The 233,630-nt window shown below is 37.0% G+C and overlaps 3 protein-coding genes across 13 annotated transcripts; all 3 read right to left on the bottom strand.

Annotated features, from left to right (window-relative positions):
* Positions 1-13,829: 13,829 nt before the first annotated feature.
* LOC149789216 (uncharacterized) lies at positions 13,830-112,146 on the bottom strand. Of its 3 annotated transcripts, none has more exons than XM_089975391.1 (13): positions 111,740-112,146; positions 76,785-76,906; positions 76,035-76,163; positions 65,824-65,872; positions 65,480-65,593; positions 64,164-64,294; positions 63,378-63,576; positions 62,503-62,714; positions 61,187-61,249; positions 21,889-21,970; positions 21,072-21,197; positions 16,463-16,552; positions 13,830-15,427 (listed from the first exon to the last, which is right to left on the bottom strand). In XM_089975391.1, the coding sequence occupies exons 3-13, from the start codon at positions 76,140-76,142 to the stop codon at positions 14,529-14,531; spliced, it is 2,073 nt and encodes a 690-aa protein (XP_089831517.1). In that variant the 5' UTR covers positions 76,143-76,163; positions 76,785-76,906; positions 111,740-112,146; the 3' UTR covers positions 13,830-14,528. The 3 variants fall into 3 exon arrangements, with proteins under 3 accessions (XP_089831517.1, XP_089831518.1, XP_089831519.1); XM_089975392.1 differs by lacking the exon at positions 111,740-112,146 and adding an exon at positions 77,157-77,243; XM_089975393.1 differs by lacking the exon at positions 76,035-76,163.
* Positions 112,147-118,572: 6,426 nt separating this feature from the next.
* On the bottom strand, positions 118,573-155,665 carry LOC149789215 (uncharacterized). 6 transcript variants are annotated; one of them, XM_089975386.1, is made up of 14 exons: positions 155,253-155,374; positions 142,413-142,463; positions 141,669-141,716; positions 141,009-141,137; positions 137,150-137,198; positions 136,399-136,527; positions 135,148-135,281; positions 134,296-134,494; positions 132,889-133,109; positions 129,908-129,970; positions 128,787-128,868; positions 127,101-127,223; positions 123,959-124,045; positions 118,573-120,098 (listed from the first exon to the last, which is right to left on the bottom strand). In XM_089975386.1, exons 4-14 carry the CDS (start codon positions 141,114-141,116, stop codon positions 119,380-119,382), a joined length of 1,914 nt encoding a protein of 637 aa, XP_089831512.1. In that variant the 5' UTR covers positions 141,117-141,137; positions 141,669-141,716; positions 142,413-142,463; positions 155,253-155,374; the 3' UTR covers positions 118,573-119,379. The 6 variants fall into 6 exon arrangements, with proteins under 6 accessions (XP_089831512.1, XP_089831514.1, XP_089831510.1 ...); XM_089975388.1 differs by lacking the exons at positions 142,413-142,463; positions 155,253-155,374 and adding an exon at positions 155,420-155,665; XM_089975384.1 differs by lacking the exon at positions 142,413-142,463 and having other exon boundaries at positions 155,253-155,384.
* A 9,571-nt stretch (positions 155,666-165,236) lies between these two features.
* Positions 165,237-209,577, bottom strand: LOC149789214 (uncharacterized). Of its 4 annotated transcripts, none has more exons than XM_089975380.1 (12): positions 209,274-209,577; positions 194,305-194,433; positions 188,275-188,323; positions 187,523-187,651; positions 185,059-185,192; positions 184,251-184,449; positions 183,724-183,908; positions 181,630-181,695; positions 179,225-179,306; positions 171,020-171,151; positions 170,138-170,233; positions 165,237-168,363 (listed from the first exon to the last, which is right to left on the bottom strand). In XM_089975380.1, exons 2-12 carry the CDS (start codon positions 194,410-194,412, stop codon positions 167,660-167,662), a joined length of 1,884 nt encoding a protein of 627 aa, XP_089831506.1. In that variant the 5' UTR covers positions 194,413-194,433; positions 209,274-209,577; the 3' UTR covers positions 165,237-167,659. The 4 variants fall into 4 exon arrangements, with proteins under 4 accessions (XP_089831506.1, XP_089831508.1, XP_089831507.1 ...); XM_089975382.1 differs by lacking the exon at positions 209,274-209,577 and adding an exon at positions 195,369-195,464; XM_089975381.1 differs by lacking the exon at positions 209,274-209,577 and adding an exon at positions 194,717-194,903.
* Positions 209,578-233,630: the final 24,053 nt, after the last annotated feature.

Raw genomic sequence — 233,630 nt, 5'->3', positions numbered from 1 at the left:
TCTGTCATGGAAATTTCGATAATTTCATTTCTTAAAAATATAAAACCAGACGTTTTGCCACGAGAGACAATTTCAATATAATTTGAAATCATTACATATGGCGATTCTATATTACCAAAGTCATATAAAATGAGTTCACAACAAGAAATAGTTGTGCTTGAACAGCTAAAGAAAGGCACAAAACGGGAAAAGTATATGAAACTTAGAGGAAAATTGCTGTGTGCAACAAACTTCTTTAATTTAAAGTAAACGTGAAGAATAATAGAACTTTACCAAAGTTTTGCATTTGACCTCTTTTGTACTGCATAATTTCTCGATTGCTTTGTTTTTCGCAATCGCTTGTTTTTCCGCAATCGACAATGTTCCCGATATACTGAATTTCGCCACATTTGTCATTCGCTACTCGGCCATTTTCGTTAAGTCGACAAATAACCGCCGAAGTCGTTGCAGTAATACACATACTTGATAGGTTTTGTAATTCTCCTCCGACCGAATACACCACTTGTTTTGTAACAGAAAAAGCCGATGTTGTTCCCAGCATGATTTTTGTCTCTTTCCACCATCACATTGTTCCTTCTGAAAAAGTAGTTCTGAATATGCTTCTCAACGGGTGGAGAATTACAACATATATTTCTTTTTTGAACTAGTATAAAAGGCTGAGGATGTTCCAACAGCACATGGTGTTGTTTTTTTAAAAAGTTATTCCCCTCTAATTGTGTGTACCTAAATATTGATTTGGTTCCACATTACGGTTCTTTTTTTACTTTGCAAAGGGGCTTGAGTTTTACAGAAAAATGATTTCAGACGCAGCACATGCAATAGGTATACCAATATTCTCTAAATTGTGCACACAGTTTTACCTTATATCTGTCTCTCTTTCAGATGTAATTCCACATAACAGTATGCATTAGTACCAAAGTATCATAAAGTCCCTCTCCCCCACCTCTATGTGGTGAAAAATGAGGTCCATGCAATTTTTTCAACATAACGACCAATGTTATGCTGAAAGAGAGGAGCGTGAAACTTATCACGGTTATTCTTGGGATGTTATTGATAACTGCTATAGTTTGAAAGGGGCTGGAACAGAACCGGTTGATGGAGATCAATGTGAAATATTTTTTCTAACACCAGTATATAGAAGCATACTTATCTACTTCGTCATACATTTATTGCTTAATTTTATTACAAACGAAATAAAAGAAAGAGTTTTGCTATATTTTTAGTTCTAAGACTTTAATCTCAACATTATTAAGGACATTTCACACACGGCACAGTCACATGATATATTGTATAGTGTTTGCAAATCGGAACGTCCTCGGCCTTCTTCATAGCATAGTAAAAGTTCGGATGTCCTTAGTGGATATTCTTGACTGCACTTCTGTTCGTCGTTTTTATTATCCATAATAACTGCATTAAAACATCACAACGGAATAGTTTGAGTCAATTTGATTCAATCATTATTTTAACTCTTTTTTTTTCCTTAATTATTTGCCAGAATAGCGTTAACAAAAGTACAGTTTTTACATTCATGATTTAAACGTCGGTGAGACCTATTGTCAGGACCGATCTTTTCATGATGTTCTTTTCCTCTAGTGCTTTTCCGTCAAGTACATATTCCACTGAGCTGTATCTCTGTGATACAAATACATTATGGTTAAAACTTTCTAACCACATTTAACATTTCCTTAGAGTTTGATGTAAGCTTTGGTGTAATAAACAAAATACCTGAGAATACCTTTTTGCATCCTGAGGAGGAGTGGCCTATTGAAATAACAAGGAGAAATGTAAATATTAATAAGCACAAGGCGGCAAATTCCAACTTTTCGGTAGGCGTTCGGCCCTTACTACACACACAAGCATAAATGTCAGAATATCCTAAATGGGTTTACAGGCAATTATGACTATTTCAAATACATCAATAAATAAATTGCAGCATTTATTTTTAAATTTTTTTATCATGGTAAAGAAATTTGGTATTAGTTAGCACAACGGCCTAATTTTATTTGCTATAAAGCTTTCTTGTACGTCTGGTAGTTCATTCAATATTAAATATGACTATTTAGTCATGAAACAGCCCTTTATTTAGTCATTAAACAGCCCTTTATTTAGTCATGAAACAGCCCTTTATTTAGTCATGAAACAGCCCTTTATTTAGTCATGAAACAGCCCTTTATTTAGTCATGAAACAGCCCTTTATTTAGTCATTAAACACGATATTTTTAGTTAATTAAACATTTACAAATATTTAGTTAAATTCTAATCTGTCTTCATCTGGTAATACAAAAAAGTTTTCCTTAGAATTATTTACAGCTTTAAATTACTTTCCAAAATATATATTTTCATATTTTAGAGGTTTAGGAATGGCAACACTGGTCAACAGTGAAATCATTACTGACTTGAAAAGGCCCTAATCTGTAGTATTTTGGTGTGCCGAACACGAATATAACCGTGAAAAATTTGTATTGGCTCTCGTTTTGAAGATATTCATATACCTCATTTTCTATGTTTCACTGTGTAAATTTCTCCAGTAGGACTGCAGCAACATCCGGAATAATGATGTAACATTGCATAATACCATCATGCTCACATCATCCACAGTTGATTGCATCATTTTCTGATGCAACGCAATACTAATGCCATGCGGCTGCTGAAGTAAGTTGACGTCAGCAGTGTACTATACATGTGTAGGCCTATTATACTAATGCCAGGCGGCTGCTGAAGCTGACGTAAGCAGTGTACTATATAAAGCCCAATCAGATAGGTTCAGCATTTAAAATATTTTAGACGTTGTGCGAGACAGTTCAAGCTACTGTTACATAAAACTTATTATTTTATCCATTTACGTACAATAAAGAACAGTAATGCCTCGAAAGTGTGTTAATACCGCGGACAATTTTTGCTATATTTGTGGGGAAGTGACATTTGCCAACCAGAAGAAAAGTATCAATTCTCAAGTGAAGAAGGCATATCATCTTTACTTCGGATGCAAGGTTGGTGACCAAGACAAGCCTTGGGCTCCGCATATATGCTGTGCTACATGTACAACACAGCTTTCACAGTGGTTGAATTGCAAAAGGTCATCAATGCCGTTTGCAGTCCCAATGGTGTGGAGAGAGCCAAGCAACCACCTAAATGACTGTTACTTCTGCTTGGTTCCTCCTCTTTCCGGCGGAATAACGAAGCGAAAGAAGTCAAGAATAGTCTACCCAAACATTCCGTCTGCATTGAGACCAGTTCCACATGGTGAGGGACTTCCTATTCCAGAACCTCCAGCGGAATATTCTCTTGATTCATCTGACGAAGACAAAGGTGAGTCGACCTGTTCTTCTCCTGGTCCATCAGCATGCAGTGATCCAGATTTTCACTGTGGTGCATCATCAACCCCACACAGAATAACACAGGAAGAACTAAATGACCTGATTCGTGATTTGGACTTATCAAAGAACAAGGCAGAATTGCTAGGATCAAGACTCCAACAATGGAATCTTCTAGAAGAAGATGTCACAATTACTGCATATCGAAAGCGCCACCAGCAATTGGAGCCTTTCTTCAGAAAGGAAAGTAATCTGATATTCTGTTCCGATATTGAGGGCCTCATGAATGCTTTAAAAATCACTCATGACCCACAAGAATGGAGACTATTTGTGGACTCTTCGAAACTGAGTCTCAAGGCTGTGCTTTTGCACAATGGAAACATTCTTCCATCTATTCCAGTAGCGTATGTTGTCCACATGAAAGAGACATACGATAACTTAAGGCAGCTACTGAATTCCATTGAGTATAACAAGTACAGCTGGCACCTCTGTGGTGATTTGAAGGTAGTTGCCCTTTTAATGGGACTGCAGCAAGGATATACAAAATACATGTGTTTCTTATGCGAGTGGGATAGCCGAGCAAGGGAAATGCACTACATGAGGAAGGAATGGACTCACAGGCAGAATGTAGCCATTGGAGAGAAGAATATCCAACACCCAGCTCTGGTTGAGGCTCAGAAAATCTTGCTACCACCCATTCACATCAAACTAGGTTTGATGAAGAACTTCGTGAAAGCCATTGACCGGACTTTGCCAGCATTCCGATACCTGCATGAAAAATTCCCTCGACTCAGCGAAGCAAAGATTAAAGAGGGAGTTTTTGTGGGTCCTCAGATTCGAGAGCTTTTCAAAGATGACCGGTTCAACAACTTGCTGGAAGGTGACGCGAAACAAGCATGGAATGCTTTTCGCCTAGTTTCTACAAACTTCCTCGGAAATGTTAGGGCAGAAAACTATAAGGAACTAGTAGAAGACATGTTGATGAAGTATAAGAAACTTGGCTGCAATATGTCTCTAAAGATTCACTTCCTTCATTCCCATTTGGATTTCTTTCCTAGCAACTGTGGTATTGTTAGTGATGAACACGGCGAACGTTTTCATCAAGATATCGCAACAATGGAACAAAGATACCAGGGAAAATGGTCCACTACAATGCTGGCTGACTACTGCTGGACACTCCTCAGAGATGCTCCCGAACAGCTGTACAAGAGACAGGCGAAGAAATCTAAGATGTAGTCAATGACTTGATTTTTTATAGGTAGGCTATTACAGTTGACCTTTTACTATTGGAATGCATTTCGTTATGTAAACATTAATTTCTTGCAGATTACAAAAAAACTAGAGCCAATTTTGCAATTTGACTGTCATATTCGTGTTCAGCACATAAAAATTGATAAGAATTGACTAATTTTATTTCAGTAACATGACTTTTGTAAAAATTTGTTGTCCAGTGCAATATGTTTTTAACTTTTTTCCGATACAATGTTGCTTCATTTTACGACTCGATAATAATCATTCGATTACTCATAACAATAGACCCATTTTTCTTGACATATATCCGTAAACCAACGATTCTAAATTTTTCATAATATTTTTTCAGCATTCTATCATGAATCGTTGTATAAATATTTCATTAAAGGAAACTTAGCAAGCCTCGTTTCCTTTAAATGAACAATGTTTACATCTCGTGGTATGTCATTGATACAGCGTACATACCATAAATATGATTTCCAATTTCATTTTAAATCTTCATTTCTAATACAACAGCAAGAGGCAAATGACTTGAAACAATGATATCACATGAAAAGCATGTACTGTAGCATAGCGATATGCTACAAAAATACGAACTTATTTCATTATATAAGAAAATAAATTCTAACAGTATGAAATATATTTTCTATATCTAAACATAAAGAACATTTCCTTACAATTAGGAGATTCTTTATTTCCACAGATATCAAACTGGAAACTACGTTTATTTTATTATTTAAAATCGTATTCATCCATATATGAAGCGATATTTAAACTACAGATCAGATGATTGATTGTAAGGTACTTCATTTATAAAACATCATAGTCTTTTGATAGCAACTATGTAAATATAAAATATTGAATAACATTGCTACCGCTGCCAGTAACCAGCTAAATTGTATTGCTACCGCTACAATACAGTACCAAACTTGCTTGATACATCTGGATATAAAATTAATGTAGTAGTTGAAAAGATTAACAATTTTGTTTACATGTATCTTCTACAGATGTGATTGTTTTCTGTTAGAAGAGTAAGACCACACACTCACACACACACACACACACACACACACACACATTTAAAAAAAAAACAACTTTAAAAGATGTTAAGGCTACTCATAGCTCAGGCTGTTGTATCATCCACCCCCACCCCCGCATAAACATTTTCATTTGTGATTTTATTATTATTTTATCCTGTTTATAATATTAGTTAATATTTTCATGATACAAAACATATCAGCACAATACAACAATGCAATAAAGCAAACTAAATAAATAAAAACTATATACAGCCCTGTGTTTAACTTTCCATAGGAAATATTAGAGAAAAATAAATGTTTAATGTAAATCGGCATTCATTAAAAAACATTATTGTTAGATGAATTAGCCTAAACCAAAGATTATCAACAGGTAGGCAATTATAATGAACAATAATACGTGAATAGAGACAAGCTTTTCACACAATCTGAGTTTGGATTGGACATACAATCATAATTACAAAAATTAAAACTGTAAATTTTGGATAGGCCGGACACATTTCCTTTTGTATACCACACACTTTTGTAAATTATGCCTCAAGAACAGTCGAGTTGTATTTCCTAGTGACTGTTTCAAGAATTAACCCCAATAAACATTCCATTACTGGATTTTTATTCAATATATAGACTGAACAAAAATGCTCACTTTTTGGAGAATTTTATTTTGCGGGCACGAAAAGAAGCTTTTTGCACTTGCTATGAACTAAACCCGTTTATTCATGTGATATTCTAGATTTTGCAACTGTTAAATTGAATTGTAATTTTGGAAAATGGTTTCAGTGTGTAAAATTAGTTCATATGGATATTTGAATATTTGTGTACACTTGTGGGAGTGTAATGTAAAGAGATGCGTCTGATTGCTGTGCTATTGTTCAGTATAATGAGATTAAGAATATATATTCGGATGTGACGCAATTTTATTGATGACTGTATGATAAGTTGTTGATACCGTTCTTTTATTACGACGTGTTTACCATACAAGAGCATATGGGTATTTCGATGTGCATGAATGCATGACCGAAAAATGTAATAGTCTTTATCTGATGATTGATTGTTGGTTTAGTGTGAGACGGGATGGCTAAGGAAATATGCTAACGTCCTTGTGTTTTCACAGGAAGCTTTTAGGGGACAGATTTCCGGTGTGGTTTAGTTCCGAGTCTCTAGGAGAGAGACGAAATAAAGACTAGTGGAGAATTAAATTGTGAATCGAAGGATAGTGGAGTGCAGAGTCAAGGAGAAGGAGGAAAAGCAGTCGAAGAGGAGAAATTGGAGAAGGAGCAGTCAAGGAGAAACATTTAGGAGGGAAGTCGGAAGGAGAGAAGGAATTGGCGGGATAGGAGAGATACAGATGAGTAGAAAACAAGGACAGGTGAAAAAGCGATCTCACACTATAAATCACAGGATGCAATAGGCTATCACTTGGTCGAGAGGAAGAAGAGTGATTGGGAAGTTATTATCATTTGAATATTGAATTGTATTAAATTGTTATTCTTTTGAATTTGAACTTTGTGTTCTCAATAATTTAACTGTCGCCATTGCTGGCTGGGGCGCTGGGAACTTTACCTCTATCACTAATTTCACTTCCTAAAAAATCGAGCCTGGGTGGGACTTCCATAGTAATTTAAATAATAGATTGGAAGCACCACACCCCAACCCTACCAAACGCCACACCTTTGAAGAATATTAAATCAAAATCTGTTCCAAAAGTTCAGGCAATGTTTTTTAACACTTGTTTGCCACCCCAAATCTGTCCAGCAGTTTTATGTTTGATTATTTCCAACAACATATGCATGAATTAGACATCCAACACTTTAATGTTTCTGCCTATCATCCTGAAGGTCATGAGGCTAGCATAAGACTATTCGAAAACAGTCTCACCTACCCAGGATATATGTATACAGTTATATTGAAACAAACTTTAAAAGGACAGAGATTAGTAAAATCCTGCATTGTATAATTATCGAGTAAGATCAGGAGAGTGTTTTCCTCGTGCTGGTAATTATCACCAAATGGAAGACCCCATGACTACCATAAAACAGGAAAAGACTGTTCCAAAACACCCTCAACCACCCAGGATACATAAACGAAATTTTAAAAAATCAAACCAAATAAAAAAGACAGTAATCAGTAAAATTCTACCCTGTATAATAATTGAGTAAGATCAGTAGAGTTTTTTCTTCTCGTTGAAGGAAAGACTCCGAGACTGTCCCACAACACGCTCATCGATCCAGGATACATGTATACAATTACAATAACTTAATGAAATATGCAGTTCTAGTGCATTCTCTCTCTCTCTCTCTCTCTCACACACACACACACACACACACACACACACACACACACACTTTGATCATAGATAATTCACTAGACTACTTTTATATTGCAAATAGCAGCACACTAAATAAGTCGGAATCATGAGTCACTACATTCATATTTCAAAAATTCTTTTAAAGATTTTTTCAAAATCTTTAATGTGTCAGAGAGCAGCTGAATTATTAGAACCTAAGGGTGCTATATTTATAATTTTAAAATTCATGAACTAATTTATTATTTTTAATTGCTTTGATAATGGTAAAAATTGCAATAAATAAAAGTAAAATCTCCTGTAACTCTGTCTTTTGTCTCTGATTGCAAACCAGTTTTAAAGCTGTTTTTCTAATTTGTTTTATTAATAAATTCAAAAGTTGAGGTTATGTATATTAACAATGCAAATTAAGTATTGAAAACAATTGCACACTAAATCTAATACTTCTAATCCAATGATTTTTCACAATTTGATTATTTCTGCTTTTGCGACAAAATAGGTTCCAAAATGAAGATTTAAATAAGAATAAGAAAACCATTAGGAATGCTTATATTTTTTGTTGTTGTCATTTTACCTATAAACTTTTTTATGTGCTATGCACACTGCTTTTAAATATATTATTTTCGCCGGAGCTTCTGTACAATAGTATCACATGAAAAGATAGATGTATGTGAGGTGCGTCAAAATGGATGACGTACAATACGATCCTTACAACCAGGGGTCCTGTGATCAAAGCTCGTTAAGAAGAGTACGAGGGAATATATCATTGTCGTTTCTGATCCTTACTTTGCTAAAGTAATTAATATTTCCCAAGTAATGAAATATATCACAAAGAAGTAGATTTCTTAAACGGTTATAGTAAATACTTAAGTGCGTCAAAACGTGGGTTGAAGAAGATGTATCACCCTGATGTTGTGTATCCGCTTTTATTTTCGTAAGGTGCCTTAAATCACTTAGATCTTCGAGAAAGCTCATGGTTTCATAGAACGATACAAACTTTCGTTGCTAACGTACACCTTTAAAAAAAGAGACTGAACGATATGCAATATTTATTGACACAAAATGAATGCCGTAATGTTCCGTGGGGAACATTAATTATTTCTGGTAAAGGAAAAACTCTAATTTAGAGATCCTACTGTTGTCATAATGCCATGCTAATCTCTAGCATGCATTATGACAACAGGTGGCGACAGGAGTTGGACAACAAAGATGATACTGATAAAACTTAGCATTTACATTGTTGCAAGGCCAAATCTGTATGAAAACAGCAGTTGGAATGGTATAATTGTAATATGGCGAGTTTACAAACAGAATGTACAATACTTGTAATAACTGACAAAGCGTTTGCCATACGACAAAATACAGAATCAATTCACTAGATGGCAAACTGCAAGCTTCAATGACACAGAAGGAAAGTAGATCGAAGCTCTTGCATCAGTGAAGAATAGAAAATTCATGACTAGAATTATGAATGTATCACTTGCAAGCAGCCATTTACAATAATGCATAAGGAAAGTAGCACTTGCAAACTGCAACGTACAATTTGAATCAATGAAGAATACAATACACATGGATATAATTATGAAAGTAGTACTTGCAAACAGCCATTAACAATAATGCATCAAGGAAGATTAGAAAATACGCGCATAGAATTATGGCGATAATCCCACCCCATATAAAGGATTCTTATCATTACCTACACGCCCGTTCATTGTAAGTAACCCTATTTGCATGCAAAAAACGAAGTAACCGAATTCCTCTGGAGTCACGTTGTATAATATCTTGTGATATGCGTGATTTAATATTACTATCATCAACACTATATTAGTCGTGTAACACATTTGTCGATTACTGTCATCAACAATCAAATTTGGGCTTGTTGACGTTCGTGTATTAAAATCACCACACATGATAAATTTACAATCTTTATTCAGATCACTTTCAATTTTCACCAGAGATTGTAACAGCATGTAAAAATATTTGTATCAACCTATTTTGGTGTTACGTTTATCCATATTTTTGTAACTCCTGGTTCATGACTTTATCTATATTATGAGTAGTTTTTTATTCATGACCATAACGTGTAATCATCAGCTTTAATCAATATATTAGAAATCTATTTTGTAGTTGTTGTTGTTGTAGGGTTTATCGCCATTTTTCAGCACACGATAGGCTATACATGGCGGCCAGTATTAATGGTGGAGGAAGAACCCGGGAAAACCCCGGAAAGAACCACCGACCCTCGAGAAGCTACTGGCAAGCTTTCTCACATACCCACATTGGCCGAATCCGTATTTTTTGTACTCTGGTATAAAATTATATTTTAAGACATTTCGATTGTAGGATCTATAAATAGATGTTGTCAAGTTTCTAATCATAAACGAAAATGTCGACAACTTTAGGGTAATTTCTCATTGGCTGTAGGGGTGGGGTAGGTAAGTAGCTTTTAAGAAAGAGTAATTTAATTTCCCATTGGATGGGCTAGGTCAAATGAATATGTATTTTGAAATATTAGAGTGCATGGTAAGATATGTCGCCTGAGGTATGTTGGGACGTATAATCGTAATAGACCCTTGACGATGTGTATAAGAAGGGAACTGAGTAATCAGATTCATTCCAATGTAAGATTCGTATTCGATATGCTGAAATTATTCAGGAGAAGTGTTTGATGTTGTGTTTAGATAATTTGAGAGGAGACATTTGCTAGGACTCTTCATTGGAACTGCAAGGTGCACATTGGACTAGAATATTCTTTTTGGACTATTGTGAATTATTCGAAGGAATTATGTACAATGTCATTGTGATACGTGTATTCGAGAAGCTGAAATTCATTCAAAAAATTAAATTCATTTAAACATGATTAGAACTTTTTAGGATTATTTTGGATTTAGGTCATAATACTGTAAGTTCCTCTTATATTTTCATTTCATACCTTTGATAATTAAATTATTTGTTAAGTTTTACAAAATTGGTTGGTTTCGTTTCATTCTATTACTTAGTTTATGACCATAGATTCGTAACAAACCATAGATTGCCCAATAAATCCACTTGGTACAAAATAGCAAAGGAAAGCACATCAATTAAAATTGTTCCTATATGTTGACCCATAAAATTTAACCTATGATATATAGAGGATATTTTCTTTTCCTATGGTAATACAGGATACATTTATGTACAGTTATAGTACCAAAATATGCTATTTTAATGAGTGGTGACTCCATGAATCAAAATATATAGGTTTTGGTACCACAAGATGAAATATATCCGGTATTAACGTAGCCAAAGAAAGGTTTCTTTTTATCATATGCCAAACTTGCTCCAAGATTCAGGTTTAGAAAATTAAACTTGCTCTTCCGCATTAAACGCTAAATCCCACCGCTTTTCGTAAATTGAAAGTCACTTTCTATTTATTTGTTCTAGCTCACAAAAAATTCTTCATTTTTGTTGCTAGAAGTACAACTCTTGTAGGCACGCACAATCAAGTATCGTATGTCATAAAGGGAAATGTTATATTTGCAAGTGTGAAAATAAAAGGATATATTTTTCACATGTCAAAATATTAGAAAGAAAAATTTATGAATTAATTTCCGTAATTAGTCTCTATATTTCGAAAAGTACTACCATATCTGAAAACAAAAGTATTGTCCCTTACAAATTTATCTCTGATGTAAACAATTATTCTCCTGGAGATTCTTTTACCATTTTTGCCTTTCATTTTTTGTGCGAAATAAATAATGTAAAACTTTATATAGAAAAATCAGATAATTCATTTGTCCACGTTTATGTAAGACAGATAGCATCATTTTTAAAGATATTTCATTTAGGTATTTACTTTCTAGTTTATTCTCTTGTTCTGTAGATAACCCCTAAATATTTTAATAGAAAAATACGTCAAGTCTTCTCAAATAAAAATAAATTAGAACTGCAGCTTGTAAATTCACCTCTGAAAGATAACACAGGAATATTTGGAACATGTTACGAGACAAAGGCTGTCTCAAAACCATGGACACCATAATTTGATTCTTTTCGAACTCTTTAAGATGAAACACCTGACAACGAAATACAGTAAGACGAAATGATTGCAGCTATTCGTTGCATACATTCTGTAAAATAAACACATATTCATGGTATTTTGTAAATTAATCTACTGTTAGCTTACGTCTTTATTGATTCGTCTGTTTAAAGCATAATTTCAAGCCCACTCCTTCCATAAAGTTTTCTATGCTGCAATAATGACTCCTTTATATACAAAAGTTACAAAAACATTTCAGATAATTACAGAGGGATTAGTCTGCTAATAGTACTAAGTCAGGTCTTCAAATCAATTTTGAAGAACTAAATAAGTCCTTCAAGCAATCTTGAATAAGAGGACTCATAGTAACCCGAGCGGAAAAAATTATTTGGTGGTGAACTGGCGGACTTCAGAAAATAACACAATACTGTAGATAACAGCCTTGTTTCATACACATCTATATGGAAATATCTTTGCCAATGAAGTGTCACATTCTATTGTGCATTCGGAGATTCGGAGACTTTGAGAAGACATCTGATAGAAAAAATTAAAAAACTTTGTGACATAAAACTCAAAAATTGAAAGAATGTAACACAATCTTAAATATATATGATTTCGTTATGGCTGAAGAAGAACTGTCAAATTCCCCCGATTGTCCCTCTGATGTACATCAATGTCGTATCATGTTATCTTTACTTTTTTCCTTATTTTCGTTTGAAATGGAAATAGTATTAACCGAAGTACTAACAGGCTAGCCTGCGATCCCCGCATACTTCGGGCAATTCCACAATATTCGACAATATAAACTACCGTTTATATACATTATACACCCTATCATTACAAAGTGAACTGTATTTAAGTTACTGCTCACAAAATCAAAAAGGTAAATATAAATATGCTCACGGAAAAATATTGTTCTAATTATTTTTAGTCAAGGCGAATACATTTTTCTGGATTTGATCTACCAAAACGTCAAAAGTCAGTAATTCTTTTTTATTTAAAAATACTGATGTTGTTTTGCTCTAGATTTATCGTTGTATCAGCTGTCAATAAATTAACTCACAGTTAATACAACGATAAACGCAGATAAACAAACAACATTAAACTCTTATAATTGCAATCCTAAACTAAGTTAATATTCTCTTTTGTTGTTGATATTTTAATCTACTTGCTCTTTCTTACCTTGATAATGTTCAAATTTGCAGTTGTAAAACAGAAAGATAGACGTACGTGTTTGCATATGTAACACATATTTAATTTAAATAAGCCACGAAGCTCATCTTGGCTCTCATCGGTTACTTCGCCATTCTACACATGATGTTCAAGCTTCGGACCTTTTCAGATCAATCCAAATCTTTGGAAAAGTCAACATCCGAGCTTAAAATTTGTCTCTAAATGTATCCATGTATGTGACTGTCATCATTGCAATGTTGGGAAAATGGAATGTAGACCCATTTTAAGTATGTTCTGATGAAAATGAGCAGTTGACATTGGATTTAAGTATCTGTTTACAGCAAACCAGCAATGATCTGCAATGCGTTTAGATTCTCCACCTAATATACACAGTACAAATGTATCTGACTTTATCAAGCTGATTCATCAATAATTACAGACAAAATCAATGGGTTAAACTCCCACACCAATTAAACGCCAACCACGATAATAATGACATATACAGTATGTAAAGAGTGAACCCATTTGATGGAAATCAAAAACGTATTTAATTAGACTGGTGTTAAACTTAATGAGTAAAATTACAAGCTCGTACTAAATTTGATTTTGTTTAATCTGTATTCCTCAAACTGTAAGCCGACGATATTTTGCTGAAATTCGCTCTTGAAATAACATATCATGACTTTGCAAACTTCTAAAAACTTTTACTGAAAAAGACAAAGCAGAAAGATGTCAGATTTGCATTCTATTTCTTAACTTTATTTAAACTTGATATGAAAACAATATACTTGACACACATTCCTCATCTTCGCTGTACTATCTTGGACAATAAAACAACACTGAATGAAAACAATATACTTGACACACATTGAACGCGTTTACCAATCTTTCTTTTGTACATACATACATACATACATACATACATACATACATACATACATACATACATATTATATCAATCAAACACATAAAATGAACAAAAACTGATATACATTATAGGGACTGGACCACTAATTAATTTCCCATACCACCTGGTGTTATTATATTAAAACATAATTTTGCACTGTTATGTTGTCAGCTGTAATACATAGATTGCTGATTAGGAAATTAACAATGCAAACTTTAAATGCATTAACTAACCACACTTGATCATCTTACTATATTTAGTACTCTAGTTCGTACTCCCGCACCGGTATACTGCATCTTTGACTTTAAAATAATTAAACGTCTGATATCTCTATCATATATAGAAAATGAAGTGTTAGTCAGACCTTCAAAACACATAATAGATATTAAATTTAGACATATCACACTTAAACTATTGTAAATCGTTCGTTCTGTTATATTACAAAATTTACTAAATTACTGATGACGCCTCAGTAAGGCAAATTTCAAAGCATCTGCAGCTCAGTTTCACCTCCCGAATGTGACACCTTTTATCTGCTTTGTGAACAGTTAGATATGCCTGCTGAGTTGGCAGGTCTCACAAATGGCAATTTTTCTCTTCTGTATATGTATTCAGATTCGCTGAATAAAGGTCGTTGTTGAACATTTGTCGCTAAAGAATATTGTTTTCTTTCCCGATCTTCAGCTACACAGTTGTCTATAGCAGTTCTTTCTCCTACAGTGGACGAAGTTTTGTTCCCAAAAAGTTTTGAAAGCTTTTCTTTTAATTTTGAGGCATATATGTTAGTCGGAAATGTTGTTCCTTTCAATCTTTTTAATAAACTAGGCAGGACAGTTTCGTCAAAAATGAAACTCTTGGTATCCTCAGAGCACTTAGCGAAACAGTATAAATAGGTATTTTGTCTGTTCTTACTACGGCAGTCCGTGATCATGAAGGATGAATATGTGTCAATATATTGTTTACACATTTGACTGTCCGAATGCTCCAGAGAAAGAATATGAATTCTAAATGGCGTCGTTCCTGGAAGAAAATACCTGTCTCTTAAGATTCTTAAAACTGCAGACGAAAAATAATCTGACTCTCTGTCACTATGTAATTCCGTACAGACGCCGTCGTACTTATTGAATGATCTCATGTAAGAATACTGAAATGAAGCCAACTCCCTGGAAAAGATAATCAAGAATTCTGTGATGTCATCTTTCGAGGCTTTCTCCGCCAATTCGATCCAATTTCTGAACAATTGAGCTCTGTCCAAACAATGTACATTCATGCCAACGGATCGTAATAACTCTTTGATCAAATCCACACAGTCTTTACGAACTGGAGCTGTTGTGAAATCCATATGATTTAGAAGCATGATATGTTTACTCGAGCTGGGTACAGTTTGTTCCTCTTCTTCGCTGTCCTCTGTTGGACGTAAATAGTTTCCTGAGAAAAAGAAGTTAAGTTAATGGGCATATAAAAATGATACTAGCAGCTGCCTCGCTAGGTACTCAGCGTTAAGAGGTTTGTGTTAGGACTGGTCTGCCTAGTGTCAGGATGATGTGATTGTGTGGGATATCATGATACATGTCTTTCGGCATGATGCCCCAGTGCTAGAGATCACTATAAACTGCCACATTGTGGGCATCGTAGCGATATGACTGAAAAATTGTTAAAGCAACATTCCAAATTCAAATCACACACAACCTTCTTAATAATGTGTCAAATCTGCTTTGGTGCAAGCTAAGTCTGGCTTTCTAGGTTAAAATAATTTACTAAATGGTGAACATGATATATTACAGCATGTTGGGTCATCCGAAACCTTCCTTTCTTTAAATCCCTGGTATTGTTAGGATCAGTATGTGAATGAGGCCGTAATTGAAGTGACCTTACGAACGAGGGGTCTGGTACTGAAGAGTTAATGTAATCTTCCTAACTCTGATGCACAAGTTTACTATATAAAAAAAGTATTTGGTATTATTGCGCAAAACAAGACATATGAATATTGAAATCATAATATATGTTGGAATAGTCGTCACTACTAATCTTATACCCATCACTAGCCCATGAATGTAAATTACTGCACTCAAAATGACCCAAAATACATGAAAGTAAATATAGAAAGTATGAAACACTGTTATAACAACTCTGGAAAATATTAGACGCTCTGACTCCTCTAGACCACATATTAGCCGAACAAATCGCAGTGACGTGTCTGTTGCGTTGTCAGTTGTTATCGGCCAATAGTGAAAATTTAAAGTCTTTGTTTTTTTTAAATGAACAAAAATTACATTTGGGCTAAATAGCTCTTAAACTGAATATATTTATTTCCTGCTTTGTATAATTATTTATTTTAATGTACCCTGCTAATTAATATCTTACCATCTCTCGTTATCTCTAGCATTTGTGCTTTTTAAAATAATGATTTACTTTGCTGTTGGGTAATTTACCAATGATAAAATAAAAATCAAAAGATTTTACCTTCAGGATATATAGTTTCTGTTTCTTCAGAAGCAGGTTTGGAAGAATGACGGTTCTTAGCAGGGGTGAGTGCAGGTTTGTTCATTCGTTCTGTAATTATACAAGCGATAGAGCAACATCTAATGAAATAACAACCCAAAGATATTCACAGAAAATCAAAACGTTGATATACACACTAACACATCTGGATCTACTTTTGCCTTGAGCATTTATCCCTATTCATGTAGGAATAAACATAATTTACAACCCAATCAAAAGTCCACTACGGGAGTTCTCCTAATTAGGAAAGAAAGTGATCAGAGAATAATTAATTAATAAAAGTAAATAAAAATGTATTACTTCATTTTGTTGAATGTATCCTGCATTCAAGTGAATACATTTTAGTTCATTCCGTACTGCATTTCCAATGATATCCGTGTTTGTAACTCACTGAATATTCAGGTCAGCGTCCTTGAATGCAGCTGAAAGTACCGAATTTCAATCGCACACAAACTATTTAACACCGTCAGAGATCTCGCTAGGATTGAAAAACTAGGAGTGCAGTACACCTAGTTTGGGAAAAACAGGAGCCCCACCAGCAAATCAAATCAAATCTTTCCAACAGGATATCTGTGTTCTTTTCTTTTTATACGAAATGAAATGTTTAATGTCCAGTTTCTCTGCTATGTTAGTAACAGATGAAGTTGGTCACCTCTTGATCGAGTGAATGATCTTGACATTCCTAGTACATAGCACATGGTACCAAAAAGTATTAGACTTTACTTCAAATTAGGCCACGTGATGCAAGGTACAAGATGTAAAATTTCTTAATGAGGAATGTAGACGGTTTCTTGATGAAAAGTATGAAGTCAATTGTACAATTAGGTTAATTTGTATTAATTTTACTAAACATATGCATGTATATCACGTGACATATCAAAACGGGGAATTACTTTTTTGCGGGCTAATGGTTTGAAAATACACTGCTGTTTAGTCGGTAAAAAAGCAGTACAGTATTTATTGCTGGTCGCTTAAAAGAGTGGGTCAAGGCTTGTTGTATCAAAGCTGATATCAAATATACTGTATGCCAAATTTGGCAGGATGACATATTAATTTTCAGAAACATTGAGATTGTGGTCAATGGCGTCAAAACGTTGTGGTCTATGATACCGGATTTATCAACGTGTGACCATATGGGTGAAATATTCATGAAGGATGCATTTGCACACACACACACACACACACACACACACACACACATCTACAAACAACAAACATATAAATAAACAGACACACGAATTACGTTTAAATTGTTCATGCAAGAAACAAATTTAGTAATTGTTGCTACATTTCGAGACGCTGACGTGAAAGTTCTATGAGAAACAAACGCGTAAATCATTCGCGACTCTGTGCGGAATGAACTATATTATAGTATTATTATCTTAGCTGACATAATCCAGATAATTTAATTAATTAAATAAGGTGTTTAAATGTAGAATATATGTTTTAGGTAATACCACAGGCACTGCTGCTGTGCATATCAGAATATGTATGATCAGTACGGAAATAAATTGCATCTTCGATTTTATCAGTAGGGAAATGTTCACATAAACTCTCTTACACCAAAATTATAGTACGGGTAAATCTACCAGTTTCAATTATTAGTGCATGTGAGTTTGTACGAAATTTGGCTCCAATCATTATCATATGCTACGTGCGACCATCTACTACGCTCCTTCATCCCCCTATGCTGCTTGTACTTAAATCTCGTTTCTAATAAATATGCAAACACTTCTGATTCATATAAGAACAAGAATGCAAATGTTGCTTTTGACCAATAAAGTTTCCCAAACGGACAATACAATGGAAGATAATATTTCCTGATCAGAAAACAAACGAATTACAGAATAGCAATCCAAGAAGAAAAAAATATGCATTACCTCTTCCGCCGAATACAACCTACATATTGGTGCATTACGTTAACATTATATTATTCTCTTCTGCTTATATAATTTAAACAAATGTTTAAGTGAAGTAATTAAGTGATGTAATTACATTTAGAACAAATGCTATAAATAAAACAAAAGGGAATATTCCCATGTATAATTAACATGCCCAACTATAAGGGAAATTTTTTAAATCAAATAATTATATCTCGTGTAGCTAATAACTACGTGTATTTTTTTCACTGTTTGGAAAACATTTATAACCTTGTTGCAAAGTTAACTAAACATTTTTTCTAAGATAGCATTTTAAATAGCTTAAATTTCGATGCCACCCCACCCCACATTTTCATATTATTTTTCTGCACGTGTTCCAAGACATAGAGCATTTGCTTACAATGCAACTATGTCAACTAGCTTGCTAAATGAGACAGAAAGAGAATGGGGATGAATGTGACCTATTTAATTTCATACCGCATTCATACTTTGAGCAGCTTATGAATGGTGTATGAAATGGTTTGAATGGTTTGGACAGAACATTCTCCTGGTTAAAAGACATCAGTTGTGAAAATAAGTTAATACCAATATTTGAGTCAGATTGTCTAAGCGATTGCTTTAGTAAGTACGTTTAGTCACTTTTCTCTTTGCATCATTTATCCGTAAAGAACATTTTGTAAACATTTGATGGAGATGACCTGGCATTCGCTCTGCATGTATGATTGTATGTCCGTTCATTCAAGGTTTAATTCCAATTTACAGTTTAGATTTACAAGTCATATTCAAATTTAGTATGCATGGTTGGTTACATAGGGAGTAATGGTTGAATTTGGTTTGTTACTTATTTGGGAAAATAATGGCCGAATTCCAGGCAATGCCAGAATTTAGTTTCGGTAGTTTAATTTTTCAGGTACGGTTGTGAGATGAACGCATGTCACACGCTACATGACAGTCGATGTAATGAGCTTAACTGATATTGCTGTTTTGGCGTACCGAGTCCAACTTTAATATCAAATCGTGAGATATACTCTAAAGCAATAACTGTTTCTGCAAATACACGTGTGATTAAACAGTAAATACTAAACATATTTTTGTTCACCCGATTGTTTCTACCGTTACTTTTGTTTTTATTACGTTCTTGTCTTATTCCTCAGAGTTTTAATTATTGTAGATAATCAGTCCTTAGTGACAAATTATAACCAGTAAATAATTGTCACTGTGAACTCCTAATTATGGTAGGCAATTTGCATCCTCTGATACAACATTCATACATTTTGTGGTGTTTGTGTCATTAAGGGTTGCCACGAAACATTTCAGACAGGTATCCAGAAATTACTATTGATTTGATACTGATGAAATTAAAATTTGATTTCCATTAATCATTCCCATTGTAAAGTTAATGGTTGAAACACCATCTCAGCCTTAAGTAAAAAGGGGTCTATTCACCGGGACGTACACAAACTTTGAACTATCCAGAGAAAAGCCTTACTATTATACACAGGAACACTCCCTCAGCATCATTAGACGAACTACAAACACTAACATGAGAACTACCCTTAAAATTACGTAGGCAAGAACTGCTCCTCCGATACTCCATTCCATTAGATACCCACACAGACAACCATCCCAACAAAATAGCTATAAACAAGTGTAAAGTTGTCTTCAAAACCCAAAATCATACCCACCACACCAAGTGGCAAAGTAATCTTTGAACTAAGAGAAAAGATACCTCTACTAAAAATCAGGTAACAAACAATACAGACCAGAACAAATCACCATGGTTACAAAAACCACCAAGGATTAACACTGAAGCTACCAGATTAGGCAATAAAGAAGGACAAGAAAACTTACTAAAACCTATACTGGTGAACGAAATCAACCAAGAATAACATTGAAAATTTCCCTTCATACGTGATTTCTACTAACAACCTCTATAAACAGCATAGACCCCCCCCCTTTTTTTTTTTAAAGAACATTTTGAAAAAGAAAAATAATCGCAAGAAACACCAGGCAAATGCAATAAGAAACCAGCGATGTAAAGCAACCACGACCGTTCCCGAGCTCTTCTTTCCACTAATGACAGCCAACCATTCAACTGTAAGGGACCTTTATGGACCCACAGATTGAGGCCAAACTATCAGGGTTCCTTGAACCCATAAAAGCCTGGGTGAGGTGGCACCATTCCCTTCCCCAGGAACAACTAGCAGGCTACGGTGCAGTCAGACAAATATTGGCACATACACAATTGTGCGCACGCCAGTATAATTAAACTCAACAACAACAACAAAAACAACAGCACTCTAAAGCAAGAAAATTTGAAGGAGAAAAAATCGAACGTTATGCTCCTTTAAGATGTTGTTGGGTTTTTGTTGTTGTTTTTTTGTTGTTGTTTTTGTTAAAGGCTCAGTTACTGAATATTAATATTGAAGAAACAGTAGTAAAAAAGCTATATTTTACAAATATTTTTTCTAAATTAAAGAATTTTTTTTCATTAAAGATCATAAATATTTTTTGTTTTCATAATACGTGATGTGTAACAATAACGAAACCTTAAATATTGAGGATACACTTGTTCTCTTCTTCAAAATCCATTCTTTTGAAAGATAATATGGCTCATATTCGGAACTATATCATTTACCATTATGGAAATGTATAATTATTAGTGATAAAAAAATGAAAGGAACATTTACCTGCACGCCTATAAAGAAAGACAATGACAGTAACAAGCACTGCAGCAATAACTCCGGCCGACACGGGCAGAATAAAGTTGATTTGATGAGTGTCGATCGATGCAGGAGTAGTTGGTTTCACTCTACCTGCAATTATTATTTGTATACCTTGCAATTCTAATTAGAAACCTAATGCGTTTGAAAATACTGATGAATCTTAAATTCAGTTTGTCAAGCGAGTGAGTTCTCTAACACATCGAGTCGATACCTACAACTGTGCTCCATCCTTACTGGAAAGATGAATATGTGTCAGAGTCGGTTAGGTTGCCGGTGCGTGAGAGCTAGGCGACAGGTGCCGTTACTCATGGTAATAGTTAGATTCCTCTTTTTGAATGCATTATAACTCTCTGTCCTGTTGGACTATATTGAAATCTCTCCCCATCCCCCTCTTTCTAAATAATAGACACATGAATGCACGTAAAGAAAATGAAAATATGAAATAAGTTTTGCATTAAATTGTGAAGAAATAATCATTATTGTTCAATATATATATATATTTATCTAACTGTATTTAATTAATGAAATTAATTATTGCAGTTCGCAAATAAAGATAACAAATATATTTGTACTCTGAATACTAGGTGTAAGAACAAATCAAACTAAGAAACATCAACATATAAAAATATAAAAACAAAGAAATATTTTGGGACAGTTTTTGATTATATGTCTATGCACTAATCAAATAATCGTCTATAAAATTTCAAGTAATTATTGTACCTGTATTAAATGCTTTACTTTCACATTTTCTAACTCTTAGTGTCGATAATAGTATGCTTACAGACAAAAGATGGACCAAGTATGTATTGCGGCCGGCATTCACTATTGATGAGATAGTCTGAATCATAGCACTGATCTAGTAGCTGCAATAAAAATAATAATAACAATAATAATAATAATAATAATAACAGCAAAGTAGTTAAGTGGGATAATAGAGCGACAATGAAAATTAGCATTACAGGACCCCTTGGGAACATATAGCGACAATGGAAATTTAACATGGAGAAAAATCGTGGGAACATATAGCGACAAGGGAAATTTAACATGGAGAAAAATCGTGGGAACATATAGCGACAAGGGAAATTAACATGGAGAAAAATCGTGGGACTGTTGAGCGACAAGGGGATTTGAACATGGAGAAAAATCGTGGGAACATATAGCGACAAAGGAAATTAACATGGGATTTTTTTTTTAAAAAAAATAAAAAATAAAAAAAGGGGTAGGCAATTCAAAGACTATCTCTTTTCGAGAAATATGGCTGGCCCTGAAAAGGGCCTTTGGTTTATGTTAATATGCCCTTAACATAAAGGGCATTTGCGACATCTTCTTGTCCTCAAACTTCGTCTTACAGCAGGGCCATACATCAGAGTCCTCTTGAGGCAACCTTGTCTCTCTATATAGACTCTTCTTATCCACAGGCTGCTGCTGGTCCTGTGGACAACGGTCCACTTGGATCGGACATACATGAGTATGTCCGTCCTGAACATCATTGTTGACACAAGGGTTGAAGATTCAACGTCGGTCCACATGTTGAGGCTCCTACAATAGGTGAATCAATGCACTGAACTGCGCTTATTTATAGGGACAGGTAGGATTGAAACGGATTGAGTTCATTCACCAATCCGAACACGCGTTACAGAATTCAGTCAGCCCGCATCCAATCCGAAGAGAGCAGTCTGTGACGTCACGTAGTCAATATAGATCTGTTAGCGCTTGTGTGCAGTCAATCTATGCGACAGTGATTCAACATGACGGAAACTCAGAAAACGATCCAATGGGGTGCACCAGCAGCGGAGACCGCCCAAGGGAACCCGGACTTACTTTCAGAAGAGGTGAATTGGGATTTTGTCGATTTTCTCTCCTCGCAAGAATTTGTTCCGGAACCTTCGTTACCTTCTTCATTACCGCAAGTGGAGAATTTTAGACAGAGACAGAAAGAAGAATTGGAGAAATTTATGCAACGACAAAAGGAAGCGGAACAGGCTTTTCTCTTACAGCAACAGCAACAAGAAGAAGAGGTAAGAAAAAAACAACAGCAAGAAGAAGTAGCAGCAAAGAAACAAGAGGGTGAAAATCAAACGGTCACGGTACTGTTGGATATTTTAGCGGAGTTAAGAAGTCTGAAACAAATGTATCAGACTTCTTTATCACGACCGAAGAGAATACGACCTTCCCGAGCTAAACACGTCAACCCTGTGACTAAGCCTACCGTACCACCCTTAGTGATTTCAACCCAATCATTATCATCATCATCAACATTACGCAGTCCAGAAGTAGGCCTTGGCCGTGGCAAAGGCATAAGACAGTTAAAGTTGATTGCTTAAACTCACCCCTACATCGTAAAAAAGGCCCTTTTCAGGGCCACCCACATATCTCGAAAAGAAATACAATTTCAATTTGCCAATAACTCAAAAAAAAAATAACCCACCCATTTTACCCTGTGTATGAGTGCGTGAGTGTAGCTTCTTATTTTAAAATCATAACTCAAAGACTCTTACCTTATATCATTCATTTATTCTTTTCTCCATTTTTTACAATCCAATTCACAATTCACAACACAACACTTTAATAAAAAGTTCATTGACTTCTTCTTTCTCCTTGTTTAGTCTCTCTGTTTTTTGAATTTCTTCACCGTCACACTCTTTTCCTCTTCTTCCTCCTCACTTTCTTCCCTTCTTCTTTTCTTCTCCTGTTTCTTTTTCTTCACCTGTCTGCTTTCTTCCTCTGAAGAATCCCTCTCTTCTTCTGAAGAATCCTTCTTTTCTTCTGACTCCTCTTGTTTCTTTTTTGGGCAATCTGGAGACCAATGTCCTTTTTCTTTACAATAATAACAGGTATCTTGACTTTTGTCTTTTTTAGCTCCTGTTTTTTGACGGTCTGGACACTCTGAAGACCAATGCCCTTTCTTCTGACAGATATAGCAAGTATCTTGACTTTTATCTCGAAAGGAAGGAGAGTAGTCCGTAGGCTGGTCTGAAGAGAATTTTCTAATGACCCCTCGCAAAGCTCTGACGAAACGTTCCATCTGGTTAGTCTCTTCCATCGTTGTGCTCGGCTTGAGAGTGAAATGAATAGTGAAAGGACAAGACACACACACTTTTATATACGCTGGTCTGCTATGACTATAAAGTAGTTTATGGTGTTTGAACTTGAGTCATTTGACTTTTTGCTTTCAAGATGAAACGATCCCATTCATTCGAGAAGAAAGAAGAAAGTAAGAGGCAGAAACGTGATCTATCGCCTCGAACCAGGGCTGAAATCTTGGCACAAATTCATGCCAGTGATTTTGAAGAGGACATGAGTGAACCAGAATTTGAAACCTCTAAACCAAGTTCACCACCCTTAGTCAACCCTGAAAAATACTATTCCATTCGAGAGACGGAAAAGCGCTCCTCTAGAAAATTTAGAACCACGGCTTACAAATACACGGTGAAGTTTAAAGATTTCAAGTCCGAAGTACCGTTAGAGAAAGCAGAAGGGTTCATCACCGGAGTGTGGGATTCTCTGCTCACTGCACTCAAGCGACAATGTCAACCCAAAGAAGACGATCGCTTGAGACTTTCCATACAACACGACGGTTTGAAATCCCCTGTTTGGATCGAGTTTAGCACCCCTGCAGAATTGACCGCTTCCAAAGTCATGGACAAGATTCAACACGTGCAACAATCTAATGACCAGTTTGACATCACCGATGGAAAAGCCACATTGGACATGACCCACGTCTCTCCTCCTCAAGGAACCGGACGCAAAAAGATGTTATTGGTGAATGACCTTCGCAGCATTAAGCGTAGCCTTGTCCAAATTCACAATCCTCATGACCAGATGTGTTTAGCCCGTGCCATCGTGGTGGGACGAACCTATGCCAACAAGAACGACACGGTAGAATGGAAAAGAACCTGGAAAACTATTCAACGATCCGATCGAGCCAAACAACGAAGTGAAGCAGAACTCCTGTTACGACAAGCTGGCATGTCCAAAGACACACCCTGTGGCATACCTGAGATGCAAAAATTGCAAGATGCCCTAGCTCCACGATACACCTTGAAAGTGTACCCTCAAGAAGTGCGCGGGTCTTTGTTGTTTCGAGGGCAAGATTTTAAGGACGGAAAATACATTCACGTTTATCATCACGATGACCATTTCGATACCATTACCAGTATCACTGGATTCCTAGGATACGGTTATTATTGTGAGAAATGTGATTATGGTTATAACAATCGAGAGCAACACAAGCATTGTGGATCGAAATGCCCAGGATGTTTGGCCTCTCCACCCTGTCTGAGCGAAGAACCAGTGCCTTGTTCAACTTGTCTGCGCACGTTTGTCAGCCCTACCTGTTACCAACAACATTTGAAAACACGAGGTTCACAGAAGAAATGTGCTTGTCAACTCCTGAGATTGTGCTCTACGTGTGGACAAGGCATACTTACCAACAATGCCAAGGCACACGTATGTCGAGGAAAGAAAAAATGTCACATTTGTCACCACATCGTGGACTTGGAACACCAATGTTACGTGCAAAAATACCAACCCCCACCAGAGAAAGAGGACGGTCACAAGAAGAAAGGCAATTTCATCTTTTTCGATTTCGAATGCATGCAAGAGACTGGCATTCACATCCCTAATTTCTGCGTGGCTCATCGAGCGTGCGAGAAGTGCATTCAAGAACCTATCTTCAGTCATTGCCCTCACTGCAGCAAGATTCCTGGAGGACGTGAAAAAATCTTTCGAGGACCGAACACGTTAGCCGATTTTGCCCAATGGGTCTTAGACCCCGTCGACAAGACGTGGAGCCAAGAGGACATCGAACGTTACCGAGATTGTCATCGTCATGCCACAGTGATGGCTCACAATTTTTCCGGATACGATGGACAGTTTCTTCTCAGATACTATACGGAACAAGGCACCGAGCGTCCTAAAGTGACTTTGAACGGAGCCAAAATCATTTTCATGCAAGTGGGACAAGTACAGTTTAAAGATTCGATGAGCTATTTGGCCATGCCTTTGAGCCGAATGCCTAAAACGTTTGGAATGACAGAAATGGCTAAAGGGTACTTTCCACACTTTTTCAATACGGAAGCCAATCAACACGCCGTTCTACCCCATTTACCTGAGGCTCACTATTACGACCCCGACAACATGCGTACCGAACAACGAGAAGCTTTCTACGCTTGGTACCAGGCTCACGCCTCGGACCCTTTCGACTTTCAGGAAGAAATGCTAAAGTATTGTCGTTCCGACGTGGACATTTTACGGCGTTGCTGTGGAAAATTTCGAGAACTGTTCATGGAACACGGAGGGGTGGATCCTTTGAAAGAAGCTTGCACCATTGCCAAAGCGTGTTCCCTAGTGTATCGACAACGATTCATGCCTGAAAACACCGTGGCTGTCATCAGCCCTCAAACGACCCACTTTGTCAAACGTCAATACTCGGTCAAAGCCCTACGTTGGTTACATTACTTGTGCGACAAGGAAGACAAGTGGATTCAGCATGCCCGCAACGGAGGGGGCGAAAAGACCATCGGAACGTATTCGGTCGATGGCTGGGACTTAGAAAACCCCAAGATCGTGTACGAGTTTAACGGTTGCTTATTTCACGGATGTCCTGTTTGTTACCCTGACCGTGGCACTAAAAATCAGTTTTTGCAACGAACCATGGAAGACTTGTACCAGGACACTTGTCAGCGACGCCTAAAGTTAGAACAGCAAGGATACCAAGTGGTGGAAATGTGGGAACACGAGTACGATCACCGTATGAAAACCGATCCCGAGTTTAAACGCCTCGTGGAAAGTTACCAGTTCATGGACTCGCTGAACCCGAGGGATAGTTTGTACGGAGGAAGGACCAATGCCACCTGTTTGCTGTACCAAGCCGACGAAGAGAAAGGAGAAGAAATCAAATACTTGGACGTGTGTTCGCTGTATCCCTACGTGTGCAAATATTGTCGCTTTCCTGTAGGGCACCCACAATTGTTCACGGAACACATCGACCTGAAAAACATTCGACAATACGAAGGCTTGATCAAGTGCAAAGTTTTGCCTCCCACGAACCTATACCATCCCGTCTTACCTCACCATTGTCAAGGCAAACTGATGTTTCCCTTGTGCCGTACTTGTGCCGAAACGTGCAACCAAGACCAGCCTTGTCATCACAGCCAGGAAGAACGGGCCTTGACGGGAACCTGGGTCAGCGTAGAATTGTTCAAAGCTTTGGACATGGGATACCAACTGTTAGAAGTGTACGAAATTTGTCACTTTCCCAAGACACAACAATACCACAAGGGTGATCCCAGTCAGAAAGGCATTTTCGCCGACTACGTGGATGCCTTTTTGAAACTGAAGCAAGAAGCCAGCGGCTATCCTTCCTGGTGTCACACTCCCGAAGACCAAATACAATTCAAAGAGAAATACTACGAACAAGAAGGCATCACTTTAGACCACATCGAGAAAAACGAAGGCAGGCGATCGTTTGCCAAAGTGATGTTAAATTGCTTGTGGGGTAAAATGGCACAACGACCGTGTTTACCCAAGACGGAATATTTGACAGAACCTTCCCGCTACTTCCAGATGATTCACGACAAAACCAAATACATGAAACACGTGGACGTCGTTCGAGAGGATTTGATCTTGGTCAATTACGAAGAAGATCTGGACTTTGTACAAGACGACCCTTTTGGAAATGTCATCATTGCGGCTTACGTGACAGCTCATGCTCGCTTAAAATTGTACGAAGCTTTAGAACTGTTAGAAGAACGCGTCCTGTACTTTGACACGGACAGTTGCATTTACATCCATCACCCGATTCAACAGCACCCTGACATCGAAGGAGACCGTTTAGGAGCCTGGACAGACGAGCATCCCGACGACAAGATTCTAAATTTCGTTAGTGGTGGTCCCAAAAATTACGGCTACGAATACCGGGACAAACAAGGAGAAGTGCACACGACGTGCAAAGTGAAAGGACTGACTCTGAATCATCGTACCAGTCGAGTGGTCAACTTTGGGGTATTGAAAGAAGCCTTGCAATCGGGAGAGGATGGAAACTTTAAAGTGACCACCTATCAACCGAACAAGATTGTACGTTTACCCACTCACCACATCGTCAGTCGACCCTTGGAAAAAGTCTATCAAATTGTATACCAGAAGCGAGTTCGACTTCCCAATCATTTCACCTTACCGTATGGACACGTTGGTATAAAACATTGGTTGTAAGAGGATAGCCACCCACCAGAAAGATGACTTCGCCACAGCAAGAATCGAGTGAGAAACCCGATGAGAACTCCAAGTTCAAACCCTACCATTTTCCAGTCTTCTTACCTGACTATTGTGATTGTGCCCGTCGATTGGACACGTTTCAGAAATGGCCTACGGATAGGGAAGGATTACCTTCTTCGCATGTTTTAGCTAGAACAGGATTTGTCTACTTGGAACCTGAGTCAGGATTGGGATACGAGGTACAGTGTTTCGCTTGCGGACTGAAGTTACGAATGGATCTATGTATCTATAAAGATTCAGCTATTCTGGAACATACTCGATGGTCTCCGCACTGCCCCTACCTTTCTATGGCCTTTCCACCCATCACACTACGGTACAATGTTGACGGTACCTTAGAGACGGTACCTTCCGAAACAAGACATAAAAAGCGTAAAAAAGGAAAGATGTACAAGCTGGAGACTGCATTGAGACTAGTATAAAAAGGGGGCTATGGTCAAGATCGATAGTTCATTGTGACTACCAAGACCGAGCGAACAAGATGAATACTTTGAAAAAGACATCGTTCCAGTTTGGGGATTGTAAAAAAGTTGTATCTTCCTCTAGTGTGACTAATACTGGATGGATAAGACCCAGGCATTGCGACGGAAAATGTCCGGAAGGAAACTGCGATTGTCCATGTGGTTACCATTGTAATTGCGTAACGGAGTTTGCAGACGAGTGCGATTGTGAGCCTTGCGATGGGACCGATGCTGTACCTTGTGACCTGAGCGATGCCGTAAAGCATCATGGGAACTTTAGTACCCCTACCCCTGTCATGGAAAGTGATGCTGTGCGTGTCAAACCTGTGGGATGCGAAAGCGATGCTGCTCGTCCTCTTGGACATTTTACTGGGTTTCGTTTTAAAGGGGAATGTCGACCTTCACGTTTACCTCCCTACGGATGTCATCCAGCCCTGAGCAAACTCCTACCCATGTCACTCAACCCTCATCGAAACGAACCTGTGAAAAACGAATATTCGTTTCCTGTGCGTTCGTCGGAATACTGCGACTTTGAAAATCGTCTTCAATCGTTCAAAGGAAAATGGCCAAAGTATCTGGGAGGACCGACCCCCGAAGAATTAGCCAGAGCCGGATTTTTCTACTTGGGCGAAGGAGATAAAGTCAAGTGCTTCAGTTGCGGTGTGTCACTTCACCACTGGGAACCGCAAGATTCAGCCTACGTAGAACATGCTCGATGGTCACCGAATTGTCATTACTTACCTTTAGTGGGGCCGAGACATTGAAGTAACTTCTTACCATAATAATGATCTGTTCATGGATACTTTACAAGAGAACATTCGTGCTTTGCCTGTGGAGTTGAGAGAACGCATTTACCGAGAACTGGTCAAAATACAAGTGAAACGTAAAGAACAATTGCATCCGATACGTCACCGGTGTTTGAACCACTGGTACCTGAAGGCTATACAAGGACTGATTCAATTGAAAGTGTTCCATCGGACAGACATTGATCAACGACCTTCTGGTTATAAAAAGGATTGGTTTGGTATGGACGATTGTAGTTACTACATTGTAAACGTACTGCATCGAATTCCAGAGGAAGAGTTAACGAATTACAAACTTTTTGAACACAATGTCAACTTGGTGAAAGAGGAAACTTCTGAACGAATTGTAATGTGTAGATTAGTGACTCAACGATTTAAATTCGACACTGAAGTGAAACCATGTTTGTGCAAAGAGTACATTTCTTGTGTCAGACCAAAGAGGATTTAGTATGACCTATTCATGGATACTTTACAAGAGAACATTCGTGCTTTGCCTGTGGAGTTGAGAGAACGCATTTACCGAGAGCTGGTGAAAATACAAGTCAAACGTAAAGAACAATTGCATCCGTTACGTCACCAGATCTTTAACCACTGGTACCTGAATGGTATAAGAGAACTGATTCGTCAGAAACTGTTTCAGTGGTCAGACCTTGTTCAACACTTTGAGTTAGTGAATGATCGAAATGTTCATGATTTTGGTTACTTCGAGATTCACCTACAGCAATACATTGAGGAAGACAAGTTAAAGGATTATCAACATATTTTACGTGGAATCCACTTAGAGGAAGAGGAAACTTCTAAACGAACTCTGAAGTTTCGGTTACAGTATGCAAGATTTAGATTCCCTACTGGAGAACGAAGATCTCTGGCTAGAAAGTACGTGTATTGTTTCCGAAACAAAGAGACTATAAAAACAGGCTGCCATGCCACGACTTATGTCACATGTCATCCAACAGATTCCGTGGAAGGAACTCAATGACCATATTCAAACCGTGGATCATTACCATCGATTATTACAAGAACTGTATCCATTCAATTTGGGACGACAAGTGGTGTGTGTCTTAGTGACTTGTTTTTTGGGATTTCGTTTACCAGCCGATTCTTTGTGGACTCTTTACGATCAGTACTTACCACCTCCATGGCCTTAAATGGTCACGAAAAACTCCTTTTGCTCAAAGCCTTGCGTTTTCATCTGGATACTTCTCGACCTCTACGGGAAAAAAAGATTCGTCAACTTTTAGCTACCCAAGACGTGTATGACGATGTGTGTGTAGCTTGTGACTTACATCCCCATTGGACAGATGTCCGTGCCTGGAAAGAATGGGATTTTGAGGCTTGGACCCAAGAAGTGGCCCAGTATGCACGAGAGTTGTTCAAGGAAAAAAGTTACTTTTCAACCCGTGTTAGTGACGGTGCCAGAAGAACCCGTCACCCAGGACAGGACTGTCGTGGACAGACCTGAAAGACCCTTTCGGGAGGACACTTGTGTGACCTTACCCCCTGTTGAACTGGTTAGAACATTACCCAAAAGATGTGATTGTTGTACAGACACTTGTGTTTATTCCACGTTCATCGTTATCATGTGCCTTTTATCCTTGTACTTAAGCCTTTGGCTTTTATGTATTTTTGTCTTTCGTATTCATGTTTGATAAAAAAACATTCAATAAACGTGTTCTGAAAAAGTATATAAACTCTTGTCTTGTTTGTTTTCGTGTCACAAGTGACATTTCTCACACCATGGCTACCTCTGCTGTCTCTGCTCCCTCTTCCTCTACTGTCAAAGTCATCGACGAACACTTAGATCGTGCCAGTTGGGAGGCTTTGTATCTTCGCCATCCCTTTAACATGCTCATTGCTGGACCTAGTGGTTCAGGCAAAACCGAATTCGTCAAACGTTTGATCGAACATAAACATCATTTGATCGATCGGCCCCCTCAACGGATCGTGTGGTGTTACAAAGAGTGGCAATCGGCGTACAGCCTCTTGCGAGAAAGTCAAGGTGATTCCATCGTGTTTGTGGAAGGCATTCCTAAAGAAGACGACGGCATCGTCTCTGACTCCCGTCTAACCCATTTGGTCATTTTCGACGACATGTTAGGAGAAGACGAAGAAGAAATTAAATTGTGGTTCACGCGCAAAGGGCATCACCGTAATGCCAGTGTCATTTACATCACCCAAAATTTGTTTCAACAAAGTAAAGCCCATCGCACCATCAGTCTCAATGCGCATTACGTGGTCTTGTTTAAAAGCCCTCGAGATAAATCGCAAGTGCAAGTCTTAGCCAAACAGTTAGGAACGCCTTGGCTGACTCAGGCGTACGACGATGCCACTCAAACGCCACACGCCTATTTACTCGTCGATTTGAAACCTACGACCCCCGAGGATTTGCGATTTCGTACCCACTTGTTTCACCACTGGTGCCAAGACGGAGGGCCTGTCCTGTACACGTCTCCGTCCTCGACTTCATTTCACTCCCCATCAAAAAATCTATAAAAACCTCAGACCCTTTTTCGTCGGTCTCACACAGTGTGAACATGACGTCCCTTCAGTCGCATCTTCCCGTCAAATTGATTCGTGCCTTGTATGGCATCAGTCGAGAAAAAAATCCACAAACACGAGCCCGTGTCTTAGAAGCTAGTCTCAAAGAAGTCTTACGATGGTTCACGGTGACGGCACGTCAATTACTCCAAGGAATCATTCAGATTCCTCATCAAACCAAACGCTTTTTCGATCGAAACAAAGTCGCTTTGGTCCAACTGGCCGATCCCCGCATCGACACTCAAACCAAAAAACAAATCATTTTGAAACCTGGAGGGAGCGGTACTCTAGGAGGGGTCATCATTCGCTCACTCTTAAGATGGGATCCTAATGCCCCCAAAGTTATCCCCAAGACAAAAGTCCAACGAAGCCCCAAGAAGAAAAAGAAAAAGACCAGGTCCCCAAGAAGAATAACTTCTCCAGTGGCAGGACCCTCCTCTTACCAGACACCACCACCCCGGAAAAAGAAAAGAAGCCCCCAGAAAAAGAAACAGAGAAAAAGTCCCCAGAAAAAGAAAAGTCCACAGAAGAAAACTAGTCGCAAGAGAGGCACTTCGGCCAGGACGCAACCTTACACTCGCAAACCACGACCTGCCACGGCAGTGACTGCGTCTCCGGCATCCTCACGTTCATCCACTTCTCCGTTGATGACACCCAGAACTGAAGAGTACTTGGAGACGTTGATCACACCAAGAACATCTCCGTTGATGACCCCCAAAAGAACTTCCCCAGTGGCAGGACCCTCCCATTTAGCGGCAGTGGCTGCTGCTCACAAAGTACCTTCTCCCAAAATCAAAGTCCAAGAAAGATCGGGCATGTTACAAAGTTTACTGGATTTGTCCAAGCAAGAACTGGCTCGATTTAGTCCGTTGCGTACCCCTGCACGACGTGTCATGCCTGTCCTCAAACTGATAAAACGTAAAGACAATCAGTGGCGACGCGTTCCAGTATAAAAAGAGCCTGTGACCAAGTCGGGGTATCAGTGAACTTGTAAAAAAGATGTCACCTCCAAGAAGCCACAAAAGAAAGAGACAAAGGCAGACGCGTCATCCGACAAAGCGCTTAGCCAAGCATCGACATTACCCTAAGAAAAGACACAGTCGTTCCAAGAAAAAGAGGCGTCAACAAAGGGGAGGATTCCTTGGTGATTTTGCGAAAAACATTGTCACCTTTATGACAAAGCGATAGTCCCAAAAAAAAGATAAAAGGGTGTGCGTTAAGTCATCGACGTTAGTGTCTGTTCGGTGAATGTCCCGGAACCACAAGCAAAAAATGTCACCCTCCAGAAAACCCCAAGGAAAGAAAAGGAAAGGACTGCCACCACGTTTAGCTAAACATGGGGACCTGTTATCTGTCCTGTCCAAAGCTTCTTCACCCCTACGAAAAAAACTCATTCAAACGGCCTCCAAAGAGGTCATCGATACCGTGTGCGAATGTTGTTTGAACGTTTTGAAAGGCACGATCCCTTTGTCCAAACACCAGAAACAATGCTTAGGCAAACATCGTCACGTTCTTCGCCAAATGGTTCAAAAGAAAATTCCCATTCGTCAAAAAAAGAAAATGTTAGTGCAACGTGGAGGCATTTTGCCTCTCTTGTTAGGCCCCATACTGAAAGGAGTCTTGGGAACCATGTTGGGAGGACTGGTGGGAGCAAGATAAAAAGGCCTTCGGAAGTCCCAAGATCTCAGAATCGACCCCTGACAACCCCATGGAAGGACGAAAACTAGCTTTAGTGCCTTACAAACGATGGATGGAATACCATCGGTGGCAAGAACAACACACCCCGCATTTACCTCCCAATCCCCATTTGAGCGAAATGTCCCAGTTACAACACGAATTGCAGTCCTTGATGGATCGCCAAGATTTGTCCGAAACAGAAAAATCGCAAAAGTACGGTCAACTCTTGCAACGACTGCAACTCTTTCACCAGAAAGCTTTAGACGAAACAGCTCTACCCACTCTGAAAGATTTTAAGACCTTGATGAAAAGTCCAGCACCATCACCAGTACCAGTACCAGTTCCACCACTACCCGTGACCAAGACAGAAAAAGGAAAAGAAGAAGAAGAAGAAGGGTTTCAAACTCCACCAGAAAAAGTACGCAAGTTAACAACACCACCTACCTCCAGAATTGGATGGATTAAAAAGACGATGGCCACCCCTTCTTCCTCACAAGAGAAAAAGAAAGTGAAGACAGAAGTGAAACAAGAACCGATATCCCCCGCTCAGACATCCTCCTCCTCTTCAACACCTATTGCCGGTCGCACACGCAAAGCCTTGCAATCCAAGAAAATACCCCAAGAGAAAAAGAGTAGCCTCTTCCAAGAGTGGGTGCCTTATTAACACACCAATCAACACAAAAAAATGGAAAAAGTCTTAGCCAGCATTTACTACGATCCCTCGCATCCTGCAGGTTACGCAGGAGTTCAAAAATTGTATCGTGCTGCCAAAACGCGACTGAAAAGTCTCCGTTTACCTCAAGTGCAACGATGGTTACAAGAACAAGCTACCTACACTTTGCACAAACCCATTCGACGCAAGTTTGCCAGAAGTCGCACCCGAGTGGAAGGCATCGATCATCAATGGCAAGCCGATTTAGCCGATGTCTCTCATTTGGCCAGCTACAATCGTGGCTACAAATATCTGTTTTGTGTCATCGACGTCTTTTCCAAATTTGCCTGGGTCGTGCCCTTGACTTCCAAATCCAGCAGCGAGTTAGTGCGAGCCCTGCAACGAGTGTTGAAACAAAGTGGCCGTCACCCTCTTCGATGGCAAACGGACAAAGGCACCGAATTTCTGAACCAAGCTTTCCAAAAAGAATTAAAGAAACGTGACATTCATTTTTTTACCACCGAGAATCCCGAAACCAAAGCCAGCATCGTGGAGCGTTTTCAACGCACTTTGAAAGAACGCATGTGGAAATATTTTACGCATCACCACACTCTGAAGTACATCGACATCTTACCGCATCTGGTGCAAGCGTACAACCAATCTTACCATCGAAGCATCGGACGTGCCCCGCAAGACGTGACTCCCGACAACGAAGTGCTGGTGTTCGAGCGTCTGTTCGGTACGTCCCCGACGAGGGCTGTCCCCAAGAAAAGTGGAGAGTTGACCGTAGGAGATTGGGTGCGCATTGGCAAAACCAAACGCACTTTCGACAAAGGTTACTTACCTAACTGGACGACCGAATTGTTTCGCGTCACTGGACGAGTGCATGGCCGTCATCCTGCCGTCTATAAATTGGAAGACATGAACGGAGAAGTGCTCAAAGGAACGTTTTATTTGCCCGAGTTACAACGTGTCACCAAAAAAGAAGACGACGTGTACGACATCGAAAGCATTCTCGAACGCAGAACCCGTAAAGTGGGCAAACGACGTGTCAAAGAAGTCAAAGTACGTTGGAAAGGATATCCACCCAGTTTCGATTCTTGGATCGACGCTTCGCAAGTCATCGACTATAAAAAGAAGTGACCATCATGCCCTTTCACACAGCAGACGCAGCTACGTCGACCACTCCTCCTTCACCTAGTTCTTCTGTGCAAGATTTACAAAAACAACCCTTGTGGGTGTGGTGTGGAGAACGTGTGCCTAAAACGCAAATCGTCTTTTTCTGCCAAATCTTCGTGGTGTATTGTGTCATCGGGGCAGCCATCGCCAATTTGAGTTTGCAACAAGGAGACAAACAATTGTGGACCATTTTATTGAGCAGTTGCATCGGTTACCTGCTTCCCAATCCCTCCCTGAAATTCTCCTCGAACGGGAACATTGTGTCCAGTGCCAGTGCCAGTCACCAGTCCAACCACAATCAGAACCCCATTTTGGGCGGAGACACACCTCTGACATCCACTAATATTCCCTCGGACAGCCACAGAACTCTGGAATTATGAGTCACCAAAACCAATTTTACTTAACCTTACCCAGTGACAGTTCCATGGAGGTGTTTCCCAACAACACGTTGTGCTGTTACACGGCCAAATTACCTCAAGCCATCCCCTTAGATCACGAAGCCCATTGGGAAGTGGCTTTAGTAGAAATGATTCACCCTACACAAATCCAAAACATCACCGAAAAACAAAACTTTTTTGAGGTCGAAATCCTGAACCAACAATTACAAGAAGCCATGACTGACATCGGGTTTTCAGGGATCACAAGACCAGCCAGCAAACCAGCCTTCAGTATCTACACCGTGAAAATTCCAGCAGGGTTTTATTTTAGTGGTCAACATTTGGTGGACACTATTGCGGACAGGTTCGAGTTCGCCTTTGGCAAAGCCCTGAACAGAGCCAAAAAAAGTGTCACCCTGGAGTACCATAAAGTGGCTCGTCGCTTACTGATGAAATTTCCAGATACGGACACATTGTCCTTCAGGTTCAATGGTAGTTTGTTTGAAATTTTGGGTGGACATTCAACAATGGTCACAAACAATTGGAGCCCCAAGATCAACAGTAATATGGATTTTTACAAAGCTTTTGGAAAACCGGTAGAACTGAACCAAGGACTGAATTTAATGTTCGTGTACTCCGATGTGGTGGAGTACAACGTGGTGGGACACACCTCTGTGCCATTACTGCGTGTCATTCCTTTCAAAGTGGATTCTACCACGAACACTGACGAGGAAGGTGGAAACACTTACCACGTCCACCGCGAATTTGTACATCCTCATTATTTACCCGTCAGCAAGTCGTATTTGGACACGGTCAACATTACTATAAAAGGAGATTTGGGACAAAATATTCCATTCACCAAAGGAAAAGTCACGGTGAAACTCCATTTTCGAAAACGGTTCTCTCACGACTCGTAAGTAAGTCATGTATCCAGTGTACCGAGGGGTTGCACGACAGCGAGGACACGGTTTAGGAGATATGTTAAAATCGGCCTTTCGTTCGGTGGTCCCGGTGTTGAAACCGATGGTGACACGCGGATTGCACGCCTTGAAAGATGCGGCACTGACGCAAGGCAAAGAATTTCTCCAAAATGTCATCATCGACAAACAAAACCCTAAAGAAGCCTTCATGAGGGCAGGCAAAAATGTCTTGCTGCAAACGGGCAAAGACATTTTGGGCCGACGAGACACACCTATAAATGCCCTGCACGCTACCGAGTCAGGCATTCAGCAAGGACAAGGCAGAAAGAGACGACGAAGAAAACACCCTTTCACCAGACTTCAAGCGAGAAAGGCTAAGAAAAGAAGAACGGTTCGAGACTTAGACGTTTTCGATTATTGAGAAAGAGGACAAAAATGATGCACCGAGAGTCTTGCGCTTGTTCCAAGACGGAACTGGATCTGTTTGCCATGCCCCCCACCATGATGACGATGCAAGAATCCCAATGGGTGGAATTTCATCCCGTCTCCTCATTGACCGATTCCGCTCCCATCGAGTTTGAAATCAAAGGACAGCCCGAAGATTACATCGATCTGAATAGCAGTTACTTGTACTTGAAAGTCAAAGTTCTAGATAAGGGAGGAGATATTATAAGCGGTGAAGAGAAAGTAGCTCCCATCAACAATTTCATGCATTCCTTGTTCAGCTCAGTGGACTTGTACTTGAACAACAAACTGGTTAGCAGCAGCATGGATACTTACCCTTATCGTGCCTACCTGGAAAATCTCTTGACGTACGGAATAGATGCCAAGGATACTCATCTCAATGCCTGTGTGCTGTGGGAACCTGACGAAGCGGGCGAATTTAATGAAAAAGGTCTTGAAGCTGACCCCAAAACAAAAACAACCACCAATGAGGGATTTGTAGAACGAAGAAACAAAATCAAAGATGGAAAGAGTTTAGAACTGATGGATCGTTTGCATTTGGACATGTGGTTGCAAGAGAAATATTTGCTGAACGGGGTCAATGTTCGCTTGAGACTGAATCGCAGCAGTGCCGCTTTCCATTTGTTGGCTGATGGTGATGCTACTACTGGTGGCAATCCCAAAAGCAAAATCGAGGAGGCCAAACTCTACGTACGACGCGTGGAAGTGTTACCTAAAGTAGGTAACGACATCAGTCAAACGTTGAGCAGAACGACCGCCAAGTATCCCATCCGACGCGTGGAAGTGAAAACGTTCACCATTCCTAGGGGACAGCGATCCATGATCGAAGATCATCTGTTCCAAGGACAGTTACCCAAACGTTTGATCCTTGGTATGGTCGAGAATGAAGCCTTCAACGGACACTTCGAAAAAAATCCTTTCCAATTTCATCATTACAAAGTGTCCAAGATCGAAGTCAGTCGCGATGGCAAGACCTTGTGTACCCGACCTTTCGAACCTGACTTTGAGAAGAAGAATTACTTGAGATCGTACTTGTCCCTGTACGAAGCCACGGGACAGTTAGGAACCAACACCAGTCACGGCATTACGTACGACGATTATGACGGAGGCTACGCTTTGTGGGCTTTCGATTTCACTCCAGACCAAGGCAGCGACGAGGGACATTTCCACCCTATAAAATCAGGCCAGATTCGTGTGGAACTTCAGTTTGCAGAACCACTGGACAAGACCGTGAACGTCCTCCTGTATGCAGAATTCGATAATACCATAGAAATCAACAGTTTGAGAGAAGTCATTCTAGATTACTAGAAGTCATGGAAGACTGTTATCCCTCTTTACAAAGTGGAGAAACTTTGGAGATGAAATGTGAGGAGACCGTGGAAGGAGAAGAATCTCAAGATAAAGACGAAGAAGTTGTCATGATGAAGTCAAGATGGCCAGAACAAGAAGCCCATTTAGTCTCCTGTTTTGCCAAACACTTGGTCGACAAAATGACGGAATTGATCAAGAAAAATTGCTATGGATGTCAAAACGATCATCCCAGTCAAATTCAACACGATAAATGCCTGATGTTGAGTCAAGAAGAAAAATTGGACGAGTATCTGGACGAAGCTTGGAGCCTCATCTCGAACAAAGACGTGTTGCACCAGTGGTATAAAGACTTGCGTGAACATTCTTGTCCACCATTAACCACTCAAGAGATCCATCGTATCGAAGCTCTCCTGAATCAGAGTGAGGAAACAGAACGAATAACCGTTTATTCGTCAGACATTTTCAAGCAAAAAGTCAGGATCGAATTGACGACTTATTATTACCTGTGAAGAAAAAACACAAAAACAATGGATACCTGGGAACTTTATTACCTTTTCAACCACAGTTCGTATACGGCTTCTTGGAATCCTGTCGTCTGTGCTAAAGATGAACTCCCTCATCGCAAACCTAAAGACCATCAAGCTTACGTGATCAACACGGACGACAGTCATCTCCCAGGAACCCACTGGGTAGCCGTCTACTTTCCTCAAGAAGGATGTGTGGAATATTTCGATTCGTACGGATTGCCCCCTTTGGAAGACGATATCATCGACTTTATGAGAAGAAATGCTCAAACCACCCGATTCAATAACGTGAAATTACAAGGCACAGATTCCTTGGTGTGTGGACAGTACTGTGTGTATTTTCTGCATCATCGCAGCCTGGGCTATTCCTTAGAACATTTAGTGACTCATTTTGATCCTCGTTCTTCTGCTAGAAACGATGTGAAAGTAGATCGATGGTTTTGTGACCATTATGCTTATCTTTTGTCTCAAGCTAGGAAACGTAGTGTCCATCAATGGCCTAATGATTTCCAACAGTGGAAATCACAATTTCATTCACAACGTTGTCAGCCTTGTTTAAAGTAGATTGTCCATTGAGAAAAAATGTTAGTGATTTGAAAAAAAATGGTTTGATGTTATAGTGTTGGATTATTGTTAAAAAATGTTAGAGTTGTTGTTTAGTGTTAAGTGATTTTTGAATAAAAAAATGTTGTGTTTTGAAAAAATGCTTTTGTCTTTTGTTTAGCTATAAGAATGTTGAATTGATGCTCTTTCATTTCTTACTATCCCTCTCATGACACTCACTGAACGTTGCGGCTCGAAAACCGTGTGGGGGATGTTTTCCTTCACGTCCGCGCTTTCACTTTAAGAACCGGGGTTGTTTCCAGTCTAACCATCCATTGTCGACTCATCCTCCTACGAAGATGTGCTCCAAACTAGCTAAGCTCAACGAAGCCTACGTGAATTTGCATAGGGTCAGACACAGTCTGATACCGAAGCCAGAAGAAATAGAGAATGTGAGAATGTTAAAAATCACTGAAGACCTGATAGAAGAGCTCTTCAGAGAAGAAGTGAACAGGGAGAAAGAAGAATGGACAGAGAAGTACAGACTTCAAAAACAGCAGCAACAGCAACAACAACAGCAGCAGCAGCAACCTGAACCTGACAGAGGCTTTGTCGATTGCCGTATCGACACCAAAGAGTTCTTCTTCTCTTTCCGAAGAAGCAGACCTATCGCCAGAAAGTCTATAATCAGAGGACATCGCATTCTTAGAAACTAAAAAAAGAATGCCATAGCAAAACAAAAAACAGCCCTTTTCAGGGCTACCCAATACTCTAGAAAAGAAATAACTATTAATTTGCCAATGTGTGTAGGTGGAGTAGTGTGTATATAAACACTAACTCTTTTATAAAAAATGTGAGGGTATGTGTTTGTGTGTTTGTGTGTTTGTGTTTGTAAGAGCTCACGTAACTTGGTAAGGATAGTAGATTAAAATGATGTTAGTTTTTTGGCTGTTAGAGGTGTATATTTGGGGTTAGATTGGATTGCTTTGCGTATGTGGATAGTCTATTGAAGTGATTAATAAAAAATTTTAGAATAGTGAGTGAGTGTTTCTTTTAGGTCCGCGCGTTGTTGTTGATTTTGGTCACGATCTAGGTAAGATCAATTTTATGTTTTTTAGGGGATGTTTTCCATCACGTCCGCGCTTTCACTATAAATTGAAACTCGTTCGGCAGTCCAGCTACCCTTGTTGATTGATCAACACCAAAAAATGAACACGAGACTTGAGAAACTGTTGGAGCTTCATGTGCATCTGGAATATGCCAGGCGCATATTAAATGAACTGGCCGCGGAAGCCATTGTCGAGGAGGGAAGGATAAGAGAGGAGGAAAGAAGAAACAAAGAAGAGGAGGAGAGAAGATATAAAGAAGAAGAAGAAAGAAGATATAAAGAGGAAAGAAGAAACAAAGAAGAGGAGGAGGAAAAGGAGAGAAGAAATTTCAAAATCCCAGAGAGCGAAAATTGGGATTCTGAAGCGAAATATCCTGCCTCTGCTCTCTCCCCCCAAAAGGTAAAAAGTAACTGGGGGATAAGATGCGTATGTGGCGCCAGGCCTGGAAGGTGCCACCATTAACCACCTGTCCATGAAGTTCCAAACAAAACAGCCCTTTTCAGGGCTACCCAATACTCTAGAAAAGAAATAACGATCGATTTGCCAAAGTGTGTAGGTAGAGTAGTGTGAAAATAAACACTAACTCTTTTTTTAAAAAATGTGAGGGTATGTGTTTGTGTGATTGTGTGTTTGTGTTTGTAAGAGCTCAGGTATGTTTGTGTGAATAGTAGATTATGGGTTTCTTAGCGTATGTGAAGAGTATAGTTGGGGTTATATTATATGAAATGAAAAAAGTGGGGATGTTTTCCTTCACGTCCGCACGTTGTTTGGTCATGATCTAGGTAAGATCAATTTTATGTTTTTAGGGGGATGTTTTCCATCACGTCCGCGCTTTTTGTATAAGAACCCACAGTATTCGTGGTTCAAACCATTCTGCAAAGAATAAAAAAAGAAGATGGCTTCAAACCACCTTAACAAAATGGAAAAATTGCAAAACGTCATGGACAATTTAGGAATGTTTGAGCAAATGTTGGTTAACCTAAACGAGGATCACTACTCATATAGTCCCCATAGAGTGAAGATGGAGATAAACAATTTACGAAAAATGAAGGTAATCATCAGTGATCTGTTGAAAGAAATAAAGGAGGAAAAGGAGGATGAAGAGGAAAGAATAAGAATACGCAAATGGAACGAAAAAATTGAAAAAGAAGAAGAAAATGAAAAGAGGAAGAAAGAAGAGGAGGAAGAGAAGAAGAAAGAAGAGGAGGAGAATAAAAAAAAGAAAGAGAAGAAGAGTGTAGGAGATAAAATAAGAACTTGGTGGAGGAAAAGAAGAAATTAGAAGAAGAAGAAGAAGAAGAAGAAGAAAACCCAAAGGCCCTTTTCAGGGCCAGCCATATATCTCGAAAAGAGATAGTCTTTGAATTGCCTACCCCTTTTTTTATTTTTTATTTTTTTTAAAAAAAAAAATCCCATGTTAATTTCCTTTGTCGCTATATGTTCCCACGATTTTTCTCCATGTTCAAATCCCCTTGTCGCTCAACAGTCCCACGATTTTTCTCCATGTTAATTTCCCTTGTCGCTATATGTTCCCACGATTTTTCTCCATGTTAAATTTCCCTTGTCGCTATATGTTCCCACGATTTTTCTCCATGTTAACTTTCCATTGTCGCTATATGTTCCCAAGGGGTCCTGTAATGCTAATTTTCATTGTCGCTCTATTATCCCACTTAACTACTCAGCAACAATAACTTCTTGAGAGCAGTTGCAAATCTCCAGGTATTTATCATACATCTCCTTGTCTGAACCAGCATACGAGAGCAAGCTTCATACAAACGAAAGTATATAATGAAATATTTTATTCCAGGGAAGAAGAAGAAGAACAAGAACAAGAACAAGAAGGAGGAGGAGGAGGAGGATAAGGAGGAGGAGGAGAAAGAAAAAATAGTGGCAGTAACATTATAAGAGTTAGTATTGGACATAGCAGAAGCAATGATAACAGCGGCAGGTGTAGCAGCTGCATCAGCAGCAGTAGTAATGCAAATGCAACAGGGAAAGCGACATCACTTTTAAACACATAATAGCATTAGTGGTATGAGTAGAAGACGTAACACATAACAGCAATAGTGGTACGAGTAGAAGACGTAACACATAACAGCAATAGTGGTACGTGTAGAAAATGTAACACATAACAGCAATAGTGGTACGAGTAGAAAGCGTAACACATAACATCAATAGTGGTACGTGTAGAAAACGTAACACATAAGAGCAATAGTGGTACGAATAGAAAGACGTAACAGTAACGACAGTAGCAGCATTAGTAATAGAAAAGCAACAGTCTGAGCAACAGCAAGATGGTATTAAACACCTGGCATTAATTGTAGTAGTGGAAGAAGCAAAAGGACTACAAGAAGATTATGAAGAAAAAGAAGCAACAGAGGCAGTAACAATCAAGCATAGTATTGGACACATATCAGAAGTAATGATAACAGCAGAAGAAGTAGCGGTAGGGACAACAGTAGTATTAGTAATGGTAAAAGCAACATTAGAAAAGGTAGTATTGAACACATGACAGTACTACTAATAACAGTAGAAGTAGTAACAACAGGAACAGAAGTTGTTGTTGTTGTTGTTTTGTTGTGGGGCGTAACGCCATTTTTCAGCACACGATAGGCTATGGAGGCCAGTATTAATGGTGGAGGAAGAACCCAGAAAGAACTACCGACCCACTAGAAGCTACTGGCAAGCTTTCTCACATACCCACATTGTCCGAATCCTGGACTCGAACCCACGCAGACAGAGGTGAGATGGCAGTGATCCGTAACGGAGAGCGCCTTAGACCACTCGGCACTCGGGGCCCCTACGAACAGAAGTAATACCAGAAAAGGTAATACTTGACTAGTTAGAGCAGTTCTTATAACAGCAGCAGTGGTAGCAGTAATATTAATGGAAATGGTGTGGGACATGTTGCTCAAAGACAAGGAAACAAACTGCAGGTAGCCTGAAGTGTATGTATGTAGGTAGATAGGTACGTACGTACGACGCACGCACGCACGTACGTACGTACGTATGTATGTATGTATGTATGTATGTATGTATGTATGTATGTATGTATGTATGTATGTATGTATATTCTTATGTTACGTGTTTAGGCTCTAATAAACAGTAATAAAAGAAAGAACGAAAACAACAAAATTTGAAAAATTTAATAAATAAATTATTTCAATGGAAAAACACTGTAAAATTTAAAACATAAAAACGTTTGGTTTAAAGAATCAAATCCAAAAGAATTCCAAGAATAATCCACGAATTAAATATTAAAAGTCCCTATAATGAAATGTTCTAATGAATTCAAGTTCGAGACCCGGCGAAAAATCAAACGTAGAAGGCTATGACGTATAAAGTAGCCTTTATATATATATATATATATATATATATATATATATATATATATATATATATATATATATATATATATATATATATATATATATATATAGTTTTATATATATATATATCCCGGGACAAGCTCAAATTCGGATAGGGAAAGCTCAAATTTTCAAGTACTGACCACGGGCATGTCCAACTAGTTGAGTCGAGCTTGTTAGTGTTCCGTTAATAGCTGAAGCCATTTTAGTCAAATAAAGAATAAATATTACTATTCTAATTTACTAATTTCATTTTAGTCATAACATTTGTACGCATCCGGAATTATCCGACGTTCGGGTCCCTAACCTAGCCTCTAGCAGTTTGCTAGCTGTCCGAATATAACGATTGTTTAAATGCAAGTTGCCGTCTTTCGGTGAGTAACGCGTTACTTGTTAATAATGTGACTTGTGACATTTCACTGACGTGTGTTTGGAGATAAAAGTCCCAGCAGCAGGGAAGTTCTACAGACCAGACTGCCAGACCAAAATAAAGCCTCCTACGAGAACTTTCTCCGTAGAAGCCTCAGATTTCAAAAATAAGCCTTCCTACGAAAAATAATTTGCGTAAATTCACTCCCGATTGCAATTTTTTGTGTGCAAATTCAATGATTCTAGACAAGGAAAAAAGGGGGGGGGGGGAATTTATTCTGGTGTCTCTTTGCACAAAGGATTTGGCTGCTGATCCTAATTTTACCTCGCATTAAAACAATATAGTTGAAAATAATATGAGTCGGAAAGCTAGTAGAGTTGGAGAGCCTCATTCTGCCAAATTAGCGCGAGAAGAATTAGCGGCAGTAAGGAAACTTATCCCGGCAAAACAATTATTTAAGAAAAAAGTTCGTGATTACGAAGACTCGCAATATGGAATTACTGAGATATCGTCAAAGTTGTTGAGTCCAGTCACTGGAGCAATCGAGCAAGTCGCATACGGCGATAAAAAGGAAGATAAGGAACTTAGGAAGCGCGGTCTTATTCCTATGACGAGAGACATTGAGCAACACACTAGAGCGGTTCCGGGTCAGCTTGAGCAAATTCATCAAGAACAAACACAAACGCGTCAAGAAAAAGCACAAGCACGAGTGCGAGCACAAGCACAAAAGCTACAGGGACAAATACAGCAGGCACGAACAAAAGCACAAGTACGAGCACAAACACAAGCGCTGCGAGAACAATTGCAGCAAGAACAAGCACAATTACCTCAAGAACAACCAGAGCAAGAAGAAGAGGAAGAAGAAGAAGAGGAAAGCAGTAGAGAGCCTCGGGAAGAAATAAAAGATAAATTTACTGATGATGGTTGGACAACAATGGAAAAGCAATTTAAATTATTTGGTAATAATATTGATGAATTTGGCGCATTTGCTGAAGATTCTTTTAATGCTAGACATAAATTTTTAACGAAGGATGGATTAGATAAAATTAAAACGCGAGAATCTTGGATCAGAAATTTATACCGAGCTAGATTTAATTTATCCAGGATACCTAAGGGCGACGCGATTTTTAATGAATTTCGTAAATCGGCACGGAATAGAATCACGTATAATATGAGTCAACCTAAGAGGGTGGAAGAAAAACCTGAATCTTCGAAACCAAAGAAAATACCCCAAATAAAATCCTCTGATACATCTCAGATACTTCCTCCAACAGATAAGGGAACCAATATCTCAGGAACTTTTCCACGCACACATTTCGACGAAAGTTCCTCCGATTTTTTCAACAAAGGCGAGGATATTTTAATCGATATTGCCAGATTTGGCTTCGATGAAAGAGGTAAATATTTGAAGTCGGGACGCGTTAATAAATTTACTAAAGAAAGTTGGGTTCCCGCGGTATATTTTGCTTCAAAGAAAAAATCCATCAATCTTGATGACCCGGGTTACCAAGATTTTATCAAAAAAATAATACAAAAAAATGAAGAAGAAAAAGAAAAAGAAGAGGAAGAGGAGGACGTGTTATCGGAGTGGTTTAGTGAACCATCAACACCAGAACCAAAGACAGGAAGCGGATATACCATTTGCCCTGACAGCGTTGTCAACGACGTGTCTCGCCTCGAGGTATTAATCGGAGGAAAACGAGCCGGAAATAACTCTCGCGAAGTAATCAACGAAGCCTCAGATATTTGTCAGCGGTTATTCCGCGGTGGTGTCATTAATTCTCACATTTACAAAGAACTCGTTGATGAACTCATCGATTAAAACAACACAATTGAAATAACATGATTGTTCACAAACATCAACGCAGACCCAAACAGGTCCGCATAGTAAACTCTAGATTACCCGTGTACAAATATATACACGGCAATGGATTCGGCGATATCATTGGAAGTCTCGTTACGCGAGTAATACCTAAAATCGGACCCACGATCAAACAATTCGCGTCAAAAGCAATAGGAAAGATCGGCGAGACTGCCATTTCTGGTATCGGTAATTTGGCCAGTAAAGGCTTCAATACTGTCAAAAGTAAAATATTAAATTTAATGCGTAAAAAACAACCCGTCAAATTACCCAGCACCAGAGAAATGCCACCCGAGATCAGTAAAGTCATAAACGACGCGGCAAATAAAAAAATAAACGATCTAGCGCAGGAAGTTGCTAAGACAAATCTAGTAAAGGAAGTTGCTAAGACAAATCTAGCAAAGGAAGTTGCAAATACAAATCTCGCAAATGAAGTTGCAAATACAAGCTTCATTTCAGGTAGTGGTCTTCGTTTTAGATGATATTCTTAATAATAAATGTTCGCACAAGTGTCAAATGAAGTGTTCGACATGGACGAGCCTGTAGGCAGAGACACATCCGTGCGGGATTTCCAGTATTTCTCGTACGATGCAGTTGACCCAAATACACCTAATCGCTTGGAAATTCAAGTTCACGATACAACAAGATATTTTCTTCTATCTGAGGCATATATCGAAGTTGTTGGGAAAATTAAGAAAACCGATAATACCGACTATGGAGCAGATTTTAAAGTCGGATTTGTCAATAACGGCATTATGGCATTATTCAAGAGTGTCACTTACATGATCGATGGAAGAGAAATCGAATCAATCACGGACAACGTTGATATAGCAACAACGATAATAGGACTAGCGAGATACTCGGATGATTTTACCAGATCAGCCGGCCCTAGTATGATGTTCGCCAAAGATAATACTGATCGCGCTGATCATATCCAGTATACCACCGGTGTACCGCAATCTCCCGCTAGCGCTGCCGCCACAAACGTTGATGTAATGCTCGGCATCAATAATAATTATAACCTTGGATTTGCCACGCGGAGAGCTATGCTAAAGGGAGATGAACGAAGATTCTCATGTGCAATTCCGTTATCTCACATTTTTGGATTTTGCAGACATTTCAGAAAAGTTATTTACGGAGCAAAACACACGATAACTTTCATTCGAGACGCTGCTGGCAGTGACAAAGCCATCTGGAGAGACGCTGTTGTTGTTGATCAAGGTAAAGTACTGCTAACTAAATTTACCTTGTGGATGCCAGCGATAGTTCCATCGATGATCGAGGAAGAAAAATTATTATCATTCATGAATCAAGGCGGAAAATCCGTCATGTCCTGGTTGACAACGATGACAGACTCCTGTGATGTTAATATCAATGGAATATTTACCTGGCGAATTGCGTCACAACAGGGTGCTTCGGCACCTAGGCATATCTTCGTTGCTCTTCAAGCCGCAAACAGATACGATCAAACTCACAGTCACATGATATTCGACAAATTTGCAGCAACAAACGTTTCACTGAGAATAAACGGTCAGCAAGAACCATCGGAGGAAATAGCCATCGATTTTGAAAATTTTTCGACTGCTCGCGCGTATCATCGATTGCTAAGTTTCATGGGCCGCGATCAAAATATCGATACCGGATTGCAAATATCACAGTTGGATTTTAATAAACTTTATCCTATCTATTACTTCTCCTTGGAGCATCTCGACCTGGTTAAACAATCCGTTGTCGATATCCTTTTCAAAGCCAGAATTAACACAGCCGGAGCAGCAAGAGCCATCGCGGTAATCCTCAGCGATAGAACAATGATCTTGGAGGGAATCAGCGGTAAAATGAGAGTCATCGATGCTCCTGTCGAGAACATGTGATAAATTCCAAATTTAGATTAAGCGATTATTAATATGCCATACGAACACGTCAGCGTAACTCTGACCCCGGGTCAGATAAAAAAGCTCCAATCAGCAACAGCAAAGCGAAGCGGTTTGAAATTAACCTTGAAAAACAATCAGATTCACGGTGGGCCTAACAAACTATCACTAACTAGAGGTCAACGTGAACGATTTACCAGAGCCAAATCAGCGAATTCTGGCGTTCATCTGAATCTCTCAATAGGCGCAATCAAAGACATGGTCAAAATAGGCGGATTTCTTCCTTTTCTTCTTCCTTTACTGGCTCCATTAATAACAGGCGCAGTATCGGCCTTGGGTGGATTCGGGGCTAAAAAAATATTAGAAAAAGTTACAGGAGGACGATACGGTAAAAAAAAATATCATCACGGATCCGGCCTAAGACTAGGACAACCCCCCTTGTACGGATCCGGCCTAAGATTAACACGCCCCTATCAAATTTAGATCTAATCAACGAAGCAAAGAAAAAAAAAAAAAATTTTTCAGAGGCGTATTTATGCGAGATCAACTACCAGAAAAACCAAACCCTACCGAGACAGGAATAATAAATCTCGATGAAAATACCGGCCCTGGCACGCATTGGGTTGCCTACGCGATTAATCCTCGCGAAGTCGTTTATTTTGACTCGTACGGATTAGCACCACCGAAAGAATTTATCAACTACGTGTCTTCGCTGAGACTTCCGGTTTGGTATTCGACTCTTCCAACACAAACATTAGCAGATCCACCAATATGCGGCCCAGAGTCAATTAACGTCCTCGATGCGATTTCAAAATCATCTGGCCCTTATAACAAAATTTTATTTGAATATACCGTAGATAAATATCATGGTTGACATTTACGGTAGATCCCTCTTCAGGAAGGAAAAGGAAAAGGAAATAGAAGGCGTCGATGTATCAAAATTCGCAACCAAGAGCGATATTAACAATCTCCTATCGTTGTCAGAGATAGATCCTGGCGAAATTGCTATTTTTCAAAATACCGAAGGGCGATTACAAACCAGCAATGTCAAAATAGCTGATATAATCAAGCGAGACGAATATAACGAACGCATCGAGCAGTTTACTCGCCTGTCAGATTCGGTAACAAAATCCATCGCTGACGTCACTGATCTTATCGCGAAGTTGCCATCAAAGGCCAATATCGAAGATGTAGAAAAATCCGACAAAGAATTATCAGCGGCGTTGCTGCTAAAAGTCGATAAGGCAACCTACGATGATGCTCAAGAAAAATTTACAAAGCGACTAAATAAGCTAACTAGCGATCTTAAAAAACTCGATGATACCTTGAGTAAATTTATTAAAAAAGTTGACGAGAATATAAAAAAATCCACTGATATTTCATTCATCGCAGATCAGCTAGCAAAGAAAAAAGTTGATCAAGAATTACACGATGATCTCAGCGATAAGGTAGGAAAAATTAACGATGATAACACTAAAATTATTGCTGATATTGGCGAAATAAAAACCACAATAGATAAGAAAGGCGATAAAGTATTATACAGTGATCTCAGTGAGAAAACAAAGAAAATAAACGATGATATTGCCAAAATCAACAAAGATATTGAAGCGGCACGTGTATTGTCGCGTCAAGATGCATATGACGATCTTACCGAGAAAACAAAATTCATCAACGAGGATATCGCCCAAATCAACAAAGATATTGAAGCGACACGTGAACTAATATTTCAAAAAACCGATAAAACATTACATAACGATCTCAGCGAGAAAACAAAGAAAATAAACGAAGATATTACTAAAATCAGCGTAGATATTGATGTGATGCGTGAATTAGTAAGTCAAAAAGTTGATAAAACATCACACGACGAGAAAACAAAATCCATCAGCGATGATATTAACGCGGTACGCCAAATCGTAAACGAAAAAGTCGATAAAACATCACACGACGAGAAAACAAAAAAAATCAGCGAAGATGTTACTAAAATATCCGAGGAAACCTCCGCGGTACGCCAAATCGTAAACGAAAAAGTCGATAAAACATCACACGACGAGAAAACAAAATCCATCAGCGATGATATTAACGCGGTACGCCAAATCGTAAACGAAAAAGTCGATAAAACATCACACGACGAGAAAACAAAATCCATCAACGATGATATTAACGCAGTGCGCCAAATCGTAAACGAAAAAACCGATAAAACATCACATAACGACCTCAGCGAGAAAACAAGAAAAATCGACGAGGATATTACTAAAATTAACGATGAAATTAAAGTGGTACGCGCATTAGTGAATGAAAAGGTCGACGGATTCATTTACCTCGGTGAAATATCAAAATTGAGCGGGGATCTTATCATTGCGACTAAAAAAATTAACGATATTAACGCAGAAATATCGTCGGTGAATCTTCCAATATTAGCGCGTATTTCGATACCAAATATTGTAATAACAAAAAATCTTCCCTGTAATGTACCGTTTGTGCTGAGGACACAAAATATTACCTGGACACCCGAGAATGATTCCTTTAGCTTTACCGCGCCAATTCAGGGTGTATATCGAGTATATCTTATTAGGGGGTCAGCAAAATTTAACGTGACGGTCGATCATCATGAAATTTATGAACATTATCCTGGATTTTTCATTATTTCCAGGGATGAAAATAACACTGAAACTTTTAAACTAGAACCGGAAGGCAGAACCATCACGGAACCAGTTCATTATTTTGCAATTTTCGAATATTTATCGGTTTGGGCCGTAATTGGTAAACCCGAACCAGTCACAGTTGCCGTAATCGGTCAACCCAAGCCAGTCGCAGTTGCCGAGATAGAGAAACCTGAGATATTTGAAAACGGAAAACCGATTTTACCAAATATCCGCAATTGATTGGATAAACTAACTAATAAATGACCGCATCGGATTACCGTTATAATCAGGCGCGATCATGGCAGGATTCGCTAAAAAAATTACTAGATGAGTATCAAACAAAAATAAAAAAATACCAGCGTAGATTAGTTATCATTGACGTCGCTGTGTACGCGGTATCCGCTGTAGTCGCTGGTGCGGGAATAATTTTATCCGCGGTAACAACGATAGCGCCGATCGTAGCAACGATAATAATCTCGTCAACAACGACAATCGCTGGTGTTCTCAATATCGTAGCGAAAAAGATATCTTCGTGCACGAGTGAGAAATTATCATTGTACAAGAATAAATTATCCCAGGTCAACGACGCGTATTCGAAATTATCATCGTTACTTTCTGAGAGTCTCAACGACGGAGTTATATCCGATCTAGAATTTTCGGCAATGATCGGTATTTACTCGGAGATTGAACAAATGAATATTAATAATGTCAGAACTAGCTCAGATCGTGACAAACACGACACCGCCGACAACGACGTTAATATCGTTAAGTTCAACCAATCCAGAATTTAGTATTAATTTTCCAACGCCAATTAGCGTCAAGGAAATTGCGTTAACACAATTGCGTGTCTACAACAGTTGACCTAATATCAGATCAAAATCATTTGGTAAATTATTGTCAAACAATTCACTTGTTATCGCTAATAAAAAACGCGCCGATGGATCTCCCGATTGGTTCACTGTTAGTATACCAACAGGCAGTTACGAAATTGAGCAGCTGGATAAGGAATTTACCAGCAGGATATCAAATATAACCGGCGATGCTACTCCAGGAATAAAGATATCCTCACATGAACCAACACTATCGTCGATCATCGAGGTAGCATCGCCGTATATGGTAGATATTTATCATTCGTCGATTAGGACCGTATTGGGTTGGCCTGAAATTCCACCTGGGAAGATAATAACACCAGAACCAAAAAAAGAAGATTTTATCAGCGATGAAAAAAACTATCACGGAATCAACTTGGACTACATCGATAAATATGAAAAAATGAAAGAAAGCCTTGATTTTCTTTCAGGTTCTGTGTATATGCTGGATTTGTTCGAGGATGGTATCAAATTATTGTTTGGTGAAATTATTAACGAATACGAGAAACAAAAAAAATTATTAGATCATTTTTTCCAGGAGTGTATATTTAACGTGCAAACTTCATGTACCGAAATTACCATAACAGTAGAGCGAATAAATAAATTAGCCGCTGATATGGAACTCATTAACAACCTAGCGACGGAAAATATACAAAACAGCGCAATTTTTGGTATTGGTTATATTATTACGGCATTCATGCAAAGACATAACTTAACCGAGAGGACACTGCTAAGTTACAAATTTCCTGGTTATAACGTTAATGAAATGAGAAAATTTGTCACTGATACCACTGATAAGTTATTTCCTAAATTACACGATGCGTGGACTAAGAAAAAATTACAAGCAGAATCGGTTTTGCAGCATAACAACGACGGAGTGGGGCAAGGACGGCATATTTCACCTGGTATCGTTAATATAACAGAAGTTATCGCGATTTATCTTCACGCGGATGTTGTCGAGGGCAGCTATAATGTTGATTCGTCAGAGTCAAATCAGGCGCAGCAGGGATTTATCTTGTATTCGTTTTCACCTAGCGTCTCTCCCGGTTATTTGATAATAAAAGAGCCAGTAAATCCGTTTTATCTGCGATGCCACAATCGATTATTGTCAAGGATAAATTTCAAACTAACGGACCAGAATGGAAATTTACTTGATATACGCGGGGAAACACTTAGTATCAATCTGCTGGTAAGATCGTAAATCCGTCCGCCAGGGAAAAACAGGCCAAAAAAATAAATAAAATTCAGGGAAATTTTCAAAATTAATATATTTTTTTAATTTTTGTTTTTTTTTTGTTTGCGGAAATATTCAGGAAGATTCAGGAATTTCCTTGGCCTTGCTCTCTTCAACCAGTTTTTTCAACTGCCTGACGCGTGAACTTGTAATTTTTCTTGATTCATATGCATCCGATAAAATCAATCTAGCTTTTTCTACCAGCGTCGATAATTTAACAAAATCCTCGATGCGATCATCGCTGACTGTTGCAAGTGATTGGTACATCGCAATCTGGATTTTCTTTATTAATTTGTACTCTGACGGCAGCGTGTATTTGTATTCAGGTTTCCCTTGGATGATTGTTTCGAATTCGGATCGGATTTTATTTGTGTCCAACTCTGAGGGAAGATTTATTTTTTTCTTTCTCAGGTCATCAATAGCTTCGATAATATTGTTTATGGTTTGCTCATCCATGTTATATTAATTCTGTAAATATTCAATTATTCTTCGTCGCTTTCCGAATCAAATATTATTGGGATATAGGAAAATTTGATCCACTCGTCAAATTTGTAGGAAAATGTTGCTTTATATTTTTTTTCTGCCACTCGTCGCACCGATGCTTTATTAATACTAAAATATCTTGCAGCGGCGCTCATCGACGTGAATATCATCTCCTCACCCGTTTCCTGATTTATCGATTTGATGACCTTGGCGTATTTAGGGTGCCTACCAGCATTGCCGGATCTTGAATTTTCACTCTGCGTTACCGCTCGAATGTTAGATAATTTATTATTCAATTTATTTCCGTCGATGTGATCGATAACAAGTCCGATTTCTATTGGTCCGTGATAACACTCGTAAACGAACCTGTGACAGAAATAATTCATATGTCTTCTTTTTTTATTCTCGCTGACGGTAAATCTGAGATAACCCGAATTGCTAACCCTACCAACATTTTTCTTCGTTTTCATATTTCTGACGATACCATCGGACGACGCTTCGTATCCCTCGATGGTTGGATGAGATCTATACTCGTGTGTGATTTTCATTGCAGGAATCGTTGATTTCAGTTCCATATACAATATTCTGTTTGTCTAAATCGTAATTTGCCTTGAATCGATTAATATAATCTTCTTCACAAGTTATCACCGACGAGGATCTCTTTTTGTAATATCTGAGCAATTCCCGATAATTTTTCCCTCCACAGGATAAACACAATCGAGTCTTTCTTCGAGTGCCAACTTGGCAAACTAAACACTGTTGTGGTCCTTTACTGCCTCGTCGAATCGCGTATATGTGAGCACCACAATATTCGCCTCTGCAGGATTTGTCGCATGATTTTGTTGATCCGATTGGTATCCATTTGCATTGCATTATATAATTTAAACATTTGTCTAAAATATAATAATGGATACATTTAATCTTGATGAGGCAGAATATATCATTCCTGAGGTCGATCGCGCCAAAAAAGAATTTTTCGATGATGGGGCGATTCACACTTGGTCGACTTGGAAAACTAACGCTGTTGATGCTACGATGAATCTGGAACGGGCCAAGAAGATAATCGAGCACATAAAATTCGAACACAAAGAAGAACGATTTATCTTTGGAATAAAATTTATTGCGCAAATGCCTGACGACACTTGGATTATTCGCGATAAACGAGATCCCGTGCGTGGCGGTAAGAAAAACGTCATCCTTGATAAAAATTCGAAGCCAGGATTATTATTGGGAATCGATGGTCCTTATTATGCTAGGGCGTACCCATCTAGCGCTGTTGTTTATGGAATTTATCGACTAAATAATAATCCTGACATGAAAAATCTACCTGCGATGAAAGAATCTCCGATGATAAACTGCGTGGCTGAGCGTGTTATCGAGCACATGAAAAACGCTCGTCGTGGATCTGGTCTGACACAGTTGAGGTTGGATAAAATTAACGCGTGGGCGAAGACAGTTGTTGATGGCGCATCGATTGATGATGTTGCTGTGTTGAGTAAGAAACTTAAATTTCCTATTACCGTGAAAACGCTATCGGGAGAAATATTATATTCGTCGCCGTATAGATCACGAGGAGTACCAATCGAAATTGTTGATCATAATTCACATGCGTGGTCGCAATCGGTAATGATATTCCCGCGAGATCGGGTTGTTAAATTTTATCCTGTGGAAGGCGCAAAAGACAATTCCGATGCCATGTTCCGATATATCAAAATATTAGCCGCGTCTGATCCGATATCGGTTTGGTTATTCTCGAGCGAAGAAAAATACGATCAGTTTATATTGCCGCGCGGGGATATTTACCGTGATGAAAAATTGCATGAATCTATGAGAAATATCGCGGTGAAATATTCGTCAAATCCTGATCAGTTATTAACGAATTGTTTTACTGTTCCATCTGTTGCTGCTCACGCTGCCAGAGAAAGAAACTCGTGGAAACCTACGAGAAACGAATACCTCGCTGATATTCAACTTAGCTGTATCGAATACGGCCATGGTGGATTGTGGAATACCAAGTATTATTTCGAAGACATGATATCCGTTGACATGAGCGCGTGCTATCCTGGAAGTTTCCTCGGATACGGCGATTGTGCGGATTATTTTGCTAAATTTGGCCATCCCACCAACGAAATGACAAGGGTAGCAATTAACGGACCGTTGCCTGATTTTGTTATGACCGGATTCGCTTATGTAACTTCATTCGAGTTTGCTGAAAATTTACATAAAATTTGTTATATTTGGTTTGGTCGGCATTTATCTCAACGCAGATGGGTCCCTACGGTGCTATTGAGGTATATGCTGGATTCATCAATGTTAATATCGTTGACGGTGAGCGAGGCGATTATATCGTATAGAAAACAAACTGAAGTGTGGTTGCCGACGGATTGTGAAAACGCCAAAGATATTGGAAGAAAAATAATTGGCAAATTTACTCAAGGAGGATCCGTTGATCATAAACACCGACACGCTAGGTTATTTATCAACGACGCCGAAATGGACTTTATTATTGCCGATACGGTATCGCGAGGAATATTCTGCAACAGAGAAAATATTATCATTGACGGAGTAAAGTTAGGTACCATAATTAGCTATCTCGACGGAGAATCAGCGCAGTATACGCATTTGAGATCATCGATGCTCGCTTATGTGAGTATAAATTTACTGTCGATGATAAATAAATTTTCTGATATCGCGGTAAGGGTCGCAACGGACTCGTTTTATATCGATAAGAAATACCAGTACAGGCTGGATAATTTAATCTCCGATGGCTCTTGGGGCACTTGGAGGATAAAAAACGAAGATATCTTAGATTACTGTGAGGACGCCGATGTCGAAGATTGCGATAAATTTCATCGAGATAAATTTGAGGAAATATCGACGGCTGCATCTGCATTTGACCCGATTTCACGTAACAAATTCGTTTACCTAAATGGACCTGGTGGTAGCGGTAAAACAACGCGAGCGATAAATTTATTTGCGAAATCTGATATGATAGTGTTGACTCCAACTCACAGATTAGCGCGAGAAATAAGGCAACGCAACGTTGATTCTTGCACATATCACAGTTATTTCAAATACAGCGGTGGATTATGGGATTCGGCTCGTATGGGAAATAAATATATCAACAGAATTATAATATTTGATGAAATTTGCACAGTAAATTTAGTTGTATTAAAATCGTTCCTGACCTGGTTGGAGGAGAAAAATACCGCCGTGATAATGTGCGGAGATCATGGCCAGCCTGATCCGATTGATGGTGAATCTCCTCACGAATGGCTCAGGAATTTCGTTGACTATTATGAGGAAATCGACGCCGATTATAGATCCGATGATATTTTACTGACCGAATTTAAGAAAATAATTCGATTACAACCGAATAAGTTTCAATGCGATGTGATGAGAAGAATAATCGACGAGACTCCAATGGATATTTTTCTAAATTTGTGGCGTCCCGATCATCTGATCGTTGCTAGTAGGAAAATTGTTCGCGATGTTATCCAGGAAATGTTATTCAAGCTGCATTGCGAGAAATTTCCAACATTGCAGGTGCCGTTGTGTTACAGGCCCGCTGATACCAGGAAACAAAATATCAGTGTTACTTTACCCTGCGGAGAGGAAAAGATCTTGGTCTTGAACGATATTATTCTTGTTGATATTAATCTTGTTAATGACGCGATAAATGCAGAAAAATCACCGTGGAAACTAGGATATGCAACAACGATACATTCATCGCAGGGATTAACCGTGGATGGTAAAGTTTGGATCGTCGATGATAGAATTTCCTGGTCAAATTTGGTATATTTAGCCGTGTCGAGAGTAAGAAAATTATCTCAGTTAGGTAGAATTCGGTTTCTCATTAATGACGCTGGCGGTAGTTGAGTATCTTTCGGTATTATTTGTAATTCCTCCTTGGTAAATCCGCGTTGTGGCGCTAGCGAATCTAGGAAATAAATTGCTGGTCTTCCCGATGATCTTGTTACGGCTGATATTTTATGTGTTGTAACGCTCCAATTTGGATCGGTTGCTCTTTTTCTGCCTCCCTCGGCCTCGCCTTCTTTATATAAATACCTGACCGTGACGCTACCTAGCACAGGCGGAATTGTGGAATCTCGCTTTAGGGGTATATTCGATTTTGTAATTGCAATTGCAGGCTTCATTGCTATTGTTCGTGTTACTTCGTTATTTAGCGCGTTAATCACATGAGGCAATCTTGATACCCAATCATGAGATCGATTATCTTGAATAAATTCACGCGCGTATTGGTATCCGAATAATCGTTCTGCAAGAGTTTTATTGAATCTCTCAACGATAGCTTGATTGTGATGAACACCTACAATACCGCGACGGATTTTAACATTATTCTTTTTCATCAATGAAGTAACCGCGCCGAGAAATTCTCGACCTGGATCAGCCTGGAGAAGCTTCGGCCATGTTAATGGAGATCGTGAATAAATTTCGCTAAACGCCTTAGCAATCTCTGTTGCTGTTTTATTCGATAACGGTTCCGCTTCCTTGTATCTGCTTGCGATATCAACAACCGTCTACACGTATTTATATGTGACTCCGTCGACGGTATCATGAGGAAGAAACATAAGATCAGCCTGATGAACTTCATTAGGGATACTGACAGAGAAACTCGCATATGGTATTTTCTTAGGCGGAGGAAGATATATTTGCCAGACTGCCTGTTTCGATAACCACGATTCAGCAACGGATTGTTTTACTTTTGCTGCCTTGGCGAGTTTGGCTATTGCTGATTTTCCTCGCCAGAATCCTCGCGGAGAATAATATATTTGCTCCATTATTATTTACCAGCACCGAATACTAATTTACCTTTCATTGCGCCTTTTATCAACCAGGTTGCCAATTTTTCTTTGAAACTTTTGTCAGGAATCGCGTCTATTGCATGAATTAGCCTAATATCAGATGTCTTTGTTGTAAATCTCCGCTACGATACGCAAGATCGTGATAGTAACACGCGTTATCGATGGCGTTTACTGGATCTTCGCCGGGATTTGGTTGATTATTATCGATGAGTCTTATATCAAGCCTCGTGCCGGGTCCACAGTAATTGTATCCTGGCAGATGTTTCTCTCCCGGATATTTCGCCCAGGGCAACCCAGGTAGATTTTTCAAGGAGGCGGTAATGTCTCCTCCGGTTCTTCTACTTTTTTTTTTACAAATCTGAACTTGCGTGTCTTACAAACTTCGCATTCTCCTGCAATTGCGTTCCTGTTATTGCGTGTGACGATTTCGGTTGGATTTATCGTAGCTGTGCGCGTGCGACATTTAACACAATATAAATCCATATATTCTAGTAACATGAATGTAATTGATTTTTCGGCCACGAAGCGACGCGAGCAGGTGAAACACAACGCGGTATTACCGAATTCGATAAGGATGATAATTATTGGCCCGTCCGGTTCTGGAAAGACACAGTTGTTGCTAAATTTGATAATGCGATGGTTAAAATGGGATAAGTTGTATTTAGTTGCACCGTCCGTTGATGATCAGCGTTGTTATCAAGTGCTAAAGGAATTTAGCGACAATACCGACGAAGGCACAATCGAATTCATCACAGACATCAATGAAACTCCATCCGTGGAAAATTTAGATGGCGATGTTAATAATCTTGTTGTTTTCGATGATGTAATGCTGGATAAGCAAACTAATCCGGCTAGGATATTCTCGCGTGGCCGACACAAGAACACCGATGTGATTTACGTGACGCAGCGATATACACAAATTCCAAAGGTAATTAGGGACAATTGTAACATTTTGTCGGTTTTCAATGGCGTTGATACTCACACGCTGAGAAATATTCATCAGACTTGGTGCAACGGCGATATGGACATAAACAAATTCAAAATTTTCTTCAGCCGCGCCCAGGCAACACCGCACGGTTTTATCACGATTAATCTTCATGATCCGCGTAGTAGATATCGAATCGGTCTTGATCAAATTTATTCATGAGACTCGCAGCCAAATCTTTGCAAACTTCGTCGACGGAATAAATTTCCCCCCCCCCTAAAATCCTTGTCCAGAATCATCGGAATTTGCACACAAAATTTGCAATCGGGAGTGAATTTACGCAAATTATTTTTCGTAGGAAGGCTTATTTTTGAAATCTGAGGCTTCTACGGAGAAAGTTCTCGTAGGAGGCTTTATTTTGGTCTGGCAGTCTGGTCTGTAGAACTTCCCTGCTGCTAAGTCCCTCATCACAAACGATTAACCACCAGGATTTTATTCAAAGCATAATCGATGAATCGCAAATGTAACACCCACAAGCTGTGTTTGTGGTATGTTGTTTATGTGGCAATTAACAGGAGACCGATAAGTAAATATTGTTTAGCAAAGAATTAAATGAATAAAAATATTGTGTTCTGAATCTCAAACGTCGGCTTGTCAAATATTTGGATGCATGTTGGTGATTTTAAGGTTTCTAGATAATAATTGTGAAGTATATCGATAAATTCAGTCTTCACTATTCTTTATGTTGTGAGTAAGAATAAATTAATCATTACAAAGGCTCTAGCGTTCACTATTCTTGCTGTAGTCATGAAATGAGTCTGCTGTCTCATTTTGGCAAGAAAATGAAAATTGACGAAGTTTCCAGCTCTGATGAAGCCCTTTTACAGAACACTCTGATGAAGCCCATTAGCAGAACGCTGATGAAGCCCTTTTATAGAACACTCTGATGATGCTATTTTGCAGAACATTCTGATAAAGCCCTTTTACAGAACACTCTGATGAAGCCCTTTAGCAGAACACTGATGAAGCCCTTTTACAGAACACTCTGATGAATCCCTTTAGCAAAACACTGATGGAGCCCTTTTACAGAACACTCTGATGAAGCCTTTTTACAGAACACTCTGGTGAAGACTTTTTACAGATCACTAAGCAGAGTGATACTGCTAAGCATGTAGAAAAGTTTTAGTCGTTGTGGATTAATGAGTATCCATGGATTAATGAGTATCCATGGATTAATGAGTATCCATGGCTGGAGCACGACTAAGCAAATGCATTGATGTTCTGCAGCAATTACAGTAAATGTACAAAAACTGCTCAAAAGTAAAAACGGCATACCTAAACAATTTTCCATTATGGACTAACAATTAGGGGAAGCAGACATATGATTGGACATAACACATCCAAGAAGAACATGACAGAGTGAAATCATTGACAACTTTGCTTCTATTTTAGTGACGGACCTACTTTTTCTTCTTTTTTTCACTAATGGATGAACAATTAAATCTGCATGATCATTTGAACTTTAATTGGAAAGATAATGAATAATGTTATGTATGAAAACATTATGAAAATTACATTAATGCAGCTCTGTTAGAGGTTCTTTAAATTCTCTCACTCTCTGTCTCTCTCTCTCTCTCTCTCTCAAAACAAAATCTTGCTATTTCGCAACCATTTGACCATTTGTGGGGGTATCATTAATTTTCCCAAGGGCAGGTTCAATTATCCAGTGCGCTTGCCCGGAGCAAGCTGAAATTTTAAAGGTTATTTGTAATAGCTCTTATAAACATTCCAAGTATTACCTCAGGTGTATATGTGCCTTCGCCGTTTTCACAACTGATATTCGTCAAAAATACTTTAACCTCCTAGAATGGAAAAGAAAAAACCACTGACGTATACTATGCATGATACATTAAACAATAGAAGATTAAATATGAACACCAACAAAAACTTTAAATCAAACACCAAAATTTTCAATGCAGTGTTACATTAATTACAAGTTTTACAGTTTTGAAGAAATATTTTTAACGAAGTCATATTAGCGAATAGAATTAAAATGAATTATATTGTAGTTAAGTTTGTTCTTTTAAGAAAGTACAAGTTAAAACCGCGGAATTTTTTCATAGACAAAAATCAATATGCTAAAATACGTAGGCTTGATTAGCATATCCCAGCATTGAAAAGTAATTATTTGTATACGGTTTGTTTGTTCCTCTTACTTTCATGAGTGAGAGAGAGGGGGGTGGGTGAAAAGACAAGTGTTCCGCGGAATGTAATGCCTCGTAGAACACCTTAACATAATATGTACTCAACAGTGTTTGACTTGAAAAAAAAATTAATCACAACTTTAAGAAGGATTCTGATGATGGACGACGCCTATGTATCCTTCTCAGCATGAAAAGTGATATATATATATATATATATATATATATATATATATATATATATATATATATATATATATATATATATATATATATATATATATATTATATCAAAACAATACATATAATACTAGTTTTTCCATCATAGAAATTATGAAATCTAATTTAATGCCGTTAAAGCACATAGCATACTTATTTAAAAAAAGACCAGGAGAAACTGAATTATTAGCGGAGGTCATGTGGATTTTAATACAGTGCTGTCGTGAAGAGATACCTAAACTCGAGATGAATTAGGATCTTACCTAATAAAGAAGAAAGCAGGAACGTGAATGGTTAATTAGAAACGTGTAAAACCTAGTATTTGTGATACAAATTACTAAAAGTGGATATAATTAGATTATTTGACTTAAAACATGAGTTTGAAGTAAGTCACATGTAGGCTGGCAATACAAAACTTCGTAAATTCGAATTGCGAGCCCATCTGAAATAAACGGTGACTAGATATAATTCCAGGTGGCAGACTAGAGACAATATTCTTACTGAGTTATAGTAAAAATATAAATATTCTCATAACAGCTTTGTAAAATGGAACACGGAAATACTTCTGTCTTATAATATTTTCTTGCTGCGTGTTTGTTCTCTGCTTTTCAGCTTCATATAGTATATCTCACTCTGAAATAAAAGTGGATACCTTTCCCATTTTGTAAATAGTTCACAAAAAGAGGGTTCATTACCTCTGCAGAGATCAAGCGTGACGATACGGAAAATACTGGGGAAGTGAAGTGTTTTTCCTTGTACATCTTTACCATTATGAGTGCTGCGTAAGGGTTTGGGTTAGCCACAACGATCGAGAAACTGCCGTCTTTTGTGTCAGTGGTGGGCTTTAGACTGATGCTGGAATTGGCCCAGCACTGGCACCAGTTTCTGTTCGCCTCTTCCTTTTGGTCTAAAATATAGTTTATTTAAAAGTATGCAGTTAACACGACAAATTTTGGATGACATGGATACTTTGATATATAGAACATGGATAAATAGACAACAACTCATAAAACATGTAAATTAATAAAACTGCATGAAGTTTCAGTGTTTATTTTGAAGGGTAAAGATAATAAATTGAAGAAATATAGATGACAGCAGAGTCTGGATAAACTCGTGTTCAGCAATATATATTTCTCTATCAAAGAATACAGACCGCGATTACCCGTTTGCATGCACACAAATATACTAAGGTTTATGATAAAATGGTTTAAGCAGACAAAAACAGTATTATGGACCTAAAAGAAAAGTTTCACCATGGTCACTAGAACGTGCAAAACAAGGTATAGTGATTTATATTTAGTGCGCATGTGATGTCCTCATGTTGCGCAGTTTCATTGTGAGACGACACTAGCAAACGTCAGTGACAGTTTGTCAGACGGACAAAAGCTAACACCAATATATTATATATGTTGTTTTGCACAAAACAGTACACGCAAAATAGTAAATACAATAAAATTTCAAATATGACTATTCTGACAACCACAATAAAATATCTATGTCGCATTTAGCATTTCTATATCTACGAGCAGGCAGTCTAAATATGACTGAGCACAAATATCATAAGATATACTCGATGGTATAGGACCAATTTTCAGGGGCGTCTTCAGCACTCTGGTGAATCTTATTCGATCGCATTGTGATTTCGCTGATCTGCGACGACGGAAGGAGGCAGAAGAATTCGGCAGGAGTGACCACAATGTCATATTATTCAGATAAGCCTCCCTGTCTGGCACTGTGCGTATGCAGTCGAGATAAAATGTCACTGTCTCCTGGGGAAAAAAGAAGCATTTCTTTTTAGAAACGATTTTAATAGTCAAAAAGAAGGTCGGAAAGACACACAGTGTGACAGGTAACTAGAACAGTACAGTCATAATATGACGGTGGCGACTTATTCTATGGTTAGAATCTTTGTGGAGACTAGATCTTCTTCAGTGCGAAATATTAATAACCTGTGACTGTTAAAACATGATAGACTTTTCTTCAATCTAAATAGATATTTCTTCAATGTGTGTGTGTGTGTGTGTTTGTGTGTGTGTTTAAAGGAGGTTATACATAATTGCTGCATCTGAGAATTCGACATAACTCGAATGACTTTTTCGTTACCGACGCTGATCAGTCACTTGTCTCCTGCTTCAACTCTCAAGTCAACCGAAAATTCGAAGAAAGAATATATGGGTTTCCCAGTTATATGTGTTTATCTGTGTGTGTGTGTGTGTGTGTGTGAACATGCTGCTGAACTCCAGAGTAGAGCTGTGAATTACAACATGACTTAAGTACTGTACAACTAACTATAATGATGACATATAAAATGTCTCAAAATAGTTAAGCAAGGTACCTAATAAGAAAGGTTGTATACCGTTTGTTCAGGCTCTCCCTTGGAAAGATTATATTGAAAACAGTAGTAATCAACATATGCACCATCTCCTCTTGAATTTCGTATTCGGTATTCAACATCCAACATAAAAATACGTCTGTAACACTGGTTCTCTGTAAACGATAATTTCGAATACAATTTAGTAACAGTTGTTTTTATTTTTAAACTGGATCGTGTAGGTCAGTGCTGTCCAACCTTTTTGAATCCATCGGCCACTGAGAATTTTTTTTCTTGAAGCCAAGGGACGCAGCAGAAAACTGAAAAGCAACGACTATATAGCTACTGGAGCTCTAGAGGGCCATTTAAAATCAGCCCGCGGGCCGCGGGTTGGACACCACTGGTGTAGGTCTTCGTAGACAAAGTATCTGCAGTGTTATGCTTTGAATATGAGATACTAAAAGCCTTCTGACGCGTATACGTCCAATAGGATTTCAAGCCGACGTCCATACTTATATGTGTAAGAATTTTCTACACATAATTAAAATAGATAAAAATTTATATCGGAATACATATAATATCCCGTTGTTTCGAGATGGTTTGATGCTGCTGTATTTTCCTTCTATGTATGTATGCATGTATGGATCGATATATTCATGCACTCTCAAACAGCTGGAGAGAGGAACGGTTCAGCAAATAGGTCCATTGTACTTAAAAATCTAACATTATGAAGACCCGGTAACATTTTAAAATGCTGAGTTATAATTGCAAAGACAGATTCCGTTAGTTATGCATGACTGTATAATGACTGGATCCAAATGAAACTGATTAAAATCAATATATCTAATTTTTTTTAATCCACAATAACATGAATTAATTCAAGCTAAGTTTAGACCTTGGCCTTGTTTGGAGAAGGTTTCAGGTTTTAACCACTTTCTGACTAATTGCAGCTCAATGACATAATGTTCAATACAATCTGGTGCAATCATTATACATTGGAGGCTGCTTTCTAAATCTGGCTTGTTTGTAAGGGAATAGACAGCACATATTTATTAAAGCACTGAACCGCAACTAAATAGTTAGGTTCCAATTGAATTCTATGTAGATAAAATATGCATTAGTCTCGCCTTGATAAGTTAAAACTCTCCTCTCTCTCTCTCTCTCTCTCTCTCTCTCTCTCTCTCTTTTGGGAAGTCAGGAGGGAGTGGAATAAACCTAGGAGGTAATTGGATATCAAATGTTGCTTGCGTGAGAATTTCTTTGTCTGAAATGATTTTGTTTCTCTCCATTCTTTACTTTAAATTACCTTCACGTTTTTCAGTTGAAACGACATATCCATATGTTCCGATTGTTTTTCTTACCGTATTGTACATTCCAAGTGATGTTCACTCTATCTTCATTGCTAGTCAACTGCATATCAGTGTCAGCTATCGAGGGGTTTTCTGTGTCCAGTTCAGGTAGTAAATTCGTGCACGCTGAAATGACCACACAGGAATTCGCCTGAATGTTTTTACTTTATTCTTTCTAACTGACGAATTATATGCATGAAACGTTTCTATACGCAGTAAATGCATTAGACTCTCCTTAAAGACGACATTTTATAATCGACAGATAAAGGAATATACTTAAAGTATTTTCTAGGAGCAAGATATTTCTGTAGTATTGAAAGAAGAGCATGATTGTAAATGAAAATATGATTACATACCGCCATTGAAAGTCTTTTTAGTTATTTCAAAATGACTGCCATTGGAACCCTGCAAAGAAAAGTTTCGTTCTTTGCATTGATTACGTAATAGGATTCGATGTCAAAAACACACAAGCATAACGCAAAATTACAATCTTTACTCTAAAGTCTGTAATAGAAATCTCAAGGAAATATATATATTTCTAGCACAGACTGTGGAGTACAGATTTTATTTCTTGGTACTGGCATATATAGTATCGAAAAGTATTCAATAAGATTTTTGTATTCATACACGTGACAGATTTGCATGTGGATATATTTCAATGTTATATATATATATATATATGTGTGTGTGTGTGCGTGTGTGTGTGTGTGTGTGTGAACAGGGAGAGGGAGTGGACTGTAGTAATATTTCAGTGTGGTAATCCAGGACTACAAGGATGACATGTATCACTATCTTGGAATATTTTTGATTTGTATATTAGCAAGATCATACATAAACATACGTGGAATATTTTTCATTTGTATATTAGCAAGATCATACATAAACATACGTGGAATATTTTTCATTTGTATATTAGCAAGATCATACATAAACATACGTGGAATATTTTTCATTTGTATATTAGCAAGATCATACATAAACATACGTGGAATATTTTTCATTTGTATATTAGCAAGATCATACATAAACATACGTGGAATATTTTTCATTTGTATATTAGCAAGATCATACATAAACATACGTGGAATATTTTTCATTTGTATATTAGCAAGATCATACATAAACATACGTGGAATATTTTTCATTTGTATATTAGCAAGATCATACATAAACATACGTGGAATATTTTTCATTTGTATATTAGCAAGATCATACATAAACATACGTGGAATATTTTTCATTTGTATATTAGCAAGATCATACATAAACATACGTGGAATATTTTTCATTTGTATATTAGCAAGATCATACATAAACATACGTGGAATATTTTTGATTTGTATATTAGCAAGATCATACATAAACATACGTGGAATATTTTTGATTTGTATATTAGCAAGATCATACATAAACATACGTGGAATATTTTTGATTTGTATATTAGCAAGATCATACATAAACATACGTGGAATATTTTTGATTTGTATATTAGCAAGATCATACATAAACATACGTGGAATATTTTTGATTTGTATATTAGCAAGATCATACATAAACATACGTGGAATATTTTTGATTTGTATATTAGCAAGATCATACATAAACATACGTGGAATATTTTTCATTTGTATATTAGCAAGATCATACATAAACATACGTGGAATATTTTTCATTTGTATATTAGCAAGATCATACATAAACATACGTGGAATAGTTTTGATTTGTATATTAGCAAGATCATACATAAACATACGTGGAATATTTTTGATTTGTATATTAGCAAGATCATACATAAACATACGTGGAATATTTTTCATTTGTATATTAGCAAGATCATACATAAACATACGTGGAATATTTTTCATTTGTATATTAGCAAGATCATACATAAACATACGTGGAATATTTTTGATTTGTATATTAGCAAGATCATACATAAACATACGTGGAATATTTTTGATTTGTATATTAGCAAGATCATACATAAACATACGTGGAATATTTTTGATTTGTATATTAGCAAGATCATACATAAACATACGTGGAATATTTTTGATTTGTATATTAGCAAGATCATACATAAACATACGTGGAATAGTTTTGATTTGTATATTAGCAAGATCATACATAAACATACGTGGAATATTTTTGATTTGTATATTAGCAAGATCATACATAAACATACGTGGAATATTTTTCATTTGTATATTAGCAAGATCATACATAAACATACGTGGAATATTTTTGATTTGTATATTAGCAAGATCATACATAAACATACGTGGAATATTTTTGATTTGTATATTAGCAAGATCATACATAAACATACGTGGAATATTTTTGATTTGTATATTAGCAAGATCATACATAAACATACGTGGAATATTTTTGATTTGTATATTAGCAAGATCATACATAAACATACGTGGAATATTTTTGATTTGTATATTAGCAAGATCATACATAAACATACGTGGAATATTTTTCATTTGTATATTAGCAAGATCATACATAAACATACGTGGAATATTTTTCATTTGTATATTAGCAAGATCATACATAAACATACGTGGAATAGTTTTCATTTGTATATTAGCAAGATCATACATAAACATACGTGGAATATTTTTCATTTGTATATTAGCAAGATCATACATAAACATACGTGGAATATTTTTGATTTGTATATTAGCAAGATCATACATAAACATACGTGGAATATTTTTGATTTGTATATTAGCAAGATCATACATAAACATACGTGGAATATTTTTGATTTGTATATTAGCAAGATCATACATAAACATACGTGGAATATTTTTGATTTGTATATTAGCAAGATCATACATAAACATACGTGGAATATTTTTGATTTGTATATTAGCAAGATCATACATAAACATACGTGGAATATTTTTGATTTGTATATTAGCAAGATCATACATAAACATACGTGGAATATTTTTCATTTGTATATTAGCAAGATCATACATAAACATACGTGGAATATTTTTCATTTGTATATTAGCAAGATCATACATAAACATACGTGGAATATTTTTGATTTGTATATTAGCAAGATCATACATAAACATACGTGAGAAATAAAATACATTTGTAATAAGTGTTTGAATGTTTTCAATACACAAGCAGAAAAGATAAAATGGCAAACTATTACGTTAAAACATAGATAACAAAAAGATATAATCAACGGAGAAGACTTTGTTTAAAATTAAAAAGCTGTCAACATCAAATGAAAGTTTTGTATGTTACTGATCATCCTTTGGAAACTACCAATGTACTCAGTATAGCATCAGACTCAATCAAACATCCAGGTTATATTTGTATATATAATCAATCCAAAAGACATGCAAACGAGAAATTTGCAGAGGAACAGAGTGTATTAAAGTAGATTGCAAGGCGTTAAGTAAAACTGTAAAATTAATATATGAAGAATTAATGCCGAACAATGCGAAACTTGTGTTTTACCAGGACTGTCTTAAATCTATTAATAGTAGAGACTGAATATTCACTCTTTTTCCACGAGAATAGAAGAAGTTCTAACACAAAATTTATGGAGGGACAGCTAGGATTAACACGCTTTCTCCTTCATCAGTCACATAAAATTTTCCATATGGCATCTGTTACGAGTCTATGCTCTAAAAATAAGTAACAGAAAAGAGTGAAGACAACAAAGTTTATAAAATTTAACAAGTAATTTATGAATTGCCTTAGAATAAAAAGTGAAAAAAAATGAGAAGAAAAAAAAAACTTATGGTATTGCGAACTAAATCCAAAAATAATCAAAGATTCAAAAAACAAGTCATATCAATGAAAAGTTATAAGTGAATCACAGTTCAAATCCAGATGAAAATCAAAAATGGAAGGCGATGATGTCTGTAATAATCAGCGTTGTAATAATATGTCAACAGTCTCTTGTTGAATCACAGAAACAATTATTCCAGTTTTTGAATTCCGTATAAATTCCAGTATATGTCTTTATCCCAGAATTATCAGAGCACTTTTATATTTCCAGGGAAAATAATCATCTTTGAAATTAAATAATTTGAAGAAAATAAAGATTTAGCCCCAAACTGAACACAACATCAAATAACATGACGTCTTAAGTGTTAAGGAACGACTGACATAATTCTTATCATATATAAGACTAACTAAAACGCAAAACAGTTTCCCGGATGGGGGTCAAAAGTTCATCCTTCTGGAAAAAATAGAAGTTTGTTACATGATAAGTATACAACATCCATGTATGACTTTAACTCGACTTAATGAGTCTTACTCTGAAGACGGATAACAAATAAAATTTGAAAAGTTCTTTACCAAAACTATCACAAATTTTGGAACAAGTTCAGCAAAGAGTTCCAGTATTAGTTGTTAACAACAACAACAATAAACAAATTAAAAACATTAGTCAGGAAAAACAGAACTTAACTCTATTCTGGACAATATCAAATCCAGTAAACAATATTACATTACAATTCAGCCTCATAGCGAACAAATGTAACCAAGAGTCTCTTAGACAATCTCAACAGAGAATTTGCTACGGGCTGGTGCAGAGACCAGTCTGTGAGTATTACTGTGCCTCTACTTGACAGAAAGTCCTCCAGAATAATTGTCTTCTGCGGATTATGGCCAACACGAAGAGTAATTCTTTCCAAGAATCGACAGTCAAGGAGGTTCCAAGCATCCACGCAAAAATAAGATATATGTGCGCACGTCCTTAACGCCGGAGGTGTGCTAATACCGAAGTATTGTCGGAGGAAACCATTACACACTAACTCTTATTTCGTTGATTCATCTAGGTAGGGCTAAGAAAACCGCCATCATTTCGAAATTATTTATTTGAAGGGTGGCCTCCTCCTATGACCAACAGCTCTGAAACACTACCCATCGGAATCCAGGTGAGTGAACGAAACGAATCTGTGGTTTCAGTTTACGTATCGGAGTCGGCTTCATGGACGTGCAATGTGATTCTAGTCCGAAACCGGTCCTGATTGGCCCACCAACTCAAGTGGTCATGAAAATATGGTCCCAGAGAAATCCGAGATAATAGGGGATCCTTTGTGGTGTTCAGTCTGCCAAACGGAGAAACTGAAGAGAGTTTAAGTAAAGCCTTCCTAGTAAAAATAGGTTAACAGCGTAGAACACCATATCAAGTAGGAATAGGTAAAGGCGAGCCGACAACAAGGTCGTGGACTAAAGAGCCTGTCTATCCTGTCCAGTGGGACACGAGATCATCCCTGTCTATTTAAGCATTTAGTCTCCACATAGACGAAATACTGAGGTGTTAGTTCCGATTTATCTAGGCTTTCAATAAGTCTTAGCCTGATCACCATGGTTCAGCAGCGGAACAGATCTTACCAGAGCAAATCTTTGTGACTCTTGTGTAACAATTAAACCTTGAAATACTGAAGCATGGGAATCTCAAACAGCTCAGGTGGGCGACAAATACTCCATCACTCTGATAAAGACCCTATGAGACGTGGTTAACCAAACGGCACGGTATTTCTTTCCAGGAGTAAAAATTGTGATGCGTAAATATGCATTCTGAAGATTGATGGAAACTGCCAAGTCATCCAGTCTCATGGTGGTAGTGCCATCTTCAATAGTTCCTCCTTAAGAGACCTGTTTAGGGCAGAAATATTGATGATCTACTGAAATGTTCCGCCTTTTTTGATACCAGGTAAATCTGTGAGTATAAGCCGGAGACTGATCGTTCTCACTCTTTCTCTACTGCACAAGCCCGCAGAAGTGCGTGTACCAATTTCTTTGATTGAACCAATCTTTACTTTTGGAAAGAGATTGGGGTCCATGCAAAAGGAGGGTGCTAACTCAGACGAAGCCAGTAGCCCTCCCTTAGAATAGAAAGGACTCATGTATAATCGATGTTAACAGACCAAACTTCCACAAAGAGGGAAAACCAAGTATACACGTGGATCCTTGGACGAAAGATGTAGGCAGGAGAGGGATTAAATCCCTAGGTCACCCCAGCTTCAACCCTCTTCATTACGGAACGTGAAGGTGTCTGCCACTCATCTATCTAAAGACGGACAAGAAGGAGGTTTGAATGTGGGTCGCGTCCTGGACTGCTGAAGATGCATCCTCATAGGAATTCTCATCATTACGTATCTCCGTTGAGGGGGACCTAAATGTATTGTTATCCTGGCTGAGCAACTATTCACGGTATGTGTTTGGACTACTTCTAGTTGCAGACTTTAAAGTAATACGATGACGATTCTCGACGGCCCTCTATCATCTGGATAGAAAGGACTGGTCCAGATCATTTCTCTCTGACTCCGCACAAAGAGACCAAGCAGGTCAGCAACCTGTAACATCATAACTGCTATTACGCTAAATCATGGCTGCGACTGGAGATTCACTTCCCGGAAATGGATGCCATCATAGCCCGTAAGGAGTACAATGAAACAAAGTAAAGGGAATGCCGATCGGTTTTTCTTCCCTAGTCAGACGCATTTACGCCGACTCTTTGTTCCCAATAACAGCTTTCAAAGTTGGGCAATCTCGAGGAATCTTACTGGGAGTACCACAGGACTCTTTAATTGATCATCTGCCTTCCTTAGATCGAAGAACGAATAGACAAAATAAAATTTTTACCTTCCTGGGTTCAAGGAGTCTTCATGTAAGCCTCTAAGGATCGATCTTCCTTAAATCAAGGAAACGTATTCTTCTGAGTCCAGAGAGACAAAGCAAAGGCGCCCATACTCGCCTGGATCGAGTAGACTGGGAGGAAGAAAATATTCTAACTATCGGCAAAGTCCAAAACCTCGTCGGACCATAGGTAACAAAAACGGACATTCGCCCTTGTGTGCACAATCAATACACAAAGGCAGGTAGGCAGTGAATCCCATGGGGCCATTTTATGGCCACACTTTCCCACGCTCCGAGACATGTTTTATACATGCAATGAAGCTGTTCCGAAAACGGAAAATATACAATAAGTAAACTGATGTTGATAATGAATATATGTGAGACCTCCGAAAAACAATCTTGACCATAATCGAGTGTGTGAGACGTCCGAAGAGGGTATTATTAATTAATCACATAAGATCGTTAAATTTACCATCATATTATAGTATTCAGTATCTATATGGATAATAACAGAATGTCGCGCATATTCCGGATGAGCAACTAGGGCTATACGTACCCTAAAATTCTGGAAACATCCAAAATAAGCCATATTGATGATACAAGGAAATAATATTTTGGACGCCACGCCAATAGGAACAATATTTATATACCCTTTTCACCGAATAAGAGGAAGGCTGTGATATGATCTCAGCAGTGCTAAATGAAACAACGCATTAAACAACTCCGACCTAACACGATAGAGTATATATACACTGAAACTGCAATGGACTGCCTGTATTATCACTCGACTAATTTATTGAGAATGTGTTTTGGAACACAACAAGGCAATATGTTCCGCATATGGAATAGCACACGTTTGATATGAGCAATGTCAGGAGGAAGCGATACCCGGATGGACATGTCAAGTGGGAGTCAGGTTGGGTCTGTGTTCCATCTGTTTAGATATTCTAGAACTTTCCATCTTGTGGGAGGATGAAAGTTTCTAATTTGGAAAAGAAGAATTCCGACTCTGAACAAGTAAGCAAGGTAAAAGTGACAGATGTTGTATTACTGATATTAAAATAGTGTAATGATTAATTTAATTGACAAGAAACAAATGTTGGATACACAGAGGCAAAATTGAAAATGATACAGAACATTGCACTATATGCTAATCATTATCGGGAATTGCTAAATTGTACAAATACTAATGTGTCAGTGAATATTATCTTCATATTTATTATTTCATTCCATATTCACGATTTGCTTTTGTCTGATCCAGAGCAGCCAAAAAAAATTCATCGATCAAACACTGGGTACAAGATAGGAAATGAAAACATTTGAAAATTAATAACATACATTCGAGAAAATAGACAGATGACCACAAGAAAAAGTAAAATTTATTAATATTTGAAAGCAGTTACTCTTGTCCTAACTGTCGCAAAAATATTGGTCAAATGGATAAAATCTTCTAAAATTAAGTAACCAACACACAATGAATTTCATATTTCCTCCTTACCGCCATTTGTCTTCTTCGAAAATATGCCTAATTTTTTTATCGGCTAGCTCTCAATGCAAACAGATGCGATTGCAACTTGCATGATATTACAGCATGGTATATCTAATTCCATTTAAGTATTGTGATAATATTCCCCCCCCCCCTTTTTTTTTGTTTCGTTTTCATTTTCTTTTCTTTTTTTCTTTTTTTTTTTTTTTCTTTTTTTTTTTCTTAGTCTATTGATAAATTTAGTATAAAATCAAGGACTTGCAAATAAATCCGTTTCACCGACTCCCGGGACAACAAGCCTACACTCGGTTCGGGCAAGACCAAGTTTGCAAGGCACACGCCCGTGGGGAAGTCCCAAAAATTTAGAAAGGCATATAATAAACGAGAAATTTTATTTAACGTCGGCGATCTGGGTAAAATACAATAACTATGTGAGTTATGTTACATACAAGAGGTCGTATTCAGTTCATGCTGCTTTATGACCATCGAGTTTTATTCCCTACGATCTCGTAGCAATACATTATGAGAACCTTTATTTAGCATTTATATTTAGTGCATTCTTCTTGCGCATAATTGGCAACAGTTTCTTTCATTTATTATTTTAGTCAGTCACTATCAATGACAGTCTCGCAATTCTCGAAAAGAAGTGATAATATGAATATTTACTATTGAAGCATGTTTTTAGAAATGTAGGATAAATATTATATTTTAACTTATCAGTTATATTTTAAACGTAATTATACGTGTCAGCGATTCGCCGACTTTCCGGTCCTATGTTTGTGAGAATGCCTGCTCTAAACAATCGGCTTTTTCTAAGATTATTTTGATACAGGTAGACGATTTTATGGCGAGTATGCATTAACTGCTAAAATTACAACTCGTTATATTTCTTTGACAGGTGTGTATTTAAAGAAGAGATTCGTCTCTAACGATTAACTACCAAGAACATGTTTTGTTCAAATCATGAGTGCTGTTATTGATGTTAGGAAAATGTAGTACCCACAAGTGGTAATTACGATATGTTTACGTGATAATTATTTGAGACTCAATATATAATCATTAGCAAACAAATAAATAGGCAAAGCTAAGTGTTCTCATGTCCTCAAAATTCGGATTTTACAACAGTTTGATGAACGTCGCCGATTTGAATATGACTAGATTATAAATTTTAAGTAAATGGATAAAATAAGTGTTTATAAATCCTTTATTTCTGAGCAGAAATAAATAATTCAAATACTATGGCTTTCATTCTCTCTCGCGTAAAAATGTAATTATTTCAAATACATTTTTTATTTATCACTGTATCTGTCAGTATAGATATACATGTCTGTGTTTGCTCTTTTAACTGTATATGTCAAGATAGATGTACATGTGTCATGTCTGCGTTTGCTCTTCTAACTGTATATGTCAAGATAGATGTACATGTCTGCGTTTGCTCTTCTAACTGTATCTGTCAACATAGATGTAAATGTCTGCGTTTGCTCTTCTAACTGTATCTGTCAAGATGAATGTACATGTCTGCGTTTGCTCTTCTAACTGTATCTGTCAAGATAGATGTAAATGTCTGCGTTTGCTCTTCTAACTGTATTAGTCAAGATAGATGTAAATGTCTGCGTTTGCTCTTCTAACTGTATCTGTCAAGATGAATGTACATGTCTGCGTTTGCTCTTCTAACTGTATCTGTCAAGATAGATGTACATGTCTGCATTTGTCCTTCTAACTGTATCTGTCAATATAGATGTACATGTCTGCGTTTGATCTTCTAACTTTATCTGCATTCCAACTCTTATTAATCTACATTTCTATCTGCATGTATATTTTACAGGTATATTTTAGATAAGTTAAATGTTCCATGGTTGACTCTTGGTTTTCAACAGTACTTTGTACACATGATACACCATGCTGAAGAAATGGGCGTTAAGTGGCCTTTTGCTAAGACATACTAACAGTGCTGGTCTATGCAGGTATCAGATATCACAAACACTGGATTACGAGTCTGCGTCACAAACTGAGCTGCAGATGGCTTCATATCCAACCAATGATGTTCCAGCCAAGTTCTCTCTCTCTCTCTCTCTCTCTCTCTCACACACACACACACACACACACAAAAACGCGCGCGCGCATACACACACACACACATTTAATTGATTATATACTAGCGTTAGTTACATAAAACAGTCTATAGATCAAACAGATAAACTAATTTAAAAGAAGAGACCTATCCAATCTTGATAAGAATGTAAATTGGAACATTAAAAGCCTTAAGGTGTCACAAACAATTACCTTTGAATGGACATTTAAATTCATGCACTACCCATCGTCTCGCATGGAGGGTATTAGTCTGTCTTGTTTACAATAATATCAACTGTTTATGAACACCATTTTATCCTTGTTGACCTCTATAAATCAAGCAATATTCTACACTTCGAGCTTCATTCAATAAAATCGGCTCACCGTTGTAGACTGCGTCGATGGGCAGTCTTTCCACAGCTGCATTCCGTTCTCATAAGACATCGAAAGAGAACAAAACAAGGAGGCAAGCAGGAGGCATGCGAGTGTCATTTTGACCTGAGATAAGTCATCCTTAAAAGACGAGAAGTTAAGCAAAAATCAGCTTGTTATATCGATTATTCAAATGCGATACGTATTCTTTAGAAAGTATCTGAAAAAGATTTATCTTAGAATACAGTTTGACAATTTAACAAATAAGAATCACACATTCAATATTTTTATAACATACTTTGACTATGCTGGATATGCATATCCCCTATCATACCCTTCTACCTACACTACCTTCTAACCTACATGTCTATACTAAAAACATTCCTACAAACTGTACCCCTCTCTCTCTCTCTCTCTCTCTCTCTCTCTCTCTCTATATATATATATATATATATATATATATATATATATATATATATATATATATATATATGTCCGTCCGTCTCTCCATCTATCTATCTGTCTATCCGTCCGTCTGTCTATCTATCTATCTATCTATCTATCTATCTATCTATTCGTCCAACTTACTGTATGTCCATTACACTATTGAAACCTTTCGAAACACACGGGAAACAAACATTAAACCTCTTTAAACGAGAATATGAGAACGGCGTATTCCTAATAATATACATTTTCCGATGTGGTCCATCTATAGTGTGTAAAATATCACCAGTTACTAACACGAGAGCTAACAGAACATACCGGTATCTGCACACAAATATCTAAATCAAGGTAGACAGCCAAAACTTGATTTTGCTTCTGTACTTTGGACTTTCATTATCACCGTCAGTATAGCGGCATACTTAATCCTTCGTGGGGAATCACTGCAAAGAAAACAATATCAATACTGAGTGTATACAATTTCCATTATTGTTTCATTAAGGCTTAAATGGTACGTGTTATAGATATATTAAACGATTAGTGCTTTCGTAATTTCAACAAAACGTAATATTGGGATACTCCGAGATAGCAAAACACATGAACTGAATATATTTTAATGCACATCGGATGTAAACATCAAATCAGTATTAATTATCAATGAAATAAACTGCACAGTCATTTTAACATTCATACGACTTAAGTATTCACGAAGATGTGCCCAGAAGTGTCGGATGGATCGCACATGTTCTTCCTTATCCACAAAAAGAAAGGTCTCACACACACACACACACACACAACGTGGTACAAACGCATGTGGTGTCTACAGTAGTATTCAGTCAACATTTGTATAATACTTGAAATTCGCTAAGAGAAGCGTGTACTGCCTGTCATTATACCTACATTATTCCTTTCAATATAATAGTGTGTACGTGCGATACACAAGCGTCCACTAGAAACATGCTTAGATTTCTAAGGAAGAATTACAATTGTAATAATGAATTATAAGACCCCACTCTTGTCAGTTCAACTGAAATCAGGCTCTCCCGATATTAGTGCTCTACAATTTAAAAAAAAACAAACTGTTCTCTAATAATAATATTAGAAAACAAAATGTATTTTGATCGCGTTATTATCGTTGGGGTTTTCTTAAAGGAATCATCAATTTCTGCTATCAACTAGTTTTACATTTTATCCAACAGATAATAAAAATGTAAAGTACTGGAAAGTACTTTGTTTATCATGACTCATTACAAATATTAGATACAGCAAGTTCTAAATCCTCAAGTATGTGGGATCAATAAAAAGAACAAAGTTCGATGTACAAAGTATCGGAAAAGGAACGTGCAAAGTCACGATATGTCTCATTTACTCACACGATTATATCGATTCGGTTACGCTAGAGACTTATACCTGCAGCTTGATGAACAGCGGCAGCCGACTGGCATTAGCGGTGGTGCGGGTTGTGGTGGTAGATGTTGGACTGTCATGTTTTTCACTTTCACATATATTTGCATCAATAGAAACAGCCTTGGCTCTCTGTTTAACATGCAGGACTCGCGACTAAAATGCAGATTCGATACTGCACCGATTATGACATGTTTGCCTCCTATATACGTTTCTGGGAAAGACATTTTACTCCAATTATCTCGGCACCATATAACTTTTTATGTGCCATTTAATACTAATAAATCAAACCAATCATTTTATTCCCTTTAACATCTGAGCTCCACCGACCTTAATAAGTTTCGATTTGTGGCTGCAAAATAGCACCCAATCAGTTCGTTTGAAAAGCTAACGGAACTCGGCAAAGATATCACATATCAAGTACACTTAACACATATTTCTCAGGATAGATTTACGTATTACATTTGTGAAATATTACCTCTGAATGAAATATAGATAAAACAGAAAAGCTCATTAGTGTGTTGATATCAACAATGTTGATGGCGAAAGGAGATGTGAGTCCGGTACACGTGTAATGATAAATATTTACAAAATATCCACAAACAACTAAGGTTTGTAAGAATGCCTCCGGCAATTTTCAAAGATTGTATTTGACTGAAAAGGCAATAGCAACATCATTAGTATAACTTTGGATCTATTTTTTTTTTCTTTTTTAGCATTGCATACTACATAATGTTTCATCTTACTGTAACCTTCAGAATGCGTTGGGAAGTCTGTATGTTGTTAGGATTCATTAAGTTTCATTATTAAAAAACAATGCTTGGAGTATTTCATCATTCAAGAAGTAGACACAATTATTTATGATTAAAATTTAACATTTTACTTTTATGTTACATTGACCTTTAAAGCAGCAGCCTGACTGCAGTATAAAAATAAAAGCTAAGTGCATACACGCATACACTTAAAATGTGTATGGCATGACATTAAGGATCAATGAAACAATTTATAGGTAAAATATACCAATGAGATGAGATGACAGACGATCGGACATGCAGATACATAATCTATAATCGGTTGTACAGACATGTATACAAATAGAAAGCTCGGTTTGCTTTGACTTGCTCTGTGCATTCATATATATATGCGCGTATTCCAGCAAATTGATTTGGGGCCTGACGTTTATTATTCAGGTGCTCATAATACAAGACCTTAAAGGCTTAAATGAAACAATGGAACAAAAAGTTTCGTCTCGAATGTCTCGAGTTAGGGTGACTTAAAATCACCTTACAGGTAAATGAATCACATCAAAGCAATGTCGGGTTACCTTATCGGTTCAGAAAAATAAAGAATTTCTGTACATTCCTTAAATGTACCTTACTTAACGTCATAAACGCTCGTCATAATCACAACAGCGTAGTCCAGGGTATGATGCAGCAGGCAGATCCTGGACTATCTGCTTGTTTTTAATCGTGATAAAAATGATAATTATTTTTACCAAAACTAAAGGCAAATTATGCAATGGCAGACATGGCTGTAGACGGTTCATGGATAGATGAGTGCTACACACTAGATAACACGGTATACCCGATAGTATATACATTGAAGCTGACTGGGTACTTGAAAAGTGTAATTCGTGAAGTGATCAGGTGATAACACCACATGGCAGTCCCTTATTGTATTAAGTTTTAAAAGTATTAATAGTGAAGCTCGGGTTCTCTAATATACTTACTACAGTAACAAAACACGAGAGCCAGTCTGAGCAGCTTCAGAATGGTTCCAAATATGAGAATATACTTTTTCAAATATTGTATTAATATCATCCCAATGAAATAGCAGTAGATAACAATTGGGCGGGTGATCTCCATGAATTTCGATAAGACGTCTCGGGCCGCATTTCTACTATATTAATGAAATTACCTCATAACCTATTGAATAAAGACCTCTTTTGTGTTCGTTAAACATCAAAGTAAATACGCATAATAAAAATTACCTTTCTAAGTATTAGCAATAGCAGATGACGATCCGATCATGTAAGTTTTAATGGTGGTAGATTCTAAAATTGCCATGAGTCTTAATGGGCAGGATAGAAAAGTTAGACGAACCGGATCCGGTCAGTGTGCAATATTTTGCTCAGCCCTCTAGCATAGTATAAAACACACGTTTCCACAAATAAAAAAAGAATCATGGAAACAAGTTGTTGTGTGTGTCTACTTTGAACGGAATGGTTTACAAGAAGATTGAGTTTATATAATGAAATGTGCAATGCTGTTTATAATACAGTCCTTTATTTGAATTGGTTTGGGATTTTTTAATATACGTATGTCAACATCAAGAAAACGGTTAAGAAATGTTGCCATAATGACCACGTGTCCTTCAATTTGGAGGGGTCTATAAGAGGAGAGGTTTCTGTTCTACGTAGTTTTGACTTCATCTCGTACTGGGAAGGTGGAGGAGGCATATCAGTGATCAACTTTCCATGTCTGAAGGACACAAATATGGATGGGTAAAATCACGTATTGGGAAGGTGGAGGAGGCATATCAGTGATCAACGTTCCATGTCTGAAGGACACAAATCTGGATGGGTAAGATCACGTATTGGGAAGGTGGAGGAGGCATATCAGTGATCAACTTTCCATGTCTGAAGGACACAAATCTGGATGGGTAAGATCACGTATTAGAAAAGTGGAGGAGGCATATCAGTGATCAACTTTCCATGTCTAAAGGACACAAATCTGGATGGGTAAGATCACGTATTTGGAAGGTGAAGGAGGCATATCAGTGATCAACTTTCCATGTCTGAAGGACACAAATCTGGATGGGTAAGATCACGTCGGAATGAGATATTGATGAAAGGTAGGCTTTAAAATAGGAAATTTGTCGGGAATCTGTATCTGTACGTACAGCGGACCAATCTCCATTATCAGTTAATATCATAAACATCCTCAGTAGTAATATGCATACCTTGTTATTAAAGAAACTGACTTTAACATTTTCTTTAACATTTTTTTAAAAGACTGGTGATAAAAATCCTTGTATTCGGTGAGTCCTTGAGGTTTGCGTCTTACGCAATGCCTAGATAGAATCTAAAGGTTTCTTTACATTTTTAGGAAACCCTTTAAAGTGACCTCAAAATAGTTCGTTACAATTGAACATAAGATTTCAATTCTTTTGTTTCTTTTCTATCCATATTTGCACCCTTAACTCTGGTTTGCTCCCGATGTTCTGAAATTGTTATTTGCAAGACAACCGTAAGTCTATATATCTGAAGAAAATTATTAAGAATTTTAGTAAGAATAATGCCAAGTTTCCGTACCAGTTCCTGTTCATGTTGCTTACAAGTTATCAACAACGGATTCCTCTTCACATTCCACAATAATTGTAAAATTTAATGGTTATTTCCTTTACAAAAACTGAAAGATAAAACCTTTCTGGAAACCACTACAAATTTTCTATTTGTTCCCATACATATACCATACAATGGTCCTGTATAACGGTAGTAGTGAATAGGGACACTCTAGGGACTAGGGGACTTCCATGTTAAAAAGGGTATATCCACTCTGGGGACTATGTAAAATTTAACATAGTAGAAAAAAATATCCACTCTGGGGACTATGTAATTTAACATGGGAGAAAAAAAATATCCATTATAGGGACAAGGGGAACTGAACATGGGAATAGAGTTTGGGCCTGTCTAGGGACAAGGGGAATGGAACATGGGAATACTGTGTGGGCCTATCTAGGGACAAGGGGAAATGGAACAGGGTCGGGACCCTATTTTAATACGGTCCCGACCTGATGGGTCTATGGAAAGGGAACAGGCAAAAAATTGAAACAGGGAGGGGGGTCTCTATTTTTTTTTTAAATAAAAAAAACAAAAAAAATGGGCTAGGCAATTGAAATTCAAGATCTTTTCGAGACCTATGAGTGGCCCTGAAAAGGGCCTTTGGTTTCATCATCATCTTCTTCTTTTATTTCCTCCACTGCTTCCACCAAGTTCTCACTTTTGCCAGTATTCCTTTCTTCTTCTTCTTCTCCTTCTCTGGCATCCAGTCTGGATGACCTATTGCACGGAATTTCTCCTGTATTATGATCCAATTGTTGCTGAGTTTGTCAAAGGCCTCTTTTTTCTTTAAGTTTTCCTTATCATTTCGTTCTTTATTCCACTTGTCTTTGATCTTCTTTACTTCTTCTTCCATTACTTTTCTCATAAGTTCTTCCGATTTCTTAAGCTGGTCCAGGCCGTTTTTGACAAAGGACCACTCTGTCCATTCCATTACGTCTTCCAAAAAGCACCTTACTTCTATCACATTATCCATGGCTTCCTTTAAGTGACCAATCTTTACATACTCTGGATCCATAAAGCCTCTTAGTCTTTTTACTTCTTCTTCTATCATCTCTTTCACCAGATCCATAGCTAATTTCAGGTTGATCACTTGCCTTCTGACAAAATCCCGGGTAACTTCATGCTTCCATTCTCGTTCAATCCTTTCCACTACATAAGCTCCATCCACCATCCAATACCAAATGTCCTTCAACTGGTTAAACAATTCTGTTACAGCTACCATCTTCCTTGTCTTTATTCCGTAGAATGGTTCGAACGTCAAACCCTGTGGGTTCTTATAGTTAAAGCGCGGACGTGAAGGAAAACATCCCCCAAGACATAAAATTTATATTACCTAGATCATTACTTAAAACGCGCGGACGTGAAGGAAAACATCCCCTACTTTTCTCATTTCATATTATCTACTATCCACATACGTGAAGCAGCAATAAACAAACCCCAAATCTACTATCCACACACGCAAAGCATTAAAATGAAACCCTAATCTACTATCCACACAAACCAACTTAAGCTCTTGCATAACCCAATAATCTACTATCCACACAAACGTGCGTGAGCGCTTACAAACACACACACACACACACACACAATTTTAAAAAAAGAGTCAGTGTTTATATTCACACTACTCTACATACACACATTGGCAAATCGATTACTATTTCTTTTCTAGAGTATTGGGTAGCCCTGAAAAGGGCTGTTTGTTTTTGAACTCCAGTGACACCTGGTTAATGATGGCACCTTCCAGGCCTGGCACCACACACATCTTCTTCCCCAGTCTCCTTTTACATTTTTTCTTGGGAGTGCAGAGGCGGGATGATTGGCTTCAGCACCCCAATCCTCTGTCTCTGGAATTTTATACAACATCCTCTCTCCTATTTTCTTTTCCTCCTCTTCCCTCTGTCTTCTCTCTTCCTCTTCTTTCTTTATCCTTGCCTCTTCTACGATGGCCTCTGCAGCCAGCTCATTCACTATACACCTGGCATATTCCAGGTGTACATCAAGTTCAAGCAGTTTTGCTAGTCTGGTGTTCATTCTCTTGATCAATCGACAAGGGTAGCTAGACTGCCGAGCGATTTTCAATTTATACTAAAAGCGCGGACGTGAAGGAAAACATCCCATAAAACAAAATTTATATTACCGAGATCATGACCAAACAACGCGCGGACCTAAAAGAAACACTCACTCAATTTTTTTACTACCCATTACTATTTTAAAAATTTTCATTAAAAATAACATACTATCCACATACGCGGAGCAGCAATAAACAAACCCCAAATCTACTATTCCCACACGTCAAACATCAAAAAACATTATCTACTATCCACACAAGCGTACGTGAATGCTTACAAACACAAACACATACAATCACACCAGAAAAGAGTCAGTGTTTATATTCACACTACTCTACATACACACATTGGCAAATCGATTGTTATTTCTTTTCCAAAGATTTGGGTAGCCCTGAAAAGGGCTGTTTTTTTTTTTTTTTTTTGCTTGCGTGAAGTTGAAGCTAGGGCGATCTTTTAGTTTCTAAGAATGCGACGTCCTCTAACGATAGACTTTCTGACGATAGGTCTGCTTCTTCGGAAAGAGAAGAAGAACTCTTTGGTATCGATACGACAATCGAAAAAGCCTCTGTCAGGTTCAGGTTGCTGCTGCTGTTGTTGTTGCTGATGCTGCTCTCTCTGCTGTTTCTGAAGTCTGTAGTTTTCTGTCCATTCTTCTTTCTCCCTGTTCATTGCTTCTCTGAAGAGCTCTTCTATCAGGTCTTCAGTGACTTTTAACATTCTCACATTCTCTATCTCTTCTGGCTTCGGTATCAGACTGTGTCTGACCCTATGCAAATTCACGTAGGCATCGTTTAGCTTAGCTGGTTTGGAGCACATCTTCGTAGGAGGATGAGTCGACAATGGATGGTTAGACTGGAAACTGCCCCTGTTTTAAAGTCAAAGCGCGGACGTAAAGGAAAACATCCCTCCACGGTTTTCGAGCCGGAACGTTCAATGAGTGTCATGAGAGAGATAGAGAGAAGTCAAAGCGCATGAATCGACATTCTTATAGCCAAACAAACCACAAAGGCATTTTTTTCAAAACACAACATTTTTTATTTAAAATTACGTAACACTAACAAACAACTCTAACATTTTTAACAATAATCCAACAATATAACATCAAACATTTTTTTCAAATACCAAACATTTTTTTTCAACTCACACATTATTTTGGACAGGGCTGACAACGTTGTGAATGAAATTGTGATTTCCCCTGTTGGAAGTCATTAGGCCATTGATGGACACTACGTTTCCTAGCTTGAGACAAAAGATAAGCATAATGGTCACAAAACCATCAATCTACTTTCACATCGTTTCTAGAAGAAGAACGAGGATCAAAATGAGTTACTAAATGTTCTAAGGAATAGCCCAGGCTGCGATGATGCAGAAAATACACGCAATATTGTCCACACACCAAGGAATCTGTGCCTTGTAATTTCACATTATTGAATCGGGTGGTCTGAGCATTTCTTCTCATAAAGTCAATGATATCGTCTTCCAAAGGAGGCAATCCATACGAATCGAAATATTCTACACATCCTTCTCGAGGAAAGTAGACGGCTACCCAGTGGGTTCCTGGGAGATGACTGTCGTCCGTGTTGATCACATAAGATTGATGGTCTTGAGGTTTGCGATGAGGGAGTTCATCTTTAGCACAGACGACAGGATTCCAAGAAGCCGTGTACGAACTGTGGTTCAAAAGGTAATAAAGTTCCCAGGTATCCATGTTTTTGTGTTGTTTTTTTTTTTCTTCTTCACAGGTAATAATAAGTCATCAATTTCGATCCTGACATTTTGCTTGAAAATGTCTGACAAATAACCGTTTCTTCGCTTCATCTCCCCACTCTGATTCAGGAGAGCTTCGATACGATGGATCTCTTGAGTGGTTAATGGTGGACAAGAATGTTCACGCAAGTCTTTATACCACTGGTGCAACACGACTTCGTCCGAGATGAGACTCCAAGCTTCGTCCAGATACTCGTCCACTTTTTCTTCTTGACTCAGCATCAGGCATTTATCGTGTTGAATTTGACTGGGATGGTCGTTTTGACATCCATAGCAATCTTTCTTGATCAGTTCCGTAATTTTTTCGACCAAGTGTTTGGCAAAACAGGAGACTAAATGGGCTTCTTGTTCTGGCCATCTTGACTTCATCATGATAACTTCTTCGTCTTTGTCTTGGGATTCTTCTTCCACGGTCTCCTCACATTTCATGTCCAAAGTTTCTCCACTAGGTAAAGAGGGATAACAGTCTTCCATGGCTTCTAATAATCTAGAATGACTTCTCTTAAACTGTTGATTTCTATGGTATTGTCAAATTCTGCATACAGGAGGACTTCACTGTGTCAGGTAGAGGATTAGTAAACTGAAGTTCCACACGAATCTGGCCGGATTTTATAGGGTGGAAATGTCACTCGTCGCTGCCTTGGTCTGGAGTGAATATCAAACGCCCACAAACCGTAGCCTCCTATATAATCCTCGTACGATATGCCGTGACTGGTGTTGGTTCCTAACTGTCCTGTGTCTTCGTACAGGGACAAGTACGACCTCAAGTAATTCCTGTCACCAAACTTAGGCTCAAACGGTCGGATACACAGTGTCCTGCCATCGCGACTGACTTCGATCTTGGATACGTTGTAATGATGAAACAGGAAAGGATTTTCGTTGTGGACTCCGTTGAAGGCTGAATTCTTGACGATGCCAACGATCAAAAGCTTGGGTAACTGACCTTGGAACAGATAATCTTCGATCATGGATCGCTGTCCAGCAGGAATGGTGAACGTTTTTACTTCCACGCGTCGTATGGGATACTTGGCGGTCGTTCTGCTCAACGTTTGACTGATGTCGTTTCCCACTTTGGGTAACACTTCCACGCGTCGCACGTAGAGCCTGGCTTCTTGAATAATGGTTTTGTACTCGTTAGCATGGGCCATCAAATGGAAAGCGGTACTGCTACGATTCAGTCTCAGGCGAATATCCACGCCGTTCAGTAAATACTTTTCTTGTAACCACATGTCCAAATGCAAACGATCCATCAGTTCTAAACTACGTCCTTGCAGAATTTTATTTGTATGTGTGTTAAACCCCACATTGTGAGGATCGTCATCTGCTGTGAGGGCTGTATCGTTAAACGTGTTATCACCGCTGTGTCAGGTTTCCATACCAGGCAAGCATCCAGATGAGTATTCTTGGCTTCTTTTCCGTACGTCAAGAGATTTTCCAGGTAGGCACGATAAGGGTAAGTATCCATGCTGCTGCTGACCAGTTTGTTATTCAAGTACAAGCCCACTTCGCTGAACAAGGAATGCATGAAATTGTTGACGGGCGCTACCCTATCATTGGCTCCAGGATTGGTGTTGTCCGTTTTGATCACTTTGACTTTCAAATACAGGTAACTGCTATTCAGATCGATGTAATCTTCGGGCTGACCTTTGATGTCAAACTCGATGGGAGCAGAATCCGTCAAAGAGGAGACGGGATGAAATTCCACCCCCTGGGATTCTTGCATCGTCATCATGGTAGGGGGCATGGCAAACAGATCCAGTTCCGACTTGGAACAAGCGCAAGACTCTCTGTGCATCAGTTTTGCTCTGTGTCTCAATATTTTAATAACCGAAAACGTCTAAGTCTGGAACGGTTCTTCTTTTCTTTGTCTTTCTAGCTTTAGAAGTGTGAAGTCTGGTGAAAGGGTGTTTTCTTCCTCGTCTCTTTCTGCCTTGTCCTTGCTGAATGCCTGACTTGGTAGCGTGCAGGGCATTTATAGGTGTTTCTCGTCGACCCAAAAGGTCTTTACCCGTTTGCAGCAAGACATTTTTGCCTGCCCTCAAGAAAGCTTCTTTGGGGTTTTGTTTGTCGATGATGACATTTTGGAGAAATTCTTTGCCTTGTGTCAGTGCCGCATCTTTCAAGGCGTGCAATCCGCGTGTCACCATCGGTTTCAACACCGGAGCCACCGAACGAAAGGCCGATTTTAACATATCTCCTAAACCGTGTCCTCGCTGTCGAGTAACCCCTCGGTACACTGGATACATGACTTACGAGTCGTGAGAGAACCGTTTTCGAAAATGGAGTTTCACCGTGACTTTCCCTTTGGTGAATGGAATATTTTGTCCCAGATCTCCTTTTATAGCAATGTTGACCGTGTCCAAATAAGACTTGCTGACGGGCAAATAGTGAGGATGTACAAATTCGCGGTGAACGTGATAAGTGTTTCCACCTTCCTCGTTAGCGGTCGTGGCAGAATCCACTTTGAAAGGAATGACATGCAGTAACGGTACGGAGGTGTGTCCCACCACGTTGTACTCCACCACATCGGAGTACACAAACATCAAATTCAGTCCTTGGTTCAGTTCTACCGGGGAACGAAATAACTTGCTAAAAGACTCGTTGTCGTAAATGATTGGTAATTCGTTTTTCTTGATCATGGCCATTCTCATGTCCATGTCTCCGCCCAACATGTCAAACAATTCAGGACAAAATAAAATGGACACGATTTTACCCCCGTCAAATTTCATCAGGAAGCGACGAGCTGCTTTGTGGTACTCCATGGTGACACTTTTTTTGACACTTTCCAAAGCTTTCAGAAACACGACATTAAATCTGGAGGTAATGGTGCTGACCAAATGTTGACCACTAAAATAATAGCCTGGGGAATGAACAAGTGGTAGGACCACTTTTGAGTTTTGTCATCATAGGTTCTGTGATCATATTTGACATGGGTATTCAAGTACTTTTGCATTGGCTGCCTCGATGACACAATACACCACGAAGATTTGGCAGAAAAAGACAATTTGCCTTTTAGGCACACGTTCTCCACACCACACCCACAAGGGTTGTTTCTGTAAATCTTGCAGAGAAGAACTGGGTGAAGGAGTGGTCGACGTAGCAGCGTCTGTGTGAAAGGGCATGATGGTCACTTCTTTTTATAGTCGATGACTTGCGAAGCGTCGATCCAAGAAACAAAACTGGGCGGATATCCTTTCCAACGTACTTTGACTTCTTTGACACGTCGTTTGCCCACTTTACGGGTTCTGCGTTCGAGAATGCTTTCGATGTCGTACACGTTGTCTTCTTTTTTGGTGACACGTTGTAACTCGGGCAAATAAAACGTTCCTTTGAGCACTTCTCCGTTCATTTCTTCCAATTTATAGACGGCAGGGTGACGACCATGCACTCATCCAGTGACACGAAACAATTCGGTGGTCCAGTTAGGTAAGTAACCTTTGTCGAAAGTGCGTTTGGTTTTGCCAATGCGTACCCAATCTCCTACGTCCAACACTCCACTTTTCTTGGGGACAGCCCTCGTCGGGGACGCACCAAACAGGCGTTCAAACACCAGCACTTCGTTTTCGGGAGTCACTTCTTGCGGGGCACGTCCAATGCTTCGATGGTAAGATTAGTTGTACGCTTGCACCAGGTGCGGTAAGATGTCGATGTACTTCAGAGTGTGGTGATGCGTAAAATATTTCCACATGCGTTCTTTCAAAGTGCGTTGAAAACGTTCCACGACGCTGGCTTTGGTTTCAGGATTCTCGGTGGTAAAAAAATGAATGTCACGTTTCTTTAATTCTTTTTGGAAAGCTTGTTTCAGAAATTCGGTGCCTTTGTCCGTTTGCCATCGAAGATGGTGACGACCGCTTTGTTTCAACACCCGTTGCAGGGCTCGCACTAACTCGCTGCTCGATTTGGAAGTCAAGGGCACGACCCAGGCAAATTTGGAAAAGACGTCGATGACACAAAACAAATATTTGTACCCGCGATTGTAGCTGGCCAAATGAGAGACATCGGCTAAATCGGCTTGCCATTGATGATCGATGCCTTCCACACGGGTGCGACTTCTGGAAAACTTGCGTCGAATGGGTTTGTGTAAAGTGTAGGTAGCTTGTTCTTGTAACCATCGTTGCACTTGAGGTAAACGGAGACTTTTCAGTCGAGTTTTGGCAGCACGATAGAATTTTTGAACTCCTGCGTAACCTGGAGGATGGGAGGGATCGTAGTAAATGCTGGCTAAGACTTTTTCCATTTGCTGGTTTGTGTGTTAATAAGGCACCCACTCTTGGAAGATGTTACTCTTTTTCTCTTGGGGTACTTTCTTGGATTGTAATGCTTTGCGTGTGCGGCCGGCAATAGGTGTCGAGGAGGAGGAGGAGGATGTCTGAACAGGGGATATTTTTTCTTGTTTCACTTCTGTCTTCACCTTCTTTTTCTCTTCTGATGAAGAAGGGGTGGTCATCATCTTTTTAATCCATCCAATTCTGGAGGTAGGTGGTGTTGTTAACTTGCGTACTTTTTCTGGTGGAGTTTGAAACCCTTCCTCTTCTTCTCCTTTTTCTGTCTTGGTCACTGGTAGTGGTGGTAGTGGTACTGGTGATGGTGCTGGACTTTTCATCAAGGTCTTAAAATCTTTCAGAGTGGGTAGAGCTATTTCGTCTAAAGCTTTCTGGTGAAAGAGTTGCAGTCGTTGCAAGAGTTGACCGTACTTTTGCGATTTTTCTGTTTCGGACAAATCTTCGCGATCCATCAAGGACTGCAATTCGTGTTGTAACTGGGACATCTCGCTCAAATTGGGATTGGGAGGTAAATGCGGGGTGCGTTGTTCTTGCCAACGATGGTATTCCATCCATCGTTTGTAAGGCACTAAACCTAGTTTTCGTCCTTCCATGGGATGTCAGGAGTCGATTCTGAGATCTTGGGACTTCCGAAGGCCTTTTTATCTTGCTCCCACCAGTCCTCCCAACATGGTTCCCAAGACTCCTTTCAGCAATAGGCCTAGCAAGAGGGGTAAAATTCCTCCACGTTGGACCAACATCTTCTTCTTTTGACGAAGGGGAATTTTCTTTTGAACCATTTGGCGAAGAACGTGACGATGTTTGCCTAAGCATTGTTTCTGGTGTTTGGACAAAGGGATCGTGCCTTTCAAGACGTTCAAACAACATTCGCACACGGTATCGATGACCTCTTTGGAGGCTGATTGAATGAGTGTTTTTCGTAGGGGTGGAGAAGCTTTGGACAGGACAGATAAGATGTCCCCATGTTTGACTAAACGAGGAGGCAGTCCTTTCCTTTTCTTTCCTTGGGTTTTAGAAGAGGGATGTTTTCTGGAGGGTGACATCTTTGAGTCTTCGGCACCAAAAACACTGATACCCCTACTTAGTCAGACCTTTTTTTATACTGGAACGCGTCGTCACTGATTGTCTTTACGTCGTATCAACTTGAAGACAGGCATGACACGTCGTGCAGGGGTACGCAACGGACTAAATCGAGCCAGTTCTTGCTTGGACAAATCCATTAAACTTTGTAACATGCCCGATCTTTCTTGGACTTTGATTTTCGGAGAAGGTACTTTGTGAGCAGCGGCCACTGCCGCTAAATTGGAGGGTCCTGCCACTGGGGAAGTTCTTGGGGTCATCAACAGAGACTTTCTTGGTGTGATCAACGTCTCCAAGTACTTTTCAGTTCTTGGTAACATCAACGGAGAAGTGACTGAACCTGAGGCTACCGGAGACGCGGTCACCGTCGTGGCAGGTCGTGGTTTGCGAGTGTAAGGTTGAGTCCTGGTTGAAGTGCCTCTCTTGCGACTAGTTTTCTTCTGTGGGCTTTTCTTTTTCTGGGGACTTTTTCTCTGTTTCTTTTTCTGGGGGCTTTTCTTTTTGCGGGGTGGTGTCTGGTAAGAGGAGGGTCCCGCCACTGGAGAAGATCTTGGAGACACGTTTCTCCTTGGGGGACCTGGTCTTGCCACCGTGGCTCTTTTTCTTCTTCTTCGAGCTTCGTTTGACTTCTTTTTTCTTAGGAAGAACTTTGGGAGCATTAGGATCCCATCTTAAGAGAGAGCGAATGATGACCCCTCCTAGAGTATCGCTCCCTCCAGGTTTCAAAATGATTTGTTTCTTGGTTTGAGTGTCGATGCGGGGTCAAAGCGACTTTGTTTCGATCAAAAAAGCGTTTGGTTTGATGATGAATCTGAATGATCCCTTGGAGTAATTGACGTGCCGTCACCGTAAACCATCGTAAGACTTCTTTGAGACTAGCTTCTAGAACACGAGATCGTATTTGTGGATTTTTTTCTCGACTGATGCCATACAAGGCACGAATCAATTTGACGGGAAGATGCGACTGAAGGGACGTCATGCTGACGTTGTGTGAGACAGACGAAAAGGGTCTGAGGTTTTTATAGATTTTTTTGTGGAATGAAGTTAAGTCGAGGACGGAGACGTGTACAGGACAGGCCCTCCGTCTTGGCACCAGTGGTGACACAAGTGGGTACGAAATCGCAAATCATCGGGGTCGTAGGTTTCAAATCGACGAGCAAATAGGCGTGTGGTGTTTGGGTGGCATCGTCGTACGCCTGAGTCAGCCAAGGCGTTCCTAACTGTTTGGCTAAGACTTGCACTTGCGATTTATCTCGAGAGCTTTTAAACAAGACCACGTAATGCGCATTGAGACTGATGGTACGATGGGCTTTACTTTGTTGAAACAAATTTTGGGTGATGTAAACGACACTGGCATTACGGTGATGCCCTTTGCGCGTGATCCACAGTTTAATTTCTTCTTCGTCTTCTCCTAACATGTCGTCGAAAATGACCAAATGGGTTTGACGGGAGTCAGAGACGATGCCATCGTTTTCTTTAGGAATGCCTTCCACAAACACGATGGATTCGCCTTGACTTTCTCGCAAGAGACTGTACGCCGATTGCCACTCTTTGTAACACCACACGACACAGTGAGGCGGACGATCGATCAAATGATGTTTATGTTCGATCAATCATTTGACGAATTCGGTTTTGCCTGAACCGCTTGGTCCAGCAATGAGCATGTTAAAGGGATGGCGAAGATACAAAGCCTCCCAACTGGCACGATCTAAGTGTTCGTCGATGACTTTGACAGTAGAGGAAGAGGGAGCAGAAGTAGCCAAATTGTGAGGAATGTCACTTGTGACAAGAAACAAAGAAGACAAGAGTTTATATACTTTTTCAGGACAGGTTTATTGAATGTTTTAAACATGAATACGAAAGACAAAAATACATAAAAGCCAAAGGCTTAAGTACAACGATAAAAGGCACATCGAAATTATCAACGTGGAATAGAAACAAGTGTCTGTACAACATGTTTTGGTTAACGTTCTGACCAGTTCTATAGGGGGTAAGGTCACACAAGTGTCCTTCCGAAAGGGTCTTTCAGGCATATCCACGACAGTCCTGTCCTGGGTGACGTTTTTTTTTTTTTGGCACCGTCACTAACACAGGTTGAAAAGTGACTTTTTTCCTTGAACAACTCTGGTGCATACTGGGCCACTTCTTGGGTCCAAGCCTCAAAATCCCATTCTTTCCAGGCACGGACATCTGTCCAATGGGGGTGTAAGTCACAAGCTACACGCACATCGTCATACACGTCTTGGGTAGCTAAAAGTTGACAAATCTTTTTTTCCCGTAGAGGTCGAGAAGTATCCAGATGAAAACGCAAGGCTTTGAGCAAAAGGAGTCTTTCGTGACCATTTAAGGCCATTGGGATGGTAAGTACTGATCGTAAAGAGTCCACAAGGAATCGGCTGGTAAACGAAATCCTAGAAAACAAGTCACTAAGACACACACCACTTGTCGACCAAAATTGAATGTATACAGTTCTTGTAATAATCGATGGTAATGATCCACGGTTTGAATATGGTCATTGAGTTCCTTCCACGGAATCTGTTCAATTACATGTGATAAAAGTCGTGGCATGGCAGCCTGTTTTTATAATCTCTTTGTATCGGAAACAATACACGTACTTTCTAGACAGAGATCTTCGTTCTCCAGTGGGAAATTTAAATCTTGCATACTGTAACCTAAACGTCAGAGTTCGATTAGAAGGTTCATTTTCCGATTAGTATATTCCACGAACATATGTTGGTAATCCTTTAATGTGTCTTCCTCAATGCGTTGTCTAGGTGAATCTCGAAGTAACCAAAATTATGAACACGTGGATCATCGGGGGCCTGGAAGTATTGAACAAGGTCTGACCACTGAAACAATTTCTGATGAATCAGTTCTTTTATACCATTCAGGTACCAGTGGTTAAAGATCTGGTGACGTAACGGATGCAACTGTTCTTTACGTTTCACTTGTATTTTGACCAGCTCACGGTAATGCATTCTCTCAACTCCACAGGCAAAGCACGAATGTTCTCTTGTAAAGTATCCATGAATAGGTCATACTAAATTCTCTTTCTGACACAATAAATGTACTGTTTGCACAGACATAGCTTTAATTCATTGTCGAATCTAAATCGTTTAGTCACTAGTTTACACATTACAATTCGTTCAGAAGTTTCCTCTTTCACTACGTCGACATTGTGTAAAAGATGTTGGTAATTCGTTAACTCTTCCTCTGGAATTCGATCCAGTAAGTTTACAATGTAGTAGATATAATCATCAATACCAAACCAATTCTTTTTAAAACCAGGGGGTCGATGATCAATGTCTCTCCAATGGAACACTTTCAACTCAATCAGTCCTTGTATAGCATTCCGGTACCAGTGATTAAACATCTGGTGACGTAACGGATGCAATTGTTCTTTAAGTTTCACTTGTATTTTGACCAGCTCTCGGTAAATCCTTTCTCTCAACTCCACAGGCAAAGCACGAATGTTCTCTTGTAAAGTATCCATACACAGGTTATGGTAAGTTACTTCAATGTCTCGGTCCCACTAAGGGTAAGTAATGACAATTCGGTGACCATCGAGCATGTTCTACGTAGGCCGAATCTTGTTCCCAGTGGTGAAGTGACACACCGCAACTGAAGCACCTGACTTTATCTCCTTCGCCCAAGTAGAACAATCCGGCTCTGGCTAATTCATCGGGGGTCGGTCCTCCCAGATACTTAGGCCATTTTCCTTTGAACGATTGAAGACGATTTTCAAAGTCGCAGTATTCCGACAAACGCACAGGGAACGAATATTCGTCTTTCACAGGTTCGTTTCGATGAGGGTTGGGTGACATGGACAGGAGTTTGCTCAGGGCTGGATGACATCCGTAGGGGGGTAAACGTGAGGGTGAACATCCACCTTTAAAACGAAACCCAGTAAAGTGTCCAAGAGGACGAGCGGCATTGCTTTCGCATATCTTAGGTTTGGCACGCACAGCATCACTTTCCATGATAGGGGTAATGAAAACAAAGTTCCCATGATGCTTTACGGCATCGCTAAGGTCACAGCGTACAGCATCGTTCCCATCGCAAGGCTCACAATCGCATTCTACTTCAGAAGCCCCACACTTGAAGTGTGCCTGTCTGAACTTGTTTTGTGTTTCTCTGAAAATATTCATCTTGTTCGCTTAGTCTTGGTAGTCACAATGAACTATCGATCTTGCCTAGGGTTCCTTTTTATATACAGACCAATACCGACGTGTCCATACGGTAAGGTGAAATGATTGGGAAGTCTCACTCGCTTATGGTACACGATTTGATAGACTTTTTCCAAGGGTCGACTGACGATGTGTTGAGTGGGTAAACGTACAATCTTGTTGGGTTGATAGGTGGTCACTTTAAAGTGTTTATCTTTTCCAGACTGCAAGGCTTCTTTCAATACCCCAAACTTCACCATTCGACTGGTACGATAATTCAGTGTCAATCCTTTCACTTTACACTTCGTGTGCACTTCTCCTTGTTTGTCCCGGTATTCGTAGCCGTAATTTTTAGGACCGCCACTGGCGAAACTTAGAATCTTGTCGTCGGGATGCTCGTCTGTCCAGGCTCCTAAACGGTCTCCTTCGATGTCAGGGTGCTGTTGACTCGGGTGATCGATGTAAATGAAACTGTCCGTGTCAAAGTACAGGACACGTTCCCCTAACAGTTCTAAAGCTTCGTACAATTTTAAGCGAGCATGAGCTGTCACGTAAACCGCAATGATGACATTTCCAAAGGGGTCGTCTTGTACAAAGTCCAGATCTTCTTCGTAATTGACCAAGATCAAATCTTCGCGAACGACGTCCACGTGTTTCATGAATTTGGTTTTGTCCTGAATCATCTAGAAGTAGCGGGAAGGTTCTGTCAAATACTCCGTCTTGGGTAAACACGGGCGTTGTGCCATTTTACCCCACAAGCAATTTAACATCACTTTGGCAAACGATCACCTGCCTTCGTTTTTCTCGATGTGATCTAAAGTGATGCTTTCTTGTGCCCAGTATTTCTCTTTGAATGTCTTTTGGTCTTCGGGAGTGTGACACCAGGAAGGATAGCCACTGGCTTCTTGCTTTAGTTTCAAAAAGGCATCCACGTAGTCGGCGAAAATGCCTTTCTGACTGGGGTCACCCTTGTGGTATTGTTGTGTCTTGGGAAAGTGGCATATTTCGTACACTTCTAACAGTTGATATCCCATGTCCAGAGCTTTGAACAATACTACGCTGACCCAGGTTCCCGTCAAGGCACGTTCTTCCTGGGTGTGCTGACAAGGTTGATCCTGGTTGCACGTTTCTGCACAAGTACGGCACAAAGGAAACATCAGTTTGCCTTGGCAATGGTGAGGTAAGACGGGATGGTACAAGTCCGTGGGAGGCAAAACTTTGCACTTGATCAAGCCTTCGTATTGTCGAATGTTTTTCAGGTCGATGTGTTCCGTCAACAATTGTGGGTGCCCTGCAGGAAAGCGATAATATTTGCACACGTAGGGATACAGCGAACACACGTCCAAGTATTTGATTTCTTCTCCTTTCTCTTCGTCGGCTTGGTACAGCAAACAGGTGGCATTGGTCCTTCCTCCGTACAAACTATCCCTCGGGTTCAGCGGGTACATGAACTGGTAACTTTCCACGAGACGTTTAAACTCGGGATCGGTTTTCATACGGTGATCGTATTCGTGTTCCCACATTTCCACCACTTGGTATCCTTCCTGTTCTAACTTTAGGCGTTGCTGACAAGTGGTCTGGTACAAGGATACAAGTCTTCCATGGTTCGTTGTAAAAACTGATTTTTAGTGCCACGGTCAGGGTAACAGACGGGGCATCCGTGAAATAAGCAACCGTTAAACTCGTACACGATCTTGGGGTTTTCTAAGTCCCAGCCATCGACCGAATGCGTTCCGATGGTCTTTTCACCTCCTCCGTTGCGGGCATGCTGAATCCATTTGTCTTCCTTGTCGCACAAGTAATGTAACCAGCGTAGGGCTTTGACCGAGTATTGACGTTTGACATAGTTGGTCGTTTGAGGACTGATGACAGCCGCGGTGTTTTCAGGCATGAATCGTTGTCGATACACTAAGGAACACGCTTTGGCAATGGTGCAAGCTTCCTTCAAAGGATCGACCCCTCCGTGTTCCATGAACAGTTCTCGAAATTTTCCACAGCAACGTCGTAAAATGTCCACGTCGGAACGACAATACTTTAGCATTTCTTCCTGAAAGTCGAAGGGGTCCGAGGCGTGAGCCTGGTACCAAGCGTAGAAAGTTTCTCGTTGTTCGATACGCATGTTGTCGGGGTCGTAATAATGAGCCTCAGGTAAATGGGGTAGAACGGCATGTTGATTGGCTTCCGTATTGAAAAAGTGTGGAAAGTACCCTTTAGCCATTTCTGTCATTCCAAACGTTTTAGGTATTCGGCTCAAAGGCATGGCCAAATAGCTCATCGAATCTTTAAACTGCACTTGTCCCACTTGCATGAAAATGATTTTGGCTCCGTTCAAAGTCACTTTAGGACGCTCTGTTGCTATGTTCCGTATAGTATCTCAAAAGAAACTGTCCGTCGTATCCGGAGAAATTGTGAGCCATCACCGTGGCATGACGATGACAATCTCCGTAACATTCGATGTCCTCTTGGCTCCGCGTCTTGTCGATGGGGTTTAAAACCAATCTGGCGAAATCGGCTAGCGTGTTCGGTCCCCGAAAGATTTTTTCACGCCCTCCGGGAATCTTGCTGCAGTGAGGGCAATGACTGAAGATAGGTTCTTGAATGCACTTCTCGCACGCTCGATGAGCCACGCAGAAATTAGGAATGTGAATGCCAGTCTCTTGCATGCATTCGAAATCGAAAAAGATGAAATTGTCTTTCTTCTTGTGGCCGTCCTCATTCTCTGGTTGGGGTTGGTATTTTTGCACGTAACATTGGTGTTCCAAGTCCACGATGTGATGACAAATGTGACATTTTTTCTTTCCTCGACATACGTGTGCCTTGATAGTATTGGTACATATGCCTTGTCCACAGGTAGGGCACAATCTCAGGAGTTGACAAGCACATTTTTGCTGTGAACCTTGCGTCTTCAGATGTTGTTGGTAACAGGCAGGGCAGACAAACGTGCGCAGACAAGCAGGACAATGCATTGATTCTTGCCCTTCGCTCAGACAGGGTTGAGAGGCCAAACATCCTGAGTATTTCGATCCGCAATGTTTGTGTTGCTCTCGATTATTATAACCATGGTCACATTTCTCACAGCAATATTTGTATCCCAGGAATCCGGTGATACTGGTAATGGTATCGAAATGGTCATCGTGATGATAAAGGTGAATGTATTTTCCGTCCTTAAAGTCTTGGCCTCGAAACAACAGAGGTCCGCGCATTTCTTGAGGGTGCACTTTCAAGGTGTATCGTGGAGCTAGGGCATCTTGCAATTTTTGCATCTCAGGAATGCCACAGGGTGAGTCTTTGGAGAGGCCTGTTTGTTGTAACAGAAGTTCTGCTTGTTTCGTTGTTTGGCTTGGTTAGATTTTCGAATGTTCTCCCAGTCTCTTTTCCATTCTACCGTGTCGTTCTTGTTGGCATAAGTTCGTCACACCACGATAGCCCTGGCTAAACACATCTGGTCTTGAGGGTTGTTAATTCGGACGAGGCTTGTTTTGGTGTTACGAAGGCCTTCCACAAATAAGACATTTTTGCGGCCAATCCCTTGAGGAGGAGAGACGTGTGTCATGTCCAGTGTGGCTTTTCCATCGGTGATGTCAAACAGGTCATTGGATTGTTGTACGTGTTGAATCTTGTCCATGACTTTGGAAGCGGTCAATTCTGCAGGACTGCTAAACTCGATCCAAACAGGGGATTTCAAACCGTCGTGTTGTATGGAAAGTCTCAAGCGATCGTCTTCTTTGGGTTGACATTGTCGCTTGAGTGTGGTAAGTAAAGAATCCCACACCCCGGTGATGAACCCTTCTGCTTTCTCTAAGGGTACGTCGGACTTGAAATCTTTAAACTTCGCCGTGTATTTGTAAGCCGTGGTTCTAAATTTTCTAGAGGAACGCTTTTCTGTCTCTCGAATGGAATAGTATTTTTCAGGGTTAACTAAGGGTGGTGAACTTTGTTTAGAGTGTTCGGATTCTGGTTCACTCATGTCCTCTTCAAAATCACTGGCATGAATTTGTGCCAAGACTTCAGCTCTGGTACGAGGCGATAGATCACGTTTCTGCCTCTTACTTTCTTCTTCTTTCTTCTCAAATGAATTGGATCGTTTCATCTTGATAGCAAAAAGTCAAATGACTAAAATTTAAACACCATGGACTAATTTATAGTCATGGCAGACCAGCGTATATAAAGGGTATGTGTCTTGTCCTTTCACTATTCATTTCACTCTCAAAACGAGCACAACGATGGAAGAGACTACCCAGATCGAACGTTTCATCAGAGCGTTGCGATGGAACATTAGAAAATTTTCTTCAGACCAGCCGACGGACTACTCTCCTTCCTTTCGAGATAAAAGTGAAGATACTTGCTATATCTGTCAGAAGAAAGGGCATTGGTCTTTAGAGTGTCCAGACCGTAAGAAAAGAAAAAAAGGGTTAGAAAAGACAAAAGTCAAGATACCTGTTATTATTGTCAAGAAAAAGAACATTGGTCTCCAGATTGCCCTAAGAAACAAGAGGAGCAAGAAGAGAGGGATTCTGGAGAGGAAGAAGAAGAGGAAGAAAGTAGACAGGTGAAGAAAAAGAAACAGGAGTAGAAAAGAAGAAGGGAAGAAAGTGAGGATGAAGAGGAGGAAAAGACTGTGACGTTGAAGAAATTGAAAACACAGAGAGAGTAAACAAAGAAACAGAAGAAGTCTATGAACTTTTTAAAGTGCTATGTTGTGAATTGTGAATTGGATTGTAAATATTGATAAAAGAATAAATTAACTATATAAGGTAAGTGTCTTTGGGTTTTGATTTTAAAATAAGAACGTACACTCACACACTCATAAACACGTACTATAGGGGTAAAATGGGTTGTTTTTTGTTTTTTTTGTTTTTTTTTTTTATTTTGAATGGATGTTGGCAATTGAAAGTCTATCTCTTTTCGAGAGACGTGGGTGGCCCTGAAAAGGGCTTTTTTGGTGTAGGGGTGAGTTTAAGCAATCAACTTTAACTGTTTTAAGCCTTTGCCACGGCCAAGGCCTACTTCTGGACTGCGTACTGTTGATGATGATGATGATGATTTGGTTGAAATCACTAAGGGTGGCACGGTAGGCTTAGTCACAGGGTTGGCGTGTTTAGCTCGGGAAGGTCGTATTCTCTTCGGTCGTAATAAAGAAGTCTGATACATTTGTTTCAGACTTCTTAACTCCGCTAAAATGTCTAACAGTACCGTGACCGTTTGATTTTCACACCCTTGTTTCTTTGCTGCTGCTTCTTCTTGTTGTTTTTTTTTTCTTACCTCTTCTTCTGGCTGTTGTTGCTGTAGGAGAAAAGCTTGTTCCGCTTCCTTTTGCTGTTGTATAAATTTCTCCAATTCTTCTTTCTGTCTCTGTCTAAAATTCTCCACGTGCGGTAATGAAGGAGACGAAGGTTTCGGAACAAATTCTTGCGAGGTAAGAAAATCCACAAAATCCCAATTCACCTCTTCTGAAAGTAAGTCCGGGTTCCCTTGGGCGGTCTCCACTGCTGGTGTACCCCAATTGATCGTTTTCTGAGTTTCCGTCATGTTGAAAAACTGTCGCATGGATTGACTACACACAGGCGCTAGCGAATCTATATAGACCACGTGACGTCACAGACTGCTGTCTTCCAATTGGACGGCCCATGACTGAATTTTGTAACTCGTGTTTGGATTGGTCAATGAACTCACTCCGTTTCAATCCTTTCTCTCCCTATAAATAAGCGCAGTTCACTGCATTGATTCACCTGTTCTCGGCGCCTCAGCATGTGGACCGACGTTCAATCTTCTACGCTTGTGTCTTCGATGATGTTCAGGACGGACATACCGATGTATGTCCGATCCAAGTGGACAGTTGACCATAGGACCGACACCAGCCTATGGGTACGTAGGATTTACGTGGCGAGGCAAGGATGCCTCAAAAGAGTTTTAGTCTATGGACCTACCATTGGCCGAAGCCTAAGACGAAGAAGATGTCGCAGATGCCCTTTATGTTAAGGGCATATTAACATAAACCCAAAGGCCCTTTTCAGGGCCACTCATAGGTCTCGAAAAGATCTTGACTTTCAATTGCCTAGCCCATTTTTTTATTTTTTTTATTTAAAAAAAAAATAGAGACCCTCCTCCCTGTTTCAATTTTTTGCCTGTTCCCTTTCCATAGACCCATCAGGTCGGGACCGTATTAAAATAGGGTCCCGACCCTGTTCCATTTCCCCTTGTCCCTAGATAGGCCCACACAGTATTCCCATGTTCCATTCCCCTTGTCCCTAGACAGGCCCAAACTCTTTTCCCATGTTCAATTCCCCTTGTCCCTATAATGGATATTTTTTTTTCTCCCATGTTAAATTACATAGTCCCCAGAGTGGATATTTTTTTCTACTATGTTAAATTTTACATAGTCCCCAGAGTGGATATACCCTTTTTAACATGGAAGTCCCCTAGTCCCTAGAGTGTCCCTATTCACTACTAACGGTTGCATGAAGCGTTGAAAAATGAAATACGTATGAACTATATTCAGTGTTGATTAGTATTATAGAAATATTTAAAAGCGTCCAAACCTGAGTTAAAAATAAAATAAATTAGAAATGTTGACGGTTATAATAATTGAAAATTGATTTGTACTTAATAATATGAATAATGAATTTCAAATACAGTTGAATATTAATGTGCATTAATGGAAACGAGTATCATATTTCGATGTGGAGTTAAACATCGATCAAATTCTAAACCGTAACAACGAGAGAAAGACCTAGGAATTATTTAGCAAACTTAAGTTGAATAAGTGAGAATTCAGGCGAAAAGAGACATGATTATAACTTATTATGTTTATTACATGTGCTTTCCTCAGTAACGCGTGATACGTCTCTCCGAAGTTGTTATCGATGAAATGAAACTTAAGTTATAATAAATCTAAATGTCATATATTTTATGTTGACATATATTTCATAAACATTTTGCAATTTGATCAAGCAAATTATTATCAACGACGATAATAAAGACAAATACAATTTTGGCATTGGCCTTGTTCTTCATGTATTGCCGTAGCTGTTGTCGTCATAGTTATCATCAAAATCATTCCAGGTCAATTATGAAACTATAGATGAGAAGGAACCCTTATCTCACATGTACTTGATTAAAAAGTTATTACAGACATATGGTGTGTCTGGACAATACAATCAATATTCATCTTATTAAAAAAAGGAATAAATAATTGCGTGAGCATGTGTCCAGTGATACTTTTGTATCTTTATTATGACTATATATGATAACCAAAAGAAGAGAAAGAAAACATATTTTTTAATAAAAGAACTTTGCAAAACACAGCGAATGGAAAGAGAAAACTAATTATAGCAGAAGAAAATTAATTAAATATAATTATAATAAACTATATTGAGACGGTAAATAATTTGAAAAACCATGCTTCGTTAACTTTGATTAGATGTTTGGTTCTAATGGCACTTTTAACTCATATTTTGTTTTATAGATATATCATGCCTAGTAAATGAAAGCACATGCCATATGCCACACCGACATAATCTATTAACAACGACCTTGGATTGCGACTCCGGCGTTCTAGCAACTGAGCTACGACGGGACTTACTAATGGGACCATGATGGGCCTTACAAAGGGAACCATGCCGGGCCTTACCGATGGAACCATGATGGACATTTTCCGTCAAGTCGAGAAGGTAACCTCTGATGAAATTTGTCGCCATTGAGAATTACATTTGGAACTGATTTTGTTCGCAAGGCACAATATGAAGGCGGAAGGAGACAATGCCACAATCAGATCAATATGTGGTGCACTCCACTGTAGGCAAATCACCAAACCCATCAAATTTATGGACAATTATACATCCACATCCGAGATTATTTCTGCACTTGACGGATATGACGGAGTTATGTTCCGATTTCGGCTCCCACCTTATTTTGGACCACATTCTACGATACTTGAGAAATGAAGGGGGTCTCTGATGTGCCACTGCATAAGGGGTACTAGAGCAGGGTCCTTAGTATAGAAACATACAATATACCTGTTCGTACAATCTGATTAAAATCAGATCTCCTTCGTTATACCTGAAGATCTGACAGCGACCGCTTAGGGGTCATGTTCTGGTAACCTATGGTATTACCATAATCACTAATTTTAACAGCCAATCAGTAGAAGTCATATCTTCACGTTTGGAGACTTAGCAGTGTGGATGAAGAGCATAAATGTGTACCTAACGATTTTATTCAATTTTAGATTTTTGAAAACTGCATTTCAGTTGCCTAATTCAGATGACACCAGAGCATAACTCTTAAGCGGTCGTCATCAGATCTTCATGTAGGACGGTGGATATCTGATTTTAATCAGATTGTCTATTAGTGTTAATCGAATGTTGAATGTTTGAAGCGTCATGAATAATATCTGCAACGGACCAGGTGTATACTGTATTATTCAACGAGTCTTATCAACTGCATGTTTATTAAGCACGAAAGAAATATTCTGTTTACCACATTACTGCATAGAATTGCGTAACTCGGTAACACCATTATAAGTGCTTGTTTTCTCCTTGTGATCACAGCACGTAACAATTTTGTTATGATGTGAGGTCATACACTAATAAATGAGAAATTCCTGAAATAAAACTATTTATCGCACAACACAAGACTCAACGCCAATTGTATTAAACGTGTTTATTAACTCGTTATAATAAATGATGCTTACTGAACGACAAGACATACCAAACGAAACACGAATATCCCATTTTTATTTTGGAATGTAGTAGTGACGACACTCAGTGATACTAACTCGGTTCAGCAAACGTTTAGAAAATGATTACATTTGCATTAATTCGTTGGGCAATGAAATAATTACTAAATACATTTGCTCACGACACATTTATTTCCCTAGTGTATGGTGGAGAAATGAAATGACACCTTGAATGTTGTGTAAATGTTCTCCTATCTTGCGCAAATCAAAGGTACTATTATTGTTCAGTAATTATCACACATTTAGCTAAAGGATCTAGTAACTAATCGGTCATTCAGTAGGTAATCCTTTTATCTGCCTTCTGCATGGTAAAACGAAATGCACATCGTAACACCGTGATAAATAGCTAATGTGCAGTCTGTATATACAAAAATGAAATATAATAACGCAAAACTCTGAATCGAATTGCGGAACATGAAATGCAAGCTGTTGTTCAGTGCTATTAATCACTTGTAATCATAAAATATATTTTATTTAGACAGCAACAAAAGTGTATTGGTAGTTATTTTGACGATTATAAAGCGTACGGTGATTATGAGCATGCGTCACACAAGGAGACCATGACTGATTACGGATACGCATCCTTAACACACGTGAACAAGAACCGAATTCAGAGATGGGTTTGTTCAGTGGTGGACAAATTTCATTTCCCATTAAATGAATGCTTTATGGCATGAAAATGTAAAGTTCACTTGCATCGGTGGATGAAACTATGTCTTTTTTCCAACGTAATTACTCTGAAAGTGAACCTTATTTATTACAAATCTAAATGTATCACCGACACTGATCACATTATAATCACACCCATTTTACATGGACCCTGCGAATTTACAAAGTATTAATAGTGGTAGTGCTGGTGTTGGTGGTAGAATTACTTGATGTTGTTTGCAGACAGCGGTTTAGTATACGTATAACATATCAAAAACATACTTACGTATCCTGATTTTTAAACAGCTTGTTGGACTCAGGATACAAGATTAGTATTCCATTAAACATAGTTTTGCAAACACGGCATTATAGAGCTGTGAGATGATAGTTAGAAGGGTCAGCATGGTCTTTGCTGGGTTAGGGGAGAATTATCACTGTTCCGTCTCGCTATTATGGCGAAGTTTGCAATTTCCCAAATTTTAATGAAAATGTTTCAAAATATATTGAAAACTGTATTAGATAACTGACAGATTAACAGTCTTACTATTTCAAATAGTTAGATTTAGAACGCAAAAACGAGTTCGATATAAGCAATGTATGATGCAATCAGTCTATCTGGACACTTGGTGATGACCGAGATCAGTTGCTCAGTATACACACGGTATAGTCAGTCTTCAATAATACTTATAACCGACTGCAGGTTTCTAAGAACTCACTTTAAGTTCTGCTTTCGATTTTGAATTAATCTATCTTATAAGGTACAAATATTTGTTCAATACTGTAATTTGCACTCTGACTCACTTTAATTTCTACTTTCGATGGTGAAATATTCGATATAGGAAGGTACGAATAATTTGTAAAAACTAATTTATATTTTGATGAATCTTCAGGAATGTGAATTAAAAGAGTTATTTAATCAATCGAATGTCAGTCTCGAGCACATTTTCCAAAAGTCAATTGTTGGCTCGACTGTCAGTCGCCAGTCATTGTTGTGATGCGTTGATTATATCAGGTAATGATAAATTGCCGTAAGCTGTACGTTTTCCACAAATAAATCTACTGATGATACTGGAACATGGACTGGGATTCCGTCGATCCATAGGACTAGCTAAAAATAATGTTACTGCTATTTTGATGTAAGCTACTTTGCGATTAACAACTCATTAAATTAATTTAGGGCTGCAAAATAATGCCATTTAACTAGGAAAAACCTGTACCCCTAGACTTATACCAAAGTGAAAAGTCACAGTCCCAAAATGTAGACCTGTGATGGGAATTTCCCATTTTAAGCGGCTTTTATACAATTTATAACGTTTTATGTATTTATGAACAAAGAGAGGCGTACACCAAAAAGACGTGACTTTAAAGCTATGCATTTCTTGGCAACTCATAATGTATGAAACGCATATTATTTCGAAATTCAATCAAGCAGGGATCGGATTGTTTAAGTAATATTTAGGTATTACTCCATAACAGGAATTATCTTTACGATGTTATTATCACTTGAATCTAAATTTGTAAAAGTGATCAAATTTTATTTCATCAACTGAATTCTAAAAAAAAATATTTTGATTTTATAATCAGGTCACTTTATAGAACGTTTCGTGAAAATTGTTGGAACTTGTTTTCTTTGCACGTGTTATGCAATTCGGACTAGACTATGTTTTTTAGTTTTTTTGTTCACCCAAGATCCGTAAACTGAAAGTGTCAGGGTAAGATGGAAAGCAATACAGGATAACACAAATATGAATACAATCAATATAGCAAATTGTCGCACCTTAAGATTTGTTAAGAAAACCTAAAATAATTATTAGTGGATGGGGTAGTGCAATTGTTAACTATTTGTCGTATGAATTGGATCTTTCATCTGCGTTGCTGCGTAGCATATTGTACCATTCACCAACGCTGTAACACAATGCAACATCCACCAACGCCGTAACACAATGTAACATCCACCAAAGCCGTAACGCAATGCAACATCCACCAACGCAGTAACACAATGTAACATCCACCAACGCTGTAACACAATGCAACATCCACCAACGCCGTAGTACAATGCAACATCCACCAACGCTGTAACGCAATGCAACATCTACCAACGGTAACGCAATGTTACATCCACCAACGCCGTAACCCAATGTAAATTCCACCAACGCCGTACCACAATGCAACATCCACCAACGCTGTAACGCAATGCAACATCCACCAACGCCAACGCCTTAACGCAATGTAAATTCCACCAATGCCGTAACGCAATGCAACATCCACCAACGCCGTAACAGAATGCAACATCCACCCACGCCGTAACGCAATGCAACATCCACCAACTCCGTAGCACAATGCAACATCCACCAACGCAGTAACACAATGTAACATCCACCAACGCCGTAACCCAATGCAACATACACCAACGAAGTAACACAGTGTAACATCCACTAACGCCGTAACACAGTGCAACATCCACCAATGCCGTTAATATTTACTAATGCCTGTGTGTGAAATCCCTGATTAGCGATATAGATTACTATGGCGGTCATAATTATCAAAGTCATTCATGCAAGCTTCTTATGAAAATAACTGTTTTTCTCGCATCAAATACATACATAAAAGCAAGCAAAAATATAACAATGAAGCTTTCCGACCCATACTTTAATATATTGTTGTTTAATGTATTGTCCATTTATTATGAAAAGTATAATATTAGACTATGATACATGGCTTGAATTTATTCACACATCGTACATATCCCTTGGTATTTTTCGGTGTAATTAAAAAAATAAAAAGGGAATTCAGATCTGCCATTTCATATGCGATGCTACTACAGCTGGGTTTGGAGTTGCTGAAATTTGGAGAATAAAATATTAGTGTTCAGTGGATATTCATTTTATAAAAGTTATTGAAAACATATTCAAAGAGCAGCTTGCATTTAGTGGTATACTGTAACTATTTAACGAATTTTATAAATGACGTGTGCTTGCTTGCCTCTCTATTCGGAAATGATGTCTGATGTATTTTTCAGTTGAAACTGTACTTTGAAATACTTTCAGTTAATAAATGACTTACTAAAGATGTCAGTATGGACTTTTCCTTTCCGACAACAAGTCAAAAAATAACACATTTAAAAATTGTGAGCGTACAACACTAATAGCAACATTCACTTGTTGTATAAATCGCTCTTAATTAATTTTCGGAAGGAAGAGGGGAGGGGGTTTGTCAAATATTAAAAGTTTATATATAAAGAACTGACGGAGCTTCGGGCCAAAAGTGTCATAAATTTACACTTTTATGTTATATTATAAATATTGTCTTGCATAATTAAATGTGTATTCGAATGTAACAATAATCAAATATTCCAGTGATGTCCAACCTGCGGCCCGCGGGCTGAGTTTAAATGGCCCGCCATAGCTCGAGCAATTTTTTGTGAATTTATGTAAAAGAAAAAAATGTAAATGGCATACTTTCATAGTATATCTTCTTAACCAGGTAAGTACGTGAGCTGGGATCAACAAAATCAAACATAACGTATTACAGCTAACACCATCTGTTGAATGATAATGACAAATAACCAGTCAGTTAGTATATTAATACATCCGGTCATGCAGAAGACGCGAGTCGTGAGTAATTAGAATAAACACATCCAGCAAAAATTAATAAAACCGCAAAAGGATATCTAGAACACGCTAGCGTGTCATTTTTTGTAAATAGTAATAACTACAACCATTCATAAATATATTGGTTTCTAAAAATCTAAAAACAAGTGCCAAGTAGTTCGAGCGAAGCGAAAATTCGGAGAACCGTACGTTTAATAAGTCATGGGAACTGGATTTTGTGTTTATATTGTCAAATGATAAGCCGGTGTTTCTGATATGTCAGAATTCTATCACTGTTTTGAAAAGAAAAAAAAACAATCTACAGAGGCACTACACGTCCATGCATAAAGATTTCGGTAAACATTATCCAATTAGTACGAAGGTAAGAGAAGACAAAGTTATAAAAAAAGAAGAAAAAAAGAATCTTAATGGCCAGCAAAGTGTTTTTCGAACAAAGATGTGATCAAGAAAGAGATATCAAATCTTCAGCTGTCTCACCAGACGGTAGCAAGACGTCTTGAAATTATATCGCGCAATATATTTGAGCAGTTGCTTTTTGATTTTAGGAATGCAACCGGTTTCAGTCTAGCATTGGATGTGTCAGGTGATGTCACTGATGCAGAACAACATATAATTTGAGTTAGATTTGACATGTAACATAAATTTAAAGACGAATAGCTTGCACTGGTTCCATTGCGACATACAACAAGAGGTGATGTTATATACAAGGCACTGAAGGAGTGTTTGTTAAGAAATGGTATGGATATGATAAAGCTCGTATCGATTACCACGGATGGTGGGACGGAGAATTGGCTGATCGGATTGCTGATGGCAGATGACGATTTTCCAGGTTTCCAAGCTTATCATTTTTTCACTCACCAGCAAGCCCTTTGTTCAAAAGATGACGCGCTTCAAAATGTAATGGATATTGTTGTTACAACTGTAAACTTTATAGGAGAAATCCTTTAAATCACCGGCAGTTAAAAACATTGTTAGAAGAGTACGAAAGCAATTATGGTGATTCTGTTCTTCATACTGATGTTCGTTGGCTGAGCAAAAGGAATGTACTGGTACGATTATGGAATCTGATTGAAGAAATCGAAATCTTCCTCACGGTGAAATCCAAGGAAGAATTGTTAAATTATCTGGAAACGCCAGTGTTCATTGTCATGCTAGCATTTCTTACTGACATCACAGACCACCTGAATAAATTAAATTTGAAATTGCAAGGGCGGCATCATATATTGCCAACTTTATTGAAGGAAATTATTGTTTTTGAAACAAAGCTGGGCTTATTCATCAGTCAATTGAATAAATCAAATTGTGCACACAAAAAAGAAACTCTTTGACCTTTGACTGACGAACATTTAGAAAATCGAATGAGGGCAGCAGTTCCTGAATAGCAGCCGCAAATAAGTAAAATTACAAATACAATTCAAAGCCAAATATCTCACAAAAAACGTGCTTGAACTTTTATTACTATACGTTTGTGCGCTGAACTATTACAAAGCATACATGCATTATTACTTAATAAATTTTAATAAAGATAAACCATTGTGAATAATTTTTATAGTCGTTGCTTTTCAGTTTTCCGCTGCGGCCCTCGACTTCAAGAAAAATGGTGTTAAAAAGTTTGGACAGAACTGAAATATTCAGTCAAATCTTAACATTACGTGGGCGAACTGACATATTGGCTTCTTACTTAAAAACGATATCGGTCATTCAATCAGTAGTTTATTTGCATACACCAGGTTTGTATGTGCAACTGCTGCTGGGTAAAATTTGATTGGGGCAGGTGAGGAAGTGAAATTTTGGTATGGGCTATAAGGTGGTGCTGAAAACCTCTCAATGACCTTTACCCCTAACATTTGGGAGATTCCACTAATTTACCATTTATTATCTCAGTGATGATGCATATGGTAACGTCGTGTGTTATTTGATGTAGAAAACACGTGATAAAACACTCCAAAACACAAAATTGCCATCGCCGACAATAGTAAAGGACCAGCTGGGTTTTAGGTACATTAACTATCCATTCTGAATAAATGTACAACGACTGTTTTGTATATTTGTAATTGTTTTACGGATGAAAAATGACTGTCCCTTATGTATGTTCCGTATGAGTGAACAGTGGCTTTCCCTTACGGTTGTTCCCTATTAACAAATGTACAGAAAATATCCCTTATGACTGTCCCTGTGAAGTGACATTCAGAGTTTGTCCCTTGTGACTGTCCTAAAAAATAAGTACAGTGACTGTCTTGTGACGGACCCATAAAATTGGACATACAAAAACTCTCCCTTACGACACTCATCTATGAGAGGACTTAGAAACACCGTCCCTTATGATTGCCTACCCATGGAAGATTTATACAGAGATTTCAACCTATGAGGAAAACTTGAAAGAGATTGTCTTCTTGTAAACAGATGAATGAAGAATGTCCATGTGAACTGATACAGTTAGACTATCACTGTGGTGTAATAGTGACGCAGAAAAGTATCATAGACTACTGAAGTTTCAAAACGAGAACGGCCTGGTTTACTGTCTGTGCTAAAATAGTTCCATCAACAAATCTTACGTCGGTTGCTTCAAGATTAATATAGAAGTAATTTGATATTTTTGGAAAATGTACGCACGTAATACAGTCTCAAACAACAACTTAGATATACCTGAAATCTGACGAATTTTGCTTCTTGTTGAGCCAAACCATGACTTTCCCGTCCACACTATAATTGGTCAGCCGACTAATCGAAAGGTTATAGGAAGCGTTTACGTCAACATCGAACAGAAACAATCATTTTGTATGGTTTATTTATTCAGTACTACCTTCTTTAAAACAATATACTTGCATGTACTTACCAGTAAAACCTTGTACAAGCTCAAAAGAATTCTTGCAACATGCAACAACTGGATTATGGGTCAATAACTCTACCGCAATGGTCCCCAAAGCTTCTGAGTATGGGGACCACTTCTTAACATCAAAACAAATTTCGCGGTCTTCATATGGTAATAGCTCCTTTGAAATAACCCAACGGAAATTATTGGCTCCGTGGCCCACATGGTGGGAACTACTCTACCAAATCAGACAACGCGACCCGCTGTATACGCGGTTGAAAACTAAAAGAACGTGGAAGGTGTTATATCAATATATATATATATATATATATATATATATATATATATATATATATATATATATATATATATATATATATATATATATATTGTAATCATCTCATTGCTGATATGGCTATCACAGTAAATAAAGCCAACAATGAGATGCGTGTGAATGTGATTTGGATTTTTAATGCAGCTTTTTTTTAAAAAAAAATCAGTCATATCGCTACGGTGTCTGCAGTGCTGCAGTTTATATTGATGTCTAGCAATAGGGTATCATGCCGCAGACATGTAGCACCATGTTCCACCGTGTCAAATTATCATGACACCAGGCCGACCAATCCTAACACTAACCTCTGAATGCTTAACGCAAAGCGAGGAAGCTATTGGTATCATTTTGATACGTCTTGGGTATTACTTGTTCGGGGTTCGAATCCGCGACACGCTGAATACGCGGCGGCGGCTATAACCACTTAAGGCACCGGAGCAGTCAACAACGAAGTGTACTGTAACCAATTTCGACTTTCTTAGCTTAGAAACAGAAACTTACACTTATGCGACGTACGCATCTCTATTCGAGATTATCATTGCACTGATATCACTTATTATTAGTTTGTTCTTGTATGTTTGTATGTGTACATAAATGCACTTATGTCCATCTGTTTGCATTGATGTGCAGAAAAATATGGCTAACTTCGAGGTTTCAGGGGTACGATGTATTAACAAGTTAACTCTGCCACAACAAATAGTATTGAAGACTGGGTGTTAAGGTAAACTCACAAACAAGTGTGTTTGTGTGTGCCATGTGACACGAACATATTGGTGTTATGCCATTAGAAGTATTGTATTGCGTATGTATATGGGTGGGTAGGAGGGTAGGTAGGTAGGTACATAAGTAGAAATGGTGGAAGGGAGTAAAGGATATGGGAGATAGGTGAGTGAATGTGTATGTATGCATGTAAAGTAGGTATGTATGGATATAAGTAGAGAGATAAATTAGGTGTAGGCTTGCATAGGTACAGGCTTGTGCTAAATGAAGAATATCATGCAACTGTTCAAATAATGGAAATGTACCTGTAATTGATATCATCTGCCCGTGATATACTGCTGGTATAATCTTGAAAAATGCTTTGTGCGATCACAATCCGTCCTAACTGATGTGATATCCGTACCTTACATTGTATTACACTTGCATCTAGAGCCAAATTTGGACGAGGCTGAAGGAAGCAAATATTTAGTGGTGTTGGAATGATGCATCCGATGCTCTACAACAATATTGGCCCCCACAGGTGCACAGCACTTACTGGCATACCTTTATCGGGGTAAGTGCACATAAAGGTTGGAGTAATGCCCCTGTCGCTATGAAGATAACGTTCACACTGTGCAAACTAAATCATAAGTGTCTCATTATCCAAGGAGACAATACACAACTGCTCTAGTATGTGAATGCTGATAAATACACAAACTGAAGTGCGCAGGAGTAGTCATGTGAGTATGCGCACGAGAGAGAGAGAGAGATTAGCTTTTAAAGCTTCAGGTATATCATTCAGTATTACATCAGTAATATTCTAAGAAAGGTGAAATCTTGTGTTATTCAAGGAACGCTGCAGTGGTCACACCACTGCTTTTATAAAATGATTATCAATTACCTGGGAACTCGTTATATCCAACCTAATATCATTTTGCGACACTCCTGTAAAAATTCCAAACTTCAGAAAGTCAATAAAGTCTTGTTTATAAGTTGATTTTGTAAATCTATACTGAGTTTCGTAGCTGCTGCTTATTATATCCAAGAGGGTTTCAAAAACCTGAATTCCTCCTACACCGTTACAATTAAATAAATAACAAAATTGGTAACTGATAATACTAAGTGTGTAAATTATATCAACACTCTCTGAATTTCGATCACGACTTCCAAATTATTGAGATCCGAAACCTATATGCAGTTATAGAGTACAAACACGTACGTTATTGTGACCTTATGTCATGTCTTTGAAACTTTTGAGAACCCTCCCCCCCCCCCATTAAACCTCAGTTGCATGCAGGGAATGAAAAGGTGATCCAAGACATGCCATTATGGAGTTTTGCCCATCATAGGGTATCATATCATGTGTGGCGAATTAAAAAGCTGCCGATGATGTTATACAAAGCGTACTTAAATGTATAAAGCCACTGAACTGCACCTACAGCGGCAAAACTAGAACTGTCATCAGTCTAGAATTTAGATTACAAAATGGCAGGCTGGTCTTCCAAACTATTGAGGCCCCAATAGTAAGACAATCATAGGGCATGGAAACGTAAATGTATATGGTCCTAAGTCATACCTTTAAAACCACAGACATCCCCAAAATTATACCATAACTATTATACATAACTATATATATATATATATATATACCTGGTCCGTGCTTGACATCAAGGACTTGGATGCTCATACTAAGCGATGCACGGATATTTCTGTTTTAAAACACACATTTCTAATTAATACTTGAAATGATTCGGTATATCCTCTTTGTGACACAGAAGAGGTTTGCTTGATGTCAATATTTCCCGTTTCGAAGGCCATGAAGACAACAGTCGTTTCCAGCTAAAGGGTCCTTAACCAATCTTTCTCCTAATCAGGCTCACTCGGGAGTGAGAAGTTGGCAAGAGGGCCTACACGTCCCGGGTCTCAATCTTTAAGCGGCCTCGATTATTACCAGTTAGTTTTATGGTAAATTATATGGGCTTGTTGTATGCTTCAAATTCATTTCCAAATTCCAGTTATAACCAGGGCTAAGTGGGGGGGGGGGGGTTAAAACTCTAATACGGCCTGTCTCAACCTCTGAAAGGGCCTGTCTCTAATCAAATAGCCATTGCCATGATGTACAGAAATATTTGTTTTAATATATTTTATACAAGAAATTACATTATCTTCCTCCACCCATTCACCCATATTCCGTCCACTAAGTTAAATCGAGATCAACTGGATGATGCTATTGTATGACAGTCTAATTGGCCTATGCTATTGCATGGCAGTATAATTGGCCTATGTTATTGTATGGCAGTCTAATTGGCATACAATGGATTCAGTAGGTTACTCGACGGATGAGGTTCTGATGAAGTTTATTGATAGCACTGAGGAACAGGAGGGTGAGATAACTTTTAAATGCAAAGACCATTTCCTTCTACAACTGATGAGTAAGGAATTATGTTTACAATTTTATTTTTTGAAATATCTATATTATTATTACAAACCTATATCTATATTATTGTGACAAACCTAGAGGAACGTATACTATATGGAATTTATCCCCAAAAATAGCACATGGGCGCGTGTTTAAGTACTTAATATCCCTAAGAACGTGCAAGCTCATATGTGTAAGTCGGATTGGTTCACCTACTTAAACTCAAAACACAAAAAAGTAAATGTGTAATGTGTGGTGCCAAGCTTCAGTTTAAATAGAGATGTGCAATTAAACAATGCATGTACATGTACCAGGAACACCGCTCTCTCTCTCTCTCTCTCTCTCTCTCTCTCTCTCTCTCTCTCTCTCTCTCTCTTCGCTTACACCGTGATATGCTTGTGTGAAGAACAGTACACTAAAACCAATTTTAGCTCATTAACATCAAACATTCGCCCTGACTTTAATATCAACACTGACCTAACATATGTCACGCTGGAGAATTCCTCAGTGCACACTGAATGACAGTCTCGTCTTAATGCTGAAAATTAAAAAGACCACTTGAAGTTAAACGATCCCACATGTCACGATATATCTTTGGTCGAGATAAGTGACACGAAAATGAGAGAAGTTAATGGCAATGACCAAAACATTTAGAATGTTTGCAGATCTGCAGGTTTCAGTATCATAAACGGTCTTTTGGTAACGCTTAGAATTTTCTATTTTTCTCAAACCATCCGATTATGACATTTATAAATAATATTTATATTCTCGGCAGAATTCAACCAATATACATGTCACCTTCACAAATAGCCCGAGTTTCCTCTGACCCTTGTCATCCTATATTTTTATATTCGGACATTTATGTTGGGGTGTAGGGTCAGAGTCCAGATGAAAGGTCGTTCAAGTTTGCTGGGCCGGCTAGTAAGCGGCTACCCAATGCCGACACCAAATGGTATCGGCGAATTCCAACTTTTCGATAGGGACGGGACTCTGACCCTACACCCCAACATAAATGTCCAAATATCAAAAATAGGGTGGCAAGGGTCAGAGGAAACTCGGACTACTTCACAAGGTGTTTCCCTGACTGGTAATATTTCTAGATGTGATCCCAATTGTTGTTCTAGGGTTTAACGCCATTTTTCAGCACAGTATAGGCTACACATGGCGGCCAGTATAACTGGTGGAAGAAGAACCCTGGAAAACCCAGGGAAGAACCACCGACCCAGGAGAAGCTACTGGCAGGCTTTCCCACGTACCCACGATAGCCGAGCCTTGGACTCGAACCCACGCAGACAGAGGTGAGATGGTAGTGATCTGGAACGGTGAGCGCTTTAGACCACTCGGCCACTCGGGGCCCGTGATCCCAATAAAGATAATCCAGATAACAATAATGATAATACATGTAATGATAAATCTTAGTTGTTGACAATGTTCATACTGGTTCATGAAGAACAAGACGTGTGTCGGATTTGCTAGCATGAGCAATATCATAACTGCTCGTTTGAGACATCTTACTATATGATTGAAACATCCAACTTTGATAACGCTATGTAAACCCTGCTACAGACTCACCAAAATCCTGATACAAGTCCACTGCTTCCCTATGTGTATGTGCAGCATAATTATACCTTTGAATAAAACAATGACAAAAATAATAAAATAATTATTGAGGGATTAGTCTTACAGTACTAAGTCAGGTCATCAGATCAGTCTTGAAGCACTAAGTCGGGTCTCCAGCTCAGTCTTAAAGTACGCAGTCGGGTCGTTAGAACAGTCTTGAAGTACTAAATCGGGTTATCAGATAATCTTGAAGTACTCAGTCGGGTCTCCAGCTCAGTCTTAAAGTACGAAGTCGGGTCGTCAGAACAGTCTTGAAGTACTAAGTCGGGTTATCAGATAATCTTGAAGTACTAAGTAGGGTCTCCATCTCAGTCTTGAAGTACGACGTCGGGTCTCCAGATCAGTCTTAAAGTACTAAGTCAGGTCTTCAGTTTTAAAAAATATTGTGAATAAAATACTTCAATTAGTGCTGATCAAATGGATTTCAGAAAGAAAACAATGCTGTATATAACATACTTTTTACACAAGCTTGTATAGAAATATCTTCAAAAATGCAATGGTAGATACTATTGGAAATTCGCAGAACATGAGAAGCAATTTGATACATTGTTCATATGGTACGTCAAGGTTCCATTCTGCTTAAATTGTTTTTTCCTTATTTTGATATGATCTTCAAAGTGCAATGCCCCATGACAGTTGTGATGTTGAAATTAATACTGTGCAAAAACTGTTCAGCTTGCCGTTCGCCTATGATCGATTTATATTTGTTGAAAAGAATTGAGGGGAATCTGGAATTAAAAGTCGTGTTACTAATATCCAGGCTTGGAATTATCATCACATGGTGCCCAAAAGTATTGTCGGAATAAGTTACCATGGTATCCTTTCCAGCCAAACACAAACTCTTCCGTTTGGAAAATTATCGATAACCACATTACTTAAGTTTATCTGAATGCTAAGATTCTACCTACCACATCATTTGAAAATAAAGTTTGCAATTTTTATCATGTGTCTGACACTGAGAGAATACATTTAAAAAAATTCTGCGACTATATAATTTTTAAAAAACTCTACTGCAAACAGTTTTTATATGGATGAATCAGGGTGAAACAAAGCAAAATATACCTACATTAGTTGAAATTACTGAAAATATTCGATATTACACTTTCTAGAATCTGTTTAAATAGGCAAGTACAATGGGCGTACTCAGACAATTGTAAAGTTTGGGCTCATAAAATAGAACATCCTCACTTTTCTTATGATTTCAGAGACGTTTGATACGGCCAAAGTAAAAGACGGACTAATAATTATGAAATTATTTTAGGAAAGATGTATTGATATTGACATTCAAACCTGGAATGCAAATGCATTAATTGGATAGATTAAGAGTTTACAAATTAATTAAATTAGACTTTAGTTAGCAACTATGACAAATCATTATAGAAAAACCATGGCACCCTAATTTATTGTGCAAGCGTAGCGGCAATTACCTGAATGTAGGGTCAATATGGGTTGATATGATATGATATTCCATACCAATAATATAATATGTATCTTTTGTGAAAGTGATAGTCAAGCGGGAGAGACCGAATACAAAGGGACGAGCTTCAGATCTTATTGTCCTTTAAGGTGAGACCACAATATCCAACAGCACAAACATACACAAGTGGTCATTAAACAATTAAGTTGCATTACAATTAGTGTTCAGATAATTAAAGTGAATGTAAATATATTTGAAAGGTAACTGTGGTCAACTTTCCAGTTTAAAATTTGTCCTCTGTTTACCTTTACATAAATTACTGTCATCGCTGAAATGCTGGGAACATGTCACGTAGATTTAGGTACACTCTAACGAAATGAGCGTAGAGTCACCTCTAAATATATATTTGCTGCCAAAATTGTGTGTGTGTGTGAGAGAGAGAGAGACAGAGAGAGAGAGAGAGATTTGGAATTTTAATATAGCCTTAAAAAAATATTCAGTCATTTCACTATGACGTCTGCAGTGTGGCAGTTTATAGTGATGTCTAGCACTGGGGCATCAAGCCGCAGAGATTTAGCATCACGTTCCAGCATGTCATATTATCCTGTCACCAGGCCGATAGGTCCTAACACTAATTTCTTAAATCTAGGCGCCAAGCGAGACACCTGTCAGTACCATCTTTTTAAGTCTTTGATATGACTTGGTTGGGGTTCGAACCCGCGATATCCTGCATCCGAGGTGGACGCTCTAACCACTTAGGCCACCGAAGCGGTCACCAATACAATTAAGAATAAGTACAAATTGTACTCATATAAATTTGTATCCGACTTTATCAATATTTGAAAAACAAAATTGTCAGGTTCTCTCTCAATAAAGGAAGTCACAGATAAGAAATATATTGTTACGAATATTTGTTCATCAATTAAATAACAGAAAGAAGCAAAATCAAAATGTTTTGTAAAACTTAAATAATTTAGTTAGAAAAGTTTAAGAGGTACAGTATTATGAATTAAATCCAAAATAATTCCAAAGATTTTATCAAAAGTCCTAAAGAATCGAATGTTCTGAGCGATTTCCAGATCCATGAATTGTCTGCCAACATGCCCGATAGGTCAGAATGGCATTGTACAGAACTCGTTTGAATAAATTCTTAATAGTAATATGATAACATTTTAGGCCAATTAGCACTTCATAATTCTAATGAATAATCCAAACAAATATCTGATCTCAAATATAACTAAACACAGCGTTAAACACATTTGCAGACTGATATTAATATATGTGCATATGAAAAAAGAATCTAAAATAGGAATTCGAAAAATGAATGAATTAATTGCTCAGTTCTCTCCTTAATTGCTCAGTTCTCTCCTTAATGAATTAATTGTTCAGTTCTCTCCTTATATTCACGTATACAGGCGTAAAGCGTAATTTTATCCACCTCACTATGAAACATTTCGTAATAGCACACGTCATGAAAGACCCCAACCTGAGAGAACCATCCAATGGGAAACAACACCAAGCTTGTAAACAGGTTTATTATCAATATTATTATTATTATTGATTGTGACATGTATTTATAGATCCTACGCAATCTACACTCTTAATATCTCAAAATCGAATTGTATACCTGTTTACAAAATTAGCTATCTAACATCTTGATTATAGATTGTCATTATAATTTACGGTCATGAACAAAAATCACAGACAATATAGATATATTTATTTTACAAATGTTACAAAACTATAGATATACATAACAATTATAATATTGTGGTGTTAAACGCACTGACTCACATGATAGGGTCCTACTAACTTAGGATAAGTTTTATCATTTTTGTAAATCTATATTCTTTCGGTTGTAAACCATAACTATGTTTCCTAAATATCATCCATTGTACACTTAAATTAGCATCATATGATCATTGTAACACACCGAAATTTCACTAAGAAAGACAACCCAGGAAGATATCTGGCTTATTTGTTTCGTAACTTCATTCACAACTTGTAATAGCAGTGTACTTGACAACTATGGATGACATTTGCCAATCGATCTTTTAAATAGTCACCTATATGCATACATACGTTTTCAAATGAACACATGAAAAGAATATTAACTAATATTCCATATATATATATATATATATATATATATATATATATATATATATATATATATATATATATATATATGAAAGGTTAAACGTAGAATATCACACTAAAGCTATTGTAAAATCGTTTGTACATGTTATATTCCAAACTAAATAAAATACTGGTGAAGTTTGAATAAGTTTCCAAAGCACCATCTCTAAAATGTGATATATTCCTTCTGCTTTGTGAAAATTTAGTTATGCCTGTTTCGTATACAGACCACAGAAATGTCATTTGTTCCAGTTTGTCTAAGTACTTAGGTTGATTGAATGAACGTCTCGAATGGATATTTCTCTCTGAAGAACACCGTGATAATCCACAACACAGTTCACGTCTGTATCATTTCTTTCTCATAAAAGATGCTAAGTTGATTCCTCAAAAAGTTCTGCAAGCTTTAATTTTAATTTCATGGCAGATGTTTCAGTATTTGCAGTGTTCAAAGTTTGTCTGGTATTTTCTGGGAGTGTTGCTGTTCCATTCAATCGTGTGAATAAACAAGGCAGGACAGTTTCGTCAAAAACAAAACTCTTGCTGTCCTCTAAATACTTTGCAAAACAGTATGAAAAAGTATTTTTCGTATGGTTTTCGACAATCATGAAGGATGAATATGTGTCAATATATTGCTTACACAATTGACTGTCTGAATGCTCCAGACAAAGAATATGAATTCTAAATGGCACCCTTCCAGGAATAAAATACCTGTCTCTTAAGGTTTTTAATACTGCACAACAAAAATACTCTTTGCTATTCTGTGATTCCGTACAGATAGGGTCACTGTTATTGGATGACGTCATGTAAACTTCTTGAAAAGAGACCAGCTCCCTGGAGATTATTATCAAGAATTCCGTGATATCATCTTTCGAGGCTCTCTCCGCCAATTCAACCCAATTTCTGAAAAGCAGAACTCTGTCCAAACCAAGTACATCTATATTAGATGCTGTCAATAACTCTGTGATCAAATTTACACATTCTTTACGAACAAGGCTTGTTGTAGAATCAGTGTGATAGAGAAGCATGATTTGTCTACTTCCTCTGTGTGGATCTGGAAACTCTGGGTAATGTATTCCGGCTTCGTTGAGCTCTGTTTGTTGTCAATCGATTCCGGAAAAAAAAGATAAATAAAAGGGCAGATAAACAGTTTATTTAATACAGTCTAAGTTCATTTTCTACTCGAATTTCATCTTCAAAGACACACACACACACACACATATCTATATCTATCTATCTATCTATCTATCTATCTATATATATATATATATATATATATATATATATATATATATATATATATATATATATATATATATATATATATTTCATGCTTTAGTTTCTTTATTTTCATACCTAAAAATACAATTTCAGATGTGAAAATACATGATTTTCCATTGGCAATACGATTTTTAATTATGAACATTTTATTATCATTATTATTATTATTATTATACAGAACTTACACTAGCACGAAGAACGATACTTTAGTGAGTGAGATCAACAAATGGAAACTGCATTCATTTTTAGGCACGAAATTATAATCTGGCAAAGATATTTAATTCTACGCCGTTCACATCTCTGCTACAGTGTCAGTAAAGTTATAGACCTGATTGGTTGCAATCTCAATCGAACTCTCTATGGTAAAATAGTTTTCTAACGTCGAAAAATGTAATTTATTATAACATGTTCGGTCATTACAAACCTGCATTTTATACAGCACAACGTTTTACGATCAGTACCTGAATACGACGAAAATGAGGTGAACTTAAGAACGATGGGACTTTTAAAGGTGAGTTAAATTTTCTATCTTGACACTGGCACTTAAGCGATTACATCATAGTACGCCAGAGGGACTTCAAAGATGTCTTTCATACCAGAGTGATGCCCAGCGCAGAGTGCCACACAGGCCATCGTCTTGCCGAATGCAAGCTCGAATTCCACTTCAAGCCCAGACCCAGCCAACAAGGAGGTACCTCGAAAAAGGAAGCTCCAGATCAAAAATCTGTTGTCTGAAGACGTCAAGGCAGATTTTCAAGAAAGCCAGCAGTACAAACTTGAAGAACTTAATTTTCCGCCAGATCTACCTCCGGAAGAGATGTGGAATCACATCAAGACTGCCACTCTGCAAACCTCAGAAGAAATCCTTGAATTCACCACTAAGAAAAACAAAGACTAGTTTTATGAAAACAACCAAGAAATCCAAGAACTTCTTGTGAAAAAGAGATCAGCGCACCAAGCCCATCTCGCACAATAGTCCTGTCCACAAAAGAAAGCAGCCTTCCGCCTTATATGCAGCTCCCTCCAGTGCAGTCTCCGAGACATACAAAATGAATGGTGGACAGAGCTTGCAGAAAGAACGCAGCTGTCCGCTGACACTCGCGACTACAAGGGGTTCTATGAAGCGCTGAAAGCAGTGCATGGTCCTCCCTTCCAAATACAGAGCCCCCTATGGAGTGCAGATGGCCAAGAGCTACTCACTAACAGCGAATATATCTTGAACCGCTGGTCAGAGCACTTCACACCCTCTTCAGCACTAGCCGTACTGTCCAGGAGGCAGCTATTGATCGCATCCCACAACAGCTACCTAAGATGGAACTTGATGAGGCACCCACACTGCAAGAGACTGTAAAAGCCATAAAACAGTTGAAGACAGGAAAGGCTGCAGGAAAAGATGGTATCCCACCAGAGATATGGAAGAGAGGAGGCCTAGCATTGCACACCAAACTCCACGAGTTCTTCCTTTGCTGCTGCAAGCGAGGGGAACTTCCTCAAGACCTCCGAGATGCAGTCATTATCACCTTGTACAAAAAACAAGGTGGTAAAGTCTGACTGCTCAAACTACCGTGGGATAACTCTGCCCTCTGTTGCAGGCAAAATCTTTGCCAAAGTGTTGCTAAACAGACTGGTGCCCACCATTGCAAAAGAACATGCTCCAGAGAGTCAATGTGGCTTCACAGCCAATAGGGGCACACCTCACATGGTGTTCGTACTGAGACAGATCCAGGGAAAATGCCGGGAACAAAACAAAGGACTGTACATCATATTTGTGGACCTGACGAAGGCTTTTGATACGGTGAGCAGAACTGGACTATGGAAAATCCTTGAAAAGCTCGACTGTCCTTCTAAATTCCTTACCATGGTCATCCAACTACATGAAGACCATCATGGTCAGGTCAGAAACAATAACCACCTGTCTCAGACCTTCCCCATTGCAAATGGCGTGAAACAGGGCTGCGTTTTAGCCCATCCGCTGTTCTCAATCTTCTTCAGCATGATGCTCCAAAAAGCAACAGAAGACATTGATGACGAAGATGGCATCCATATCCGATTTCGGACTGATGAAAACCTCTTCAACTTAAGGCGACTTCATGCCCACACTAAGACCTTGGAAAAACTGATTTGAGAACGTCTCTTTGCAGACGACGACGCCCTTGCTGCCCACATGGAAGCTGCCTTACAGCTTGTAACATCCTTTTTTGCAGAAGCTTGCCAGCTCTTTGGTCTTGAGGTCAGCCTAAAGAAAACTGAGGTACTTCACCAGCCTGATCCCAAGGAAGAGTACCGACCACCAATCATCTTCATTGACCAGACAGAGCTGTACGTAGTCCACCAGTTCACCTACCTGGGCTGTGTGATATCATCTGATGCCAAGCTCGACAAAGAAATAGACAACAGACTGGCCAAGGCAAACAGCGCCTTCAGCAGACTCTATAAACGAGTCTAGCACAACGCCAGGCTCAAGAGAGATACAAAGATCAGTGTCTACAGAGCTGTCGTACTGACCACCCTCCTATATGGCGCCAAATCCTATGTCACCTACAGCCGCCACCTCCGCCTCCTTGAACGCTTCCATCAACGCTGCCTCCGCACCATCCTCAACATCCACTGGAGTGACTTCGTCACCAACACTGAAGCCCTCAAAAAAGCAGGGATCACCAGCGTTGAGGCCACGCTCATGAAGATATAGCTTCGCTGTGCAGGGCATGTGTCCAGGATGGAGGATCATCGCCTGCAAAAGATTGCACTGTATGGTGAGCTATCAACTGGCCACCGTGATAGAGGGGCACCTCGAAAGATATATAAAGACGCCTTGAAAAAGACCCTCACCACCTGTGGTGTCGATCACCACCAATGGGTGTTACAAGCTGCTGACCTTGAAAGCTGGCTACGTACAGTTCACCAGGCCGCTGACACTTTTGAGCAAAACAGACGGGAACCATCGGCAGCACTTACCACAACCCATACATTCCCCTGCAGACTCTTTGGACGGACGTGCCTGTCACGTGTGGGGCTCGTCAGCCACCAAGCACGTACACAGGCATGGACATACCCCTTCCTAATCTTCGCAAGTGATGTCAAACCAACAACAACAACAAAATTTTCTATCTTCGAGTCATCGTTTTTTTATATTAATTTCTTAAAATTGAACGACTGCATGACAATAGGTTACGGGTTCCAAAGCCTCAAGTTTAAGCATACAAGACTATTTTGGAATACTTAAAATTACTATATCATTACTACATTTATCAACAGCCCGTGAATTTATTATTCTAAATTACGTCATGCAAAATGACCGAATATACATGGCAATAAATATCGAAGACATAAACACTCTGGTCGAAACCAGAGAAAATATTAGATGCCCTGAATCCTGCCACCCCTCCAAAATTAGTCCAACAAAATCGCACAGACTTAATTTTTCCATGGTCAAGTTTGATTGGCTTATAGTGAAAACTGTAAGTCTTTCTTAGAAAAACCATAATGATATTCAGACCAAATATACCTAACTGAACAGATTTTTTATTGTTTGTACTTTAAGGTACACTGCCAATGTGTTACTATCCCTCGCTATTTCTATCATTTACTATCCAACCACCTACGCATTATTTTAAACTTTTCTCTGCTGTTTTGAAATTTACCAATGATGGAATAAAACCAAAACAATTTTACCTTCAAGATCAATCGTTTCTCTTACGTCAGAAGACTGAGAAGAAAGACGGTTGTCAGGATGTTGGGTTTCAGGATGCTTCTTACGGGCTGTAATCATATAAATATTGTAGAAACCGTTAATGGAATACAACACCTAGCGATACTCTCTCTCTCTCTCTCTCTCTCTCTCTCTCTCTCTCTCTATATATATATATATATATATATATATATATATATATATATATATATATATATATATATATATATATATATATATAATAATAATAATAATAATAATAATAATGATAATAATAATAATAATGAGGACTTTGTATGGCGCCTAATCTTTAGAAGCTCTAAGCGCTTTACAACATTAGACAAGACCTATAAGATAAAAAACATAATGATATGATTGAAAAAACAAACACCATGAAATTAGAAAACATAAAAAACATGCTGAGAATATTTAAGATAGGAAACATTATTAGGTCTTTACGTTTGTTCTTGCAGTCGAAATAAGTGAGTTTTGAGAGTACTCTTGAATGGGATCACTGTGTCTTTGTGTCTAAGTTCAGTGGGCAATTCATTCCACGTTGCTGGGCCCTGGTATGCAAAAGAACGTTGTCCGTATATACGGTTGTAACTCTGTTCCACAATTTTGTACATTAACAATTGCAATTTATAGTATTTGAGGTTCGTATGTAGCTTTTTACTGAGAGAAAACTTTACCATGCCAGCTCGCCTTGGTAGAGGGGGTACAGGGGGGACTATCTGGGGTTTGCCTCATCTTTGAACTTAAACCAAAATTTTGGTGTGACACACTTTGGTATATGATATTTATCACACCATCAGGAAGCGCTGATGACATACCACGATCTTTTAGGAATAGTTTTTACAATGTCGGATCTAATCGCAGGTGATAAACCCAAATTCTAAGGCCGTCGGTAATTTTAAAATTTAGAGACCAGCTGAACTATTCTTTGGATTGTTCGCATCCATGATTCGTGTCGATTTTAAATTAATGGACAGAGACCTGAACTGGAACTTACTGGACACGGACCTAAAATGGAAATGATTTATCAATTTGTAAACAGATAATAGACACAAGAGTATGTCTATAAAAGCCAACAAACATGGATCAACTGGCGCCATGTACACTTCTCCTGATTCCTATACAAAAAAGAATACAAATATTTTATTGACCAATTGAGTGTCCAGAACAGACATTACAGTGGGAGATAATATATCCTGATTAAAAAAAACAAAATATCATTCCAACAGATAGATAACTATTTATGACCGCTTTTCTTGAATGCATCCAGCAGATACGTGAAAACGCTGAATATGTGTAAGTGAATGAAGGTGTTTAAAATTAGACCAAATGCTAAATATAAAACAAAAGCGAGCATCCTGTATAAAATATACAACGTACAAGCTGGCATCTTCATTTTCGGCAGGTGCTCACGAGAATTTTATTACTTGTAAATCTATCAGTCTCAATTCTTAGTACTTATGAGCTTGAACGAAGAATAGTTAGAATTAGTTTTTTCCAAAAGCCATAGAATGAGCTTTTTCAAAAGTCATGTGGCGCATATTAAATATGATTCCATACAAAGATTGGTCTCCAGTTGGATATATGAGTGCAGTTCATCCTCTCTAAGAACCGTTGTGTCTGTTTCTTTAAGCCAAACAGAACTATACAAATATTTCATTATTCTCTTTAACTTGCTTGCTGCGCAGGATAACAGTGGACACAGCATTCTGATTACTTGTATTTGCACATATACAACGTATGGACTTCCACATAGATTTCAATGCTTGAAATTCAATGGCGGCTTTATGTATATCTATATATCCACCTTATATATATATATATATATATATATATATATATATATATATATATATATATATATATATATATATATATATATATATATATATATATATATATATATATAATGTGCCATGTTAGAGTCGTTTTCTCTTAGTGCGATATTTCCCTAAAGAACTTTTCGTAATCGTTGGGTGGGGACCATATGGCAATTGCTATACATATTTCACAGCTTGCACTTTAATTCACGTTTTAGTTTGAGTATTGAGTTCCTAGTCACATGCAAGGTTAGTATATATGGTTGCGGAGAGGGTGAAGGTGGGACTTGCTATTTACATGGAGTTACAAGGGCTCAATAATTCCAGAGTTTAAACTTTTTTAAATATATACTTCATTTACGCAGTGTCATGTCAGACGTTCTATAGAAAGTGATAAACTGCAATTGCATTTTAGGGCAGGCGGTACAGATTTAAGGTGGCAGGATATATTTTGAAACATAACGGTTTCTGCATATTACGAATGATTCAAGGACTAAAAATACTTTTTGTTGAACTGATTGCTGCTTAAGTTCTGATCGGTGTTCTTGATGTTGTTTATACGCACGTGTTCAATCGCATGGTTTTAAAAGGTTTAAGTTCTGTTCAATTAGCGGTTGCAGTATGCGATAATAAACCCTCATTGAAACAATAGCACTTTGAATCAATCTTATTGTGAAGTCTTATTCATACTCCGAATTCGGAATTCAACAAATACATCATTTGGGTTTGCAATTGTAACACATGGTGCCAAATTTATAGTTTAGAGATGTTTATCATATAAAGGGTTGGACAAAGCATTTTAGATTGGTGTCTAGAAATTACGGGCGGTTTGATACAGCTGAAATTAATAATTTGTTTTGTAATTTTCCATATCACTGCGAAAGCCAATAGGTGAGACATCATCTCAGTCTGAAACAAACTAAAAGAGTATAAACACTGCAACTATAACAAATTTGAATTAGGTACCAAAAATTATTAACTGAAACCATTACACGTATATTGTAAAGAAACTATATTTTACTAACATTGTTGGTGGGGTGGTGATGGTGTGTGACTCGGGGTTAGGGTTTTGAATTATAGAAGCTTCACCATTTAACACAAGACCCAATATTATCCATAATACGTGATATGTAGCACTAAAGAACAGTACATTGTACCGATTGTGTTGATTTCCTTTTTTTCTTTTTCTTTTTTTGTCTAAATGTTCATACGCTTGAAAGAGAATATGACTCGTATCTGGAAATGTATGATCTACTGTTATGAGTGATAAAGACTCAAAGGAACTCTTTACCTTTACAAATATATACGATAACAGTACCAATCATTCCAGCAATAAGTACGGCCAACACAAACAGGACAATGGTAATATGAGGAATGTCGTCTGTGTGAAGAACATGTTTCTTCTTCACTGGACCTGCAACATATATGTTGTCCATTTATAAGTACATGGTTATCTATATGCGGACTTTTTTTCTTAATCGAAATCCAGTGCGTTTGTCCAATTGGCTGAATCTCTTTACGTAAAAGCGAGTTCTTGTGTACATATGTCCTTACCATCATTGTATGCGAATGACCGCATGACATATTTGGCTTGAGTGCTTACACACGAGAGCTAAGTGATATGGACATTTTACTGGGTTTGACAGCTTCTTTGATCTCTCTCTATCTGTCTTTCTGTATGTCTGTCTGTCTGTCTTCTCTCTCTCTCTCTCCGTATATATATATATATATATATATATATATATATATATATATATATATATATATATATATACTCTCTCTCTCTCTCTCTCTCTCTCTCTATATATATATATATATATATATATATATATATATATATATATATATATACATATATGTATGTATGTATGTATATATATATATATATATATATATATATATATATATATATATATATATATATATATATATATATATATATATACACGAAAGTAATAATAGTAATAATAATCTTTAGTTAACGAGGATAACACACTTTACCACGAAAGATCCAACTGCCATGTGGTCCTTTAGTGTTGAAGCCGATTATGTTATAAATATTTTTTTAAAAACAATGCCAAGTACACACACCTGTATCCTTGCACAGATTCAGAATCAATTAATGTGTTACAATAGTGGTCAACATATATATATATGAACACTGTACAGAAGCATACACATTTCAGAGCCTCAAAAGTCATAAAAACATATATCGAATAAAATATTCGCATATTTTGGGGGGGATTACAATAATAAAATTCTCCTTTCGGAGTCCTGAATACATCATTCCTGCTGGTAAAGGAAGAATTTATTTAATGATGTTCTAAACGAAGTAAAGGGGATACTGAACTAAAATGATCAGGTACTCATTCATTCAAGTAAGGTAGTCAGTTTGTTTATGTTAGACCCTGTAAAATTAGACCTGTCAAGCGTTTGGGAAATATTAGTATAGAAAAGATCTTCATTTGATTTACCAATTTCCGGCTCATTAGTATAACTAGTGTCATTAACTATAATTTCACTTTGAGTTACTGGTTTCGTTGAAGTTAGTCTTAGCAAGTGATTCCAGATGGATCTGTTATCAGTTTTAGACAATGGTTTCTTTGAGAAAAACGGCAAGTGTGTAACATGTACTGAGGAAAAATATGCATAAAGCATATTTGTTTAATATATATCCATATGTACATCATTTTTAATAACCTCAACATTTTACCAACAAAATTAATTGCCGCAGCACGTCTATAATGATTACTACCATGGACATCAACGGCTGTAAATAATCCACATCATAACACTGCCAAGAAAGAAAAAAGAAACAGCAGAAATTTTTTATCAGGTAGTTTATAATATGATTTTATTTCAGTGCAGTGAGTCAGAGTCTAGCATTGGAAATTATATGCAAATACTATAGCATCCTAAAGTGCTATAATTCAAAACTTTCAGATATTTAATGTAATGTACAGTAATCTATGCTTACAGTATATGGATGGACCATTTATGTTTTGCGCCACGCATCGATCATTCATGGAAGGGCCTCGACCACCGCAATCATAGCCAAGCTGGAAAAAAAAAATATTGTGATTAAAACGATAATAATAATAATAATAATAATAATAATAATAATAAGAATAATAATAAATATAATAATAAGAAGATCAACTTCAATGGCTAGAAATCACACATCTCTGGGGTAATTATCACATATTCTCTTGTCTGAAACGGCATCATTTTAGATCATTTAATAGAGCATGAGCAAGGATGGTCAACATTTTCTTACGAATACTTACATTTAACCTTGAAAAGGAGATATCAACCCCACAAAGTCACAACTATTTATAGCTGTTACATATAATGACTAATCCAATGACAATAGTAGTAGAAGAAGCAACAGCGGCAGCAACGTTATAAGAAATAGTATTAGACACAGCAAAAGCAATTGTAACAGCAGCAGAAGCAGCAACAATATCAAGAGTACTAATTAAAATATTAGTAGTAGTAGCAGCAGTTGTTATTGTTTTGGGTTTAACGCCATTTCTCAATGTAAGATAGGCTGTACATTGCGGCCAGTATAACTGTTGCAGGAAAAACCCTTAAACAAATCTCGGTCAGAATCACCGACCCACAAGAAGGTACTCGCAAGAATGTAGACATACCTACCTTGGCCAAGCACGTGATTCAAACTCAAACCGACAGAGATGAGATGACAGTAATCGGTAATTCCGAGCACTTTAGACCAGTCGGCCATCCAGAGACTCAATTGTAGTAGTAGTAAAAATGTATAAGTCAAAGTAACATCATTATTGGACACATAGCAGCGGTAACTGTAGTATCAGCAGTGTTAGTAAAGACAACAGTGAAAGCAGAATTAAAAAGTAGTATTGGGTACATAGTAGTACTAACAGTGGTAGAATCTAAATCAGAAAACCAACTGAAGCAATAGTAGGACCAATGAGAGCAGCAATTTCAAATCGCCATCATCCTTATTATCATTATCAATGTGTACGTGATATATATATATATATATATATATATATATATATATATATATATATATATATATATATATATATATATATATATATATATATATAGTATTACCACAGGCGTATATGTGCCCTCCCAGCTTTCACAGGTGATATGAGTCAAAAACGGGCTGACCTCCTAGATTGGAAAAGAAAGACCACAGACGTCAAAACAAGAAAATACATAATAAAATAAAAATACAATTTGAACAGTAAGCTAAACTCTTTCACGTGCAACATCTAAATGTAATTCGAATCAATTTTGCTTTTATCTGCTATCACTAAAATGATAAAACGCACACGTACACACACACACACACACACACACACACACACACACACGCAGTACCATTTTAGTATGTTGGAGATTTGAATAAAATCTAGGAGAAACAACCACTAGTGCATGCTATATTCTGCATTTTACCAGGGTATAACCCAATATAAAGAATTGGAAACCATGACAAATTACGTCATTATCTCATGCCGAAAATGCTGTTAATATTAATAGTCAACTTTCAAGGTGTACACTTCATCATTTATGTTAAACTTTATTTTGGCGAGGTGCAAGATCTAAAATATGACCTAATCGGATCATTATATATTACTGCATTTGTATGGGAAAATATGAACGAGTTTTTCGGATGGAAATACTGCACGACCTTGTGAGTGCAGTATATCCATCAGACAAAACGAGTTCATTCATATTTTCCCCATACAAATGAGTAACCTTTTTATTATATGCTCATTTTCTAATTCTACCTAAGGCTTAATTATGTAAACAAAAATACACTACAAGAAGCAATGTAAATGAATTTGTGATGTATTCCAAACTAAATACACAAGCGCAAATTCATCATTACACAACAACAACAATATTAATGCGCACATAACTCCGCCCAGATAAATCTGAATTTAGTCGCGCGCTAGACATCACTTTCAAAAGAAAATGGCGTTTTGGTCTACCTGAAATTTGGAGTCATATTGCGAGTGAAAACGCATTGCAACAACTTTTCTATTTGATCTGGAATGAATAGATTTGGGTATTTTTGTCGTTTCTACGAAATTCTGTGATTATGGACTGGATTTATCTTTACCAATTCTACATGAAGTACATCGGATTTCCTTAGCGAAGGAGCAGCGTGTTGACATCTGTAAGCATGTTTCTGAATTGTCATTGAATGTTTGAAATCATAATGTGGGAAAAATATGAAGTCTTTCATTTGCAATTATCAAAAAGACGATATTGAATATAATGTTTATTTTATTTTGAGTGCAGTAAGAAGGATGGAATTGCACTTGGATTATAGTCGAAATCACATTACAATTTCGAAATGTGTAATCAAGCTTGAAAACACATAACACTGCTCATGTAATTCGGATTTGCAGAACTACATTTTGAGGAAATTCAGAATGTAAAGCAGTAAATATATTTTTTCCCATTCTTATTACCAGCTAAAGAAGACAGTTTATGCCTTGTCACTTGCATGTTATTTGTAGGAACCCAGCAATTGTATGAAATCTGGCGTCTTTCGCCCTCCTAAATCCGAAACATTGTATCAAAAAAGTTAACGCGTAATGTGGCAAAATAGCTGATATGTGGCAGTCCAGGAAACATCTGCTTTAGTTCATTCAGAAACAAATTTAATCATCCGAAACGTAAAGTGCCTACAACGTGGGTGTAAATGATTTGTTTACAAAGTAGTTATCATACAGCCATCGCTGTACATTTCTGATATCACATTCAGTCGCCTGCTTTACTGAATATGTTTTCTGAGTCTATGAATCCATCCAGATGGTCAACGTTGGCATCTCTACTTTCAAATGGCTCAAACATTTGGTTTACTTCATCCACAGACAAATAAAATAAATCAAAAGTGCTGGCGTCTGCGTCCATTGTTTGTTAACAAATATAAAGTATTTCCTTTATCAACGTGAGTTCAAAATAATAATAATAATAATAATAATAATAATAATAATAATAATAATAATAATGAGGACTTTGTATAGCGCCTAATCTTTAGGATCTCTAAGCGCATTATAACATTAGACAACACCTATAACATAAAAAACAAATATAATGTTATGATTACAAAAAAACAAACACTTGAAATTAGAAAACTTAAAAAAACATGCTGAAACTAGTTAAGCTAGGAAACATTATTAGGTCTTTAAGTTTGTTCTTGCAGTCGAAACAAGTGGGTTTTAAGAGTACTCTTGAATGGGATCACTGTGTCTTTTGTATACGTTCAGTGGACAATTCGTTCCAAGTTGCTGGGCCAACGTTGTCCATATGACTTTGTTTTCATAGTGGGAATAATGAGTATACGACTGTCAGAAGAGGAGCGTATGTATCTTGCTGGTGTGTACACATGGGTGAGGTCGGATAGTTATGTTGGACTGAGTCCGTCAGTGAAACGTAGCACAGAGAAAAAAATTGTGTGTTTGATTCTGGATCGAATGGATAGCCAGTGTAGGGATGAAGTGATCGCGAGTGAAATATCGTAAAATATTGCACGATTCTGACAATGTAAAGGTAACGGAGAAAAAAATTACCCGAAAGACAAAACTGGGTAAGACAAAACGGCGGACAGCATTCTACATAGCAAACAATTGCAGCCAAGTGCGTCGTATGTGCTTTTTTTCTTCAATAAATAAGTTTAACTCAGGTTTCAAAGCGCCCATTATTGAGAAAGGGGAGTGCGCCAAATTTCCCAAATTATTTCCACCCCTCCTCTTCTCATATTACCAGTAGGAGCAAACATTCGACCAGACCTCAGAGAGACAGAGTGAGAATTTATATTTTAATTTTTAAATGAACTGTGACTAAATATCAATTTTAGTGTCATGCTTATTGTGACAATATTGTCATTTATTGCGATAATATCATTACTACAGAACAATTCAACATGTATTGACCATAACGGCTATATAAAACGGAACAAGGGATTGTTTCTGTCTTGTGATATTTTTTACGCGCTATTATTCTGTTTTCCAGCTTCAAACGGTATATAAAATTCTGAATCTCCAAATATTTCAGAAAAGAATTGAATTCATTACCACTGGAGAGACCAAGCGTGACGTCTGTGAAAATACGGGGAAAGTATCATTTTCCTTCTTATACACCTTGACTGTGATGAATCGTGCATACGGGTTAGGGTTATCCACAACAATCGAGAAATATCTGTTGTTTGTGTCAGTGTTTTCCTTTAGACTGATAGTGGTATAGCTCCAACACTGACAAAAGTGGATGCTCTCTGGATCGTCTTGTTTGTTCGTTACTGGAAGTAAAGATTGAAAATAAAATATACAAGTAAGACGACCAATTTAGATACGAAGGGTAGATGGATAGATAGATGAAGAAGCATAAATACATGCACACACATATAAATATGTCGAGAGAGATATTCTGGCTGTAAATATATAAATTTCAGTTACAGTCCAAATCATAACGTGTCTATTCAACATAGCCATTACCGCTTTATTAAATATGAATTGAAAAGAGTTTTCAAATTAAGAACACAATTTTAAGAATTACAGACGACAGCTATACATATTCAAAATATAATTTATTCCCCTAAGATAGAAAGTGGAAACTTAAAACTAACTTACTGTATAGTGAAGGAAATTCTAAAATGGACCTAAAAGGACTATCACGGTTCCAAAAGTATCAAGTATTCCAAGTGAGTTCCAGTGGTAATCCCAATGAAATTCAATCTATGGTGCTGATATGCCAATAGTCTTGATGCCCCACAATGATATAATCCAAAATGTCTTTAAATGAATTCACAGTACTTCCTAAAAAGCTACTGAATCCGAAAATCTAGGTACTTTTTAATTCCAATGAATAATTGAAAAAAATAAATCATTTCAAACGATCATAAATAAATAGCTCCTCTGGCGGTTATGCTGTGAGTAATACTTTTCTTTAAATAACGAAAAACTAAACGCAATTCCAGAAGATCGAATAATCATTTCGAACTCGTCAACAAGTTTAAGCACTTTATCAGCCAGCAATCAGGAATGAGGTAAGCCACAATAAGATGTCTACTCCGAATAATCCCACTATCTTGAAGCCATGTACTATGTATAAAAATATGACCTCAACCTAAAGTACAAACCAACAACTATAAATAATATTGGTATTTAAGAAGTTATTTACTGAATGACCTTTAAAATCTATAATAATGAAAATTAACACACATTATATATATATATATATATATATATATATATATATATATATATATATATATATATATATATATATATATATCGAAATGTTTATTCTGTTGTATATGAGATGGGGTACTTCAAAATCATTACGTCCAGTGATATTCTCAACATAGCAAATTAAATTCCAAATTTGGTTAATCTGATAAAGTAACTATGATAAGATTTTAACATTTCCTCATTTATGAGCAGAAACGTAAGCATGAAAATGTACAAATATCACAACAAACGTACTCGGTTTTATTGGACCAATCTCCAGATACTTTTTCACTGAAATAGTGCAGCTTATTCCACTACAGTCTGATTTCACAGACCTGCGACTACGGGCAGAGATAGACCAGTTCTGCTGGAGGGACCACAGTTTTATATTTATCAGGAATGCCTCTCTATCTGGTATTGTGCGTATGCAGTCAAAGTAAAAGGTCACTCTCTCCTGAAGACAACGATGCATTGATTTTCATAAACGATCTTAAATAATAAGGAATCAGACAGAAGGGCAGAAAGATACCCAAAGCGACAGGTAACCAGTCTAGCACTATCATATACTGAAAGCGGCGATTTACTGTGCGGTTAGAATCTAAGTGGAGAATCGATTCACTACAACAAAATTAATTAACCTGTAACCTTTAGAACAGAACGGATTTTGTTGTCTCTATCAAAAAAGAAAATCATTGACTACAATTGCACATTTAACGGACATAAATTTTAACAGACATCCGTAATTCTTTTAGATTTGTAAATGCTGCCAAAATATATTCTTAACAATTATATTTGTTTAAAATATGTGATACATAACTGCTTTACTCGAATGATCGACATAACTCGAATGACTTGTTAAATCTCAGCCATAGTGTTCTCACTTGTCTCCAGCCGTCTAAATCTCTAATCAGCCAAAATCTCGTAAAAAGAAAGATATATGTTTCCCAGTGTGTGTGTGTGTGTGTGTGTGTGTGTGTGTGCAGTGCAATACTGACGATGTAAATTACAATTTATATGAAGAATTGTACTATTGGACATAATGATGAAGACATACAAAACGTATAAGAACATTCTTAAGCAAGTCGCTTAACAAGAAAAGTTGCATACCTTATGTTTAGGTTCTCCCTTGGAAAGATTATACTGGAAACACCAGTATGAAACATATGCACCGTTTCCTTCTGAATTTTTCACCCGGTATTCAACATCCAACATAAATATACGTCTGTGACACAGGTGGTTCTCTGCAGACGATAATATTAAATACTTCCTTATTATTATCATAGTAATTCGATCTTGATTGCTATATCACGTTTAGTAGCTGCGAAAAACAAATACATACAAAATTATGTCAACACAATGGCATCCCAATGACATGATATTCAAAACAATAATGAAATTTCTTGTTTCATCTTATTCAGTTATCAGTTAATTTCTCAAATAATCACCATATATAACTGAAAATCAAAATGAATTGCTTAACATGTATACTCTTGTAATGCGATCTTTATCTTAAATCATGAACTGATCTGCATTTTGAACATATGACCTACACATGACTATATTAGTTTAAGCTGATGAAATAAAGGTAAATCATTTTCACTTCAATCACTGTTAATAGCATGATTTCTTTTACGCATTTGATAGCATAAACATATATGTGATTTATAGTTGCTTTGTAATTGTCAAATTTTCCATCACGGACAATTTTACCAGATGAATGATTATGAAGGTTTCTATACGATGAGAGGTTGAGGGCGATTGGACTGCTGATGGCGAGACATTTTGGACGACCACTGGAGCATCATGGAATCGGAATAAGAACAATATATGGTTATTTACAGAGGGACTGGCAAAGTGCTGGAATTTGATTCATGGTTTGTTACAGAAAACATTACACGGTTTGGACCAAGTTTCACGTTTTAACGCATGCAATGCTAAATGCAAGAGAATTTCCTGGGCAGGATATATTCAATAAATGTTTTTAAACTTATTTCGTCAAAGCAAACAAAATCAACACAAAGAAACTATTCGCATCGTAATAACATAATATTCAATACAGTCTGCTGCAATCGTTATAGCAAGGGTGTTGCTTTATAAAAGTAGATTATTTCAAGTCGGATAGGTCGCACATATTCATGCAAGTATTAAAACTCAAATCCGTATTTCAATTTAATTTGCTAGACCAATTCTAGATCAGGCTTAATGATGAAAGCCATCTCTCTTTCTCTCTCTCTTTCTCTCTCTCTCTCTCTCTCTCGATCGAAATGTTTTGAAAAACCGGGAGGGAGGGAATTGAATAGTGCAAGTAATTTCTCAGTTTAAACGGGACCATTCATAGGATGCGAATGTTTAACTTACTGTATGTTACATTCCATGTGATGTTCGCTCTTTCTTTATTGACCGTCAAGTGCATATCGAGGTCTTTTCTTAGCTTAGGAAAAGTGTAAGCTTTCTCCATGTCTGATTTAGAGAGTAACATCTTGCAGGCTGAAATGACCACAACGGAATTTACTTGAATGAAGTTTTGTTTCGTATGTGATGAACTTTATTTTTTCGCATTTTATTCCATATGTTGTAACTGTCTGAGACTTTCCTTCAATGCGATACTTAAAATCGATAGATAAGAGAGACAGACAGACAGACAGACAGACAGTGATTTGAATTTTTAACGCAACTTTTTTTTAAAAAATTGTCATATCGCTACCATGTCTGCAGTGTGGCAATTTATAGAGATGTCTAGTACTGAGCAATCATGTTGCAGACATTGTAGCATCATGTCCCACCCAGACACATCATCCTGACACCAGGCCGACCAGTCTTAACACTAACCTCTTAATGCTGAGTGCCAAGTGAGGCAGATGCTAGTACTATTTTTATATTTTTAATATGACTCGGACGTTGTTTGAACCGCAATCCGGGACGGACGTTCTAACCACTTAAGTAGGCCACCGGAGCTGTCTCGATAAGGGAAATATAGTTTAATTCCTATCTAGAAGTACACTTTTATGTAGATCGCAATTTTGATGTGAAATTCAAAGCAATATGATATTTGTGATATTTTGAAGAGACTTAAAATGCTTGAAAATGAAAACATAATATGGCAACAAACCGTGGTTGAGCGTCTGAATAGTTATTTCGAAATGGCTGCCCTTCGAACCCTGCAAGAAAGAAGTTTCTTTGAGTTGTAAGACATAATTATATCTAATGTCAAAACACACAAGCGTTACAACAAAATAAGTTCTTGACTTGAAAGAATGTAATGAAAATCTAAAGAAAATACACATAAAAATGACTTTAAATAGCGTTTCGGTATGGAATGATACTTTAAAATAAACGCGGAGATACAATTGTTCTGAGTCGTGCTTTGGTTTCCTGCAGTTCGCTACTTCGGTTACAGAAATAAAATCAGTTCTCATCTTATTATATTATTATATTATGAGCATATACTTCAATTACTTTCGTTATCTTACCATGTAAGTATATATCGTTCCATATCGTAAGGCATGTATATAGCAACTGAAAATGATAAAATATAGTCATCCGAGCACTGTATAAATCAGACTTATTTGGAACACTTCTTTCTGGTGTTAGATATTAGATGGATTATAAGATTAATCATCAGTTACTTCTAAACAATAATCGATCTATTCATTTGTCCATAACATGCCTTCCTGAGACGGTTTTTCTCTTTTCTCTAAACAGAAACGGGACAGAACTAAATTTACACCAATAGCTATCGCATAAAATACAATTCATTGATTGGTTAATTCATCAAAACTGACCAATGCTGGATGAAACTGATTAATCCGCGATCAAAACGTCTTTCAATACAAACAATTACTTCCAATGGATCTTACCTAATTTGTACTCTTGACTGTTTGAGTCGTCACTGTTTTACTGCACAGAAGCACAAGTAGATTATATTGTGTCGTGGAATAAATACTTTGCCTAGGCACACACCACCGTAACCGACCTGAGCTGACCAAATTATAGAATTCGAACACGCACGTTTTTGTACGCGAGTCCGGCACTTTAAGCACTGCGCCACCGTGGTTTTTGCAGCCGATAGTCTCCACATTGATCATACAGGAGAGCATATAAGGCCTGTTTGGCACCAAGAGATTACGGGGGTAAAATCATGCTTTAATGATATGCTTAGTTAATTATTCCACCTAAATATGTATGGCTATTAACAGAAATTTTCACTTTGCTATTGTAAGAATCAGTCATCCATTATTCATGTGCGCGGTGATCAAAAATATTATCGCATTGAAATTGTAAACAGTACATATTCACCACGTAAATATTCCTAGTTCTTGACAATTCAGTGATTTTACGAATTAATAGTGTGAATTCAAGCAATAACGGGGCTTCGCCCCATTTTTGTCTTCCGTATCCGTTAATATAAAGTCTCACTATAAAAACATCAATCAGCAATATTTCTCTGTTCTAAACTTCAAGAGACAACATCAAGCTCTGTGACATATTGCAAAGCATTGTATATTTATTAAATTGCTGAGATCAGCTTTAGCCTTTGAGAATAAAACATATCTCGCAGACAATTCGCAGTCAATATGGCTTTGTTTTCTAAAGCAAAGTTCCATAACTTTTCCGGACGACATTCTTCTTTCTTTCTGCGCAGTACTAATCTATCCTTGAAAATCACTATGGTGGAATCAAGAGGTTAATTCAGACTGTATAAAATCCTATGTCGATGATTAGCTCCATAGAAATGTAATTATAAAGGAAAACAATGTCAAAACTTTATTTGACATTTACTGATTTCGGAAGTAATCGTATCGTCCTGGAGACAAACATTTTCCGGTTCGTAATCTCGGTAACCGCCACGAACGACATTATATGCGTTTCCTTTGTTATGCTGAACCTGAAAATCTTGGGAAGGATAGAGAGATGCAATAGAATTATCTATTTGTACAAAGTTTATTTTTGTCTTGCTGAATTTCCTGACAAATTTGATATTTTGCGTAAGCGAATGGGCATTTACGGACTTTCAGACGTCTATAACAAAAATAAAACTAATCCAAATAATATTGTATGCATGTTAGTTCTTTTGGGGTGTTATTAACATGCCAATAAAATGACCGTCTACAACAGATAATTTTTTTAACAATTTTGTTTTTATTTCTTTACCATTTCTTTCAAACGTATTCGTGATTTTAGATTTGTGCTAAAGTTTCCTTGCCTATATTTGAATCTAATACTGCTACTCCCAATACAAAATAATATCTCTGTTTTCGCTTAATCATTATAAATTGACCATGTAAAGCAGTGGTTCCTAAACTTTTTCGGGCCATCGGCCCCTTGGTTATCCTCAGCACCTTCTACCTTATCCTGTAATAAGTAATATTCATCAATAGCGTACCTACCCCCACTCCCAGGTAATCCCACCGCCCACTATGAGATCCAACTATGTAAAGCTTGTATGATGGTGCTGTAAATATAAATCGAATACAAATGTGTGCTTCTACCTAAATGAAATACGCCACTGATTTATTCTCCAAGTTGAACCCCTTTATCCATCATGCTATCATGGTTGATACTGTTATCAGGGTTGATACTGTTATCAGGGTTGATAATGTTTATTTCAATTTATCACCACTTAATGTAACCTAAAAATCTGGATCTTTTCTGAAACATTTCACATAATAATGAGTGTTATTCTGCAACAGAGCCTCCTTTGACCATACTTTTATCCCGTCCAACTTGTGAACAAATAGGCATTATCTCTATATAACGTATTTATTGCTTCGAAGTTGAACCTGTACCAAGCAGTTTTCTACTATTTTTATGATGTTTAAAGAAAAAATAATGAAATTATTATTGTGTGTTTGCTTCATTGTTTTCACAGTTTCACTTCACTATTTTCATAAACTGACTGGTCTATTATATTTTTTATGCAATTTTGAAACAACACCCTTACATCTGACTTGGTTTAGTTATTTGTAATTGCATCAGTTTTACTGTTCTCGTATTCCTAAACGAGACGATGATACAGAAAAATAGGACTGGTCTAGTAGTCGTTCGATTTGATGATAGCGCGTGTTTCCCCTATTCGAGATGCTAAAACACAAAGTTTTAGTGATGTTTGTTGTAGAGTAGTATACATGTTTAGCACCGTTGTTAGCCTTGCAGTAAGTTTAAATTAACATGGATTGAAGACGAAAATGGGATAATGCAGCAATAATGTGTATGATTTACAGAGGAAATTCAATAAGTAATTAACGATTTTTCATTAATCATACTTACCAACTTAGTTCTTATAACATCACAAAAGGATTCAGTATTTTTCTATTGCACAAAATGTTCGAAAAAGATGGGGGAAATGATGATGACTCTTAAACCAATATTTAATTGAGTTTAAAGTTTTGCTTTTTTGTAAATCTGTTTGTAATAGATTTGATTTAAATCATATCTAAATTTATGTGACAGCTATTTAATTACTTGTAATTTAATCTTCTCCACAGCTTAATATTGTTCAATCGTATTCTCGGTTTCCAATGCCTATATTCATAGCCTTTTATCTGTAGTATTATTGGTTGTGGTTTTCATAGTCACTTTGAACACAGGTTAGATCATGCCGAAGGAAAGTGTCGCAAACTAATCTTTCGATCGATCGATCGATTAACTGAGTAGTCACCAGTACATACAAAATCTTAGTCATATAAAACACTTTACGTCCATGGCGTTAAAATAATTTTAAATAAACAAATCTGGCAAGTATATTTTGCAATGTAAATAGGCACACTAAGTACCATTATGTATGAATAGCGAATGTCTCTGAAACGACATGTCCAATTTATGACCAACCTATAGCCCCGAATGGATGGTATCGGTACTGTTTGTTTCAATAAATATTTACTGTGTACGAACATCAGTTTATCCTTGTGGACCTGTGCAATTAGAGCGAAACTCTACCAACTCAGTTTCAATTACTAAAATCGGCTCACCGTTGTTGACTGCCTCGAGGGACAATCGTTCCACAGCCGCAATCCGTTGTCATACGACATCGAAAGGGAACAAAACAAGGAGGCTATCAGGAGGTATTGTAAAGCCATTTTGAGCTGAGACAAGGCATCCTAAAAGGGTTAGAAATAAAGCAAGAATCAGCGTGTTATACCTTAAGAAGTGTCAAAGAAAGATCTATGGTTGACGAAACTTTGAAAATTTAACAAAGAATCATGCACTTAATATTTTTTTTTGTAACACAATTTAACTATATTCTAAGTGAGACATGCATGCAGAACTTGCCATTCTCCACTCATACCTTTCCAAAAATGTATATACCCTACCTATCTGCATAACTGTCGTACCCACAAACGAACCTACCTACTGTACTATCTATCCATCTATCTGTTCCATTATGTACTTCTGTTACACTCACATCACGTTCCGAAACACAGCCGAATTAAAATTTTAACCTCTTTAAAGTTGCACGTGAGAAAGACATAATCCGTGTAAAGAAATGTATACAACATGTCATGCTGCAATGATAAAAATGGCAACAGTAGCTAAGAAGTGGATTAACATAACATAACAGTATATAAACGCAAAACCTAAATCAAGGTAGACCGCCAAATTTTTATTTTGCTTTTGTACTGTGAACTTACATTATCACGGTCTGTTCAATTGCATACTTAATCCTTTGTGGAGAATCACTGCAAAGAAAACAAAATCGATATTGTATATGAGTGTATGCAGTTTCCATTATAATTTAAATTATACAGTATAAATACACTAAACCTTTAGTGTTCTAGAATATTCAACAAAACAGTATGGGTATCAAACTCTGTTTACAAAAAAATTACTCTAATAATCAAATATAAAAGAAATGAAAAACAGTGTGATAAGGCATATATATGGAATGAATAAATTTTGATATTACATGCAAAGATTCTCAGAACACTTGAAATTCATTAAGATCAGTGTGTATTGCCGGGCAGCAATAGCACTTTTTTCAGAGATTGTTACGGATCATAAGAGATAAGGACAAGAACGTGATAAATTACACTGGATTAAAACTTGTAAACGATGAACGACTCATTTGAATCTTATTGAATGTTAACTGTATAACATAGGCGCTGCTTCGAAAGTACTAAAATGTCAATAAAACAAAGAAAATACGATCGTAAATAAAATAATTTAGTACCCATTTCAATATAAAACAACCTACCTACGGTAAACAGGCTTGCGCTTCAAAAGTGCTAAAAATTACTGACAGAGTCAACTGTTTACTCATGAATAATACAAATCCCTATCGTTTCAATTCAACTGAATACAGGCGCCACGAATAATCGAAATCTAAGTCAAATTGCATTTTAAGAATAACATCTGATCTTTTATAACGCTATTACCTTAATGGTTTCCTGTAGGTATTATCAATTTCTGCTTTTGACCAGTTGTAACTTGTATGTAATGGACAAAGAAAATAATTATTATAGTGATGAGTACATAGGAAATATAATAAGGTAGGATCTTGCAGAGGTAGCAAGTGAAATGGAAATAGGTCATAAGTAGGGGTGTGAGCAGTAGATTGAGATAGAAAGATAAAAAACACGACTGTGATAATGATATCCGTTAAGTGTATACTCAACAGTGTATCCTTAAATATAAATTTTGACATATAGTGAAGAAACTTTTCGACTCCAATTTTATCATTTTTTTAAAAAGTGATGTTCATTAGTCCAAAGGGAAAGTGTTTACCTTGAAACCTTGTCAAGTACTGGAAAGGAGGTTGTTTACTATGGCTCATTATTCAGATAACAAATATGGCACTTTTATAAATTGTAAAAGCGTGTGGAATAAATAGAAAGAACCGAGTTCGAGATAAATCGTTTGTGAATAGGAACATGTAGAGACACGTTGTTAATGATATGTCTCATTTACTACGACGGTTATACTGGGTTACATTACTCGACAAATCTAAGTTTACAGGTCAATATGACTTGTTGCTCAGATTTTAACAGCAGCTTGACGAACAGCGGCAACAGCTGGGCATTAACCAGGTGGGGGGATGGAGGGACTTGGTAGAGCACGCAGGACTGTCGTGGTTTACTCTTTCATATATGTTTACAACAACTAAAACAGTTTTGGTTCTGTGGTTATCACGCCGGACTCGCGACTAGAAGGATGCGGATTCAATGCTGCACAAATCGTGTCTGGTCGGCATCCTTTATACGTTTCTGGGCAAGTACATTACTCCAATTTTCTCGGCACCGTATGACCCTTTATGTACCATCTGATACCAATAAACCAAATTAATCAATTCAAACATATTCGTGTTGCAAACTTTTCCCGTGAACTTTCGAGCCCCACCGACTTTAATAGGTCTCGATCTGTGACCGCAGAATAAAATCCAGCCCAATCCTATTACCTTAGATTTTAATGAATGGCGGAAATCTAGCGCATATCAAGCAGTTGAAAACATAATTTGCATGATGGGCTTCTGTATTACATTTATGAAATATATATTGAACGATCTAAAGACATACAGAGAAGAACATGGCTGTATGTTCATATTTTTTGGCGCGGAAAGGAGATGGGACGGAGTCTGGTACAGAAGTATGATACACGTAAAGAAATTACCACACATAACTTGAATTATTGAGAATACTTCCAGAAATTTGATAAAGATTTTGTTAAACTGAAGAGACCATAACAACATCAATTTTAGTACCCAGTGTAATGTTGACTCTAGTGTTATATTTAACATTATATAGTGCATAATCTTTCTCTTTATTGGTACCCTGAGCTTGCCTAAGGACTTTGCTAAGAAATCAAGGTTCGTTACGTTTCATAAAAATGTCTGCAGCACTTAACAATGTTAGCAGTAGACACGATTATTTATGACCTAGCTTCGACATTTGGATTTGCTGTTACATTGCTCTTTAAGGCCTGAATGCAGTTTAAAATTTTCATCAAGATCAAGGCATCCCTAAGTTAACAATCGGATGCACTTAAATGGCTCATAGTGTGATTAAAAAGATCGAGGAATACATTTAAAACTTAAAATATACCAATGAGAGAGACAGACACACGAACGGATGTATCGACACATAGAAAAAAAAAGAGAGGCAGACGACTATACAGATATATAGACCGAATGATAGAACGTGGGGCTTGCTTCGAATTGCTGATTGCATTTCATTCACGTATTAGAGTGTGTTCCAATAAATTGATTTGAGACCTGAATTATTTTATCGAAGTGCGAAAAACACATAACCTTCAAAGAAGCAAATAAACATTATGTTTTGTCTCGATTTCCTTGTGTCAGGATGATTTAAAGTCTTCTTTTCACGGGTAGATGACTCGCATTTGTTAGCTTACATTATCTATTCAAAGCAGTTTCTCCCTACATTCATCAAAGGCACCAAACGTAGTTGTAAAAACACACACACAATAAGCAGAGCAGTGTAGACCAAGATCTGGTGTAGCAGACAGATCGTTGACTACCTGTTTGCTTCTATTCATGAGTAAAACTATTTGTTTGGACCCTGAAGACGAATTATGCAATTGCAGATATGGGTCTAGTCTGCTCGTAGATTGACAAGTTCTACACACTAAATAGCACGGTATGCCCACCGTTACATACTTGAAAACGAAAATGGACTTCAAGGGTGTAATCATGCAGTGATCAGGTGATAACATTTTACCACAGATCTTTCATTTATTAAGCTTCCACTTACAGATGGTGACGCTTGAGTTCTCGAGTATTCATCACAAATCTTAACAGCAATAAAAACATCGGCTCAGGACTGAACTACAACAGGGTGGTTCCAGATATTAGGATATACTTCTGTGCCAATAGGGTAAACAAATTTCGGCTAATTAAAAAGATCGCTAGAAACGATTTTTTAAATTATATCTTCTTTGAGCGGAATAGTTTACGTGAAGGTATATTTTATGTAATGAATTGTGCAATACTGTCTATGAGATAGTCCTTATTTAACTGTATTTGAATATGCTTATGTCAACATTAAGAAATGGATCCAGAGATGTTGTTTTCAGTGAAATGAGTGTTTTATGTAGGGGCGTCCATAAGAAGGCAGGTTTCAGTTCTGCTTAAAGGTACTTTTCCATGGGGTAGTAGTGGGTGGATGACAGTGATCCCCCTGTCAAAGTCTGAGTAACAAACAATGCGATGCGTACGACTATGACGGAAAGAGATACTGGTAGAACATAGGTTATGCAAGTGAAAAATTGTCGGTAATCTGCACGTTTAGCAGTCGTAGCATTAGTTTCAGTCAACATCTTAAACGTCATACAAAATCGCGAGTTCTTATTAAAATAACTAAGGTTATAACATTTTCTGAAAACATTGTCAAAAGACTGGCGATAAAAAGACCTTTGCATTATGTTAATCATTCCTGCACAAAGACTAGGCAAACGTTAATGGGTTTCTTGAAATTCTGGGTAGCTCCTCCTATTTTTATTGAAGGAATCAAACGAACAAGTTTCTTCCGATTGAATATAAAATTTCATTTTTTAAATATTGTTTGTATCCTTATTCATACACCTAAATGTAATCGGTTCCTACGTTTAAATAGCATTATATGAAAATACAACGTTAAGTCTCTTTAAAACCTTTATTTGAGGAGAATAATAAAGAATTTTGGTGTCATTGAGGCCCACTTTTCTTTTCAGTCCTGGTAATTGTAAACTGTCAATGCTTAACTCCTTGTAATATTTTACAGGGTTTGTACAAATCAAGGCGTTGTGTTGCTATTTCCTATGCAAATATTGAAAGATTAAACTTTCTTAAAACCAAGCAAATATTTTCTATTTGTTCCCATTGTATAAACAATGGTCTTGTATACACTTTGCATGCCGCGTTGAAAAGAAAATAATTTTGAAGGCCATTTAGTATCTATTTTCAAATCGAAAACCCAATCTGAATTTTAAAAACAAATGGTGACAGATTTTTAAACAAAAGATGTTATATTAATTAACTATCAAAATAACCCTAGGTAAAAATTTGAAGGTTTCTTAAAGTTCCTGGGAACTTTTTAAAGTGAAAATAAGAATAAGGTTCCTTACAAATGAAGATAATATTTCAAATTCATTTTTTTCTTCTATCCATATTTGTATGCCTAAATCTATATTGCTTTCAATGGTTTAAAATCAATATATGCGAGCCAACCGTAAGTCTCTAGAAAAAAACTTATTTCGCGGAGAATTGTGAACAATTTTAGTGACACTGAGGCAAGGTTTCCTTATCAGTTCATGTTATTTGCAAGTTACCAACGGCTAATTTCTCGTAACATTTCAGTATAGTTTTGCAAATTAAGCATTTGCAGTGGTATTTCCTTTGCAAATATGAAAAGAAGCAACACAATATTTGATATTTTTTCCCTTGATCTAAGGAACTACTCCCTACAGACCACTCACACATCTCAACTCTGTCCGCGTGGGTTCGAATCTCGGTTAGACCAACATGGGTATGTGAGAAAGCCAGTAAATTCCAGTGGGTCGGTAGTTCTTCCATGGATATTTCCAGGTTGTTCATCCTCCAAATATACTGGCCGACATTTATACCCCACCATGTACAGAAAAATGGTGTTAAACCACACATCGATACACAATAGTTCTTTATTCTGGTTGAATGCCCCATTTAAAGTCTAGCTTTTAAACGACATTGAGTGGTGGTTAGTATTAAAGAGGCTTTTGAAATCAAAGTCCAAATCTGAATGCGAAAAACAAGTTTAGCAGATTTGTAACAAAAGACGTTAGATGAAACCAGATATGTTAACGGTTATAATAACAGAAATTTGATTTGGATTTAATAAAATGAATAATTAATTCGGAATACCGTTGCATTCAATGTGCATTATTCGAAACGTGTATTATATGTTGATGTGTGTGTGTGTGTGAGTGTGTATATATATATATATATATATATATATATATATATATATATATATATATATATATGTGTGTGTGTGTGTGTGTGTGTGTGTGTGTACGAAATATAAAACTTATTTGCCAAATAATTTTGGCATTTTTCATTCCTATATTTTCGCATGTGAATATAATAACATTTTCACATATGAAAATGTAAGATTGCCTTCATGCCATGCGACGCTTGATTGCGCATGCCTAAAGAAGTTATACCAGTAGGAACAAAAATGAGCATTTTGTGAGCTAGAACAAATAAATGGAAACCTCATTACCTTTTAGGCATGGAAGTTATATTTAGCTGAACAAATCTGACTCAACACCTTTTGCGTCTATCTGAGTTTTTTTTCCCCCATTCTTCCTTGACAGCAACGTTATTTAGCTTTGTTGAATTGACTTTGCTTTTAGATAGGTATTTAGTCTGCAAACTGTTAAAAATGTAATTAATGCAAAAGTATAGGTCAACCCAGCCCTAGCAATCACTGATATTATTTATGGTCAGCCAATGAAAGTTAGGGGGAAAAGTAGAAGACGAGGCTTTAGAGCAGACAAAGAATACACATGAGACAAGTTAACATAGATAAAAGTAATTGAATGTGATTATAATCAACTATACTAAGACGGTAAATAAATTAAACATGCACGCTACTTTGACTTTGGTTGGTTGGTTGGTTGCTTGCTTCTAAGTGTACTTTTTGCGCATCATTTGTTTATAGATATATCGTCCTTAAACAATGGGAACCATTTCCCAAGGACACTGAGACAACCTCGGATGTAATTATGTTCTGATTGCAGCTCCCACTTTCATTTGGAGCGCGTTTGGAGAAGCTTGACAAATAAAAAGGGAAGCCTCTGATGTGCATATGGAGCCGAGTCCGTTGTATTGAAACATATGAGATATCTTAGACTGTTCACTGAAAACGGGATCAACAAAGTATTTAGCAAAATAAATGCAAATAGACGTGTTTTTGTTCGATAATAGCATAATGTATTATTCAACGAGAGTTATAAATTTTTTGTTGACCAAGAAGGAGTGTGGTATTCTGTTTACCACATTACTGCAAAGAAATTTTATTACTTCATAACTCTATTATGTGCACATGTTTTGCTCCTCTGGATCGCTGTGGGAGGCATACTTTTTATAATGTGAGGTCATAGCACTAATAAATGTGAACGTTGTTTAATAAAACTATTTATCCCACAGCTCAAGGACAGTGCTAATCGAATTTAAGAATTTATATAAACTTAAACACATGAATGTTGCTTAACGAACGATAGATTATACATAGTGAAACACGAATATTGCATTGCTATTTTGTAATGTAATAGAGACGACACAATGTGATCGTAACTGCAGTTCAATAATTGTTGAGAAAATAATTAACTCCCATTCAGAAAATGAATAATCACTTTATACATTTGTTCACGATGGAAGTGGCGTTATTTTCTAAGTGTATTTCGGAGCAATTAAATTTCAATGTCACCTTGAATATTGTGAACAGTTTTCTTTTATCTTGCGCAAATCAAAGTTACTGCTTTTGTGCATCAGTTATGACAAATTCAGCTAAAATACCTAGTACCTAATTGATCGTTCAGTAGGTAATCCTTAAAGAGATGGTGCATGTGCAATTTGCATTGTAAAATGAAATGCGCTAGGTAGGGCCCTGATAACTATCTTATGTGCACTCTGTATGGTAAAAAATGAAATGCAATGTGCAAGCTAAAATGTAATTGATGAAACTCTGAATATATTTGTGGGACATGCTTTCATGATAGGAGTCAGGGACAGGGAATGAAATGTTTTGAACGTAGACATCACAAAATCTCATATTTTATTTGTAGTTCTTTTGATTATTCATGACGCATCGTAGTGTGATATTGAGCATGCATCATCTAAGGGTTACTATTTGTTAACGAATACAAATCCTTAATAAATGTGAAACAGAATCGACTTCACCGCTACGGAGAAAATACAATTTTCCACTAGAAGAATGATTTACAGCGTGTATATGTGGAATTCCTTTGCATCAGTTTACACAATGTAATTACTCAGAACGTGTACCTTATACATAATATAATTGCATAAATGGCATTGATCACGTTATAGTCGTATCCAATAGTTTTGCAAACACGGCATATTAGAACTATTGGATGATAGTAGGGAGCCAGTATCACTGTTGCTTCTCGCAATAATGACAGGAACTCGCTGATTCCCCAATTTTACTGAAAATAGGCTAGTAGCAGCCTGTGCCATGATGTAGGCAGGTAAATGACCAATCATTAAAAAGGTAACCATTACGTTTTGAAACATTTTTTTTCCTTCTATTTAATCCCCTCTCTAGCTGACACATTTGCAGCCCTACAGTGTATGAAGTCTTTAATGTCGCCAAATAGCTAAAATTGTTGGTAACTATTCAACAAGATGGTCAAAACATATTGGATGATTATGGTGTTTGTAGGAAGATCTATTGCGCAAAGTGTAAGGCAGCAAACGTCTGTAAGGTAATGGTACGATTAATTTGGTTGCGAAAGGTCTTATATTGATCTTGATTATGGCCATTCATCTGCTAAAGGATGGGGATACTAATTCATTTACAACAGCGCTCAGTTCAGATCGGTATAAATTCCAATGACATTAACGACAAAATACAGATAAGGTGGATGATAGTATCTGTCCACCTTTGCCTATACTCCTCTAAAAAATTGCAGAGAGCATAACATCGTCCTTTTTGTTTTTTTTTCGTTCTCACAAAGCGGTGAAACATATCTAGCCATTATGGAAGCCGACATAGAAAGTTTATTTCCAAAGTCGGCAGGTCATAAATACATTTCCAAATTGGCAGATACCAATCGCTGATAATGCCTGCGAGTTAACGGCATTCGCGACTCCCAAAGGTCTTTATCAATTTAAAGCTATGCGTTTCGGTTTAGTCAACGCCGGTGCGTCGTGCATTCGTCTCATGCGCAAACTGTTAAACGGTATGGAAAACGTCGACATTTTCGTAGATGATATCTTTGTTTATACACATATATGGGATGAACACGTTAAGGTATTGCGGGATCTGTTCGATAGACTTCACACTGCAAATCTTACAGCTAAGCCCACCAAATGTAGTATAGGGTATCTTAGCCTAGAATGTTTAGGACATCTTGTACGTGGACTAGGCCAGTTGAAACCTCACCCAGATAAAATAGGAGCAATCAGAGATGCACCTAGACCAGAAACTAAGAAACAAGTAAGATCTTTCCTAGGTCTCATTGGGTTTTGCAGGAAATTTGTCCCCAACTTTGCGGCTATTGCCAGTCCATTAACAGACCTGACTAGGAAAGGGCAACCGAATAAAATTCTCTGGGGTGTGTGCCAGGAAAAAGCATTTAACCCTTTAATACAGAAACTGGTAAGTGCACCAATCTTAAAGTTGCCAGAATTGAACAAAGCTTTTGTGCTGAGGACAGATGCGTCCGTTACGGGTCTTCAAAGTTATCGGAGTGATCGAGGTCGACGTGATACAAGCTGAAAAGCCAACCACAGGAATTAACCAGCTGTGAAACTGAACTGTAGCAGCCGTGGAGCTGAAATAAAGTGTGCTGATGACGGAGCGTATCTCCTTACATATAACCTTGTAGCCGTGGGCTAATTTTGGGGTTAGTAAAACACGTTGTATCTTTTTGGAGTGTAAAGATGAATTGTATATATGTCCCTTTTTGCTTGCATAATTTCATTATCTGAGTGAATTCATTTTACTACATGAGTAAAATTCTACATTGTTTACTAGCTGAGTAAACCATATCCATCTTTTCATTGTGAAATCTTTGGAAACCATTCACCCCTTGACTTTGTATTTTGTAAAGTAATTTATTTCTATTTTTCTTTATTAGGTCTGTGCGTTCTTATGCTAATTAATCCAATATTTGGATTATATATACGCACACATTATTCATAATTAATTGCCCGTTATATCATCGTCAAAAGTGTTCTGTTGTGAATCCGGAAATCCCACCCGGTTATCTTGTTACAATTCTTGCTATTTCGAATTATAATATTCAGAAAATATTAGTTAATGTCAATACGGTGATCGTAGATTTGCTGTCAATACAGTAATCGTAGATTTGCTGTCAATACGGCGATCGTAAATTTGCTGTTAATACAACGATCGTAGATTTGATGTCAATACAGTGATCGTAGATCTGCTGTCAATACAGTAATCGTAGATTTGCTGTCAATACGGCGATCGTAAATTTGCTGTTAATACAACAATCGTAGATTTGCTGTCAATACAGTGATCGTAGATTTGCTGTCAATACAGTGATCGTAATTTGCTGTCAATACAGTCATCGTAGATTTACTGTCAATACAGCGATCGGCAATTTAATGTCAATAAGCAATATATGACGCCTCTACACAGCATATCACCTACATACACATTTACGCGAAATAGTATATCATTAAGAAAGCCGTTACACAGCATATCATCCACCTACACCTTTACATGCAATAGTATATCATCAAAATAGTCGTTACACAGCATATAGCATACTACACCATCCACCAACGCCGTTTCCTACGTAGTTGCACACCATACTGTACTATTCACCAACGATGTTTCACACGATGCCATCCACATACGTCGTTACACGGCACACTATACCTTTCAAAATAGTTTCCTTCTTGATGGGATTCCCATATACTGAGGGCTTAACTTCACTTTATAACATTTACACAAATACATGCCAAATTGAAAAATGCAGTTAAAATGCATCCGCTAAAATCAACGAGAAATTTGACAGAGAAACTTCCCGAGCTCTACTTCAATATAATGTTTAATTTTTCCGACGTTTTGAAATGTACTATATATACTAGGCTGGAATTTATTCATGCCCCGTATATATCCTTATTCCTTGATATTTTTCGGTGTTACAGCTGTAGTGTGCATTGGACATGAAATTTATAAAACATCCTGAGAAAAAATATATGCAAAGAGCCGTTGCAATTAGTGGTCTACTGTAATTAATCAATGAATTTTATGACTGTAATGTATGTGCGTGTTTTTCTCTCTGTTTGAAAATAAAGATTGACATTTATTTTCCGACGAGAGTGATTTGTAATATATGCAATTAATAACTGGCTTGATATACATGTTGAGCATACAACATTAATTAACACCTTCACAATTCTGTATAAATTACTCCCAACTTGCAAGTAATTTATGATTTCATTTGTTCATTTGCTTTTGTCCGTTCATTCCTTTATTTCTCCTCAAACATAAAATGCGGAGCATGTCTCTTCTGTCTCCTAAATATAACTGAATATAACTCGGAACTACGGCATAATGTTCGACAATTAGACTACCTGAGGGAGAGAGACAGAGATGGAGAAACACACGCATACATACACACACGTATATATATATATATATATATATATATATATATATATATATATATATATATATATATATATATAAGGCATAGTTATGTACAGTATTGCAAACACAACCGTTTTTCTGTTTTATTTATTTGTCTTGTCTATCTTTTGAATTTGCCTTTGAAAAAGACCCAGTAAGAGTCGAATGCGCTCATGCAAGTTAGATACTAGTTTTGCACTGTTCGTAGTCAGTCTATTGCATTTATCTTAATCAATCCCTGACAAACGTGATCCCTCGCTCAATCCAGTGCACTTGAAAACAGAATTTTAGTGCCGTTAAACGGTAAGCAGTTCTAATAATAATTTTTCATGTCAATAACTTCATAAATTTCAACGTTTTATGTGTAAGTTTTATTGCCTTTTATTGCCTTGCGTAAGTAAATGTGCGGTCAAGTAAAGCAATAATCAAATATTTTTAGTTACAACAAATCCTGACATTACGTGGTGAACAAACTTACTGCGCGTTTTAAAAAGATATCGGTGGTTTGGTCCGTAATCCTAAGATAGCTTGTTTATATACGCTAGTTTTGCGTGTGCATCTATCGCTAGGTAAAAGCGGATTGTACCAGGTGGGGTCCTGAAATTTTTGTATGGGCCATATGGTGTCAGGTGGTGCTGAAAACGTGTTAATAAACTATACCCCTTACATTTGTGAGATTCCACCAACTTGCCATTTGTTTTCTCAATGACACATATGGTAGCATTATGAATTCGTTAATATAGAAAACACGTAAGAAAACAGCAACAAAATACAAAACAAAAGAGCAAAAACAAAACAAAACACTTACAATCCAAAAGCAAATCCAACGAAATTGCAATCGCAGATAGTTCTAAAAGCGCCGAGTGGATTTTTGGTACAGACACTATCCCTTCTGAACAGGTATGCAGACATTATTCTTCGTCAATTTACTTTTCTTTACAGATGAGCAGAGACTCCCCCATGACCGAACATACTGAGACAATCCCTTATAACAGCTTCTTCATCTAAGCACAGATGTACAGAGACCGTCCCTAATGAATGTCCCCTATGAATTGACACATACAGAGATTGTACTTTGTGACTGTCTCAAAACATATGTTCAGTAACTGTCCCATATAAACGGATGCAGAGAGGCTGTCCTTTATGACTGTTTCCTGTGAACTGATATATGTAACATATCCCTTGTAACTGTCCCAAAATATATGTACAGATAATAATATAATCTATGTTGGAGTTTGCATCGAGACAGGGAAATTCCAGTCAAAGGATTACATTATTTGTTTTCCCACTCGGCAAGCCTCGCGTGGAGACAAATAATGTAACCTAGCGGCTGGAATTAACTAAATATACTTGCCGCCATGTATCATGTGTTGACCAATGGAGGGAAACTCATAAACCCAAACGCTACTGAAACTAAAAGACAAAGAGAGAAGCAAGCGAAAGAAATAGCGGAGGGGAAAAGACGAGAAGGACAAGAGAAAATAGGGATGATGGAGATATAGATTTGGAAATACAGACAAACAGACAGACAAAAATGTAGGGAAGTTAAAATCAACGAGGGACATATTGATGGACATATGATGACATGTATGTACCTATGCCAGTAGGCATGCGCGGAAAGTCCAGTGGAAGCTTCAGAAGAAAACCCATATGATGACATGTATGTACCTATGCCAATAGGCATGCGCGGAAAGTACAGTGGAAGCTTCTGGAGAAAACCATACGAAATAATTTCGTATTGTTGAAGTCCGCCTGTCGTCTATATCTGGTGGATTCTGTTGGATTGACTGATGTTTAACAGCACTTTCAATACATTAATGACGATATGATTCCGAGTAAAGTGCCCTTCTCAAGGTCACACACCGGTAGCCAACTCTGGCTGCATGGGTGGATATCAAACTTGCGACCCTTGGATTATGAGTTCGATGCTCTAGCAACTAAGCTAAAGCAGGCAGTTGTATTCGTGGTTGAACACTAAGAGAAGGAGGAAGTTATTATATTATATATAATTCGTCTTCAGCTCATTAGTGGTATCACTATACCACGAGATCAAACCAATAATGAAACGCGTTGTGAAGACACCTGTCAATGTTCTTTAATTAGAAACACAAATTACATGTGTGTGGCACCTACATTTCAATGGGAGATTAATCATTCTACTGAGATACTCAATATGATGAAGTTCTTCTTCTTCTTCTTCTTCTTCTTATTATTATTATTATTATTATTATTATTATCGTGTATTTGTATGTTTTTATGCATATATGTATGTCTGTTCGGCCTAATGTGTACAAACATATATATGTGTGTGTGTGCGTGTGCAAAGTAAACACGACAGTCGTATCGACCAACAACACAATACACAACACCCTAAGCATCCTCAATACACAACATCCAGAACATCCTGAATACACAACGTCCTGAATACACAACATACTGAATAAACAAAATCCTGAAAATCCTCAATGCACAACGTTCTGAACATCCTGAATACACAACATACTCAACATCCTAACTACACAACGTCCTGAACATCCTAACTACACTACGTCCTGAACATCCTAACTACACAACGTCCTCAACATCCTAACAACACAACGTCCTCAACATCCTAACTACACAACGTCCTCAACATCCTAACTACACAACGTCTTGAACATCCTGAATACACAACATACTCAACATCCTAACTACACAACGTCCTGAACATCCAGGAGACACAACGTCCTAAATATACTGAATACACAACATCCTAAAGTCTTGAATGCACAACATCCTGAATATACTACAACCTAACATTAACTATTCTCCATATAACTTGATGACATGTATAAAGAGTTCTTAGTTACCAAAATTGGAGTTTGAAGAGAGAGAGAGAGAGAGAGAGAGAGCTACCTTTAAAATCCTCAGGTATTCTATTCGGTACTGTATAAACAAGATTATACGAAAGGGACAATCTTGTTGTGCTACTCAAGCAACGCTCCAATGGTCAAATCAATGCCTTATTAAAATGATTATCAAGTACCTGGGTAGTCGTAATATCAAACCTAGACTCGTTTTACCTGTCAGAGGTATACAATGCACAGCTCTATTTTGGGGAGCATCTATTTAGCATTTTAAGTAACACTCCTGTAAGAATGCTAACATTCAACAAGTCAATAGTCTTCTTTATAAGTTGTTGTTGTTGTTGTTGTTGTTGCTACTGCTGTAGACCCATAGTTAGTTGTGTAGCTGTTGCAACTGATATCCCATTGTGTTACCAAAGGCGTAGGGAGGTTGATACACAGTCCATGCGTACGTAATTGTGTAATGTTGTTAAATTCCCCATACATCGCTAGAACTAGAAACGTGAAGGATAACGCTAAGGGTGTAGATTATGTCAACACTCGGAATTTCGATCACGATATTGAAATCAGCGCTTTCAAACTAGCGAGATCCCAATCCTATATGCAATTATAAGTCACAAAAGCGAAAATGCGTATTGTCTTAATGACATGCCCACCATTACACAAAAGATATACAGATAAAAAGATGCAAGCATAGAATGAAGGCCTGTAGGAGTTCTTCATTCCTTTTGTTTCCTTTTTAGACTATAGGTGAGGGGACACTTTTTGTCTTCTTTCTGTGTTTTTGGGATTGGGGCACGGCTGGTGATTCCTCGTCATTACTTATTTCCTAAATTATTTCCATAAGTATATTCTCTTCTTTCCTTATGTGTTCTCCTTCCTTAGGTTTTAATCGCTTGTCCGTATTGCATTTTCCATGAGCATGGCCTTCCAGCCTGCACTTGAAACACGCTCTGTGGAAAATATATCCTTTATGCCGCTGTCTCACCTTAAAGCTGTGTATGTAAACGTATATTAGCAAAGATTTTTTCGCTTCTTTCTGACAATTTCCAGAATAGTGTCCCCTGCAAATTGTATGTGATAGCTTTCATGTTCAACTCCTGTTTGAATCTCAGTATTGTCACATCTATTGGGATTTCCAATGGTATTCCAGTCAAGTGTATATCTGTATACTTTTTTTTCTATATTCTGTACTAGGTCTGGTGCATCTACCACTTGTACCATGTGACCCCTAATGATCAGGGCCTTTCTTTTGTATCGGTACCCCTTGTTTTACAGAATAAGGTAAATCGTCCCTTTCCTGTGTAGGTAAGCGCCATAACATATTGTACTGGTAGCAGCCATGATGTCTCTTCGACGTGACCTGTTCTCTTGGTCCATTTCAGACACACCAATTCCCAAAGGTCCTGCACTGCGCTGCGCTATAATACTTTTCGTTGGTCTGTTTCATTGACAGATATTTTAAAATGCTTCTTTAATATGGGCATTTTTCATTTCATGTTTCGGGTTGCCCACGACAGTTCTATTTATAGTTGTTGTTGTTGTTATTTTTGTAGGGTTTAACGCCATTTTCAGCACACGATAGGCTATACCTGGCGGCCAGTATTAATGGTGGAGGAGGAACCCTGGAAAACCCCGGAAAGAAACACCGACACTAGAGAAGCTACTGGCAAGTTTTCTCAAGTACCCACATTAGCCGAATCCGAGACTCGAACCCACGCAGACAGAGGTGAGATGGCATTGATCCATAACGGAGAGCGCTTTAGACCACTCGGCCACTCGGGGCCTCCTATTTATAGTTAATACAATTGATGAAAATTTACAGTTCTTTGGAAACCTGGGTGGCCGAATGGTCTAAAGAGCTCTCCATTACCGACCAATGACATATTACTGCTGTTCGCATGGTCTTCGAGTCTCGGACTGGGCTATTGTGAGTGTGTGAGAAAGCTGCCAGTAGCCTCCCATGGGTCTGTGGTTCCGACCGAGTTTTTCTTGGGTTGTTTTTCCATCGCCATGTATAACCTACATTGTGTTGGTAAATATAGTTAAACCCAAAACCAAGAATAACAAGTTCTTTAAAGAATGTATGAGATTATTGTTCATTTAGAATGTTTTTCTCTTAATCCTGATTAAATGTGCTACGTGTTTTACCACAATGTGCCATGTGTTTTCTAGCTTTTAAAAGAGCTGTGGTTAAACGTCTGATTCTCTCTTTAACGCTTTCTCTACGTGTAAGGTCATCACTCACCCTTTTATTCACCATTTCTGTAACAGAATTGTAAAAAATCCTGTTATTTATTAAAAACGTGTACTCGGGGTATGTTTTTGTGTACAACGATACTCGAAGGTGATTTATGTATATTCTACAAAGATTTCGAAATATTGATTTCGGTTCATCTTATGCCGCACATGCGAAGTGCTTTCGATATGCAGAACCGAATACTTCCAGCGTACAGACGATGTATTGCGGCATCGTCTGTGTATAAATGCCTCACCGAAGGTCAAAATCTTTTCATTACGGAACGTCTTATCAGTGAGCCGTCTATTGTAAGGACTTGCACATCTTCAACTGTAGAGGTATGTGAGTTATTAATTTCTTGTGTATCAGTTATAAATATTCTACTACCAGGTTTATCTTTGTATATTTTCTATGTAGCTTCGACTTACGTTGTATCATGCAAATATTTTCTATTCTTGTTTGTGACTTAGCAAGAGATTTATATTAGCAATATATAACGTTGAAGTTTTAAGAAACGTCCAGTACCTTAGGATTCTTGTCGGGCACGTTTAGGTTCACTTCTGAACTTGTTGTTGTTGTTTTTGTAGGGTTTAACGCCATTTTTCAGCACACGATAGGCTATACATGGCGGCCAGTATTAATGGTGGAGGAAGAACCCGGGAAAACCCCGGAAAGAACAACCATCCCACGAGAAGCTACTGGCAAGCTTGTTCACATACCCACATTGGCTGAATCCGAGACTCGAACCCACGCAGACAGAGGTGAGATGGCAGTGATCCGTAATGGATAGCGCTTTAGACCACTCGGCAACTTCTGAATTTGCTTATTGTTTTGTAATTATTGTGCCGATAACGTAAGCTGTGCAACTTATCGTATATAACGTTATTACGTTTTATCGTATATGCCTGTGTCATGCATAGTACACGGTGTTAGATGTATTTTCAGCTGACCATATTGATTGAAGTCGCAGCTGGCTGGCTGACCAGAGTGATCAGAGTAATGAGAGTTATCGGAGTGATTAGAGTCGACGTGGTACCAGCTGCAGAGCTAACCACAGAAGTTGACCATATCAACCGTAGAGCTGAAATATAACAGTGTTGCTGGTCTAGTAGCAGGTGATCGGGCGTCGCTGATCCGAGATTGGTGGGCGCTGATTGCTTGATTGACCAACCTAGAATACTGACTGCTTGACCAATGTGACTGGTAGCTAAGTGTGCTGGTGACGGAGTGTGTGACTCCATACATGTAATCATTTAGCCGTGGGCTAATATTTGGGGTTTGTAATACCCAGTGTGTTTTTGGGACTGTAAAGATACTTTGTACATTTGTCCATTCATTTTCATCATTTTCACTATTTGAGTGAACACATTTTTACTATACGAGTCATTCTTTCGAAAACACTGTGAATCAATTGCCCTTTGTCCTTGTACTGTGTAAGGTCATTATTTGTATTTTCATTATTTAGTTCGTGCGGATTATATTAATAGATCCAGTATTTGGATATTATACGCACGTATTAATCGTAAATCTTTCTCATTCAAGTCATTCGTCATTAAACATTGCTAAACATTGTATTTGTATCACCATCAAAAGTGTTCTGTTGCAAATCCGAAATCCCACCTGATTATCTTGTTACAATTTCCACTGCCAGAAGAAATTTTTTGTTTGCAGCCTCACCCATTGAGTTCAACCGAGGTTGGTTGAGACAACGTACTCATGCATAACGTGCACCTTTAATCTGTCAGTAGTACATTAGCCTTACAACGATGATTCATTCGGCGGCTCGACGGATACAAATTAGGAAGTTAGTGGTGGATCATCATTTTAGGACAAAGTTCGTTTTCTTCTATATCTGGTGGGTAAAGAATTATCTATTTACAATTTTATTTTTGAAATATTTATATCATTTTTACAAACCTTCATAAAAGATACTTTTTCGTATTCAGATCAAAATATTTTTTTAAAAAACAATTCAATTCCAAATGTACACATAAGTTCTTATGAATTTTAAAGTTATATCATGGTGTTTTAAAATCGATGACACTGTTTGAATAACAGTATTTGCCTGAATAAAGACAAGCAATACCCAATATCTTTAACATTTCTCTCTGTGGTTACAGCTTATTTATAAATGTTTTGTCCTGTTCATAATTTTCTTCGAGTGCTATACTTTCTATTACAATATATAAGGTGTAATATTTTAACATGTACCTGAAACTAAATGAAGGACACTTGACTCACTATGTTTGTTAGACTACAACTTTTGACCATGACAAATGTGTTCTTTAATTTGAAACGGTTCACTTGATTAACCGGAATAAAAAGGTCTTTACCGGAATTCACATTAGTTTATACTGTATGTATGACTGAGAATTAAATTGTAAGCAAGATACGAGCCCATGTGCTAAAATCAATGCCGGAATAAATGTATTTATCGGAATAAATATCGGAATAAAAGTAACTACCGGAATAAATATACACAACGAGTTAAATTTAATTCATTTGTGAGCTAAATTGGGGTTTTGTCTGCAGCTCATACATTTGCAGTAAACAGTGATATTATTGTTTAAGGTAAATTACATACTGGATACAGTAGGAACAGTCAAAAGACCTGCTTTAAACACTGGCACTTGATTCCGGGATAAGCTAAAATGTACACTCACCATGTACACATTAGATTACCCCGGAATCAAGTGCCTGTGGCTTTAAAATATCTGGCATTCAAAAGCATTTGACGAAAAAGATGATTTTTGCGGGAAAATTACTTGCTGCAATAAAAAAAAAATATGAAAATTAATATTAAACCAGAATTATTCACAAGAGCGTGGTCATATTATATTTAAGTGTCTTGTGAGTTTAATTTAATTGCCATCCATTTTGGTTTACACCTTCGTCTTCAGTAGCACTTATCGATAAGGAAGCCCACAGAAGCGACGTGCTAGATTAGAATGAGTACCCTTTAGGTCAACAGAGATTCAGATAAAAACTTACATGCAGGTTTTTTTTTCTCAACCTTATATAGAAGACATTAGAAAAATTGTCATTTTAGTTGCTGCTGAAAAACATAAACACGTGATTATTTGATTACCTTTATTATGAATTATGTTAAATCAAGTACACATTAGGGGCCCCGAGTGGCCGAGTGGTCTAAAGCTCCCTCTCCGTTACGGATCACTGCCATCTCACCTCTGCGTGGGTTCGAATCTCGGATTCAGCCAATGTGGGTATGTGAGAAAGCTTGCCAGTAGCTTCTCGTGGGTCGGTGGTTTTTTCCTGGGTTTTCCCGTGTTCTTCCTCCAACATTAATACTGGCCGCCATGTATAGCCTATTGTGTGCTGAAAAATGGCATTAAACCCTACAACAACAACAACAAATTAAGTACAAAATAATACAAATTCAAATACGTGCATAATATACAAAACGAAACAAAAGCTAGTATTATTGATTTCCTACGAATTCACTTCTCAAATAGAAATACATACGGTATATATTTTTTTTTAAAGTATTGTTACTCGGCACTGTACTAATTTCCATTATAAACAGTAAAACGGTAATCTCACATTTAATGTGAGACAATCAGACTATAACACAATTCCCATTGATTTATTAATATTGAATGGAATATAGTATGGGAAAGAGGTATTCATGCTAGTAGTAATATGTGCGAAAAGAGCCTCGGATGTGCTAATCTTTCCGTCAAACGGGAAATTAACATGTGTGGGCACCTCTGGCTTAAAAGCTGGAAATTAACATGCGGGGGCCCCTCTGACCTCCCAAGGTAAGTTGATATCGGTGGGTACCTCTGACCTCAAACGGGTTTATATCCTCAAATGGTCTTATGGGACAAAAAGGTTTATGGTGACAAGTATTTATGTGGACATAAGCATAGAAGGGTACAAACATGTTAATAGGGAAAATGGAAAATGGTAGCTTTGTAATTGTTATCGGCCGTTTCTATGCTCTATGGGAACCATGTGGAAAATGTAACGTTAACATTTTCAGATACAATCCAAACACTTCTACTATCCCGAAACCTGATTTTTTAAATATAAAATTGGAATAATCCAACTAACATACTATCCATCACACCATTTATACCATCCAATACCACGCGAGCGTGCATGAGCATGCACACACACACAGACACATACTACAAAACCCCATTGTTAAATCTCCATACACCAACTATCAGACTAAACGGGGACGTTTTGAAAACAAACTACATGTAATCCCACAATCATACTATCCATCACACCATCCATATCATTCAACAATCCATACACACTATCCTAAATCCCTTTACCCCATCATTTAATGGTGTATGTGTGTGTGTGTGTGTTTATAGTCCATAGCATAACAAATCAAACACATCAACGATGGATGGTCAGACTAACAAACACTGCTGTTTTTGCCTGGAGTGCATATGTAAAGGAAAACATTCTTTCAATTTTAATTTGAGTGAAAATAAGGACCCAGAGTGATAAAGAAAGGTGAAAGAGTATATATTCATACAGTTTCATTTTAAAAACAAAACACAATTGATGAATTTTTCCACAACAACGGCATACAATGTCCACATTGGATCGTTATTACTTTAAAATTTCTTCCATGAAAGTCAAAAGGATTAGAAGAATGAGAGTGGTACCAAGCGCAAAAGGCTTCTCATTATTCGGTGCACATGTTGTTGGGGTTGTAATAGTGAGCATCATGCAAATGCAGGTTGACACAGTGTTGATTGGCTTTAGTATTGAAAAAGTGCGGGGAAAAAAAACCTATTGGCCCTTTCTGTCATCCAAAGGCATGGCCATTAGTAACTCATGGAATCTTGACACTCTACTTGTCCTACTTGCATGTCGATGATTTTGGCTCCGTTCATTATGACTTTGGAGCATTCATTCGGTACCTTGTTCTGAATAGTATTTCAGAATAAAATGTCCATCGAATCCCGAGAAACTGTGAGCCATCACTGCAGCACAGCGATGGCAGTTTTCATAGCGCTGGATGTACTCTTTGACCTAAAATTATCTGTCTCCAACTATCCCTTGTCATAATCACTTGTATTTCCCATCAACCGTTGTCTGAATGCCATTAATAAAGTCAGTTTGTGACTGTCATTTGCACTGTCCGTCCTGTATGAGAATGTGATTGACCGACTCACTACTGTATTGTTGTTTGTCCATGATTTGCATAGTTTTCCTCTGCGGTTGGGTACATGTACCTTGAGCTTTACTGGATCTTTTAACTGACCATATTATATGAGAAAATTTGCCGAAATGTTAGAAATGAAGTCTAATTTATTCGGTTCTCACATGAAAGCTAACACTGTTGTCAGCAGTTACATGTCTGTTTTCACCAACTATTTTTTCAAGGATGATGTTCCTGTCGGCTTTGCTGATAGCGTAGTCCATCACTCTCTGTTGTGCGTTTTGTCAGAGATGACAGTTGCAAAGAATATGGTTTGAACCAGGAAATGTAATGGCTTTCACCACAGCCATTTTCATCATACATTAAATTTTTAGAGTCTCAGTGTGCGTAAACATCTATTTTCCTTTTATTTCTGTGTTTCTTGTCGAATGTTTGTTGCTTACACGAAAGGACCAAAAACTCGATTTTTTTTAGTTCATATATTTTAAATACTTTTCTGGTTTCTTTGTTTTTTGTAATTCTGTCATTTCATTCATCATGTCAGTCTGCTACCAAATGTATTCCTCTGGATTGTTTAGCATCCCCATTAAGATAAAGCACAGGAAAGTCCCCAATATATTCAACAAGCGCAACAGATGAATCTGACTACAGCCACATCACACGTTTCTTGTACTTTTGGTCACCTTTTAGGGTGGCATAGTAACATCGAATGATGACTAGGTTGTCCTCAGATTGTTGAACAGGCAAAGGAACGTGAAATTGTTTAAATGAAATATCTGTACCACCCATTTTTTTTAAAAATAACGGTCTGATTTCACTTCCAATCAGGCAAAATTAGAAAGTGTTTTAGGCGAGGTGCCCTTAAAACCCTCCCACACATCTCAATATTCAACGAAATCGCATCTACATTTGTTTGACTTTTTTTATTGTATTATGATAATCTTTTCGATGTAGAAAACGTTTTCCTTACGACCATTAGGAACTTTGCCAAGTGGTGGTTTTGCAAGAATGAAGAATATGAAAAGGACGCTCATTTTTACAAAAGCTCTGTTTGAGTATCAGAGGAATTGGGCTTATAATTTGATTTTTCGGAAGGGACTGCTGTATTTTTGGTTGACTGTACATTTTAGAATCTTTTAGAATCATGTTCTAATTAAATGAAGTTTTTCTTTAGATAATACAACTTTGTATACTATAAATATTTAAGTTTTCCTTATTAGATATTGCAAAACAAAATGATATTCATCTAATATTTTGCAAAATCATAGCTACAAAAATTGCTTTACAGTTTGAGATAAGAATTTAAAAATATAAACAAAGTTACAAGTTCTAATCCAAGTAAGCATTGGTTGAACGGTGTGAAATGATAATGCATGAGCATAGTCGGCTATCCTGTACATTAGTTGGAAAGTAAATCCATTATGTGTGTTTTAATGAATGCAAATAAGGATGTAAACATTTCTACACTATATTCGTTTGATAATGATAACATTTCTATGTTTATTGTCATAAGTTATCTAAATTCTTTACATGTGCATTTCGTAAAGTAATATTTTGTCAGTTATCGCCAACTGTGTGCACAAACATCAGAGAATATTAACATGATAACAAGTTTCATTTTAAGTGAGGAAAAATACTAGTTTTAAGTGTCTTTGAATGTTTCTTGGGCAAAGATGCACTCGGTTTAAGACTTCGCTTTAGTGGGCTCCCTTATCAGCACTACTGAAGACAAAGTTGTAATAATTTCAGGATGCCAACAGCAGCATTAAAATCACAAATCATGAACATAATTTGTACTCACTGGGGCGTTCACGACCTGGAAAGGTCATTGCACATGAAGAAACAGCCCCTACTTGCGCAAACATATTTGAGTTTCAACCAAAGGTTTGAATCCTTTATTTATTAAAATTTATATAATTTATATGTAACATAATTCAGTTGCAGATAAATTACATCACTATGTTGTAATATAATTTAAGTTAAATTTCGATGTTACCCTTTACTGGAAATGTTTTGAGTTGAAATTAAAACCAAAAGTTTGCTTACAAATGCATTAACTTTAAATCATCTACTTATGTTACAGTTGTACAAGTAAGCCAAAATGTGTATCAAAGAGAGAAAATCGTAGGGTTTGTTTTAGTATTACACAATTATTCCAGTAATTACTTTTATTCCAGAATTTTTTCCGGTAATTACATGTACCTTTATTCTGGCTAATCTAGTGACCGATGTAAAACAGGTGTCTATGTCAATGTAATGTTGTTTTGATTTTTTAACACCTTCCAAAACACAACAAGTCTAATTCGTTGTGTTGCTACAGTGTCTCTTCTTGTGAACATTATTATCTGTGATGCGTTTCCACATTATTTCCCCTCTTTCAGTATAAAATGAATGCAAGTTTTCCATAACATTCAATAAATTGCGCTTCACTGTTGTGAAAGCACTTTTTTGTGACGTAGCATGTCACAAAAATGCATTGTGATTTTGGAACCAGTTTTAGTTCAACACAGACCTTTTAATAAATAATTAAAAGCTACCCATAATGGAGAATATTTAAATGGTCAGTACTTAAGTCATTCAGTGTATATGCTCTCACAACCATTGCATGCAAGTATTTTGGAGGTCAGTGATTATAAAAAATATTAACCTTTGATAAGGGTGATATATCTTTATTAATACTGTACAATAACAGATCTTGTTAAAATGTATTTTGAAGTTTTATTAACAGTACTGGTAAACTTCATAAATATTGAGATGTCAGGTTGACCTGGAAAGCAACTGTGAGCAAAATAGATGACTTAAGATCATATCCAAGTCGAACTAAAGCATTGCCCGTTTAATGGTGAATGATCTCTTTCCTGCTGTTCATAAAACACCAGAGTCAAAAACTTCAATTTAATCAGATACAAAAAAATGATACACAAGTTTCTAAGAAGTATCTGAGATTCCTTTCGGGTCTTGAATGTTGTGTTTGAAATCATTTGGCTGAATTATATTTTGTTAACTGATTAAATTTATTTAATTACTAATTGATAAATTATCATTCTAGCTGCCAGCAATTATTATATTTCTCATGATATGTACATTTTTCCTGGATAATATATATATATAGCATATTCATTAAAAATAACATGGCATTTAAAGTGTTGGTATAAGGCAATTTGACTACCAATACAAATGCTACATCAAATTGTGATCCACCCATGGCACAATAATACGCATATATAAACATTCTAGCGAACGTCTGCAGTTAATTCTAGATCAATGATGAATTTCAACACATTAATCATTAGTGGCATATGAAAATAATAATAAAAAGTATTAATAATCCTTGTTTTCTAAACGAATTTAATATGATACACATTTTCATCACAATCCTTTCTGATTTCTGTTCCCCCCATTCCCCTCTCATGCATAATGGACAAACTATGCAGAAATGTGGATTGAGAGCGAAAAGGATTTAGAGCTTAATTTAAACCTTGAAATAGAAATTACGTCAAGTAAAACCTACAAAAATATGGTTTGCTGTAACGATATGTGTACACTTTCCTTGGGATTTATTTACAGTGTTTATCAATGATACAAATTTGTGACCATGTTGACATTATACAGTTACATGGTACACATACTGTGATGTATTATGTTTTTTTTTTTTGTATTTTTCTTAAACATACAATAATGTTATAAAAATTCATTATTATCATTCTATAAATTTTTCATTAAAAGGAAATTCGGCAACGTTCGTTTCCTTTTTATTAAAAATGTATACATCTCGTGATATAGCATTGATACAGTATACATACTATACATATATTATATGTATATATATGTATGCATGTATTCTGAAGGGGATCTGTACAGACCTATTAAGTCGTCTTTCCCTTTTCTTAAAATCTTTGAACTCCCTTAAAATCTTTTAAGTCAGGAGATATTTATATAATAACAAGCGTTACATATATGCAATATGATATTGGTTTGTTAACCAACAAGATAGGCATGCAATAAAAAATATTACCAGCCTCTGAAGAAGAAAAAAAAAACGGCATATTCACCGAGGTTCAAATCAAGATGAATATCTTTTTTCTGTGGTGGAATTATCCTCAAAATCAAAAGTCTTTAATTGTTTTATTACTTACAAATTTAATATTTTATTCAGCAACTACCATGGTATCAATAATCAGGTGCCAAATAACATTACATACATCCCCCAATGGGCATTAGGTAAGCTGTGTTATTTGGCAAGCGAAAGTTAATACCCTGATAAATGCAGAAGAAACAACTCCTATAATTGCCATGCTGGAATAATTTATTTTCCTTTTGATTCATATGATACATACATACATATGCACACACACACACACACACACACACACATACATACATACAAACATAATACATGCATGCATACATACATATGCATGCAGATACAAACATTAATACATATGCATGCACACACACACACACACACACATACATACATACATACATACATAATACATGCATGCATACATACATATGCATGCAGATACATACATACATACATACATACATACATACATACATACATAATACATGCATGCATACATACATATGCATGCAGATACATACATACATACTTACATACATACATACATACATACATACATATCTTTTCAAATAAACACATAAAATAAACAAGAACTGATATAAAATATATAATATATGCAGTGTTAGACATTCAAAACACCTAACAGATCTTAAACTTAGACAAATCACAAGTAAGTATTATACAATCATTTGTCCATGTTATAACATACCTCTGAAATCACTTAAGTACAAGTGACAAAAAAGGACAATTGTCAAACCATATGCAGCTCAGTCTCATCTAATGAAAGTAAAACTTTTCCTCTGCATTGTGAACATTTCGTTATGGCTTTTAAATACACAGATCTCAGAAATGGTAATCATTCACTTCTGTCTTTATGTTTACATTTACTGGACGAAAGTCCTGACTGGACCTTTGTGTCTGAAGAATACGGTGTTTGTTCCAGATCTTCATTTTCATAGTTTATGTCTGTATCAATTCTTTCTCCTAAAGGGCTGGAGCTGAGTTGTTAAAAAGCTCTGAAAACTTTTCTTTTAATTTCGAGGCATATGTTGTAGTCATCTCTGGGAGTGTTGTTGGTCCAATCAGTCTTTCTAACAAACAAGGCATGACATCTTCATCAAAAATAAAACTGTTGGTACAATGTAAACACTTAGCAAAATCATATAAAAAAGTATTTTTTCTATCCCCTTTTACAATCATGAAATTTGAATATGTGTCAATATATTTTTCACACAACTGACTGTCTGAATGTTCCAGACAAAGAATATGAATTCTGAATGTCGCCCTTGGATGAAGAATAGCCCTGTCTCTTAACATCATTAATACTGCACCTAAAAAATAGTTTGTGTTATTCTCTGATTCCATACTGATGGTTTCACTATTACTTGGTGGCTTCATGTATGAATTCTGACAAGAGACCAACTCCCTGGAGATGATTATCAAGAATTCTGTGATATCATCTTTCGAGGCTCTCTCCGCCACTTCGATCCAATTTTTGAAAAGCTCATTTCTGTCTAAACCAAGTAACTCTATGCCAACTGTTTGTAATAGCTCTGAGATCAAATTCACACAGTCTTTGCGAAGAGGAGTTATTGAAGAATCAGTGTGATTGAGAAACATTATCTGTCTACTTCTGCTGGATACATTTGTCGACCCTAGTAACTGCATTTCCATATCTTCGCTGTCCTCTGTTGGTCAGGAATCATTTCCAGAAAAAAAAGTTTATTTAATCCAAAGTTTATTAATGTGTATCAAAATCAAACAACAAACACAATACATTAATATATATATATATATTGACAGATAGATCGATCGATATATAGATAGACATAGATATTGTGTGCCTGTATAAGTTATACTTGCAGTAAAAAAAACAGAATTACTGCAGCAAGAGCAACAGATGAAAATTGCAGTACCTTTCTGGCATGGAAATATGGAAATTATAATTGGCTAAAGACCATTCATGCTTTTAAGAAGTTAATAACCTCTGCCACCAGGTCAGTGATATTAAAAACCACTGGTCAGTAGAAACACAGAAATACACTCAAAAACCAAAATATATTGAAATACACATATCTGTACCATAACACTCATGAAGATAAATGTATTATAATTTGTGCGTGTTTGAATAATGATGAAAAAAGCAAAATAAAATCTGATTTTAGTAATTTTTATAGGAATTAAATTTTTTATTTACATTTGCAATGAAGTCACACAGTCATACTTAACTGAATAGCCTTAACCTCATTTTGTATGTCTGTTACATCTTTATTTACTTTAAAATACATAAGTACTGTATATAATAATTCCACCAAAAATATGTAAATATACATTCTGGATTCTCATAATCATAATCTCACTCTTATGTTTTAAGTTCTGACCATAATCCAGTCCAATTTATCATACCTGTCCAGTCAAGTAAAATGAAGTATGACCAAGTGATGTCATGACATGGATTATGCCAGAAATTGGTAAAAAAGTAAATAATTTGTATCAAAGTCACTTAAATCAAAGTTTGTTTTGCTTATTATTATTATTTAAACAATTACAAATCATAATATTTGGCTGTAGACCAATATATATATACTATAAAAAGATGTAAATAATTGTCTATTTTGATGTGTGTTATGGTTTTTTGAGTGTATTTCAGTGTTTCTAGTCACTGTTAAAAATCTGGTTTGTTGCATAGTTCAATAGGACTTTCTAGGGTAAAATAGTTAATAAAATGTCATAAATGCATTTATTATAAAATATTAGGTCATCCCAAACCAACTGTTCTATTAAAAAGAAGATATTGTTTATGATCAGTCTATAAAACAAATGAAGATGAGGTTAATTTGAGAATGATGGGTAAGAGCGAATTTAATCTTCTACTTTGATTTCTTCAATTCATGTACGTAGATTTGGCATGCAACTAAAATAATATTGTTTCCAGATGATGTCTTACAGTATGATGACCACAAATGGATTCCAATTACTGAATGCTACAAATATGAAAATATTATGGAATAGTTGTCACCATGGCACTTATCACCAGCCCATAAATGTCTGGTCCTAAATTACAGCTTTCAAAACAAGACATAATACACTGACATAAATACTGATGGCAAGAAATAGTCTTGCAATAACTAATGAAACTACTAGATGCCTTGAATTCTCCCACCCATCACAAATTAGATCAACAAATTAAAATGATTTAATTTTTGCATCATCAATTTATAATGGCAAATAGTGAAAACACAAAAGCCTTTCTTTAAAAAAAATAATGATCTTCATGCTAGATATCATCCAAAGTGAACAGATTTATTTCATGGCTTGTTTATTTTAAGGTACTCTATTAATATATTACTATCCATCACTGTTTCCAGCTTTTACCATCAAACAGTTGGTGTGTTATTTATCATGATTTACTCTGGTGTTAAATAATTTACCAACGAAGAAATAAAATCCAAAATGTATTACCAGGATTTTCAATTCTTGACTCTGTAGAAGTGACATCAGGATTAACACAGTTGTTCCAGTTTAGGCCTGCTTCCCAAATAAAACTTTTCAGAAAAGCTGGAAATGTGGTAAAGACAAACATTTTGAATTCAACCAATTGTTGATGTTCCTGTAATTATTCTTGCTGTTGTTATTAAACTCTTGTTATATTACTCAGCATTTACATTGTTAAAAAAGCCATTACATTAAGTGTTGCCATAAACGATTATCAACCCTTAATGAAACAATGTCACCATTATTCATTCATCACTGTCAATGCTAAATGATAATACCAGCTCAGAATTCTGCAATTAAGGCATTCGGCTTGGCACATGCAACTCCTGATGCAACATTCATATCTTTAGTAGTGTTTATATCATTAAGGGCTTCTGCAAGGCATTTTAGATTGGTATCTGGAACTTACTGGTAATTTGATATAGATGAAATTAATAATTAGATTTGTTATTATCATACCATTTTAAAAGCTAATGGTTGAAACATCAACTCAGTGTGAAGCAAAAAGGAGTATATATGCTGGAACCGGTAAAATAAATAGAATTGGGTACCAATTACTAACAACTAAAACCATTACACACGTATAGTAGACAATCTATATCATGCAAGTATCTTTCTTTTTCCCTTATATTTTTAATTATAGAATTTATATCATTAAATATCAAAAACAATTCTTTATATGGCATGTGATATGTAGCAGTATGTTCATATAGAAGATGATCTTTTTTTTAGTGCCTTTTCCCCCGAGGTTTTCTTTCAATGTCCATACTTTAGAAAGATAACGTGACTCATGTCTGGAAACGAATAATTTGTGATAATAAGTTATAACAAATGAAAGAACTGATCTACCTTTGCGCTTACAAACAAAGATGATGACAGTAACAGCCACTGTAACAATAACTCCAGCCAACACACAGATGACAATGGTGGTATGGGGAATGACTAATGATGGAGGAACATGTCTTTTCTCTGGACCCAGACCTGCAATATATAGATATATATATATATATATATATATATATATATATATATATATATATATATATATATATATATATATATATTGTTAAGAGTCTAACCTATTAAAACAAGTAACAGAAAAGAGATAAAAGCTACAAGCTTTGTAAAATTCAACAAATAATTTATTTCCCTAGAATACAGAGTAAAAATGTAATAAAAAGTAACTTAACAGTATTACAAATCAAATGCCAAAAATAATCCTAGAATTGCAGACACAGGTCCTAATAATTTAAAGTCCTTAATAAAATTCAGTACAAGTCCAAAATAAATCAAAAGCAGAAGGTATTGATGTGTCTGTCATAACCTGTATAAGGCTATGTGTAAACAGTCTTTTGATGCATCACAACAATATAATTCCAGGTTTGAATTTGCCATAAATTCCAGCGAACTTCTATATCCATGAATTTTATCACAGCACTTTTGTATTCCAGAGAAAACAATCACTTGAATTCAGTAATCTGAAACAAAATGGATTCTACCCCAAAATAATATAATACAACTTAATTGTGCTAGACCTTAAAGCACAAATGAAAAATCCTCTCATTTACAAGATTATATAGTTCTCTACCTGACCCCAGGTCACAATTAACATTTTATTAAAAAAAAACTATTACCTAATGGAATACAACCTTCTAGAATGATCCTGATCTTTACAAAATAAAAATATTAGTTATTATTAGAAACCAGAACCTGAACTATGTCAAATATACTAAGGAAATTCCAAATACTAGACCTAGAACCAAATAAACATATTTACTTCTATTAATAATAATTCTGATTTTAAACCTATACACATAGAGAAAAATTTAGCTATGTATTAGTTGTTTACAGAATGAAATAAAAAGTCAATTCAGGTCAAGCAGAAAATGAACTCGATTTTGGACAAGGTAAAGTCCAGCATATAATATTACATTAGAGTAGCATGTAATGAAATAAAAAAAATATAAAACAAATAAACAAACAATGCAAATGAAATATACATAACAATATATATATATATATATATATATATATATATATATATATATATATATATATATATATATATATATATATATCTGTGTGTGTGTGTGTGTGTGTATGTGCAGGTGTGTGTGTGTTTGAGTTGGATATATATATTTTCTGTTTATTACATTACTATGTATATATGACCAAAGGGATTCTTAGTACATATGACAAACGGGAATTTAGTGTGGGGGAAAAAAATATATATTTAGCAGTACCAATATTTGGTTTCTAACTATCAATATGTGAGGTGTGTGAATATGGGAATCTCAGAGACAAATGTGAGGGAAGCAATGATAAATCTTTCTTTTGTTTTACATTTTTGTCTATTTTTCATCCCAGACATGTAATTAAGTGGTGTTTCATTCTTTTACTAATTATGTGGTTTGCCTTTTGTGTTTTCTTTCTCCCTTGAGAGTCTTGGGCACAAACATCACTATTCTACACAAAATCATATGTAATTTTCATTATTTTACCCTCAGTTTGGTCAGAATTGGATAGATTAAACCCTAGGTTCTTAACTGTGCTGACTTATTTCAGGTCAGTGACCTTGATAAACACTTACTGATGCTTGATGCTTGGAGGGTGCCATTTGTCAAGTTATTTATTTTAGCGACAGAGGGCTGATTTAAACCCCTGATAACATTGCCAGGATTCTATTCCAACATTACTGTGGAGAATAACTGTTCTCCAGTATTCAGTTTGTGAAGAAGTTTATTATGTACCAGCCTCAGTGGACAATTTCCTCCATTCACTGTGGTATGGCTACCACAGGCATACCACCCTGCATCTCTATGCAGTTATTTGCATAATAATATATCTTTGCTTTTGTTTTGTTTTGTAAGAAATCTATGCCTAATATGACTGAGTAACTGAGATTTTCAAATACCTGAAATTTTTATATCAACTCTGAGTGACCTACCAGTACATGTCGTAGCACATGTCCTTTAGTAGTACATATATCTATTACAGCCTGTATCTATTCTAACACTTTTTACTACTATAACAGTTACTACTATATACAAAATTTCCTTTGCCTTCCTGCCTTACATTTTCCCTATCCTTAGAAATGTTTAAGTTTGTATCCCTGGGGATTTATGTAAGTGACCCTGGGATAGGCTCATATTCCTATTTTGACTTTACTTTTGGTGGTGTGTCTGATGCAGACCAATATGTAGCCTCCTTTGCCAAGATAAATGAGTGACCCTTGGATCCAGTCCACTTCTGACCCCCATCTTACCGTCAGTCCATCCAGGAATGCGATCAAAGTACACTAGAGTTTCATCTATGTTAATGACCATATTGTCAGTGAAATGATCTGTTTCTCTTCTGGCCTTCATGAATTCATCACATGATTTTTATTTTCTCCAAATCTTTTGGGTGATGCTGGGTCATCGATGTTCGCGCACAAAGCACATTATTGTGTCAATTTAAAACCTGTTCCATTGTTTCACTTTATTTTCAAACATTTTGTGAATACCGATGAAAAGGAATCAAAGTTAGCTTCGATATCTCGGCCTTCTTTGTATATGCAAAAATAAAAAATAAAAAATCAGCACACTTAAAAGAATCAATAGTCTGCTTCCGAGGTCAGTTTGCTTTGCAATAAAATAAATTTGTATTGATATCCTTTAACAAAAACTCTGGTTTCAGAGTCCAAAGTCGGCTTTCAAGGTCAGCTTGCTTTGTTAAAAAAAATAACCTTTGTCTTTGATGTCCTGCTGGTAAGTTCAAAGAAGAAGTTTACTGCTGGCTGCCAGTTGTGTTTATTTACCACCAGGGCTTCTATGTGCATGGCATCTATAGTAATAATTAATACAAAGGCGTAATGATGTCTGCGAGTAAATAGTAAGGATACTTTTGTAACCCATGCTGGCAAAAAGATTGTCACTTGCAATAAAGTGAATGTGTTTTCAAATAATGATTTTTTTTACGAGATACTGTCATACAGCAGACCTGCATATAATTCAATCTTGGCTATTTTGCACCTAACACTGTGTCATGCGTGAATGGCAGTTGTCTTCAATATATCGGTTGATTATTTCTCTCTCATTTGCTTCTCTTCTGGCCTTCACAAATTCATCACATGATTTTATTTTCTCCAAATATACTGGGTGACGCTGGGTCATCGACATCTGTGCACAAAGCACTATATTGTGTCACTTGAAATTTTTTTCCATTGTTTTAATTTATTTTCAAAATTCCTGTGAATACAGGTGAAAAGGAACCCAAGTTCGCTTCCATATCTCGGCCGTCTTTGTATATTCAAATTTTTTTGTTAAAAATCAGCTCACTTCACAGAATCCATAGTCAGTTTTTTATGTTGGCTTGCTTTGCAATAAAGTAACCTTTGTATTGATATCCTTTACAAAAAAAAGTAACCAAAGTCGGCTTCTGAGATCGGCTTGCTTTGTAATAAAAATAACCTTTTGTCTTTGCTGTCCTGTCGGTATTTTCAAAGAAGGAGTTAACTGCTCACTGCCAGTCATGTTTATTCACATCCAAGTGATTGGCATCTGTGGTTACAATTAATACAAAGGAGCATTGATGTCTGCGGGAAAATAGTAAGGATACCTTTGTAAACCGAGCTGGTTTAAAGATTGTCACTTGCACTCAAGTGAATGTGTTTTCAAATGATGAAATTTTTTTGTGAGATACTGTCATACAGTAGACCTGGAATATTTTGCACCCAACACCGTGTCATGTGTGAATGGCATCTTTAAGATATCGGCTGACTATTTCCCTCTTGTTTGCGATTTTGTTGGCTCCAGTTTTCAGTCAGATAACATGTTCAAACCTTTGACTTAAGTTAATAGGGGAAATATGCAAAAAGGACAATTACAAAAGAGAAAACATTTTATTTTTAGATGGGAAATTTGACAAAAATACACTTTATAAAATTACAGATTACACTGTTGGAACAATGAGGACCTGTAGGCAAATAAGTGATAGGTAAATAACTATGAAATAACTTGTTAAGAAATTGGTATTTTGGGGAGAGGAGGAAACATAAATAGGAGGAGAATGGGAGGGAGAGCTTTGGTTGGCTACCCATTAGGGGTGTGATACTGTCAGTGTGCAAGCCAGAGCCTCCAACTCATTCCCCGACCCAGACATGAGCCCCACCAAACAACAGGACCCAATTTCACATCTTAAAAATTTAAATTTTTTTGTTTTTGTTTTGTACTAAAACTCGTATACATAATTTGAAAATCTACTAAATCTAAAAATACGAAACTACAAGGAATACACAGGAAATCTAAATGGGGAAAGTACAAGGCGATGACATCATGGGGCTACACCACATGGTGCTATGTGAAGTGGACAGGCCTATGAAAGTCTTGGAAAAACACCCCATATAGAACATAAACAGACAAAACAAAAACACAAATACAAACAGAGAATACTACATAGTAAATACCCCACTGACCCCTTCTTTATCTCAAACCATGCAGCTCCCGTACTGTATGGTTGACCAATCTACAATCCTGTAGTTATACAAACAATTTTGGATTTTTTTAAAGAAATAATTTAATAAAATAATAAAAGGAGGCCTAACTCGATTCAGGAGAAATACAATGAGAATGAAGAACTGTAGATCTTGAATCGAGCACAGCTATCTATTTCTAATTCTAGCACTTTTTGCGAGGAGCAACACAGATTAACACTCGAATAAAACAATAGAATTTTTTTTTCATAACCTAATATATCGCACCATTCCGATCGCCAAAATTCTAAATTGAAAATAAATTAACGGAAAATAACAAAATATATTGAAATGAATTCTAAATCCAAAGAATTGAAATAAGACAACTGGGAAAAAACTTGATTTATACTTGCTGTCTCAAACATACAGAAAATATAGCATGCACACAATATAGCACTAATACACATAGCAAGTACTGAGACTTAGGCGACCTCTAGCAAAGGTCACAAAATTTTCAAGGGAAGGGACTTCAAGCAAGGTGAATAAAACCAGGCTCAGAAGAACGACCCTTTAGATAACACTAGAGAAAAATAAATACCCCATCAAAAATTTAAATTTAAATTTTTGATACAAAATTCTTTTTAAATAGAACATACAACATATCTGAGGGGGATACACACAAACATAAAATACTTTTTATATTTGTTTTTGGAAAGGGGGGTGGGGCATCTGTCTGGTGCCCAAAAGGAAAAGTTCAAACCTTTGAGCACAGCCACACACAATTGTTTCTCAATGTTCATGTCAATGAACAACATGGTGTGTGGTATCAGACAATTGATACACGCTTCAGTATGGAAGCCTACACTATTTGATGTACAGATTTCATGGATATATTTTATTCTTTAATGCTCATGTTGAAAAAAGGAATAAATGATAACAACACAAGGTTAGTTTCTTTCTTTTTATTGTCAATTAGGCATTTTATTTATCTATTTTATTCCAACGTGCAGTGGGTGGGGGGAAGCATAAATGCAATACAAATTTGTTTCATTTCTTAAGTCTTGGGACATATAACCAAAGTGAAAAAATATTTCACCAAAAGTTCTGGGACTGGAATTTTTTAAATATTTTATCGTGTCCCAACATATACATTAAATATGGTAGTACTTCCAAGGAAGAAGGCTTATATTTTGGTTAGAAACAACTGATCTTACCTTTATGAATTTCTGTTACAAATATTAATACAATAGGATATATGTCTATACTGTAGCTTAATTAATAACAATTTTGCAGAACAAAATCAAAATGGAAGCCTGGCACATATGACCAAAGGAATTCTTAGTACATATGACAAAAGGGATTTTAGTGTGGGAAAAAGTAAAATATATAGCAGTACCAATATCCGGTTTCTAACTAGTAATATGTGGAATGTGTGAATATGGGAATCTCAGAGACAAATGTGAGGGAAGCAATGATAAATCTGGGCATCTACGTCAGCATCATAGAAACTAATGTACTTTGGGTGTGAGGACATATCAATAGCAAGTCAAGTTTTTGGGTTTCAGGAAGGTTGTTGTTGTTGTTGTTGTAGGGTTTAACGCCATTTTTCAGCACACGATAGGCTATACATGGCGGCCAGTATTAATGGTGGAGGAAGAACCCGGAAACACCCCGGAAAGAACCACCGACCCACGAGAAGCTACTGGCAAGCTTTCTCACATACCAACATTAGCCAAATCCGAGACTCGAACCCACGCAGACAGAGGTGAGATGGCAGTGATCCGTAACGGAGAGCGCTTTAGACCACTCGGCCACTCGGGGCCCCGGTTTCAGGAAGGCTTTGACAAATCTGGGTAAACAGGTTAGCATCATGATATATCTAGATAACTGGGTCATATTTCTGCTGTTTCAGCACCATTTAGTTATGGGATGATCTTGGGGGAAGGGAGCTGTCAATCATCTAGTACTGGTCAGCCAATCATATTCTTTATGTGGGGAAAGGGTGTGGGATTACGATATGTGTATATATACAGATGCAAGATATAGTGGGCAGTAGAGGAAGAAGAAAGGGAGTTAAGAGAAATGATACCTAATAGACATAATGGAGTGATAGATAGATATTCTGAGTGGACAAATATAGTGAGAAACAATGTAGATAAACATTAGTGTAGAATTTGGAGAGGTGGACAGAACTTAGTATATTTTATTGGATATAATTAGTAGATTACAATATGACTTAGTGTTTTAATTAGTATACCCCTCAGGTCCCCGCCTCATCCTGAAGTCAACAGAAAAACCCAACAGATCAGACCGAACAAACATAATGGGTCAGATATATATCTTGCATTTCTCAATGGAATTCCAATGTGTCTGGGCGTATGACCAAATCTTAAATTCTGCTTGTGTATCAAGTACGTTCCCATGCAATATAAATCTTTTCCATGGACTGCACACCATCCATCATTTTATGATGAGCTTAGAGCAGAATTGATTAGAGTGCTTGTGTCTGATAGGGACAGTTTCTAGTGGAACAGAATTGATTAGAGTGCTTGTGTCTGATAGGGACAGTTCCTAGTGGAACAGAGTTGATTAAAGTGCTTGTGTCTGATAGGGACAGTTCCTAGTGGAACAGAATTGATTAGAGTGCTTGTGTCTTATAGGGACAGTTCCTAGTGGAACAGAATTGATTAGAGTGCTTGTGTCTGATAGGGACAGTTCCTAGTGAACAGAGTTGATTAGAGTGCTTGTGTCTGATAGGGACAGTTCCTAGTGGAACAGAGTTGATTAGAGTGCTTGTGTCTGATAGGGACAGTTCCTAGTGGAACAGAATTGATTAGAGTGCTTGTGTCTGATAGGGACAGTTCCTAGTGGAACAGAGTTGATTAGAGTGCTTGTGTCTGATAGGGACAGTTCCTAGTGGAACAGAGTTGATTAGAGTGCTTGTGTCTGATAGGGACAGTTCCTAGTGGAACAGAGTTGATTAGAGTGCTTGTGTCTGATAGGGACAGTTCCTAGTGGAACAGAGTTGATTAGAGTGCTTGTGTCTGATAGGGACAGTTCCTAGTGGAACAGAGTTGATTAGAGTGCTTGTGTCTGATAGGGACAGTTCCTAGTGGAACAGAGTTGATTGCTACCTTGAACAAATGATGATGTACTATCCTGTTAATAGTGTCAGTATATATATATATATACAGCTTGCAGACATTTAAGTGGGAAAGGTAGATATTTACATAATACACATAAATACATGAATGCACATGAGTAAAGGCAGGTATACTATATATCTATATCTACATGATTTTCAATCATAACAACATTTGATCAACGAAATTAATTACTACAGTACATCAGTTAAGACTACTACCAAGGAATTTTAGTCTGATTATATGGTCTGTAAAAAACAGCACAACACAGCAAAAAAATAAACAACGAAAGAAATAGGAAATATTTTAAAACAAAAACAAAGGTATTCTTTGGTAGTTTATGTCGATGCACTAAGTCAAATTATGGTGCAATATAAATGTTATGCTAACATTGTATCCATCTAAAGTGCTATGATTCTGACCATTTCTAACACTTTATGTACGTTGAATTATGCTTACAAGTTGTTGGTGGGCCTTCAATGTCTTGCAGCTGGCATAGACTATTCATGGAATATTCTCGATCACCACAGTTATATCCAAGCTGCAAAACGAAATGATAATAATTCAAACTTTCCAATAATAATAATTAGATCAACCTCGATAGCTAGCAATCACAAATCTTTGGATAATTGTACATATTCTCTTGTCTGAAAGAGCATCATTTTGATTATCTATTACCAGCCAATTGTTCTCCACTTGCCCCAGAAAGTGATTTAGTCAAAATTCATTTCATACATTGTATTTCTTTCTGCTATTGATAATTTTGACATGAATTCATCCCTGGCATTCAACCAAATAAACAGTGATATCAGACTCATTGGAGTACTGGTGACTGACACAGTTTTTATCCTTCTAGACCTTTGTCTTTGATAGTGAAGAAAATCCTTATCACCTGCTATATTTATTTCAAAACCAAATATTTATAACCAATAACATGATGTAATGTCTTAAGATTTTCCAAGATTCATTTAGAGAAATTCTATGCTGATGGAATTAAACACTTGTAAGGCATGTTTTCCCCAACCAAAACCAAGCATGGAGACTGTTGTAGCCCATATGTAGAAATTATCAATAGTTTAGCAACCACACACATACATATGGTAAAAATATTTTTTAAAAGTCAACAGTTGAAATTGTACACTTTTGACACCACCCATGGACCATAAATAACAGAACAGTAAATTATTCCCATCCAGCATGCAACTACCATATGGATTGAAGACAGTAAAATGACTGAGGGCTGAATTGAGTTAGCACAAGAGGTAATGATACAATCTGACTAAATTGGATCTTCATGACAAAAGAGTCTTATTATAAGTAGATGTTGACTTTAACCTGAACAAACACACATGGTGGCAAAATAGTCGAGGATGTGCAGGGAGGTTCAATATTTTCTTATGAATGCCTGCTTTTGACCTTGAGCTAGAGATATCACTACCACTATATCACATATATTTCAAGAAACAGTACAGTTGAAGTACTGTTACATATAATGATTCATTCAGTGATATGGGGCCAAATGGTTTAAGGCGCTTGTCTTTATCGATCACTGACATCTCACCTCTCTCCGCATGGTTATGAGTCTTGGGCTCAGCCAATATGAGCATAATCATTTATAGCTTACGATTTTCTGAAAAATGGTATTAAAACCCACCAAACCAAACCAAATCATATAATTATAGTAAGTAGAAGTGGCAGCAACATTATTATAGATAATATTGATCACGTATCAAATGCAGCAGAAGTATCCAAAGCAGCAACAGCAACAGTTGTAGTAGTAGAAAAAAGTCCAGCAATGAACATAACTTCACAACCGAACACAATACAGCAGCAATAGTAGTAACAGTGTCTGTATGCAATTTTTCACCCATAATTTTGACGTACTCCTAATAATATTTGTAAAAATTCCAGGCATAAGATTTAATAAGGACTAACCTATCTGAGATGTAAACAAGTGGAACATTGACATAAGTCAGGTGGAATTTGAGGCAAAATATGTAAATTAGTGACACCGATAAATACACTTTATTTTAATGCCTAGAGAAATGCTTTAGTTTGATCCAGTATGTAAGCCAGATGCTATTAGATTTAACAGAGGAAGAAGTATCAGGAAAGGTAGTACGACACATGTTAGTCATTGCTGTCTTGGTTTTAACACAATTTTAGCACATGATGGGCTATATGGCAACAGTATAACTAGTGAAAAAAAATCTCTAACCCATTGGAAGCTACTGGCAAATTTACTCATATACCCACAATGGCCAAACTTAAGACTCAATCCCATACTGACAGAGGTGAGATGGCAGTGATTTGGTAAAGGTGACTTCTTTACACCACTCAACCACACTAAGTGCCCCCACCCCTTAGTAGTTGTAACTCAGAAGTAGCAGAATCAAAATTATAAAAGGTGATAATGGATTCATGACAGTAGTAGTTGTGGAAACTGCCACAAGAGTAGCGTCAAGGTTTGCAGTAGCAGTAGAAGGAGTAATAATGAGAGTAGTGTAGGGTAGTAATTACCTGAATCCAAACAAGGAAGCAATCTGCTGAGTTTCATGTAAATATAAGTAATATCATTTCATGTGCAATATGGCATCTACACACAGAAATGGGGATTATAAGTGAATCAAATTTTCCAAACTTATCGAGACAAAAGTGATACCAATCAATATTAAGACCGTGATTATTGATGCAATATGTCTGACTGCCTAATTTATACTGATGTCAGTATCATCAGCTACTGAAGCAGTAACAGTTTCAATGATACTAGTATCAATACCACCTCCTCCTCCTCCTCCTCACCATCATTACCATCCCTATCAATGTATGTGTAATAGTATCTATTAATACACTCATAATATTACCACAGGTGTATATGTTCCTTCCTCCTTTTCACAATTAATATCTGTCCAAAATTTGTTGACCTTCTCCTAGAATGGAAATGAAAGATCACTGACATCATGCAAACAAAGTAGATAATAAAATATAAAATAAAATTTGAGCAGAAAACTAAAAATCTTTTATATAAAACATTATATAGGTTTCAAATCTGTCGCATATTGATCACAAAATATAAATTTAATAATTTCAATCAAACTCATGTTAGTGAAATGATTTAAAATGAAACGTAATTTTACCAACAGTGTTATAACAAAGCACAAGTATTTTAAACCTTGACTTACTCAATCCATTGTATTAAAATATGTAAGATTAATTAATATATCCCAGCATTTAAAACAAACAATTATTCATTTTCCTGATTCCAATATTTTCAGTAGAGTGAGAAAACAAAGGGAAGGAAAGAATGTTCAGCAATATGCAATCTCTAACCAGAACATTTTACCATGATGTGTTGCCATTGTCATTGACTAAAAACTTTTAGCACAAATTTTTAACATAGATTATGAACAATTACGATGTGGGCACAACGTTCACTAAACAAGATGTGGCATTTGTGTCTTACCAGTTGCCAAACACAGGAGAGACAATAACAAACCTAGCTTTGTTTCATAAAATTATGACATTACCACTTTAGTGTATAGCATATTGAATAAAACCAATGATTAGTGTACATTATCTTCTGCATTTTGGCACTGTATAACCATTAATGAACATACGGATAAATTACATCATTAACTCAAAAAATATTCAATGAATATGATTGGTCAGTCATATATCACAATAACAAATTCAGCATTACTATTAATATTATTTTAGCAGGGCGCAGTGTCTCTCATATGACATAATTAGATCATGTGGTTTACAAATTGAGTGTAAATAATTCACATGAAAACTCAGGCAAGACACAACTGGGCAAGATAAAATGGTGGGCATCACACCACTTCAAAGTTGAAATGCAAATATCAAATCTGTGAAATGACTTTAAAACAAAAGTTACTGTGCAGTTTACTAGTATGAGTAATTATCTGCCAAAAAATGATTTTAATTAACCTTTGCTCGTTTGTCAGTCATTTGGCATGGGTTTTATTTTAAGGTCCAAGGGAAGTAACTGTTACAACCAGCCCCTTGTTCTATATAACAAATAATGGTACTCAACAAATTGTTATGTGTTGTTTTTTCAATAAACAAGTTTATGCAAGGTTTATGTGCAAATAAAATCATTATGTATTGGTATGCCGAGCTGTACTGAATGTTGTGACTTTCATAAACCACATACTGCCTTTTGCCTAAATTGGATCCAGGTATGTGGGGTTCTGAATGATCAATACAATTCGTCAATGTCAGTAAATAAACATGTAATTAATATTATATGTCACAAGCACTGAAGTCTCACAAATGCTACAGGCTGGCATTTGAAAAATGAAATAATCTAACGACCAAATATCTACTACTGTAACAGTTGTTATAAAACAGTGTTGGATCCAGAAATATTATATTATAATGGGGGAGGGGAGGGGGACACTTACATAAATAGGCAAGTGTGGGTTGGATAGAACCCCATGCAGGGGCCAAAGCATAGATACTCTCTGAAGCTCTTGCATTTTAATTGTTCTCAGGGCATATGGTAAACCATTTAACTGTAACAAAAACTACTCTGGAAAATGTTCCAGTTTTATCGTGCTCATTTTGGTTGAGAGGTATGCATGCTGCTTCCCATTCTCCACCTCTCGTCTTGGATATGGGTAGGAGCCAAGATAAGAGCAGACCTCAGAGAGAAATAAAGAGCATTCATATTTAATATCTTAAATGAAATGTATTCAATATCATTTCGAGTGTCAGATGTACTGGGACAATATCTTATAAAGTATTAAAATAAATATTGAAATGAACAGTTATATAAACTGGAATAAGAGAATGGTTCTGTCTTGTAATATTTTTCTTCTGTACTACTGTTCTCAGCTTTTCAGCATTAAATCCTATATTTGGCTCTGAAATAAAGGAAACATTTTCTGTTCTATAAATATTAAAGAAAAAATGGAATTCATTGCTGCTGTTACCAATGAAGACACTGTAAATATTGGTAAAGTGTCGTTTCCCTTCCTATACACCTTTACTATGATGACTGTTGCATATGGGTTTGGATTATCCACAACAATTGAGAAATGTCTGTCTGTTGTGTTAGTGGTTTGGAGACTGATAGTGGAATTGCTCCAACACTGGCACTTCTTTATTATCTCCTTATCTACCGGAAATAAAGAAAATAAAATTACACAGTGAACATGAACAATTTGGAAGTGAATGGTAGAAAGATAGATAGAATATGGATAGATGTATGAACAAGCATAAATAAATATGCATAAATATATCCAACATGACTTTAAGTGAACACAAATTACTCTTCTGTTTGTACACAAGAAACTGCACTTCAAAAGGCATCATGTTCAGTGAAATTTTTAACATAGTAAATAAATTTCAAAACCTGGTTATTATGACAACCACAATAAACAACTAGAATATAGCATTTAGCAGTTCCACAATTATGAGAAGGTAACCTAGGCATGTACAAATATCATAACAAACATACTCGGTTTTATTGGACCAATTGAAAGAAACTCCTTCATTGATGTTGTGCACTGTATCCTGCCACAGTTTGATTTCACTGATCTGCGACTACGGGAGGAGAGAGACCAATTCTGCTGGAGGGACCACAATTTTATATTAACCAGGTAAGCCTCTTTATCTGGCACTGTGCGTATGCAGTCAAAGTACAAGTCCACTCTCTCCTGAAGAGAACGATGCATTATAATCATTCATGATCTTAAAAAATAATGAGTCAGAAAGACACACAGAGGGACAGGTAACCAGTCTAGTACCACATGTTTAAAGTGGCAATTTACCATATGGTTAGAATCTCTGGGGATTCCATCTGCATTATAAAACATTATTTAATATGTGACCCTTGAAACATAATGGGTTTTTTTCTATCAGAGAGAAAACCCGTTACTCCAACTGAATTTTCTATCAGAGAGAAAACCTGTAACTCCAACTGAACATATAATAAATGTAATTTTAAAAAACATCCATCATTATTTGGTCTGCATAAGTATTTTTCACAACATGAATACATTTTTTAAAAAGAGATAATACAAAACTTATTTGACTTGTTAAATCTCAATGTAAAGATGTAATTTTTCTAACAGTCAAAGTCTCAAATTGGAAGAACATTAAAAATATAATATAGGTTTCCTTGTGTGTGTGTGTGCGTGTGTGTCTGTGTGTGTGTGTGCACTTCCAGACTCAGGATGTAAATTACAAAATTACTGAGGAATTGTACTATTACTCAAATGTCATATAATTGTTAAACAATGTACTTAAAAAGAAAAGTTGTTTACCTTTTGTTGTTTGTTTTCTACTTTGGAAACATTAAATTGGAAACACCAGTGAGAAGAAGATGCACCATTTCCTTCTGAATTTTGGATCAAGTATTCAACATCCAACATATATATACCTCTATAACACTGGTTCTCTGTAGAAGATAATATCAAATACTTATGAATTATTATTATAATAATTTGATTTGGATTGCTATAGATCACATCAAGTTGTCATCAATCACGATGAGACATAAAGTGAAACACTGAGTCATGATGCGAATTTTCCAATACTGAAAAAATAATGGCAAATGTGACTGACTTAGCAAGAAAATGATATTTACTGATAAATATTTAACAATTTTCAAATAATGTAAGCAAATCACTTTACATAACTGAAAAGCAAAAGAAATTTCTTTGCATTTCAAACTTTTCAATATTAACTTGACCTTGATTCAAAACTTGAATTAAATTTTGATCAGCGTATAAGCACAAGAATATGGCATTTCTATGATGAAGCATGTCAAAAACATCTGTGACAAATGTTCACTATAATCAATAACTTGAATACCTCAATGCATGGAGCAGCGACATGATGACACATGTCAAAAACATCTGTCACTAATGTTCACTATGATCAATAACTTGAATACCTCAATGCATGGAGCAGCGACATGATGACACATGTCAAAAACATCTGTCACTAATGTTCACTATGATCAATAACTTAAATACCTCAATGCATGGAGCAGTGACATCCACATTTGTCATTTACAATTGCTGAGTAGTTATAAAATTTTGCATCATCAACATTTCACCAATGTCTTTAAAAGTTTCATTCTGAGGCTAGGCTGATAACAGTTGAACTTTTTCTAGCAGGACATTGTGAAAGGCTATGATATGGAATTCACATTGGAATGACTTGATAATTATTGACAGTTATCTGCAGTGGGACCGGACAAATCATTTTGATAATACAAAATTTGTTACACAGTATGTTACCTGGTATGTACCAAGTTTCATGTTTAAACATTTTTTATTCTAAATGCAACTCAATTTCCTCTGCATGATACAGCCAAAAATGTGTTTAAGAAAGTGCAGTTGAAACCAAAATAAAAACACCAACAAAAAGACAAGTGCATATACTAATTTCAACACAATGATGTAATGTTTAATACAATCTAATGCAATCATTATAACTAAGAAGGTGCTTTATAATTAAAGATTATTTGTAGTGAAATAGGTAGCACATATTTATGCAAGTAATAAAATGCGAATCAATATTTCAGCTCCGCTAGCAACAGTGAAATCAAATTCTGTATCAGCAAAATATGCTTTGACCACACATTGACAATGTCTAATGAGCACTGAAGATAATTCGATTTGATAACATATATTCATTATATGCGTACTTTATAGACTCAAATGAATATACATCTTTGTATATTTTCCTTTAAATGGACATAATGATCTTTCAGTTCAAAAGAAACCATGCGTAGGTTGCAAACACATATTGTCAGGTTACTCAATAGGACTCTTACTGAGCTATCTATCAAACTGAAATCAGCAAATTAAGTTGCAAGTTGTCCTGGTCAGCTGGTCTGAAACTCAAAAAGGGATTCCTCAGGGATCATTCCTTGGACCATTGCTTTTTAATAATTTTAGAAATTATGTCTTCTATTTTATTAGATATAGCTCTTTATATAAATATACTGATGATAACACTTTGTCCTTTTCCACACTGTATTTTAACACTCTGATTAACACAAACTGAAGCAGAGTCAAACAGTCAGATTGAATGGCTTACTGCTAAGTTTTAATCAATAGCTGTAGGTAAAAAGACATTCAGTATCAAGCCTGTACTTAACATAAACAGTGCTGTCCTAAATTGTGAAGAAATTATTAAACTGCTTGGAATTAACATTGAATATCAAATGCATTTCGATACACATGTAAATATCTCTGTAGGAAAGCTTCAATGCAACTATCTGTCTTGAAACATATTGGTCATAGCTAACAAGACTGAAGAAATTAACAACCTTATATACATTTATCCTCCCCTAATTTCAAATTATTTCAATCCCTTAACCTCGCATTTCTGCAGCAACATGAACACTAATAAACTTGTAGAAAAAAATACAAGGATGTGCTTTGAGATTTGTGTATGATGATTGACACTACAAGCAGCTATCATAAACTTTTACATACATTTTAAATATAATAAATATAATTTTAGCTATTCAAATATCCACAGAATTAAAACCTCAACATTTGACAAAAATTCCTTTAGATATGCAGTTGCCACTCTATGGAATGAGCTATCAAACCACTTTAAAGAGCAACAGAACTTGTTTTAATCAATGCCAGTGTGGAATAAAACAAGTCTTATCTTGTCTTGTCTTGTCTTGCCTTGCCTTGCCTTGCCTTATCTTGTCTTGTCTTGTCTTGTCTAGTCTTGTCTTATCTTTATCTAATCTTTACTTACTGTATTGTACATTCCAAGTGATGTTCGCTCTTTCCTTATTTATCGTCAATTGCATATCAAGACCATTTATTCCCTTACGGACTTTGGTAGCTTCCTCTATGTCAGATTTGGACAGTAATGTCTTGCATTCTGAAATGACCACATTGAAATTTGCATGAATGGTGTTTTTCATCCTAACTGATGAACTTTATTTTTTCACATTTATTCCATATGCAGTAAATGCGTGTGATGTTTCCTTTAAGGCTATCTTATAATCAAGAGATAGGGGAAAGAGATTTTAAACTCCTATCTGGAAGTGGAAGTGCATTTACTTCACATTCTCCATCACCAATGCGGGAGGTTGTGGGTTTGATCCCCAGCTGAGACATACCAAAGACTTACAGTAATGGTACTAACAGCTGCCTCGCTTGGCGCTCAGCATTAAGAGGTTAGTGTTAGGACTGATCAGCCTGGTGTCAGGATAATGTGACTGAGTGGGGCATCATGCTACATGGCTGTGACATGATGCCCTTAGTGCTAGACATCACTATAAACTGTTACGCTGCAGACATCATAGTGATATGACTGAAACATTGTTAAAGCTACGTTAAAATCCAAAATCACACACACACACACACACACACACACACACACACACACACACACACACACACACACACTTCACTTTCTTGCTGTGAGACTCAGAACAAGATGATATATGTGTTTGTTGAAAAGAATAACATGTTTGTAAATGAAAACAAATAGCAACAAACCATTTTTGAATGTCTGAATAGTTATTTCAAACTGGCTGCCCTTCGATCCCTGCAACAAAAAACAGTTTCTTTGAGCTGCAATACATACTTCTATTCAAGGTCAAAACACACAAGCATTACAACAAAATAAAAAGCGCTGATAAACTCAAAATAAGTTTTTATCGTGCTTCAGTATAGTATGTCTTTTTAAAATTAAACTGGAGATAAATGGTTCTGAATCATGCTATTGGTTTCTCAACAATTTTTTTCACTACTTCGCATGCAGAAAGAAAACCAGGTAAAATCATTCACTATCTTACTCAAAAGTTCTTATGAATGAGCAAAATACACTTGAATTACTTTCATGATCTCACCATAAAATTATATATTGTCAGGCAGATATGAAGTAATTAAAAATAAAAATATTTATTGTGTAGACATCAACCGGACTTACTTGGAACATTTCTTTCTTGTGTTAGATGCTTGATCAATTATCAGTTACTTCTGTCTAATCATTGATCAATTAATTTGTCAATACAACGCCTTGCTAAAAATGTTTGATGTTTTCATCACTTTCAACTAGCCAGAAGTACAATTGGTGCACAATACATACCAATGCTGGGTCAAACCAATTAATCAGAGAGTACATCTTTCACTATCAATCATTGCTTTAAATGTGTCTCATAATCTCCTCATTATTGTTCCGAAATTATTACCATATATATTTGCTTATAAGGCAAGTCAAACTCCAAACAAAGAAGATCCTGATCTTCCATAGCATAATGCACCTGCAGATCAGGGTCTATGTTATTTGTTCTAATGATTGCTGCTAACAAACTTCACAGACCCAGATCTGCTGGTGCATTATGCCTGGACAGATCTGGGTCAGTGCAGTTCTCAGTTGGACATGTCTTTTAAGCGAGTATATATGGTACTGCATTCTCCATCAACAATTGTTTCAATGATTTTAAATAATTTGTATTGTTACTATGAGTGTTGGTTTTAGTTTAGTTTGGTACGTCATTGCACAGGAACACAAATAGGTTATTTAAAACTGTTGCAACAGGAGAAATGGATATTTGAGTCCATGTTCTACTGTCTTTGTTAACCATTTAAGTGACAGAAAACTCTGATTTCTCCAAGCAAGCTAAACCCAATATCATCTAATGTAGATTATATGTCTGGCTGTCATTTATTATCATTGGAATTATCACATAAATGTTTCAATAGAGAATACATATGATGACAACAATAGTGGTATAATGGGCATTTGAAAAACTGTATGACCAGTTTTGTTTCCTAGGCCTGAAACCTCTTCTAATTTGCCCATGACTTTCCCTGCATGGAATGTTTAGCTTCTCAATCCCACGTCATGGATTTGGGGTTGGGGAGCTGCAGTGATGTGAGCTCGAGGAAAAATTTACATAAATTAACAATATATAAATGGTTCATGTTAAAGAATTGCAGTGGACTATTACATCATACCATCGAAAACCTCAGTTTTATATGTATAGAATTGTGAAGGAATTCATTTTTGCAGGAATTAAATTACCACACCAATGGTGTATTTGTAACATCACATAAAGATTGAATCACTTTTTATCTTTAACGTGTCATATAGATTCATTAAAGTGGCCCAAAAGATGCTATATAATTTTTCAAGTATACGTTGGGAGCACCTTAATAAATTAACTGTGATAGGGATTGCGTTAGAGGGAACACAACAAAAACTTGGTGAAGAATATAATGAAGTGCCAGAAACGTCACTGTATGATACTGTAAAAGAAATTTTTAAGTCTCTAATATTAACCAAGCCACCAGTCAAAGACCGCATAATGTCCAACATAAACAGCAAAAGGTAATGCAATGTGGTTACAATCCTGCATTAAACTAAATACAAATTTGAGAAATAAGGTACATGATTTCTGATTTAAATTGATGTACTCTGTCGACATCTGGAAACTGATAGAAAAAGAAAAATAGTTATGATACTTGCAGACAAAAATAATTTAATTACTTTGAGAAACAAAAACAAAATAAAAGAAATTTATGTGGAATTTACAGTGTTATAGATATCCAATTGATTGATGTATGAATTATACAGTTATAGGAGGAGACTACACATGACTGAGACTGAATTACTGCATATTTATGCATTCATGTTAAGACAGAAAGAGTTATAGCAAGATGAAGAAAAACATGAAATATTCAGACACTAACGACTACAAAAATGGCACCATATTTGGTATCCCACAAAAGGATAAAAAAAGTTCTTGGACTTTTCAAAACTGAACTAAATGATACATTAGAATGTTAGTCAGGCAAAACTTTATTCTTTCAATGTCAACAAAGAAATGTAATTATGTAATAAAATTTATCATGAACAATTATTGAAAATTCCACGTGTGCAAAGATTATTTCATTAATCACATGGAAAATATCCAAAAATTGCAGTCTCTCAGTTCTAACTATCACAAAATATTCCTCATCAAAATGAATACATAAGCACAGTTTATGTATGGCAACACATAATTGTTTTTTTGTTGACAACACACATACATTACGTTATCGACATGTATATACTCTTTTATATGCATCTTTGCAGTTAGCAGAGCAAACAAGGATATATAAACGAATTAAAATTTCATTTTCTTTATTATGTTTTAGCGTTTGTATAATGTCTCTTTATTAATCATCTTTGATGACTACTTTCACTGAAGACTGTTTCCTTACAATAAAACTTTATTATGTTTTAGCGTTTGTATAATGTCTCTTTATTAATCATCTTTGATGACTACTTTCACTGAAGACTGTTTCCTTACCATAAAACTTTATTATGTTTTAGCGTTTGTATAATGTCTCTTTATTAATCATCTTTGATGACTACTTTCACTGAAGACTGTTTCCTTACCATAAAACTTTATTTTGTTTTAGCGTTTGTATAATGTCTCTTTATTAATCATCTTTGATGACTACTTTCACTGAAGACTGTTTCCTTACCATAAAACTTTATTATGTTTTAGCGTTTGTATAATGTCTCTTTATTAATCATCTTTGATGACTACTTTCACTGAAGACTGTTTCCTTACCATAAAACTTTATTATGTTCAAGATTCATCTTACAGGTTCATTAGAAAAGCTGTCTAAAACTGAGTACAAATTTGATATAAAGCACGGATTGTAAAGCAATACATCTCCAGACATTAATTATCATCAATCTCTTTTCGTTTTGTTAGTATTAATTTCTATTTTTAATGCGTCCATTCTAACTTCGATTCGCATTTCACCTGCATCAATTCTACGCTTAATGCATGAATGCACCTATTTCTGTTATAACTGCATCATTTCTACACTTAATGCATGAATGCACCTATTTCTATTGTAACTGCATCAATTCTACACTTAATGCACGAGTGTACCTATTTCTGTTTTAACTGCAATAGTTTCCACTGTAATCTATTTTTGATAGCTAAACCTCTGCAACTTGTAAAATTCAATGAATATATCAATTTGTTTCATTCTTATCATATCATTCATAGTTTTAAGTGACAAATGTTAAGTTACTCCCGTAGCTTTAATCGTGGTTTCATTTACATTCATATCGTTTCTATGTCATCGATTTATTGTTATCACAGATAAATAAATAAAATCTACAACCCTGACAGGGTGTTAGCATTTGATAGTCCATTGTTGCAAAGATTTAAACAATGTTAAAACGATTAAGTACGGTTTGAATATCATGAATTTTATTGTATCACATCATTCAAATGGTTTTATAACTATTCCAGTTAACATCGCAAACGTGTATAGTCCTTAGTGGTTTCTTTACCTTCAACATGTCACTTCCTAAAGCATCCATCTCATAGTTTATGCACTGTTCAATTGACTGTAAATATCATTGAATGCATATTACCTTTGTTCATGATTACAACTTATCACTTTGTATCTATTATACGTCTTTATGTCTTGCTGATCATCAAAGTAAATTCTTTGATTTAAATTTTAATTAGTGTGATAACATGTCGATACTGTTAAAATTACTAATGGCAGAAGTTACTATTTCATATTTTAAAAAACAATTACACCGGTGTCTATATACCTGCGACACCCATTAATGTCTATTGTCGGTATTAAGAAAATAGACTTGGTGACTAATCACTCATTTATACATATGAAAGAGACAGAGTATGTTGCTTTTTGGTTGCAACAGTTTCTTTTGATGGAGATGGTGCACATCTTTTTTCACAATTTACTTGGGTTTGTTTGCCCAAACATAAATGTAACCAATCTTTTCTAAAGCAGCAGTAGCACCTTTAGTGAAAGCATGAATCGAGCGAAAAAAGTTTGCGAGACAATCATGTGTTGACCGATAATTTTATTTGATAATAATCCCTGTGTTTTGAGGTAGCAACTGTAAACTGACGAAAGTAAACAGAAATATCTAGTTTTTCTCTGGTTCAATAAACATTTTTTTATTATTATGGATCTCCTCTAAATTTCAAATGCATTTTCTAAAGCATCATGCAGACAACAGTAAGGGCAGAGTTTAATGAAGCATCCAACTCTGTCTTAATGAGGGACCCCGAGTGGCCGAGTGGTCTAAAGCGCTATCGGTTACGGATCACTGCCGTCTCACCTCTGTCTGCGCCGGTTCGAGTCTTAGATTCAGCCAATGTGGGGTATATGAGAAAGCTTGCCAGTAGCTAATCGTGGGTCGCTGGTTCTTTCTGGGGTTTTCCCGGGTTCTTCCTCCACCATTAATACTGGTCGCCATGTATAGCCTATCGTGTGCTGAAAAATGGCGTTAACCCTTACAACAACAACAACTGTCTTAATGATTGCTTCTGTGTCACTCAGCATTTACTGGGCAAAATATTTAAAGCATTTATCTATCAAGTTTGACATTATGTTTATGGTTACAGTATTAACACTTTTGTTCGGTAATAGTACATGTGCTTTCAGGTAGTCCGTTGTAATCAGACTAAGTGGAAACTGAAATACTATCTTTGCAATTCCCAAATATCAATATCTGATAGTGGAAATATTGAATATCTTAAGCAACTTAAAAGAAGAGCAGCATAGTAAACAGAGTTAATCACATTTGCTTTCGCTTGGTATTTGTCTGTAGGTAAATGATATCTCATTTATTACCCGAAATATAGGGAATATGTGTGCTTCAAAGGAGTGAATTACATATATATTTCTTAGAGTGGCTCCAAAATATTTTCACCCATTAGATAAAATACATCAGTTACTCACGAGAAGCAAGCACATTTTCTTTTTAGTTATGCTCAAAAATACTGGCTAGCATATGAATAAACAGAACCAACAGAATTCTTATTGGATCACGTGCTATGACAGTGGTTACCGTTTATGTTCTAGTGTGTTTTGTGATTATCTGCATAGAAAACACAAACAGTAGCAAACATTTCTACCCAATGTAAAGTAAAAGAACACACTGACATCAAGAAATACAAAGAATGTGCACCTTGCTAGATATCAATTACAGTACGTCTTCAAAAGGAAGTTGCTGTACTTACCACTAGACCGCGCAATCGTCTAAAAATAACTTTAAATGTCTTGCTCATTAAAGTTAGCAATGTATGTGGATGGGTGGTGAGAAAATATATTATTTCACTCCAGTGAACAAGCAAGATTATTTCGAACATAAAATACATTTGCTCTCTCTCTCTCTCTCTCTCTCTCTCTCTCTCGTTATTATTCACTAGTATCTAATAATATTACATTAGTTGCATTAAATGTACTATAACTCACCTCAGCTAAAATAATGTAAACAGAAAGATCCAGACACGATGAGTATATTGAAAAACGTAAAAGGTTTCACAAAGTTGTGAATAACAAATACACATGAAATGATATCTGCAATTCATGCACCACCCAAGGTCCCGCATTGGAAATATTAGTATGGTTTTTTTTTTTTTTTTTGGTTTTTTTTTGGTTCGCATTATTTGCTGCGTACGATCTGTTTTTATCCTTGTCTACCTGTATAGTTTGAAAGATACCCTACTCAAATGAATAATATCGGCTCACCCTTATTGACTGCATCGTTGGGCAGTCTTTCCAAAGCTGCAATCCGTTGTCGTACGACATCGAAAGGGAACAAAACAAGCAGACAAGCAGAAGGAATTCTAACGCCATTTTGATCTTAGACAGGTCATCCTAAAAGGGCAAGAAAAGAAAAACAGAATCAGCATGGTGTCTATTTTTTGTATAATGTAATAATATTCTTTAAAACGTGTCTTATAAACATATATTGTAGAAGGGACTCTGAAAATGTAACAAAGAATTACACATGTAATATTTCTTACAACATAATCTGACTATATGATAACTATATAATACATGCACACAAACGCACTTATCCTACCCTCGTACCTGTATTACATTCCAACCCACCTGTCTTTCCTACCCAACAACTTAACTATCATACCCACTTACCTACCTATTATTCCGGTCTGCATGTACGACTTATATATCCTACATTCCGTCTGTCAAACTAACGACGAGGTCCGAAACACCAGGGAATCAAAACTTTAAAGTCTCGTATGAGAAAAGCATAGTCCTTATAAAGTAATGTATACAATTTGTTACCATACATTAATGAAAATGGCAACAATAACTATGAAGAAAATTAATAGAACATACTGGTATGTATACACGAATCCTAAATCAAAGTCGACCGCCAAATCTGAATGTTGCGTCTGTACTTTGGACTTGATTTGTAGGCCTACCGCCCGTACCACTGCATAATTAATCCTTCGTGGCGAATCATTGGAAGGAAAACAAGATCGATATTGAACATATGAGTGTACAAAATGTCCATTTTGTAAAATTAGGCTTAAATGACATGTGTTACAGATACGTTAAACATTTAGTACCTTTGGCAAAACTCAAGAATATAATGATACATAGTACGGTCAATTAAAATCTGTTACAAAATACTCAGTCAAATATTAAAATGACATGAAATCATAATCTAAGGACACAAATACATGAAATAAATATATTTTAATATAACTCCGATGAAAACATCAAATTAGTATAAATTATCAATGAAGTAAACTGCACAGTTCTTTAGGCGTTTACTGACTCAAGCATAAACGAACACGTTCTCGGACTAATCACGCAATAACAACCATTTCTTCCATAGCCGCAAAAGACACACTCATGCAAATAACATATCACTTTGGTACCAAAGTATGGCTTGTCTACACAAGTAACTAGCATGCAATCAAGATTCCAAAAACTCTTGAAAATCACTAAGAAACGTGTGCATTTCCTGCCAGGCATTACAAGATTTTTTAAGAAACTGTTTAGGGTCATAAACGATAAGAACGAGAACGTAATAAATTACCACTGGGATTTAAACTCTACTTGGAAATGACGGATCACTCATTTATATCTAATTGAATTTTACCTGTATAATACAGGTGCGTCTTTCAATGTGCTCTAATTATTAAACCATAAATAAATTATAATCGAAAATATAAAATAATGACTTATTACCCATCAAATTAATAGTATTTACCTACTCTGCACAGGCCAAAGAGTTGTTTCTCTCTCTCTCTATAAAAATCAGAATCTACCAATAAATAAAAAGATCCCACTATTTTCAGTTCAGTTTTATTCAGGTGTCTTCTATGGTAGGACTCTAATGTCACACTGTACTACACAAATACTAAGTTTAGAAATCAGTATGTTTTTTGTCATAGTAACATCATAAGGGTTTTGCTGAAGGCATGCCCGATTTCTACTTTCGACCAGTTGTGTACATTTTATGTACATGATAAAGACAAAAAATGTTGTAAAGGTTTAGATATATTGAAAATATAGAGATACAGATCAAGAAAAAAAATATAAGGACACAAGTAGATACAGGGAGAGGCAAGTTAAGACGGTCGGGCAAGAAAGGGACTGAGGAAATGATAGCCGTTAAGTGTATACAGTGATAGTGTATTCGTATATGCAAAATTTGTTATTCAATTCAAACAAACCGTTTAGCTCCAACCCCCTGAATTTTTTTTTTCCGCAGGGAATGTCTTTAGTCCAAAGGAATGGGTTTGCTTGGAACTATTGGAATGTATGCTGTTGAACACAGGCAGTGACTCCGATAACAAATGTGGCAAATTTTAATTTCGCGCTTTTGTGGGATTAATAAAAAGAACTACTTTCAAGATCAATCGTATCTGAATAGGAACGCGTAGAGTCACGTTGTCAATCACGTTTCGTTTATTCTCACGATTATCCCGAGTTCAGTTACCCGACAAGTCTAACAGTCTACAGATCAATGAGACGTATTATTACTTTTAATGCAACTCAATGAATAAGATATGTAACTAAGCAAAGGCTTAAGGAAAAGCGGCAACCGGATGTGCATTAAGGGGTGGGAGAGTCGGTAGCGCGCCATCAATTGGCCTGTCATGTTTTGACACTTTCATATATATATATATATATATATATATATATATATATATATATATATATATATATATATATATATATATATGCATCAAAGGAAACAACCTAGGCTACGTGCTTAGCATATGCCGGACTCGCGAACAGAGGATGCGAATTCGACACTGCATAGATCATGCCAGGCCAGTCTCTGTTGTATATCCCTCGGAAAGACACCAGTTGTCTTGGCACCATATCACTTTTCATTTGTTGATGTGCCATTTGACACCAACAGACCTAACCAAACAAATCGTTTAAGGCAAATTTATGTTGCACTAATTTTCGTTTTACTTTAGAGGCCCACCAGTTTTAGCAGCTATGGGTATGTGAGTGTGGAATAATGGAACACCCCACTCTATTACGTTAAAAAGCTAAAATGACTGCGGAAAGCTAACACATCTCAAGAGGCACCGAGTGGCCGAGTGATCTAAAGCGTTCACCGTTACGGATCACTCTTTCCGGGTTCTTCCTCCACCAGTTATACTGGCCTCCATGTATGGCCTATCTTGTGCTGAAAAAATGACGTTAAACCCCATAACTTACTGAGTTTGTATATTACATTTGTTATATCATAACTCTGTATGATGTATGAACAAACAGCCTCATTAGTTGGCGGTGGTCAGAGATAGGCCTGGATCTTGTAATGGCGTATGGTACACGTGTATACATGTACAACACTTATCTACAGTTAGTGTGAGAATGCTTCCAACAATTTTACAAAGATGTGTCGGACTGAAGACTCCATGAAAACATCATTCTCAGTATGCGGTATAATGTTGATTCTACAAGGTTACACACAGAGGATCTCAATTTGAAAGAATGACAAGGTCTGATCATTTAGGGCTTTTGCTAGCCTTAGCGACCAAAGGCAGGCAATTATTCAACGAATTTTATCATTTCATTATTAAATCATTACCTACTTTAGACTCTGTTTATAGCCCAGTTTTGTTTGAGTGAGAAGACGGTGAAAGAAGAACACATAATGCCTGGCATTTCATTCTTTCAAGTAGATGAATTGCTTCAAAGTTCTTTTCAGCTAACAGTTTCTCTTCAGAGCAAACTGAATTCTCGACGCTTTCCATAAATTAGAACGGTATAGACCAAGATCTGATATTTCAGGCAAATCAAGGTCTACCCTGTTTGCTTTTAATCATGAGCACAACGATAAGCTTGGACCCTGATTTAAATGGCGCATTGTGTAACAGCATATCTGGGCCTAGACTGTTCGCAGATGGCTGAGTGCTACACACGATCTAAATACGGTATACCCGAAGTAACACACCTGGAAACAGAAGTGTCTCTAGACAGACCAGTCATAAAGTAATCAGGTGATAAAATCACAATATATTGCCTTCATTTATTAATCTTAAAACTTATTGATAGTGAAGCTTAGGTTCTCGAGTATTCTTCAATATAATATTGAAAATAATAAAATCATGGGAGCTGGAATGAACCACACCAGAGTGGTACTAAATATGAGACCGTACTTTTTCACAGATTGTATAATTACGATTTCCCAATAGGGTACACAAATTTCGGCCAATTAAAAAGACCACAAGAAACAATGTGTTGTGTTTGTCTACTTAGGGCGGAATGTGACAGATGATGGTATATTCTATATAGCGAAATCTGCAATAATGTCTATGCGACACTAATTATATTCGTATGTCAAAGATAAGAAAAAGTATTCAGAAATGTTGTTCTTAACAGCCCTTTATATCCATGAGTCCATAAGAAGACAGATTTCAGTAACTTTAATTTTATCTTTCCACGGGGAAAAGTGGAGGTGGGATGACAGTGATCATTTCGAAGTCAGAGTGACCAACTGTGGTACGGGTAAGACCACGATGGAATGAAATTTTCATATCATAATGATTTTAAAAGAGGATAATTGTCGATAATCTATGTTAGATACATCGTCACGTACAACAGGCATAGCCTCTGTTTCAGTTATCGTCTCAAAAATCCTCCCTCATGATCGATGTATAAGTTCTTTTTAAATCAACTAAGATTATAACACTTTCTCAAAACATTTTCAAAAGACTGGTGATACAAGAATAACTGCATCATGTGATTCTATAAAGCAAGAGGCTTGCGCAATGTCCACACAAAATTTGAAGATTTCTTTAAATCCTATACAAGCTTCACTTTGTTTATTGAGATGAACAAAAAATACACTCTCTTACGGTTATGGCAGGAAGTTTCAAATTCTTATTTTTTCTATCCCTATTTGCATACCTAAATCTAATACGCTCACGACGTTTTAAAAGCATTACAATCTAGGACAACCTTAAGTCTCTTTAACACTTTTATTTGAAAAGAAATTTAAAGAATTTTAGTAACATGAGGCCCAATTTCCTTATCAGTTCCTGACAATTGTAAGTTGTCAACAGTTAATTCTTCTTAATATTTCTTAGGAGTTGTACAAATCAAGCAATTGTGATGTTATTTCCTTTGCAAATATTGAACGATAAAACTTGTTGGAAACCAAGCAAATATTTTCTATTTGTTCCCATGATACACATTGGGCTTTTAAACTTTTTGCATGCCGCTTTTAAAAGTAAATAATTCTGAAGGCCATTTAGTAATGGTTTTGAAATCAAATCCCCATCTGAATTTTTTTAAATTTCAGCAGCTTTTTCCACAAAAAAAATTTAGATGAATCAGACATGATAACGGGTATCATAATATAAAATTGATTTGGACTTAACAAAATAATAATAAATAAACAAATATCATTGAACAAACATGTGCATTAATGGAAACGTACATTATATGTCGATGTTGATTCATACAAAAACCACATTCTCAATTTTAACAAGCAGGTAAACGACTTAGAAATGATTCAGCAAAAATATGCTGAATAAGTAACAAATTCTGACGTAAAGAGACAAAATGATTCAAACTTCTTATGCTTAATACCGGTGCATTCATCGCCAACAGGGGTTATTTCATTCTGATGTTGTTATCGATTAAATAAAAGTTAGGTGTTATTAAAAATGTAAATTTCAAGTTGGTTGACATATATTTAATAACAAAAATATTTTTGTAATTTGATCAAGTAAATTATTAACAACGACGAAGATTAAGATGCAGTCTGCGATTTTTTCTTCTTGATGTACTGCCGTATATGTCGTAGAGATCGTCATTATTATCATCAAATTTTTTAAATCATTTGTGATGTTTTAAATGAAAATCAGTACTTATCTCCTATGTACATGACTGAAAACCAATTTCAGTTGCATGGTGTGTTTGGAAACTAGTCATCATCCATCTAATGAAAGTATAAAGAATTCTTGTTTGAAATTAAAACATATCTGCCATGCTTCAATATACTTATGAAGGCATCGCGGCTGATAAGGTCTCACCGGATAGTTTCGTATTTTGACACTCCGTAAAGTTTAAGTTCATGGTAGGAGCGTGAAAAGGAAGAGCCTTGTGTATATAAATTCACACAGAAAACAAAATCGGCAAAATAGTTTAAATTACTTCGAGTTATACTTGAAAATGGGTCAGCTTGTTTGGCGAATGCCTGTCACAGTTTGATTCGCAATGGAGATCAAATGCATATGAACATCCAACTTGGCATACGTAATTACGTATTTCTGCTACAGCGGTAAATATCTCAAAATCGAGATCAGTGTGGGGATGATTAAAAACATGACAATTTCTTATAAATACATTTTGTAGATTCCTTCATAACAGGAAGTATCTTTACGGTGGCACTATTGATCAGTTTATGTTTGTAAAATTGATCAAAATCTATTTCATCAACTTTAGTTGAACATGTTCATACGATGTATTACAGAATCAGTACATTTCAAAGCACAAATAGGAATAAAATCAATACTGTAAATGGTTAAGCCTTGAGATTTATTAAGAAAAAGTTAACTAATTACTGGGGGACATGGCGGTGTAATTGTTAACTATTTCTCGTGTCAATTAGACCTATTCACTTGCACTGTTGTATTTAATACTATACTTTTACCAACGCACACATGCTATCCTCCTACGGCGTTACACAGCACAATGTACTCTCGATTTTACATTGCATACTACACTCTACAGTTACATCGCTACACATAATATACTCTGCTGCTCAGTACAAGAAACTTTCCACGTACACTATTACAAAGCATTGAAAATTCTCAACCTATTCACTAACACAGCTCACTGTAAGCGCCGCCTACACATTTAAACGATCGCACATGAAGATACACTCTACTTACACTACTAATCAGTACCTAATGTGAGACATATCTCTGTATCCCACCTTGACTCTACCCTAGATGAACAAATATGTAACTGTATTTGGAGGAGGTGCAAAACACTTACCCCAAAGGTATATCGCACTACCCCCTTTTGTGGTAAATATGTACCACTCTCTAAATATGACATACATAATAAGACAAGGATACAAATAACTAAGAGGGATTTAATTATCAAAATCATTCATGTAAGCTTCGTATAGAAAAAACTGTGTATCTCGCATCAAATACACATGCATGTCATGTATATTTGATTTAATTTAATTATTTTAAGATTTTACAAAAATCCTTTTTTCAAAAAAATTTCATTACATGTCAAAGTAATACAATTTTGTTTACTGGAATTTGATACTTTCCAGAAATTAGACTGACCTGTTTGACATTTTAATTTTTTTAAAATTATTTGGATTCTAATAGATTAATTCCTTTTCCTGAAAAAAAATTTGAGTGCTCATACAGAATTCTTGGACAAAGACATTTCTTGAAATTTGACTCGGAAATTCAAACACCAAAATATTGTTTGTGAAATAACAAAGAACTGTAGACACAACAACACAATACTAGCTACAATATACGTCATCGCCTTCCGTTTTTATATTTTTCGTCGGGACTCGAACTTGAATTTATTAGAACATATCATTACTAGGACTTCTAAAATTTAAATCGTGGATTATTCTTGGATTATTTTTTTATTTGATTCTTAAAACCGTATTTTTTTTTTTCATTTTTACATTGTTTTAAAATTATTTGTTAAATAATACAAAGCTTGCTGTTTTCACTTTTTCTTTGTTACTGTTTATTAGAGCCTAAACACGTAACATACAACTATATGGTACTTTGTAATCAAAATGCTTCTGCTAAAATCAGAAAGTTGACAATGATGCTTTCCCATCCATACTTCAATATATTACGGTTTAGTTTATTGTTCCGTGTTTTTGAAAAGTAAGATACCAGAGTGGAATTTATTCATATATATGAATACCCCTTAATATACTTCGGTGTAACTAGAAAAAGGAAAGGAAAGCTCGGGTATGTCGTTTCCAATGTGACGCTGCTACAGGCGGATTTACAGTTATTTGAAATTTGGAATTTATAACATGAATGCTCAATGGATCTGGAATTTAATGAAACATCTTCAATAAAATATACAATGAGTCGCCTACAGTCAGCTGCTGCATTGTGAAATTATTAAATGAATTTTATAACAATGGCGTGTGTTTTGTCTGTGTATGTGTGTGTTTTCCTCTGTTCGGAAATGAAGACTGGTACATCTTTTCCGAGGATAGTTTGATTTGCAGTATATGCAATTAATAACTGACTTGATATATATATGTTGGTATGGACCTCCATGCGTTCCAATACCAGGTAAATAAAATTAAAAGGCCTTAGCAAGCAACAGTCATCAAAAACCGTCATATTTCTGTATAAATCACTTTCAGTATACAAGTAATGTATTCATTAGTTTCCTTTTTGTCCGTTCATTCATTCATTTATCAAAAAGAAACGGCGAGGCTTAAAGAAAATCTATTTCACCTTGTATTTTTGTCTGTCTGCTAAAAGAACCACTTAACATAATAAGGAACTATGGTATAATGTTCGAGAACTCCGAGGTGCTATACCTTCGACAAATCTATCGATCGATCGATTGAAAGATAGAAACACCAGTGTTTACGAAATATTAGTGCTCGTAAAAGGTAAGCACATTTCGAAAAAGAAACGTAGTGAACAATAATCTGTCGTGTCAAACTTCATAAATTTCAACTTTGTATGTGTAAAATTCTCTAGTGCCTTGCATAATTAAGTGTACAGTGGAGCTCAGCAATAATCAAATATATATATAGTCAGTAAAAATCCTGACATTACGTGGGCGAACAGACAAGGGGCGCTTTTTCTTTAAAAAAAATACATAGGCTGTTCAGTCAGTAATCCTTAGATAGCTTGCTTTTAATTCACCACGTTTGTGTTTGTACCTACTGCCAGGTAAAACTAGATTGTGCCAGGTAATGCGCAGAAAATTTCTTATGGGACATAGAATGTCAGGTGGTACTGAAAACGTCTCAAGATCAAGTACTCCTAACATTGTGGAAATTCCATCAATTTGTCATATATTCTCTCAACAACTCGTATAGCTGAGTCATTTGTTCTTCGATGTGGAGAACACTTTAAAAAAAAAAACACCAATCTCCGAAGAAATCCTTCAGAATTAAAATCGCCAATAACTGAAGAAAAAAAAAACGCCAGGTTTTCGGTTCAAAACTGTCTCATTCCGAATATATGTATAGTGAGACTGTTTGGTATATCTGTAGCTTTCTATTACAGAGGAAGATACATTTCTTTAATGAATGTCCCCTATGAATGGAAAAGCATAGCCTATACTTTATGATAATTCACGATACGTTTACAGTCATGCAGTGCCTGTCCAATATAATTGTCACATATGTACAGGATGGACAGAGACTGTCCCTCATGTGTATCCCCCATGAACTGACATACAGAAACCGTGTCTTGTGACTATCCCAAACATTTTGTACAGTGACTGTCCCTTATAACTGTGATATATTAATTGATGTACAGAGATTGTCCTTTATGATTGTTCCCAATAAACTGACATATACAGACTTCCATTGTAACTGTCCCAAAACATATGTGGATATATTGTTTCAAATGAATTCCCATATGAACGGGTATACAGAGAGTATCCCCTGCGGCTATCCCCAATCATAATAACAGTGTCCGTCCTTTTTAACTGTCCCATATAAAGGGAATATACGAAGACTGTAAGTTAAAGCTGATCTCTATAAACTGACATACAGAAACTGCCCTTATTACTGTCCACTATGCGATGACGTACATATGTGACCATGATGAATGTGCCCTATCAATGGACACAGAAACACTTTCCCTTGTGACCGCCCCCTAAAAATCGACGTACCGATGTGTCCATAATGACAGTTACATATGAATGGGCATACAGCCACCATCCATTATGACTCCCTTAGGAAGAATTACGCATAAAACACCCCATATGACAAAATTTTTAGAAAGGATGTCGTTTTGAAAACAGATTAGCAAAATATGTCCGTATGAGTTGATGCAGGGAGAATATCGCGGTTTTCTTAGGTGTAACAGTGATGCAGAAAATTAAGACAGAATACTGAATTTTCTAAGTAGAACAACCTGGCTTGCATACTACTACCCTGATGAATGTGCCCTATCAATGGATTGATGGCTTGCATACTACTACAGATACGACTTCAAAAAATCTTTGCATGTGTTGACTCTTAATTATTTCACAAGCAATTCTAAATTTGTGGAAATATATATCCGTAATATCAATCTCAGCCAACAACTTAGACAAAATTCTGAATTTTATCAGACAAGTTTTGCTTTTTGCGGAGCCAAACCATGAATTTCCTTTCCACACTATATGGGATCAGCCGACTAATCGAAAGGTTATAAGAAGCGTTATCGTCAACATCAACAGTAACAATCACATTGCATGATTGTGTGTAATTCAGTACTACCTTTTTAAAAGAATGCACACTCAAGTGCTTACCTGTAGGAATGCACACTCATGTGTTTATCTGTAAGAATGTACATTCATGTGCTTACTTGTAAGACCTTATACATGTTCACAACTAATAATTAGATGAATGTTGTATAGTGAACTCGCCTGTAATGTCTCATACATAGTTTATAGCAGTAGTGCTTCTTGTAAAGTTATTATTATTATTATTATTATTATTATTATTTACTGAGAATGCCCCTGGCAAACATATTTACTGAGACTGTGTCATGTAAACATTTATACAGAAATTGTCCTTTTTAACTATCGCTTCTTAACAGATATAAATAAACTGTACGTAATGACTTTTCCTTATGAACAGATGCATAAAAACGTCCATTATGAAAGTTCCTGGTGAATAAATGTACAGAGACCCCTTATCACTAGTTCTTATAAAAAGATACAGATACGTCCCCAAATATTTAGAAATTACCCCCTAAACAGTAATATATACATGGTTAATTATAAACAGCTGTACAGAAACTGTTCTGTGTAAATATATGTATATATATTTCATGAGATGCATATTTAGGCGGCGCTTCAAAATTGACAGCCCCTTCTACATGTCAGAACCTCCAGACTAAAAAGTATGAGAACAGTACTTAGTTGATGCTAAAGATTTACTTTTAAAAAAAATACAATATACAAACACCGTAAGGCATTATAAACACAGATCAAAGCAGAGGTTGTCCCTAATAAACAGATCTATAAAGACTGTTTCCCATGAACAGATTACGGAGTCTGTTCCCAATGAACAAACGTGCAATGACTGAGCAGTTATTTCGACTGCCCGTGCTGAACAAGCATAAAACATTTTGTATAAGTGTCTTTCGTGAACAGACGAAATGATATCTTCCGAAGAGAACACATGTATAGAGCTTATCCTTTCATTGTTTGTATACCTCTAATATATTTCCACTGCAAATACACATAGAAATTACAACCCAACCCTTATACAATTTAAGATTTGTTTCAATATTGTAATAAATTTGGAATATGCCCATTTGGTTATAGCGTCAGGTTTTAAGGAATTCTTAGATTTTTGTGATTACTTGTCTGATTATTGGAATTGGGTGCAATAGAAATTTTCCTTTGTCCGAAATAATTAGCCAAGTACTAGGAGCAAACGTCACTGAGTGAAGTGTGAGTGAGTTTCCATGATGCCATGGATCACTAGTAGTGAATTCAGGTCAAAACCGAATGAGCGTCCCTGGAATAACAAAGTCCCTATTAAAATCTAGTGGTGTACATTGGTGGTGTGACTGCAGTGACAGTGTTTACGGTAGGAAAGGGGTAAATTACACAATGGAATCTATAATAAGAGACTCGGCAGTTACCGCTTATGCCGCCATGGTGGCAAATATGATGCAGCTGTACTGGCGACATGTGCCTGGAAACCATAGTTTTACTGGCCTAAGGTGGCGTAGTTAAAATAGTTCCTTGTGTTAAGGGTTAGTTGTATAGTTTCTTCGGCGTGAACTGCTAGCGGTACGGAAACCTAACGAAGAATACCATGCAGATTGTGGGAATCGCGCCAGGATTTGACATCGCTCGGTCAAGTAAACACCCCTGGCTTGTAACAATATCAATGTTCATAATATATTCAGGCCCATAATGCAGAGCTGCAAGGCTTTTGCAAAGTTGTCGATTGTTACCCATGTTGTCGCCGTTGTTGGGACTATTGTTCGTTGTCGTCGTTGTTGGTACTGTTGTTCGTTGTCGTCGTTGTTGGTACTATTGTTCGTTGTCGTAGTTGTTGGTACTATTGTTCGTTGTCGTCGTTGTTGGTACTATTGTTCGTTGTCGTCGTTGTTGGTACTATTTGTTCAAGATAGCACAACACTTGCACCAAAATTATACACATTTACATGTAACAGCAAAGTTGTATCATAATACATTGGCTATATGTATGAAAATGGTTGGCGACGATTGCCTAATATGTATGTATGTATGTATGTATGTATGTATGTATGTATGTATGTATGTACAAAGTTAAAGGGCACACTAGCATAATCATGGCTATACAGTGCTGAATAGGCTTAGGTATCACAAGAAAAGGCACACTGAACAACATGACATACAAACGCCATTAAACAAAGACTTTCTCAGCTTCAATAAATAACCCATTACGGGACGCAATCCAGAGCAAAAAAGTTGCCCCCAGTAGGTCTTTGCAACAGGAGGGTGCATCAGGTCAATTTTATGTCACTGAGTCTGCAGGGGGGGGGGGTCGGGGGAATACACTTAGGGCGATCCGAATTCAGTGTAATAGTTTTCTCTGTGTGGGAGCGAACCCACATTCCCAATTTAATGACGTACTGACGATTTTGTTTGCACATACCTATAAACAAGTTACTCGATTCTATGGTTGAAATATTAAAGTATTTGAAAGAGTCAAAGTTTACATTGTGTAACGAGAATGTATATGTCAATATCAGCAAACGATCGCAGCTCGCTCAAGTGATACAAAGGAATTACAACCTGCACCACAATTTTGCAACCTGCACAGTAACTTAACTGGCAAACAACGAGTACTGATAAGCTGTCTATGTGGTTTCAATAAGTAAATATTATAAATTATGAAAGGACACACGCATACACACACGCGTGCGTGCGTGCGCGCACATACGAGCTTTCATTTTGTCATGTATAGGTCGTTGACTTTGGTTAATGATTCGTTTTTAACAGAACTTTAAAAACATTATTGGCTACATTGTGCCGAGGAAATAGGAATAAAATGCCTTTTCTAAGGACGCACATAGGTAGAAAACCTAGGATGACTGGGTGGATATCAAACCCGAGACCCCTGGAATATCAGTTCAATCCTCTATCGTCTGAGCTAAAGCCAGACGCTGTATGCGTGGTTGTAAATAAAAAGAACGAGGAAGTTATCAAAATACATTTTGCAATCATGACACTACTATTCCAGCAGGTAAAACCAACAATGAAATGCATTGTGACCACACCTTATCGACATTCTTAAATATAAATCAACAGGTATGCGACGCCCATATCCTCACGGTTTGATTAATCGTTGTACCGAGATACGCTATATAATGAAGTTATTATTATTATTATTATTATTATTATTATTATTTGTACTTGTATGTTTGTATGTGTACATGCATATCCATTCGGTAAAAAATTTATATTTAACTTCGATAGTTTCATGTATAAGATTAAATAGTATGGTAGACTTCATGTTATGGTTAACACACACACACACACATGGGTTAAGAACCACTGGAGTAAGGGATGTGAAAGGCAGATAAAGTATGTATCTATGTATATATGTATGTACGTATGTATGTATGTATGTAAAAAAAAGAGGCGGCAGGCAGGTAGGTAAGGTGATAAATTAGGTTGATATATGTTGATTTAGCTCGTGTTGCATTTGCGTGCATGAGAGAATATAATGTAAATATACAAATCTTGGAAATGTACATGTAATTGACACCATCCGCTTGTGAAACACTGCTGGTAGAAACTTCGAAAGTGCCCTGTGTCCCCAGCGGCTGTGATATCCTTATGTTACCACTGCATTATACATGAACCTAGAGAAACAACTTGATACGGCTAAATGGATCAAATGTCTTGTCCTGGAATGATGCATTTGAATCACTAGCATAACTGAGGAAAAGTTACCCGATGCTCTTAAATTATGATATAGTGTGTACAAAAAATACACAATTTGCCCCGGTGTGTTTTCATAGTGATCTATCACTGCATACTAAATAAGGAGTAGGTCAAACTTTACGAGGCCAAACGGGTGGTATCATTTGCGGTTAGGGGTAACAATTCGTAATTATACATTTTACGGTACACATTTTTGGGGGCAAAACTAAAGGCCGGTCTCAATGGCCTTTTGTGTATGTACTTTTCATGACATAGTACGATAATCAGAATGGAGAATTGTTGAATTAGGAATAAAATGAACCAATCCTTAGAAAACCCACAGTCATCTGCCTTCAGACAAGTTGCTATTTGGGCCAGCCCGACACTGGATAGAGTTCAAATTTCTTTTGCAATAAGATTTTCAATCCTCCCTCCTCCCTCTCCCATCCAGTTTATACAAACTAGTTTCTAGTTATTTGGACAAGTTAGATTTATCTAATCTTGACACTCGAGGGTGCCTTGGCAATCGAGGGTACACTCCATTGTTGTATCTTTATCAGTGTGATGTGCACATAAATGGTACGAACGCCTTTGTGGCTATCAAGATAATTTACGAACTATGCAAGGTAAACGCGGGTATTATATAGACCAACAACACAATACACAACATCCTGACTCAGGGGTGCAATGCTATGGGAATGCGTTCCCTTAGTTTTTTTGCGCTTTCCCAAACTATACTGCGATCTACATTGTCCCCACCCCACTCACCCACCCCCGCATCTAGGTAATATCCGTTCCCTCACTTCTTTTATATTGCGTTTTCTCACTTCGTTATTTAGCACTACACCATTGTCTTGAATACACAATGCCCTGAACATATAACTTGATGATCATCTACACACATAGTTCCTGGTTATGAAACGTGTTTAGATACAATTATAGAGTGACGTTATGAGTTTAATAACATCTAGGTAAGCTTATCATCTGAATGGCGGCAATGCAGACTTGAGTTTGTAGGGCGTAAACTTTTGCGTGTGTGTGTGAGAGAGAGAGATAAAGACAAACAGACAGACAGAGACACAGAGACAGAGATTTACCTTTCAAATCTTAGGAAAACTGGCATCCTTCTTGTGTTAAACACACATATCTACAATGGTTACATTACTAATGCTCCAGAACGATTATCGAGTACCTAACTGCTCGTCATACCCAGTCTGACCTCATTTTACCTGTATTGTATACAATACACAGTTTTATTCTCGGTAGTTCTATTCGGCATATCCATCAACTCTTCTGAAAGAATGCTAAATGTCAACAAGTCAATAGGATATGGTTTATAAGTTGTTGATATTGTTGTTGTTGTAGACCCATAGTTAGTGTTGTAGATCCATAGTTAGTTTTGTAGCTGTTTCAGCTCATCTCGCATCTTGTTCGCAAAAGTCGTAGGGGCGTTGTTATTCGTAATTAAATGTGTAATATCCCTGAACTCCTTCTACACCGTTAAAACTAGAAACGTAAATAATGAAGAAGGATAATACTAAGAGTGTAGATTATGTCAACACTGTCGGAATTTCAATTAGGACATTGGAGGCAAGGCTTCCAAATATTGAGATCTCAACCCTATATGAAATTATAGGATACGAACCCAAATTTATGTAAACTTGTTGTTAATACTAATGAGAACTCAACCCTTAAAGCACAGTCGCAATGATACAAAGATACATGTAGTAAATGAAGGGAAAAAAAAGATCCAAAACATTCCACTGGGCCATCAGGCCGTGTGTGGCAAATGAAAAGCTACTGAGATCCCCACCCAATAAACACATATGCATACTTACTTGACATATTAATAAAGGTGTATATATGCACATGGCATATTTCCCCGTGTCCAACTTTGCTTTGAGGGACTTAGCCAAAATGCTAATAATTTGTGAAACGTGGGGCAAGTGCGTTTTAAAACACAAATTTCAAGCTAATATAAGTAATGATTCATATTTTTTTCTTTTTGACACAGACGTGAGTTTGACATTCATTTGCATGTGACGCTTATGTAAGCAATGTTAAATCTGAGCCATATTCATATTAAGAGTTCATTTTCCTTGATAAAACCTAACAGTGAACAGGTTTATGGGTGGCCGGATGTATAGATGTATGGACTGATTGATTTTTGAGAGTCCATATGGTTTTTCATCACATTGGTAGATACCTTTTTGGAGTCTATTTAACGTTAATTCTTTGTACCAAATACAAGTAAACTACGTACCTAGTATCTCTCATCTACAAACGGACCTGCCGGCTTGCTTATCTATTCATTTAATCTGCAGCCAGCCAACCCTCCTAACTCTCTACATATCTTCTTTCTACCCATATACCTACAAGCTAGCGTCTTCTTAGGTTACCTACCAACCAATAATTCTTTCTTTCTATATATTTACATTTTATTTTGCTATTGTGGTTACTGCTTTTTGATCATATTTAACGACCTCTATTATAACATACCAGAATCTTACATCTCTCTGTTCTTGTTAATATCGTGTCAATGGATAGATAATACAATTTTGAACCACATATATTTGTGCACCGTGAATATTATTGGTGATGACGGTTTCAAGCGTCAAAGATCGATAAAGGTCAATTGTTTTTATCTTATTTGGACGACAGCGTATTTTTTACTATTTGGGGATAAATTGTTTTAAATAATTATGGCGATTAACTGCCAAGACTTTTTTTTATAGGATTGTTTCTGTTTCATAACTTTTTACACCAACTCACTAAACGAAAGGACGCAATACTTACAATAAAAAATTAAAACTGTATATCGCACTAGTGCAGCAAACACTTACTAATAAGTCTATATTTTTCTACAAAAACACAAAGCCACATCTTATTGCATTTAACAGCTTTAAGAGATGTGATAGAAATATATCCACAGATTAACATGAAAGTAACAATATCAGTGGGTAGGGATAGTGTGTATCTAGTACAAGCTTGGTCGGGATAAAAGAGGGGTAACATCTAGTTTTGTTCAAGAAAAAGATTCAAAGGAATAAGAATCTGAAAAAGAAATATCCCAATGTTTTAGAACAGATTCCGTCTTTCAGATTCTTTTGTTCAACGATGAAAAAGTAGTAATATGGTAGTGGGGATTGGGGGTCATATGGAGAATTAACATTATGCAGTAGGTTAACATGAAGTGGTCGGTACGTGGCTATACCATTGGTCCATGTGAGGGCATTATTGATCGAAAGTGTCGAAAGTGTTTATCAAGGTCAAAAGTGTGCATAAGGTCTAACAAGGGCCGACAAATTGGGGGGGGGGGGGGGGGCAACGAGGGATATGTCCCCGGGGCCCGGCCAAACAACAAATATTATGTTTGAAAAAGAACTAGGAGAGGCCCGTGTGTTTCTTACCCCAGTGCCCGTGACCGCTTTCTACGGCCCTGGGTCTAACGGGAGTAGTACTGTCAAAAGTTTTATCTACAACTCAACATACATCTTTAGACTTCAACACACCACATATACTATCTAAACACAGACTTCTGCAATCCAGCACCAGATTTGTGATTACTATCCAAACACACAATAATAATAATAATAATAATGAGGACTTTGTATAGCGCCTAATCTTTAGAAGCTCTAAGCACTTTACAACATTAGACAACGCATATAAGATAAAATACATATAATGATATGGTTACAAAAGCAAACACCATGAAATTAGAAAACATAAAAAAACATGCTGAGAATATTTGAGGTAGAAAACATTATTAGGTCTTTAGGTTTGTTCTTGCAGTCGAAATAAGTGAGCTTTGAGAACACTGTGTCTTTGTGTCTAAGTTCAGTAGGCAATTCATTTCATGATGCTTTCACATAATGGGGGTTGTCGGGGTTTAACAGCATGTCTGAAATGCCGATTGATGACTCTACACTATTTCACATCTTGCTTAAGTTGTCTTGAAAATGTACTTGTTATGTAGCCTAGGAGCGGAGAGAAACGGATTTAAATATTGCAACCATCCCGTCAAAATTAGGTCAGAATTTAGGATCTCTTGTCCATTCAGAAGACAGAGGACACGTGACGTCACTGTTAGTAAAAGTGCGCATCAGCGTTCTCACAGTTTACCATTGATACAAAGTTTTAATATAATGAAAACAATGTATTGTGATGCGCCAGCTGCAGATACTTCGTATCCTAAGAACGGTAGTGATATGGCTTCTGATGCAGCTGTAACCAGTATTCTTCTTCCAGAAGAGGATAACTTCAACTCGGCTTTCGATGATTTCCTTTCGTCTTCGCAAAATATTTTGCCTGCGATGATAGTATTATCTTCACCAACTTCTCCATCCATGCCACTGATGGATGATTTCAAATCTGAGCAAGAGAAAGCAAGAAGAATTGGAGAATGGTTTTATATTTTTTAATTTGCATTTTATTTTTTTTTATTTTTTTGCAGCTCCAGAAAGAAACAGAAGAAGCATCCATCGTTATGGGATCGATATGCTACAGTCACGGCTCAAAATTTCTCAGATACGATTGACAGTTTCTTTTTAAATATTTTTCAGAACAAGGCAACGAATGCTCCACAGTCACCATGAACGGAGCCAAACACATTTACGTGAAAGTGAGACAAATACAGATTACTAATTGTATGAGTTATTTGACCACGCCTCTGTGAGTAGAATGCCTAAAACGTTTGGTATGACAGTAATGGTCAAAGATTATTTACCAAGATTTTTTGGATACCGAAGCTAATCAATACTTTGTGCTCTCGCAGTTGCCTGATCTTTGTTACTACGACTCTGGTGGTATGCACATGGAACAACGAGAAGCATCCTATGTTTGGTAGCAAATAACTTTTCAACTCCTTTTCACTTTCAAGAAGAAACGCTGAACAATTGCCAATCGGATAAGGGCATTTTAAGCTGTTGCTGTGGATTTTTTTTGCAATAATATCGGACTCACGGAGGTATCGATTTTTGACGGAAGCTTCAACCATTGCTAAAACGTGTCGATTAGTCTATGGACGTAAGTTCATGCCATCATATATCCCCAGTCTTACATCTCAAAGAAAGTAATATTAAAGACTAGAGATTTCTCACTGGAAAAACCCAGAGCACATTTGGCAAAGGTTATTTACCTAACTGGACAACCAAACTGATTCGTGTTACTGGACAAGTACGTGAACCTGATCCTCCCGTTTATAAATTGGATGAGATGAACGCGGAGGTGTTGAAAGTAACTCTCATTTAACTGAATTTCAACAAGTGACCAAATAATGAAGAAGACGTGTACGATATGGAAATTATTCTCGATCGAAGAACAGGTAAAGAGGTTAAATGTAGGCTAAAAGAAGTGAAAGTACGTTGGAAAGACTATTCGCCTAGGTTTGCTTCTTGGATTTCCGCCTCACAAGTCATCGACTATGAAAATAAGAAGAAATCGTCATTTTGACATTAAACACAGCCGTCACCTCTACTTTTCAGATTTCCACTCCTCAAGACGTACAAAGCAGCATATGTGGGTGTGAGAACAGAATAGTGGTAAAAACAGCCACTTCATTGCTCAAATTCATTCATTTCAAAAGGGATTCTGGAGGAAACACGTAATATTCATGCATCCTTATTTTCTTCCTATTAGTAAATTGTATGTTGACAGTGTCAACGTTAGTATAAAATGAGATCAAGGACAAAATATTCAATTCTCGAAAGGAAAAGTCGCGCTGAAACTATATTTTTTTCGAAAACTATTCTCCAGTGAATTGTAAAGAAAAATGTATCCTGTGTACTAGAGACTCGCTCGACAGCTAGTGCATGGTTTAGAAGATATATTGAAATCAGCTTTCCGTATGGAAGCACCTTAAAACTGATGCTGATTCAAAGATGCCGGCTTGACGCAACGAAAAGAATTTATGGAGATCGTGATCAATGACAAAGAAAGTACAAAAGAAACCTTCATGATAGCAGGAAATAATGTGTTGCTTGAAGCTGAAAAAGACCGTTTGTATCGCCAAGACATCCCTACAAATTTGCTTCACACTTCTGGCTTAGGAATTACTACTTTTCTATGTCACAGCAAGGACGAATTAGAAAGATACGTCGAAACCTCGTCAGATCTCATGAACACGTTCAGAAAAAGAATAAGAAAAGAACACAGGCTGTCAGAGAATTGGACTTGTTTCATTACTAGCTGAAGCAAAAAAAATGACATACCGAGATTATTGGGAATGGCCCAGCTCAGAACTCAATACATTTGTCAAGCCACACACGATGATGACGACGCAAGAATCCAAATGGTTAGAATTTGTACCTGAAAGTAAAAGTTCCGGAACTGGTCGATACCAATCCAGGCGCCAGTATTAAAGTACCTCCTGTCAACAATATCATTCATTGCTTGTTCAGTCAAACGGATTTGTACTTGAATAGCAAACTGATGAACAGCAGCTTTGATACTTACCCGTACCAAGTGTACATGTAAAATCTCTAGAGGTCCGTAATATAAACTAAGAACACTCATCTAGATGATTCCGTAGTTGGAAACCTGACACGTTGGATACGTAGAGTGACAATGCTTTGACTGCAGATGATGAATCAGACCATAATGTTGGGTTTAAAGACCGTCGAAAGAAAATCAACAAGAACACTGTTTAGAACTGATGAATTGTTTTGGATTTCGGCATTATGTTTGCTAGACAAGTATTTGTTGACCAGAGTGGATGTATGATTTAGACTGAGTATAAGTAGTACCGTGCTCCATTTGATGGACAATGCAGTGTAAAACAATGCTAAACAAAACCATCCTAGAAGAAGCCGGACATTACCTGCTTGTCTTAGAAAACTACACCAGTCATATGTTGAGCAGAATACAGCCAAATTTCCGAGTTGAAGAGTGGAACAAAATTTCTGCATCATTGCCTCTTGACTCCAATCCAAGATTGACGTCAAGATTTCTAAATGCAACTAATAAAACATTTATCAAACATTATTCGCTTTAATAATTACCCGTACAGAGCAGTGCAGCCTTCTATGGAGCCATATATCACAACTTCAACGTGTCTAAGATAGAAGCCACTCGACAATAGCCAGGCTATTTAAATGTAACGTTGCCCATATTGTTTTGAGATCTTACTTGACATTGTTTAAATCACCAGGACATTTAGGTAACACCGCCAGCCACATAATATCGTACGACGATGATGGGTGCTTCGTGGGGCGTTGATTTCACTGCAGTCAAAGGCAGCGACGATGGACATTTCCAACCCCTTTGAAATCTGGTTAAATTTGTATAGAACCTCAGTTTGCAATTGTTCTGGCCAACACAGTGAATTCAATTTTGTATGAGTACTTTGAAATACTCTGGAACTCATCAGTTTGAGAGAAGTGATTCTACATTAGTAGACAAGGTGGAACATGAAGAACCTTTAGCGTTAAGCGCTGAGAATGGTTTTGATCAGGAACAAGATGACACAAATACAGGAAACACATCCATTATGTCAAGATGGTTAGAACAAAAAGAAAGGTCTTCCGTTCTGCTGTTGACTTGACTGAAAGAATTACCTTATGGATGTCAAATCGATCATCCCAGTCAGGCACAGCCTAAAAAATGTCTGATGATGAGGCCATAAGAAAACTTGGAAGAGTATCTGGAAGAGTAATAGACTCTCGTTTCAAAAGAGAAGATTTTGAGAAAGTGGTATAAAGAGTTGCGTGACCATTCCTTAAATCATCTTCTCTGGAAACCAAACGCATCGAAGCTCTCTTGCAACATAGTATGGGGAACACAAAAGTCAGACGTGAATTAAATGACTTATCTTTCATGTAAAGAAAAGGAAATAGAATGGATACCTGGGAACATTAGTACCTATCGACTCACAGTTCGTACGCAGCTTCTTGGAATCGTGTTGTGTGTGCTAAAGATGAACTTCCCCGTCACAAACCTACGAATCGTCAGACCTATGTCATTAACAAAGATGAGTCATCGTCCAGTAACCCATTTTGTAGCCGTATACTTTAGTTTGATTTCACAGAGTTGTCAACCTTGTAAATACGCTCATATTTAAATATTGTTTCTTTGTATTCATGCTTTTTATTAGACAATCTTCTTCTTATTTATTAATTTACATGTTGATTTTTTTAAAATGTTGCCTTGTTTTTGTATTTAAAAGAAAATGGTATGGACAAGCTCTTTGAGACTTCACTCTATCGTTCTTGATCACGTTTACCTTTGCGTCCCTGATTTTTTATATAAAGCGGAACGCTCATCAGTCTAGCTACCACTACTCCCACTTCATTCACTCACGCGGGAACGCCTCAACAGACGTCAAATATAATCAATGTGACAACCAACCCCACAACTAAATCAACATTAAAATGGTACCAATTTCGACACAGTGGTACACATTACAGGACAACGCTGCCTCCATTCCTTCTCTACTTAAAAAATGATATCAGTGAAAGGCCATGGAATAGTTCAAACACTAACTCAGACTATAACGAACACGTAATCAATATAAGGTGGTTCAATGCCCAGGCCACTAGGATACGTCACACGGTAGCAATGCTTGGTTCACAATAAGTAACTTGGCCATGGAAATTCACCTCAAAATTAACTAAGAATATAAAGTGATCAAAACCCAGACCATCAGGCCCCGCCTTACAAAGCGGCAAGACTTGGTTCATCACACATAACTTAATCATAGAGCCCACTAATCCGACCCACAAAACAAGTAGGGATATAAGGTCGTCCAGACCATCAGAGCTCAATGAATAAAGCGGCAAATATCAAAATCTCTCCACCACCAACCAAACGCAAAAAGTAAGCATAGGCATCGCCTGGTACGCAAGAAAAAACTCGGCCAATATAAGGTATTCAGTATACGTGGTCAGTAGCTCAAACCAACGGGCCCAGCTAAACAAGGTGGCACAGATTGAACGAAACTAAAACTCAAAATAGAATTCCCTCTCCCTAGCACCTGTTCGACTAATAATTAAGAAGTAGGCCGTGCGTACATTAATCAATTGCACATGGCCAATTGGTCGAACACAGCTATAATCCAAGATCAGACACTCGGGCTGGCCATCCATTGTTGACTCGTCTACCACTATAAGGAAGAGAAATAATGAAATCTTGAGGAAACTTTAGTACACTAAAGTATGTTATCGCCTCTATTAAGTTAATGAGCTCGGTACATACAAGCAATTGTTTCGGATGATAATGATGTGTTATTCTTTTCATAGTCTTTGACTTGTGAGGCGGCAATCCAAGAAGCAAAACTTGGCGAATATTCTTTCCAACGTACTTTCACTTCTTCTAGCCGACATTTGCCCACATTTTAGCATTGGAGGAGAAGGTGATAGCGAACAAGAAGTGGGAGAAGGAAAATGCGATACGGACGTGTCCCTGCTGTGCTGCCAAATCCATTGTGAGGAGTCCAAATAAATTTATTTTTTAGCTGCTAGATCGGCTTTGTCAGTTCTCTCCAAAGTACATGCGGGTGGGTGGGTGTTAGAATTAACCGCCGCAAAACAAATTACTTTATAATACGGTGTAAGACCAGTCAAAAAATTGCTAAGTTCATGGAAGTAACAAAGACTGGCCTTGTCCACACCACAATTAGTAGAAAAACTCCTTAAAAACAACAAACCCATACGCAAAAATTCAAACAACCACCCCCACCCCAATCCCATACAAAAAATATCAGATTAAAAAACACACGCCAACAAAAAGGAAACACAACTAACTTAATGAACTAAGGAAATATGGGACGAGAGACGGTGCCCTCACTAGGATTAACCGAAGAAAAAAGAAACAATCTCGGCAACTGATCTTTGAATATGCACAACTAAAATAGCTGAAATAACAGATTGGGAAGTGGACCAAGACAGTGATCTAGGAACTTTTTGGTGTTGTTGAGTTTAATTATATTGGCGTGCGCACCAATGTGCATGTGTCACATTTTTCTGACTGCACCGCAGCCTGCTAGTTGTTCATGGGGAAGGGAATGGTGCCACCTCCGCCAGGCTTGTACGGGTTCAAGGAACCCTAATAGTTTGGCCTCAATCTGTGGGTCCATAAAGGTCCCTTACATTTGAATGGTTGGCTGTCATTAGTGGGAAGCAGGGCTCGCGAACGGTCCTGGTTGCTTCGCATCGCTGGTTTCTTGTTGCATTTTTTTTAAAAAAAACGTTCTAAAAAGGTGGGTGTTCTATGCTGTATGAAGAGAGATTTTCAAGGTTATTATGGTATTACTATTCTAGATGTTTAGGATGTGCTTCCTACGTTATGTTTTTTATAAGTTTTTAGATATTGCCTCTTTTAGTTATTTATTTATTAATGGTTTTAGAGATTGAATATTATTTATACTTTATTTAGCAAGAAACCGGAGTCCTAGGCGATTACACGGTTCGTTAAGGACATCTAGGACATCCGATTTTGCGATTTCCTTAGTTTTCGATAGGTGCTTCGTAAGTGAATTATTTATTAATATTTTTATAAAATTGAATGATATGTTATGGGTTTTTATGCAGGGGCTTCTAAATTTATTTAGCTAGTTACTGGGTATTTTGGTTTTGTGGGGATAGTAATTATATTTTGTTCCTAAGTCCTGCTGAGTCTATGAATTTATTTATATTTTTATATGCTGATTATTTTTATTAGAGTCCATAAGTAACTCTGGGTATGTGTGTGGTGATCCAATCTCTTTTTGGTCATATATTGAATACGTGGTGTAGATCTTCAGTGGTGTGGCAGTTAAAGCAGTTAATGGTTGCTGGTTTGGGTCCTATAAACCTTCCAAAACTGCTTGCTAGTTTAGTTTTTCCAGTTATTATCCTGCTTATGGTTTTCTGTTCTAAATAGGTACCCTTAGGTAGCTGTATGTTCCCATCTACGGTTTTTTGAGTTTCATGGTGCTTTTTACCTTTTGTGGAGGAGTTCCAAACATCTTGCCATTTTTGGTCTATATATGTTTGTGCGAAGCTTAGTGCTTCTGATGAGCTATAGTTAAGCTTGATAGAGTTTTGATCTCCTAGTTTGGTTTGTGCAACTTTGTCTGCTGTTTCGTTGCCAGAGATTCAAATGTGCGACGGTATCCACATGAGCTCGACTAATTGATGTGCTGTGGTGATATCGTCGATTAATTGGCATGCTCTGCCGAGGAATTGTTCCATAGAGTGTGTATTGCGATTTTGGATTGATTTGATAACGCTTAGGGAATCGCTTATAATGACTGCTTTAGGTATTTCGTTGTCCTTGATCCATTGTAGTCATTCAAGTATAACCCAGAATTCAGTGGTGTAAATGGAGCAATAATCGAGTAATCTGGATCCCGTTTGTATATTTAATTCAGGGATGACTATTGTTTGGTTTTGATCCATCAGTATATATTTTAGTATAGTCCGTGTATTTTGGTTGATTTCGTTTACCAATACAGGTTTTAGTAAGTTTTCTTGTCCTTCTTTATTGCCTAATTTGGTAGCTTCAGTGTTAATCCTTGGTGGTTTTTGTAACCATGGTGATTTGTTCTGGTCTGTATTGTTTGTTACCTGTTTTTAGTAAAGGTATCTTTTCTCTTAGTTCAATGATTACTTTTCCACTTGGTATGGTGGGTATGATTTTGGGTTTGAAGACAACTTTACACTTGTTTATAGCTATTTTGGTGAGATGTTTGTCTGGGTGGGTATCTAATCGAATGGAGTATCGGAGGAGCAGTTCTTGCCTACGTAATTGTAAGGGTAGTTCTCCTGTTAGTGTTTGTAGTTCTTCTAACGATGTTGAGGGGAGTGTTCCTGTGCATAATAGTAAGGCTTTTCTCTGGATAGTGTCAAGATTTGATAGTACAGGCTGCTTAGCCGAGTTATATGCTTGGCAACCGTACTCCAGTTTTGATCTAGTTAGGGTTTTATATATCGTGAGGAGGGTTTTATGGTTGGATCCCCAATCAGTCCCGGTGATGTTCCTGAGTAAATTGAGATCTTTGTTACAATTCTGGGTGAGTTGTTCAATGTGCTGTTTCCATGTGAAGTGGTTGTCAAAGAATATTCCAAGGAATTTTACTACTGTTACGTATTTGATTAATTGATTTTGTAAATAGAAGTTTGGATAGACTATGTTGTTATTTCGTTTGGGGGTGAATATGATTGCCACAGTTTTTTCATGAGATATTTTGAAACCCCATTTGTCCGCCCATCTCCCTATGTTGTCTAGGCTCTGCTGGATTTCTTTAACTACTGTTTTATTGGCAGGATTTCCATTCCTCCATATGCCACTATGATCTGCAAATTGTGACAAGTTTATTTTTGTGGAGGCTGCATTGAGGTCAAGGTTATTTACCATTAGGTTAAATAGTAGGGGACTTATTACACTGCCTTTCGGTGTTCCATTTTCAAGTGAAAATTCTTCCGAATGGGTGTTTGTTTCTCCTTGTGGTAATTTTCCTGTCTGTGAGGAAATCGCCAATCCAGTTGAAAAAGCGTCCAGTTATTCCAAGTTGGTTTAATTTGGCCTTTAATCCATTGGTCCATACTAGGTCGAACGCTTTTTCTAGATCTAGAAAAACCTCTATGAGGTTTTCCTATGTGCGTTAAAAGCGAGTGTGATGTCTGTTTCCAATCTGAGAAGTTGGTCAGTGGTGGACCGTTTGTTTCGAAAGCCACATTGATTTATGGAGAGTAGGTTATTGGTTTCCAGGTGGTGTTTTAACCTATTTGCGATAACTGTCTCCATTATTTTGCAAATATTGTTTGTAACGGAGATGGGTCGGTACGAATTTATGTTGTTGGGATCTTTACCTAGCCTGGGGATTGGTATTACTATGTCCTGTTTCCATTTGGTGGGTAGTTGGCCTTTATCACATATCCTATAAAAGAGTTTGATTATGGCTCTTGTTATATTGATAGATAGTTTCTTTTTATAGATAATGTAACCTAACTGATCGTTACCAGGGTATGTTCCGTTTTTGGATCGTAGGGCTATCTCCCATTCATTTACTGTGATGTCGCTATTTAGGTGCGATTCTTTTGTTCCTTCGTCTTGAAACATTTGAGGCTGTGTTTCCTCCATTAGTTTTTTGTGTTCTTGAAAGTTTCTGGAGTGGTTGTTGTTGCTACTCATATTCCCAAAAAATGCTTCGCTTGGAGGTCTGCCTTACCTTTCTTTGTTTGGCATTTTTCATTTTTGGGGCTGAGGTAGTTGCTTTCCCTTTTATGGCTTTTATCTTGTCCCATATTTGTTTTGACTTTGATTTTAGACTCAGTTTAGAACAAAAGGTTTGCCATAGATTAATTTTAGCAGTTTTTTATTGTTTGTTTTAGTGTTTTTTTCTTTATCTTTATATTGCTGGAAGTAGATAGAATTTTTGGTGGGTTTATATTTATTTAAGGCCAATTTTGTCTTTATGTGCTATATTGCACTGTTTAGTCCACCATGGTACAGTGTTTTTATTTTGGATATTAGTTGTCTTTGGGATGCATCGGTTAGCTGCTTCTATAATTGTGTATGTTATGCGATCATAATACATGTCAATATTTGGGCTTTCTAAGTTATCTGGATTTACTCTAGCTAGTTATAATTGGAATTGGTCCCAGTCTGCCTGTTGGTACCTCCATTTAGGTGGGGTTTCGTTTGGAATGTTTTGAGTTTTTATTTGAATATTGATTGTCATGGGAAAATGGTCACTTCCTAACGTATCTTCTCGATCCACCCACCAATTTGTGATTTGAGCCAGTTTTGGGGTATTGATGGTTAGGTCTATGGCTGAGAGAGTGCCATCCTCAGGGTTTAATCTAGTGTTCGACCCGTCGTTTAAGATGACCAGATTGTTCTCAGTTATCCATTTTTCAACCATTTTCCCTCTTTGATCTTTCTTTTTACCTCCCCATAATTCACTGTGTGCGTTGAAGTCGCCACAGATAATTAGATTGTTGTTGTTGTTATTAGTGATTGCCCTTAGTGAGATTAGGTTGGTAGGGCAGAAGGTACCCCCTGGGTCGTATGCTTTTATTATTTGAATGTTTGTGGTTATTATATTTATCATTACTAACATTATTTCGATGCTATTATTGATGTTTAGGTTAGTGGGTACTTCTATTATTTCATAGTAGATTAGTGTATCTATCAAAAAAATTGCTAGTCCACCCCCTTTCTGCCCTTTGGGTCTGTTTTTAAAGATTCCCTGGGTATAGCCTTGTAGTTTGGGCAGGCGTTTGTGTTCTTGTGTTATGAGGGTTTCCTGTATTCAGATTTCGTCTGGTTTTACGGCCGAATCATTCAGTTTGTTCTGCAGTTCTGATAGGTTTTTAAAGATTCCTCTGCAGTTCCATTGCCAGATGGTGATTTTATTATTTTTTGTACTATCCATTTTTGACGTTGACTTTATCTGTTAGTCTTGTGGTCCAATCAGCTAGTATGGTGAAAATGGTTTTGAGGGTTCTCATTATGCTATTGATATCTTGTATTAGGGTTGCTGTTGTTAGGTTCATTACTTCCTGTATTATTTCTGTGTTAGGCTTGGGGATGTTTGGGGTGACATTTTTGTTTGAATCTGGAGTGTTATCAGGGTGGTCATGGTTTGTTACAATGTGGGTTGTAGTTTTTAGTTCTTTTGTTTCCTGATTCGAGGGTATGTTTTGTGGTGCAATGTTTTCCCTTCTGATTCTGTGTGGAGAGTTTTGATGCTCATTGATTGTTTCAGAGGTAGATTTTGGTGTGTTGGGGTTGTTCTAACAGATAATGTTTTTGGCAGAATGGTAGGTGAGGTGTTTTTCGTTCATTAAGTCCACTATTTGTTTCTCTTTTATTGCAAATCTGCATTCTGCCGATCTAGGATAATGGTTTTCCTTACAGTTAGCACATTTTTGTTTAGTTGTGTGGCATTCTTCTTTGTGTGGACCTCCGCAGTACTTACATCTAGGTTTGAATCCACATCTGAGGTCATAGTGTCCCCAGTGCAGGCATTTGGTGCAAAATATTGGCCTATTTATGTAGTTTTCCAGCTTATGGTACACTCCTGACTGTCCTAGTTTTATTATTGAGGGTATTGGCTCTGTAGCCTCAATAACTGCTTTGTTTGTTTCTTGTCCCTTGTGATTTTCAAGACGATAGATTTTGGTTGTTTGTGTTCCATTTGCTGTGAGTTTATGAAGTAGGAGTTCATTGCTTATATCCTTGTTGCATCCATTTAGTGATATTACTTTTTTAAAGATAGTGGTTTTAGTGGGTTCAGTCAGATTCGTTGTGGTTTCACTGTATTTGGAGTTCGATGTGACTCGTGTTTTCCTTTGAGTGCTATGGTATCTCTCTACTTTGCTCTATATTATGCCTATAGTTTCAATTTGGATGAATTTGTCCATCTGTTGAATTGTGCTGCATTGGACAATCCGGTAGTTTCGCCTTGGTCTTATCAGTTTAAATAATCCAGTGTGAATTTTGGCCAGTGCTGTCATAATACTATTGGTACTTAGACTAGTAATTCTGTTGCACCTGCTGCTTATGTATATGGTGTGTTTGATGGAATGACAATTGTGCGTTTTGTTTTGGGGGTTCTATTGTTGTTTTATTTCCTGTTTTGAGTTAACCTTACTTGTCGGGGATTGGTTGGTTGTTTGGGGTTTTTAGCGGACCCTTGCCTTTACCTTGGTATGTGTCTTCGGGGTTTTTGATTGTTTGAGGTCTTTGGGTTGCCTTATCAGTGATGCTGCCGGGTAGTTTGGTAGTGTCTAATTCATTGGATTTGTTCCCATGGGTTGGTGGTTCCCTTGTTTTTTTTATCCCAGATGGTCAAGGAGTTTGACTTGAGTGTATAGTTTCTTTCGTAATGTTTTAATTAATTGTTTTTTGCTTGATTTCCTGATGCTGGTCTTTTGCATGTTTCTGGGATTGGTTATTTCATTTTTGGTGAATTTTGGGGTGCTGGTTATGGTTATGTGGTCTAATTGTGGGGAGTTTAAGATAAGTAGGTTACTGTCAAATTCATTTGTTAGGTTTGGAATAGTGGTGTCTGTATCTTCATTTCTATGTGGGTTTTCCGCTTCCTTGAAGAGCATTGGCGATAGTATTGGCATTGTATTTATATTGTTCCCTGGATTGTAGTTTTGTATTTCTAGTAGTTTCTGTGTTAGCTATGTCTGCTGGTTTGTGGTTTGTTTGGTTTGTGTTTGTGACCAGAATTTGGGGTCCCAGTGTGATGCTGGTTGACTTGGAGTTTGCTGTGTTTGGTACGACTTGCGTTAATCTTGCTTGTTTTACATGCTTTATTGGTGCTGTTTGGAGTTGTAATACATCCATTATTTTTACTGATTTGTTGATAGGGTTGTTTGGTGGCTTGTGTGTTTGCGTGTTTGGATTGAATAGAGCCATTTGTTTGGACCTAGTTTGCATTCTTCTACTTAAATTGCGTCTAGCATTGAATGATGACTTATCTTTTGTTTCTGTGCTAACGCCCAGTCTGCTCCTCCGCTCTAAGTGTATCCTTTGTTCCTTTGTTTTCTATTACGTGTTCCTATCGTTCCTTTCTTTGAGAGTTTCTTTGTTCTGTGCACTTCATTTGTTCACGGCTTGGCGGATTGCTAATCGTTTCTTCTTCTTAGTATTACTTCTTTGCTCTTGTTTTCCTGTTCCCTTCGTCTATGTTAATTGGTAATGGTGGCGGCCGCACTCAGTAGAACTTTTATAATTATTCCCCAAGCCGGTTTTATACAGTAAACATATCAAGCAAATTGAGAGATGAAATGATTACTTACCAGTACTGATAACCCTGAAGCTGTCACCCTTTATGAAGCATTTCGACTACCACTCCGAGGTGGAGTTAGGATAAGGCTGTCTGAGTTATATTTCAAACTATCTCTGAACGCATGGTTTAAAGCTAGCTGAATGAAAACAATACAGACATATTCAACAATAATATTGGTGAAGAGCTGTTTTCGGCAGCTTCACTAAGTTTTCCCAAAGCAGGGGGAATAACTACCAAACTATCAGTCGTGTGGTGTAATGACGAATGTAAATAACAATTAAGGACAAGAAGAAAGCATGAAACAAATTTAGACATTCAAAGATATCTTAAGATTTTCTAATTTACAAAAACAGCTAACAAAAAGTCATTCTCACCGCCAGACAGAAAACTTGGAAAGAATACTGCTCATTATTAAACCTCAAAACAAATGCTAAACAAGTATGGGCAAACATTAAATCAATTAGGTGGAAATCATCTCATTCTAACCCTAAAATCCCATGAGCAATCACTAATAAGGAAAAAGCGAACAAATTATCAAGACATTTTGAAGGTATAAGAAGCAACTCAAAACACTCTACGGAATTCCAAAATCGCCGAAATATGGTAGAAATGGACGCAGCCCCTCCCCCCCCCCCCATTTTTTCACAAACCAACGACCACATTCAAGTCCGCTGGATGTATATATCACTATCCACGAATGGAGAAGGATGCTTAATAGAAAATATCTCATGGAGATGATAAATTGGGATTTGAAATCTATAAAATATTCTCTGAGCAAATTGAACTGCTGATATGGAATTTGCTACTGCGATCGTGGGAAAATTCTAATCAATTGGAAACAGGCTATATTTATTCCTGTCCCGTAACCAGGGAAAGATACTAACGATTTAAATTCATACAAACTCTTCTAACAAAAAACATATGCAAAATAACATAGATTATAATTAAGAATTGACATAAGTATCTTTCAGAAAGTACCTTATAACTCCAACCAGCACACACAGGGACGGATAAGACAATTGATTACACCAGAACACTTGAAACCGTTACTGTTCCTGCCTTCAGGGGAAGAAGCTCTGCCCTTTTAAGGGCTAATAATCCAAATTCTCTCGTATACCCAATATTTTTTCAATTTGGCTTGAAAATCCATTTGGATAAGAGTTTATTAAAATTCTAATATGATCCATTTGCCCACATTTCCAAACAAGCACCTGCATTGTATCTAATTAAGACCGCAAAAATGTAATAGGTCACTCAGTCCTGTTATTTGTTAATGTACGTTCGGAAAATGGATGTACACTCTGTACAGAAAATGTCGAAAAATAAATCAAGACTAGGGATTAACGTGATTCTATTTACAATGTATGGCTTACACACAATTGGCTGTAGGTAACAGCCCAAATCTGACAAATGGACATGATTTGATAATTAGTATATCTCTATGGCGTTTCAGAAAGTTCCTGTGACGCTCTGGGACTTCAGGCGGCCTTCTCATTCTTTTCCGCGCTCAGACATGCTGCTAGGGTTGCATGCAATACAGACAACGTAGAGTGAGTGGCTAATATTCCCACTCGATGTAAAAAATAAAATCCCCGGAGGTACATGCATGTACGTAACCGGGGTGTCATCAGGTGTGTGGCTCTATTCCCACATGACGATCAATTAAGATGAACGTTGAGCATGTCTTTAAGCACCAAGTGGCAGCGGTTGTTTGTCTGCCGTACATGCATACAACAATCACACAAGGTCGATAGGCCAAATGCGACTCAAATCCATAATGGATGATGAGTCGTTTTGGCTCACTTATATAAATACAAAAATAGGACCAGCTCAGATGACACTCCCATCCCACCCCCAATAACTTTAAGAATATGAGGTGGTCCTAACATCAAACAATCTGGCCCTGCAGTACAACGTGTCAATGTTTTATTATTAAAAGGGAAATAACCGAATGGCCCGAAAATCTCACCATAAAATTAGGGAAAATATAAGGTAGTTAAATCTCGATATCACCAGAGCCAACCGCACAATGCGGTACCGGATAACTAACCCCAGAAACATATAAGTAAGCAAATGCGCCATCAATTACAAATGACGAAAAGGCCGCAAAGATTAGACAGTACAACGTAGTCACAAACCCATACCACAAAGGCGATCAACACAAGGTGGCACTGACTGAAAACATGTAAACTGTTCACTATAACTCAACACAAAGGTACAGATGCTTACAAAAACTTAAACAATATGCGTTAATACTGGGCGATAATTAGTGTAATCCTCCGCAAGACCCGATACTCAATGTTACCCTTTCCTTTATAATCTAAGCTTTATTAAGCCAACCGCCAAAAACATAGACTGTATATTTTCGAAATTCAGGTGCAAGAATACAACTTTTGGAAAATCTAACCTTGGAATAACAGGAGCCATCCGGTAGCTTCTCGGCGCGATCCTCTCTGATTCCCGTACTTCTCCGCTTCCGGACATGCAAATTAAAACGTATCCGGTGCATACATTAAAGTGTCGATGGGCTCTGAAAAGTTACCCATTGGTGAGAAATTAATAGGTACGCCGTATGTACATAAACCAGTCGCACATAGGCGAATGACCGTACGCGATACAAACCTAGGACAGACGGACATTCATGCCGAACTTGATTCATATTCATACTTTGATCCAGCTATCAACATCGTACCACGCCTGCTGTGGTAGGAAGAGGATATGGGCCCTTCTGTGAAGGGCTCGTGTTGCCACGTGCATCTAATAACTAGGCTACTGCTTGATACAGAGAGGTCATGGGCGTAGCTGAGATTAAACGACATCGCGACAAAGATGAATGCCAACCTACCACCACCGTCATCCATGAGTACTAACGAAGAGTCATTTCTTTGGGTACCAATGGGAGGCACTCCCGACGCAGCTGGCGCCAGCATAAGAGTTTATTAAGACAGAATAGAGGACAGAAAAAAAAGTGAAAATAAATTTCCTAAACCTGCGAACAGCAGACCAATGTCGTGCAGCAAGCCAGGAGAGAATACCGAAAAGAAATTTCCTGGGATTGCAGCACATAGGACAACTGGAATTGAATCAGCCTGCCCGAGGATTTATCTGAAGAAGATACTGAATCGAACTTCTCTACTGGCGGAATGATCAAATTTATCTGACTGTATGTGGTTTTCCTTTGGCTTTTTGAAAACTCCTTTGATAATGCTCTTTTAAATCACAAATTTTACCGTTTTGAAGCCACCATCTAAAAAACCCATATATGTTTTAGGTTAAGTGCGTCATACCAAATTAAAAGTAGTAACCTTTACACACGGCTTGGTCCTGATTTGGGAAATTGATGTACACCGTGCACACAAAATTCAAACTTGAATGTAAATAATTAATGAAGTCTGTAACTTGTCGATTGTCTTAAATATGTCTATCACATTATTGGTCACAAGGTATTTGGTTAAGACTGAGCAGAATTTGAATGTTAATACATATCTGGCGTTTCAGTTGATGTTTGAGGCATCTAGTCGGTTTCCACCTCCCTTTCCGCGCTCAGACATGCCAGTTAAGAAGTATTCGGTGCATGCATTAAAGCGTATGTTTCCCACTCGACAAATAATTCGGAAGTAGGTGTATGTTTACATTAACTTGTCGTAAAAGGCACAACCTTTGTACACGACTTAAATCCTTGATTGAGTCGTTCCATTTATCGCCAGTCTATTAGCGTAGAGAAGAAGGAAGACTAACAACCGTCAAACATTGTAAAGTGGGGGGGGGGGGGAATGAGAGAAACGATCAGTTTGATGGAGATAGTGGAGTGCCTAAGAGAGCAAATAGAGGAAATGGGGCGTTACCAAATTAAAGTCATATGTGGACTTTTGCTCACAACGGCCAAGAAGTTCGAAAAAGTGCTGGTGAAGGAGGACTTTTTGAAGATCAAGGAATAGGAGAGAATGATAAACGAGGCGGAGACGGAGTAGCGACGCCTACTGGATGAAGATTCAGAACGAATTCAGAAGACTGGGCCATCCATATTGTGTACTGTAAGAGAAAAAGGTGGCCAAAGAGCTTACTATCACGCTGTGTTCTCCACTAAAACATCATAGAAGAAAATTGGAAAAATTGATATAGAATATGCGGTCTGTGATGTCAAACCTGGGAGATGCAATCACACTAAGGGAGAGAATTAGCAGAACACAAATGGCCCTTTTCATGGCCTCCCAGATCTTTAGAAATGACAGATAATAATCGTATTTGCCAAAACAATTTTGTTTTATGTATATTTATGTATATATGTCTTTACTGTTGAAAATTAAAACCTAAAACTCCGGTATGCTTTCTCTTGTGATTGTGTGTGTTCGTATGTAATGGCATAGTAGTGTGTCTATAACTACTACTTTACTCTTCCCTCCTCCTTGTCTGTGATAGTGTGCTTGTGTGAAAGTATGTTTATCAACACTTCTTAACCTTTTCGTTCGATGATAGGGGTCTGTGTTTGGATAGTAATCAAAAAGCGGGTGCTGGATTATAGTCGTGTGTATTTGGATAGTATATGTGGTCAGCTGAATTCTAAAGGTGTGTGTTGCATTGTTGATAAACATTGTAGCATTACCATTCCCGTTAAACCTTGTAAACACTTGATCCTATAATATCACCCCATGTTAAACGTATTGAACAATTTAACTTAGGATTCCCCGATCTGTGAGTAATTCCCAGATGACCTCCCAATACTACTATCTGAAAACAACGAGATAAGTAGCACCAATCTTGATAGATGTTGAAAACAAATGCAGTATTAAAGAAAGCAAGCCACGATTTAAATCAGCAAATGGTGATTCAAAGTCATATCCAAGTCAGCCACAAGAACGACAAAGCATGACAGAAATTCTGAAATCATTTCAGAGAATGGGAAAACAAAATTGGAATTCTGGTAAATTAGTTCTGGTTTTCAACTGACTTATAATGAATACTACTTAAATAATCTTCACCTAGTACTGAATGTTCATTTTTTATTTTTGGTGCACAAACGTCAATAGAATGGGATAAGAAACTAAACGGGACAAACATAAAATAAAAACAATTGATTTAAAGAATCATTAGCTGAGCAGTCTACCTATTAATTACACAAGCAAACGATAAACATACTTCAGAAATAAGGGGCTCTATTAGTCACGTAGATGACCAGTGGCAGAGAGTGGTTGTTGACCTGTAAACATCTGAAGAAATACAACGATGGCAGTGAATAGATTTTGAGTGATGTATATTTCAACAAGAAAAAAATGCTTTATCTGAGGAATTGTAAGAACAGAAAATGATTATGACATACATGATGCTTTTAAATCAATGTACAATTGGCAAAATTCTAACAAAATACACTGTGATGAAGGTACGGAATTTACAGCAGAACAGTTAAGGATTTGATAGAAAAGCAAAACACTGAATAGTTTTCAACTTACTAAGTCAAAAAAATCATATGTAATTGAATAGTTTTACAGAACCTTGAAGACTGATAAATGGGATTATTTTAATTGAAATGAAACAAGACAATGGGTTGACATTTTACCGAATTTAATTGATGGTTACGACAACACTCATTACAATTAAATGGACGCAACTCCGGCTGAAACAAACAAGAACGATAACGTCAAAAATATACTCTACATATTTCATCACTTTTCACCTGATACATTTTGATCACCTAAATTTAAACATTTTGCCATCATATAAATGATGTACATTAAAAGACAAATCTTCGAAGAAGAGTACAAATTCAACGGAGATGACTGACAACAGAGTGCCTAAATATTTGTATTAAGAAACACGAAATCCTCGGGTTTTCGAAAGATTACACGTTTCCTGAGTTTGAAAAACGTGGAAAAATAACGCATTAGTACATAGACGTAGTACAACATGCAATATATATATATATATATATATATATATATATATATATATATATATATATATATATATATATACGTATACATACATATACATAGGCATATATATCTATACATAGATCTACATACACATATAAAAGGATTCTTATAGTTTCTTCTAGAACCTATGCTGGGGTAACTCTCTCCACAGATCTTTCTAATACTGCTGCAATGAAAAATGTTTGTGATAAAGGAAGATCAATATTGTATTCCCTTGTCGGGACTGGCATTGGAAAGGATGGAATGAATCCAATTAATACTGCTAAAATATGGTCAAAAATAGTACTACCTGCAACGACATATGAATGTGAATTATGGTCCAACTTGAGTCAGTCACAGGTGTATGATCTAGAAGTATGTCAAAGAAAAGCTGCAAGAAGAATTATAGGTCTTGATCAGCGCTCTTCTACAGAAACAACAATTAGCAGTCTTGGACTGTGGTCAGTTGAGGGATATGTAGATAAAAATCAAATTAGGTTTCTTCAATAAAATCTGCAGAGCTAATGGTTCACTAGCATGGAAAATTATATTCAACATAAGAATTCTTGATTTCCTGATACACGAGAGCGAGAGCGTTGGTATTGTTAAAGATATATTTCGTGTTCTTTTAAAATATCAGCTTGGCGGTTTTTTTCTTCTCACCTATACGTGAACACCCTATATTCTGTCCCGAAACCAGTCTGGAGGAGGAATAATGAAACGGTAGCTTGCTGATGCGAAGAATCATTGTGGTGATCGAAACTTGAAATGAGACCTGAACTTTTACATTATGCAAGAGTCCATACTAATCTTCAACCACTTGCTGCCTGGAAGCTTGGTAAATGTTTTCCTAATAAAACTTGGACTTTCGGTAACATTGCCTATTTAACTATGTGTTCAAGTTCAACAGAGAACGAATATAACTGTAAACTCTGCAAGAGATTGACTACAGACAGAGCCAAGCATATGTTACTATACTGCCAAGCCCTAAACGACAAACGTAATACTATGTTTGAAAAAATAATAGATGCAATAGACAATGTAGACTTGCACTGGCATTTTGGTCAGGACAATGACTCATTATTTCATATCCTTTTGGGCAAGAGAGTGGACATCTTTGATTCTATGGATGATCAATCATTACAGGCATTCATATGTGTGGTGGTTGATGGAATAGACACAATGTACAAAAGAATAAATGAACTTGAAAACGATATATGATACTATGCTTGTTCAGTAAATTAGGGAAATGGACCCATTCCATTTCTATCTTATAAACTATATGCATGTGTTCTAAGTGAGAGAGAACATGATAATCCATTTAAATCGTTACAGTAATGTAAATAATTCCAATTCCTTTATTTTCCTCTCTTAATCTATGTTGCGTATATATCTCGTTTGCAATGAGTTAACTGAATGAAATCTCTTCTAAAGAGGAAATAAAGAAAGTCAGTCAGTCAGTCAGTCATATATACAGGTGTGCAGAGAACTCGCCCTGGGAGAACTCTCCCCATGTAGAACTCGCCCCAACGTATCTGGAGAAGTCGTCCCAGAGTGGTTGGAGAAGTCGCGCCACTTCGTCTGGAGAAGTCGCCCCAAAACCCAGATAACCTTTTTATAACAGAATTAAAACATCTTTTACGTGATTCATATTTAGATTTTTATTTATACACGATCGCAAAAGAGATATTAACTGGTAATCATAAAAAGCAAAATCATAGTAATATTTCTAAGGACGAAATTAAGTCTTTATATAATCTAATGAATGACGACAGTATAGTGATTAAAAAGGATGATTAGTCAAACACCATTATTGTTATGAATCAAAAAGACTATGTTAAAGAAGTTGAACGTCAATTAAATGATGAAAACTACTACAAACATATTATCGAAGATCCGTCAATAGAATTCAAACAAAAAATTTCAACATGCATTAATGAGATGGCAACAAAAAAATCCGTATATGAGGAATCTGATACTTACCCTCTTAACATGCGTACACCTCAATTCTACATATTACCCAAAACTCCTAATGAAATCATACATTAAAGATACAACAACTTTCATTAAAAAGTTGAAGTCTATTCCACAGCTATCTTTTAATTTCAATCCTGGTATTATTAGATGTAACATCACCATATACCAACTTTCCTCATGCAGTTGGTATTGAAGCGTGTAAATATTTTCTTGATAACAATCCTAGTAATAGCACACTATCTTGTGAAGATATTCGTATAATAATACAACTTATCTTGGAAAATAATTATTTTCAATTTAATAATATGAATTACATACAAATAATGGGTACGGCAATGGGTATTAATATGGCTCCTTCATATTCTTCCCTTTCATGGGTTAATTTGAAAAGGATTTTCTTCAAAACGAAAAGTTTAATACATCTCTTTGGTTCAGATTTTTCGATGACATTATTATATCTGGAAGCAGTCAACCGAAGAACTGAAAAAATGTATTGATCACCTAAATCATTTTTGCCCGACGATTAAATTTACTTACACTGCATCTAGTACGCATGTTTCATTTTTGGATGTAAATGTGATATAAAATATTGATAAAACTATCTCTACAAATATTCGTATCAAGGAAACTAATATCCACCAATATGTGTAATATTCTTCATGTCATCCCATGTCATGTAAAAACGGTATACCATATAGCCAGTCGTAAAGCTACCGACGCATTATTTCAGATGATTGTCAATTACAAAATTCGTTGAATAAATTACAAACATATTTACAAAATAGAAATTATCCTACACACATAATTGATTCTGCGCTGAACAAAGCCCGTAATCTTACTTAATA

Source organism: Sinohyriopsis cumingii, chromosome 11 (assembly GCF_028554795.1).
Source record: "Sinohyriopsis cumingii isolate HCF-2022 chromosome 11, ASM2855479v2, whole genome shotgun sequence".
NCBI classification, from domain to species: Eukaryota; Metazoa; Mollusca; class Bivalvia; order Unionida; family Unionidae; genus Sinohyriopsis; species Sinohyriopsis cumingii.
This window is presented reverse-complemented; position numbering and strand designations above follow the sequence as displayed.

Coding starts and splice junctions, on each gene's coding strand:
- LOC149789216 (XM_089975391.1), bottom strand. CDS start 76,142: ATGACACTCGCATGCCTCCTGCTTGCCTCCTTGTTTTGTTCTCTTTCG. Junction 65,594..65,823: donor TAAAAAGACTTTCAATGGCG/GTATGTAATCAT, acceptor TGGTCATTTCAG/CGTGCACGAATTTACTACCT. Junction 15,428..16,462: donor AGAAACTATATATCCTGAAG/GTAAAATCTTTT, acceptor TCTTTTTCTCAG/GAAACTATTTACGTCCAACA.
- LOC149789215 (XM_089975388.1), bottom strand. CDS start 141,116: ATGGCTTTACAATACCTCCTGATAGCCTCCTTGTTTTGTTCCCTTTCG. Junction 136,528..137,149: donor TATTCAGACGCTCAACCACG/GTTTGTTGCCAT, acceptor TGGTCATTTCAG/CCTGCAAGATGTTACTCTCT. Junction 124,046..127,100: donor TATCGTATATATTTGTAAAG/GTAAAGAGTTCC, acceptor ATATGATTACAG/CCCGTAAGAAGCATCCTGAA.
- LOC149789214 (XM_089975380.1), bottom strand. CDS start 194,412: ATGGCGTTAGAATTCCTTCTGCTTGTCTGCTTGTTTTGTTCCCTTTCG. Junction 188,324..194,304: donor CAACGATGCAGTCAATAAGG/GTGAGCCGATAT, acceptor TTTTTGTTGCAG/GGATCGAAGGGCAGCCAGTT. Junction 183,909..184,250: donor AATTGGTCCAATAAAACCGA/GTATGTTTGTTA, acceptor TATTTCCGGTAG/ATAAGGAGATAATAAAGAAG.